Here is a 250,964-nt window from a genome sequence, read left to right as displayed (position 1 = left end):
GCCGCGCAGACGACATTGTCGGCTGGGCGAACAGACGACGTCGCCTGCGTCGACGCCTTCGAACCAAGTATCATATAGCACACATACCTAATGTCGCCTACACAAACGACGCATACCTAAGGTCGTCTGCACACACGTCGCATATACCTAATGTCGTCTGCACAGACGACACCCACATTTATTTATTTTTTTGAAAGCCGCACACTAACCGGCATATAAGTGCATCTTGCACACAGTGAATCTTTGCTTTCCGCGTGCTAACCGGAACATAAAGAACGCCTCATGCTCTTTCCAGATGGCGTGTACAACAACTATGGGAGCCCTGGCCGACTGGCAGCCACCAGATAAGGAAGCAATTTTCTTCGGCAATATTATTCGCATCATGGACGAGTATTATCCCAGCGACTGGCGGAATTGGATAGTAAATGTCACAACATATGAAGACCTTTTTGGAGAAAAAATTTCTTCAGACCTAGAATGCAGACTAAGATTTGCAATACCAACTGTTGCATTGGCACTAGCTTATAGCACAAATCCAACCCTGAGTGAGCGGCGCTATCGGAGCATTAAAAGAATCCTCATATCTTGGCCTTTGGGCCGTGCACTCATCTACGCTCCTTTGAGCATTACTGCAAAAATACACCCCGCCGAGGCCTACAGCAGATTCGACAACACCGTGTATGAATTAAAGAAGCATCTGATTTCAAGACAGGAAGCTACAAAAAATTTGAACCCTTCATCTGCTGAAAATGATGAAACTGAAGATAGAGCCTCTTCTTCAAACAGCACTTTAAAACGATCTCATAGCCCAGACCCGCCTGTTAATGCCAAGGAACCAAAAATGAGTGATTACATTGCACAACAAAATAAAATGTTCGAAAAATTATGTGACATGATCCAATGCACAAACCAAAATATCATGTTAATGAACAGTAAGCAAGACCCGTCGAATAATAGCTCACAGGGCATGGATAGTGAAAGTTAGTCCGAACAGGACGCTCAGGACGAACAGGAGTGGGTTGCGCCAGCCGTTGCGGATGAACCGCAAAGTGACGAAGAATTTGAAGACTTCACTCCTGGAACCAAGGAATCAGAAGCAAAAATCACAAAAGCTAATGATGTTCTTGCCAAGCAAGGAATACACTGTCAAAGATTCAATTCTGACGGATGGCAAAACATTCGCTATGCCGAGGTACAGAAGTTATTCCAAGCCTCACCCGCTTTCACATCTCTGAAAGTTAACAGCAACCTGGCTACAGTAACACCAAATTGGCATATGGTGACGCTGCTCGAGAAAATGGACTCCTGTCTAGGTGCAATAACTCATGGTTTACTGCAAGAAAGACAGTTATTCCAAGAAGCTTACCTGAAAGCACCCTCGGAAGTTAAGTCATACATCAGCAGCAACTTAATAAAGGCGGATACACCATATCGTAATACTTCTGATGCCCTATTACAATACACATGTGGCAAACGAGCTGAAACAATACAACAAAGAAGAAGCATTTATAAACCAACAAACAAAACTCTAAATGAATTGCTTCACGGTATCCCCCCTTCGGATACCCACCTATTCAGCGAACCAAACTTATCAGATTTTGTAAAAGAACAAGGAGGAATAGTGAAGCTTTTTCCCGGCAAGTTTCGAAAACAAGCTACCGCCGTGTCCACGGGTCAATTTAACCGCTCAGCCACCGCTTTCAAAACCACCAAGAAGCCAGCGGCAGCACCCGAAACGAGGGACAGACAAAATAATTACTACAGGAATTCTTCCAACCGAAAACAAGACAGGTCGCGATACACAAACAAACGCGCACCTGCAAAACAAAATTATACCAGGAACAAAAAGTAAATTTCGAGCTGGGCAAGTGAGTAGCAAACTTCACATTTGGGAAACATTAGGTGCACCAAAGAATATCCTATCCACGTTATCAGGGCATCGCATACCGTTTGTTAGCCGTCCTCCACTGTATCGTTTTGATAAAAATACTTGCTCACGTTATGAAACTAAATCTTCACCCGAAATGGATGATGAAATCCAAAAAATGCTTGAATGTGGTGCTATTACGGAAAGTAAAAATGAAACAGGCCTTTTGTCCCTAATGTTTATACGTCCAAAACCAGATGGCTCTAACCGACCAATTTTTGATTTGCGAACTTTAAATACATACTTAAAGCCACCCAAATTTAAACTTCTTAATCATCATAAAATTCCATGTTGTCTGAATGAATCAGATTTTATGACCAAAATTGATTTATCGCAGGCCTATTTTCACATCCCCATTTCTAAGACACACAGACGATTCCTAGCGTTCGCATACAATAAAACTGTGTACGAAATGACTTGTTTACCTTTTGGGTTAGCCACAGCCCCATGCACTTTTGCTAATGTATCTAATTGGCTTGGGAACTATTTCAGGCAGGAAGGCATCCGCATTGTTGTGTATTTAGACGATTTTCTACTGATGCACACAAATCCAGAGACCTTAAGACAGCACACATGGTATGTCATGACAATCCTTTCAAATCTAGGATGGAGTATCAATGTCAAAAAATCTGTAATAACTCCAACCAAAACTATAGAATATCTAGGGATCCTGTGGGATACAGAGAAAAACACCAAAAGCCTTCCCGAGCCAAAAATTCACAAAACAAGGAAACTGATAACATCCATACTAGAGAAAAACAAATGGAGCTGGAACTCAGCAAAGACAATTTTGGGCCATCTAAACTTCGCCACTTTTGTTGTCCCTCTCGGAAGACTACACTGTCGTATAACACAAATAGAAGCAAATCACCTTCCAGAAGACCACAGAAACAAAATGTTCACATTACCGATCGGTGTCACACAGGAACTGAATTGGTGGATGAACAACCTGTCTCAGAATTCGTCAATTCATCACAAAGACCCCACTGTCTTCATAACAACCGATGCTTCAGACCAAGGTTGGGGAGCCATAGTCAACAGCAAGAAAATGAACGGTATTTGGACTCCACTACAACAGTCATGGCACAGCAACCAGAAAGAACTATGGACATTGAAAGAAGTTATGCGACAGGTTGCTTACAGCTTCAAACAAAAAACAATCTTAGTTCAAACAGACAACAAATCTGTCGCAGCGTATATCACCAAAGAAGGAGGGACCAAATCTCAACCTCTTCTGCGCTTAACACAAGACATTTTCGAGATAGCTCAACGATTCCAGATCCATATCATAGCTCGGTACCTTCCAGGAAGGTACAACCTAACAGCCGACAGTCTTTCTCGATTTTGCCAAACACCAGAATGGACGCTGTCAGAACACGTGACTCAGGCCATATTCAAAAAATGGGGGACGCCATCAATAGACCTTTTTGCAAGTTACCGGTCAGCGGTTGTGGAATGCTATGTAAGCGAGGATGCATGCGACCCAGCCAGTGCGTATGTAAACGCTTTCAGCCGACCCTGGAATTACAATTTGGGTTGGATTTTCCCCCCACCTTCGCTTATACCACGCATTCTCCGACATCTACAGAAGAGCTCCGGAGTCTATCTGCTAGTAATACCAAAGTGGGAGAAAACCTTCTGGAAAGCGGAGTTGAAGCAGAGAGCAATGTGCCCACCATTCAGAATTTGGAATCTGCGCAGACATCTAGTGGATCTGAAAACTGGCCTACCTCCACCAATGGTAGAAAAAATTCATTTGCAGGTCTGGAAGGTTCAGGCTGGACCAATTTATTAGAATCTTGGGATAAAGAAGATATATTATTGCTAGAGTCAGCATGGCGTTATTCTACACTTAAAACCTATAAATCCGCCTGGGTTAGATGGTGTTCATGGGCGAAAGGAAAGTGTCTTGTAAATGACCCAACCCCTGAAGATGTTGCTAAATTTATCATTTACCTGCATAAAAATGTAAAATTGTCCCCATCGACCATAGCTGTTCACAAGTCAGTGGTTTTAGTGTTCGCCAACCCTCTTAAATCTACTTCATTAGCCGATCACCCTTTAATAAAACAAACCTTAAAAGCTATTACCTTAACCAAACCACCGACTCGAAAGCCTTCAGTCTGGAACGTTGGTGATCTGATTGAATATCTTCAACACTATCATATTAATGTTGCTAGTATATTTCAAGTATCTCGTCACGTAGCCGCTCTGCTTCTATTATGTACAGGGAGAAGAATACATGACCTCACATTACTCGATATAAGTACTGATAATTACGAAAGTACCGATGAGTACGTGATTTTGTGGCCAAAATTTGGATCTAAGACAGATTCTAGAACTTACCGGCAGGCAGGCTGGCAGTTAAAGAATAGTGGACAGGAGAAACTCAACCCTGTTATCTGGATTAAAAGACTTGTTTCTTTATCAGAAAGTCGTAGAAAAGCTCGTAACGACTTTAATAGTCTTTTTATAACAACGAGGGGCAAAGTTAAGGCAGCATCAAAAACAGTGATTGCTGGCTGGATCAAAACTCTGTTTAGACAAGCTGGTATTAGAAGTTCTCCAGGTAGCTTCAGAGCTGCGGTGAACTCAGATATGTGGATTAATGGGAATGTGAACATTGACCAAATATTAATCAAGGCCAACTGGCAAAGTAAAGATACTTTTCTTAAACACTATTTCAAAGAAATCAAAAAATGTGATAGAAGATCTGATAAGTCAAATAATAGTTTAACAGAGCTGTTTACCCCATTATAAGATTAATTTGATTAAATTAATTATATAAAATTATTATATCAGAAGACTGAATTGATAAGTTACCTATTCACTTATTTACTAATGGCCGTATAGTTAGATTATTTTTATACGTTTTGATGTGATTAGTCTAATTATATAAATAAATCATCTAAGAAGACTGAATTAATATTTTGTGTTCTTATCGCTACACACCTAGTAGCAAATATGTTTGTTATCTTATTTTCATTTTGGTTTAACAATATCTGTTAATAAAACTAAATTGAAATTAAATTTTTATTTTTAATTTATTTTTATTTTTTTAAAAAACTACCGTGCTTCTCAATACATCACAGTACGTCTCGCCCTATAGCGCCGGCAGACAATAAACACGTCTCACAAGTGGGTCGAGCGTAGCTCGGACACCCAAATAGCACCGTTTTCCCCCCAAAGGGAAGAAAACGAATATTTGGGTTCCAGCGTAGCTCGACCCACTCATTTTAAAAGCCTTGCCGGCTATTGTGAGTAAGTACTGACAAGCGAATTCGCCCGGCGCAATATGGCGCCCGCGCGCGCGCCAGGGGGAGTGGCGCGGGGCGCGCGGGAGGGGGGAATAGAGGTAGGAAATGGTGTTGTCACATGTCAAAATCCAAGGTGTAATCTCACAAGTGGGTCGAGCTACGCTGGAACCCAAATATTCGTTTTCTTCCCTTTGGGGGGAAAACGGTGCTATTTAAAAGCTGTAAAATGTAGAATATCGATCCAGGCCGCTGGGGCTCAGGCCAGCACATGCTGACTAGGGTATGTAATTCTGGACTGACCTCAGAAATGCAGCAGCCGACCCTGGAGCCTCGTGGACCTGCTCAGTCAGCCCCGTACGACGACACGGCCTGCAACACCTGGCGCGGCATCTAGTCCTTGGAACGAGGAGTGGTGCTTGAAGGGAAGATAATTTTACTAAATATCACAGCCTCATCAGCTACTGGAAAAGATTAGATAAAGGCTGTGACACTGGCGGATAACTAAGTATGCAGTTTTTCAAACGCAGGTCACCATATTCATATTCTAGATTGACAAGTAACACACAGTCTAATTTTGTATTCTAACTAACTCAGCGGTTAACGAGTTCCTGTGAAGTCCTACTAGGAAGGAAAGTTATTTTATAAGCCTTTGCACCGATTTTGTTGGCTACTATCATTCTGTATCATCATGTGTGAATATTATGAGCTCTGGCAGCATTCCTTGGTAGATGACATCAATTAATAAAGATTGATTAACACAAAAATAACAATTATAAGTTGATAAATGAAACCCGGCTAACATGTCTTAACTGGGTAAGTAAATGATCAGTCATGCCACCAGGATAAGTAAAATGTTTAGTACTTCAAATGAAAAACATTAACAAGGTCACCTTTAGGTATGTTCGTCAACACTAAGGGCAGGTCCCGGCCAAAACCTTAACTTAGGCTTCGCCTTGTTGCAACTTCAAAGGTACGTAGGTAGGTACCTACTTACATTTTTGTAGGTTCGATTTTAAAACCATTAAGTTAACCAAGACAAAACCAAATAAAATAGCTCGATTAAATAAAGTTGGTACGTAAAGATGTTAGTTGTACCTGATCAGACCTGATGCAACGACAGCCAACATAGATTCTCTAATCTGTGGAAGCAACAATCATGGTGGCGGGAACATGGACAGTTGGACGAGCCACCTCGAGCCTGACTTATCAATCAGACTTTTAATTGACAGTTCGCCAACAGCAGATAGCTTGCGGCTATCTATAGGTAAACTTAGGTAGTTAGCTATACCCAAGACAAAGTCCTTGGACATCGATATGACAGTGGAACGGCGGCGAATAACCGACATTCTTTAAAACAAAAAGGCTTGTTGTTGTTGTTGTCCAGCTAAGGAAGGTTACCTACTTCAGCGACCTGGTATTGCATTCTGAAAGAACTGCGAAGAGTTAATATTATGACTAATAATTATTACTTATTTAGAAAGTTTTCAGCAAACTCTAATAAATCAAGCAGCTACCCGTGACCGCTGCCCGGTTATAACTCTGTACTAGCTTAGTAGGTCCACATATAAGTCCACACACAGTCCTAGCCATCAGCTAGGGGCCAGAGAGCTCCTAAATCAGATGCGAGTACGAGCATGACACAAGCAATTTTTTACTTGGTAACCAGTTACGTAGCTAACTGAAGGATCCATAAAACAGTTGAAGATTATTCAAAATGGAATTGTGAAAACGGCACGTCTGCATCTTAACCAGTCAGTCTAAGTAGTTTCAGCAGATACAGTGTTGAAAAATAGTTATGAAACGTTTGCGCCAGAATCGAATTAAAATACATTTTCATTAGAGACGCCGTTGAGGCATGAATAGGTACTTTCACCCTTTGAATTGTGCTCCAAATGATGACCTTCGAAATTCATAGAAATTTAATGACGACTGCCATTGTTTATTATCTAGCCCAGTAGGTACATTGGGTAGGGCTACGGCTACACGTGATGTGATACACATTACACAGTAGGTATATGCATGTCCCCAGAATAGTGGAAGTTATAATTTTACCAAAAGGTAGTCGTTTCGTGCAAGAGCACCGTTACTCGATTTATTCGATACACAACTAGTAGACAGCTGCTGCGTAGGAGGTTCACGCATTTTTCAACAAAGAGCTCGGACACACTCACAATCCACTGTGGCATAAGGAAGACAGCTAATATGGTGCCTCTCAGAAACCGCGATGACACTCTGATCATGATCACCCGACAGTAGGATCATAATAAATTCGGTAACTTGTGAAGCGGTATGGTTTAGCAACAGCGACTTTCACGAAATCAGGAATTAGCTCAGTGCTTTCAGGTTGAACACTCGCCGGTGGGATTCACTTTGCTCACAGCCGAGAAAAGAAGACTCAAAGCTGGAATCTGCCGATGTGTCATGACACTTAAAGATAGTGTCTGGGGGGTCACTTTATATGACGAAAAACGAACTTTCAGTGCACTGCGGCGCGAGCCGCTCTATCTGTTTGTAGGTATGTATTAAACGTGCCGATTGCACGACAGCTCTCGTTCGTTCGTTTCTCATCAGTATAGAGTAACGCTCATGTACTTACCGTGCGTCACCATTCCCATGAGCAGTCCAATGATCTTTAGGCAGTTTAGAACAAAAGCTGTATTAGACAGTTTCTTCAGCAGAGACATCGAAATAAAAAATTGATTGCACAACTATCCCCAGGAGCAGTCTACAGGTCACTTTGGGCAGTTCAGAAGAAAGCTGCTTTAACAGAATACCTTACCTCAGCGGAGGCATCAAATTGAAGTGCTATAACACTTCTAGAAGCGGTGCACGGTTACCCAATTTGTCGTCATCCATGCCGATGTGGCTACGGCGACTGCAGGTGGTTACTAAGGCTTCGTTGGTGTGCCCTTGTATGGCTAACATGACCAACCTTGGCAGTAAACGTTCGTCTGCATATGCCAAAATCACTGATGAATAGCGCACGTTACTCGATACCTTCTAAATAAGTCACTCACAATGATGGCTGATGATGATGATGATGATGATGATGATGATGACCGTGCTAGCAATAGTGCAGGCGGTTCCGCTGAGCATAAAATCTTCCCAGACAGGGGGCGTTTGGATCTGGCAACCAGAACAGGAGTGCCAGGTGTGCGCAGCGATGCAGGTGGGACAACACAGCCGCCAGGGCAGGAGTGCATGGCTGGGTCTATGCAGCGATGCAGTTAGCACAAAGCGGTGGCCAGGGCCAGGACCGGGTGTACAGCCGCTAGGGCAGGAGTGCATGGCTGGGTCTATGTAGCGATGCAGGTAGCACAAACCGGTGGCCAGGGCCAGGACCGGGTGTACGCTGCGATGCAGGTGGCACGAGACGGCGGCCAGCGCAGGAGCACAGGGCCGGGTGTATGCTGCGATGCAGGTGGCACAAACCGGTGGCCAGCGCAGGAGCACAGGGCCGGGTGCAGGTTACACGAAACTTCAATTTCACCGAATCGGCCTGCCTACCCTCAGCGGGTAGGTACCGGCAGATCACATTACTCGCCGCACATGCCAAAATGTCCCAACATACTGAAACTCGGAGCCACGTGCTTCCTGTAAAAAATCCTATGACGGTCCTGGAAAGCTCCTGTTTGTAAAGCCTTACATAAGCTATAATCAAGTGCATTATTGTAATAGCAAAGTTTTTATCAACCGTTTTCTAAAAATATTAGAAATTGAGGGTAGAAAAATATATTTTTATTATTTTTTCCTGTATAAAATTAACATATGCTTTACTTAAGGCGGTCATTAATGTAAGTATCTAGCTCAAGCGCCACTAGTAGGACCGGAATATGTGATCAATCATCACCACGAGTATTGAATCGGACCCTACTGCGTGGGATAAAAACCCCAAGCGCCGGAGCATTATGACCAGTGGCTGAGCTTTTAAAAGCAGTAATTAATAGCATTTTACTCACGGCTTATCAGCTCAAACCTTCGTTGCGAAATCCTCAGCAATGGCTGCGTGCGCAGCAGCCGGCAGGTCCCGCTCCCCGACGCCACGTGTCGCGGCGGCCGCGCCCCGCGCTGCCTGGTCCGCATCACGCTACAGCTCCCGGCAGCGAGGACTCCGCAAATTCAATATTATATTTTTCCCCGTCGGAGCGCAGCCGACGAGAACCGTGGCTACATTGAGCCATTTTGCCGAAGTGTTCACTTCAAAAATCAAAAACCAACTGAGGCGCGCGGGCGACTCACTCTATTTATATAGGCACCCGCACCTTGCAAATTAAAGGTGGAGAGAAAAATGGACTTTATTTAACTGTCACTGTGACCCTTATGATGCCGAACACGGAGAAAGTCGAAACGCCATATCTCACAATGTTTAACTAGGTTTCAGATAGGCTCAGACTACATAATATTAAGTTGGTACAAAAATTAAAAAATGCAGGGTAAGCAATTTTGTTCCTCAGATACCTGACATGATATAAATTTAAATTTTGAAAGCACTAAAATTAAAGTTTGAGTACAACAATGAAAAAATGCAGGCTAAGCACTTTTGTTCCTTAGATACCTGACATGATATAAATTTAAATTTTAACAGCACTAAAATTAAAGTTTATGTGTCCCCAGTATTTCCCAGATTTACAAAACAAAAAAAAATGAAAATTGTTTTAGAAAACACGATTTATTCATAATCATAACTCTTTCGATTCATATGACAACAAAAGCAATTATAAAATACAATAATAGCTACTGCTAATTTATTTTAATCACGTACAAGTTGGCTAGGTACTTTCTATGCTTACAACTTTGACATACTAATGTCGATTTTTTATTTTATTTAGTCTCTTTTTTATATGTACGAATAAGGGTTAATATACCTAGCAAGTGGCAGCGACTGTACTTAAATTAAAAATTATCATTGTATTTTTACAACAATAACAGATGCTACTAATAAAAATAGCATAGGCTATTGGCAGTAGGTATAAACTAAAGAACTCACTTAGAATTAATTCACATTCACATTTTAATCCATACGTTAATAATACTATTTTGTGTATTATTTATTATTAGGTATATTATTTAAACGTAAAGTCATATACAAAAATCTCATGATTATTAATAAATAACTAGAAGTACTTATACGTTTTATACGATTTTTCATAAATTGCTCAGTAGGTATACGGCGCTGAAATTACCATATTAAGCCTGGTCCTGATGATATATGTCTGGACCCGGCTTTATAATATGACCTATAGGTAAGGCTAGCTATAGGGAAACGAGGTCCTAAAAGTTATTTTGGTCTTTGCTGCTTCGCAAGACTTAAATTGGCTAAATATTTTGTATACGTAATGGCAAAGCACTGCCGTTTTAAAAACTCATACTAGGTATATTAATTATGCACCTAAACTTTGGAATGTAGGTAATCACATTTTGTGTTGTAATTAATTGTAATTTACACACTAGTAACTTATGTTAAAAATCTAAGTATACTTAAAACAGTTAGTTGTATTCTTACATAAATTATTTCCGTTCCTATTATTGGTCATAATTATTTTATTCGTTTTCATGCCTACCATGGAAGACTCTATCTAGGACAATCTAGGTATAATAAATAACTTATTTTGTATTAAAACAAGTGATCATAACAACTCTTTGATACATTTTAGACTAGATACACATTCAAATATTTATTTAACTATGATGACAGCGTGCATGAAAAAAAAAGAAAACTTAGTTTTTATTAGTTTACGGTCATCACCATATTTGACAAAAATATTTTAAAAGCTAACATTATGCTATCAATGGTAAAGCACTCTAGACAACATTCTGGCGATTCCAAAGATAATTTCGATCCCTAACGGCGAGACATATTTAACTAGATGGAGATATTTCGCCACTACCGAAATCCTTTTTTTACAGCAATTTTCAGAGAAAGACCCAGAAGCAAAGAGAGAGAGTCCATCTCCAATCGTCAGAATCGCCTTTTGACCCTAAATTTTCGCTCCCTCAATACACATTCTATCCTATATAAAATAAAATATTGTATTTAACTCACGAAAATCTCGTGTGGTCAAATGATATCGAGTGAGCGAAAATTTCCCCTTCGGACTGACTTCCCTAGCCCTTCCACTGTCACTTATCCCAACCATCCCTTGGCCTGAATTCCTCTGGACATCCTGATTTGTGGGCTACCGGAACCTCATGTCGTCGGGTTTCCTGAGGAAGTAGGCGACGCGGTGCAGCGGCACCTTGTAGTCGTGCATCCAGCGGTTGCCCTTGCGCAGCGAGCCGTCGATGCCGTCCTGCCAGAGTCCTGCTGGCAGGTATACTACGGGAGGGAATAATAGGTCGTTAACATATAAGTTTCGTCAAAAAATATAATTACTTACAAGCTGAATACAATATACCTATAACTAGACCTACTTCCATGTAGACAGAGGACTCTTCAAGCTACACGGCTTCAGTTTAGCAGGCACCAGCCAGAGCTGAAGTTACAAATGGCCTAGCTCCATTGCCGTTTAGAAAGAGGATTTAAACCATGGGGCTAGTGGCGTCAAAGATCCTCTCATCAAGCTATAAGGCTTCAGACTAGCTGGATTGCTATATAAACGGTCGTGTAACCCAATTTTTGTTAATATTACCTTTCACCTATTATATTATATATTTTTTTATTTATATATGTATATTTATTTTATATGCCTTTGCCCAGCAGTGGGACACGATACAGGCTACATAAAAATATATATATATATGTATAAACTTCAAATTACCTTCTCTAGTAGTCTCCCCCGGCTTCAACACCGGCGCCACCACTATCTCATCACCCAGCGCGAACTCATCTTGCACCAGCGCCGCGTCGCCGCCCGCCACCAGCCAGAGAGGGCGGATCAGAGGAAGACCTTCTTCGAGGGCCTCGCGTTTGTATTTGAGGAGGAGAGGGGTCACCTGGAGAGGGGAAATATTATGAAGATTTTGAATAAGTCATGAGAATAAAATTGCAACATCCAGGCCTAAAAGTAAAAGCAACAGTGATCATGATAATTAAAATATGAAGGGAAAATGTGCCTAAAGTACTGACTTATCGATTTTTAGACCTCAATTTAAACTTGCGCAACTAATGTTTGTCAACATGATGAGAGGATTAACCAGTCAGATATGAATTAGTAGCGGTTTTATACGCCGTTATATCAAAAAGACAAAAAAAGATATCTCACCAATTTCTGTCGCAACAGCGTCAAGTTCTTCGCCATCTCCAACACCCTCTCGTCGTTGTACTTGCTCGGCAGGTGCGTGAACTTCATCACCGGCAGGAACGTCGCCATCTGCAGCCATCTCATGTATAATTCCTTCTCCGGGAGCGCCACCCCGTTCTCCTGAGTAGAATTAGTCGCGTTCAGCGGAGACGCGTCCAGGGATCCCTTAGATGAAGGCAGGAATTGCTCGCTACCTGGCCAGTAGATGTCTCCACCCACCGCCCCTGGCATGATAAAAGGATACCCACTTATCCCGTAGGTCAACATTGTTGGTATGACTCTTCGTAAAGCTTCCCATGAAGACTCAAAGGGAGGTAGGGAAACGAAAATCGGTGGTCTAGGTAATGAGATTGCTGAGGAGACTCCAATGATGTTTAGAATTTTCTCGAAAGTTTTCGTGAAGTGAGTTTTGTACTGGTCTGGATTTATCAAGCGTTTCTCACATTGGTAGTAGTGCGGCATGTCGTAAGCTGTGCCTAAGTCTAAAAAGAATGAATCTATGTGGTATTCCTCAATAACTGCGTTTAGTTTCTCTAACAACCAAGGAACGCTTCTGTTGTTTGTTATATCCAGCACCCCGGCACTCGCTAAGGTTTTGAATCTGGTTAGAGCAGGAATTCTTCTATCGCTATTTCTTTCTGTTATCAGAAGTCGTTTTTGAACGCAGTCGGCAAAGTTTCCACTCTCAGTACTAATAAAAGGTTGGACAGTAAACACGACTTTGAACCCTCGTCTGTGCAGTTTATCCACAGTTATGTTGAGGGTTTCAAAGCGGCTCCTGTCCACACTCAAATCACCGATTTCGTTTTGCCAAAACTCGTTAATAAGCACGTGGCCTTGTTTCAAGAATCCCAAGTCTATGACGTCTTCTGTGTATTTAGATATAGTTTCCGCTTGCAGCTCGTGTTTGAACCGCGGCGCTATCTGCCAGACCGGCTCCGAAATCAGAGACTCAAGCGTCTGCATATCAGCTGGTTTCAATCCATCCCACAACGGTGCCCTTTGGTGATTGTGTATGGATGAATGAAGTGATTTCATGTCTTTAGACGTACAAATCTGGTATTTTAGCTCAGGAAACTCTGTAATCTTGTTAGCGTAAGCGAAGTCGTCAAACTTAGCTTTCAGACAGATTTCCTTTTTGCCTTTATTCACTGCAATATGCAATGGGGTTTCATCATCGACAATTACGGCTGCACCTTTGGAGTTGATGAAATATCTTGTTAGGACATTTCCCCACTGTGACTTCTGCATGTCTCCGGTTACGAAGGGAGTGAAGTCGATGGAGCCAGTGTCTAAGGGCCACGTGAGGTTGGTTGATTGCCCTCCTCCGTACCAGTGCACCTTCGAATCGGCCCAGTCGAAACAATCCGTTGGATACACATCTGCAAACATATTTAAATAATTATTATAAGCATTTATTGCACAAATATCATAATAATTAGAGTACCAAAGGTGGACTTAATGCTAAGAGCATTTGTACCAGTTAACCTTCAAGAGATCTCGTAATATTTGGTGATACAAAAATTTATTTTAAAAAAAATGGAACGAAACTGGAACTAGTTATATGTAAGAGTACCTACATATTATCATATCATCATCATAAACAAAATTAATGATGATTGATAAACAAAATACTGGTAATACTTCGTATAAAGAATCCCAACAACATCTCACCAGGTCTCAGCGCCTGCCAATGCACGGAGTAGCACGTGGTGTTATCTACACCAGGATCATGCGGCAGAGACTTCAGGTAGAACCGCATGGTCTGCAGCCACTCCTGGCAGATGGAGCCATCCGTCTTGCGGTGCTCGGGCAGGCAGGGGAACGCCTTGTGCTTGCCTTCGAGGTTTGTCGCTGGAATAGACATAAGTGGTCATATTAGTTGTTGTCCGATACCTACCAAAATTTGTAAAAAAACTTGTAGATAATATATATTATGTAAATTCATTTTACCGGCAACACTTCAACTAGACGGTGCTGACTAGGTACGTATTGACAGACACACACAGACAACATAACTGCCGTCTATCAGCCCTAGAGCAAAACAAATAGGGGTATAAAAAAAACTTACCCAAGGTAGCTTTCAAGATCTCCGTGTCGTCTCTACTAAAGATCCTGACGAGTCGTTTAGGCTCGTTGAACTGCACGTTGTCGAAGTATGCCTTCGTCAGCGCCTGCTGGTGGTACAACACGTAGGCGAACCCCACGAAGAAGCAGACGGCGAGGAACATCAGCCCCACGAAGGCACGCAGCTTGTAGTCTGAGGGCTTCTTGCGGATCTTTTGGGGGATGCTCTGGAATAAGGGTTAGGATGAAGATTAGACAGGTATTTTTTCTAGAGCGATGTCTTGTTGCTGCGTTGTTTTCTATATATTTTTCAGGGTCAGTTTGACGCTGAGGTGAAAAGAATATCTAGTGATTGAGAGCTACCACTGCTCTTTTTAATCGTTCATGGTCTCACCTGCAGCTTCTCCCGCAGCAGGCTGGCGAGCGAGTTGACGGAGGTGACGGACTTGTCAAGTAGTGGTCGGCAAAAAGGCTAAGCAGAAAGGTGGTAGTCAGGGGGTCATTCTAAGCAACTTTTGTTCAAGGACTTTCGGATATTCGCTTTACCCTTTCCGTAACTTCCTGTGTTGTCCTTATACCCCTTTTCCAGCACCCTGTATAACGTCATATACCTGTAGTTTCTCCCGCAGCAGGCTGGCCAGCGAGTTGACGGAGGTGACGGAGTTGGAGGGCGAGTACTCGTCGTCGTCCATGCTGAACTCGCTGCGCATGCGCCGCGGCGCGCCCGACTTGCGGCGCGGGGAGCGGAGCGGGGTTCTGTGGGATACGTAGAATAATGTACCTAATAAGTTAGCCGCATTGTTCTTTTTTATAAGAAATTGGTTTTGAAAAATTGTGTACTAAGCTGGAAGGGGGTGACTCTGGATGTTATTCAGAACAACTTTTATTGTGAGACTTTTAAAAATTCATGAAAAATAAAACTAGTTCCCAAGTGAAAACTAAAATAACAAAGTTGTTAACAAAGTTTGTAAGCAGAAACAAGTATTTTTTCAAAAAGTTGTAGACTCAGAATGACTACCAAAGTCACCCCCTTGCGAATTAGTAGGTATACCACCTCTGCAACAGCCGGTATATATAGAGATCATTATAAGTCTTCCTGTCGCACGCATATATAGTAAGACATGCAGGCAATGTTTAGCGAAACCTTCTCTATACAATCATGTTACCTACATGATGACTGTTGATGTTTATGAAGATCCTACGTCATAGGCAATTACAAGGTTAACGCATTGTTTACGATTGACTTTATATTTTTCTCTACATTATCAAAAAATAATGTCCTTGCTCCCAATAATATCACTAACAACAAACTAACTTTATATCACGTGCCTAATGACTTGTTCCATCATCACATAAACAAATAAGTGATCGTATATTTATTACTTATAACTTTACTTTGAGACATTATGTACAAGTCAAGTTAGGTATACATTTTTTTATCTATATTATTTGTAAACCTGCATTAGGTCTATTTATAATTTTAAATTCCTAATAAATTCTCATATGGAAAGGTACCACCTACGACCTAACCCCCTTTTTACTCCTATCTCCAAAATTTATAATTATTCAAAATGCATATATCGCAACAACTCAAGACAGTGGACCCATACACCCTTTCCCGTGGGAATGGGGAAGAATTCCTCACTTGAACTGTATCATAAGAAACTGACCAACAATGTCTACCGTGAGTCAGACAACCTTTAATAAGGAAGCAGTAAAGTGGGACATCGTCAGCATTTCACGCGAATTCGTCATTTGTGATCGCAGTGTCAGTGGGGTCACTCTATATAATAAATATGTGGGGACATCTCACACACGGCCATCCGACCCCAAGCTAGGCAGAAGCTGTGTTATGGGTGTCAGACAGCTTTCTACACAAATACATGGATAGATACATTATACAAAATATAAATATCCGAGTACAAATCTGTCTTTAAACAAATATCTGCCCCAGCCGGGAATCGAACCCGAGACCTTCGGCATTGCAGTCAGGGTCACTAACCACTTCACAATATGAAGAAAAACTAAGTTTTGTAGCGCTGCTGCGCGAGCTACGACTCTATCTCTTTTTATTAAACGTGAACATTTTTTCGTTTATAGTCAGTATAGAGTAACCTTCCAGGGACGACTCAAATACGTACAGTTGCAATTATAGTTAAGTAGCTGCTAATTTATAAGAGCATTGTTGAACCTGGTCGACAAAGAAGGATGTTATAAGTTTTAACGTGTTTGTGCTGTCCCCTAGTCAGATAACGGTGTCTTTATAGCAACTGCTGGTATAAAATAGGTGTTTTGTTACTGTATGTACCTACCCAAGTACCTATGTAAAAACAAACATTTTATAGAAGAAATCGTTACATTTAATTAACTCAATAAGGTTAAGTATCTATTGATAACTTGTCGTAATCTATTTATGATGACCTGATGAAATATGATCGCTATATTAAATCACTCGACTATGGCATTTGAACTTTGGCATATGAACAAGTACAGTCATAAAATTTTACAAATAACTCTTAACACCTGGGCCTTGAATACAAGTTTTTTCACCTATCGAGAAGTGAATCGAAAACGCAGATATATTTGTATAGCGCGGAGCTAGTACAGCTACTTACCGCTAGGTGGCGTGTCCCCAGCGCGTTACAAATTTGCGTTTCGATTTCACTTCTCGATTGGTAAAAAAACATAACAAATTCTCCCACAACACAAATTCTCAACATCATCACAAGCCTCTCCCAACCAGCTGGAAAGCGTCCCACACTACGCGGTTCGAGAACTTTTCTACCCAAACGTTTATCGGTTCTTCGACTGATATGACAAACTTATAATAATAATTAGGCTAGTTAGGCGGAGGTGCATATGTTTTTTTTTTATTATTATTATTATTTGTGCTTTCATGTGTTTTGGGGTGAATGTAGAGCGGCATGCAAGGCCCGAGTAAAAATAAATATACGTCGAAAACAAAATTTCCCGACTAGTATCTAACCAGGACCACCAGAGCACAACAATCTACATCTACAACCACTGCGCTTTTCGGTCCGGTGGAATAAATATAAGAAATCCTTTTTTTGTTTAGTTTTGATTGCTTTCCATCCTAGTTACTCTATTTTATGTGCTTTAAAGGAACATAATTTAAAGAAATTATGATGCAAAGATTAAGAACGATTCATAAAACATACCTTTCATCACACATAAGATTAACATTTGGATACATGAACGGCATATTCAGCACAGTGTTTGAACAAACGCATCCATATAATAAGTTAAGTAAACGGACGGAGTAAATAAACGCGAGATTCTGTGAGATAAAAGCTAGTCTGTTTGTTTGTCACATTATAGAGACACCTCGGTGCTAAATCGTTATCTAAATATTTTGCTATACAGGGTGGAATTTTAAATCCAGTGTGATCTGACAGGTTACTAAAGTCACCGACATAACTCACCGAATTAGTAATGTTGTGTAAGTAGCAGTGGGCCGGTCACCTCTGTCGAAGAACCGATAACCGATGGGATAAACGATAATTATATTTATATTTAGTATATCTATCTATCTATGTATTTGTGTAGATATATCAGCTGTGCGACACCCATAACACAGGTTCTGCCTAGCTTGGGGTCGGATGGCCGTGTGTGAGATGTCCCCGCATATTTATTATTTTTATATTTTTTTATTATTTTTTTTAAACGAGTTTTGGAGTGGAGACTGCGACTAGGCAAACATAGTGTTTAACCTAGTTTAGGTGGCAAGGTTTACCATATTTATAGTGTTCACTCGATGTATATTTTTACATGTTTTTGGATCAATAAATTATTTTATTTTATTTTTTTTTATTTTATAGTGTGGGACGCCCTCCGGCTAGATAGGATGACGTTTTTCGGAAGGTGGATGTGAATGTTTGGATGCGGAAAGCTATAGACCGCATCCAATGGCGTGCATTAGGAGAGGCCTACGTCCAGCAGTGGACTGCTATATGATAATAATAGTGGAATTTTATTAGAAGAAAGTGGTTTTGCTCCAACAACATCCTGTATTTTAAATATCACTAATGCAGTAATAATCTTCAGGGAAAATCGTGCCAAAGACGTATTTGTTATTTACATTATTTACTTTGTAATTTAAGTAAGTAATACGCATATTCCTGTCGCAATAGCACAAAGGTTAAGAGGTTAGATTCTATTTATAATATGAAAAATAAGTAAGACGTTCTATTTTGATCAGTGTTTTAATGAATTAATTAGTTATAATTATGTGTTTAAATACGGTTTATTATACTTAAATCATAAACTCTGTGCTCAACCTTCCTCTTACACACTGGTGGTCTTTTCTTTACATGGTTTCTTTATAAAATTTCTGATATAGAAAATATATCTGGGCCTGATAAGTACATAAGATATATAATGATACATAGCATAAAAGCATAAACATAGGAATGTTGTTAATTTATAGGGAAACCGCCACAAGCCATATTAACTTTATACTTAACAATTTAAGTTAGTACGTTGCCTTTATTTTTTAACTCAACATCTATAATTTTTTGATTTAATAGTTCATTCTTTTCGCAAAATCTATGAATTTAAAAATAGATAAATATTATTATAGATACTTAAAAACGGAATAGTTAAACAGGTACAAAAAAGTTCGATAAGTATTTAATTTACTTGGTAATGTTTACGCATTGAATATGATGGAACGAATTAGGTATGTAGGTAAGTACTTAATCAAAATACTTATTCACTGCTTTCACATTCAACTTACACTGTGCTTACCTAAGCAGGTACTTATTACGAAGAAATGTTTGTATTTCACTCGTCCACTGTTTCAAAAACACTTCACACAAACTTTTTCCTGATAACAGTCACTGGCCGAAAACAAAAACTTCACTACGATTTTTTTTATCCTTTATTGTAATGAGGTATTTAAAGATCCTTTATTGTAATGAGGGTTTTTAAAAACTTATGTTCGTCGATTTAAAAAAGTAAATATTTGAATAAGGAACACGGTTTGCGCGGGAATCGCCGGCGAGAGCTAACTGGCCGGTTCGAGGGACTGACTGCTTGCGCAGAGATTCTAGAATTACATGACGTATGCGCGTGAATACTGTGCGTTTTAGATACGAGTATGGTGATAGGTACCTACTGCGATTCAAAAAAGATGACCAAAAAAGCGACATAATGTCGTCAATGTGCATTTATGTTGCATTTATTAATATATCTGCTACTGGCTGAAGAAAACCATCAGTTAGAGATTATGTAAGTAATTAATAAATTAGAAAGATTACACAGGAAAAATGAATTTATGTCAAGTGAATCTGACCTCAATCTACCCTTCGTTGATTGCAGCTCAATGGGGTGAAATCGTATGCAATTGGGACCTATAGGTTCCAAGGTTAGCTGGAGTGGAGGCCGCGACTAGGCAAACGTAGTGTGGGACGCCCTCCGGCTAGATGGGGTGACGACTTGCGAAAGGTGGCTGGTTATGATTGGATGCGGAAAGCTAAAGATCGCATCCAGTGGCGTGTTTTGGGAGAGGCCTACGTCCAGCAGTGGACTGCTATAGGCTGATGATGATGATGATGATAAGGTTCCAAGTTGAGTGGGACCAGGCATCATTGCGCACAGTTTCAGAAATATGAATAGCCCTAACTCTTAATGTCCTAAGGTACAATGCGATATGCGATCTACATCACTACACTCGGTGCAAACTATTCGCAAGCTCTTTTGTCGTATAGGTAGTGCCACTTTCTTCGCGATGTTTCTTGAAAATTTACATTCAATACAGTTTGTCAGCGAATTATATTATCACTATCAACCATTGGTTTGGTCACAAGCATGTATTTACTTAATTATAAATTAGTTCATTCTACTTTAACATGTAAGTAAGTAATGTAAAGCTAAGAAAACTCCAGTCTGTCGATTGGCTTTATCTATTTTAACAATACAAGGTAGGTACAATAAAATACGATTCTCAATACTTGCTATCCTTAATTTAACCACCGCGGCTTGATATATTTATTACCTAATCTAACATCATAACTGACCACAGTTAAACCACATATGTATACCTATATAGGGTGTTGCAAAAAGGGTATACTAAGCCGAAACCAGCATGTGCAGCATGTTATATCTAAGCCCAAATGAACCGAATCTGAAATCAGAATTTAAAAAATCGCGAAAAAAAAACATTCACTCTGATTCTGATTTATGATTATTCTGATCTATGGAAAATGATTTATCTTCACTAATTTTGAAATTCTGATTTCAGATTCTGGCTTAGATATAACATGCTAAACATCCTGGTTTCGGCTTAGTATACCCTTTTTGCAACACCCTGTATATGCATTTGCAAATCACACATATCACTGGTTCACCTAACAGTTACGAGACCCGACGTTTCTGATCAATACTACGCTAACCACGACTCTATGTCGTTGTATTAAACCTACAGATTGCATGACAATTTGTCACGTTTGTGCGATAATGGTCAATAACCCACGAGTCATTGGCAACCCACTGGAACCTACCACAAGAAGGAAATGCACTTGTGGCCTATACCCTATTATCTTCCTATACTTAGGCCTAGTTTCACCATAGTCTATTATTTAACATCTATTACGATGTAAGTGTCATCTAAAATAAAGTTTCCATATTGAATTCTTGACAGATATTATGTCAAAAGTCAGTATCTAATCCTTTCTTATAACATAACAGGGTGTTAATTATTTAACAGAGTATATGGTGAAACTAGGGTTTACAATTATTTTTTATTTTTATATTATTATTATTATTATTATTATTATTAGTCTAGTCTAGACTCTAGCCATATTATGCGAAACTGTTGATATAAGTACATATACACAAATAAAATTATACAGCTATTTAATAAGTACTTATTTATCTCCCTACTATTTTCCTGCATCTGGTAGTTAATCTGCAGGTATTTAATTTACCTAACTCGGTATGATTAAATATACCTATCCAGGCAATTTTGCAACGTTTTCTGAGGCAACCGCATACAACATAATCATTATCCTTAACGTTTCTTTTTCGCTTCGCCTTTAATTGAACATGTACCTAGTTTAACATTTATTTTTCCAAGCTTAACTTTTACAGCAGAGTCACCTAAATTTTTAGGAAAATGTTGTCTCTAAATAAATGAAGTTGTTAATTACCTTAAGATGACAATGTAGTTTTCATGGCATTTTTAATCATCGTCACAATCATCAGTCCATCATTCTAAACTGCTGGACACTGGACAATTGGACATGGCAAGCAGTGCCACAACACTCTGTCCGATTTTAGTAAAATATGGCTAAGAACACTTGGGGTAACATTAGCTCTGATCAGAAAACATCTAATCGAGAGCTACGATACACAGACAGTTACATAAACACACAGACACGTTAAACTTATAATATCCTTCTTTTTGCGTTGGGATTTAATAATGGCGATTAACCGATGACCGTAGTATGGTGGGTTTTTAACGAGTTGTTGAGTAGAGAACACAAAGGTAGAGCAAACTTAGCGTCGGACGCCCCCTAGACAGACGATCTTAGACAGGTGGTAGTTTCAGGATTAGCTGGACTTAGCTATATTTTGCTTATCTATGATAGTTTAAAATAAAGTCCCTAAACACTCATAAATACCAAGACACCAGGAGAGTATAGGAGTGTTGCAACAATCCCAGTAGGGTGAACGCGCCTCGCAAGTGTGTCAATTGCTTGTTCACATCCTGGCTTAGGGCTCATCGGTCGTACGAGTGTGATGCCGTGTTGCCAAGCAATTATGGTCATTCATGCTTGAGGTGAATCAAGGGTCTTAAATGACCATGACAAGGCTTGTGTGATTGCTCTCCTAGTCTTAATAATCATGATTCTATTCTATTATCTTTTGTGGGAGTGTAAATGCCTGCACCTGGCTTTCTCCCATGGGAGTCAAGTGAAATCCATCGACCTAGATGGGGGTATGCGATGCCATATTTGATCAAAATATAAGCTTCATTATGTTTTTACTTTTTACCCATTTTGTCCATCATCCTCATTTTGTCATCTTCTAGTTTTGTTAGATAGAAGCGTGCAAAGGGAGAGCAAATGATTTTCAACATTATTCTACTAATAATTATTACAAATACAAAAGTTTTTAAGTGTGGATGGATGGATCAAGGAACACAAGTAACTCTCTAACGAGAAAGCATGGATGTTTGCTCTCTTTCACTGGTAAACTACTACACCAATTCTCATGAAATTTGCCATGTAATAAGCGGACTCCGATTAACGCCTAACGCTTTTATCCCGTAACTCCCACGGGACCTGCGCCTACCAGACGAAGCTCGGGAGCAACAGCTAGCACTAACAAGCCCGTCTTGTGCAACGTGTCAGTTAATAAGGAAGTTGCGAGTGCGCGGGAACCCGTTGCGAAAACGAGATTTATCAACGAGAGTTAAGAGCTACTTTTACGTTATAATGGCTAATTGACTGTTTATGCAGAAGGTACTTACTTAAAAACTTATAAGTAGGTACTGTTTTAAAGTATTTTTTTAATCTGAGATACTAAATGGACAAATTCTGATTGGTTCATCAACAGTCGATTGCCCCGCGATTAAGTGACGTAACGTTATATTGGCGGGACAAACGACTTTTGATGAACCATTCAGAATCTGTCATTTTAGGTAGTCTCTTACATAGGTCATTAACACCCCTGTTATATTGTAAGTGTCATCAATTATACGCCATGTCCATCCTAAATTTTTGACAGATGTGTAAAAAGTCAACAACTAATCGCTTGTTATGATGTAACAGTGGTGTTAATGAACAGAGTATGGTGAAACGAGGCCAGTATCTGAGATTAAAATTCGACTTTAATGGTTTAAGTTGACTACGGATCAATGATTTAAGTTGACTACGGATCAAAAAACGTGTGCCTCACTTATCACGACTGTCAAGTTCTGGTCATCACTTAGGTACTTGGCTCTGTCATCACTTACGGCCTACGCAGACCGGGACCGCATGGCAAGGATTTTTTTGCAGTCCCGGTTTGCGTATGCCATTACTTGGCCCTGTCATCACTCACTTGGCACTCTCATCGCTAAACTACCCCTGTCATCACTCACTTGGCCCGGTCATCATCAGACAGCACGCGCTCCTCGTCGGCGGTCGCGTCGCCGTCGCTGAACCCCGACCCCGTGCTCTGGTGGTGCTCGGGGATCTGGAATTAGATGTCTTTGCTTAAATTTATGCTCTTGTACAATAAGTTAGGTATAGGTTTATATAAATTTATAATATATCGTCGCAGTCGTAGAACAGTGACGGATCTGATTTTTTTCGATTTTCGGATTATTGCAGATTCGTCTTTAAAATTTCATTATTTACAAATACAACTAACATTTTTTTTTAAATCTTTTATAATAAGTGAAATACAGAGTCGAACACTGACGGTTTTGATTTTTTCGCGTAGTACATGGACGCTTGTGACGTCCCGTCGATGTTCTGCGGTGACCCTCACCCCCCGCGACCCGCTCCCATGCGACGGTTTGTTTGTTCTGTCAGTATTCTATGTAGGAGCACATGGAACACGTAATGAGTACTTAAAATGATTTTTGCTATAATTATTATTTTAAAAGTTCTGTTTTCCAAGTAAATATTTTTTTATACTTCTCCCATAGAACAAAGACGGTCTCTTAAATCCGTCGTTATTCTTGTGACTTTGTTTTAATAAAATAAAAGCCCTAGTTTTCGCTAAAATCTTTGAGAAGTTAGTTATAATTAGGTACGGTGTTTTAAAAAAGCAATATTGTTTGTTTGTTAAATTTAGTGACGGTATTTCAAATGCGACTATGTTCTATGTCCTAACTATTGGTGTTTTGTATAAACCGTCATTGTTCTATGGATAAGTGGTAGACGTGTGTATATAACCGTCGTTATTCTTTGGGATTATTTTAGGATACGTCGTTGTTCTTTCATAATATTACGCATTTTCAATGGAAAATAAATAAATTTATGATTTTTCAATATATTTTTGCTAAGTTATTATGTTTTTAAAACTATGTTCTAAAAAACAATGTAAAATTATGTACTTAAGTACTTTTTTTGTTCATCACCTCTACCGCCAGAGGCAGGTGACGATGGGAGCACGGTACCATGCGGGTAGGTTTGGAATTATGTTTTTCCAGCCATTCGCATGAGTTACCAAACATACAAACCAAGTCAGTCGCAGAATCGACATCAATCATTAAATTTCTGTATTAACAGCTACCGTTACATCAACTACTCAGGAAAAGTCCTAGCATCAACCGAATGCTGGTGATTGTCAATCAGCTGACGATGGATGGATACATGGCTACGGATAAGATGACAGCAATTTCCTTCATTGACTGCCCACAATCAGTAAATTCTCTGTTTCTAGGCGTGAATGGCATCGCCGGGGAGTCAACGTGATCGGACAGCAGTGAATTTACTGTTTGCGGGCAGTAAATAATTAAGGAAATTGGTATCATCTTATCCGTAGCTATGTAAGGATCATCTCGAACTGCTTGGCGATGATCATTTTCCTCAGTTGTTTACAATCACCAGCATTATTATTATTATTATTTATACTTTTATTGCACAATATACAGAAGTAAATATGTACAATTAGGTGGACTTAATGCTAGAAGCATTCGATTGATATTGGGGCTTTCTCTGTTAAAAATAGGTGAGCCCACTTTATTCATGTATCAATTTCAGGGAAAAATCCCCGTAAATTCTGTAATTCTCACATTATACTTACTTCTCCATAAAAAGGGTGAGAAATCCGACCTCGGAAACAATAGACCTGTTAGCTTGACATCACTCATGTATAAATAATTCACAATCGCATCCGTTCTCTGCTGAACTAACTGGCATCAACCACCAGAACAAGCCAGTTGCACACCACAAAATTCATCCAACCTACATAGTCGAACTCGTTGGTACTATCTACATAAACAGCTCAGCCAACGTGAAATTGGAAAAACCTGGTACTAGTCCAACGTTTCCGATTGAAAAAGGTGTCATGCAACACCCACGCTGTACTCGCTGTACAATTTTCCTCAAAGAGGTCTTCAAGAAGTTGACACAGTCTTGGGAGGACAAGGACATCAATGTCGGAAGTAAAAAATAGTCAAACCTCGGTTTTGCGGACGATATTGCCCTATTCTCCCACTCAACGCCCGAGCTCCAACAAATGTTGCGAGAGCTATCCACGGCAAGCCTTGAAGTTGGACTAAAGATGAACCGTTCTAAGACAACAGACATGACCAACAGCACGAAACGTAGGGTTGAGGTAGATAGGCAGGAAATACAATATGTCAATGAGTAATTTATTTGGGCGAGATAGCATCCTTCGTCGTGGGTGTTAAGACCGCCAAACTGAAGTGAGACTGGGCGGCGCACGTCTGTCGTATGCAGCCGGATAGGTAGGGAAAAAATGCCACCAAATGGGTAGCCGATAACGGCCGCCGGCACAGGGGCAGACCCAGAAGAAGATGACCTAGACGTGTTAAGTAGGAACTGGAATGAGGAGGCCATGGACTGGGATACCCAGGAAGAGACCTTTGCCTAGCAGTGGGTCACAATTGAGTTGGGAAACTCCGTCACATATTCTCCTCGGCCATCCCTGAGAGATGGATCAGAGATCAGAGAAGGAGACTTTTATCATCAGAGCCTGAAGACAAAAGTCTTCTTCAACCAGTGCATCTTGCTAGTGATGACATATGAGGCAGATAGGTGGGTACTGACGGTAGTACTGGTTCACCGATTTAAAGTCGCTCAGCGTGCTATGCTTGGGGTTTCTCTGATGGATCGTATCAGAAATGAGGGTATCCGTCAGAGGACTAAGGTTACCGACATAGCTGTCAAAATGTGCAAGCTGAAGTGGCAGTGGGCTGGCTATATCTGCCGAAGAACCGATAACCGTTGAGGTCGACGAATTCTCGAGTCACAAACAAGGCCAACCGTAGGCTGGTAGCCAGTAGTGGCTGGATGGAGGAAGGCTGAGGACCGAGTATTGTGGCGCTCCTTGGGAGAGGCCTATGTTTAGCATTGGATGATTATTGACTGATGCTGGGACACAATGGGGTCTTAAAAAAACATTTTATAAAATAATTGTATTTTGTAAAAAAATATTGGACCTAAACAAAAAATAATATAGCGCAATCAGCACCCTCCTAAATAGGTTCTTTAAAGATCCGTCTTTGAATTTTTCTATATATTCCCTAAAACAACGACGAAAAGTATAATACGCCATTAGATACGCAATAAAAGTCCGTAAAAAAACGACGTATCATATAATGCGACATAGTAGGATACATAGAACAATGACCTATCTGATTTTTCAGGAAACCTAGACTTATTACAGACCAATTATACAGGCTATATTGCAAAAGTCCATTCGTATAATAATGTGACCAAATTTCAAATGAATTGCTTCAGCCGTTTTCATTTTATCGAACAAAACGTTGTTTAAAAACTTTAACTGGCTCTCCTGTAAAGTTGCTGTTTTGCAGATGCGTCGTTGTTCTACGACTGCGACGATATGTACCTATAATTATGGTAGATTTTGTGTAGGTATTTTTTTGTGAGATTCATTGATTAATTGTGATTTTTGTTATTTTTTTGGCACTTCCCTACTTTCTGCTCCTGAACCTCCTGCAGGTTGACTGGTAGAGAATGCTCTTAGCATTAATTCCACCTGATTGTACATCTACTTTTGTAAATTGTGCAATAAAAATTATAAATAAATAAGACTATAAAGTCCTGAAAACAAAGAGGATCCTATGTAATTGTTAAAGACCGTATTTATTATGAATCGGTATTTTATTTTTAAAATGTATGTTGAAGTAAGTAGGTAAATGACTGATAATGATAAAAATATCTTAGCAACATCGCACTCTTTATTAATTTAATCGGACTTAATAGTTCGACTGTATCTATGTGGGCAGAGTGTTGTGGCGCTCCTTGGGAGAAGCATTTATGTGGAACTCTGGGCGGGTTGATTGATGATGATTTTGTAGTCCAGTCCATCCAGCCTTCATAATTTTCTGGATATAGTAGTAGAAGTATAGGAGTACCTAGTAGTAGAGCCCTCTATCTCTAAAAAATTTCATTAGTTTTCCTAGACATTTTGTTTGCACTATATTTCTCTACTACCTATAAATTACCGCATTTATAAACTGCATATCATTACCTACATAGAATGCAAACTATTTCTGTATGTATATTTGTGAGATCTAAAGAACATACACGGTGCTGCCATCTAGTAGTCATGTAGTGAACTAGATACATTGTGTAGTTCAATGTGCTCTGGAAAGATGTCGCCTCTCGTAAACTTTTATTCTCCTATTGTTTTTTAGAAAAACTTACAGCACATCGTGAAAAATTCACTCTCTATAGATGCTACAAATAAAAAACCGCAATTTTACTATCAAAGTTATTCAGAATGAGTCCCTAAGTTAATGCTTATGGCCTATACGGCATAGGCTCTACTCAAAAATTTACACCACTTTTGGACTCAGGCGCGGATCCACCCATATGGGCAAGGTGGGCATGCCCATCACCTAAATTACTTGCGATATCATACGAAGGCATTTTAATATTATAATTTAGTTGTTTTATGACTTAAAATAAATAATTCTCCAATCAATTTAACTTACCACATCGCAAAAGCGCATACTGTATCTACGATTTTCATATACTTATTTTGTTAGGATCTCTGATAGTAATCTATTCTGAAATTTGCTACACTGAAAACCTTTTACCTATGGTACCCGAAAATGTGTAAAATTTTGGCACTTGTTTCAGTTATTTTTAAACGTACCATTTACGATGCTTTTTCAAGGTACTTATGTCTAGTTACTGAATGGAGTGAAAAATTTGCAACCGACACGACCACTGTAAAAACCCGTCATGATGGCGTGCTAAGTGTGACGTCACACAGCCACACTCTTGTTTTACGGCTTAGTATACTTAATGACTCTCGCCAGTTGCTCCTACGCTCAGTTCTATGGGTATAGATTATTCTGAGATTGACATATACTTATGTTTTACGTCAATTCCGCCCTAAGAAAATTCGTGATGTTTCTAATGTTTGAACTTCCCGCAGTTATTTTCAACTTTTCAACAATTAATAACTTGCTCAAAAATAATTTTTAATCAAAAATATTGATGGAGGCATAATTTTGAAATGATAAAGTTTATTAAAAATAATATTTGAACTTTATTTGAATCAAATGCATATTCCCTATTTTTGTATGTATAACTGCCTCTGTGGTCTAGTGGTAGAAGCTTCGCTTCATGACCCAGAGGTCCTGGGTTCGATTCCCGGGTGGGACCATCAATTTGTGTTTCTAAATTGTGGTTCTAAGTTTGGTTAGGACATAGAAGGGCTGATCACCTGTTGTCCGAAACAGTGAAACGATCCATGCTGTCGGATGGGCATGTAAAGCAGTCGGTCCTGCGCCTAGCTCTCTCCAGTCGTGTCGGTCAATCCGTCCCATTGGGTTATGAGAGTGATGGAACAGAGAGTGCTCCTGTGTACTGCGCACACACTTGGGCACTATAATCTACTCCTGCGTAGATGGCTGATCTCAATGGGGACTACCGTTTTTTTGCTCACCAGTTGGCGCCACTGTCGACTGAGGTAAAGAGGTACCATAGCTGTCAAATTTATCAAAGGCGACTTTATCAAATTGGCGCCAAATAAAGTTTTTAAATCTTGAATCTTATAAGCTTATTAATTATAAAATAACTATCATCATATCGAGTTACTATGCCGCAATGTTGTTCAGATCCGTTATATTGGGAAAGAAAAGGAGGACATATGTTACCAAGTGATAAAACTGTTCTAAAACAGTGGCTTGTGAAATAATTATTATCCGATAATCTCGTGTTTGTGAAAATCATTATAACCAATTTCAGAAAGAACATAATGTAAATAAGGATTAGGCATTTAATAAATACACTAAAAATAAAAGAATTACACACTGATTTAACTTTTATTTATCCTCTCCGTTTAAACACACTGCTATACAAAAAATATAACACATTAGTAATCCACACAATGAATGCTGGTTGAGTTGTTAGTTGAAACTTAATAATGGTAGTATAGTATACTACGTATTCTATTATTTGTGGGGGTGTCAGTACCTGCACCTGGCTCACTCGAATGGAGCCTTTGTCCATGTCCGCCTTAAGGTCTAAACTCCACTCCTAAGCTTGGACCATTTCCTACCACACTGGTCCTCTGCAGGTTGGTGGGTTCGAAAATCTAGATATGCAGGTTTTATCACGATGTTTTCATTCACCGTAAGAGCGATGGTATGTACGGTGGCCTGCGCCTAAAAGTATACAGGCGGCGATTTTAAAATAGCGATCTCAAGCTCACATGCTGCTCAAGCACATCCACATAAACACCACTGCTACACACATCACACACAACACATCCCCGGATTTATAACAGATGTAGCTGGTCCCTTCATCATCAGGGATCGCTATTTTAAAAACTCCGCCTGTATACTTTTAGGCGCAGGCCACCGTACACTGTACATAAATTCCAAAGTAGTTACTCATTGGTGACAATATCTAGATCTGGAGTTTCATTTTTAGTGTTTACACTGCTATACAAAGTTTCTTGAGGCCACTCAACAGTATACACTGAATCATTTTGTTGTATGATGCTGTCCTCTACGTTAACAACCAAGTTACTGTTACGGTCATAGTCTTGGTGTCTGTAAAAAGCAAAAACATAGCTGTTACCTAAGCCAACAAGCATACATTTCGTAAAAAATAAGTTTGTAAACAGTAAACAAACTAACCTCTGAATTAGCTGCTCTTTGAGACCGCTTATTTATGCGCCTCTTTTCCTTAATTCAGCTTTCAAAGCGTGCACATTCATCGATAAATAATCCATATTTGCGATAATTTCGCGAAAAGAGATCACTATTCAACAGGGAAATGAACGAAAATATAATTTATCACGAAGCCCGCCAAACAAATTATATGAAAAGTAAAATGTCACTTAACCTCAGTCGACACCAGCGCCCCTAGCGGCAAATTCACACGCGTTACTCCCCATTGAGATTGGCCGCCGTAGCCGAAATTCGGCTAGGAGGACATTATGTATAAGTAACTTGTTATTATGTTGCCTGAGAGTAGTTAGTTTATTCTGAAATTTGCAACCCTGAACACCTTGTGCTACTCCCATGGTACCCGAAATGCTCCAATATTCTGCCTCTTGTTTTAGTTTTCTAGGTTTATGAACCAGGAAGCATTGTCAGGAATGATTGTTATCGAGCGTTGTGCTTGTGATGCAACTAAATAGGGATAATTTAAGCCAAAAATTTGCTATATTTACGGAGATACAGGTGGTTCGAGATTAGCGTTATCGTTATGATTAGCGTAACGAAGGTAGTTTAGACAGGTTGTTTGGCACATGAATCGACAATTTTTTTAAGTGATAGAGAATTCATGAGAAGTATTTTGTTCTTGGAGACCTATACCCAAAAGTTATTGAGTTTGTCAGTCATTTCATATGACGAACAGTCCATATAATAAGATTTTCAATAAATTCTTCCCACATCCCTTCAAGTATGACCAAAGACCATTAGGTGTAGCCTGCAAATTTCATTATAACTACATTATGTGATCTGATACATAATATTATCCACTTTTAAATGAAACAAATATCAAATTTGACTGGCCTTATCTCCGCAACTAAGTAGATAGACCTAACTAGCTAATTTTTGATTCAACTTTTAGGAAGTTTAGTTGCATTATATATTTTTTACGCAGACACCTGTTAACGATCTTAACTAATAATTACTGAAACAAGAGCCAATTTTTTTTTTCATTTTTCGGGTACCATTGAAGTACAAAAGATTTCAGGGACGCAAACAGAATAAAATATCCTCATGGAACCATGGAACATTTTTTCGTAGACACATGCGCTTTTGCGATGTCATAGTTTTAACATTATTTAGGTAGTTATCGCCCTAAAAAAATAAGATGAAAATCCGTTCAGCCGTTTGAGAGCTACGATACCGCAGACGGGTTCCGCTCATCTGGCATAATCTTTATTGACCAAAACTCATTTCGCATAACTCGTATGGTCTAAACTTTTTTGGCCGAACCATCACTTTGCCAAGACTTATGTGGCATAAGGCTCGTTTCGTCTTAAACTCTTTAGGCACAATCTATAAACACCTAAGTTTCGTTTGCTCAAATTTATGTTCGTCTATACCTATGTATAGTCTTGTTTCTCCTAATGTTATCTTAATAAATAATATATTAAGTATGTAGTAAATGTACAAATTGTGGTATTTTTCTCCTACATCCCGAAAATCACGATATTGTATGATCAAAAAATCGAAAGTTAAAGACCAATATAATTATTACAAACCCCATGAGATCGAAACCAAAAAATAGGTGCGACGACGAGCAAAGCGAGGAGGAGCGTGTTAGGTGCACATGTTCATCAAAACCAAAGCGGAGCGCAGCGAAGCGGAGCGGAGCGTTTTCCAAACAGCGGAAACAATACAAGGCACCAGTTTGCGCTATGTAGGGAGACGCTCCGTCAAAGTTAAAGCCAAACGAATATTATTACTTTGTATAAACCTATGCCATAGCATTATTTGGCCATACCATTATTAGGCTAAACAATGTTATGCGAAATAACTTTTTACTAAACGAGATTTATGCCATACGATTTTCGGCGTAACGAGACTTTGACCAAACGTTACTATGCAATACGAGATTAGGCAAAAAAATCTTATGCCAAAAAAGGTAGAACCACCGCAGACAGATACACACACTGTTACACTAAACGTTAAACCTATAACTCCCCTCTTTTCCGTCTGTGGGAAAAAATCGTAGATACATGCGCTTTTGGATATTTCATTTAATTTTGTAGTTTCAAAAATTCTAATTAAGTAATAAAAAATCTAGGCAGTCTGAAATTTTCCTTAATCCAACTCGCACTTGGCGTATTTTTAGGTAGTTTAGGTCTTGCCCATCACCAATTTTGAGGTCTGGATCCGCGCCTGTATTGGACTAAGCTTGTAAGTAGTTATTACGTTTCAGTGGACACGGAATACTTTCCTTATAATTATAAATTTAATTTATTTCACATTATATTCATATTATATTCAAAATGTTTTTGTAGTACCTACCTAACAAAATAGTTTCATTACGTGAAACTAACCTTGTACAGCATGATTTTAGAAGACATCACATCATCCCATCGATCACTATCACTAACTAGTTATATTTCACGTGTTCACATAATAAACTTAAACTGCCTCTGAAATTTACAAATTATTTTTTTCAGGAACTTTAACGTTGACAAAACCACAGCTACACCTGAAAATCTGAACTGACACAAACTAAAGATAAATTGAGAAAAACTCACTGAATTAATAATAATACTTCAGTTTGTTTTCAGATAATTTTACTTTATTTACTTGGTTCCTTGTAAGAAACACAATTCACTGTTACAATATTGTTTCAACGTAATCTAATTGTGTATGCGTCGTAGGCTTTCTCGGATCTTAATCAAAATAAATACATATTAGGTAGGTAGGTACTTATGTAGCGTAGCTGAGCCGTAGCGGACGTTGACCCGTCCAACGAAATACAATGTGAAGGCAAAACTCAAAAATATACAGGTTGTTGCAAAAAGGAAGGCTAAGCCGAAAGAGGAAACACGTAGAACAAAAGTTATTCAGAATAGCCCTCTGAGTCACCCCCTTTCGGCTTAGTATACCCTTTTTGCATAAACCTGTATATAGGTTCGTAGATTTTAAAATAATCAGTCCAGCCAGATTAGATTTATTATGTATGTACATTGTACACTCACGAGCAATTAGTTCCGCTTACAAAATGTGGCCAGCAAATTATTCTAATTTTTAAAACCTTTTTAGAATTTTAGTGGAACTTTTTCATAGGTCGTCAGTGTAGATAGATAGATAGATTGAATATTCATTATTTGCACACACACATGAAATAAACTTACATAACTTAAATACTAGTGTACTGAAGTATATCTGACCTTGGTGAGGGGGATGTCCTCCCAGTCCCTCTCGTATCCAGAGAATGATTTGGCACGTGTCATTAGCATTTTAACTTTGGTTTCAGTAAGTACTATATTACGTAAGTACTTATATATTTTTATTACTATTTGAAAGTAACAATGTCACCATCACTTAGCAAATAAATACACAACACATTATTTTGGTGTTAAAAAATACAGTCATGAATTGATAAAATTAACTTTGCAGTAATAAGTTACTATATACAAAAGCAACTAAGTTAGTGTACGCAAGTAAAAATAAATAACGAGAATAAACTCCCTATTTGTACACTTTTTAGCACATTCCAAAAAGTTTTCATAGTAGATTTTATTTTTAATTTCATGTCAAACATTGAATCCACGGAGACGAATATCACAATTTTCGCTTTCTATTTACGGCCAGTATTAAAAAGAATGCCATTAGTTTTTTTTTAAACTGCGATGTCAAACTTTAAATATAGAACACATTGGAAGAAAAACCGCGGTGGGATAAATGTAGGGTCTGACTGCAGTGATTAGTGTCTGGACCTCGTTAGGTCAATTAATAAATTAGTTGCAACACTAATCGTAAGGTAAATCTTGTTATGTCTGCCCACTGTCTGGGGTAGGGCTGGCTCAAAATGTTACGTCGGTAAATAAACATTTAGGTAATTATTAAGAAAGTTTGGTGTACCTACTTGTATTGCTACACTAAAGCTGTAGTCTATATTATAGGGTTTTTCACCGTGGTGAAAAGATTGAGTCTTTCGATGATACTAGTGTACCTGCATAATACACTCACGGGCAAAGAAACAGTTCCACTTACAAAATGCAGACACCAAATGGAGAAATTTATTTTAAACATTTAAAAGGAATTTTGAACAAAATATTTATGTTTTTAGTTGGTAATATTCTGATTTCGGATACGCCGATAAATGCACTTAAATATTGCAGAAGGAGTGGAAATGGAAATGGAACTTTTTCATTGCCCGTGAGTGTAATTTACATAACGGGTATTTTTATACAAACTTTACCCTAGTGTTACTTTAATATGAAAAATGTTAATAACTTTTGTTTGAAAGTAGATAAGTAAGTAAGTGAGTAAAAATCGTTTATTAACAAATTGTTTAAGTACATTTTGTGATGTGGCTGCAAATTCCACACTAGGCGATTAAGTATATTAGATATTCAATTTCAACCTTAATTTGTGCATAAAATATGTTAATAAATTTTGCTACTCTCCCGTATGACGTAATTTTGCGTGGGCAGCGTGTGACACGTGTCTCGATGCAATGTGATATCGTAAACCACCGGCGTGGCTCTAATTAAGAAGATTATTTGTGTACTTTATAATAATATATAAATATAAAATTGAGGGAAGGAAAGATACTTGATAACTAGATTTATAGATAGAGTACAAAGGAATAATAACATATTTACATAGCTATTTTAATAAGGGTAAAAGGATGGTCTTTTCGCTAATAGCAATCTCTTCCAGACAACCTTTGGATGATTGGACTGCATATAGCTACATTAAGCCGACAGTTATTAAAAAGGATCGGTACTCTGGTGACGGCATAAGACATAAGACTCATAATAAGTTATGTAAGGTAAGTATCTATAGTCTGGTCTTGTTTATTGTAAATTCACTGCTCCATTATGCCAACAGTCAATACATAAATCTATAGACAAATCACATGCCATAAAGTTACGAGCACTTACTTTGCATAATTTACGCATTACCGTGCTCATTGATAATTTTCCTCCTTGCTTTTGAGATTTAGATTAATTGTCAGGTGAGGCTGAGTTTTCTTAAGAAATATGTAATGTTACCTATAGCAACCAATGTAGCATGCTTATATGTATAATGTAGGTAGGGGAAAAGGGGTAGTAACTGGCCACTTAAGCACCTTGGCCACTTTACGTGTGTGCTCCATCTAAATGCATGATGTGATTTAGGTGATTTATATATCTAATGATTCACTAGATCCTGTTGATTGTTTTTTTGATCAATTTAATAATCAATAAGAACTATTTATTTAAATATCTTTATTTAAATGAAAACTATCACTTTTGTGTAGTAACTGGCCACAAATTTTAGTAACTGGCCCCCTTATTTTGCAGTAACTGGCCACCTAATATAATTAACTAAAATGACAAGTTTTAACCTTATAACTACTGCAAACATTATAAAAAACCTATTATAATTAATGTGTTATGACGTAGTATATGTGTTAACACTTAATAATGAGAAATACCTTATATTTCTTAAGAAATAAAGAGTTCATCGTCATCATTACGTCCCCACCTGCCGGGGCACGGGTTTCCTTCCAATGAAGGAAGGATTTTCTAAAAAAATTTAATATAAAAACAAAAATACTTCTACAATTCAATACCCCTTCAATGTAATTAGTGTAACAAAGTCACAATTCACATATTATTATGACAAAAATAAGTTTCTTATCTTTAAATCATCGCAAATCTTTATTAACAATCATATTGAATTATTTCAAGTTTATATTAAGTCAAATCCTTAAATCTTAGCTTCTTCTTGAACTAATTTTAAGATTGTATAAAATACAACTTGCTACATACAACGCACGGACACTGAAAGAGGACGAGAAGATGGTGTAACACGAGGTAGAGCTGGGCAAAAAAAATAAGGACATCTTAGGACTATCGGAGAGCGGTAGTAGCTCAGTCGGGTAAGCGCCCGCTTCTCACGCCAGAGATGCGGGTTCGAATCCCGGTGCTGACATGTACCAATTAGTTCTTTTGACTTAAGTACAATGTATACCATCACTCTTACGGTGAAGGAAAACATCGTGAGGAAACCTGCATGTCTAGATTTTGCTCATCTAGATATGTGATCCCACCAACCCGCAGTGGAATGCCAGCATGGTGGGAAATGGTCCAAGCTTAGAAAGGCAGTTTAGACCTTGGGGATATGCACAAAGGTTCCATTCGAGGGAACCAGGTGCAGGCACTGACACCCCCACACAGAATAGAATAGAATAGGGCTATCGGAAACCCTTAGAGAGGGACACGATAGCCCTGAAGTCTGGCCACATGCTCTACCGTCGGGAGGGTAACCAACTGTCCCAAGGTGGCGTAGGATTTCTTGTCAACAAGACCCTTGTCAGCAACGTAGTGGAGATCAGTAGTGTGTCGAATCTGGTAGCGTACCTTGTACTTAAACTAACCGAGAAGGATTCCTTAAAGGTCGTACAGGTATATGCACCAACCTAGACACACTCTGACACAGAAGTCGAAGCAGTATAGTTACGAAGATATCTCTAGGGCTATCAAGTGTACTGCTATGACCCAATACACCATTGTGATGGGGGACTTCAACGCCAAAGTGGGAGTACAAGAATGCAAAGAATTGAGGGTAGGACCCCATGGCTTTAGTAGCAGAAATCGGAGAGGGCAAATTCTTGTTGACATCCTCGAATGAGACAGACCAGAATGGGCTGTACTTGATGAATTCTTTCTATGAGAAACATCTCCGGAGGAAGTGAACATGGTCAAGCCCCGATGGTGTAGGACGAAAAATGAAATCGACTTAATTATGACTGACAAGCGGCACATATTCAGAGATGCCTCAGTGATCAATAGATTTAAAACTGGGAGTGATCACCGACTCCTTGGAGGCACTCTGAATTTCGACTTCAAGCTGGAGAGAAGACGACTGATGAAGCAGGCCCTTCGTCCCATGCTGCACCAAATTGAAGTTGGCATGGCAACACCAGCTTCCAAAGAGAACAACAGAGCCGATTCGAATCGCTGCTAACCACTACGGATATTGACGAGGATACAGTCCAAATAGTGAAGACTGTTTGTGGGCTGGGCCACCATTATCTTGAAGAGATTTTAGCATATATCCTGAAACATAAAATAGTTCTCAGTAACTGGCCATGTAGTAACTGGCCACTAAAATACCTATGCCAGTTACTACTAAATATTGAACGATTTTTACAAAATTTATACCACAGAAAATGCTATTTAAAACCAAGGTAATAAGCTGTATTTTAAGTTAATTTACTTGCAAGTTGCAAATTGGGGTAACTGGCATAGGAGGGCCAGTTACTAAAAATACTATAAAACTGGAACCAGTAACTGGCCAAGTCGAAAAATGCAATAAAAAATCAAATTAAGGATTAAATCAGCACAAATTATGATTGCTTAGCTCAAAATCTATCGTTGTCACTATTTAAAGTCACTCACAGAAGCTGGGGACAAAAAATATCGCCTCTCGAAATAATGTCTTCGCTTAACGTTTTCTTAGCGCACAACCATTTTATCAGACGCACTGTCGCCGACTGTCAGAAAATTGCGGGTATTTTGAAGACCAATCCTTCAAGCGGAATGAGTGTGAACTAAAATGAACGACAACTTACTAATGGTTAGTGTCAAGCTGTAACAGATGGCGTGCTGTCAACGTGTTTCTTATTTTAGGCGAATAAAAAGCTGTGTGGCCAGTTATTGGGGGTGGCCAATTTCACCAATGTTTACCCTATATAAAAAGTGACATCATTTGTATGGATCTGACACTGTCATAGTAGGTAATGGGTAGATATTGGTAGGTAGGCTTAAAAATAGCAAATCTCGTACTAGAGGCCCAGGACAGCGTTATGTGGCACTTTGTACCTATATGTATTGCTCTTGTCTACCAGTTGATGGTTGCTGACGATCGATAAGCATGACAAAATGTAAAATAAGTGCAAGATCGTTAATAAAACAGTTGAAAACCTTATTGATGGAGTCCAGAAAGTTGTTGACACTGCCGGAGCTGTCACTGCTGCTTCGAAGAGCGATGCTGTCATTGCTGTTGCATAAACCACTGTTAACACTACTCTTGTTGCTATTGGAACTAAGGTCAGAATCCGACTCTATCCACAGAGGTGAACGGTACTTGAATTTGTGAGCCAAGGTATTGAATTGAGATCCCCGATCCATTTTTAAAATTGGAACTTTTTTCGACCAAAGAGTTCGTTTGGTTTGCTGGTTGCCAGTGTTATTTTAACTAATTTAAAAAGTATGGATTTATGTTTTCAAATTATGATTTAGAACTCGGGTTAAAGATATACATCGGTCTAGACTTGGGATCAAGAACTAAATTGAGTTGTATTGTGTAATGTAGGCAAATGGACCAGAGGCTGGGGGACTCCCAACGGACGGTGACTATATTTTGTTTGCAGTGATTCCTATACGAGAGCAATATTCTGGATCAGAATAAAATAAGTATAAAATTATAATGATTCGTAGCAATTAAGTATATCTAAGGGCATTTACATTTTATAGTTATTCTTAATTAAACTATAACTACTATCTAAACTCGTTTGACGTGTCAACCGCAGCTAATAAAAACACTCACTGGCAATGAAAAAGGTCCACTCACAAAATACCGACACCAAACAACCCAATTTTTTTTTCAAATTTGAACATAATATTACCTTTTTTATTGGTAATATCCTGATGCTTTGTTAAATGTACAATGTAAAATGTGCCTTTTCAGTTAAGAGTAATTTGGTGCTTTTCTCAATGGAACCTTTTCATTGCCCGTGAAACATCAGACATCATGAAAACCCTTGGCAGTCAGCCACTGACTTCTGAATCCTCTCACTATACTTCTTTTCAGCTAAGATGATCGCTGTAACAGTTCATATTTTCAAATTATGCACAAATACTATATCGAACTCTGTGATTTTGTTTATTTTATGAGTCGTAACTCATACGATAAGTCGATAAACAAAATCGATGGACTTTTAACATGCGATGTCTTTAAACACGTAAAACTCAAAACGTCACAAGAATCATCTTAGGCTTGCTGTACTTGACTTGACACCCAGATACTCAGGTACACTAAAATCGTATAAATAACCCCTTTTATTTTATCGAATCGACATACCTAATAATATAGCGTCGTCGTTTGTGCGTCCCCAAGATGGCAGGATGTCGTTGTACAATTTAGCTCTCCGGAGACCTTTCAGAGTCACCTTGTGTAGGTGTTGCCGAACCGGCGATTTATTACTTTACTACACGCATTACTAGCTGTTGTACGTTTTACGAGAGGGTATCGACTTTTGACAGATAAGGTAGATAGAGAATAATATTTTCATACATACAATAATACACTCACGGGCAATGAATTTCCATTGAGAAAATCATCAAATTACTCCTAGACGAAAAAAAACTAATTAATAACGCCTTCTGTAATATTTAAGTAAGCATTTAACGGTGCATCAGAATATTAACTACCAACTAAAAAATTTAAGATTTTGCTCAAGAGAAGTATCCTATGAAATGTTTAAAATAAACCTGGCTATTTGGAGTCTGCATTTTGTAAGTGGAACTGTTTCTTTGCACGTGAGTGTATTATGTCCAGTCCAGCGTAATGCTAATTATCAGCTAAAACCTCTTTTTAATAAAATCATATTGTCAAGTCATTCATTAAACGTTTAGTAGTTGAATAAAATTAAACTAACGATTAAATTATCCACCATGAAAATCCTTTATATTAAATAATAGAGCCGATTAAATCATTGACGGATAAAATTTTCTTAGTCATTTTAATCCCATTTATAATCCTTTTAACCACGTGCTTTATAGTTAAACAAACTGATAACTGATTGAGATAACAAACACATGACCTAGAAGTTACATAGAAACCAAACTAGTGGCTTAAGTAAGTAGGTACATATTTTTACAGAAAATGGACTAACCATTTCAGTAAATAAAGGCGGATTGTTAGGCGGATAAAGTTTTTGCCTATTTATAGGTAAATATTAACGATATTTTCATTGGTGCTACCACTGTGCACTGTAATAAAGAAACTTAAAAGTAGAGTTTTTTTTTAAATGATTACATTTCGAATCAGATATAATAACATACAGGGTTATTGGTAAGTAGACCGGATCCTTTCAGGAGGTGATAGAGGAAGGCATTTCCAGTCGATTGAACCCAATAATGCATTATCCTAAACTTAACCATTTCTAAGATATTTAATATTTAAGGTTTTTTTAATTTTTTGCCAAAATGTTATGCTTAAAACCGAAAATAAAAAAAACTAGCCACATTTCAATAATTTTTTTGGTTGTTTTGCATAAGTAACACCTTAATAAACTAATTAAAATAATCAAATGTGCACTATTCGACTTAAATTAGACATAATACCTCAAAATAGTTAAACATTTTGAAAAAATATTCAAAACGCAAAAACAAATAAATTAAATTAAAAAAGATTTTCATATGACATTTTTTGTGCACTTCAGCTTAAAAACATGGTTAACTAATAAGCTTTCAAACAACATAATTCAATACCAAATCAATTAAGGTATCACCAAGATATGGCCAAAACAACCAGCACAGACGGACAAAATTCAACAGGAAAACTATCAAATTAGCCCAATTTAAAGGTAAAAAGTCTGATTGTTTTCAGTCCTGTTAACTTTAGTATGGAAACCCCTGCTCAGTTTTCTCCGCTTTCTCTGGTTGTTTTGGCCATATCTTGGTAATACCTTAATCGATTTGGTATTGAATCATCTTGTTTGAAAGCTTATTAGTTGACCATGTTTTTAAGCTGAAGTGCACAAAAAAATGTCATATGAAAATCTTTTTTAAATTAATTTATTTATTTTTGCGTTTTGAATATTTTTTCAAAATGTTTAACTATTTTGAGGTATTATGTCTAATTTAAGTCGAATAGTGCACATTTGATTATTTTAATTACTTTATTAAGGTGTTACTTATGCAAAACAACCAAAAAAATTATTGAAATGTTGCTAGTCTTTTTTATTTTCGCTTTTAAGCATAAAATTTTGGCAAAAAATTTAAAAAACCTTAAATATTAAATATCTCAAAAATGGTTAAGTTTAGGATAATGCATTATTGGGTTCAATCGACTGGAAATGCCTTCCTCTATCACCTCCTGAAAGGATCCGGTCTACTTACCAATAACCCTGTATAAACGTAGACTGAAGTCAGATTTAGTTTTGAACGATACCGCTAAATAAATATATAAATAATAGCCTTATAACAGCACAGACCTACTCACATTACAAAATCCTTTCCGCAACGCTTCAACATCAAAGTCCTTCAAAAAGTCTGGAGCAGAGATGGACCTCTTTCTAAGACCTTTTCCACCCTCTGCACCACTTTTACACTCTGCCGGGTTTTCATCGTCAGGTCCAGTTATTTTCACAATAGGAGTTGGCGATCTAATATTATCAGGCACTCTGGGATTTACTGCAGCAAATGTGTTGTCATCTTCGTCTATGTATTTAAAGTCTTCTGACGTGTGACTTGCAGATAGGATTAGGTTTTTCAGGTCGGGAGGCATTTCTACATAGTCAGAGCAGACTGAAGGTATTTCTATCTTCAGAGCTGGCTTCTTACGAACTCTTTTTGGGGGGGTTGTGGGAGCACTCATTTTAAACTACGTCACTTGAGATTACGTCACTAGGAAAATGCACAGAGTTTTATGAATAATTTGGGAATCACTACACTTTGAATTCTTACATGATATCACAAGAGCTATTTGTTTTATGTTTGCATATATCACCAGGAAAAGTATTTTTTGGCAAGTGACGTCTTCAAGTATACTCTAATCTTGGATATAATAACTTATCTCAATCAATGTCAGATTAGGGTATTATTATTATTAAATAGCTTCTGCGCAAGAGCCGTAAGTTTGCTTTGTTGTTGTTAAAAATCTATTTATTTACCTACGTAAGAAGCGTGTCACACTTAGAAATAAACTTCTCTTTCACTATTTTCCATATATTTTACAACAATTTAATTTACCTATCTTCCTAGTTCACTGTAATGTCCCGGTAATGCACCGCCTATCTGTTTCACCAATTATGTATTAGTACTACTCGTAGAAGTATGTAAGTAGGTACATTTAAATAAGAACTTTGCTACCAAAATTATCGATCACGTGCCCAAGTGATAGGACATTGTGCTTCCTGTATTCCGCCTTATTTAATATTCCTACAAATATATAAATAGCAAATATTTGCTCTACATTGATAATAATCATATTAATAATCAACAACAGTCTAATGAGGGGTAGGAGGAGTCTGTCATTGCCGTTTCCTATATCAATGAAGCTATTTAATTACTCGTGAGTATAGTTTCTAATAAATTAGTGATTTTCTCTATATAGTGGTCAAAGTATACAAAACAGGACAACTCACCCCATCAGGCGTCTTCAGATACTGCTGCTTCATCACTTCGAGCTCCAGGTTCTGCAGTGTCGGCATCGAGATGGAGTTCCTCCGCAGCCCCAGCGATCTCTTCTCTATCTCCTCCCTCTCTTTCTCCATCTCTTGTGTCTCTTTCTCTTTAAACTCCTCTCCAGCTTTGGAGGAACTTGGCGATACCGTCGAAGGCACTTCCGTTGACTTCGTGCTTGGGCTGCTTGGACTAGTTTTGCTTGATCTAGAAGATTCGTCTAGAGTAATGTAGAGTGTTCCTTCTGGAGTGTCTACGACTATGGTGTCGGCGTTGGGTGACTTGATGACTGGTCCCATGTCCGACGCGTGAATTTGTGCTTTCTCTACGTCTAGTTTTTCGTTGTTTTTAACTCTTTTCGGTCGTTGTGGGTCTTTGTCTCCGAAATGCTCTAGATCGATCAATTCGTCTACGTAAGGGATGTTTTTGTTGGCTCGTATTTCATTTGAGTTGAGCCCTTTTGATATTTCTTCGTGCGTTGTGTTTTGGTTTTCCATTTTTATGTAGATTTCTTCGTTCGTACTTTAATATTCCATGGTCACCTGAAATGAGATATAAAGTTACGAGTTACGTTTTGTAAAAATAAATCATGCTGTAAGTTTTATGCGTTTTCATATACGATAACGTAAAAGTACATGAAAGTATTTGATCAGCTAGGTTTAAATTTACAACAGAACAAAGACAAAAATAATCGATTTATTATATATTAATAGGTATAGGTATACAAACATATTATGAATAAAAAACCACAGCTTAATCCTAATTCTCCTAAGGCTAAGTACACACTAGCTCAGCTCTTCGCAAGGTCGCGTACACAGTGGTCTGTTTACCAGCTGATTATCTTGTGCGTGATTAAACTCTGTGCACACCACTAAACCATCCTAGTACCTACCTAGTACGTACCTACTGTGTAACACAGTGACGTCACACCTAACGACCCATACACGTTTGCTTAACACAAATTAGCATCGCCTGCATTTAATATCAAGATCTGTAACTTTTAATGACATGACAATAAAGTGGTGTTTGTAATGGGATAAATTGATCGTTTGTTCGGGCACAGTAAAGTACTTTAAAAGTGTTTTATGGTGAAAATTGGTGGGTATAACCTAAAATGGATGTGCTGATAGGTTGACGCTCCATAAGGCCGGTTAATATCGCACGCACCGCACACCACACACAAAGCCTATGAGCCTCAATGTGTCCTATCTAACACTATGAAAAATTCTATCTGTACAGGACTGTTCGATCATTAGAAGACATTATTATTATTTTTTTCTGTAACTCTACAATATTATATTTACGTATTTAAACTTTTTTAAAGTAAGGTTAGGAATAATGATATGAAACCAATGCGATGATGTGATGAAATAATACCTACTTGTTGCTTTCAAACTTTTTCGTGAAAAGGAAGTAGGTAGGTATTATCTAACTTTTGAGAATCCATGTTTTATAAACATGCAAGAACTTACTGCCTAAATTTATCGCAGCATAAAATATATGAACAGAGTCACAAATGCGATCACACACGTCCCGTACACAATGTAGTCCAAATTGTAAAAAACCACAAACTGTTTTAACTTTCCACCGCACAACCTTCCCCTATCGGCACTGGAACACATTATAGTTAATTTGAACTGAAAATCGATTGTTTACAAAAAGGTCTTATTACTGAAACGACACACTAATCAACTCTAATCGTCTCAAATTGCCGGCAAACAGCGTGGTAATCAAATTCTTGTAATCATTTTTTAGAGCGCGCTAATCATCCAAAATGGCCGCGTGATTTCGTTTCACACTTCGTGGTCTACGACGTGAGGCTGTGAGGAGAACATTTACATAATATGTTGAGGAAATAATATCACTCAAGAACTTGTCGGAGCGGTGCCGATGCCGGTGGTAGCACAGACGGGTAGGCGCCCACTTCTCACGCCAGAGTTGCGGGTTCGAATCCCGGCGGTGACATAATACCAATGAGTTCTTTTAATTTAATTAAGTGTACCATTGCTCTTACGGTGAAGGAAAACATCGTGAGGAAACCTGCATATTTAGATTTAGCACATCTAGATAAGTGAACCCACCAACCCGCAGTGGACCAGCGTGGTGGGAAATGGTCCAAGGAAGGCAGTTTAGACCTTGGGGATATGCACAAAGGTTCCACTAGAGAGAGCCAGGTGCAGCTACACCCCACACAGACATCCAGTGGTGGCTGGATGAGGATGGCCGAGGACAGAGTGTTGTGGCGCTGCTTGGGGGAGGCCATGTTCTGCAGTTGACTATAACTGGCTGATGATGACCAGTCGGACCCGCCTACAACTAAGCTGTACTGCAAGATGCCTAGAAGAATTAAGGCATGGAAGATTCCGCGCACACGGCTATTGAACCGTAAGAAAAACTATCGGTTCAAGTAGTTTGTTTTGTTGGTAACTAGTAGTTTGTTTCTATAAAGTAACTTATTTTACCTACGCTTAAGAGTGTTGTTTTTTGTGAGAATTAAATGTTTTCCTCATTTATCTATGAGTACTTTATTTACTACTACGTTTTTTGCATGGGGTCGCTGATCTCTGGGTTCTTATTACGCAATAATGTACATGCTTATTTAAATATTATGTTTGCATAAAGGTCAAGGGCGTACCCAGGATTTCAGCTAGGGGGGGGCAGCTCTTGAGATGATGGTCGGTCGGGTATATTGAAACAAAAATAATGAAAATTGTCTTTTATTAAGGTCAACTAGGCCAATTGCGTCTACGGGCCAAATTAATCTTTTCGATCCTATTTGAAAACGGCTTTATCAATATTGAAAAATGCCATCTAGTTACGGTGGCTTAAACTAAATACTTTACATGAACTGCAGACAGATGGTGTTGTAGTCAACATAATACTATCCAAGTATTCAGTCATTTTGTGATTTGCACATTTTTTTGAAAGTTTGGTACTGTGACAGGTGATTGAAAATGTGAATCTAAAGTTTTCTTTATCAATTGATTTTATTCAGTAGGTATTCTAAACAATATTCATTGGGCTACTTATATAGACACAAATTTTCAATGAAATAGCTTTATTTGATGAATTAATGATGTTAATTTTTTTATGTTTGATAAAAGTCTTGGGGTAAATGCGTTAGGCGTAATTGCGATTGTTGCAACGCATTGCCTCAAAACAGAAATCGTCAACCTTTTAATACATACATAATTATGCTCACGACTGTAGTCACCCGCTTTTCGCTGTAAATTTGTATCGCCGTTTTTTATTGAGTACAATGCAATAAGTTGTCGGGTAAGTGTAAGTGTACAACCCGACTGTCAGATTTTTTCAAGCTGCCCGAAGGCCTCTGACTAGGCTTAACAACTGCTGCCGAAGCAGCAACCGGGACCCACGGCTTAACGTGCCATCCAAAGCACGGAAGCGTCCAGAAAAGAACCATTTGAAATCGGTCATCCATCCTAGGCTGACCATGCCATGTGTTGACCTCAGTGATCAGTTACGATCACTGAAACCAGCTCGATAAGGATTTTTACTATTTATGAACACTAAACTTATTGAAGAGTATGGGTTTTGCCATGCACATATTTTAATTGATATCTAAGTTTAATACTCGTATTTGATCCAATCTTACTATTTTTCTAAAGAATATAAATGAGAGGATGTACCTATGGATGTTACCTACCTATTTTACCTGGTACCTTTATTTTATTCACTACTGTCACTCACCACTATTAAATCTACATTCTTACTCACTTTACAGGAGTACTTAGGTAGTTCTTTTTTCATAAAAATGTTATTAGGATTTATCATGGAGTAAATGCGTCCATTAAAATTAGACGCATTTTCCTGATTTCTACTAAATTATCTGTGAATTCGTCAATAGTTTCTTTTGGCTTAATTAACTGCCATACTATTGCACAAAAAAATTAACTGGATAAAGTCTCTTATTTTTTACCCAACTGCCGAAGGAGGAGGGTAATGTTTTTCGATTGTATGTATGTATGTCTGTTTCTTTGTTCCCTCCTGTAGCCTAAACGGCTTGATAGATTTTGATGTATGAGGTATCGTTAGAAGCGTTTTGATTGCGCGATAGTTATAGGCTATGTGACGTTATATTAAAATGTATAAAGCGCCCTCTAGAGGACATAAAGTGATGATCGAAAAAATTATAATTTTCCAACTATGCCGTGTGGGGTATCAAATGAAAGGGCTTGATTAGCACATTACAAAAATATGCATATTAAACTAAAACGTGACTACAAACATACAATTTCATAAAACAAAAACAACTAAAAGTATCGCACCGACCCGAAAGTATCGCAGGCGGGGACCAACTTGACCGCCACACAAGGTACACACTATCTAAGTCACATTCAGCTAAATGGTGAACCCTCTGCTGGTCCCCGCCTGCGATACTTTCCATTAACATTGAGGCTTGTTTTCATCTTATTAGCATGCAGTCGGGTTTTTTGTTTGTTTATAATTATTTCACGGAAAGCTTACCTATTGAATAGTTACATACTAAAAACACATTTGCCTCAAACCTGGAAAATGCGTTCAAAATCACGATTTTTTTAAGACAAATAAGAAACTTTTATAAAATTTCAGCAAAGAAATCAATGCTTTAAATTAGTTAAGAAATAGTTGTTTAATAGTCGTTAGTTTCTTAAAGTCACTTTTATATTAAATTTTTCATACCTTTGCTCCCATTATTCCGAAAACTTTTAGTGATCTAAAAATTCAACGTAACCCCAGTTGACCTTAATTAGTTTGATTAAGATACAAAACAAAATAGGTAGGTAGGTAAGAGTAGATAACACGTTTTTAATTCCGACTTGGCAGGAAAATTTACGTTTACTTTATCTTCTAGGGGGGGGCAGCTGCCCCCCCCTGCCCCTACCTGGGTACGCCCTTGATAAAGGTAGTACGTAAAGAATACATAAACAGCTTCGCAACAGATTAACAAATTTGATATTATAATCAATCTCCTGAAAAGTTTATGCAGGTAAGTTACAAAGATTTATAAAACATCTAATTGTATACATCTATGGGTACAGCCACCATTTCAATAGAATTATTAGTTTCCAACTGACAAAGTAATCCTTAACCCAACCGTTGTGTCACTGTTGAAACTAACCCTTACGTCGCGGGAATAAACCACATTCTATGCAAAGTTACACGTGCGTTAAACTATACACTATACAGCAACATCTCACAAGATCTAAAGATAAAGCAGAACGATCCCTAATGGACGCATAATGGCCACACTTAGAATAAATCACTGAACAAAATACTTAGTTTGCCACTAAACGACGCGAAATATTCCTGAAGTATCTTGAAATCGCTGAAACGATCATTTTGTTACATTGTCCTGTAAAGAAAGACTAACCGACAAACAACCTTTTATGGGTAGTGGCCGTATCACGAACTTTTGTTCCAATTTAAAGGTAAAAAGTCTTATAACTGGACTTTGTAGAGCTCCAAACCGTTTACTAATCATTGTTCTCCGATAGAGCAGTTCCTCAAAAGCACAGATCGGCGACAATGTTGCTTCACCGAAATAATGCTTGTCCGATAACACGTTAGCCGAAAATACTTTTCAATTATGATTGGTAACACAAAATAATTCTTCACAACCCGGTTCCCCAAACTACTGTTCGACGACGCGACGGTTAATTCGCCGAAAATATGATTTGCCAGTAGCACGTGACATTAGCACAACAGTAGTCTGTTCGACAATGATTGTTTTAACTTCACCGTGTTCAAACACTGTGCCAAATGTTTTTGCTAAAAAGTTTCACCGAATAGTGTTATAGGAGATGCAATTTGTCGGTTAACCAATTTCACATGCTGTGCAGTCGAAAAAGCATTCTATCGTTGAACCTATCGTCATCGAAAAGTACTTTCGGCTAACCGTGTTATCGGACAAGCATTATTTTGGTGAAGCAACCTTGTCGTCGATCTGTTCTTTTGAGGAACCGCGATATAGGAGAACAATAATTATTAGTAAACGATTCGGAGCCATACAAAGTCTAGTTATAAGACTTTTTACCTTTAAATTGAAAGAAATCTTGTTAGTTTCCCTACTGAGATTTGTCCGCCTATGTAGTTGTTTTGGCTATATCTTGGTCATACCTTAATCGATTTTAGATTGAATTATATGTCATTTTAAAGCTTATAAATTGACTATATTTTAACTGTAGTGCCTGAAAATTTTTCAGATAAAATTCTTTTTTAATTAAGCATTTTTGTTTTCACCTTTTGCAACATTTTCTTAATGTATCAATTATTTTGAAGCACTGTGTCTAAATTAAGTTGAATATTGCGAATTTAATGATTATAATTAGGTAACTAGGGTGCCACTGATGCAAAACAATGTAAAAAGTATTAATAAAATGGTTAGTTTTTTAAATATTTGGCTTTTAAACATAAATTTTGGCAAAATTATAAAAACAACTTAAAACATTATGCACTTAATGCATTATGGGGTTAAATCGACTGGAAATGCTTTCGTCTATAACCCATTTGAAGGAATACATCGACTTTCCAATCACTGTATATCTTACAAATATTATAAACGTAGAAATGTGTAAGCTAAACATGGATGGATGGTTGTTACTCTTTTACGTAAAACTACTGAACTTATTTTGATTTGTTTATTTTATGTACTTACTTAGCTGACCCCCTGAATTAACACAAAGTTAGTTAGTTTTATCCCAGAATACAAATGGAAAAGCCTTTTAAGGCGAAGCTTACAGTCTAGTGTTGTTATGTTTCTATAAATATCCCTTTCTGTTGATCGGCACCTACATATATGTCACACAAGCCAGTAATTCTAATTAGAATACCGCATTGATATTGTAATAATGACCTCGGGGAACAAAGCCCCTTATTCATACATCGCACACGCTATAGTAACTGAACTATTTATTCCCTGTTGGACTAAGTATATTGGAGTTTTGCGATTGAACTAGTAAAGCTAATTAAATAATTTAATCTCCCAAAAATTGTAACCAATCGAAATACATTAAAGGATAGCTATAGAGATACTTAAGTTATTTTGAAACTCCTATAATTGAATTATAGGATAGTACAAGGTAATTGTATATTATTAAAGTAAAGACAAATTAATTAGGGCGGCTCCAGGTGTCTTTCTAAACAACTTTAGTTTTGGGACTTGTGAAAATTTGCGGTGAAAAAAAATTGGTTCTCCATAGTAGCTTTGTTGGAACGTTTTTACAATGGGAGTACAAAATTATTTTTTCCCGAATTTCTAATCTATTTTACGGGGGGTGATTATTTTATAATAATGTGATTTGTTGACTGTAGGTACCAGTCACCATAGATTTAAAGGATGCAAATTTGACCAAGTCTTAAGAGAATTGTTTACTTAGGCGAGTATACGTAAAGAGGTTATCTCTTACGTGTTATCATTATCATCAAATTTCTCCTTGGCCGTATAGTTTATACTATAATGAGTATCGCAATATATTTAGCAATTATAAGTTTACTCAGTATTTTTTTGTAAGTAATTAGAACAGGAAACAAAAGAAATATATATATTTACAGTAGCAATATTTACATGAAATACATGAATTTTATGTTTTTGTCTGGGGCACAGGGGACCTTTGGTATTTATAATAAGATTCGGGTAAGTACGTGACAAGTAAGTAGTAGTTAAGTACTTACAATAGCGAATTATTTTCGAATGAGATAAATAAAATATTCTATACTTAACTCATATTCAATATAAAAAGTCACACATCTCAGGAATTAGAACACCACAACATAATATTTGTACCTGTACCTTTCCCGTTTATTATTTAAGTAATTCCTCCACCCAAAAGTTGACTGGAAGAGATCGCTTTTAACGACAAAGCCATCTATTGAGTAATATCCCCTGTATAAAATTGTTACTAGTGTTCTGTTAAAATTGTTAAATCAATAAAGTAGGTAGCCTTCTACTCTATAAACTACTACATTAATACCAATACCTATTACAGGTATATGATAACGGGTGTAGGTAATCATTAAAAATGACCAATATTATTGCTTTCAGTTGAAAATATTGAGACAGGCATGTAGGACATGGCCAGTTTTCAAGTATATCTTTACGCAGATTGTGCTAATCAGAGTACAAATTGACAGCTCAGATGACCGACTGAGATTAGTGTCATCCGCCGGCTAAACGTCCGTTTAACATCCGTTTAACTGATAAGTAAGAGTATATACGTTCCGAGAGGGGTTCAAAGGGGATGATAATGATCTGTTACCCTAAAAAAATACATTGTTATTGCGATTAGGTAAACGGCAAAAAGTGTAGGACGCCCTCCAGCTAGATGAGGTGACGACTTGTGAAAGGTGGCTGGTAATTTGGATGCGGAAAACTATAGATCGCGTCCAGTGGCGTGCTTTGGAGAGGCCTACGTACAGCTGTAAACTGCTATAGGCTGATGATAATGATGATAATAAATTTATGTACTTGCAAAGAATATCTATCTAAGTAAACATGTAAATGTATAAGATCTAACAGTGTGTATCGTCTGTTAGGACTGTCTGGGATAGTAATCAGAATTTGACCTCCATCCCGCGTGACCCAAGGCGCATCTTAGGACTTAAGTCCGCATAAGTCCTGAATTACAATAATTTAATTAGGTAACTGTTAGCAATGCAGAACGAAGTAGATTAATAATATTCTCAATATGCACTACCTACACGTATATTCCAATTAGATATCTAAGTAAGTTGTATTAGGTATGCTATGATATTTTTTGTATAATTTATATGCTAGCTATATTAAGTTCGAATTATTTAAAAAGGTAGGAAGACAGCTGATTATGAGATGAAAATCTTTACGATGCTACAGATGGACAATAAAATACGAATTCGAGCAATACAACTTAGGTAACTTACCCAAACAAAATACTGAATAAAACCTTTTTGCTTCCACGGACCACAACACAACACTGGCAGTTACAAATTACAAAAATTGCAAGAAGGAAATATTTCATAAAGTTAACTTTTTAAATTGCAAACTTTTTACGCGCGCATGTGATTCCACAGATTGCCAGCGTCGCGCGCGCGCCGCACTGCCCTATCGTGTGTAATCTGTTTACCTACTTGAACGCAGCCAAACTATCCTTGCCGGTCATTATTATGAGTTCATCTTTACATGTTTACTTACTTAGATTAGATTTAGGTAATCGCTCTTGCGATTATCGGCGGAATTGTTAACCTTTTCGGTTATTTTATTCAGGTCGAGGCGATACCTACAGGGTATGGCCAATGTATCCGATACTTACAGAAATTTAAAAACGCATGTGAAGGTGAACAGTACTGCTACTCTTGATACGCAAGACGGTTATTCATATTGCGTTAATATTGTGCTCGAGTCAGAACCAATTTCAATTTAGATTTGGTACTCTTGACGTCTATTTGGTTACAATTCGGTTTCACTTAAAATTTGGTTATGATTGTTTGAAACTGTTTTATCGACTTTGTGAAAGAATGAATGAAAAGGAAAAAATAACAAAAACTGTCGTGAATAGTGTCAAGTTGACACTATCGAAGCGTCTGTAGTCGAGCGGGCTTCAGTGATCGTAACTGATCACTGAGGTTAAGCAACAACTGGCACGGTCAGCCATTGGATGGGTGACCAATTTCAAGTGGTTCTTTTCTGGACGCTTCCGTGCTTCGGACGGCACGTTAAGCTGTGGGACCCGGTTGCTGCTTCGGCAGCAGTCCTTAATCCTAGTCAGAGGCCTGTACTGTATTTTATTTATGTAGCCTTGATGTATGTAACAAGTGTATCATTTGTTGGTCTTCAAATAAATAAATAAACTCTTTCAGCACAAGCTTGCTTGTGTTGGGGTCCACCAACCCGCACTAGGCCAGCGTGGTGGACTAGGCCTAAACCCTTCCTTCATGACGGGCTCTATGTCTCCACATAGTTCATCAAAAAGTTCTTTTGTGAGGCGGTAATTATCGACGAACTCCGCCTGTCCCATTTCCACTGCTTCGTCCAAATATCTCACCATTCGCCGCTGATTTTTGCACCTCCGGATATCTCTTCGCTGCGCATTGCGCTAAATCGCTATTCTTAGTGCTAAATAAGCCATAACACAGCATCTTTAGTCCCAAATACCAGTACCACACAAAACCACACAAAATCGCCACTCACAAGTACAAATACAAGTAATAAAGTTACTTTTTTCTTCTTGCCTTAGCGATTGCGTATATCCAGTTTGTTCAATATTGACAACTGTCAAAATGGCGGTCAAGAGTACCAACTTGCGTTCGTAACCGAATTTAGACCAGTTCACCCGAAAACCACCAAATACGGTAGGCAAGGTGGCGCTACCATCGTGTTCCAGAGTGCCAAATGACTCGAAGGCAAGCGTGACACAATGGATTGCGCGTCGAGAGTACCACTACAGGAAAGACGTAACCTAACTACGGCTCCTAGAGATAGTGGTAAGTACTTAGGCATCCTAGGTACTTATAAAATCAAAAAGGCGAAATATTACTTAGTTAAGTATAGAACACGTAACCAACATTAGTACTACGGTACTATGTCTGTTCAGCTAATCATTATCTAATCAAAGACGCTCGACATACCGGGTTATCCATGCTTACCTGCTTAATAATTATAGACACTACCCATACAACTACACTTCTTAGTTATTCATTAGCTAGGTACTTCGTACCTGATATTACAGAAGAAGCCACCGTACCTACCATATTCCCTATATCATCATCGGCCTATAGCGGTCCAGTACTGCTACTCTTGACACGCAAGACGGTTATTCATATTGCGGTAATATTGCCTTCGAGTCATTTGGCACTCTGGAACACGATGGTAGCGCCACCTTGCCTACCGTATTTGGTGGTTTTCGGGTGAACTAGTCTAAATTCGGTTACGAACGCTAGTTGGTACTCTTGACCGCCATTTTGACAGTTGTCAATATTGAACAAACTGGATATACGCAATCGCTAAGGCAAGAAGAAAAAAGTAACTTTATTACTTGTATTTGTACTTGTGAGTGGCGATTTTGTGTGGTTTTGTGTGGTACTGGTATTTGAGACTAAAGATGCTGTGTTATGGCTTATTTAGCACTACGAATAGCGATTTAGCGCAATGCGCAGCGAAGAGATATCCGGAGGCGCAAAAATCAGCGGCGAATGGTGAGATATTTGGACGAAGCAGTGGAAATGGGACAGGCGGAGTTCGTCGATAATTACCGCCTCACAAAAGAACTTTTTGATGAACTATGTGGAGACATAGAGCCCTTCATGAAGGAAGGGTTTAGGCCTAGTCCACCACGCTGGTCTAGTGCGGGTTGGTGGACCCCAACACAAGCAAGCTTGTGCTGAAAGAGTTTATTTATTTATTTGAAGACCAACAAATGATACACGATACACTTGTTACATACATCAAGGCTACATAAATAAAATACAGTACAGGCCTCTGACTAGGATTAAGGACTGCTGCCAAAGCAGCAACCGGGCCCCACAGCTTAACGTGCCGTCCGAAGCACGGAAGCGTCCAGAAAAGAACCACTTGAAATTGGTCACCCATCCAATGGCTGACTGTGCCAGTTGTTGCTTAACCTCAGTGATCAGTTACGATCACTTAAGCCCGCTCGACTACAGACGCTTCGATAGTGTCAACTTGACACTATTCACGACAGTTTTTGTTATTTTTTCCTTTTCATTCATTCTTTCACAAAGTCGATAAAACAGTTTCAAACAATCATAACCAAATTTTAAGTGAAACCGAATTGTAACCAAATAGACGTCAAGAGTACCAAATCTAAATTGAAATTGGTTCTGACTCGAGCACAATATTATTGGAGTTTTACCTACCATTAAAACTCTTATTATGTTTCCAGCGACATCTGAAATCCATGTTATGAGATAGCATCTCCCTTATCGTCACGCCAACTTGCAGTTTTCAAATATTCGCGCCTAAATTCCACGCTTCTCATTGGTCAAGCACTCGGGCGGCGTCCTTTCTAGCCGTCAAGTTGGTGAATTTTCCGCCATTATATTCCCGAATAATCATAATAATGCAGCGCCAGGTAGCGCTTGCTGGATTTCAGATGTCGCTGGAAACATAATAAGAGTTTTAATGGTAGGTAAAACTCCAATATTATGTGTTCCGTAGCGACATCTGAAATCCATGTTATGAGAAATGTCTGTTATCACCTGGCGGCTAGAGATGACGCAATAATGTGAAGTAGGTAGGTACTTTGATCATCACCAGATATAAAGCTGTGATGAGAATCTAGGTACTAACTATGGAAATACCAATGAAATGGAGGAAACCATATTATATAATAATACTAATTTATTGGAAATAAATTGGCCATGAACCTATAGGACCTAATCACAACAAACTTAGAATAATTATGTACCTATTTAGGCATGTAATATCACATAATAATTCTGTTAACAGAAATCAATTTTCTAAAAATATAATTATTATCACACAAAATATTCTTATCTCAATCACAATGTAACAAGAACAAGAATATAATACTAACAATAGAGTATTACACAGATTCAAAATATAATGACAAGGAATGTTTGCCCTCATTAGGTTTAACAACTGGTAGCAATTCTCTTTGATAAAACTTACGAAAAGTTATCACAGATTGCCAATTGGCTCTAGAAATAATGTCATTTACAGGTTACAGGTTCTATCCAGTTTAAGGAAGAAACAGCTGACCGTGTACTTCCTGGTGAAGCACTTATACCGGAATCCTTAAGGCAACGTCTAATCCATCCACCAATAATAGTAGCCGAAGCTGGTTTAACTTCTCCTCTACATGTTAAAAACAATTCAGTGAGCTGTTTCCCCTCTCTCTTAATACTAGACAATTCTAATAAACGTCTTAACCAGAAAATTACATCAATATTATGATCTGCCCCCGATAACAGCTTCCAACCTGACTGTTGAAATGAGTTGGTATCTGTTTTTGAACCAAATACAGGAATTAGGACTATACTATTACCATTGTCAATTAAATGTTCATTGTCACAACGCAGCAAAGTTAAATCATGTACCCTGAGCCTCGAGTATAATAGGAGTAAAACAGCTATTCTCTTAGTTACTTCAAACCAGTTATCTACCTGTGGAGAAGAATGTTGTAGATATCTATGAGCACCCGTGCATCCCAGATGGGTGCTTTCATGGGCACAGGTTTTGCTACTGAAATAGCTTTTAAATCGTGTTTTTCCACCGGATTCTGTGGTGTTTTTTCCTGAGAACTGATTTCACACATACTATAAATAACAGATTTATGAACAAGAACCGATTTGAGGTATGCCCCAAAGGCTGAAGATCCTTTCTACTGCTGGGCTGAGTAAATGCCACTCTGGAGTTGGTCGACCACGTGACAAGCAGTTTGCGTTGTAAGGGCCTGGAAGGTACTGTGGTATCAGCATAATGTCGAGCTCGTCAATGAGGTCCATTAGTGTCTTGGCTAGACAATGTAGGGTCAACGACCTGGTCCCTCCTTCTTTCTTGATGTAGGCCATAACTGTCCAGTTGTCGTTCTAGTCTGCAGTAATACTGTTGTATGTCTGAGTGTCTTGTATTTCATTCTTATGGCACCTATAACAGCGAACATTTCCTTTCAATTGCAATGCCATGACATCTGAAAACTCTCCAACTGGCCGATGACTTTGGAATCGTTTATTTGGGTTCCCTGTGCCTGGTCTGAGGCATCTGTGGCCAGGTAATATATCACTTGATGTGGTTCGTGGATCAAGGACGGGATGTGCAGATTCTGTAGCCACCACTTTAGTTCTGTTGAAACCTCTTCTGGAATCAATAACTCTGTCTGGGGGCATAGTTTGAGTTTTTGACAGTGTCTTTGCATAAAACGGCAATGCAGCCTTCCCCGGTGGGTGATGAAGGCTGCAAAGTTGAGTTTCCCTAAGAGGCGTTGTGCCTGCTTCAGGATCCAACTGCCACATGCCAACAGACGAGTAATTGACTGTTGAATACTGTCTGTCTTTGATGGTGGGAGGGACTTGCAGTTTGCGTGTATGTCCCAACCCACACCCAAGAAATCCAGACTTTTTGATGGAGTAATTATGGACTTTTGAAAGTTGATGATCCATCCTAAGCTTTGTAGAAGATCTATTGTTGCTCTTGTGTGTTCTAAGAGGATCTCTCTCTTTGCAGTTGCACTGACTGACAAGGCATTAATCGGCGAGATACACAATTATGTGAAATCCTCGAGTCCTGAGTGTTTTCGCTATCCAATTGGTGATTGTTGCAACCATTTGGTTTATCTGAGCAGTCATTCTTTGCGACATCTGTATATGGAAACTTATTATGTTTTCTGCTGAGGTATAATCAGTGGTGGTTTCGTAAAAACTGGGATTCGAGCTGATTTTATTAGTTTTAGTACTACAGGTGGCACCATGAGTGATTCCCAAACGTTAAGGTAGTATTGAAGGCAGCCACCTACAAACGGCTATAAGTCATTTATCATAAGATTTTTTGAATTTATTGTAATTGGACTTGTTTTTGTTATCGAACTTTTTGTCTCCCCCTCCTGCTTGAAAACCACGAAAGGGCCTTGGCTTATAAGACGGATGAGCAGAGTGTGAGTGTGCCGGGGGCACGGGATGTACCGACTGTAACGGCCTAGCACTGCGCGCGGGTTGTCTTGTCGGCGATGTAAAGACCGATAACCCTGACCTTGAAGTCGAAGGTTGTGGTTCAGTGTTATATTTCACGGCAGCACGCTTTAACTTGTCAATACCGCCTATTTTATTGATGTACTCTGCCAGCATTACTGGATTAAATAAATATTCAGATGACGGTGGAATATTGTCTACGCCCTGACAGATATATTTATCGCCAATAAGTTTCAAAAGTGCCCCCCTACGTGCCGCAATACATTCGTTCCGCTTTCCGCAAATAATCTGTAATATATCCTGAGACACTAGTATATACTTAGAATCCTTATCAAAAATTTCTTTCATTTTCGTATACAAGGTAGAAGCTGTTATCGGTTCATTGACCTTTGACGCCCAGTCAATAACATTTTGCAGTGAAGAATTAACTATTTCATTTTGAGTTAAGAATGCATTCGATAATGCTGCAATACTACGCTCCATACGAGGCCAGTTAATAAAGGAACTCGACTCGTCGGCCAGGCTAGCCAATTCTTCGTTAACTTTTAAGTCTACGAACGCGGGACACGCTAAATATTTCTTTTGGGTGTCAGCATATCGCACAGACTTCCAGTCACTTTTGTTAAAGTGTTGATGTTCCACAAGTTTAGCCACTCTATGAGATGGCGCCGCCGGAACTAACGGTTCTTTTATGGAAATTGATAAATTACACACCTCGTCATTTGATTGTGGTGGAAGTAAAAATTCTTGTGGCTTTAGTTGGTTGGTTTTGCACTCACTAAGTCAGATAATTGACTTACCAGCTGCTGCGACAGAACTTCAAACCTTGTATCGAGCCCAGAAGAACTCGATGAGCAGACACGGGGGCGGGTTGCGCCCCGGCGGCGGCGGTGGCGCGGGCGCGAACGCAAGCGCGCGCGACGGCGGGACGCGCGGCGCGTGCCGCGGCGATCCCTGCGGCTGCGGCGCGCGCACTCTGATGAGCTGCTGGCCCTGCTCCTGCTGCTGCCACTCCGAGAACCATGGCTTCGGGAACTCGACGTATCTCGACGTCTCTTACGAGAGCGAGAGGGCGGCGGCAGCAGACGCGTGGGCGTGGCGGGGGCGGCGGCCGCGCCGGCCGGGCGCGGCGCCGGGCCTCCCGCCTCCTGCACTTGCGTGTTGTGTTCCTCTGGCGCGCCTGCTACGGGGGACCGCAGCATGTACACCACACACTCATTTTCTTCGGAAAGGCACGCGCCATTTTGACTTGCGGAAAACACTTCCGCGGTCGAATTGCACTCATCTGACACTGCATCCATCTTAATTTTGGTATTTTCACACAACACGCGAGACGCGAACAAAATCTTGTTGGAAATTTGCTAATATTTCAGTTAAAACAAGATTTTGAAAAAACTGCAATGCGTACGACTTTAAGTTGGACGCAATAATGGCGGAAAATTCACCAACTTGACGGCTAGAAAGGACGCCGCCCGAGTGCTTGACCAATGAGAAGCGTGGAATTTAGGCGCGAATATTTGAAAACTGCAAGTTGGCGTGACGATAAGGGAGATGCTATCTCATAACATGGATTTCAGATGTCGCTACGGAACACATAATAACGCAATATGAATAACCGTCTTGCGTATCAAGAGTAGCAGTACAGGCCGTAGGCCTCTCCCAAAGCACGCTACTGGATGCATTCTATAGCTTTTCGCATCCAATATAGAGCCTATAGCAGTTTAGTGCTGGACGTAGGCCTCTCCCAAAGCACGCCACTGGTATATAGGTAAGTACATAATTTACCTACTTAAGTAGGTATGTACTACTTACTGATTGTATTCGCGATGACCTATGTAATATCTACTTATGCTTGTAATGATAAGCAATTCAAATACACTCGTTCGCTCGCTATTCAGTTTATTCAATACGCTAACTAGGTTTGTTTGACAAGTCAGTTCCATAGAAGTAATGAAACAAGGTAAGTTCTAACTTTCCACCCGGTAATGTAACGAAGGTAGGTATCTCTCTCTACTATTATAATATAGGTAACATCATTACATTTACTTGATTACATTACAAACGCTGTCACTATTTTTTTCAGTAGCTATATAGGCATAAATTCATAGATTTTAAAGTTATTGTACTGGGTCAAGAATATCTGACTAATACAATACACCACAGAAATACCTAATTAATAGCATCACTCTATATGACGAAAAACTATGTTTTGTGGCGCTGCTGCACGAGCCACGACCACGACTCTATCTCGTTTTTTTTAAAGGAGCCGATTGCATGACTGTTCTCAGTCGTTTATTTTTTCTTCAGTATAGAGCAACCCTCCAGGGCTACAAAAGTACCTAAGTATCACATAACTTGCGTAGGCTGGATCGCCTGCTAGATAGCGTTAACTGAATGTTACAGAGACAAAACTAATTTAATTTTAGCTGTCTGCGACGGACGGAAGTATCAATATTACGAGTCTACGGCCAAGTGACGCGGCTCACGTTACTGTAGTGTAGACGGAGGCATTAGGTACTTATGGTTTCATTTACATCATAATAATACTTACTTACTTACTCCGCTGGCTCAGCGACCCGAAGTGGATCTTGGGCTCAGACACAAGACGTCGCCACTGGTCTCTATCCTGCGCGGTCGCTCTCCAGTCGCCTGCCTGTAGCTGGTCTACGACCGCTTGGTACTCCAAGGTAGGCCCTCTTGGCAGCGCGATCCTCCCACATCCTTTGCAGATGACCAAGCCAACGGAGTCGCTGGGATTTAATTTCACCAGTGATATAGTACGTGTTTTTTTTTTTATGTAGCTAAACACGCTATACAGGTTGAGGTGTACAAAAGAAGCCTACTCGAATGCCTTATACCAACTCTACGTAGTTAGTTAGTTAGTACCTAGTACTCGTACGTAAGTTTTAGGGTATCTCCACTAACACCTAATTTTTTAATAAAAACAAATTATCTTTTAATATGAATACAATGTTTATTATTAAATCCAAGCAAAACTTATACATTACTGATTTCACACGTAACTTTCATTTTAACACCAGATGGATCTATACTAAATGTGGAATGTACAATATTATTACGGTGTCATGTGACTCATGGATCTCATGATCTATATTACATATTTATCAAGAAGAGATATGACAATACTATCAAATCTATGTATCGAATACGATAAATTCATGACGAATATTTATAATTATTATAGTTACAGTGATTTAACAATTTACAGTTAGTAATTTTAACTCTTGATTTATTTATTTTAAAGTAAAAAGACAACATAGTAACATAGGTATTGCATATAGTATTATAATGATTAATAACCGTAATTACTTTTGCAATAAAAGCGTGCATTTCATTTCACTAGGTAGGTAGATCCTATACAATAACCTGTGCCTATGCCATGGCACTCAATATATAAAACTTAACCACAGATTCCATGTATACTTAGACATAAATAATTGTTAAGTGAACTTAACATCAACTACATTACCTATAAAATAATAAATATATTCTATAAGAATTAGCTTCAATTCATACAAACTTCGCAATTTTTCGTTTCTTTTTATATTGCACGTAATTTTGAGAGAATAATTAATTGTTAACTATGTTTTAATTAGATTTTTTGTATTTATAATAATTCAGATAATGTGAATTTACTTATCTACTTTAATCTACAACTTTTTAATAACAAAAATCGTGATATTTCTTGTAAATCTATGTTTGACATAATTAAGTGTACTTACCAATAAAGCTATCAATACACTTGTCACTAGTAAGTCATGAAAGTTAACTACCGTTAGTTTTAACGTACAATAGCTTCAATTATAAATAAATATTCCATTATAAACTTAACATTTTACATAAAAGCGATAGCTACACATAAATATATATAGCTCAAATTTTATTTCCAATAATTGATTTCCATGCCTTATGGCACTAAAGACTTTCATACATTTTAATACTGCTTAAAAAATATCTAAACGAACACATTTAAAAACACTGTCATGGGCATGATATTGTATGAAAATATATAATAATAAATACTGCAATCAATATCACAAAACATATAAAACTTATCACTTACACAACACATAGGCTAACATTCATACCAAACAATGCATTGCCACAACTGCAATAATAACTCTTACTCTGTTTGACGGACTTATTTACAATGGCGGAGAATAACAAAAATCTCGTTTTGTACTAACCAAACAATTGGAACAGTCACAGATTTCACAGCTACATCATAGGAACGCTGAATGATACAGCCATCGCTATAAAAACGGCTACACTTCTGTACTTTGTCAAAGTAAAAGTTCAGCCGAAGTATACGTTTACATGAATCATAATAAGTAACAGTATCTGTGACACGACCGACTTAATTATTTATTTATTCAGGTAATTCATTTATTTCATTGCAAACAATTTAAGTCTAAGACAGATATGTAGAGTTTATTGACAATCTCAACGCGCAAACATCAAACAACACAGCTTCAAACTTCATCAAATCATTTCTTTAAAAACTTTCACTTAAATCTATTAACAAATTTAATAGATACCTAGTTAAACAGGATAACACTATCTCGAATCGGATTATATAAACCTAGATGATAATAATTATTATAAGTATCGCATTTTTTTATAAAGTACATAATTTATATTACGGGTAGAAAAGGGCAAGATAATTATAGTTAAATGTTTACATATGTAAAACTTTCAATTTAATTTTAATGAACAGTCGAGTCTGGGTGAATATTAGCTAAACTTTGGCAGCATCATCGCTAGAACCAATCAGAGAAAGTATTTATCAAAATGGCTTCTGATCCAACCAATCACAATAGGTACGATCATTCCATCTAACGGGCATTATATTTCCCTTTCTTCTTTCAAAAATATGATGATAAAAGTAGAGACATTTGAGAGCGATATAAAAAAACTGTTGCCAGCAAAATAATTACCTTTGATTGATTTATATACGACCAGTTGGATAGCATTAATGGTCTTAATGTATGAAGACCACTTCATGATTTCATTGCCCTGTCTTCCACAGCATGCCTACCCTTATGACTGTGATTTCGTGAGTAGGAAAACCAGCGTCAAAATATCAAGAGATCATTTTCTTCGTACACACCAAACACATAATATCTATACAAAAGGAAACCGCTTAGGAAAATAAACGTATTATAAAATGTACTAATGTTAGTACATACCTATACCTTATATTGAGAGCAAACCTGAGATTTTTACACTGAGCGTAGGCAGTTTATGTAGTAGCAGACACATTAAATTATGGAATTTACTGTATGATATTCTAATTTTTTTTTTTATTTGAGTGTGAATTACATTTCATGTTAATGACATTGTTATGTCATTTGTAACCAAGCCAAATAATTATTTAGAGTCACATACTTTTCCAACATTAACGAAATAAACTTAAATGTTAGATGAATTAAGATATATCAGTTCTCAGGAGTTATATGTAATATAGTTTGTCTATTAACAATATAGTTACGATATAGGGGGAATATTTTTTTCAATAGTGAAATTAATCTAGATTATTTTAGTATAGGATAAAGATGTAGTAGTAGATAATATAATTACCGTAGAACTACTAACCTTTATTACTGACGTTTTATTGTTGAACTTACTTCAACTTCAATCTTTTTGCATTTATTTTAAATACTACTAATTGTATGTAGTATTTTTGCAAAGGTAAATTTATAAATTTTAATTACATTCACTCATTTTGGACTAGTACTTTTAGTCGGCATTTTTACTAAACCAAGTAGGTAAAGAAAAGCTTTAACAATATACATTGTATTATAGAATGTTAATAATTATTCTAGAATGCATTATTTATTAAATTTATTCCATTTACAATTCCCATCGTTTTCTTTCTAAATCTTAAGCCATTTTTTTAGTAAAATTAATAATTTACCCCACAAATACAATTTACCTAATTTGACTAAGTATTAGTGTTTAATTAATATAATTATAAAACATCAGTAGACACCTGTATTTATAAAACATTTGGCGAAGACATGGTATCTGTCAGATCTAAAAGGTATTTATCAACAAAATGCCAAATTTCTTAGCCAATCAGACAATCGATTTATCACAACAACGAATAAACCAACCAATGACAGAGCTTTCAGCCCATATAACGTGGCATAGTGGCGCCATCAAAGATAAGCTTTAGCATTCTGTTTATTTCTATAATATTTTTAAACGCACTGCGCTCTTGATTCCACTTTTTTGGATGCGAACATTTGATTCAACTTGCTATCTATCTAGCTATAGTTATAATTTTCACTTGAGAAGTAGCTCAGCAAAATGTTTATAAATACAAGTGTAAAGGTTCGGAAAGTGTTCAGTTAATACGAGTTAAGTCGCTTACGTTCTAGATCGTTCTAGTATCTTCTAGAAGGTGTTTATTCGCCGGTGTCGGCCCAGTTCGCCTCCTCCGCTATTCGATCCATACAGTTGGCGAGGAATTGGTACTGCGGACAAAAGGAATAATGTTAGATAAGTTTATTGTAAGCCAGCTGTTCTCGCGAGCTTCACTTCGCCTTAAATAAATTCCGGTGGCCTATGTGTTAATCAAGGGTGTCAGCTAACTCCATATGAAATTTAATTAAATTGTTGTTTTGACGTGAAGAAGTTACATACACACACCATACCATAGGTGTGTTGAGTAGGGGCTACTCTGTTGCCGTACAGAAACGTAGTAAATTAGGAATTCACTCTAATTATGTCTCCATCTATTCTAGAATTGTCTATTACCATAAGTGTGTTGAGTAGGGGGCTACTTTAATCCCATACATAAACGTATTTAATCTGTATTCAGTATCTATTCATCCCTCATAGCCCCACCGCCCCCAGCAGGCGGCATTACCAGGGGCGTGTGCAGCGCGAGCTGGGCGGGCGCGGCCTGGTGCGTGTGCCTCGTCTGTCAGCGCTAAACATCTGTTAAACACTGTCTAAGTTTCTGTGGTAAGTATATAGTATCTATTTAGCGCTCATTAATCCACGGCGCTTCTTTGATGCCGTATGCAAACGTATTTAATTCGTATTTTGTATCTATTTAGCGCTCATTCATTTGTAGGTACCATAATAGACACAATCTATTATGGTATGCGTGTAGGTGTCTTTTATGGTAAGCGTGTTGAGTAGGAGGCTACTTTGGTGCCGTATAGAAGCGTATTTTGTATCTATTTAGCGCTCTTTCAGTAGTGTCTATTATGGTAGGCGTGTTGAGTAGGGAGCCAGGTACTTTGATCCCGTATATTTTGTATCTATTTAGCGCTCATTCACCTACAAATGCCATTAGTGTCTATTACTAATTATAGGCGTGTGGAGTAGGGAGCTACTTCAATCCCGTATACAAACGTATTCAGTACCAGGGGCGTGTGCAGCGCGAGCTGGGCGGGCGCGGCCTAGTGCGAGTGGCGCAGCGTCACCGCCGCCGCCTCGTCGTCGGCTAATAGACACTATTGGAATTCGTAGGTATTTGTAGCTACCATAATAGACACAATCTATTATGGTATGCGTGTTAGTGTCTATTATGGTAAGTGTGTTAAGTAGGGGGCTACTTTGGTGCCATATACAAGTGTCTTAATTGGTATTTTGCAGTCCGAATCCTCTCTAATCTGTCTATCACTATATGCGTTTTAAGTTGTGCTACTTTGTAGCCGTATATAAGTGTATTTAATTGTTATTTTGCGCTCCGAATCTACTCAAATTAGCCTCCATCTATTCTAGAATGGTCTATTACTATAAGTATGTTGAGTAGGGAGCTACTTTGGTGCCGTATAAAAGCGTATTTCATTCGTATTTTGTATCTATTTAGCGCTCTTTCAGTAGTGTCTATTATGGTAAGGAGCTACTTTAATCCCGTACATAAACGTATTCAGTACCAGGGGCGTGTGCAGCGCGAGCTGGGCGGGCGCGGCCTGGTGCGAGTGGCGCAGCGTCACCGCCGCCGCCTCGTCGTCGGCGCCCCAGTCGCCCACGCACGCCCACGGCAGCCACGTGCGAGCCGAGACCGGGTGTAGGTGTAGGATAGGGGGCTACTTTGGTGCCTTATGTAAGTGTCTTAATTGGTATTTTGCGCTGTTGGTGCCGTGTATAAAAGCGTCTTAATTGGTATTTTGCGCTCTTGGTACCGTATATAAGTGTATTAATTGGTATTTTGCGCTCTTCGTGCCGTATATAAAAGTGTCTTAATTGGTATTTTGCGCTCTTGGTGGCGTATACAAGTGTCTTAATTGGTATTTTGCGCTCTGAATTCTGTCTAATCTGACCGTCTATATATAAGCGCGTTGAGTAGTGCTACTTTGGTGCCGTATATAAGTGTCTTAATTGGTATTTTGCGCTCCGAATCTACTCAAATTAGCCTCCATCTATTCAAGAATGGTCTATTACTATAAGTGTGTCGAGTAGGGAGCTACTTTAATCCCGTATATAAAGTATTCAGTACCAGGGGCGTGTGCAGCGCGAGCTGGGCGGGCGCGGCCTGGTGCGAGTGGCGCAGCGTCACCGCCGCCGCCTCGTCGTCGGCGCGCCAGTCGCCCACGCACGCCCACGGCAGCCACGTGCGAGCCGAGACGGGATGTTGTAGGGATAGGGGGCTACTTTGGTGCCTTATACAAGTGTTTTAATTTGTGTTTTGCGCTCTTGGTGCCGTATATAAGTGTCTTAATTGGTATTTTGCGCTCTTGGTGCCGTATATAAGTGTCTTAATTGGTATTTTGCGCTCTGAATTCTGTCTAATCTGACTGTCTATATATAAGCGCGTTGAGTAGTGCTACTTTGGTGCCGTATATAAGCGTCTTAATTGGTATTTTGCGCTCCGAATCCTTTCTAATCTGACTGTCTATATATAAGCGCGTTGAGTAGCGCTACTTTGGTGCCGTATACATATAAGTGTCTTAATTGTTATTTTGCGCTCCGAATCTACTCAAATTAGCCTCCATCTATTCTAGAACTGTCTATTACCATAGGCGTGTTGAGTAGGGAGCTACTTTAATCCCCTATATAAACGCAGTTAATTCGCATTTTGCATCTATTTAGCGCTCTTTCAGAAGTGTCCATTATGGTAGGCGTGTGGAGTAGGGAGCTACTTTAATCCCGTACATAAACGTATTCAGTACCAGGGGCGTGTGCAGCGCGAGCTGGGCGGGCGCGGCCTGGTGCGAGTGGCGCAGCGTCACCGCCGCCGCCTCGTTGTCGGCGCGCCAGTCGCCCACGCACGCCCACGGCAGCCACGCGCGAGCCGAGACGGGATGTTGTAGGCATAGGGGGCTACTTTAGTGCCGTATATATAAGTGTCTTAATTGGTATTTTGCGCTCTTGGTGCCGTATACAAGTGTCTTAATTGGTATTTTGCGCTCTTGGTGCCGTATACAAGTGTCTTAATTGGTATTTCGCCCTTGGTGCCGTATATAAGTGTCTTAATTGGTATTTTGCGCTCTGAATTCTGTCTATTACTATAGGCGTGTTGAGTAGAGGGCTACTTTGGTCCGTATATAAACGTTGTTAATTTGCATTTAGAATCTATTTAGCGCTCATTCACCGTATATAAGTGTCTTTAATTGTTATTTTGCGCTCCGAATCTACTCAAAGTAGCCTCTATCTATTCTAGAATGGTCTATTACTATAAGTGTGTTGAGTAGGGGGCTACTTTAATCCCGTATATAAAGTATTCAGTACCAGGGGCGTGTGCAGCGCGAGCTGGGCGGGCGCGGCCTGGTGCGAGTGGCGCAGCGTCACCGCCGCCGCCTCGTCGTCGGCGCGCCAGTCGCCCACGCACGCCCACGGCAGCCACGTGGGCGGGGATTGGATGTTGTCTGTGCACGGGGTGAGTTTTATGCCGTGCCAGCCTGCAAGAGAAGGAAATGTGGAATGGAATGTTACTTCATTGGTTTCTACAAATAGTAAAACATACAAAAAATACTAATAAAATAGGAACAATAAACTATAAATAAACTTAGACGATCTTGTCGCTAAGAGCGATGTCTTACAGGCTATATTGAATAGATGATACAAGTGATAAAACACTGGTGTGGAAATAGAACATGAGCCAATTCTGTTGCAATGACTGTGGCGGTTAATCTCCGGCACTTTTTTTGCCAATTACCTAGTAAGATTCTGAGATTCATTTTCTCAACGTAATCGCGTTTACGCTTATTATTATTATGTTATCAATCTACATAGGGGAAATAATGTACGAGGTCTTAAAAGTAACAAATCGCAAGCCGAAAGGGGTGACTTAAGGGGTCATTCAGATCAAGATTTTTTTTCTGAATTTCAAAAGTCATAAAACAAAATTTGTTTAGAATGACTAACTGAGTTACCCACTTTCGGCTATCAATAACACTATGGCAACACTCTGTATACCTACTTTTAATGAACTTATCTACCGTATACTTTATGGTAAATAAAGACAATTAATCAACATTATTATTACAAAAAACCACTCACCAACAGTAACAGCAACATTCGGCGCGCAAGCCATATCAGTGCGAGCGGGAGGGAACGCTACATCTCCATACCCGGGCAACGTGCGTGCCAGAGCGAGATAGTCGCTGGCTCGAGTCACGTCTTGTAGCGCCTTGAGCTGGTACAGGCGGGGGCCGGCCACGCACACGCCTCGGTTCACGTCTTCTACTGCCTGGGGGGTTAAAGTGAAAGTGAGGCTAATGTTGCTTGTTGAAGTAAAAAATGGATTCGATACGGCGATTTCTTTCTCCTTCAGAGGGCTTTTTTGCGTAGCCGGGCCGTGTCTTGGAACTTATTGAGGAAGTAAGAGGGCCGGACGTAATAGCCGTATATATTCGAGTGATTTCACTCAGTGACGTAACTGTCTGTGCCATGACACACATCTGCCAGAATATATATGAAGGACTGTCAGCCTGCAGTTTGACTACTGGGAATGCAGCCTAAGGGCTCAGCCACAGCTTTCAGCGGTGCGGGATGAGGTGCGGCGTGAGGGGCGGCGGGCGGTGCGGATTGCGGTGGTATGCCACAGCACATATTTGTTTTGGTCGCGCGTTGGCTAGTCCGTCCACTTGATGCCGCCGCGCGCGCCGCTGTGAGCTGTGGCCGCCTCGATACTCTCTAGTACATTTGTTTCGCTCGCACACCGCGCCGCCCGCCGCCGCCGCCACCGCGCCAGTCAACCCGCGCCGCTAGCCGCGCCGCATTTCGCGCCGCGGCTAGCTGTGGCATACTTCGTACGTTGTCTAGCGTTTGTTTTCGGCGCTCACCGCTAGCCGCGCCGCTCGCCGCGCCGCACGCTGCGCCGCAATTGGCTGTGGCCACGGGGTAAGGCGATCTGCCTACTGCTAGAATCGTTGCAGTGGTGTCGCATCGCAGGGAATTATTGAGCGGAGCCTTTTATCATGCCGTAGACAGATGCCATTTTAGTCTTCTTTCACCCACTTGCGCACGCCACAGACAGCTGCACGAGGCGGTCGAGTAGTTCTGTAGTACCGAGAGGGTGTCCCACGCTACACACTCTATGCGGAGCATATAAGAAAGACGGTCGGTTTGACGGTCGAATGGCGTAGTGGTTAGTGGCCCTGACTGCTATGCCGAAGGTCCCGGGTTCGATTCCCGGCTGGGGCAGATATTTGTTTAAAGACAGATATTTGTACTCGGGTCTTGGGTGTTGATATTTATATTTATTATCTATCTATCTATGTATTTGTGTAGATATATCAGCTGTCCGATACCCATAACACAGGTTCTGCCTAGCTTGGGGTCGGATGGCCGTGTGTGAGATGTCCCCACATATTTATTTATTTATTTATTTATTTATTTTTATTTAAGAAAGAGGGTGTCCCACGCTACACACTCTACCAGTGCGAGGGTGTCCCACGCTACGCTACACACCTGCCAGAATATGAAGGCCCTGCAATGCAATGCTACAGCATTAGCGGGGCATATTTAGAAGAGGGTAAGAGGTCGTCCCACGCTACACGGCGGAGCATATGAGGGTGTCCCGCGCTACACACAATGACACACACCTGCCAGAATATGAAGGATTGTCAGCCTGCAGTTTGAATATTGAAACCGCAGCCGCAGTGGCGTCGCATCGGCTTGGGATGGCTCTATGAGTGCGAGGGCGTCCCACGCTACACACCTGCCAGAATATGAAGGCCCTGGCTGTGGCGTCGGCCTGCACTCGCCTATCGAGTAGTTCTGTAGTACCGAGAGGGTGTCCCACGCTACACACCTGCCAGAATATGAAGGCCCTGGCCGTGGCGTCGGCCTGCACGCGCCTCGCCTCGGCCGCGGGATTGAACACCCACTTGCGCAGTTCTGTAGTACCGAGAGGGTGTCCCACGCTACACTATGAGTACGAGGGTGTCCCGCGCTACACACAATGACACACACCTGCCAGAATATGAAGGACTGTCAGCCTGCAGTTTGGCTACTGGGAATGCACGCTTAGGCGCTCTGCCCACTGCGAGGTTGCGTCGCAACGGCTTGCTGGTTCCAATTTCTCAAGGAAATTTGCCGCCATCTTAGTTGACAGCTAGGTAGGCACGTTTTTTCGTCGGTATGTCAAGTCCTCTTGTTTCTTTCGTCATTGACACACACCTGCCAGAATATGAAGGCCCTGGCCGTGGCGTCGGCCTGCACGCGCCTCGCCTCGGCCGCCGGGTTGAACACCCACTTGCGAACACACAGGCAGCTGCAAGAGGCGGTCGAGTAGTTCTGGATGTAGAGGGAATGGGGGCACTCGTTCGGTTGGAGTTTGCGTTCTGGAATTGAAGGGGAAATAGGGTTAGTTCTGGGAATTAAAATCATATAGTTGTACATGTAAATTTGTGGCTAAAATTGAGCCTTTATTTTAAAAGATTTTTCATGCCAGTTTATCCTTCCGTCTGTTTTGCATCAGAATGTCACAAGTTCGGTTACAAATTCGAAATTTATGGTCTAAATCGTTTGTTACTTCTGGCTACTTAGGACTTATTGTTGGAGCGTGGGTCTAAGATAGCTAAAATAGAGCGGTGGTAGCTCAGTCGGGTAAGCGCTCGCTTCTCACGCAAAAGATGCGGGTTCGAATCCCGGCGCTGACATGTACCAATGAGTTCTTTTCTGAATTTAAGTACAATGTATACCATCGCTCTTACGGTGAAGGAAAACATCGTGAGGAAACCTGCATATCTAGATTTAGCACATCTAGATATGTGAATCCACCAACCCGCAGTGGACCAGCGTGGTGGGAAATGGTCCAAGCTTAGGAAGGCAGTTTAGACCTTGGGGATATGCACAAAGGTTCCACTCGAGAGAGCTAGGTGCAGGTACTTACACCCCCACAGAGAATAGAATAGAATAGAATAGATTGCTAAAATTAAATGAGTATTTAACAGACTTCGAAAAAAGGAGGAGCTCCTCAATTCGTTTGTATGTATAAGCTCTTTCTCCCATTTGATGTTCAAACGTAGTAATTTTAACACCCTGTATAGAGACACTCACCAAAGTTGTACTCGACGATCTCGAACAGGTAGAAATACTTGCGCACGCTCTTGCTGAGCGCGATCTTCTCGCACACGGCGCGGTACACGTCGCCCGCGTTCGTCGACTTATGAGACATTAGACTTACTACATTTATACTTTGTAAAATATAGCGTGAACCAAATGAATCTTCATTGACAGATTCTTATACCATGCCAGCGGCCGCTACGGGTCGTTATCTATGTCGATTCGTTTATTCCTCGTTCCAATAATCACAGCGCCGTATTTATGTCGAATCGCGATATAGCGACGTTTATCTACGTCGATAACGAACCCGTGTAGCAAAAGCAGGTAAATAAAGGGAAAATCCTTGAAAATTTCGCCGAATATTGTAGCTTTCTTATGGCTCATGCTAAATTTGACAAAGTAACGTTATACTAAAGCACCTCACAATACATACACCTCACCTTCTCCCACTACGCGACTCTCAAGCGACGCATATTTATGACGAGTATGACGAGTCAACGTCGCGTCAAAGACCCGTTTTTATAGGCGACCATGGGTTGCGTCGCAGTCGCGTCGCTTGAGAGTAGCGTAGGTACTGGGAGAAGGTGCTTAGAGATACAGAGAGAAACTCACCAAAATTGTACTCGACGATCTCGAACAGGTAGAAGTACTTGCGCACGCTCTTGCTGAGCCCGATCTTCTCGCACACGGCTTTATATACATCGTCAGCATTTGTGGACTTGAGTACGCATACTGTGACCACTTCCTTGTCGGGGAGGAGCACCTGGAATGACAACAAACCATTGAAATAAAGTCGTTAAGCCTAGTCCTAGAGGCCTTCAGGCAGCTTAGAAACATCTGAGAGTCGGGTTGCCCACTTAACCGACAACTCTGTTGGGGTCCACCAACCCGCACTAGGTCAGCGTGGTGGACTAGGCTTGGAAAGAGACCCGTGCCCCAGCAGTGGGGACGTGATGGGTCATGATGATACTAAAGTTTATCAAGTGAAGTGGATGTATGACGGTCAGAATTATTATCTTCTGAAGTGGCGGTTGGATGAAAGATTGAAAGCAGAGAATTGTGACACTTCTGGTGTTTATGTAGCAGTGGACTGTTAACAATTTGGCTCATTGTGATGAATATGCAAATTAAATAATATTACTATGTAATATCTGTTTATAGGGAGAAAACATGTAGGTACCTAACCCAAAAATAAATGATAGATGTTTATGCCTTTTTAGCTTATTATACATAGCAACACATATTTACCTTGAGGTCAACAGGCGAGGGGTTGGACGAGTCATCAGAGTCGGTGAGGAACTCTTGAACTGCGTCCGACTCCGCTATCACTCGCACCGCACACACCTAGAATACAGAGGAATAATACAGGTAAATAAACGGCAAATATAGTGAATAACTGATGATTTCTGGTCCCTTGCAAGGGGTACGTGCATTGCTACACCCACTCTTCAATGGGGTTTTTCAAATGGGCAAATGTTAGAAATGGTGGGCTTATGAAACAATGAGATCATCAAACGTTAGTTGAGCGCCAAAACATAAAACTGACCCATGTTGGGTGCCAAAACACCAAATAAACCCGTGTTGGGCGCCAATATTCCCAAAGACCAGCATTATTGGATAGGAAATTGAAAGACACTTTGCCTCGAAATGTTTTCATTGACGGAAATAATTAATTTCTTAAGTATATGTTTATTTTTACTATTTTTTTTACCTTTTCCAAGTACTGCTCGAGCCCGCGCCGCCTCGCGTCCAGCTGCTGCTCGCTCAAGTTGAACGGCCACTTGCCCGGCAACTTGGGGAAGTTGAAGCCTGAAACATGTTACCACTGCTTTTAGAATAGTATACTTTTAGGTTTTTCTTACACGAGGTTAACTGTATTACCAATCACAAAAAAACTTAAAACATTGTTTAACAAGTGTTTAAAACAAAATTTGACAGATTTATTAGGTATTTGACAGCGCTAAACATCAGATTAATACTGTCTCAGTTTTTTTGGTAAGGCCCTAAGATTTTAAAAGGTATTTCTGTGAAAGATTCGGTACTACCACTATATCATCCTTTGCATATTTATTGTATTCGCTATAATAATATTGCCATCTTTTGAACAAGATCATCTGTACAAGAATTTAATAGTGAGAGCCGCCATTTTAGATTGTTTTTATTAGCTAGGCCTAAAAAGTTTAGACAATTTTTATAACTCCATGTGATTAAGCCACATTAACAGAAGATTGAGTCGTAACAAACTCGTCATATAACTTTTTACTTTTGTCGTTAAAATCATACGACCTAAAGGCAATAAGAAAGGTTTATATACGGCTTGAGTACATTTGATATTACTACACTCAGCCATCCCACGCTCGTGTAGAAATAACATGAAAAATACGAAGTACCATAGAGCCCTAGAGACGCGATAAGCCATCAGACGTCACTGCGTGGGAGGAACTCTATTGAATAATATACTTTGCAATCAGCCGTTGAATGGAAACTTATTTACCTACTTACTTGTTTGTTTCATTTTATATACCAAGAAAAAACCAGATTATTGAGGAATGAAATGTTAAGTTCACGACCTTTTGTTATTGTGTTTGAATTGCTAATCCAATTTACTAAATACAAAAACACACATTCACTTCTAAAAATACTAGATAAGTTAGGCACCAAAACTGCAAACTGGCCCATGTCGGGCGCCAAAAACCCAATCAACCCCACGTTTGGGCGCCAACAACACACCGCACCCACGTTGGGCGCCAAAACCCACACTCACCTAAAAACTCTTTCCTCAGTTGCTGATGTAGCGCGGCGAACTCCCTGTACCGGCGACTGCACAGGTGTCGGCCGGCCATGTGTACATTGAACGCCACGTACGACCGCCCGGTGTTGCGTTCCATCACCAGCCGGTAGTCTGGTATGGAGACGGGGAGGGATCGCTTGTCCGTGTAGTCGTATCGTTGGTAGACGGTGGCGCGTGAGTTGGCCGCGCCGCCGATCACGCCGACGGGCGCTGAGCCGTCGTCGCATGGCTCTAGGCGTTCCGCTTCCTGCGTAGGTAAATAAAGTTACTTATAGGATATTCACGGTTTTGCAGATATTTTATGTCAGATTGTCAGATACAATAGAAAATCTGTTGTACCTCGAGCGCGATATCGCCACATTTACTTCTTTGGCTTTTGGATTTGATAGACAGATAGATAATTGATCTATTTGTTCCACTAAAAAATAGACGAAACGACGAGACAAAAGGGAGAACCAACTCAAGGCATATTTTGCCCTAAGTGCAGATACTATGTAAAATCATACCCCCAAATTCATTGACCGTATTTTAAGTTTAGAGGAGGTTTACAAATTACATTGAAACACAGGAGTTTAGACCTTAAAACCTATTTTGGCAAAAAGCTATATGAATTCGGTGGATAACATTTAAGGCGTACTGACCTTCTGTGTGACAGAGATGACTGTGAGAGTGAGACAGTCGCCGCCCGACTTGATGAGGTCCACCACCTGCTTGTGGGTTGATCCTTCGACGTTCACGCCGTTTCTGTAACAAAAGCAGTACTTTCGTTAGTTATTTTCGCGATAGGTGATAGGTATCGCTTAAAGGAGTCTGAAGTTACATGGAAACAATAGTCCTCAAAGTTTCTGTCTTTCCAGTATCCAGATAAACCCGACAGTTTACTTATACTTGTGTTATTGGATACTGAAGATTAGAATACTTCTACTTTCAGGAAATTAATTTCTATTTGCGCCGACCTATTTCCTGCTTTATTTATATTGTAGTTTCCATTTCCCCCTGACATTTTCCTCTAGAAACAAGTGATATATTCATGATACAGCAGTGAACCCGTAACCTATCTATGCGATTAGAATATCATCTCTAGCTGCTTTTATCAGCCCAGTATATTGATTTGTGGAAGCCCTGACATCAATCTATAAACTGCGTATTAAAAGCCAATTACACAGATGTTTTATCGCCTCTATCACAAAATGATATCATCATCTTAATTTACTGCACAATTCTAATATAAACACATCAATAAATAATATTGCAAACGCTGCAGAAGTTAAACGGATATCAGAGGACAAAACCTCTTACTCATTTCAACATTACTTTGTTTCTAATAAGAAATAATCGATTTAAGGTAATGCATATTACACGAGTACAATATAGGTAAGCTTCGGCCTTTCGGAATCGTACATCATCACGACCCATTACGTCCCCACTGCTGGGGCACGGGTCTCCTTCCAATGAAGGAAGGGTTTAGGCCTAGTCCACCACGCTGGCCAAGTGCGGGTTGGTGGACCCCAGAGAGTTGTCGGGTAAGTGGGCAACCCGACTGTCAGATGTTTTCAAGCCGCCCGAAGGCCTCTGACTAGGCTTAACGACTGCTACCGAAACAGCAACCGGGACCCACGGCTTAACGTGCCGTCCGAAGCACGGAAGCGTCCAGAAAAGCACCACTTGAAATTGGTCACCCCTCCAATGGCTGACCGTGTCAGTTGTTGCTTAACCTCAGCGATCAGTTACGATCACTGAGGCCCGCTCGACTACGGACGAATTGTACGTATCGGACCAAACGGATTTTCTTAAATGTATGGAGAACCGGCATTGGCAATGGCGATGAAGTTGACGCACTTGTGTGAATTTCTATACAAAGAATACTGAATGCGATGCGTCCGTTGCGTACGATTCCGAAAGGTGGAAGCTTAAAAATATTTTATAATATGCATTTACCTGACTCGTCAAAGTACCTATCGATTGTGAGCCTGCGTAAACGGGGAGGTCACTTTCTAATTAAAATGTCCATAGTAATAGTAAATATAATAAAGAGAACATGTGTATAGAGTCGACTACATTGTACAATGTCGATGACACACTTCCCAACACTCGATAAGCTGTACTGACTATACAACTTGCACGAGAATAAGTTATATGACTCAAATCTACTTATTTTGTATCTGTGCTGCAAAAATGAACAAAAACGGCCTAGCCGTCCAAAAATTTAATATGAGGTTTAATTGGCCATAGTTATTAGGGCATTTTATTTTAGTAAGGTTAGTTATTTTATATTTTCATTCTTTAATATTGGCAATAAAGATAATAAATAATTGATTAAAAGCCTATTTTGTTCCTCTTGTTCTAAGCTTGATGTGTAACGATCACAATCAAAAAGGTAGGCACAAATTTGTGACCAAAACTGTAGTTAGATAAATTTGCTAAAATTCCAAATCTAGAAATGCAATTTCCTTACTACTGTTCTCTAGAAACAATACCTAAGCTAAATAGAGAGCATAGAAAATATCAAATAAAGCACCCTCCAGCCAAGACGAGGGTGGAAGGTCAAGGCTTACGCGTGGCTACTTAGATTCACAATAAACGAACAAGATGGTGAGTTAGATACAAACACAAAGCAGACACCTATAGAGCTAGTATTATATGATTTAGGTATTTTATAATTATATAACTTTGTACGCCCAAGGGCAGGCCATAGTAGCAATAAAATTAAGAGGACTTTGTTAATAACTGCCTAAACCTATGTGTCACAATAAATAGGTATATTTTGATTTTGATTTTAGTACGAGGTGCATTTAAGACGTGACAAGAGTTTTGCATCGCGCTGCCTCAAGAGCGACCGCGAAGGAGAACTTTTGTCACGTCTTTATAGCGCCCCGTGCTACATGGCCTGGCCGCATTTGCTTTACTGTCCGATCGTTTTAAGTTCAACCTGATGACAACTATTGTACCAATGAATAAGGTCACAAATTATCGGGCCAAACTAATTCAAAATAAGAGCTCAGTGGTAGATCAATAATTTATAGGTAGGTTTAATATCTATAACAACACACAACGAAACCTAGCCCCTCTAATACGTAATAAGACAAATTATTTACTAGTAGAAGTGGGTTAACACTTCATCTAGTTTCTTATATTGTTAATTTAAGTGTGGCTACGACGACTGTATCTCTATTCACGTGCTTACAAGGCAATTCTATTTAAATTTATGTCCGGAACGTATTACAGTTCAAAATGATAAATAAAATATTAGCTAATAGGAAAGTGATGAAAGGTTATGTACTGTTTCATCATCAGTAAGTTCAAGTAGCATGAGAAGGTGATTAAGTACATAATTATGGGAGTTCCTACTCTAGATTAGACGACTTACATGAGTTTTTGAATTACATATTTGTATAAAGTATTTGACAGAATAGATGATTTGGTTTTTTTACATCGTTAAACATCTGTTTATTAGTTTAATTCTATGTAAGAGATCCAATATTTTAAATAAATTATGTTCCACAAAAAACGTTATAGGTACTTATAATTAGGTTTTCATAGAGAAATATGTTGCTGTTTTCCGCAAACATCGACAAAAGAGGAGGTTATTTTTGGAGCAAACATTTATAAATACGATTCAGGATAAACATTAATCAAGCTTGGATGAAATCTGGACGTTTTGTTTGCTGTAGCGAAGGCCAGCAACACCTTATGTACCTATGTATAGTGATGATAGAAAAAAATCGTGTCGGGTCTTTCATTTACCTACTAGGAGTGAACTCTCTTGAAAATTTCTCGTGCTAGCATTGCAATAAAACTTGTTAACTGATTTTAGACTGATTATTTTATTCATTTTATTGTGACGGTATAATTTAGTAGTGTGTCTGATTATTGTGAGACGAAAGCTTGCTGGAAAACAAGTAGTAGTCGGATGGTACTACTAGTAATAGCGGTATTTAGGTAACACTGTTGATAACGTTATTAGACATCATCATTGGCCACAGCATCTATATAGATGATTGTTGCAGCGCTCGTGGGTTATGGGTTACGACGGCCGCACCGTCGTTGATGGCTGTATAGTCCAATAGCAGCACGACATTTTTTGCCACAATGGTTGCAGACGTAACGCGATTCCAACGGAGGAGACATAGACATAGACATAGACACATCGTTTATTCACTCACAAAATACACATCACAAATACAAAACAACAATGTAGGTACAGTGGCATAAAGAATAACAATAATTGTGGTGTGTATTATGTCAGTAAAATGGCTCTGACTCAGCATGTGCTGTACAAAAAAGTATACAGCGCTGGTAATTCTGCCAGAACCAGCGAGTTGAGGTGGTACGCGGCTAAAATATAATATGATATAAACGTGCTGCTATATTAGCTTAATCACATAACGTTTTCGTAGACCTAATTAGGCCTTTAACACCCAAATTCCTTACTAATTAGTAGACACATGATTAAACATAATCGTATAGGTACTTTATAAGATTAAAACACTATAGGATCCAAGAAAGGAGCCTCTCCGAGTGACCACTATTCACACTTGATAATCCTTTTATCAAGGGGGGGTCAAACCCTAGTGCAACCTTGTGTTTTTCACCGATACGATAGAAAAAGACTATTAATTTTTGGCTATGGTTTGGTCCTTGAAAGCTATGAATTAGAACGACCTGAGCTCGCTTTTCTCTCTTTGCGCTAGATGTTCGTTTCGTTTCGTGGCTACTCCACACTCTTCCTCTCGCTATTTCGCTATAAACTTAAGGTAATAAAGTTCAAAACAACGGCATCCATAACGATAATCACCCATTCCTGCAGGCTATCTCAGCGTCCAGGTCGTATATCTCGAACCCGGTGCGGGAACAGAAATAAAAACTATAATAAAAGTTCCCCGATCGCGCCCTCTGCACTGACATGACGAGAGCAACTTCGCAAACACCTCCTTCACCATTGACACACACACACTTTGTTTTACACCACTTTTAACACACACTTTTTTAAATATTTTATGCTAGATTATTTTTGGCAACCCTGGCGTTTTACATTACTTATCAGGGTTACCGTAGGATAGAAGAGCAAAAATGCGAATGATTTATTTTAAGAATAACGATCGTTACTGAGACACGAGCGACTAACGGCAATATCAGAAAGCAAGTAATTTAATAGTTAATTTACACAACTAACTGATAGTAACTCAGTATAGTCTACGCGACCTCTAAGTCTGTACCTTGTTACTGATATAACTTTAGAATAAAAGCTAAGTTTGAGCGAATGCTGTTACATATTTTATGTTCTTACTGTATGCAGAGTATTGCGTCGTAAATATGGGCTTTGTCCAGTTAAGGCGTCTGAAATAACTCAATAAGTATAGCTAGGTATACATTATCGAAATCCTTATACATTTCTTTTTACGTCGACACAATATGACGGGTTGTAGGTGCATCATGATGCACTAGTCATCTTGATAACCTACATGTCCAGGTTGCATCCAGTGTTTCCACTATCCATAAAATCCTAACCTACATTTCAAGGCATTCCTACCAGCATCTTGGTCGTGAGATGAGATTACCCGTCAGAGGTGTTACCGATCCAAAACCGCGACAAATAAACTTTCTACAAAATTAACAACAAACCTACAGTTTCCATCTATAGAGTATAAGAATTAAACGTAAACTCCCACTACACCTAATCATTCTAAACGATCCTAAATCCGTCAATTGACAATACCGTCCCCTTTAATTGGGTATTAATTGCTCAGTCACTAACAACAGTGCCCGCTGTCTGTCCAGATAGTGTGTAAATAGGTTAGTAGAATAAATAGTTATGAAGTCACGGACTGTTTGTGTTGAATTAATGTTGGAAGGACGTCCGACAGATAGCCTATTGTATCAGACTTTGGGATCCTTGAAAATACACTGTGTACCTTGTACTATTGTTTATTTTATATTGTTTTGTATACCCCTTCTCGATCTAATATTTGTAGAAGGAGCGAGACGTTTGAGGGGGATTCAAGCATAGTAAAGATATTTATAAAACACTAGAAATTTGCACTAAGTTCTCTTCGCGTTAGGATTTTTTCAGTGGGAATTTCGTGATAAAATATAGCTAAGTTTTTAATCCAGGGTCCCAACATACTACAACCGTTTTCCCGTAACAGAATACAAAACATCCATCTGTCCATCCATACTTACAAATAGTGTTGCCCAAATGCAAGAACAAGACGAGACTTAGCCAGTCTTGGTCTTGGTCTTGCGCCAATACACCTGGTCTTGGTCTTGGTCTTGGTCTTGCGCCAATACACCTGGTCTTGGTCTTGGTCTTGGTCTTGCGCTCCCAGTCTTGGTCTTGGTCTTGGTCTTGCAGCAAGAGTCTTGCAAGTCTTGCAATTACCTATTAGTCTATTACTATTTATTAAAGTTTACTTTTTGATTTTAATAGATATTTTTTTATTCGCTATGTTTATGGTATTAGTCGTAATGCGCATAGGTCCAGTTTTTCATTTTCTTTGATACAGTTTTTTGCATCTCATAGAATTCCTAAGCGTACTTACCTATACACCGAACTGTTACACCTAACTACTCAGTGAAATAGCGCTCTGCAAGACGCAAGAGTCTTGCAGGCTATGTCTTGTTCTTGCTCAAGTCTTGCACGGTCAGTCTTGGTCTTGGTCTTGCTAAAAATACGCGGTCTTGTTCTTGGTCTTGGTCTTGCAAAAACGCAAGAACAAGACCAAGACTGCAAGACCAAGACTGAATTTGGGCAACACTACTTACAAACTTTCACGCTTATAAGTTGGAGTATAGTAGTAAGTTTTCAAGCCCATCACCAAGCTCGAATGTTTCCCGCAAGTGTTTATTAGCATAAAATACTAACACACTTTATAAAAAACTAACATTCCTATAGATGCACGATTAAAAGAAAACCTGCGCATGTAAATACGTTGCATTCACCATCGCAACAATGGATGTAGAGCGCCAGTCGGATAAGTACTATCAGAGAAATCCATAGTACCTATAATAAGTGGGGTCACTCTCTAAATCGAGGAACGAACGATAATAGAGTTGGTTAGCGCAGTGCTCAGAATCCTATTCAGAGAGTGACCCTCCTGGCCCGATTACAAAACAATATTGTAACATTCGTAACTCGTGGGGCGAGAGTTAGTATTTATAGTTAACAGGCGAGGCGGGCAGAAAGGGCAAATTTGCTTGATGAAAAACGAAGTTTTGGAGAACTGTGGGGTTACCACCACCGAACATTAGCAATTACCAATCCTTAAGCAGCGTCGCGAGCTTATCAAGCAATAGTAGCCTCCTCTAGGCTTATGCGGTTCTAAGCTGTATAAGGTAGGCCATCGGCCGATTCCCCGATAGTACGTACGGCGGCAAGAGTTGTGCAACCACTTGTCTAGACTTGAGACAATCAATCAACCTCATGCTGGTACTCTCATTAGACAGAAGATGTTTGCATTGCAGTCAAGACTGATACAGAGCAAATAAAACTGAATTAAGTTGGGTAGATTACTTTAAATTGTTGGTAAAATGAACTAGCCACGGGAACACAGCCTCTAATCTTGAGTAGTAAAGTTACGTAAACCATCAAGGTGCGAAATGGCCCAAAGTTAAATCCGAGGAGTTTGGACTAGAGGATAATAGCATTAATGTTTACTTTATCTTCCCCTGTACCTATCTATATTGTATCATCATGGATGATTATTGTCATCCACTGCTGGACATAGGCCTCCCCATGGAGCGTCACAACACTCGGTCCTCGGCTAAGGATGTCAGTTCAGCGGGCAGGAGGGCGTCCAACGCTGTGTTTGCCTGTTCGTGGTCTATATTGTATAAAATATATTTATGTATAAAAAGGATTAATCATGTTTAGAGACTGTACATCTTAGAATTTTTAAACATTTATTAATGATAAAGAGGGGACATTCTGGAAGCTGTGCTTTTCAGTATCAATTATTTATGATTTATCAATATTAACAATGTTTAGCATCTTTAGTGTAAAATCATTCTCATGTTTATAATATGTGAACATTTGTGAAATTAAACGCAAAAATATGAACACAGAGATATCTCCATAGATCCTTAGTCAAGGTAGCAGTGAAACCCCACAACCAGCAAGTCAGTAGGTCTTCTTGAGAAATCATTCTTTTACAAGGTACCTAGATCTAATACATTTCTTTCTGAATTATCTCACACCATTGTTAGTCATTGTAGGCGCATAGTCGTCACAGATCCATTGAATAATATTGATACTTCATGTTTTTTGGGTTAAAATAGTTAAATAAAGAGTGTTTCAGACTCTCAAAAAACAACACAAGACATGATGAATATGAAAGTGTGTAGGGCACCTATTCAGCAGGAAATTCTTGTCTACAGTTTTAATAGTAGACAGCCTTGTTGAGACTCAGACAAAACTACTTGTGGAGAGTATGGAATCGGCTTAGATCTGTACAGTGTTTGCATTGTGTTTAGTATGCTAGCTGTAGTAAGAATTTGTGAAAAAGATGTACAGATTAGCATTTATAAATGCAAAAAAAATAAAAGTCTGTTACATCAATCAACTTTGGTTGCTGTAACTGTTATAGGGTAGGCAGACATTTAATCTATGTAATATTACTCAAGGTAACTTTATCATAAAATAAAAATAGTACAATTCAAAAAGTAAGCAATTATCATTTATCACATAATAATATTTAAAGATATTTTGCCTTGAATGAAGCAAAATTGGAATGGTATAAGATATAAATAAATTTAACATACAGCCTTATAATATTTTAACAATCATTTGGGATATAATTGGTGCCCAAATAGTTAACCTTGTGCAATCAGCTCTAGGTTAAGCTTATGTTTATGTAAATTTACAAATTGAGACTGTTTTAAAGTATTTGCTGAACTAAGTATTAATAGCAATTCAGTTGGAAATTCTTTGTGTAACTGTTTCATAATCATGCAACTGGCTTTATTTGTTGCCCAATTTTGGGAGCATTTATAGGTATTTCATTTGTAATCAACTAGAACAAGAAGATAGCATTCAATACTAAATGAATAAAATGAATGAGTTGTATTTATTATTATTTAAAACACTAATGGGAGTTGTAAGGAATTACCAAAACTAACATGATATCAAAAAATTCTGGTACAGAATATTACATCTTATAAGATGTAATATTCCATGCTATAGCTTGTTTCATAGGTATACAATGTAACACAGTCTGGACTAAGATTTGTTACAATATCACTATCAAATTAACACATATATCATGTTCAATACAACAAATACACAGCTGTTTTAAACTTAAATTCATGCAACACTAGTCATACATTCAGCAGTTATGTAAATACTGGCTGCTACCACTTCCGGCTAAGTGAGGAGACTGTAATAAGAATATTTACTTAACGCACTGAAACTGGGCGGAGAAACCCATCTATCGACACCACAAACAAGCGTTGCTAGGCTGACTAATACTAACAAGAAGTACTAAACAGTTTGATGTAACTTAGAGAAATGTAACATGAACATGAGGGAAAACCTGAGTGGCCAGGATACTCACACTTCGAGGATGCGGTCCCCTTTCCTGATGCCGGCCAGCTCGGCCGCCCCCTGCTCCAGCACGGCGCTCACATGCTGCAGAGGAGCATACAGCTCACCATTGATCGATCTAAGCTGCCCGCCTTCCGACACTTGACCACGCACATTGAAACCGAAACCAGTGTCCGTCTTGTAAATTGTAACACGCCGCGGCCCATTAATGGCCTGCATTGTTTTGTTATTCTTATTGGGCTGCAGAATACTGTTATTATCGGTTTCTGTCTCAGCCATTTTGGGGCTATTTCATTTGAGTTTTGACAGATGCTCCCCTTTGTTGAAGACCTTGTTGCGTAGGTATAATTTTTAATTCAATACTCTGTGCTACTGATACCATTTATTTATTTATTTATTTATTTATTTATGCTTTTATTGCACAATTTACAAAAGTAGATGTACAATGAGGTGGACTTAATGCTAAGAGCATTCTCTACGAGTCAACCTGCAGGAGGTTCAGGAGCAGAAAGTAGGGAAGTGCAAAAAAAATAACAAAAATCACAATCAATCAATGAATCTCACAAAAAAACCTACACAAAATCTACCATAATTATACCTACATAATTATACCATTGCCTCAGAAGAATAACTGAAATGGCTTATTTGTATTGGTCAGAGATTTGTACCAATGTTCCTTGCACCTTGCTTGCACCTGCTTGCACCATAGCTTTGAAACTGCAGCAGGATATTAATCCACAGATTATAGAGCCTATGTACATGTACTAATATTAATCAGGCACTCAGGCACATAAGTAAACAGTAGGTACAAAAGTATATTATTTTTATAATTACAGTTACAAAATAGGTAGTAAGAAGTACTTTTCTATAACATGCTGTAATATTATCATTATCACATAAACCAAGCTGGTTTTTACTTTCATCAAAGTCCTCCGATACGAAACTTCGGCGTAGCAGCAACGCAGCAAATGAAAATCACAAACAAAATAACAACGTATGCTCAGAATAATAAGTCTTTTTTTTGTTCTGTGAATGTTAGTTTCAAGTGCTGCCATCTGTCGGACATCATCTATATTTCACTGAGTTTGTCGATAAAACAGTGCAAAAACAAATGAATTATTTTGTTATTGTTTCCGGCAGATGGAGTTAAAGTCAAAACGTGGTGGAAAAAATCCAATTTCTTTCACATCAAAATCAGCTGTGAACATCAGTATGGCCGCTCTAGTTCCTTGAAAATAAATAGTTTTTTGTAAATTCATACAAAAAAATTGGAAAGTGCAGTTTTCGTACTTACACCATTTAGTTATATCATTGCAAGTGTCGGTGTGTTGTTGACTAAAAGTGTTGCGTCATGACAGACTCTCTCTGACAAATAAAAATACAATAAAAATTGCGACTGGCGAATTACGGCAACTGGCGCTCTGTAGCATTTCCATTTGGCCCGTGTGTAGTTTTGTGTCGTGCAGCGGCCGATGGTAGTGCTCGTGATAAAGCAGCTGTGAACAATGAGTAGTGTAAGGTTGAGCCTGGTTTCCGTGGGCCGGATAGCCGTGGGGAGAAATTCTCAGTTGACATCAGGTGAGCAACTTAAAACATTCCCTTGCATTACGATTGTTTTCGTGTGTACGCTTGTGTTGTTTTGGCATTTCACCAAGTGTGATGGCGCAGTATGGAGGCGCGTGTACATGTCTACGTAAATCAGTGTTATCAACTATGCACTGTTTGATAACAGAGTTGAACCGTACGTGTTATCAACGTGACTATGGGGCATTGGCGGGTGACATTGCGATCGCAGCTGATCGTGACTTGATGCAATGGGGTTCTAATTAGAGTTGAAATCACGATGGTCTCGTGTCTCTAGAGATCACAAGGTCATGAGCAGACTACGGCGTCCGTAGGACAAGGTTCAATGTATTGTGTGATACTTAATTGTCAGATCAATGTCTCTGGAAAACAATAGCATTGTTTAGCTGAATGTTAACAGCAATTAGAGATCTTTTAAAGTACTCTAACAGATTTAAAGGATAGCTATGAGTAATGAGAATGATGTGAGAATCACTTCACATAGGTGCTGAATAAAAAAATATGTGGGGGCATACTATTATATCTACGTAATTTGGCTGCGGTAACTTTAAGAATGGGTGGATTTTTATACTAACACTATGATATTGGCGGAATTTACTGTGCTAGTCACGCACAGTACAAGTGCCATACAAAACAAGAATAGAAATAAATAAAAAAAATGGTGCTCACAATTTCTAATGAATGAAGTTTTCCCGGCCCTAAGCATTACTTTCCTATTACTGTCCCCATCCCCTGTATTGAAAAGCAGCTATGACTCTACATAATGGTTAGAAAATGATTGTTAGGGAATAAATGGGCTGTTTTCTTGTTTACCTTTTATATCAAAACCTCCAACAACTCCTCAAAACCTTGCAATATGCAGCGGTTCCAAAACAGTGTTTTAAAAACCATATCCCACACACCATGGTGCACTAAAATAGACATGGTCCATGAATACTTACAAATGCCCATGGTTAATTTGAATAGTTTAATGGAAAACCTCTCTTGAACCTACAGAGATAGGATAGCTCACCACCCTAACAAACTGGCTACTGATCTCACCAGTTGAATTCCAATAAGAAGGCAAGAGCACATTTGGGACAGTTTAGGACCAGCTGAATGGGAATGCAACCCATCAATGGGAGGCAGTGCCTAAAACACCACAAACACGCCAAACAAGTTCGAACAACTGCTTATGGTTGCTCAAGACCAATGGCATGTTAAAGAGACTACAACAAAACCTTTTATATCAAGTTTCCATATGCCCTATGATATGTTTATTGATAATACTGGACTGCTAATGTGCCCTCTTGTACTTAATAGGCAACTGGCACATGATACACATACAAAAAAATCAAATAAAAAAGTTTTTTTTAAATTAAAGATGTTTTTTTAGTTAAACCTAACAGTGAGTATACACTACAACATTTACTTGTACAATGAGCCGCTATCTGATATGTTCTAGCTAGTGTATCATCCTTTTAAAACTTTTTAGCATGCTTTTGCCTGTATTGCACCATTTGTAAGAATGTTATATTACACAGATATTCTCTACAAAATTTTGTAGAGAGTATTTTGTCACCTTAAGTTGGTCTAAGAGTGACTTCCAATACTTATATTATCCAAGAAGATTTTTCGTCTAATTTGGATTTTTTATGTATACAATATACATGTTGCATGTGCAATGATTGTATTTTTAAATTGATGAAACCTGTAGTTATCTAGACAATAATTATATGAAGCATATTCCGCACATGGACCACAAGCTATTTAAGAAATTGTATAATATTCCTCATATTAAATGGTCATGTTTGTTGTTGTAGTGTGAACCGAATTTATTCCACATCCCGATTTTCACGAATCTTTTAAGTAAAGAATTTTCAAATTTTATCTAATATGCGAATGTTACTAAATGACCTCTTCTAATATCCACTCTGACCACGTTAAAACGTGCTGAACACCCTGTAGGTGTAAAGCAACCAACAGACAATAGATACAAAATGTTCACGACAATCACCCTGCTCTGTATTCACTAAGGTGATACCACGATAAGTAGGCAACAATTCTAGGCGGCCCACTTTGCGATAGTTAAAATTATTACACAACAGACACTTTGTCTTTTTGTATGCAAAAGTATTCCTTATGAAAGTGAAAGTAATGTTGTGAATGTTAAATATTAAAAATAGATCTTTGCCTACTTATTATTTAACAGTTTGTTAGCCTAGTGTGGTTGAAGGCTATGTATTACATACACATATGGGAAGCCTTTTCACGCTATAAATACATAGATAACTAACTACTGTAAATACCACGTAAACCACACTTTTCACAGAATTATGCATACTTAAGTGCGCTCCAGACTCTTGAAAAAACTACACGACGTAGGGAACACGAGAGTGTAGCTGGACCTATTCGTAGTAGTTTTAATAGTGAATAGGTTTGTCGAGACCCAAGACAAAAGCTCTCGTAAAGAGAATGGGATGGGCTTTAATGTCCCTGTCGCAAATATACAATTAACAACATGCAACAAAACATAAAGATTCCCGTCCCAAAATATGTACAGAAATCATGGAATCTTGTCCTACTATACCGAGTTTCATATCAAAATGGCCAATTTACTGTATCACCAGTCGAATCTATTTCGGCTTGCACCGAGTCTAAGGACAGGCTAGTTGTAGAAAGCTGCCCTGTAAACTGGATTATTCGTGTCGTTTAGTTAGTCCGGGCAATCTAGCTCGGATTTGTAGCGTTGGTGCGATTATGTGTGTAATGTGTATGCATCGACTTTCTAAGGTAAAACGGCTAGGTACGTAATGTCTAGGTGTATTTACATAATGTAAAATGTCAATAATTTGAATAGTTTAACGAAAAATCCGCAGTTAATAGGAATTGAAATAGTCAGGGGGCCTTAACTGCATTAAATGTGAGCAACGTTAGTTATTTAGCGCTACCAAAACTATAAACGACACGACACTGTGGCAGTAAAAAAACGATTCCACAAAAAACTTGCCCGTACTTCATAATAACAATTATGCCTGCAAACCGCAATGAGTAGGTTTCCTTATACAGTGTTGTGCTGACCTGAGGTAGACTCCTTAATCCTCAGCCATAGACCTTGACCAAGTTAACCAATGCGCTCTCCCCTTGGCATTCATGAGTCGTCCAACCATTATGTAAAAGTAAAGCCTTTATTTCTGATTCCGAAGCGGTGGAGGTCAAAATTCATTAATAAATTGATCGTTAACAACACGTGCGTAGCTGTGGCATAGAGTGTTAATCCATTGGTGTTAATCCGAAGAATTCGCAAATGTACGAATGGCGAATTTTTAATGAGACTATTTATACGTTTTAGAACTATTGATTTACAATTTTGGACCTCACACGGTTGGAAATAGATTAGCACAGTTTACTTGTTAAAAAAGCAAAATGGTTCACAAAAAATGTTTAGTACCGTTTTGACTGTTCTTTTGCCTTTCAATGTTTACAGTTTCATTTCATAGTTTTGTAAGTAGCGCTTCGTTTTCGAAACAAAACATTCATTCAGGTGCTTGTCGGTCATCGTGCTCCGGTTGCAGTGTGTTCAAACAAACTTTCGAATGTCCAACATCTTCAGCTAACAACTGTATGTAACTCCTGGTTACATAGCCTCCAAGTCGTGTCGTCCTGTCCACCCGAAACCGGTCATGTCATCTTGAGAGTGAAAGAACATAGAGATTGTCTACTGCTCGTACACTCGGGCTTCATAATCTACTCCTGCAAAGATGACTGATCTCAACGAGATTGACCGCTAAAGTCCAGTGGGCAGCAGGGTATATCTCGCTACGTATCGTGGTCATCTATGGAAGACTCTTTTGACGAATGTAACACAGCCAAAGCCGCCCAAAGCTCTTGTTACGGGATGTCATGATGTCGTGGCATGACATGGCTCTATATTACAAAAGTTATATGTAAACTGTACTTTAATGGAATCAGGGCGGCTAAACTAGCTTATAGCTCAAAACCTCTTGAAGCCTGCCCGAGTTCCCAGTTCTCACTACAAACACACACGCTCGCACAACAAGTTGGCCATAAAATATTGCTTTGAAATCAGGCAGCTCTATACCCTATACTATAATAAGTAAATAGTTTTTTTTCTAAACGAGGATTAGTCTACATAAAGGTTGTCAAAGTAGGTCGTGAGCTCAGCTGAACAAAGATGGCTAGCAATAACCTCGAGGTAAAGAATTAGTAAATAATCTTCCTTGTCCGTACTGTGTAAGTCTGATTCAGGGATTTATCGAGAAAACCAAATTGGGTTGAAATTAAGCGCCATGTGTAGAAGATGAATCAACATCTGTTGCCTTCCTTCTTCTATTGTAGGTAATTTTATGTTCATCCACATGACATTTCTACATAAGTTTATTATACTTTCCGTCCGCTCATGTTTCTGAGCATAGAACAACGCGGACTCGGGTATGTGTTTCTGAGTGAACGCCCGCCTGCTTACTTATGTAATCTGGACTATGCTGATGTTGAGTGCTCTATGTTTTAAAACTGTAGATAAATATTAGGCGACTTACTTAAACATGTATCTATCATGCAACCACCATGTAATTTACGAACTTATAAGCCTGCGGTGGTCCTTAAACCAGCCTGAACAAAGCATCCGTAAAGTAAACTTTCCTCGGAGGAATTATGCAATTAACGCTTCAAGTACCAGAAGTGAACCCGCTATAGCTCAGCAACACAGATCATTATGACTTCGCAGTGTCTGGCTGTCGATAAAATTGAAATCAATTATAAACTGTACTTCTTGTATGTCGTAAAGATACGTGTATTTTTATAATATAAAGCAGGATATAAAAATATCCATTCTTCTTTTTGAGTTTTTTAAGTTGAGTTAGGGACGTAACGGGACGTTTAACCTAGACCGTGGTTTAAGTGTGTGTATAATAAAAGATCTCCTACGAAATAATCCTTAAAAATTTATGTATTGCAGCGAATAAATTGCCATTAACTTTGCCACCGATGCGTTTAGGACTGGCATCGCAAAAGCTATAGAATATTTAATGATCGTTTCAGATACATTCACTTTCGCCCAGCACTACCTAGACGGTACTGAGAGCGATAATTCTGCTTCCTACAGATAAAGCCAGTGATTTCTTACTTCCTTTATGTGTTTTAGTTAAAGATATTATGATTATGACTCGAATAACTCTTTAAATAGGTTTATCGATTCGGAATACTTACAGAAAAGAAGAAAGTTAACTAACTCACTGTAAACAATCGTTCACTAGACCAATACCACTGCCGGTCTCTCCCGTGGAGAGCCACAAAACTGTCCCTGTCGTTCAACCGTAGTTAGTTCCATAAGCCTTAACCGCTTTTATCCAGATAGGATTAAATTGGACTCAAGTCGTGATACTTTAGCTCTTTTGTCCTCATCTGAAGGGCTACCGATTCCCCCCATGCACACTAGCTTCCTTGAAAAGACTGACCTGAAGACTGACGTCAGAATCCGCGCTTAGGCAGCTAACAGATTAAACCCCTTATTCTAATCCCTTCCTTCCCCCCAGGCGTGCAATCATGCCGGCTGGCGCGCCGCGCTTGCCCGCGTCCGCTCAGCACCAGCGCCGCGCTGTGCAAGAGCCCCACCGAGCAGCCGCCCGCGCCGCCCTCCGCGCCGCCGCCCAAGGACACCGCGTCAGCAGGTAAGCATCTTCAGACTATAAGGATCCATTGCCGTGTCAGTGAAAAACACGAGCTGAACTAAGGTTGTGATTGTGGTGAGATAATAAGCCAGGCACCTTCAGCCCGTAAGGTAGTAGTGGCTTGCGGCTGATGAAAATGGAATTGGCATTAGCCTTCAGCCATGATCAGGCACCTGGAATTGGGTTTAGTGTATAAATTTACCCATAAAATGGTGTGAGGTTATTGCTAGACTTAAGCAGTAAGTATATCGGAGCGTCTGCTCTGTAAGCTTTGCTGAAGATAGTGTGCAGTACAGCGTCCACTCAGCACCAGCGCCGCGCTGTGCAAGAGCCCCACCGAGCAGCCGCCCGCGCCGCCCTCCGCGCCGCCGCCCAAGGACACCGCGTCAGCAGGTATGATAGCTGTGGCTAGTCAAAACTTTTCTACTTTGCTACTTTTCGGGTCATACCATAAGGTGCACTTTCGATGGACATCAGTAGTCCCCGAAGGAGCGAGCCAACCACAACTGTTTTCTTAAACGTAAAGCCTTCCTTCTCTCGAGGTATGACTCTTAGCCCTGAATTGGCCGCAAATAATCCATTGATTTAAAGGGAATATTCTAACCGTGTCGGTGATAACCACGAGCTGAACTAAGGTTTGTGATTGTGGTGATTAAAAAATATTATTTTATATATTGGTACAGAATAGTGTGGCAGGCTTCAATTTATCCATTGAATTTGCTAATAAAACCAATGAAAAGGCGTCAACTTAAGGCTACTTGTCCAATATAGGCATGGAGTATATAGGCTGAACTCCAGCGCAGGTTGAAGATAAGTCTTTTGCACACCGGAGCTCTGGTAGCTCAGTTACACAAGCGCACACCTCAAATCAAATCGAAATCTTTATTCGTGTACACAGGTAAATGGAGATCTTATACAATTGATATTAGGTAGGTACATCCCATGGCAAATAATGTGGGTTCCTATGACGAGAGTCGTGAGAAATGGTCCAAGCTTATGAAGGCAGTGTAGACCTTCCAGCCGTAAGAGCATAGTATACGTGCTGTAGTGAATGCGACTTTCAGCTAAAGCTTAATTCACATCTTGATGTCAGTTTTAGTAAACAAGGTGTAAGTACTTGTAAATGCAGGCTTCGTCCAATGTACCGGCTATTAGCCATAAATAATTTAATTGTACCCACGCGGCTGGTTTTTCCTTGAAAGGAAATTACTGTGGTAAAACCAGCGGGTAAGTGGACGCCTTAGAAAAGGAAAGTTCTTTATACGACCAACTGGAAGTCAACAGGGGGGTCACTCTATATAACGAATAACTAAGATTCGGAGTGCTGCTGCGCGAGCCACGACTCTATATCGTTGTATTAAACGTGCCGATTGCATGACAGCTCTCGTTCGTTCGTTTTTCGTCAGTATAGAGTAACCCTCCAGTAACCAGTATGAAAGGTCCTTCACTTGAAAGTGTAATCTTTGCACAATGATTATTCTTATTATTATACATTAGTTTCTTCGTAATTATGCAGTTAACATTGTTATATAGAGTATAGTTATGCGATTCTTTATATTTCGTTAAACCAATAACATTGGTAAAAATATTGATTACGGTCAAGTACTTATGATAAATCATAAAAGTTGGGAAATTTACATGCCGCATCTGCATAAATTTCGCATTGAAATTCATCGAAAAAGTTTAAAAATGCATTTAGTATCTTCATAACCATAAATTATTTTATGAAAGGTTAACGAATTATACTTGAGAAATGTACATTATTACTTACTTACGAAGTTGGTACATTCGCAGTTGCTATGTATTATACTCTCTTATCAATCTGATACGTAAATGTAACATTGTTTCAGATTATTGTGTAAAATTGTTGAACCAAATGTTATCTTTGTGTTTATTTACATTATTGAGTAGGTTTCTGATAAAAAAGTGTTTGCACCGATAACATAGACATTCTATAAATAAATGTTTAATATTTGTTACAAGGGAGGCCTATGTCCAGCAGTGGAATATAATTAGCTAATAGTGATGATGATGATTCTATATTTCTACACCTGTCTCTCTCGAATAGTGCGTTTTGCATATCCCCACGATTTAAACCACTTGTGGTCCTAATCTTAGATCATTTACCAACCATTTACCGTATCTAAAGGTGTAGGTTACGCTAAAAAGCTACCACCGCGAAGATAATGGTGATTTAATTAGTGTCTCTATCTACGTTGTGCGTATGCTTAAACGTGCATAAAGGATTAAGGAATAGAGTGTTTTATATATTCATACATACGCTCACGACTGTAATCACCGAAGGCGTAGTCAGAGGTGACTCGCACCCCCTTTTCGCTGTATTTATTTACATTCTATCCCGAAATTCCCACAGGAAAACCTTTTAGGGCTCAGCAGCTTTAGGCTGTTTTTAACAGCATGCGGATTTCATCACGCACGCGGGATTGAACGCGTCTCGCACGCATATTCCACGCGTTACAGTGAATACTTGTATGAACGCGGGGCAGGCACTCCCGCGTGCGTGATCAAATCCGCATGCTGTTAAAAACAGCCTTAGCTCGCAGAAAAATCTAGTTTCATTCAGAATTACAATATTCTTTACCACCCGGCAGGCACCACCGGCGGCTCCAAGAAGGGCGGCTCCGGGGTGCTCCAGTGCCCCAAGTGTGGAGACCCGTGCACCCACGTGGAGACCTTCGTGAGCTCCACCCGCTTCGTCAAGTGTGACAAGTGCCACCACTTCTTCGTCGTGCTCAGCGAGGTGGACACCAACAAGACGGTTAAGGAGAACGCGGATAGCAAGTCCGGGTTTTACAGGTCAGTTTAGTTGATTAACTAATACAGAACTAATTTATTTTGTGACGGGTACAAAACTTGCAACGGCCGGAGCGACGGCGGGGCGGGCGGTGCGAGGGCGATGTAATCAAATGCATAAGTAAGTTGTATTTTGAATCTGATCCTAACCGTTTTCTGAGCCCTAACTACACACCACTATGTCCGTGGTTGTCACCCGTTTTCGGCCTACATATTTCGCACACCACATTTGCAACGCCCTGTGTAAATAAGATAAAGATAAATTGCCCACAGCAGGATTTACATAGGTAAAACTGTAAAAAAATACAACTAACGACTACAGTTTTAAGTGTGGTTTTACATCTGACTAGATCAAACTGATCTCAACCGCACACACGGCACACATATTCAGCAACTGACCAATAATTGCTGAATCAATAAAAATATCTGCCGATCACGTAACAGACTATGGCACAGAATAAATTGTCGACTCCGTGTCAATTAAATAGGATCATTGGTCCATAGAATGTGTGTTAAACTTGACACCGTATAGTGAAGTCGAATTAACTTGCAAACAAAATGTATTCGGAACAGCCAAATATCAACTGACTAAGTCCCACCTCACGGGTCATTGACCCCGTATTGTTTTTTTTATTACATATTTACTTTCTTTCTACTGTGTATTTTGATAAGCGCTTTTCGGTGATATCAATATTTACGCTGATACAGCACATTTCAATTCGATTTTACATATCATTTGATAGATTTATACTTTATCCGATTAATGTGATAAGAGTGAACTTAATTTTTCGTACAAAATTTAATTATATTGTCTGGGCATAACACATAGTATTGACTTGAGAGGAAGATCTAGGAGTTCTAGAAGGAACCTACATTCTACAGGCAATTAAAACAAATTGTACATAACCCGTTTTTTTACATGAACTATAATATTACATGAGACATATTATCATAAATAAATACGCTCGCTTTTATAATACCAATCAGTTACCGATGTTTAACGGAGCGGCTAAATAAGTAACCTATCCAAGTTGATGACGGGTTAAGTAGGCCTTCCCAGGAGGCAAACTGTTCGCTCGTTACTACTTTAACTATAAACACTTGGTATAATTAATTTATTTACTAGCTGTAGCCACCCGCGAGCATCGCTTCACCTTAAAAAATCTCGTGGGAATATCGCGATAAAAATTAGTGTATGTGTTTATCCAGGGTGTAAGCTAACTCCATGCCAAATGTCATTAAAATCGGTTCGGCTGTTTTGACGTGAAGAAGTAACAAGCACACACTCACACACACATACTCACAAACTTTCGCCTTTATAATATTAGTAGGATTTAAACAGGAACACCAGCAGTTTAAACAACTAACATTAATGAAACAGTTATTCAGTCAGCGGGGAACAGTTTGCATACTGGAAAGGCAGCCTAAAAGTGTTAAAAAGTAGAATTTTAACTTACAATGAAGACGATCTGGCAGCTGTTACGTTTGTTGCGTTTAAGAGGTTTACTTTTGGTTGACTGCGCAGAAACTGGTTACTATTATGTCTTAATTTAATGGTAAAGACGAGCAATTTGAGCTACAACATTTTTGGATGGCCGCATGTTAAATTGTGCCAATCTGCATAATTAAAAGTCATACCTTATGAGACGTGCTTCTTATGAATTTTTGATTATGTCACATACGTTTATGAAATCAAAATTTGATGATAAAATAAGTATGTAAGAACATTTTCGGATAACAAAATTGCGGTTATTTCAAGTACCTATTTAGGTGTATATCGCTTGTTATTACTTACCCAAAGAAAGGATTATTTTCATGAGCACTCTTACGCAACAATTTAATTGAAGTAAAAGTACTTTTTAACGTAACTTCTTTAGAAAGGTTTTGCAGGAGTATCAAAGTTATGATTGCCGGTAACAATTCCGGTTATTCAAATTTTATAGCCATAAGACTGTGACGCAATTTGATTTTATTTATGTGATGATGATTCACAACAATTTGTATAGTTGCAATTGTGGTTTCCTTACGGTGTACATTATGCAGATATACTTTCTGCATATTCAGGACGACTTATGCCGATGCTAGCTAGAGAGCCAAGTTTACCGAAAGATGTCCTTTCTGTTTAAAAACTATACAAAATGCATTCACAGAATAAATAATATAAAGGCGATATGGATTCTGTGACTACTGAACGAATTTCTATGAAATTTTATAGTATTACAGCATTCAGCATATACCTACCCTACCTACATCAAAATAACACATAGGCTACATATTTATCCCCAGATTCCCTCGTAACGCTAAGTGAACCTCGCGCAAATCAAATTGTACACACATCATAATCTATACTTTATGTCGCTTTTCTGCAAAATTCTTATTTACCACCCTCTTCTCCAGAAAACCGCCGCCCCCACCCAAAAAGATCTTCGAATACCTGAACAAGCATGTCGTCGGGCAAGAATACGCCAAGAAGGTGCTGTCCGTGGCCGTCTACAACCACTACAAGCGCATCTACAACAACGTGAGCAGCGGCGGGACGCCCTCCGACTCGCACCATCCGCTGCATCACACGCATAGAGGTAGGAGAATGGTATAGGTATACCTTTTACAGGTACTCTAATGGCACTGCGCAACAAAATATGTCTCGCCCAAAGCCAATGTAAAAACTCGCCTATTTATAGACAAAATAGGTATACATTTAGAAAATACATTGTAAGTGTGACACAAATGAACTAAAAGTAAATGTAATGCAAACTTTTAAATCTTTTAGGGATGCGTGACATAGACAGATCTCTTCCACCGCATCAATCAATCAAATGTTTTGTATCGAGAGGAATAACACTCAAACTATCAACCCAACCTGATTTGATTGCGAAAACCTACAAAACCCTCGCAAGCAAAAACGCAAGGTCAATAGCTTTCAAAGTAAAACTCAGTCAGTACAGCCACTTTTAACAACTGTCGCTAAGCAGCATTCGAGAGCGTATCAAATTGTGTTCAGAACGCACGGGCGGTCACCTCCTGACCTCTGGCTGGTTCTGTCGGACACTGCACTCGTTTCTTTTGTTTAAAGTAGGTGAGAGTTTCGGGGAAATGGTATATTTTTGGTTTGTTGACGTTTTGAAGAGTTTTCTCCTGAATTTGCATTGTGTGCTCTTCATTCATCATTACTTTTGTATGAAACATGACTAAGTTTTTGTAGCCATTTTACATCTATTTGGTTCAGACGTTGTGAAATTCAGTAGGGTATTGACACGATAGGATGGCGACCTTGGGAGGTAGGTACTTGGAGAACTATCATAGCGCACGTTTGTACTACATATCTATCTCGGGGCATTAGACGTACTTAGGGTATTTTAACAGCATGCGGATTTCATCACAAACGCGGGATGGCTCATCATTTTCCCGCGTCTCGCGTGCATATTCCACGCGTTACAACGAATACTTATATAAACGCGTCTAAGCAATCCCGCGTGCGTGATCAAATCCGTGTGCTGTTAAAATCACTCTTATTGCGTGACAAGTCTCTTTCGTTCGACCCCCTTGTTCCATCCTACATATCAGTAATCTGACCTCATTCCTTCCACAGATGTCCTCCACCTGAGCCAGAGCGGCGGCGGCGCGGACGCGCTCGACAGACAGCAGACGAACAACGCGCTGCGGCTGGACAAGAGCAACGTGTTGCTGCTCGGACCCACCGGCTGCGGTCAGTATTCACCCCAATATATTATTATGTACATACATAGCCATAAAGCTGCGTAAAAACCGGCCCAACGAACGCGCAACGATGGACATTTATCATACATAATACAGGGCGTAACCCGTTCGTTGGCGTTCGTTTGGCCGGTCTGTACGCAGCTTAAGTCAACGTTATCCCGGTAAGACGTGATAACAATCGCCATTTGAAACAATCGTCATCGGACATCATACCCCCATCGTCATTTTAAGGAAATTTTGTTCTTGATAAACGGCGGAAAACTGACTATACTAAAAAGTAAGGTAAGGTACCAATATTTCAGGAACAAAAGTTGCTTAAAATGACGATGGGAGTTCGTTGACTTATGGGACACCTGTATATACATGTATGTATAAGTTATCCCCTAAGGAGTAGTAGGAGGTGACTCGAAAGCGAGACACTCGCAGGCTTATAAATTAAACTTTATTGATACCATCTCAATGACAAGCAAGCCATATTTTAAAAACATAGTAGTATGTAATACGTATTAATGTTTTGAGATCATAATTTATTGAAGGACAAGACAAGGAAACTTTGTTGTATTTAGATAGTAAAGAAAATATTTACATTTGATCAATTGATGCCATACGCGTATATTGATGAGTTCAATATACAAGTGCATTATGTAATTATGACTCACAGGTGAGTAGAGGTCGAAAAATAATATTCAAATTAGTGTTTTTGATTATTAGCTATGCATATTTGGACGTGTATTGCCCGCCGTCTGTTTCAAAACGATAATATCATTGAAGCGACCGACAAGGTCTAAACTTCATTATCATATTTTATCAAAATCTGCTAAGCCGTTCAAAAGTTATGCGACTTTTAGTGTTGAATAGGTTATTTATAAAAATATTGCACGATTTTTCAATTATGAACGTCGAGTTTTTAGTTTATTTTACCTAAACAATCTATTGTTTGGTATCTGTATGGAAACATGGATAATTGATTTCACACTCTTGAGATCGTCGAACTACGAATGGACAAATTGCCGTGACAATATTTTGTTCCTAATTATATATTATGATGTAAAGTCAATGTACTTTTGTCTTTTAAATATGAAAATTCAACATTCACGGTTACCGATACACATGCAGAACTAAACTGGAATAAATTGTTCATATCTGGATTTAATTAAAAGCAATTTTGACCAGCATTCACAACCAAAACACTGGAAATTATTTATGGTATTTAATTTTGCAAGAATTGACTAGACTGACTAAATAATATGCATTAATAAACAATAGATCTGTCTACTATTGTCATTAGCTAGAAATATTGTTAGAAATAGAACATAAAAATTTGTAAACTACCTATACATCTGCTTCGCTTGCTTACTTCGATAACCAGTGTGTTTAGTTTTAGTGTTTGCCCTATTCTGGGCAATTGAGCGTTTCCAATGCGATATAGTATATCGTCAAAGAGTATATAGATAATTTACTATCGCTATGTTGGTCTGAATAGTCAGTTCACGTGAGATTTCTACACGAGTTACTAAAAATAGATGCCTTCATAAAATACTACATGTCATAATATCGTGGGCGGGTATATTGTATGAACATACATAATTATATTAGGTAGGTATGTTTCTAATTATTTATGGCATGACTGCACTGTTTCCTAGCCAAATATACCCACGTGGTCCGCAGTTTTAAGTCCAATAGTGTGGAAAGGAAATACGAATAATTGCGAAATAAAAAAATTCCATCGCGAAAATATTTTACAGAATGACCTATCAAAAGTTGCTATAATTTATCTACCCGTAATCGACGACTGCTGGATATAGGCGTCACACAAAGAGATCCACAACACTCTATCCTCGGCCTTTCCTCATGCATCCTCTATCGGCTACTATTTAGTAATCTATGCTACCGGCTACTTCTCTATGGACCGGTCTTCCCTCCTATACTCCGGTTAAATGAGGAAATTGAGGAATCTCAGATTACATATTGGAAAATTTTCTTACTGCAGAAAAGCAAAGAATAACTTTATCTAAAGCAACAAAGAACAAAAAGTATAAGTACATAGAGCCCACTACTCGTTCATTTACCAACCCAAGAGACCTTCGTAACTGTTACTCCAAAAAACCTTTTTTATAAATACTGCAGCAGTCGTTAAGCCTCGTCAGAGGCCTTCGGGCAGCTTGAAATCATCTGACACTCGGGTTGCCCACTTAACCGACAACTCTCTCAGCACAAGCTTGCTCCACCAACCCGCACTAGGCCAGCGTGGTGGCCTTTCTTCATTGGAAGGAGTTCCGTGCCCCAGCGGTGGGGACGTGATGAGTCGTGATGATACATTAATTAAGCCATATTGCAATGTGACTATTGATTTGATTTTCAAAGTTCTTTATTATCAATAAGTATATGGTAACAAAACAGTACAACTAAAATGTTATACTATTTTATGGCATTGTGGTTTACACACTTAATTAGGCTGCAGACACCTTTGTAAGTTTACAAATTATTTGCCTTGATGCTATTTACATCAATAAGTATTTTAGTAACAGAGTAGGCATGAACTAGCTCGACAACAGTATTTTAAATGCGTACGATCTCATTAGTAATGTGACTATTGTAATTCCCAGGCAAGACCCTACTGGCGCAGACCATCGCGCAATGCCTGGACGTGCCGTTCGCCATCTGCGACTGCACCACGCTGACGCAGGCCGGCTACGTGGGCGAGGACATCGAGAGCGTCATCGCCAAGCTGCTGCAGGACGCCAACTTCAAGTGAGACACGCCACACGAGCGCAACACTCGTTCAACACACGCAGGCCGGCTACGTGGGAAAGGAAGAAGAAGGAAACATTTTATTTGACACACATAACAACAACAAAAAATACAGAAAACAACAACACACATTGACACATTTCACACTCGTCAAACGAAATAGGTGAATTAATTTTTCGGTGGCCAAGTCGCCGCTTATCAGTATTCGCGCGGGTTCTTGCCGACTTCATCGCTCCAGCGGTTTTTGGGAAGGCCAACTGGTCTACGACCGCTTGGAAAGCGATCCTCTTCTATCGTTTATAAATGAATAAGTATAGGAAACTTAGATTATACAAATGGTTCGAGCTAACAGGAATGACGGAAAGAGTCTTCCTGAGTTACGTATCCGGCGGCGGTCCATGGGCAGTCTGGCAATTCTTTTTTCAGTGATACATAATATCTACTATTCGTAGCATAATATGTACCGACACGACAAGAAAAGAAGGAACGATAATACATGTGTTGGAATGTTGTATATGTATAGTAAGCTGACTTTCTTACAGTGACTCACCAACATTTTAGTCTATAAAGTAGAAAAAAAGCCCCTAAAGTTTGTTCAAAATAAGAGCTAAATCACTCCCTTCCGGCTTGCTATGCTGTTCTTACCTCATATAGGCTTATAGTGGCATCAATGTCAGTTACATCATCATCATCAGCCAATAATCATCCAATACTGGTCATAGGCCTCTCCAAAGGAGAGCCACAACACTCGGTCCTCGGCCTTCTTCATACAGCCACTACCGGCTACCCGCCTAAGGTCGTTGGTCCAGTGGGCAGGAGGGCGTCCCACGATGCTTTTGCCTGTTCCTGCTACAATATGAAGATATTATCTAACATGCCACTTTGTATATTCCAGTGTGGAGCGCGCGCAGACGGGCATCGTGTTTCTGGACGAGGTGGACAAGATCGGCGCCGTGCCCGGCATACACCAGCTGAGAGATGTGGGCGGTATGTACAGTATTATAGTATTATACTGCACCCGTGGAAGTAGAAAAAAAGACGGAAGGAATCTCGCTAACTAAAAAGTGAGGCACCCAAAGTCAGTTTCATTGTTACAACGAGCCCTCCACACACACACATTTATATTCAAAGTAAGTCAGTCCGCCGCCGGGCGCCAATCACGTCGCACGTACGCTCCCACACACTTTCATGTCTCTCTGCATTGCTGTGCCTCATTTTTTAGTCAGCGAGATTTTATTCCGTATTTTTTCTACTTCCATGAATGCACCCATATTCATGTCAACTCGGCGTTACCGAAACGACAGTGAATCCATAGTACATCTAAGATCAAACGTCAGAGAAATCAGGTCACTAGCAGCAGTGTATAACGAATTCTATATCGTTTTAGTAACGCAGAGTTTGCATGAATAAAGTACCTGTAAGTTTCAAACAAAATCTTAAATAATTTTCATAGAAATGTTAAGTTTGTTGTATCGAAAGCACTGGTAGCTCCATCGATAAAGCGCCCTCTTTTATGTACAGGGTGTTGCAAAAAGGGTATACTAAGCCGAAACCTATATGTGCAGCATGTTATATCTAAGCTAGAAAATAAAATCAGAATGGCAAAATTTAAAAAAATCATTTTCTATAGAAACTTTGTTGGTCACGAGACTTTTTGGTTTTTGCTATTTTATCTATGCTAAATGTAAGTATGTCTATTGATTTTATATTTTTACGTGACGGTTTCTACCACACTTCTTTACTTACCATAATTTCCCCTGTCACCCGCAGGCGAGGGCGTCCAACAAGGCATGCTCAAGATGCTCGAGGGCGCCGTGGTGTCAGTCCCCGAACGCAACTCGCGCAAGCTACGAGGAGACGCCGTGCAAGTTGACACGACTAACATACTGTTTGTGGCGAGCGGCGCGTATAATGGACTCGACAGGTGAGGGAAAAGATAAGATTATTACAAAATGAGAGAAAGAAAAATAATTTATTACTAACACACATAGAAATACACATTACTTTTACAAAAAAAGGTTAAAAACAGGCTTGACAGGTGGGTATAAAGGATAGATTATAGCAAAATTATGTGTGGAAAAGTAGCTTTTTCCTGAACTCCGGGCATAGGTTGACACTTTCATTAATTCGGTACTCTATTGGACACTAGAGACGCAGCTCTAATATACTACTCTACTCTAGTTGAAGTCTAATTTACATTGTATTTATTAAGAGAAATAGATTCGGTGTGCAATATGAATAAGATATATTGGCGATTACGGCTTAAGAATGTACCCACATTAAACGCCGCAATTAATAAATCGTGCGTTTAGAATCCAGGGAAGGGTAAAAATGCGGTCATATCTCCTAAAAGTCTGTGCATATGAGGGTAATATGTCCGTCCATAAAATATATCTCATAAATTATATCGAAAACACACACGAATGTCTAAAAATAACATTAATTTATAAGAGCTATATCGCGACCGCTACTAAAAGTCCGCGGGACAAAAATCCATAGTCCACACCTGCTTTAAAGCAATTCCTTCCAGCCTTCCTACGATTGAAACGTTCAAATAGGCTTACCTAACGTGTTTTCTCCCTTCCAGACTAGTCCAGCGGCGCAACAACGAGAAGTACCTCGGGTTCGGCTCGTGGGACGCGCGCGCCGGCCGCCGCGCCGCCTCACAGGCCGCGGCCAGCGACGCCTCGCCGCTAGACTCCGCTGCCGCTGAGAATGAGGACAGGGACCATTGGCTGAGGAAGGTCCAGGCCAGGGACTTGATCGACTTTGGAATGATACCCGTGAGTATTGTGGTAAATGGGGAAAAATAAATGCCATAGGTTATAGTAATCAGCCAGGTCAGGGCTGCCGCTGAGAATGAGGATAGGGATCATTGGCTGAGGAAGGTCCAGGCTAGGGACTTGATCGACTTTGGAATGATACCCGTGAGTAACGTGAAAAATGGGGAGACATTAATACCATAGGTTATAGTAATCAGCCGGTTCAGGATGCTGCTAGTGACGCCTCGCCACTAGACTCCGCTGCCGCTGAGAATGAGGACAGGGATCATTGGTTGAGGAAGGTGCAGGCTAGGGACTTGATCGACTTTGGAATGATACCCGTGAGTACTGTAGTATTTTTGTAATTAGCCAGTTTAAGAAGAAATATACTAAAATCGACAAAATACAAGAATATACTACAACACAGATGGTATCAGTGTCTATAATGAGCTGTCAAAATCATCAAAACACACATAGACAGTATACCGTCTATGTAAAACGCCTCACAGGCCGCGGCTAGTGACGCCTCGCCGCTAGACTCGGCTGCGGCGGAGAATGAGGATAGAGATCATTGGCTGAGGAAGGTGCAGGCTAGGGACTTGATCGACTTTGGGATGATTCCCGTGAGTAGCGAAAAAAGGGGAATCCTTAATACCATAGCTTATAGTAATCAGCCGGTTCAGGATGCTGCTAGTGACGCCTCGCCACTAGACTCCGCTGCCGCTGAGAATGAGGATAGGGATCATTGGTTGAGGAAGGTCCAGCAGGCGTAATAGTATGGCGGTGACAAGATATAAATGACAGCTAGTTGCAACAAATTGTGTGATACCAGTTGTCCTCACAAACGCTAACATGGCCAACACGAAATAATCACTACAAGATGTGAGTTACAATTTTGACAGCGAGATTGGAAGATTTGTCTTATTTCCTAACATGGGTGTACCAATTTATCCACACATGTCTCAGTTTGACATTTGTTTAGGTAGCATTATATCACTCAAGTTCGAAGGTGGTGATAACATGTGACACAAATAATTATTTGTTTAGTTTTTGTTAATTTCATCCTTGCTCTACAAGAAGAGATGCAGGAAAGGAAAATTACTATAATACTTATAGGGAGGATGATCCGGGACTCTAATAACCCGTTGAAAATGCTTTAAAAACAACATTTGTCAAAACACACATCCTCTTTTTTATTTGACTAAAATTATACATTAAGTATATTACTTATATGTAGCGGTGTTAGCTCAGACGGGTAAGCGCCCGCCCCTCACGGAAGAAATGTGGATTCAAATCCTGTCGCTCACATGTGCTAAGAAGTTAGATAGATAGACATTAGTTTGTTTGGAAGCAACTCAGTGCATATGTTTGCCCTTAGGAACAAACCACTGATTTTCAGTTGTCTCCCATATACTTTAAGTTTGCCTATTCACGTCAAAGTATGTAGGTAATGAAGTGGCTAATTGAATAGTTTGAATGCTAAATGTGGAGTTCAAGAAATGTAAATCATAATATAAACTGTACATTTAATAAGTCCGGCACACCGGGCAGTCAGCAACTGATGCTAATCCTTTCTCCACAGCGACAAACCCTAGTCAGGCTTTATTATTTATCAACAACACACTTACTATAAAAAAATAAGTGGATATGCTAGCATGTACAACTAAATTAAATGGTTATAAAAATATAATATTTTCTTTAGGTAAGTAAAACATTTATTGAACTTTTAATTAATAAATTATAAAAAGTATACTATTTCACACACCATAAAAGCATATTAGGTATTCTTAGTTATCAACTATCACAATAATCAGTCTGAACTTGGCTTATATCAGTCATCAAATAGGTCTCATAGTATGTATGCCAAGTTTTTTAACTTATTCAGTTCGGTGCCGCTCCGGTTCATTGTATCACCACAAGGTTGCTGATGTCAAATGACCATCTTCAGGTGGTTTCTGCCAACAAGAGCTCTCCAACCGTGTCTAGGCCATCATTTTCTGACCGGTTTTGACCATCTTCCGTCTTGCCTACGAGCCAATAGGCGTGTCGACAGTATTACATTATCAAAGATTTAATGACTTTAGAGGAAAATACACATTCAAAGGATTAAAAAAACTGATTTAGTTTTATTAAAAAAATTGAGATTAATAAGATTTTCAATAAAATAAAAGAGTAAAATACTGCAATCGGCCATTTTGACCGAAACGCCAATCACAGCGCATGACGTCATACTTATGTACGCTTCACTGTGTTTTGATTACCTTACATACTGATTGCGCGTTACGATTGATATATATATTTGTTTTTGTGATTTATCGACTTTATAACACGAATCTATCTTTAACAATGGAACCAGGTATTGATGTTGGGCGAGTTCCTTGCAACAAATAAAGAATTTTGCTCTTCCGAATTTAGAAACGTGAAAACCTCTTTGTTAGTTTATTTTATTAGTATTTATCTTTAACTCTCTCTCTCTCTCTCAGCCTTCTGTAGTCCACTGTTGGACATAGGCCTCTCCTAACGATCGCCACCCCAAACGGTCACCCGCCATCTGCATCCAGCGGCTTCCCGCTACCTTCCGCAGATCATCAGACCAACGGGTTGGGGGGCGACCGACACGCCGTTTGCCGACACGGGGTCTCCACTCCAGAACCTTTGTACTCCAGCGGTCGTCGGCTCTGCGGGCTACGTGACTAGCTACGTTATCTTTAACACTAGATATAAATATGACTAAGTAGCAATCAAACTCGTTTTAAACTCGTAGAAGTTTATTTCGCTGAAGAAGTTTGTTTCGTAGAAGTTTGTTTCGCCGTGCAAGCTTTAACCATTTATCTCTTATTATTTTCTTGTATGGGACATGTACAAACACCTTTTTGGGTGTCGTTATTGATGTATTTTTGCACTGAGGCACTGCACACCACTTATAAACTTTAGAATTCATTTTTAACACAAAAAATACGCAGTGTTTGTTTACTTTGCTGTTGTAAACAAATTTGACGTACGTAAGTGTGACGTCACACACGACGCCATGACACGGCGAGCTGTTTTCGCGCCGTATTTAAAAATGATTATAAAAATGCCTTTAAATTTCCAAAATCTTAAGTTTATTACCGAAATAAAGGTTTTGTTGTAAACAATAGATGGTTATCTGCATTACGGAAGAGGATTTCAAAATCTTTCGCCTTGCCTATTTCAATGTTCTGTAACAAACAAAAATGTTTCATTAGATTTTAGTTATACTTATGAACTAAGATTATGACTCCTATTGTCATCTTCATCATCATAGCCCATCACGTCCTCACTGCTGGGGTACGGGTTTCCTTCCAATGAATGGCCTAGTTGACCAAGTACTGCCAAGTGAAAAAAGTTTTTTGAGTTGTTTTGTGTGCATGTGCCCAATTATAATAACATGTGACTGGTACTGGCACTTACCTACTGTTTTTTCCTTCCATTGATTATATAAATATTATTCAGTCTGGCCGTGGGACAAGCATCGTAGATGATATTCTGTTGCGTCCGTCAGGATCCTGCCCGAGCTTTTGTCTCAAGGTCTTCTAGCTCCTGGGGCCGGGTAAACGGTGGGTGGGTCATCAGTCAGGTGGCATGCTGTTTTGTTCTTCGTCTCATGGAGCCGGTGCATAGAAATCGTCTGCCGAAGAACTCCCAAGGAATCTGATCGTGCTTGGTCGGGAGCAAGCTCGGTCGTATATTATTTCATGTGACGATGTCCAAGAAACTCAAGAAAGTAGTTAATGAGCCAATATGAGTCCATGGGGTAGCGCAATGCAAAAATGCAATGGTAATATTACCAAAATATTTCACTCGAACGCACCAAACAGGTCGAGATAGGATTCGTAATGAAGAAATCCGCAGGAGAACTAAAGTTACCGACATAGCCAAAAGGATTAGCACGCTGAAGTGGCAATGGGCTGGCCACGTAGCCCGCAGAGCCGACGACCGCTGGAGTAGAAAGGCTCTGGAGTGGAGACCCCGTGTCGGCAAACGGCGTGTCGGTCGCCCCCCAACCCGTTGGTCTGATGATCTGCGGAAGGTAGCGGGAAGCCGCTGGATGCAGATGGCGGGTGACCGTTTGGGGTGGCGATCGTTAGGAGAGGCCTATGTCCAACAGTGGACTACAGAAGGCTGAGAGAGAGAGAGAGAGAGAGCACCAAACAGCGAAAATCATCATCATTTAAATTGTCAAAAAACCATAGACAATACAAACAAGAGCCACAAATGAGGGATTTTCAAAAAAAAGAACGAATGAAATACATATTTCCACAGAGCAGAAAAGTTTCAGTGTCACTGTGGCTTATATCCAATCACACAACTAAAACGAGTCCCATGTACACCCTATGCTAACATTTAAGACTGATATCAAAAAGTGACTCAATTTAAACAGTCACTTCACATGTTGTCTTATTATGGCCATACTAGCCGTGCAGGCGAGAGACTTGATCGACTTTGGAATGATACCCGTGAGTAGCGTTTTGTTTATGTAATAGTTGTCAGTTCAGGAAAAATGGGAGCTCTGAATACCGTGTGTAATAGTTGTCAAGGAAAAAGGGGAACCCAAAATACCGTAGGTTATAGTAAGCGCAAGATGCTGCTAGCGACGCCTCGCCGCTAGACTCGGCTGCGGCTGAGAATGAAGATAGGGATCATTAGTTGAGGAAGGTCCAAGCGAGAGACTTGATTGCTTTTGGAATGATACCCGTGAGTACCGTAGCATTTTTGTGGAAAATGGGAAACATAAATGCCGTAGGTAATAGTAATTAGCCAGATTAAGGAGAAATATACTGAAATTGGCAAAAAACAAGTGTCTATAAGGACCTGTCAAAATCATTAAAATCCACATAGATGGTGCCAGTCTATAAAATACTGTCAAAATCACGCAAAAAAGTATACCGTCTATGTAAAAAGCGGCTCGTGCCGCCGCCAGCGACGCCTCGCGGCTGGACTCCGCCGCGGCCGAGAATGAGGATAGAGATCAATGGTCGGAGCAGGCCAGGGACTTGATCGACTTTGGAATGATACCCGTGATCATTGAGGTAAATGGGGAAACCTGAATACCGTATGTAATAGTTGTCAGGTAAAATGGGGAGCCCTGAATACCGTAGGACAGGTATATAGTAAGCGCAAGATGCTGCTAGAGACGCCTCGCCGCTAGACTCCGCCGCCGCAGAGAATGAAGACAGGGACCACTGGCTGAGGAAGGTGCAGGCTAGGGACTTGATCGACTTTGGAATGATACCCGTGAGTATGGCGAAAAATGGGGAATTCTATATACCGTCGTAAGTGATAGTAATCACCCAGTTCAAGAAGAAATATATTATACTGAAATCGTCAAATTACAAGGATCTACTACAACACAGATGGTATCAGTGTCTATAATGAGCTACCAAAATCATCAAAACACACACATGGATGTTGTAAAATACTGTCGAAAAACACTCAAAACAGTATATCGTCTATGTATTTAAGCTGATAGAATTTAATGTTTCTTTTCCAGGAATTCGTGGGCAGATTCCCGGTGCTAGTGCCCTTCCACAGCCTCAACCAAGACCTGCTTGTGCGGATACTGACTGAACCTAAAAATGCTATGGTGAGTTGGAAATTATACTACATTCTGATGATTCTGAGTTGATTATAAGTTAAAATTCTATTTATTTTATGAAATCTCGATAATAGTATTAATCAATACCCTATACAGCGCTGAAAGTTCATCGGTTTTCTGGTAGAGATTAATCTAAAAGTAGATTGCCTTTTTAAGGCTCTCGTCCACTTGTCAGTATTGTACTGTGCGAGTATCTGAAAAATGGACCCTGATTCTGTTTTTGATTGAGTTAATTTCATCGCCATGTTATATTTCACAAATAAATAACTTCTATTTGTATCAATTTCCTGTTTATTGTAATTTTTCCTGCAATTAATTACTTAAATCCAAACCCTTCCTTCATTGGAAGGAGACCCGTGCCCCAGCAGTGGGGACATGATGAGGGGTCGTGATGATGACTTCAATAACCCCCACTACCATCTCTTCCAGGTATCACAATACAAGCTCCTGTTCGCCATGGACAAGTGCTCGCTGTCGTTCAGTGAGTCGGCTCTGAGGGCCGTGGCCGCCCTGGCCATGGAGAGGAAGACTGGCGCCAGAGGACTGAGGGCTATCATGGTCAGTACTATATAGGGTGTTGCGAAAGTGGTATATTAATCTGAAAAACTCAGCAACATTTGTTCTGAATAAATGATATTCATATAATTTTGTAAGTCGTAGAATACAGAGTCCTGAACCATATACATGTATAGAATCACACTTGATCGATACCATCTTTCATGGAAAACACTATTCACCGCAGGTCAGTTGACCGAAACATTTTTTCGCCGATATGAAAGTTTACCGAGAACCTTTGGCTTTCTATACCACTGCAACGTACTGAAATTAGAGCCATAGGTACTTTTGGTTTTACTAGACATATTACGGACAATGATGATTGGTTTGGTCCACCGTTGTAAAGTCGCTAAGCATGCTCAAGAGTGATTCGTAATAAAACTACCGATGTGGCTCAGCTAAAATCTGTAAGCAGGAGTGGCAGTGGGCCACAGAAAAATATAGCGTGTGCGATGCCAGTTGGACCAAATGCCTTAGATAGTGTGATTGGATGAAGAAAGCCGAGGACAGTTCTGTGGCGCTCTTAATGGGAAGCCTTTGTCTAATAATCACTGTTTTATGCCCTAGAAAATAAACTTCCATTTTTCGTACCTCCATGTCTCACCTCACCTTCCCCCCCACAGGAGAACCTCCTCCTCGAGGTGATGTTCGAGATCCCCGGCTCCGACATCACGTCCGTGCACATCCACGAGGGCTGCGTGTCGCGCGACGAGCCGCCCACCGTCGCCCGCGCCGAGCGGACCGCCGCCCGCGCCGCCAACTGAGGTAAGTACATATACAGAGAGACAGACAGAGAGACAGATAGATAGATAAACAGACAGACACAGAGACACGAGCCGCCGACTGTCGCCCGCGCCGAGCGGACCGCCGCCCGCGCCGCCAACTGAGGTAGAGAGACAGACAGAGAGAGAGACAGACAGAGACACAGACAGACACAGAGACAGACAGACAGACAGACATCACGTCCGTGCACATCCACGAGGGCTGCGTGTCGCGCGACGAGCCGCCCACCGTCGCCCGCGCCGAGCGGACCGCCGCCCGCGCCGCCAACTGAGGTATAGACATAGAGAGAGAGAGATAGACACAGAGAGAGACAGACAGACACACACACACACACACAGACACACAGACAGACAGCCACACACACACACACACACACACACATACAAACAAACAGACAGACAGACACACAGACACATACAGACAGACAGACAGAGACACGAGCCGCCCACCGTCGCCCGCGCCGAGCGGACTGTCGCGCGCGCCGCCAACTGAGAGAGAGATAGACAGACACACAGGCAGACAGACAGACACACTAACACATACCCACTACATGTAGGTATAAGTGTGAAATATGTTATTGTGAAATTGAAACATTCATTATACATCACACCATTCCAGTTATCACTAAGTTAGTTAGTATAAACAGTAACTGATATTTTTGTTTCGTTGTTTACAGTGGACACCTGACGACACATTTCATGGACGAATTCACTGGATAAGTAAGTTAATACTCTTTCAGTTTGAATCATTATGAGACTGAGCTCCAGTGGATAATAATTCTTATGTTAAAATGTTTTTCTTTTACAGTTTCTCACGACGCCTGCTCAAACCGACCGTCGCTCCGTGAAGTCGAAATAATCCTTTGCGTGACCAATGGCAAAAGCTACATTCGACCAATGAGGCTCCAGTAGATTAAACAATCAACCAATCGAATCGCTTGCTGTGCTGGGTGGCCGAATCGTCACTCACTGAACATGGATAGACATTTAAAAGCATAATGATAAGGGATAGTTACAAACAGCATTTTCTAGTGATCTCTTTTGCTCGCAACTTCAAGTTGAAATACTAATTTTGTTCTCCGATCTCTGAAATAGGATTACGAAAGCTAAACCACTTTTGAGCGCGTCCTGAGAATTGTCTATTAGGCAATACAATGAAGTTGAGATTCCAAAATGGTGGAAAACAGACCTGCTTTCTATAATAAGCCGATAGTGCGAGCGAGAGGCTAATATACTGGTCGCCATTTTGAAGTTCCAGCTCTGTTTATTTAACTCCATCTCATTGTCATTACTACTCATTGTAAATGAAGTAACTAAACTAGCATTTCTTAGTTTTAGTCTGTAATCTCGATGCTCGGTAATCACTTTTAGACCATATGGACTAAAATTTTGCTCTTCAATTAAATTGTAACATACAGGCATATACGTTTCGGGTGTGTAAATGACTCACTAGATACAATCAGCTGGGAAATTCTTTATAGATCTAACCTTACAAATCATCGACTTTTAGCTGACTGTGCCTATGTGAGAGCCAAATTGAGCAATGAAAATTGTTGTCAGCGATTTACTGTTTGGTAGTTCCTTATTGAATAGACTAACTAATGTGAGAAATTAACAAAAAATATAAAAAATAACAAATGTGTTGTCCCCTCCAGCAGAATAAACAACACACAAGCTCTTGTGATGTAAATTATTGTAAATAATAATGAACGAATAGATGGAGAATATGTGTAAGGTATAATAAAACTAGATAATTTTTGTTTTACTGTTTCTAGCTATGTTGTAAGTACGGAAATTACGCGAAAATTTAATAAAAATATTTGTTACGAAAACTTTTGGTCGGACCTTAAAAAGTGATGTTTTGACAATTGTTATTTTATTATTAATATTATTTTTCATTTATAAAATGAGAGTTGCTGTGTGATTATAGTGAGATGCGTAAACGATGTTTGAGCGACACCGAGGGCAGTGGCTGACGCTTTGTGTTTGTAAACTAGCAGTTGTATAATCACACTGCAACTAGTAGGTACATAGTTTAAGCCTATTTTCAGTTAAAATACAATGAAAACCAAGCATTTGTTTTTTATTTTACTATAAAATCTTAGAAACCTTCAGAGCTTCTTCAAATGCCTTGGTATGACGACTGCGGATAAAAAAAACAGTATCAAAATGGCGACAGCTTCACAAGCATGCACAAGTGGCAGCATAGAGAAAATAAACTACGATATAAGTGGGAGTCAGTGGGAGTATAATACAACTTGAGTACAAGAGCGAGATACTTTTTATTTCTATGGTCTGGAGCACATAGCAAATGTCTGGAGGCTGTTACATGAGAAAACTTTTTACACACCTCAGAATATACACGTCCTATTTGATTTAATTACTGTGTCAAAACAAACACCATAGAGAAAAAATAAACAATTCTGAAAAGAGTGGCATCTCGAGGAGTTTTTTGTCATACTCTATACGTCATACTGAACAGCGTCACGCCATCTCTTTATATTTCTCAGCCTCATTGTACATACATACAGGGTGCCCTGTTGGGACACCCTGTATATATATAGATATTGTTATCACAAGTTAATAGCCGGATCTCCACCAAACGATCCAATGCGATCCGATCGCCCGATCCAAGAAGTTTAGTATGTAAGAATTCTTGGATCGCGCGATCGGATCGCGTTGGATCGTCTGGTGGGGATCCGGCTATTAACTTCAATCTATAAAGATATAAGACATATTTGCCTTAACGTAGTTACACACAACAGTTATTACATTTATTAGCTAAATGTAAGTTCAATCTATTTATGTACCTACCTACATGCAACAATAAATAAAAAACAAATTATTATATAATTCTTTATTACCTCGCATATAACAATGTTTCAGTTCAGTTTTGTTCATGTCACTTGTAAAATAATATGCGAGTGGGTGTGTGTATTCCTTTTTTATTCCTTTCACCATGAAAACCACTTCATGTTTTGCTAGTTTATGTTTCCCAAGAGAAGCAAATCTTGTCACTTGTGGTGATAAAGTCATTTCGTCCAATAGTGCATCATTTATCCTCGCGAGGCAAATCTTTGACGACATTTATCAGTTTGGTACACATGTATTTTAATCTTCAGCGGATATGAAGATGTCGATCGCTCTTTGCCAGTGCCGTGGAACCACATGGAACCTGGATCCATATGGAATCTGTCAGGTCACAAGAATTTCATAAAAACACTTTTTGCGGATAAAGATGCTTTTTCTTAACACACCATGTTTATTTTTATTTGTAGGTATATAAAATTTATAAATAACGATAAGTATACCGAGAGTATAGGCTTTTATTACAAAAATGTTTTTTGCGAGACATTGTAAGACAACTGAACTGACACTGACACGCAATTTCTTCATAATAGCCATAGATCATGACAATGTTGACATTCAAATACTACTTATCTATGTGTCTTGTTATTGTTCTATGGTCTTGTTCATAACGCCATCTTACATCTTTTTTGGTAATAAGAGTAATATAAAGAGATGCCGCTACCTTCTACTAAAAGTTCAGCCATTAAGGCAGTGACCCCCCCCTAAACACCAAAGTGTTTCCTATATCGATAGCTATACGTTTTTTCCCATTTATAACACTTACAACCGAATAACAGTGCTATCCTAACGGACACAAAAACCTTTCTACCCCGTACCCTTTCTCAAAATGTCCACATACATCCGGACAAAGGTCCTAACCCCACCGTGGTACATACCTCTACACAATGTGGCCACATCAGTCCGCGCGCGCTCTCTGCCGCAGCCGGACTACGGGCCCGCGGAGATCCGGCGGTCAGAACTGTCCAATGGCATCAAGATGGCTGTTGCACAGCCCTGGGGCGCCCCCATGGCTGCCTGCACTATTATGTATCGGGTTGGTAAAGTTCTTACTATGGTACATAACTAAGTAAGTATAGTTATGTATGTATATGTAATTAGTTATAGCTACGATCCTCTGCTGCAATACTCTTCACCTTGGCCTTCCTCATCTAAACGCTCTTATGAAGTCATAACGGTTTTAAAGTACGACAGCCTTAACTAAATCCTACAATCTTCATTCTTATTAAATGAGCTAGCTACTTAGTAGGCTAGTATGATTGTACAACTGCATCTGTGGTCTAGTGGTTAAAGCTTCGCTTCATGGCCCAGAGGTCCCGGGTTCGATTCCCGGGTGGGACCATCAATTAGTGTTTCTAAGTTTGGTTAGGACATAGAAGGCTGATCACCTGTTGTCCGAAACAATGAAACGATCCATGCTGTCGGATGGGCATGTAAAGCAGTCGGTCCTGCGCCTAGCTCTCTCCAGTCGTGTCGGTCAATCCGTCCCATTGGGCTATGAGAGTGATGGAACAGAGACTGCTCCTGTGTACTGCGCACACACTTGGGCACTATAATCTACTCCTGCGTAGATGGCTGATCTCAAATGAGATTGGCCGCCGTAGTCGAAATTCGGCTAGGAGGACACATTATGATTGTATGTAGCTAGGGAATACAAGCCCGGGATCCCGCTCCCCGGGATCCCGGGATCCCGGTCATTTTCCAGTCCCGAAATTTTCGGGATTAAAATTTGCCAATCCCAGGATTTTCGGGATTGACAAAAAAAAAGGTAAATTAGTATGTAAGGGTATTCTCGTAGCTTTGTTGTCATTAGTTAAATGGCAAATGATTGTTTTCTACCCGTGTGACGTCACAGATGTGATAATTTATAAACAAATATGGCTGACACCGTTTTCGCCTGTTTATGAAAAGAAGAACTTTTAAGTAAAAGTTTTGCAATTGGCAAGATCCAAAAAAATAATGGATTATTTTGTTTGGTCTAATAGACCACTAATCATATTAGACCTACTTTAAAAAAGAGTCAAGTAGCCTATTGTTTATCTTTTTTAAGAAGTATATTTTTTTTCAACTAAGTATGGTCTGACAATGTTAAATTATAAATACTGTGTCTCCGATAAACCTAAAAACTTTGATTCGTTAGACGTGTTTTTGTTTTTGGCCTTAATCCCGGGACTATCCCGGGATCCCGGGATTGTCTTCATCCAGTCCCGAAATCCCGGGATCCCAAATAAAGGCCGGGATTGTATTCCCTATATGTAGCCTACCTGCAACGTCCACCAATCTACATACCCCAGAGACAGAGATAAATACCCCAACGTTCACACCAGGCGGCAGGCTCGCGCTTCGAGGCCGACTCCTCTCTCGGCGCCTCCCACTTCCTGCGCGCCTGCTCCGACTGCTCCGGCCGCGGCAGCTCCGGGTACCTGAAGACTCGCGACCTGATGCAACACGGCGCGGCGCTCGCCTGTAGCACGGACCGCCAGACTGTGAGCTACACGCTCACGTGTGTGCCGTCTGATTTTCAGCACTTGAAGTATTATCTGCTGGATGCTGCTTGCAGGTATGTTGTTGGTTTAGGAAGTAACGGGAAGCGTATCATACTTTACCTAACTACTTCTAAATTACCCACCTCATTTTTCACGAACAATCGTTTACAGCTTATAGTCCAACGACCATAACACCATTCTTTCCCGGTTCTACTCGTACGTGTCTTAAAGTCGTCAGCGGGCTGTAGGGTTTTAACTTACCTGTTCGAAACCTTCATGCATTTTACTAACCCACCTACTAAATACAGATGCAGCTACCCGCAACACGAAATAGACGACAGGAAGGATCAAATCCGTGGCGACTTAACAAGAATATCTCCAGATGTTCGCGTGATGGACTTAGTCCAGAAAGCAGCGTTCAAGGGAGGCCTTTCCAACTCTACCTTATGTGTGCGTGAACGCATCGACGCCATGTCTCAGTGTGTCCTGACCACGTATGTTGCTGAGCGTTTCAGGACCTGTGACTTGGCCATCGGCAGCTTTGGATTGGGCTTCGATGAGGTCATGAAGTTGGCTGAGAGTGTGGATATTAGGAAGGTGCGGATCGTATTCTTAGATATATTGGTAGTGTGGTTCTGTTTAGGTCCCATAACAGCTTGTAAATAAAGAAGGTACTTACCTCAGTAATATCAACGGAAAGTAGGCACCTAACGCAATGACATGATCTTCAAAAGTTTTTGACATGATGTAATGGTAATATTATGAATAACTTACTTAATGACTTGTATGACTTATAGTAGACCTTCCATATCCCTATTTGTAGCCCTCCCAACAAAGCAAATGTCGATGCTATTAAACTATCTACCTTCAGGCTGTTTTTAACAGCATGCGGATTTGATCACGCACACGTTTATAACTAAGTACAAGTAGTTATTCATTGTAACACGTGGAATATGGCGTGCGATCCCGCGTGCGTGATGAATTCCGCATGCCGTTGAAAACAGCCTCACTCCTTCCCGGCAGAGCAAGTCAGCAGCCACCCCGCGGTCCGCGTGGCGCGCCGGGCAGGAGAGCCACGACATGGGCCGAGACGCCGACACTTACATCGCGCTCGCCGTCCCCGGCGCTGGCACTCAGGACTTTGGGTAATTGTAGAGACAAAATAACGTACTTGCAGTGCAAATTTCGAGGGCTATACAGTATAGCCCACTTTAACTTTACTTATAGTGCAATAAATACTTTAGAAAGGAAGCTTTAATACTGAGACCAAAAATCAATGCAGGTAAATGGTAGTTATTAGGGTTCTATTCTATTCTCTGTGGGGGTGTCAGTACCTGCACCTGACTCTCTCGAATGGAACCTTTGTGCATATCCCCAAGGTATAAACTACCTTCCTAAGCTTGGACCATTTCCCACCACGCTGGTCCACTGCGGGTTGGTGGGTTCACATATCTAGATGTGCTAAATCTAGATATGCAGGTTTCCTCACGATGTTTTCTTTCACCGTAAGAGCGATGGTATACATTGTACTTAAATTCAGAAAAGAACTCATTGGTACATGTCAGCGCCGGGATTCGAACCCGCATCTCTGGCGTGAGAAGCGGGCGCTTATCCGACTGAGCTACCACCGCTCTAAAAGGTTAATAGGGTTATATCCATCGACTAAATACTCTGCACCCAACCAACCAGGACCAACACACACCTCCGCAGATCCCTACTCAAGCTAGCCATCCTGTCGTCAGCCCTTGGCTCCGGGGCGATGACCTCCAGCCACGAGCTGGACATCACTACGGAACTGCCTGTAGACTACCTGGTGGACGGAGACGTGTTCACGAGCTACTCTACCTTTAATCTGTCGTACAGTGATGCGGGGATCTTCGGTAAGTTAAATTATTTCGCCAAATAGGTATAACATAACGTAGCCTATCGTGCAATCTTGTACCTACATAGCCACGTAAGCTAAACAAGGAGCATATTCTATCAAGATTATTATTTATAACTACCTACAACATATTACGTAACTTGAACACAACATTTCAAAACCCGCGCTCTTTGATTCATGCAGATGCTGCTCGGTCGCTACTCATCTATTACACATGCGAATCCTCGTAGCATCCTTCTTCCCTAGTAATTGTTTACTTACCTGCTTGATCTACATCCAATTTACAGGAGTGTTGGCCAAGACCCGTGCCTGCTCCGCGGCGTCGGTGGCACACAAGGCGGCGTCCTTCCTGAGGGACATTGGACAAATCGACCTCGCCTCCATCGACGCCGGGAAACGGAGATTACGTATGTACCTGCTACTCGTAGATATGAATGATAAGTTGCACAAGAGCCAGGGGTCACGACGGGTACGCCAAAGCTAGTTAAAATGAACTCTGGTCTTTGTCAGTCAGTCAGGTGCACAGTTAATTCGTACGTGTAGTAGTCATCACGATTGGTATGTAATGTCCATTGCCAGACGATTGGCATCTCCGAAGAGCATAAGCCCGCGGAATTTTGATCCTACTACCAGTTACCTGTTATAACGTCATTGGTCTCCTCTTTATTTTAGTACTAGTACGGCTAGGTATATAGGTACTCGGCATTCTACATATGTATGTATAACCATCCTAGGTATTTGTTCGGTAAGTATAAGTACCTACCTATTCATAGAACAACGCGGACTCGTGTGTACACTTGTCCAAAATTAATAATGCACATGCAGATCTTCACGCCCGAATCATTAAATCGTAAGAGCCTTAAAAAAACTTTTGCATTTTGCACCTTGTTCGAAAGAAATAGGAGTCCATATCATGTGTCACATAATCGAAAACAACCGATCTGTCAAAGATTTCTATGCGCATTATCAATTTTGGAGCACTGTAGTGTACTAGTTAGTAGATACTTACCTATAAAACAAACTAACCAACTTATTATCTAAGTCATTCTAAAACTGGTTCTGTTTTCCAGAACTAAACCTTTCGCTGCACTACAGCGACCCGGCGTCCATGTCTGAAGACTTGGCTTTCCAGTGCGGCGCGGGCGCGGCGGTGGACGGGGCCAAGGATGCTATAGCTAAGATCCACGCTATCGACCCCATTGACGTCAAGCAGTTGGCTGCTGAACTTCCGGCGACGAGTAAGTCGATGAATTTGTTTCCCAGAACTAAACCTATCGCTATACCTGGCAATACTGTATACTTAGGCAGATAGGTGTTGGTAGATATTTTGACTGTGATGTTAAGGAAGCAGTTCAGACTAAATCAACATGGAAGCAGTGTTATGTTATGTACCTAACTATATAATTTGTTTATTTATCTATAAGTAGTTAACTATGTGTTATATTAATAGGTTTCGGGTAGACATAAGTTAGCGCGGGCTGCGTCGCGCGCCCCAGTCCTCAGTCGAATAAATGCTTGTTCATATACCGGTTGTCTCAATTATAACAGTGGCGAACGAGTAAATCAGAAAACGCGTGCAAATAAAAAAAAGAAATGACTAAATTCTCGGTCGGGTCGTTAACGCTATTCAATCACGAGCAGCAGGATTGGACATTATATAAAGATCGTCTAGAACAATGGTTCTTGGCCAACGATATCGAGACAGGAGACGATAAAGCCGGTAGCAAGCGTCGCGCCATTTTGTTAAGCAGTTTAGCCGAACCAACGTACAAATTAATTCGGGACCTAGCTTTACCTAAATCTGTCGGTACCCTTAGCGTCAATTCACACGTACCACAACCACACCACGTCGCAGCGACAAAATGTGGTCAAGCTGTGGTTACGTGTGAATTGTGTGACAGCGGCTTTTTGCAGTTGCGTTGTGGCAGCGACAAAATGTCGATGTGGTTGCGTTGTCGCTGTCATTGCGATGTGGTAACCACGTCGTCGTGTGCAGTTAATACGGAAAACAGGTTGCCGCGGTGCCGCCGCCGCGTGGCGGCGTTGCCGTTGCGATGTGGTTGCGTTGTGGTTGCGATGTGGTTGCGATGTGGTTGCGATGTGGTTGCGATGTGGTCGTATTACACAGGTGGTCGATAACAACGGCAAAATGTGGCACGTGTGAATTGGATTATTCATTGTCAATACAAAATATACGCCCGACCACATCGCGTGGTTGTGGTGTGGTTGTGGCTGTGGTGTGGTTGTGGTACGTCTGAATTGACCCTTAGTTACAATAATGTGGTGGAGTTACTCGATGGACATTTTGAAACTAAAAAGTGCGGGTTTGCCGAAAGATGTAAGTTCTACGGTGCCACGCAGGCTCGCGGCGAAAGTCTAGCAGACTGGGCGGCGCGGGTGCGAGGCTTGGCGTTACACTGCGATTTTGGCGCATCGACTCTGGAGGAGGCTCTTCGAGACCGTTTCGTGCTGGGCATGCAGTCCGGCCCCGAGCGGGACCTACTCTTCACCAATTATTTCTCTTCACAAAGATTTTGTGCCTATTGATTTAAATTGTTTTCAATAATAATTGTCAGGTTTCTTATGCAACTGCTTGCGCCTTATCTTATCAATGGCATTCAAATATTGGCGGAGGTATGTTATATTAATAGGTTTCGGGTAGACATAAGTTAGCGCGGGCTGCGTCCCGCGCCCCAGTCCTCAGTCGAATAAATGCTTGTTCATATACCGGTTGTCTCAATTATAACACTATGTAACTTACATCAATGTGGTGGAAAGGTAGGTGCAGTGAACTCGCAGGACTGGATAGTTTTGGGGCGCTTCTTTCTTGTTTTCCTAGAGCGAGTCTGCACTTTACTGGCGAATGAGGGTAGTTGTAAAATAAGAACGGAAGGTAAACTTTTTAGCTGTTTAAAATGTTCTCCCTTGTTTCAGTAAAAACAACGTTAGCAATGGCGGTAGTTGGGGATGTGCCTGTGACCCCGTTTAGAGAAGAAATAATAGAAAAATTGTGATTTATTTCTGTAACAAATAAAATAAAATAATTTTAATAGGTACTGATTTGTTTTCATTAATAAAAAAACATTATTTGGAGCGCTGGATTATGCTGGATTATTATTCGAATGACAGTTGATCTGTTAAAGCCGTATTTTGACACTTTGACAGTGACATCTAAACAACACGAACACGTAATGTCGGCTGTAATTTTGTAAACACACCGAATTTTAGCGCATTTTCCGTCCCAAAACCCTCAAAATGGACGCAAAAGAAGTGTGCGTGGAGATAGAGAACGACGAGTTCTACAGCAAGTACTTAGTAGACAGCGTCAAGCCGCTGATAGCCGAGAATCTGTCGGTCTCGGATCAGGTGAGCAAGCTCGCGCTGGGCATCGACAAGCTCAGCAAGAGCCTGGAGCGGCAGGTGCTGGCCAAGCACAACGACCTGCTCACGCAGGCCAGCCACATCGCCGACCTCGAGGCCTCGCTCGCCTCCGTGCAGGGGCAGGTGCAGAGCCTGCTCCGCGGCGCGCACAACCTCAAGGAACGAGTCGATAAGCCGTACTACGCGCTTGAAAGCCAAACGCAAATGCTCGAAAGAGTACAGACTACGTGCAATCTGCTGCGGCACACGGCAAAGATATTGTCCTTGTGGAATAAACTGTGTGATGTCAAAGAGAATCCTGCGAAAGAGGCTATAATTTTGTTTGAATTGAATGAGCTGATTAGTGATTACGATTTCGAAGGAATTACACTGTTGGATGATATCATTCAACAAGTAACACAGAGGAGAAATGATTTACTCAGTAACTCAACATCTTTGCTACAAACAAGTTTGCTGAATGGAGACAAAACGAAACTGCTACAATGCTTCAAAGTCTTTCACAATTTGCAATGCACCAATGAGCAAATACAGAATACAGTTGACAGCATATTGAATGATTTGAGGAAAGCAATAAAGAATGCTCTGAACGTGCAGCAGGTGTCCATAGAAGTGAAGAAGTCGAGTTCAGGCCGCTCGGCTCCGGGGAAGGCCAATATCATGAACTCACAGGAGTTCAAGATTAAGCTGTGGGACAACATAGAGAAGCTGTTCAGGTCCGACATCTCCACGGCCTGCACCAAGGTCATCATGCTGCAGAATGTGGTCAATGAGCTGCATGCTATAGGAAACTTCCGGAAAATAGCCAACAACTTCTGGAATGATCTCATGCAGACCTTCAGCTCCGAGCTGGAGAAGAGTCCCTCTGCAGTGAGCCAGAGCATTGAGATTGACTACCCGAGGCTACTCAAATGCTTCAATGACCTGCTTCTGAAAATGAAATGTAAAGACTTTGAGATGAAACGCACTTGCCTTAAAAAATGGGAGAACTCTTTCTTGTCTAAATCTTTGGGGAAACTTCTGGAGCCGGTCCGTAGCATGTGGCATCTGAGCCAGGTCCCCAGCACTGACCAAATTGACAATGCAGTGAGAGTTATAGCGGAGGCTCTTAGTATATCACTCGGAGACAAACAGCTGAGCATATCCCTAGCCAACAGTGTGGCCAAGTGCATCAAACAGATGAATGTGGAGACAGAACAGAGGATATCCATGGACAGTGACGTGGCACAGATCATCGAGCCACCGACAAGCACACAACAGAAGAACGCAGAGCTCTGCAACCGACTGTACTACTTCTCGTCACAGATTAAAAGAGTCCTCGTCAACATGAACTCTATGCTGCCGGCAGAGAGCGTGCAGATAGTTCAAAACAGTCTTAAAAACATCAGCAGCCTGCCAGTCTTGCAGCTGTTTTCGGAATCCATTAAAAACTCCCTCTTCATAATCTTGATGACAATGCATGAGGAGCCAGACTTGAGCCGGTCGGACGACCCCACGGGGAAGCAGCTGTCCTGCTCTCCCTACATGAAGGAGCTACAGCAGTTCGTGTCTCGCTGCAAGGACATCTACCTGGGCATGTTCCACGAGGCGGCCGCTGTCAACGAGTGTTGCAGCAACATCGCCAAATCCTGCATCGAGCGGTTCATCCAACACGTGTGCAACATCCGACCTCTAACCAAATTCGGGCGGGTAAAACTACAAATCGACTGCAAACATTTGGAGGCAGCTTTATCTCCCATCGTCAACGACATGTCAGAGATCGGCGAGCAGTACCGTCAACTACGCGCTTTACATTTGCTGCTGGAGAAGTCGCCGCAAGATATAGCTAAGAGTCAGTCTGAGGGCGCTTCGTTGCCCTACTCTTTAGTGATGATGTTTTTATTCGCGTTTGCCGGCCAGCAGCTCTTGGCCCCTCACGCGTGTGCGGGCTGGAGCGTGGGGAAGCTCATGCAGTGGCTGGGCGGGCACCGCGGGGAGCGCGACCGGCTCGAGTTCGTGGCCGGCGCGCTCCAGAGGTACCAGAACCACGTGCGACAGAACAATATTACTAGTTATGATGAAGTTTATCCCGTGTTGGTGCAGCTGCTTGAGGATGGGAGGAAGAACATGAATAAATAGGGGATGAGTTGGAGGAAATGTTGGTACTCATAGTATTGCATCCATCGGCAATCCAGCGTTGAGTAAAGAATCCTTGCAAACTGAGCGTGAAACCTAGCTACTTTGATTTTATTGCAATTATTTTATTGTATAAATAATTATTTTAACTATACTATTAATGCCTATTGTAAATAAAAGTATTATATTTAACGTTTAACAACTTTTTATTATTCTATCAACTCATTACTAATGATAAAATTACAAAATACCTTCACAAAGTACAAAGTACTTCCTTGGCGTATTCTTGAGCTAAGTTAATAATCCGGCTTTCTCAGTTTCGTCCATCTGCCAAATAATAATTATTATTATTACCTATTGTTGTTATTTATAAGTAGACGTGTGTCTGTTGTTGGCATATTGCGATAGTCCCATCTAGATGAATAAAATAATGGTAAGTCCGTTTTTGTGTAGTAGGTAAAATTAAAGAGATGAAGAGCTTTTTAATTGAAATAGATTTATTTACATTTCAACCATATTTTAATTAAAATTCAACATTTATCAAAAAAACTTATTAAATAAAGCAGATATAAAATTGCCATGTCTTTTTCTTAATTTTATATTACTGTGAAAGCTAAACTGGATAAGGGCTCTCTAATATAAATGCTTTATTTATAAAATCTGAATACATACATAAACATTATACTTACGTACATACATACAACAAACATTCAACAAGATTCACAACTCTACACTACATAAAACTACCTCTATTATTTCTACAATATACATATACTTCCTGTAAGGCAGTGTATCGTTTTATGCTACATGTTCTCACATATGATACATAACTATTATATTTATCCTAGGCTAAAATAAACGACACACTTTATACTGTGATGCCGTAAACATACATAAGTACATACTTATAAATAAATAAAAATATTCCAGTGATTAGGATCGGTCAGCAGAGGGGAATAATTTAGCTTCACATAACAAAAATCTTCTTCCTCTATTTTTACGAACTATTACGTTAATTTTAGAAGTAAATTCTATAAGCTACCAGTTTCTCAAAAGACCGATCCGACTGAGCAGAATAGTCGTGTGTAAAATCTGCAGCTATGCTTTGGCATAATGTGACGGTATGTAAAATATGTAATTCAAAATTTACAAAGATACTGAATTTCAAAGCAGTTAAGCTTTGGGTAAGTCGGAGAAATGAAAATGCCTTATCTCATCCATAATGCCTCGTATAAGTTTCATAATTTACGCAAAAGAAAATGGCAATAAATTCAATTTTATGCAAATTATCCAAACTTACACTCAGCATACAGTGTTATAAGCTGGGAAATAAAAAATCAGGCCCATATTATCTAGCGTATTGCTTTCAAATCCCACTTATTTAAAATCAGACATTTCCAAAACCCCTTTAAGTATCTGCGCGGCTTGGGGCACATAAACACGATACGACGTCGCGTCGTGAAAACGTCTCCTTCCCATGGTGATCAATGGGAGAGAGTGAAAGAGTCGCACGACGCGACGTCGTATCCAGTTTAAGTTTTGATGCTTTTATAACGTTTCTCATCCAGCAGCCGTCCCCTCAACGCGAACAGAGCAAAATACAAATAATAACATCTCAAATGCTACACCTGCTCCCCGTCCTCGAACACGACTCGGTACACGTCGTCGTAAGTCTTGACGAAGTGGACAGTCAGGTCCTGTCGGATGAACTCGGGGAGCTCGTCGAAGTCACGCCGGTTTTCCTCGGGCAGGATGATTGTGGTGATGCCGACGCGTTTGGCCTGCGGGTGGGAGGAGGTTGGTTATAATTTCGTATAATTATGTTGCAGGAAGGAACATTAAGGTATTTTGGTCATTAAATCAATGTCTGTCTCTTTCTGTCAGTATACTGTCAAAGCAAGGCAGTAATAGATTTTAATGCCGATATTAGTTCGTTTGTGAAACCCATTCGTAGTCTATTTTTTTTTTACAAACGAGTACTTATTTCATTACAGGCTGAAATAGGGCATTGTTAGGGGAATTATGTGAGTAGGTAACCATATGTCTTTATTACGCTTTATAAATACTGAATTCGCAAACCAATTGTTTCACGGTAAAGTTGTATATTTATGTACTGAATTGAATGGTAAAATAGTTTTCTCTGTATAAATATAATAATGATGACTACTCACGGCGATGACCTTCTCCTTGATCCCTCCCACAGGCAGCACGGTGCCGATCAGCGATATCTACAAACACACAAGTAAATGTTGTTTAATACACGTCTAGTTATACACGCATACATACACACACATATGCTATAAATCTCGGCTCAAGATTGAGTCTTCCGAGGGTTCGAATTCTGCCATGTACCAATTAATTCGACCATTGTGACGAAACATTCTGAGGAAACCTGCACATCTTTATTATAGATGCAGAGTATAGGTGGATCTGGCTGCGCTCTATCTATCTATCTTGTGTAATGTTATTGCCAGTTTCAATAACTCTATCTATCTATCGATAGCTGACAGTTACTTTCATACAATTTTGACATAATGCAACTTTTTATGTGTCAAAATCGTATGATAGTACGTCGGTCGCACGGTCAGCTATAGATACTATAGAGCACAGTTAGTTATGCCGTCTAGTTCGTACCTCTCCCGTCATGGCGAGGGGGCGCGCGCCGCGGCCGGTCGCTAGTGACAATAAAGCCGTGGTGATGGCGGCGCCGGCCGACGGACCGTCCTTGGGAGTCGCTCCTTCAGGGACGTGGAGGTGGATGTGGCTGCGGGGAGAGAAGAGGGGGATTTTTATTTGAGAATAATGATAATAATGTATACCATTTTCCAGAACTAATGATATGGGGGACGTTTTCATGACGTTTTGAGTTTGGCAGTTTTAGAGATGTCCGAGAGTAAAATCCTATCGACTTGTACCTATCGATATTTGTACGGGTCAATTTGTATGTGTCAGATTAAACACCGACATTGATGATCAGTTCATCTTGCAAACAATCTATCCGAGCCAAATAGTCACAGTCCCGTAATATAATTCTTTTTGTTCTATCAACCAAACTCAAATGAATTACAAACTCACGACATTCCGAGTTTAAAACTGCCTTTCTCGGCATTTTGACAAAAATAACAAACAAAATGACAACAAACAGACCGAAATTTTCCAACAACAATAGTATCCTATTAACCATAACTTAATAAACCATAAATTAAATTTTACTCAAATTATACTAAGGATATCGATGAACTACATGAAGGTAGATTATTAATGAAATATATTAAAATTGTTATTATTCTGAGAGGCAGCATGAGAGAGATTACTGATTACTGATTACACTCTGATTAAAAACATCATAGTTTGTTTTAAAGCTGTTGATGAGAAAGTAAGTAAGAAATACTATATACCTACTTACTATAATACAATGTAAAAAAAAACTAATATTTTATCGATTTCAGAACGTCGACTTTGATGTGTCCCGTCTCTAGTACGTTCCATTTTACCAAAGTGTGTACTCAAGAAATATATATTATCTGTGGTCGTTGCCAATAAAATTACAGATTTTGCAATAGTATTCATGCGTTAAATGGAAAATTTTAAAGTGTCACCCATATCATTGGTTCTGGAAAATGGTATAAGTTAGTGTAAATGTTTTTTGACAATTTGATATTGCTGAGATCATAAAGTTATATTGTTGATGATGAAAAAGAATTGTGAGTAGCAAAAAAGTTGTAAAATAGTGTATAAATAGAAGGAGTAAATTCAACTTGTAACATGTTTCAATATCACTCAAGTATACAATAATATGTAAAACGAATTTCAGCTTCATTCTTAGCCGACCTTCTGATTTCCGCCGCATTTGCCTTGAACTTAATGTACAGAACAACTTTATACTTGTCCACAAATAATCACCAAACATACTTTAACAGCAAAACAACACTCACCTCGTATTCAAAAACGTGTTATCCTTATCTATCTTCCTCATATAATTCCTCGCCACCGTCAGGGCGATACGGGCCGACTCCTTCATGACGTCGCCCAGGTTGCCGGTGATCTCGAGCGAGCCGAGGGGAGCCTTGTCGTCGACGGTGGCGTTCCGTATCGCCGTCTCGATGTAGAGCGTGCTACCGCCTGGTGGGGTGGGGAGGTTTGGTTAGTGATTGAAGATTTGGATGGGAGTAATAGGTTTAAGGCGATATACATGCAGAACTAGCGCCGCCAGTTGTAAAAAAACATAACTTCGGTTTGAAAGCGTTTTTACAAAAATTGCCAAGGCTACCCCCCTCTTCATGCTAATTATTTTTTTTAAAACCTACCTCCTAATCCCAAAAACGCTTTTAAATGGAAGTTGTGATCAACTGGCGGCGCTAGTTTTTCGTATATAACGCCTTTAGGGACAGAATAAAAGCTGCTCATATGCGCTTTAAATAACAATGCGGCCCGACGCTTATATGTATTTAATATTGCTAAAGTTTTCGTACATACAAACTGATGATGAAACTGGGGCTAACTGCCACATAAATAAGCATGCCAACTCACCCATAGCAGTCCAAGCGAGTCCCATAACGACCCCGGGCGGGGTCACATCATACATGCGGTCATTAATGAACGTGGGCTTCCCGACCAGCGAGCTCAGGTTCGAACTGGTCACCTCCAGCGTGGGCGCTTCTTCCTTCACGATCTTGTAGGCCACCTTGCGCGCTATCTGTCGGTATGAATTTGTATTTGGATGAGTGTGAAGTGTGCAGTTTTGGAATGGGAGGTTTATATTTTTTGTTAATTATTCATTGTGGATGGCGCTAGTAAAAGTGCTATGGAAGAGTTATGATTGTCCTGAAAATAATAACACACGCCAAATGGACACGCCTGACCTGAGTCTCCACAACAACAATTTTACAAGGGCAAAAACAGCCTTATCAGCGCTGGTTCGACAAAGTATGTAAAAGTAAGCGTAAGGTTTCCAGCCTTTCTTCTGTATAGCGTCTCCTACAGAATCTCATGCATTAAACCATCTGGAATCACTCCATCCCGCTGTCTAACCCTTAAGCTAACGAACACATATAATCTCCCTTGCTGACTGTACAGTCTACATACCACGACACCTGGCCCCACCAAAACGGTGAGGCACATAACCCCAACGACCAGTGGCGGCTGCACCACAAGTGCGCCCGTGCAACGCACTACCATTTAAAAACCTTCTAAATATGTACCTACCTTCTTCCTATACCAAACTTGGAACGTGTAAAAAAAACTTCACAAAAAATACCAATATAACAACCGTAATACCTACCCTAAACAGAAATTACATAAATCTGATTATCGTTACGAGTTAAATTAAATCGAGCTGGCCTATTTTGATTTCTACTGCGAAAGAATTAGATCTTATTTTTGCTTGAACAAAAACGGCCTCGTGCGCTCGGATTGTCGCACGGAGCGAGCTCCTACATGTAGTATGAAACAGGATGGAAATCGCCCGGCGCGTGAGACGGAAGATGCTCAGTACAAACTGTATGCAGTTCTAGGATAAATTCGTGCGCCGCACGCGACCGGAAATTGCCGAAATAATACGAATGACGCCACGGGACTCGGGATCGGGAGGCGCGGGCGGTGGCCTTGACCGGTGGCGTGAGTGACCTACGAACGATGCACTTGTCAACTTGTCATGTCATTGTCAGTTGTCAGTTTCACCTTTCGCGCGCGAATACGTTATTAATTTGCTAATTACTTATTAACTAAGAAAGTAGTAAAGATTTCGTGAGTGTGTATGTGTGTGTGAATGAAAATGAGTGCAAAATACAATATTGACTTCATAAAAATTTAAATTTTATTTTACTTAGTTATTTAAGTTATTTTAGTTTGATTTTTACTTACTATTCATTTTTTACCGTATGATTTGTATCTTAAATGCTAACCAAATATACTACTTTCACCCTAATCTTACTCAAAATGTTGACAACAAGCCACCTGTTCTCAAATGTTACAGTCTGCCTACTGGTTACTCACGGCACAGGCTTAGCCTAGTGTGAGAACCCTAGCTACCATAGTTCTTTAAATCTGGTCCAAATAATTTATAACTGTTTTATATTCATAATATTTATTAAGATAACCTGTGTAAATTTTTTGGTTAAATAAACATTTTTTCATTTTTTTCATTTTCATTTTCAAAAAGCAATAGGACATTGCAAAATAGACTGGACATCTGTTGGGCCGCCTCGGCCTTTAGTGCAAAACAAAAAATGAAACTTATAAGTACCTACCTGAATTTTCAAAAGTGAAATCCTAACTAATATTATAAATGCGAAAGTAACTGTGTCTATCTGTCTGTCTGTCTGTCTGTCTGTCTGTTACTCTTTCACGCCAAAACTACTGAACGGATTTGAATGAAATTTGGTATACATACGGTCTAGACCCTGGGGTAGAACATAGGCTACTTTTTATCCCGGAATTCCCACGGGAAAACTTTTTAAGGCGAAGCGAAGCGCGCGGGAACAGCTAGTGTTCAATAAAAAGAAATGGTTATGTGGATGTGAGAGACTAAATGCTTTATTTTTCTTTCCGTGTGTTGTTTTCGTTTCGGCGGAGAAGCTATTTCGCGTCAATAAATAAGGTAAAGTATACTTATAATTTTTTTACTTCTAATTGTAATAGTTAATCTATTTTTCTCCAAAAAATTACTAAACCCATAAAGTGCACCACCGGGTATCTGAGGCACCAGCCGCCACTGCCAACGACCCACCCACGTCCGCGAGTGGCGAATAGACATCATGGTCACCGGGCTCCGCCCGTAAACCATTTACCAATTCCCTTACGGGAAGTAGGGAGAACACCGGAGTCTACATACCTTCTCGACATGTTTCTGCAGGTTCCTGACGCCGCTCTCCCTACAATAACTCTTGATCAATGTCTGCAGCGCGTCGGCGCTCAGCACTAGTTGTTCCTCACTCAGCCCGCAGTTCTTGCGAGCTGTCGGGACCAGGTACTGTTGGGCGATGGCCAGTTTCTCTTCTGCTACGTAGCCTGGGAATAGGGTAGAGGGTTAGGTAAAGTGATGTGTCTGTGGTCATTGTCTATGACAAGTGACAGTTCACCAGTCACGATTACTAATAAAAACGGCCGCTATCAAACAAACACGTATTTGTATTACCCTAACCCGCAAAGACTTCATAAAGATAGATAAGTTAACATGTATTTGATATACGGATAACAATGTGATATACAGTAAACAGGAGAATATAAAACAAAAAACACGCACTCACGCCTTGTACTAATGTACTCCCTTACGGGGTAGGCAGAGGTGTAATGCTGCACCCATTTTTTGCCAGAGTGTTATGTTAGTCCCAATGTAATAGGGGGCGGGCCTATTGCCATTTTACGGGCACATCCAAGACCCGAGAACAAATATCTGTATTTAATCAAATATCTGCCCCAGCCGGGAATCGAACCCGGGACCATCGGCAGGAGAATATAGAACGCAGAATAAAAGAAAATGAGCGTCAAAAAGCTCACAATTAGCTGTGGAAATAAACACAACTAGAGCGGACAGACATTATGCGTCGAGTGACTTCTCTACTATTCTTTTTAAATTATAGCATGAGCCATATAACGTTTGAATGACAGAACCTGGTGAACCATATGGTGAACAAACTTGGTTAGGAAACAAAAAAAAAAGTCAAATGATAAAAATAAAAATAACGAATGTATGGATTTGACAGCTGCTGTCATAAGTCATAGCATAGATCATGCTATATTTTGCAAAGTATACAAACTCAAACTCAAACTCAAAATTTTTTATTCATCGTACAAATATAAAATTTTCTGATGAACGTCAATTTTTACAAATTACTCTCCGTTCGGATAAGGGGGGGCTCTTTCTGTCTAAGGAGAAGAACGGAGGCAAGAAACTCCTGAGCCATCTTTTCAAAAAAAAGACTTAAAACTAGTTGGTATACAATACATATAAGCTTAATAATTATTATTATAATAATATGAGCAGAGCTAACTACATATACAATACACGTGCAGACACTCACCGGACATGTGTATGAGCTCCATGCGGTCGCGCAGCGGGTCCGGGATCTGGTCGACCACGTTGGCCGTGCAGATGAACAAAACGCGCGACAGGTCCACCGACACGTCGAGGTAGTGGTCGAGGAAGTTGGCGTTCTGTTCCGGGTCTAGTAGTTCTAGAAGGGCCGAGGACGGGTCGCCGTGGACGCCTCTGCAAGTAATGGGATGAGGTTTAGGTCACATTTGACAGAACTAGATAAGTACATATGCCACAAAAGATATACAGAGTCGTGGTGGGGTATCGGATAAGGTCTCGGGTATTATTCGTGATGCTGTCGTGGGTTTGTCAAAATATCAAAACTAGTTGCTCAATGACTAGTCGACCATCATGCATAGCGACCAATGTAGATTTTAAGTCCCAAAACGTCATAATTTTAAAATGTCAAATTTCCCAAAACTACCTAACACTCAGAAAGACAAAATTCTCCTAAAGTCAAAATTCTTATAACGTCAAAATTCTTATATCGTCAAAATTCTCAAATCGTCAAATTGATCAAAACGCCAAAATCACTTACTTGTGTGTTCTAAAATGCGCGATAGCAAAACGACAAAATCTCAAAACATAAAATTATCATAATGTCTAAATTCTCAAAACGTCAAAAGTCCCAAAACGACCAAACATTTCAAAACGACAAAATTCTCAGACAGTCTTCATACTCAAAACGTGAAAATTCCAAAAACGTCAGAATTTCCGAAACGTTCAAACTTTCAAAACGTCAAAATTATCAAAACGCCATAATCCCAAAACGTCAAAATAACTCATTTGCCAATCTAATCCACCTCGTCGATCAACAATAGCGGGTTCTCCGTCTGCATCTTCTTGAGGCACTGCAGCGGCTTGCCGGGCATGGCGCCCACGTACGTGCGCCGGCGCCCCTTGATCCCCGCCGCGGGGCCACTAGTGCACCCGTGTGAGGCGACTTGTATGCAGAATAGTGTTGCACAATAACTAGTCGTAGTCGACCATCTTGCATATACGAGTATAACAACTAAACTATCATAAGGCCACAATTCTCAAAATGTCAAAATTCTCAAAATGTCAAAATTCTCGAAATGTCAAAATTCTCAAAATGTCAAAATTCTCAAAATGTCGAAATTGTCAAAATAACAAAATTCTCAAAATGACAAAATTCTCAAAATGACAAAATTCTCAAAATGACAAAATTCTCAAAATGACAAAATTATCAAAACGCCAAATTTCTCAAAACGCCAAATTTTTTAAAATGCCAAATTTTTTAAAACGCCATATTTCCCAAAACGCCCAAAATCCCAAAACGTCATATAAAACATATATTACTCACTTTCCAATTTTATCCACTTCATCAATCAACACCAATGGATTCTCCGTCTGCGTCTTCTTGAGGCACTGCAGCGGCTTGCCGGGCATGGCGCCCACGTACGTGCGCCGGTGCCCCTTGATCTCCGCCACGTCCGTCATGCCGCCGACGGAGAAGCGGAAGTACTCGCGGTTTAGGGCGCGCGCGATTGAGCGAGCTGCGGAGGGGGGGGAGGGGAGATTAGATTGGTTACAAATTAAGGGCCACTTGCAGAAACATATTAAATCTAGATTTAGTGTAAAATCTCGATTTAGTGTCAAATTTTATATGGACTGACGTTTCTTAAATCGACATTTGACACTAAATCTAGATTTAATATGTTTCTGCAAGTGGCACTAAACAGTCGCGACGGTGGTCATATGAACACTATTATTATTCAAAAAAAAAAATCCCGACTTCTGACGTTATATTAAAAAAGATTTTTTGAAATATATCTAATAGTTTTTTTTCTGTGTTTTTTTTTTTATTTAAACTTTTCACTGGCCCACCCTGTACAAAGCCATTTCTAACCCATTACAGTGTTCCATTAAAGTTGGATTTCTAATAGTTTTTTTTCTGTGTTTTTTTTTTATTTAAACTTTTCACTGGCCCACCCTGTATGTACAAAGCCATTTCTAACCCATTACAGTGTTCCATTAAAGTTGGATTTCTAATATTGCTTCCACCAAACCACTACCCTTTTTCTTGTGGGCCGTAATAGGTTATAGAGTCGTAACTCTGTAGCTAAATGCGACTCACCAATACTGGTTTTGCCGACTCCGGGCGGGCCGTGGAAGCACAGGATCTTGCCCTGCGTGGTTCCCTTCAGCTGCGACACTGCTATGAACTCTGTGGATAGATACAGAAAGCTATGTTAGTAAACTGGTGTCTTACTTATTATTTCTGATTAAGTAATGTAAGTGCAATTGCAAGTGCAATTTGATTTGATTACATTCTAGGTGGCAAGATGGATCTACTCATTCGAAAACGGCGATACAGCTCGCGACTTATCGCGAGAGTTGAATACTCTTTAATTTACAGTAAAAATCACTACTTTTAGTTTGTGCTTATTGCCAAGTCACTGTAATTATACAATAAATAAAACAATTTTTTTTTTAATTAAACAAAATAATTTCAATAAGACTTCTATGAGATCTCATAACTTTTTACGATGGAAAGACTGCATCGAGAGACTTGGCATTTTTTACATTTAATGTTTTTGGTGGGATATTTCTTTCCTTCCACCACAAATTGTTGTTACTCGGTGGACATGGGTACTAATATTTTTATTTTATTATTTTTTTGTCTGCTACTTTTTGTTTGACTAACAATGTTACCTTAACTAAATGAAGATTATTAATAGAAAAAATTGTCTTGTCGCAAAAATTTATAAATACTGTGTTACTACTAACCTCATTCTTCATTCTCAACTTATAATTTTTTTTTTATTGTATAGCATAAGACGAAAGAGACTAATCCCTACGACACAGGGAATCCTAGTGTAGGGGTTAGGGATATTATAACACTGTTTCAATTATTTGGCTATCAATAAAGATATTTGTAGTGTATTTGTATTGTATTCCACTTTCCGTACATACCCAGTATCCTCTTCTTGATATCCTCCATGCCATAATGATCCTCGTCCAGTATGACCTGAGCGTCTTGTAGCTTGAGGTTCTCGGTCGACGTCACGCCCCACGGCAGCATGGTCAGCCAGTCGAGGTAGCAACGGGTCACGCTAGGGGGGAAATGAAGAGGTTAGCTTTTTACTTTGAACTTGGGTTATTAGGGTGCATGAGATTTGGCGTGCCGTTTTTTAAGTTTTTGTGGATCTTGATGAAATGGCGGCCATCTATAGCTTAATTCTGAACGAATAATAAGAGACAATCCGAAGAGAGTCCTTGTAATAGACGAGTAGCGACTGAGCGGCATAGCTGACCAATGTCGTCGCGCTATTTGATGCGCACTAAAACCTGCTATTCTTCTCTATACTGATCGTAGCCAACTACGTATGTTGCAGTTATGAACGAGTGATAAGAGAGCGGCATAACTCCATCCAACTGCATCTTGTGCTGTTCCTCGTCGATGACAGTCTGTACGGCGGCGGGCACCGTCTTGCCTGTGAGCCTCGCGCGGAACTTCTCCTCTATGGCTTGTTTGTCTATGCCTAGACTTGTCTATAGCAACATGGCGGCTATGGTGCAGTTAAGAAGCAATGATGACAAAGGATTCAGAGCGATACCTGCAGTAATAGACGAATAGCGGCTGAGCGGCATAGCGCGCACGAATGGCGTTACATTTTGGCAATTACCATCCGGCTCGAAGGACCATTAAATAGATTACACCCTACAATGACCTACATAGCTCTCTCCGTAGGTTGTATCTCCACAGGGACCTAAAACATGACACTATATAGCCTAAAATGGCTTATAGATCCAGTTAAACAATACAGTGGCTATGGGAGGTATTATACTCACTTGAACTCGGAGCTGTGGCTCTCCAGGAAGTGCATCTTGTGCAGCTCCTCGTCTATAACAGTCTGCACGGCGGCGGGGACTGTCTTGCCTGCGAGCCTCGCCCGGAACTTCTCCTCTATGGCCTGTTTGTCGTCTTTTTCTATGCCTAGCTCTTTCTTTATCACCTGGAGGACAGCAAGGATGAATAACGTCAAAAAAGAAAAAAGAAAAAGTGTTGTCATGTTGTGTATGTATCAGCTTTACTTGTATGTGCGTCTGGCGCACTCTGGGCAGTCAGCCACTGACAAATAATCTGATTAGCTAATGCTTTCCACATGGTGACAAACGGCATCTGATTACTAGGTTTTGACACCGACACGCTAATAAAAACCAGTTGACGGTTTTTGGCCAATCTTGGCATCCATTAGATACATTATGATTTGCATTATTATAAGACTACAAGCAGCTTGGAATATTCGTGTAGATATTACCTTTGCACATAAATGCAGTTGCCGACCTATTCGATTATAGTTTTATTGTGTATAGAAATATCAACCTCAACTATGTAGTGGTTCTGTATATGCTCAATTGCTCACCTTAAGTTGTTCGTGCAGGATGTACTTCCTGTGTTGTTGTTTAACTTTCTCCTCCACTTCTTTACCAATCTTCTGTTGTAGCTTTGATAGTTCCAACTCTTTCTTCAGCAGGGAAAGAGATAGCATCAGTCTTTTAGGTATCTGTGGAATAGGGACAGCGAGCGTTACAAATAGTATAGAAATAGGACACTGAAAGTGTCTTCACACTATTTGTAACTCATAAGGGAATGTTGTTTTGTAGGTAAGAGATCTAGAAACAACAAGACCTTTTCATGTTTTTTCGTAATGCCAAACGACTGCGTTGTTAATTGTTGTAAATGTAATTGCATTAACGTGTTTAATCTTAACAATTCGGTAAGTAGGTATGCTTTTCTAAAGCAAAAATGAGGGTTATATTTTTTCATAAGTATTGTTTAAGTACTTAGTGTGTGTGTGTGTGTGTGTGTGTGTGTGTGTGTGTGTGTGTGTGTGTGTGTGTGTGTGTGTGTGTGTGTGTGTGTGTGTGTGTGTGTGTGTGTGTGTGTGTGCGTGTGTGTGTGTACACTCACGTCCATCTCCTCGAGCACGGCCTGCAGTTCCCTCGGCTCGGAGCCGGTGAGCGCGGCGCCGAGGTCGCTCAGGTACACCGGGTTGTCCACCACTCGCTGTCCCTGGGCTAGCATCTGGTGTAGGGATTCCCTGTAGAGGTAGAGATAGTAGTGTAAGCTGCGCCAAGTTGGCGCGGTTGTGGTGGGCGGTGGGGTATGGGGAGGGGAGGGGCGTGAGGTGATTGTAAATGTGGTTGGGCCAGTAGAAGCGCCTTACTCGCTTAAAAGGAGGTGAATGATGAAGCTACCCATATTTATTGACACAAAGGCTTTTTTGAACAGGCCATGGTTATGTGTAGGGAGGCTGTAATGGTTCTGTGCCAGCATCGGCATTTCAAAAGGGTGAATAGTTAGTTTAAAGTACAATATTATGATAACATGATGTATTCACAGGCCTTATATTCAGCTCTTTTTAAAATCTGTAGCTATTTGGTCAATGTGTTGATGAGTATTAAATGTAGGGTAAAACTCATTTTCATTAATCACTGATTGAATAAATTCGAACACATAAAGGGAGCCAGAAATATTCTTATTAGACATTACAAACAGACTTTGAAAAAACATCCAGTCAACATCACTCACCTGTACAAAGGATTCAAGTTAATAATATCCCTGATAGTCTTAATAGTTTCTTGTGTCAATGCTTTAACTTCCTCGGTCTGTTTGAATTGATCATGGTGTAAGTTTTCCACTTTGACCATCATAACTTGGTCTGATGGTAGCTTCTTTTCTGTTGTGTCCTTAGCCTTTTCTGTGGTGGTCTCTGGAGTCTCAACCTCTTCTTTGGCCTCTACGGGTTTCTCTTTGCGTTTGTTGTTGCGGTGCTTCCTCCTGCGTCGCTCGGCGTCTGACTCTTCAGGGGTAACGTCAAGCTCAACATTAAAAGTGGGGAATGTCAACTTCATTTCTGAAATGTCAAATAGGGTTGATCATTTCAGAAACTCAGTTGGTGTAAGTACAGGGTTTAAAGGGTCATGATAATACAATTTTTTAATATTTCCTAAATCAATAATCTTCTGCAGTAGGGTTTGCATGCTTGTAATAAAACAAATAACTTTATTATGATATATAACAATAGCAATAGATATATGAAGGAAGAACACTGATAAGAGACTCCTTGTTTAAATTTTCATTGTTATACTTCTTTCATCACCCATGCATAATTCTTACCAGCAGGTCCAGTCTCGATCTCCTCCTCAATGAACTGTCCGGTGATCTTGATCCGGCGGTGTGCCATCACCACGAGGCGCATCTTGAACTCCATGTCCTGCATCTCGTGGATCTGCGCAAACACGCCCACGTCATGGAGCTCGTCCAGTGACGACACTGTGTCCGACTTGGTGTCATCTTCTGTCTTGCGCAGGAATATGCCCACATAAGGTTGGTTGAGCTTCACTTTGCGTCTTATTAAGTCTATTAAAGCTGGGTTGCTGATCTGGAAAGAGAAATAATATAAAATAATTTTAGTTACTAACAATTAAAGTTCACTAACGAAATAAAAAATATAAAACTAAACATGGACTTTGTACATAGGAGGAGCTAAATCCACTAACCTCAATCAATTTGATAAACCTAGGGAACACGGGATTTCTGTTGATGGCTATGACCGGAACTTGCGGCCACACTTCCGGCACCGCCACCGTCGCCGGAAGCTGGCTGGAGAACAATGGCGTCTCATCCGCAGCCTCAGGATCTTCTTCCGGGGGGTCACTCTTGTTAGCGGTGGAGTACGCTCTGGCCCCGGTCATCTGTCGCGCCGACGATAGGTACCCAGCACCATACCCACAGATCCTCTCATTCCTCGACCCGTAAACATTGTACCCGTAACTCAAAACTTTCCTCTTCACCGGTTTGTTTTGTGATGCAACTTTCGCTACATTTCGGGCAATACGTGCACTCGGAGATTTCAAGTTTGGATGAAGGAGAACGGTTTTCCTTAGCAATAAACTGGCACTGTGCATATTTTAACACTTATTCTGGTTTTTAGACCGATAACTATTAAAATAATACGTTTTAAAAGTACGAAAATAGGTTAGAATTTCCAATTCAATTCAATTTTGGTTGAATGGCTCTTTGCCGTGTGTGACTAACACGGCTAACTGGGCCAGAGTCACGTGACCAATGCTCACAGTATTGGAAAGCAGTCGTTACGGTTATTTTAGACTATTTACACAGTTAAAACCTGAAACAACCAGACAAACACAATATATACAAACAATAAGTGGACATCACAAGTAATGGTTAGATTTGTTAGTATATATGTACAAACACATTTACAGTTTAATATTGTTAGTCTTAAGGAATTTGTACAGTATATTAACAAGGGGAGTATGTACAAGGGTAAGAAGATAGTTAGTATTTACAGGTTTGGGAATGGTGGGGGGGAGGATGTCATATAGGGAGGTTTGAAGGTTGGGACATTCGAAAAAGAGATGATCAACAGATCCTTCACTGGCACCGCAGTCGCAGACAGAGCTATCACGGACCCGAATCCTAGCCAAGTGCACCGGGGTGCACGCGTGGCCCAGACGCAGTCTACAAAGAGTGGAAGTTGCTGGTTTATCTAAGTGTTTTGCTTTAAAAAACCATGGCTTTTTTGGGATATGAGGTTGGATATGGGAGTAAAATTTACCTTTAAAATTCCTAGAAGTGTCCCAGGACACTTTCCAGGATCTATCTAGCCTCGGTCCTGCGAGCGAGGCAAGGTCATGGGCAAAATTTTGGTAATGAGTGTCCAGGCCCAAGCTAACGGCATCCTTAGCAAAGGAATCTGCACACTCATTACCAATAATACCACTGTGCCCAGGTATCCAAGCGATAGCTACTTCTATACCCTGAGTCATGCAACGGAATAGGGTTTCTCTAATTTTTAAAATGATAGGGAATTTGGATTTGGATTTAAAGGGAAAGGAAATAATTGCTTGTAATGAACTGGCCGAATCAGAAAGGATAATAGTTTTGTTAAGTTTGTGTGACTCAGCGTACAGAAGCGCCTCGAGAATAGCTGTTGCCTCGCCCGTGAAGACCGAGGACTCAGGGGGACGCTTAAAACTGAGTGCAACTTTGTACTTGGGCAGCCATACGGCCAAACCCACGTTGCTGTTTTCGGAGAGTTTGGATGCGTCAGTGAATATGGGGAGCCAGCCTGGCCACTCTGAATTGAGTTTCGCACTAAGAGCTTTTTCAGCGGCAGGAGAGTCTTTACTGATACCTAAATCCATTACTACATTGGGCTGAAAAACTAAGGCGTCGTAAGGAACATCAAACAGAGGGTAAATACTAAATTTGGATGTAGGGTGGGGGAGGTTAGAAGAAAAGATATAAGTTTTTAGTAGATAGGAAAGTCCATGGGTTTCTTGAGCATTACACAGACGCTTAAGGATATCAAGTTTGGGCAACAAAGGATGGGAGTTAGATTGCCAGATTCGAAAGAAAAACCGATCACATAAGTATTGTCTCCGAAGTGAGAGAGGAGGGTCAACACACTCAACCTGGAGGGCATTGGTAGGGGAGGATTTCATCGCACCTGAAACTATGCGAAGGCACTTGTACTGCACTTTGTCAATTTTCTCCAGAGCTGCTTTATTGCAAGGGTCTATAATGAAGGCAGCATAATCGAAATGGCTCCGGACAATCGCATTATATAGCAGTTTTTGTGAGTAAGGGTGGGAACCCCACCAAACACCCGACAGTGATCTGAGGACGTTGACACCCCTCTCACACTTCCGAGCCACATAGCTCATGTGATGGGTACCTGATAACTTGGAATCCAATATCACGCCTAAGAATTTTACTTCACTTGATACAGCAATTGAATCTTCTCCAATAACGATGTCCACGTCAGGGACGTTGCGCTTCTTGGTAAATACGACTGCTGTACATTTTTGAGTGGAGAGGGATAAGCCATGTCGAGTCAGCCAGTCCGAGAGGTATCTTAGGGCCAGGTTCAGCTGGACATTTGTCTCTCCTAATGAAGAAGAAGCGTGGTAGAGTGCAAGGTCATCAGCATATTGTAAAATGTCGCAAAAGCAGTCAACGGACCGTTCAAGATCGTATGTATAGAGGCTGTACAGGAGAGGGCTCAAGACTGATCCCTGGGGGAGGCCTTTCCAAACAAATTTTGGGTGGTCTAGGGAAGATGATGGGGATTTTATAAATATGGATCTCTCCATTAGTAGGCTGCAAACAAGACGGGTAAGCTTCACTGGAATACTCAGCTGGCGCATTTTCTGCCTGAGCACAGGAAGAAGTACGTTGTCGTAAGCAGATGCCACATCAAGAAAGACACCCACCAGGTATTCTTTCCTCTTAAAGGCAATTTGGATGTCTGTAGTGAGTATCGCAAGGCTGTCCAAAGTACTCATGCCTTTCCGAAACCCAAACTGGGTTTTGGCTAAGATACCTTTGTTTTCGACTAGCCATTCGAGCCTGCACTTTATTATGTGTTCGAGAATTTTAGCCAAGGAAGAGGATAGGGCGATCGGTCGACGGGAGTTTGGATCACGAGGGTCCTTTCCGGATTTCAAAATAGGTACGACTATTTGTTTACTCCATGAGCTCGGAGTAACTCCGTACTCAAGGAAGTAATTTATCAGCTCCAAGTAGACCTGCTTGACCTTGAGGCTTGATTTTGAAAGAAACGAATATGGAATGCCATCAATGCCTGGAGTTGAATCGGATAGACCTGATAGAGCAGATTGAAGTTCGTCCATAGAGAACGGTGAATCCAATCTGTCTGAAGATTGTATAATAGACGGGGGAGGAGGAAGAGAATCATAGTGTGGGACATATGGAGGGGCCAGCTTGTCGCTGAACCCTTCGAGCCATACAGAGGGATCATTGGATGTGATGTTTTCGACGTTCAGAGATCCACGGAAACGTCGAATGTATCTCCACACTAAGGAAGGGGGAGATCTGGGGGAGAGACGTTCACAAAACCTGAACCAGCCCTGTTTCTTCTTTTTTTTAAGAAGCCTTTTAGTGCGAGTCGCAATGTGTTTATAATTAATAAAATTGTCCATGCTCATGTTTGAGAGATAAACACCCTCAGCATTATTGCGCTCGTCTATGGCCGTGGTACAGTCGGAATCCCACCAAGGCGGTGAGACTCTTTGGCATTTGCGAGTTTTCTTGTTTTTCGCTGAGGATGTCAATGCTCTCTCAAACATGTCGTAGTTGGCGAGAAAATTGTCACTAGTACAGGGCTGGATCAGGCTAAGTTTATCTTCTACTGATGAGATGAAGTTGGACCAGTCTTTCTCGCCAACCATGTACCTTGGAAAGGCACATCTGTCGGTAAGAATGCTGGACCTGTTGGGAATAGTGATTGAAATGGGAAAATGATCACTTCCAAAGGTATTTGGAAGGACCCTCCAGAATATTGATGATGAAAGAAGAGGAGAGCAGAAGGATAGATCCACTGCACTTTTAGGGTTTTGATGAGGATGGACTCGACGGGTTGGAGACCCGTCATTTAAAATGCAAACATCTAAGGTATCAAGCACGTCTAAGAGGGCGACAGAGAATGAGTCAGTACGATAAGAGCCCCAAGAGGAATGGTGGGCGTTAAAGTCCCCCATGATCAGGAGGGGATGAGGGAGGGAAGAAATTAAATTGTAGAAAGAAGGAAGAAGAGAAGGGTGAGGATCAGGGAAGTAGACGGACACGAATGTAACGCCTATAGCCCTAAGAGCCACGACGTTAAACTCCTGCCCGTGGGGGGGGATAGGGATAGAAGAAAAGGTAAGGGAACGCTTTACTAGCAAAGCGCACCCAGCATACCCGTCATCCCTGTCATCCCGCAGACATGAGTAACCAGAAACCCGAAAACGGGAACCCGGCACAAGCCATGTCTCCGAGATGGCAAGGACAGCGGGCTTGATGTCATCAATTAATGTGAGCAGTTCGCTTTTCTTGCTGTTAATGCTCTGAGTATTCCACTGAAGAACCCGGATCGGGTTCGCAGCCATTGGGGATGGGTTCAGAGCCATTGTGGCATAGAGATGAGATAACTTGTAATTTTTGGGCAACGTTGGGCGGTAGGGTGTCACTGAATTTAGCCAGCAGACTAACAACCAGAGACAAGAGGTGGTCAAGCAAATTGTCGTTCGGAGTGATTACACTCAGGGCACTTCCATTAGGAAGTGAAGAAGATGGAGAAGAGATGATAGCCTGATGGGCAAGTTTGTCGTATCCAGGGCGAAGGGGAGACCTAGGCCTGCGTTGTGTGACTACAGTTTTTTTGTAGGAACGGTTGGGAGACTGGCCATTTGGTTTGGATGAAGCAACTTCAGCAAAAGACTTTTTGCTTGAGGGTAAGCGAGCATCTGCCTCAGCAAAGGAGATGCTGTCCTGCGACATTAATACTTTAATTGATTTTTGCCTTGACTGTTCAGGGCAATTCTTGTCTGTTGAGGGATGATTACCAGAACAGTAAAGGCAAGTTGGTTGGGGAGTATTGCACGATTCACCCAAGTGTGGTTGAGCACACTTGAAGCACCTTGGTTTTGAACGGCATTGAGCCTGGGTGTGTCCAAATCTACAGCAGGCGTAGCATTGAATTGTGGGGTATGTATACCTCACAACTTCTACCACAGCCCGGAAAGAGTATATTTTCTCGGGGAGATATTGTCCCCTGAATGTAATCACTACATTTTGCGTTGGGACATGAGTTGTAACGCCATCATTGACCACCTTTCTGCTAAATCTGCGGGCTTTCAGCACCATACCGCAGCCCTGTGGGAGGTCAAGGGAGTTGACAAAATCGTCCAGTGAGAGATCCACCGGGACTCTTTTGGCAACACCCATACGGGTGATGTTATATGTGGGGATAACAGCCTTGAACTTATTTTGCGCAAGTGCGGGATGATGGACAAATTCATTGGCTGCCTTTGCGGTCTTAAACTCGACTGAGACTCTGTTTCTACCAGTCATTTTTACACCATCTCGGGTAATATCCATTATTTTATTTTGATATAAAAATTGGCCGAACTTGATAGCCCTAAGTGGGGCACCAGAGGCAGGATTTCCAGAAGGGACTTCCTGGCTGACGTTAACAATGAACGGGCCTGCGTCTAAATCATCGTACACCTTGACGGCGTCGAGGCTTGGGTGGGTGTAGATAGTCTGGATGCTAGCGGATGCCAGATCAGGACTAACAATAACGCGCTTACCTTGCGGTTGCGACTGTTGATCATCCCTGGGACGCTTTCGCGTCTCCTGGGATGGTTCGGTGAACAATATGGGGGATAGCGGGGGTTGTTCGGGCGTCTGCATACTCTGCATTTCGCCATCAGGGGGATCTGGCGGCAGCCGGATCGGGGGATCCGAATGATGCTCCATTTTTATTAAAATGGAACAAACACTTTTAATGGATGGACGAACACAACACTAAACACTTACCAACACCACAATTACTACAAATAACAAGAATTAACTGCTAAATTGACCCAAAAAAGGGGTCCAAAGACGCGAAAATTGAGGAACACGTGAGCACCAACCAACGCGAACCCCGGAAAAGCTTAGAATTTCCAGAGACTTCACGAAGTTGGCTTGTCACTTATCTGTCAACTGACTGTCAGTCTGTCACCTCCACCTGTCACTGTCACCATTATTTGCCATTTATTATGACGCGTTCATAAAATTTATATATTTAACTATTTCATTCCATTTGTTTCCATATATTTTATCATTTAAATCCCTGCAATTTACGCTGAAAAGGGTTATTCATAAAATTCGTATCTACAGGATCCACCCAAAATGCCTAAAGCGAAGATATTTGTATAAAATAGATTGACAGCTTATATTTTATAATTTGATCGCTTCAATAAAAAAAGTAAACATATGTTTTGTCTTGTTGTCTTCTGTAAATGTAAAGTTAACTCTGGTTTCCCTTCAATGTAAAGTTATTAAATCTATTTATGTTCCTGTTCCAATAGCTCTGCCACTTATATGATTATTTGGCAATATAGGACACTGAGATTATTAGCTACACAGGTATGTTGAATAAAAGAAACAAATTCACAACATAACCTCACATTCATAACCTCAACCACATATATTTTCTGTTAATCAGAGAATAACTATGACAATGGAGATATCCACAACAGTACAAGAAGCACCAACTAAGTCCATCAAAGAAGGTCAAGCGGAGATATGTATGAAGACAGAGAAGGTATTCTACAACCCAGTCCAAGAGTTCAACCGGGATCTCAGTATCGCTGTGTTGACCAAGTTCATCGAAGAGTACAAGGCAGAACTTACAGCTAAATTAGAAAAGAAAGCCAGAAATAAAAACTTGTCTGGAGAAAGCTCTACTGAAAAACCACCAGAGGTAACAAATTAAATATTTAATTTTATTTATTGTGTAGTATAGTATAAATTTATAGATGAGTTCTGTATTGAGTAATTTATGTGTGGGAGTTCTACTCTACAAAACTACTCAACATTTATAAAAGTTTTTCTTTTAAACTGCCAATTTATTCCTGTTATAATTTTACTTATATCTTATACATACTTAGAATCATATACATATAATTTAAATCTCACTAATATATCTTCACAGCCAGAAATAACAATTCTGGAGGCTTTATCAGCCTCAGGTCTAAGAAGCATCAGATATGCCAAGGAAGTGCCCAATGTGACCAAGATCATTGCTAATGACCTCTCGGAGCAGGCCGTGGAGAGCATCAAGACTAATGTGGCCCACAACCAGGTGGAACACTTGGTGGAGACCAGCCATGATGATGCTTGGTATGACATGTTTGAATATGTCCTTAGAAAGACTGGAACAAAGTGTAGAAAATATGTAATATAGGCGCCAAAAGTAATTCTTGTGGTACTCCTCTAGTCACTATTTGTAAACTCCACTTTTGTGAATGGCTTTAGGTATAGTGATGCCCACAGATAGGTTTTTGATGAATAGTTGTTGTAGCAGACAGAGGCAGTCATTCAATTGCAAAGGTCTAGGCTGTAAATGAAGTCATTGCTGCAGCCACTTAGGATTTGTGGCTCAATCATATCAACACAACATCCATTAAAACTCATAGTTACGAGTATCACTTATTTCACCCATCTCTTTTCAGCATGCTAATGTACAAACACAAGCACCAGTCAAAGCGGTTCTCGGCTATCGACCTGGACCCCTACGGCTGTCCGTCCATATTTCTGGACTCAGCAGTGCAGAGCATCCAAGATGGCGGCTTGTTGCTGGTCACGGCTACCGACATGGCGGTGCTGGCGGGAAACTCGCCTGAGACGTGCTACGCTAAATATGGAGCTATTAGTCTGAAGACTAAGTGCTGTCATGAAATGGTAAGATGTATGCAATTTTTGAGGCTTATCTTGCTAGTTAATTCTGCCATCTGTGGGTGACTATTGACTAACCCTAGCCTGGCTCTTGTGTAATGTCACTGAAAAATTTCGGATGTTTTGTTGAAGAGTTTCACTTTAATTTGCCTAAGCCCAGCCTGCGTGTTACAAAGTAGGTGGTGCAGTGCGTGTAGTGAAGGTTTGTAAAAAAGAAGTGTAGAAGTAAATAGTTAAAAAATAATATCCTTGTATCTAGGTACCTATTAATCTATTATTATAGTCAAACAGCTTAAATTTTCATTCACAACATTTAACAAACGTCTCTATATTACAGGCACTAAGGATCCTTCTCCAGTGCATCGAGTCTCACGCCAACCGGTACAGTCGGTACATCGTGCCTCTGCTCAGTATCTCCGCCGACTTCTACATCCGAGTGTTCGTCCGAGTGTACTCGGGAGCGATACACTGTAAAAAAACTACTAGGTGAGGGTGAATTTTAGGTATCTACAACTACATAATATACTTTAATGTAAATAATCAATTTATTATAATTGCTGAATTTTACGAGGGCATGTCAAGTTTTTGTTTTTATGTTTTAAGTGTTTATTACTATCACATATTTGCTTCATAATAGTTATTGGGGTCATCAATGTAGAAAAAAATATCTTATTTTCTACTTCGATGATTGGGGTTTTAATATTGGTCAGATTCTATCACTCCGTATTAGCATAGTAGCCATAATTTTGCCCGCAAAGGTACATAATAATATTTTAGACACCATGGGCCAATCCTGCTTGCGTGATCCTTACATATTAAAAACACCTAAACCAACCAAACTCTACCCCCAACAGTAAACTATCCATGGTCTACCACTGCGTGGGCTGCGACCACACGACCCTCGCCCCACTCGGCGGGTTCAAGCCGAACCCCACGGACAAGAACCCGGGGCAAGTAAAGGCGTTCCTACCCACTGCCCCGCCTGTAGGAGAGCTCTGTGAGCATTGCGCGCAGAGACATCATGTGAGTTAATAATGGCAGCTATTCTGAAGGAAGAAATTCTAATTTTAACGCTGTCACATCATAGAACAACGCGGACTCGGGTGTACCCTCGGGAAGCGTCATAGCGATCTTTCTTGATACAAAAAAGTCTGCCAATTTTTGCGGGGGGAAATTTTACCGTTTACCATGATTATGTCTCATGGGACATATCATTACATGAGTTTTAATTCAGAGCAATAAGGGTTACGTGAAGTGACATTTAATAATGAACACAGTGTCTTCATTTTTCTTGCCAATGGATGTAACAATTATCGATAAGTGTTATCGATGAATTCGAGAACATAGGTTAGAAATACTAATTTCAAATTAATTAGGTATAGTTAAATTTAATAAGGAATGATTAATAAACTAAGTCACCCGCTTTTCGCTGTACATTTATACTTACGTGATAGGTCGCGAGCCGTATCGCCGTTTTTGAATGAGTACAATGCACTGAAGTTGTCGAGTAAGTGGGCAACCCGACGGTCAGATGCTTTCAAGCCGCCCCTTCGGGCGGCCTCTGACTAGGCTTAACGACTGCTGCCGAAGCAGCAACCGGGACCCAACGGCTTAACGTCCCGTCCGAAGCACGGAAGTGTCCAGAAAAGAACCATTTGAAATCGGTAACTCATGCTGTACCTACCAATGGCTGACCGTGTCAGTTGTTGCTTAACCTCAGTGATCAGTTACGATTACTGAAGCCAATTCGACTACGGACGCTTCCCAACTATGACCTTTTTTGTCGATTAATACATATCTATATACCGGTACATCACTATTGCATTTTTTTCACATTGGTTGCTAGGAAACAGCTAATAATAATAAACCATGACCAAATCTGTGATCAAATCCGGAATCCGGATATTCTATGAATTGAAGCTGTCATTTTAGTATGTAAACAAATCATTTTCTATGAAACGAACGCTTTGCCAACTAGATTGAGTCTAGTGAAAATTGAGACTGCAACTAGTTTTTATAAATCGGTGGGCCTTTTTGGCCTACCACCCCGCCAGAGGGGAACGTCTGCCTATTTCGTCTCCAGACCATTCATACTCAATGTGTCACATTAATGCTAGCAAAAAGTGACATTTACGGGAACAGGAACACTCATAGTTGGTTGAATTTTAATTAAAGAAATTAAGGTTTTGTCAGCCTTAATTTCTGCCTTCAGAATCGACTTCATTGTAATTTTATGAATTTCATATTACTTTTATCAGATTCTTGGTGCTGTAAAACAAAAATAGGATTTTTTTTGGCAAAAATGACACATAAACGTTTGATCAGCATGCAATGACGAAATGTGGAATATTTCATTTTGACAATCCTTCAGGTTTCCCATGGAAATTATTTTGCGAAAAGCTACCTAATCTATCTATATGTTAATTTCTCACGACTGTATTGTATAAATAAAATAGTAAACTTAATTCAATAACGATTTGTTTCCCCACAGTTAGGCGGGCCAATATGGTCGGCGCCAATCCACGACATCGACTTCGTGACGTCCGTCCTCCACCACGTCCAAGACAATACTGAGCGTTTCGGAACGTGGAAGAGAATCGACGGAGTGTTGTCTATGGTTCGGGAGGAACTTCCGGTTCCGCTGTACTATACTGTGGACAAACTGTTTGGGAGGGTGCATTTGGAGACTATGCCTACGTTAATGTTCAGGTATGACAAATCACAATAATAATAAATTTTCGGTCGTCTAGTAAGGATGCGGTCAAATCTAGTTGGTCAGAAAGCTGGCTATGGATGGAGGGTCCCGGGTCGAATCCTGTCAGGAGATTTTTCCGTGTCGGTTCTTGGATGTGTGTGTTATTTGTGTGGAAGTGTGAGAAATAGCGGATCTACAGGCAACGGACAAAGACAGTTCATCGATAAACTTCATTTTCAACAGATCAGAGAGGTCCTATACTTTCATAAAAACACTATCCATAATGCCACAATACACTTTACACATTGTTTAACGAGTATTTAAAACAACATTAGACAGTTTTATCAGGCGTTTGAGAGCGCTGAACAATTTTTAAACATTGCCTATTTTTTGTGGTAATTCCATGAAAGTAATAAGTACTGTTACTTCCATGGGTAATTCTCTATATTTTTTCTTGATTGTCTATCCACCACAGATCAGCAATACTGAACGCGGGCTACCAAGTCTCGTATTCGCACGCCGCCAAGAACTCTCTCAAGACCGACGCGCCCGCGGTGCTGCTGTGGGACATCGTGAGGACCTGGGCACAGACGCACCCGGGGAAGCCTAGCAAGTACGTATGTTGTACAGGGTGTTGCAAAAAGGGTGATGATGATGATGTCTTCCAAGCCGATACGGCTACGGCGACTGCTAATGGAGATTTAGGCTTTGTTGTGCCCAGATGTGGCTTATGTAGCCAATCTTGGCGGTAAATGTTCGACCGCGGCGGCAAAAAGGGTATACTACAAACAAAGGTACCATTCGAGAGAGCCTGGAAATTAAATTAGGATGTCAACATTCGCAATGTCAATATATCGCTTAAGCGATAAGACGGCCACCTTTGTACATAATGTGTGTAAGCATATAAGCACACACATAAGTTAAGTAAGTTTTGTTCATGTAAGTATGTTTTTAGTTAGGTTAGGCATTGAGTATGAATGGTCTGGAGACGAAATAGGCAGACGTTCCCCTCTGGCGGGGTGGTAGGCCAGAAAGGCCCACCGATTTATAAACGTTGCAGTCTCAATTTTCACTAGACTCAATCTAGTTGGCAAAGCGTTCGTTTCATAGAAAATGATTTGTTTACATACTAAAATGACAGCTTCAGTTCATAGAATATCCGGATTCCGGATTTGATCACAGATTTGGTCATGGTTTATTGTTATTAGCTGTTTCCTAGCAACCAATGTCAAAAAATGCAATAGTGATGTACCGGTATGTAGATATGTATTAATCGACAAAAAAAGTCATAGTTGGGAAGCTTCCGTAGACGAATTGGCTTCAGTAATCGTAACTGATCACTGAGGTTAAGCAACAACTGACACGGTCAGCCATTGGTAGGTACAGCATGAGTTACCGATTTCAAATGGTTCTTTTCTGGACGCTTCCGTGCTTCGGACGGGACTATAAGCCGTGGGTCCCGGGTGCTGGCAGTCGTTAAGCCTAGTCAGAGGCCGCCCGAAGGGGCGGCTTGAAAGCATCTGACCGTCGGGTTGCCCACTTACTCGACAACTTTAGTGCATTGTACTCATTCAAAAACGGCGATACAGCTCGCGACCTATCACGTGAGTATAAATGTACAGCGAAAAGCGGGTGACTTCGTTTATTAATCATTCCTGATTAAATTTAACTATACCTAATTAATTTGAAATTAGTATTTCTAACCCATGTTCTCGAATTCATCGATAACACTTATCGATAATTGTTACATCCATTGGCAAGAAAAATGAAGACACTGTGTTCATTATTAAATGTCACTTCACGTAACCCTTATTGCTGGGAATTAAAACTCATAATGATATGTCCCATGAGACATAATCATGGTAAACGGTAAAATTTCCCCCCGCAAAAAATGGCAGACTTTTTTGTATCAAGAAAGATCGCTATGACGCTTCCCGAGGGTACACCCGAGTCCGCGTTGTTCTATGAGGTTAGGTTAGAAATAAAGAATATTCTATATATCTGTAAGTAGGTATTGCTTCTTCTGAGTTTTTGTGTAGAATACTATAACGCTACAACAGCAATACTAAACGCTACCAAGTCTCCTACTCTCACGCCGCCAAGAACTCTCTCAAGACCGACGCGCCCGCGGCGCTGCTGTGGGACGTCGTGCGGACCTGGGCACAGACGCACCCGGCGAAGCCTAGCAAGTACGTGTATTGTATACAGAATGACCCAAAAGTCAACGAAATGCCTTGAAGGGCTGATAGGCCAACTCAGGAGTGGCCAGAATATCGTATTATGACCTTAATAAAAATTCGATAGTTTTCGAGACACTTTAATAAATTTGGTGACACTTCGGATCAGTGCCGCCCGCAAAAAATATTGTTTGTATCGAATCCATATTTTATGTTTCATGGTTTTTTTATGTTTCATCACCAGTCCAAAAAAATATAGTTATTATATTTGTGGGGAACGTGGAGGCAATGGAGTTGCTACATACATATCACCGGGTCATATACAAAATAGACCCTCAACTATAACTTAACAACTTATAACCCTCATCATTCCCGTCCACAGAATAGAAGCGGACCCTGTTGCCCGCCACATCCTGAGCATCGAACCCGGGACCTCCGTGGACGTGACCACCCGACCCGACGCCAACCCGCGCAGCCGCCGCGACGGCCGCCTGCGCTTCCAGGCCAACCCCGCGCCGCACTGGGGACCCGGCGCTAGGGCCACCTATAAGTATGTTGGTTTATTCATAAGTGTGTTAGTTTAGTCAGAAGTGTGTTATTTTATTCAGAAGTATGGAATTTTAATCAGAAGTATGTTACTCTTTTCAAAAGTAATTTTAATGTATTGAACACCTGTAAAACTTACTTATGGATGCAATAAAAGATTGAGTATTGAAAAAAGTATGCTACTTTAGTCAGACAGAAGTATGCTATTGGTACTTAGTTGGAAGTATGGGAATATAATGAAAACGGCTGTTATGAAATTAAGTATTGAGAAACCTAAGATTATGACGAGATAACTACCATGAGTCCGTCCGCCATTTTCATTTTGTTTCTTTATGTGCGAAAGTTATACAACATAAACTTAGCTTTGTTACAACTTGTAACTCGGTTTCACTAATAAATTTAATAATGTTCCAGTGTGAATGGAGAAGAGAAGGCGTCGAAAAGCGCCCGCAATCAGAATAAATATTCCAAGGAGAAGGGCGACAAGCGACAACACTCACAGAGCGAGGATGAAGCACGGAAGAAAACTACTACGGACCCTGAAGCTGTTGATGTTTTGTAAATAAAGTTGTTTATTATAAAATATGTTGAGTTTCATTCATGTATTTGCCTTTCATAATTTTCATAAATTAGTTCCTTAGAGTACCTTCTCGGTATTACAGGCCAAATTTTAAATATGAGCGACCTCACTTCACGAACTACAGCGCTGCAGTATCGTTGGTATCAAATACAAATGTGAGGAATGCGGTGAAACGATCTCGGTCTGCGTTTACCTTCGAATCATACCATGGTAATGGTATAATAATTAGACCATGATTCATATCTCCTCACATGCTCCTCACGAAATAAGTCGGTGGGTGTCCATAAGTCATCCACTTTTCTTTTGTGTATTGTAGATATTCTGAGGAAAAACAAAAACTTCTGAACGTTTACGGAAATGTCAAATTCGTTTCCTAGTAATAAAATCCAGACAAATTAAGAAGGATAAGTTACGTATGCGGATTTTTTCAGAACTATAAACTAGAGTAAAGTTCTGTACACTAGCGCCAAAGTGACAGTTAAGAACATATGATGAGGCCTTTTAAATTAGCAGCATTGTATTTGTGTGTGACGCAAGTTAATGTGATGATTCGAAATTAAATAGAAATTTATTTTATTTACTTGATAGGGGCTTATCGAATACGTGTATATTATTGTGAGTGACCCGCACGTGCTGCGACATATCGTCGTAAATTTGTTGTTTAATTTCTTTGACTTTTGAACTTCGTAAGAAATTCCCGATAAATTGCAGTGTTTTAAATAAAAATGTTTCCTTTTACGATAAGGACATGTATTCAGACGTTGGTGATTGTTGCATTGTTTTCTCTTTCGCTGGCATTTGATAGGAAGGTAAGTTATACTTTACATAATTATAAATGACCTTCCACTGATAAAAGTAACAGCTGTTGATATCACCTTTGTTCATCTATTTACTTTATCAGCCTCTCGTTACGGATAAATTATTTGTTCCCTGGAAAATATTGCATAAAATATACAAAATTTGTGAAGTCCATACTTATTTAAATACTACACTTACATTCTGGTTTAATTTTTCTTGATAAACGGAAATAGTCATTAAATACCTACCTGAAAGTTGAAGATATTAAAACCAACACAAATTTTCAGATATCTTCAGCACTGAACCCTGGCTGTGAGTCAGACGCATGTTCATCAGACAGCACCACCCTGGTCTACGTCCAGGCCATCGGCTCCCACGACACAGTGCATCAAATATGGGACTTCACGAGAGGAATCCCCACGGTGATCTTTGCCATCACTGGCACGGCAGCCAACCTCAGCATCGGCTGGCATGGGAGCCAACCAGATAGATTTAATTGGACAGAAAAGCCAAAGTACAGCTTTGCTGTTATATTTGATAAGGTAAGGACATTATTTATTCTTTCAAGTTGCTAAGTAGGTAAGTATATTAGATTGGACTCATATTTTGTTCCAATAAGTGTAATTTTTTGCTGATCTCAGCTGTGTAGCTTGTGTGTTTCTAATGAAAAAATTTGAACAATAACTAACATAAATACAGAACAATAATAACAAATAAAGCTATACATTGATGGCTATAATTTTATATTAAATTAATCTAAGTAAGTAATCTAAGCTATAGTTACATGAGTCACAGATTGAAGTACAAAGCAGCCCACATATTTGTGCTACAAATGCAGGAAATATGACTCTGTCTGTAGTAATTGGAACACAATGAGACCACACTCAGCATATGTTTGTTGATTAATCAATTCATCATTATATCAAATAACAAACCCTGACTCAGTCATGTGGGTCAATTCATGTAGGTATGAGGATTATCTGTTCAGTTACAGGATCATTACTATAAAGGTTTGGTTATTTTAAAACACTTTAACCACTAATTAAATACTTACAATATTTTAATATTTGAATTATCAATTATATAGGCCTGCATGTAATAGCTACTGTACTTACTTCAACAAAAAATCATTACTCCAATACTTTTGCAATTTACTAACAAACCAATCAAAACAATAAAATTGACCTCTACCTTTTATATTTTCAGCTGTATGAATACAATGACCTAAAAGACATTGGCTACATCACGCCGGACACCCCGCAACACTCATACAGTCTGGAGGCGCTGGAGTGGTCGCGGACTCACATCCTGTTCTCTGATGAGGAGGTGGAACTCGAGCTGAAGGGGCGCTGGGGGCGGCATAGTGAGCCCAGGAGGGACGGGTATATTGGTGTTAAGGTAATAGATAGTGATAGATTTTTGTAGAGATTGCTTTTGAGTGGGGTTCTCTGCAAGTTTGGTAGAAATTCAAGGATAAGGTATAGCATAGCTGAATAGATAAATAGAATAATAAAATATAAGAATGGACAATGCCGAAAAAAGTTACTACTGTATTTTAGTGGTTGCATAGAACATTATGGATTCATGAATTAAAATGAAAATATGCTGAAATACTTATTTCAGAAAACCAAAATAATAGTCAAATTGACTAACTTAATTTATGTAAGTACCTACATACATTCAAAAAGCAATTAATCTTTATTATCTCATGCATAGCACAAGCATGACTACTTTGCTTTGTTACATAAATTATTTATCTGTGAGGTTGTCAGTACTCAGTACAACTGTGCTACTTAATTATTACAACTATTATGACTAGAACCAAATGTGACCTAAATTTCTATAGGTACTTATTCTAGTATAGGTTTCGTCAGGATGCGACTGAATACATATAAAATATGGTGTAATAATGGAAGAACAGACCGTAAATATACAATAGGATTTCATGGTGACATTTTACGCAACCCATCTTGTAGTGCCAGTTTATTTACTTATTGTATGTGTAGGACACACAGAAAGCATATTTAGCAATAATTATAATATTTAAAATACGCACACTTGTTACAACTTAGAGCCTTTGATAGGCTGTATGAACTGGTGTCGGCTGGGAGGATCTAGAAGCTGCCGCGTGGGAACAGTGGAAATCCCTTCTTAGCTCTATGTCCCTGATGAGGGATAATACGATAAAATACTCTGTATAGCACACAAACAGAAACAGTTTCACAAACATAGAAAAGAAAATAAATAGTAATATAATCGGCGGCCTTATTACTAAATGTAATATCTTCCAGACAAACACAGATTGGATATACAAAGTATGAAAATGGGTAATGAGTGATTTTGACTTTGAAACAAGAGATATTAGATATTGTAAACTACATACACACACACTTACACACAAAATGTTATAAATAAACCACTCTATTCTGGTTTCAGCTGGACGTGCTCCCCTACACAGACTATGCCTTGGACCTGCCTCACCTGATCCACTCCGCCAACTCCACGCTGCTGGACCTGGCGCTGGTGGGGCTGGGAACCCGGCCCGGGTACAACTCCTCCAGGTAATGGACCCTTATCAAGACCCATCACGTCCCCACTGGTGGGGCACGGGTCTCCCTCCAATGAAGGAAGGGTTTTAGGTTTAGGCCTAGTCCACATCGCTGGCCTAGTGAGGGTCGGTGGACATATGGACCCTGTTTCATAAAAATCGGACCGGACGGTGTATTGGTTAGTGGCTCTGATTGCTGTGCCGAAGGTCCCGGGTTCAAACATTGGACGGCGATCAAAACACTAATCAAATACTTATTATACCCACTACTACCCACCTCGAGTTTTATCAGACTTTTTTACAAACAATTCAAAACCAATGAAATATTTTATTTTTCTACCAGTTGAAGAGCGAATAATACTTTTATCAAGAGTACAAAATATTTTCTTCTTGCAGGTTTGCGTGGTCCACAACGGTGATCACCACAGACGCGGGCTCGCCCTCGCTCGACCTCAACACGCGACGGAGCTTGGACGATGAACACACGCCCGGAGTGTTTGAGGTACGTGTTGCAATAGAATAGCAGATGTGATGAAGCGTGCCAAATAACATGTTAAATAACATATAACTATAGAGCTTCCACTTTGTTATTGTATTTTAGACGTTTCCTTATGTCTGGTAAGTAAAGTTGGTTTTCCTTTGTTGTTGTCAAATATGTATGTGATTTCGATCGTTCGTTTCTTCAAAAAACAATAATATAATGGACAGAGTATAAGTGCTAAAATAAAGGTACGGTAGTCTAAAAATTCTGTATAAAATAACTATTTAAGTTTCCATTTCCGTTTATTATGCTCTTGTTTGCCGCATTTTTTGGCAAAGATCCATTTTAAATTAAAGTAACAGACCGTAACTTACTTGAAATCAGGAACAACTACAGTTAATGTCTTGTTTGATGGAATGACTAATGATCATGAAACAAACAATGAATAAAAATGTAAGGGATCCGTACGCTATCCTACCAATAACGAAAAGACATTTACTATGCCGTTAGGAACCTCTTTTCATGACTGTTATTTGTTATGATGTGCGAACAACTATATTATGCGAATGTGTCAAATGTATAATCAAATATACGCTCTAAATAGAAGCTAAGTGCCGGACATATATCACAACTCACTGGGAAGTTTTAAAAATAAAATAAGTATTTAAATTTATTGATCATACTAATTAACTCATTGATATGTATAATGTTATTATAACTTAGAATATAATAATAGTTAATGTATTGTATTTAGTGGCTGTGCTTTTTGCACTAACATGCTGTGAACACATTGTTTTGGTGTTACGACTAGACTAGAATTTATGTAATTTACCTTATGTTATATTGTTAATGTCTGTAATACTGTTGTGTGTGCCAAATAAAATAAAATAAAATAATAAATAAATATGATGGGGAGCAGACTCAATTCGTTGTTGTTTCTGGTCGTTATTGGTCGGTGTGTACATTCCACCTCATCCTTTCCCTGTTTAACCCTTCAATACTTGCAGATAGTGGAGATCCGCACCGCCGAGTCCGTCTCCCGCGGCGACGGCGGCTTCCTGCAGTACCGGCCCGTGGCCTACACCGGCCCGGGCCGCGGCGTCGCCAGCTCCACGCCCGCGCGCCACGCCGCCCCCAACACGTCAGTATCTGTAGTAGACCCCCCGTGCAGTACTAGTGGCCTACACCGGGGGGCGCGGGGTCGCCAGCTCCACGCCCGCGCGCCACGCCGCCCCCAACACGTCAGTATCTGTAGTAGACCCCCCGTGCAGTACTAGTGGCCTACACCGGGGGGCGCGGGGTCGCCAGCTCCACGCCCGCGCGCCACGCCGCCCCCAACACGTCAGTATCTGTAGTAGACCCCCCGTGCAGTACTAGTGGCCTACACCGGGGGGCGCGGGGTCGCCAGCTCCACGCCCGCGCGCCACGCCGCCCCCAACACGTCAGTATCTGTAGTAAACCCTCTGTGACAGGCCTTTATACTGCACTCATTATTACTTGGCACAAAAGGTAAACAATCTTTGTGTGTCTTTTTAATCAAAATATTTTAAACAAATAAACTAAAATGGTTTTATTACGAAACCAATCATTTTTACTTGTTAGTATTTCATTGGTTTATAAATATGTTTTATTTTAAAACCTAGTAATTTTTTTATAAATTCAAATAGAAATACACACTTAAGATTATTTACCTTTTATGCCAAGTAAGAATAAATGCAGTATAGTGTGAATCGCTTGCTTACGCTGCGGTGTAGGCTATTATCTCAGTAGGTATCAGAAATTTTGTAATGAGTGAGGACTAACCATACGACGAATAGCCTTATTTTCAACGTTGCAATCGGCCCTCAGTAATCTGTAGTTAAACTAACTCCCCCCCCATCCCTCCACAGAACCACCATACCCCCGCGCAGCACAGCAGCTATCTACTACGGTGACAAGACTGCGCGTGCGCAAGCCTTGCTCGTGTCGTTCGGAGAGTCGGCCGACGGGTTCTACGCGAAGAGCAATTATACTGCTTGGTGAGTTCTGATATTACTATACCTACCAGTGGCGGCTGGTGCCTCAGATACCCGGTGGTGCACTTTATGGGTTTAGTAAATTTTGGAAGAAAAATAGATTAGGTACCTATTACAATTGAAAGTAAAAAAATTATAAGTATATTTTACCTTATTTATGTTTTAAATCCATTCTGCGTTCCTTTTTTGACGCGAAATTGCCTCTCCGCCGAAACGAAAACAACACACGGAAAGCAAAATAAAGCATTTAGTCTCTCACATCCACATAACCATTTCTTTTTATTGTACATTTCACTTTTGAAAATTCAGGTATAAGTTTAATTTTTTGTTTTGCACTCCTGTTTTAAGATGAGAAAAGGCCGAGGCGGCCCAGCAGATTTAATGTCCAGTCTATTTTTAAATGTCCTATTGCTTTTTATGAAGTCCATATTGTATTGTATTTTGCACTCATTTTCACTCACACACACACATATACACTCACGAAATATTTACTACTTTCTTAGTTAATAAGTAATTAGAGTAACAAATTAATTACGTATTCGCGCGCGAAAGGTGAAACTGCGACAATGACATGACAATGACAAGTGCATCGTTCGTAGGTCACGCCACCGGTCAAGGCCGCCGCCTGCGCCTCCCGTGGCGTCATTCGTATGATTTCGGCAATTTCCGGTCGCGTGCGGCGCACGAATTTATCCTAGAACTGCATACAGTTTGTACTGAGCATCTTCCGTCTCACGCGCCGGGCGATTTCCATCCTGTTTCATACTACATGTAGGAGCTCGCTCCGTGCGACAACCCGAGCGCACGAGGCCGTTTTTGTTCAAGCAAAAATAAGATCTAATTCTTTCGCAGTAGAAATCAAAATAGGCCAGCTCGATTTAATTTAACTCGTAACGTTCGAATGATTTATGTAATTTCTGTTTAGGGTAGGTATTACGGTTGTTATATTGGCATTTTTGTGAAGTTTTCTTTAGACGTACCTAGTACCTACCTAGTCTAGTATGGTATAGGAAGAAGGAAGGTACATATTTAGAAGGTTTTTAAATGGTAGTGCGTTGCACGGGCGCACTTAAGGTGCAGCCGCCACTGATACCTACTAAGGTTCTTACATTATAGAAAAAAAATTACAAAATAAGGCATTTTTTTATTTGCCAAGTCTGAAGTCTAATTAGAATAAAATTCCGAAGAGAGAAAATATTAGTCTAGTACAAATTGCACAGTTTCCTTTTTTAAAAAGTTTCTTCTGTTCTTATTTTAAGTTGTATTTTTCATCAATGAATAGTGCAAAGTGTATTTATTATATTGTATATAAATTAAATTACTTAAGGACAATCCAAAATTCATCTAAATTAACCCTTTCTCCTCACAGGTCGCTAACAGTGGGCTACGGCGTCCCGCCAGTAGAAGGCTTCTCCCTATTCGTGATCATCATCATCAGCATCGGCCTCGGAGTCCCAGTCCTACTCGCTCTCTCAGGAATAGTCTACGTCATCAGTCGCCGCCGCAGGAACGGAGCAAGGAGGTTCGACAACGAGGACTGATGACGCGCCGGGTACAGGCTGGTCACACTGTTGTAGAATTAAAAATAAAAGTGACGCGGCGCGCTGTCAGCTGTCAGTGATGTGGAATTTAAAAAGTTAGGAATTGGCGGGCTGTCAGCTGTCACACTGTTGTTGAATTTAAATAAATACGTTACTGATAACCGCATCATAATCGATTTAGCAAAACGCCAGATAATACGAACGAACATCAATACTGGTCAAACTTTGAACATCCTTTTTGATGCCCAAAATACTGTCAATATTGTAAAATTTAAAAAAATATATTATGGCGAATATGGCTATAGCAGCGCCGGTGGTGGAAATGGGAACTAGTGATGCTTGTCGCTTGCGAATTTCCTAAATGTTACGTCCACATTTTAGAGTAATAGTGTGAATGTTAGTGTAGAGGCTATGGTAGAGTTGTTTGTATGGGACGGACCAAAAACCTGAGTTGGTTAAAAAGTTAATATGCTAAGCGTAGTCATATAATGTAGCCATTGTGTTAAGAACTTATATGATTTCTAATACAGCTAGGTCAAATTGTCAAAGCTTTGTTTTTAAATTAATGACAAATTAAGTGATCATCAGAAAAGATCCATATAGGTATTGTAGATTTTTAGCTGGATCTCAATCTAATTGGTTTTGTAGAGTTTAGACAGTAATGGCTTGTATAAAAGATATATTTTGATTAGATTTCGAACGAGTCCATATGACTAAAAATTGATATTAAATTAAGACCTATTTGTTAATACATGTAGCAGAGTAGTTCTTTCATTTTCCATACTTGGTAAAGCTTGCAATATGGTACAGTATTTTAATCAAATTAATACCGAAAGATATTAATATTTTAAACTATAGAAGCTTGAAATATGAAGGCAGCATCAATCAGCAGCTAACATAGCTTGCTCGAATGTGTCTAAATATATTCTTCTGTAATGTAAATGTATCAAATAACAAGCTTTTGTACATAAGAGTGTTAATCTCAAAATTATAAGTGCGTTATTGTGAAAGTGCCTACAGATTAAAACAAATATACTATGTAATATGATGAATATCAAATCCTATATTAGATGTAATATTACGAGTACTTTAATAGTGTAATTGTTAGTAGTAGAGATATTTTTTATTCTTAATACTTAGGCCGAGTTTTTTGATCCGTGGTCAACTTTAACCATTAGTCAAGTCACTTGTCAAACATGACAGCGGCATACGAATTTTCTTGGTTTTTAACTAATGGTAGCCATTTTTGACCAATGGTTGAGTTAACTAGGGATCAAAAAACTGGCCCTTACAGAGTATTCCGATTTCAAAGCCCCAAGTGTAGGTTTTTCTTAACCGATCGAGCAGTGAGAAATTAATATGGCGCGGAGCTAGTGCAGGCAGCGCGTGTAAAAATTCTCGTTAACTCGCCATTTCTCGAACGGTATAAAAACTCACACTTACCATGCAGGTTGTCTACTGCGTATTCAGAACATAAGTTCTTTCGGATTAAAAAGTCCTTGGTCAAAACACCCTGTAGAGTTATGAATGTCCTAACCTACATAGCCTGTAGATAGTGTGAACGCTAGATTGGTTAGCAAATTTATCCCCATTCCTTAGAAAGTCTTTTACCTACATAGAGCCGTAGAAATTTGTTAAATAGAATTATCCTATTCACCAATCTAGATTTAATAGCGTAATTATTTTGTTGGTATATTAAGTAATTTTGATAAAATCGTACAGAAATATACCTACTTTACATAACTTAACCTGAATCAATTTCATGAGAAAATAAACCAATTTGTTATTTTTTTAGAGGAAACTTACATACTATTCTTTTGATGAATTTATTTTTAAGATATTTTATAGGTTTAATTTATTCATATTATACTATTGATGTGATATTAATTTGACTTTCGAAATAAAGATTTATACAGCTGAATTATAGTGTTTTAAAAATATATCTCATTTTTTTTAAATGATACCTATGTCCTAGCTTAGGTATATCAAGCTGCCATCTACCTGAGCTTAATGCTCAACCTCCAAAGGGTCCATACAAATATTATTTCAGCTGTTTAGGATCGCAAGCACGACTTATTAGAAATCAAACAACCGAAATAAAGTCTCATTGTAAATCTAAATAGTCATTTTATTAGTCAACTAATAAATTTAAATCAACGTCCGACAGTAAACGAAATTACCAAATGTAACAATCATCTTTGCCGAAGTCGGAAGAAATTTAACCGATCATTTTAAACGTGGAATTTCAAGTCAAGCATTCCAATATGGCGCGCCTGTCAAACTTGAAGTTGGCCCAAGATGGCGCCACGAACGACCAAAACGGATCTTCCGGTTCCGTTTCCGGGCTCGCCTTCTCCTTGTTGACGGGAGAGAAGTTGTTGGAGTGCACGTTCTGAGGAGTGAACAGCTGTCTCTTGGAATGTTTCCTCTCCTTGCGAGTGCCGTTATTATTCGGAGTCTTCGACACACTGTTCTTGGTACTAAACTTAGGGTTAGGCGGATTAGGGGGGACAACATTGGGAACCACGGGGTTATTCTGTTGATATTCTGTGATTTCATTCTGCAGTCCTTGCGAGATTTGCTTCGGCTTGGCTTTGGACGTTGTGGCTGTCGCTTCTATATCTCCCATGGACTTGTGTCTGGTTCTCCGCGTGCTATTCGTGAATGTCTTGCTGCTCCTCTCCGACACCCAGCGTCGCATGCGCTTCACGAAGGGCAGAACCATGAAGAAGGCGTTTGGACTGACTCCCATTTTAACCTTCGGGGTCATATCCTTCTTGTTCGCCGGGAGGTCGGCTAGAGGGAACCACTCGCAGGCCTTGATCTCGTTCCTAGTCTGTGGCTGGAAGTGGGTGTCCCGCGGGATGTGTCCGATGATGTAGAGCCGCACCACCTGCTCGTGGATCATGGCCTCGATGTACTCGTTCTTGTTGATCATGCCGCTGATGTCGAAGCCCGTCTCTTCTAGCACCTGGCGGAAGTGGATTGTGGTTTATTGTATGTAATGTACTGAATTTGTTGGATGTGGATTACAGTTTTGTTGTTAGTGATGTACTGAATTTATAGAGGTGATGATAACCTTTAGACTTGTTTGATATTTTTTATTGTTATTGAATGTTAGCATGTAATATTACTAATTAATTACGTACATAAAATATGCATTTATGGCTATCAAGCAATACAGATACACAGCTATAAGATAACAGACTATTACTGGTCAGTGGGCTTGGAAACCTTCAGGATTCAGGACTGTAGAGATTGAGCGCAAGACCTTGGCTTTCCCAAGACTATTCTTGAAAGCCCTCTAGTCCAATTTATTTTTTTGCGAAACTAGGCTGATTTACAAAGTGAGTATGTACCTAACAACTAAACTAAAATACATATCTACCACACCTCTAAGTGTCTTTGCACTACAAATATTAATTCAAGTAGTAATCACATAAACTTCTAAAAAGAACAACAACAAAAGCGACCAACCTCCCTGGCAGCGCACTTCCACGGCTCCTCATCCTCATTCACCTTCCCCTTAGGGAACCCCCAGGAGGCCCTGGTCCAGTAGGACTGCACGAGCAGCACGTGCGTGAGGTCCGTGTCCAGCAGGATGGCCCCGTAGGTGGGCACCGTCAGCTTGTACTCGCGCCAGTTGTCGAGGATCGCGTCCAGGCCTTTCACGTGCTCGCGCAGGTTTGGGACATGCTGGAATAAGGAAAGAAGCCTGCACTTCATCAACATCATCAGGTGCTGAGCTCTCTTATACAGTTAAACTCTTTAACAGTTATAAGCGATGTAGGGTTCCAAGAATGGGCACCATTTATTTCATTTAGGTTGGATCACAAGGGGATTAATTTTCATACCTATTGATAGGTTATTTGATAGACAGTTCACAGGTTAGTAAATGTTACATGGCAGAAATACATTATTACTAAAAGGCTATCAACCCTATGAAATGCAATGCTTGCTTGAATGAGTCAAGTCCACTATACAATTTTCTATAACTAGAATATCACTATGAACACCCAACATAACACCATGTTGGTAAAACACACTTGTTGCATCAATTCATATGTTGATAATGTGCTTCCACCATTTTGGTGATAATAGTGTAAGTTTGTATTACTGGACTAATGGGTGAGTCTGAAGTTCTTCTGTGGTTTCGAAAAAAGATTTATGCACCTCTTGAAGTATATGACTAGATGTATCTTGGGAATGGATATTATCCTAAAAGCATACACCATAAAAGGTACCTATTTCTTATAGGAATCTCCTAGGGCTATACCAAGTCCTTACCTGAAAGATGTGTGCAGCGAACTCCCTGATGCCACAAGGGTGCAGCCGGTGCGCCTCGTCCGTGCAGTAGTAGTCCAGGTAGAACCAGTGCGCCAGCTCTATTTGGAAACAGATGCGGACCAGGTTGCCGCGGTCTTCTGGCGGTAGGTTGATAATAAAACGACTGCAACAAAAAAATAACAGATATTATTGGTTAAATAGCGAGGAAAACTTGAAGAGTATGAGAGTACACTGTTGCACCAAAGATGAGACGGTACTTTCTGCAAGAATCCAATAAATAACAACTGTATTAGTAAATAACAAAGTTATGTTTGTAAATACCTGCACAAATCATCGAGAATATCAATAGGTATCGAGTGTTTTATTGTGGTTCCTGGATTTCCTCCAGCTTGATCCATGGTTGAAGATAACCAGCAGCCACTCAAATCAAGAAATTAATAAAATAAATAACTCGAAAAGCGATTCTGAAAAATTCTTTCATTTGGTCAACAAAAATGAACAAAAATATCGTCGCGCCGCGTGACACAGAGTAGGTAATTGAGTGGTGATTGAGTGAATGCAGAATATGCAGATGCACGAATGGGAATATTGGGAATGAATGAAATCAAATCAAATCATGAATGAAAGACTGAAAATTTTATTGATCGATTATGTAGTCTGTGATCGATTATTAAGACGCCGACACACTAGCGGACGCGGCTTACGGACACGGCTGTCAGCCGTGACTGATAGTGGGCACGGTCTTTTGGGACAGTTTGTGCCGGATCGCTCTCAAACGTCTTTTTCGTTCAGCTTTTAGACGTCCGACCGACGCACACTATCAGTCGCGGCTGACAGCCGCGTCCGTAAGCCTTGTCCGCTAATGTGTCGGCGTCTTTAAAACAGTACTATGTCGAGTTGTCAATGTCATTCATTGTCCTGTCAACGTGTAGAGTCTAGAGTAAAAAAAATATTGACTGGTGAAAACCAAGTTTTCTCTATTTATTTGTTTTAAAATTAAGAGAAAAGCCAAAAAATGGATATAACTCCTCTGTTCAAAGCTTGTATAAAAGCGGTGAAAACTCGTAACAAAGCGTTCGGGATACAGAGTCCTGCGAGTGAAGATAAACAGCGAATTCTTCGACCGAAACCGAAGACTGGATTCTTGGCAAGCGCAAAAGAGATTACTTCTCAAATAACCAGATTGCGGGACTTCCTGCTGCAGCACAAGGAGGGCTACTTGAGCTTCTTCGACAGTGGACTGGGAAATGAAATGACCGAAGCCGAAAGAGACCAGATAGACACCGGCGCCCAGAGAATCATAAACACTTGCTCTCACCTCCTGAAAGAGTTTAGAAATGACAACCGCAAGGTGGCCGTCTCTCACCAGACGCGTGAGTACATGGACGGGGTCATCGACCTCATAGACAGCTACTTAAAGGCAGTTTGTAAAATACACAGTGAACTGAAGGCAGTGCGAGTGAAAAGAGCTTTGGAAGTGCGCAAACTTTCAAAACTAGAGCTCCCAAAGACTAAATCCAACATTCCAAATCCTTTCATTACTAAGGAGACTCTAGAGAGTCCACTGTTAGAAGAAAATGGTGAAGGTGAATATGCTGGCAATAATAGTCTCCAAGACCAGCCAGATACTGTGAAGAATAAACTAGACTTTACTGAGAATGATGTGGCGGTGATGTCTGACGCTGAGCTGAGTGCCGAAGAGCTGCAGATGTTTGAGTCTGAGAACAGCCAGCTGCTCAATGACCTCAACAGCATGACGGAGGAGGTCAAACAAATAGAGAGCAAAGTACTCCACATTGCTGAGTTACAGGAAATATTTACTGAAAAGGTATACATAGATCTATACAACATTATAATATTATTATTGATGCTTTATTCATGGACCGACAATCATAAACGTGATTAGTCTTACATGTCTCCAATTTTATTGTTTTAAAAATCTGGATTCAATGGAAACACTGGGATTCATCCTTAAATTGTAATATTATGATAACAAATGTCACATGATTGTTCAATTTGTTTCAGATCTTACAACAAGAGCAAGACATAGACCGGATAGCAAACACCGTGGTGGGCGCCACGGAGAATGTGAAGGATGCTAATGACCAGATCAAGCAAGCCATACAGAGGAATGCGGGCATGAGGGTCTACATCCTATTCTTCCTGCTAGTTATGTCATTCACCTTGCTTTTCCTTGACTGGTACAATGAATAAATTATAAATGTAATATGTGCAAAATATTTTTATTGAATACAGACAAAAACTGAAGAGATCTAGGATTAAATGCTAATATCTATCCCATTCTCATCAAATTTAAATCTTATCTAAGATATAAAAAATGTATAAATTAACTACTCGCTCATCTCATTTGAGAAGTACCTAGTTACTTATGTTCCTTGCTGTGGCTACTCGTTCGTAAAATGCGAAATGATGTTTCGCTACCGTACCGCAGTAGTTGCAATCGCGCGGTGGACCAACATGGTAAATATTAACACTGTCCTTACCACTGGTCTCGTGTAAGTTCAATTTTATGCACACGAGCTGCACCACAGAGTAGGTACCTACGATTAACCGGAAAACAGCCAACACTATACTACTACTATCACTAGTACATATCATTCAGAACATATTTCATTTGTTGTTTGTTTTCATTCATCCATTTCATTCGTGAGTTTGATTTTGGCGGTAAAGGTTCATTATAATAGTTAGTTTATTTATTATTATATTGTAATATTGTTGTAAACTAAAAGTACCTACATAAGACATAGATAAAGAAAGTAGGTGTAATATTGGTTAATATCTCGTCAATAGTAAGTAATTTTACACTACTGTAAAATGTCTACAAGAAAAACCCTCAAGGATTTTGGACTGGGATTTAATTCAGGTTAGTCCCTAGTATTACATTTATCCGCGTTAAAATATACAAGTCTCATGTTATATTAATAAAATATCTAACTATGTTATCATATTATGTACCTAATAATAAGTTGTAAGTAGTTAGGTACCTACCTACATAATATTGTGCAAACGACTACTATCAATAATATTGCACCATAATAACATTGAATAAGTTTTTACCTCTTATGTTTTATAATACCATGTTATACTTACAGAGGGGCAGCTCAAGTATTTGGACAGAGATGGCAATCCAACTATCCATTATAACGCAAATTCCTACTCCGAGGAGATTTCATCCGCCTTGTTCGCCCACATGTCTGAACTGCTACAGAGCGAAATCAAGCTTATCAAGTTGGGCGTACCGGAGGGTGCTTGGGACAAAACAGGAACGTGTGTGTTCGCTTCAAAAGATTATGAGAGCAAAAAAACTTTGCTACTTTTTGTGTGCTCATGGGCAGGCTTCTGGAACTGGTGGTAGGAAATTTGGTAAAAATTATAAATACGTATACTTAAGTAAATCTAAAATTTAAATTATTTTACCAAACAAAGTTCTTGGATTTATCGAACACAGTTTTGTTTACAGGCACTCAAAAACTCACTTTTACGAGGGCACCCAACTATCATACATAAAGAAAGCTTTAGATAAAGACTATGGAGTCATAATTACAAATTGTGGTGTCAATTACCTGTCATACTGTCGCAAGAAGATCCCTAACAGCGGAACACCAGAAGAGCATGTGGTTTATGTGTGGAACCAGTACGTGGCACGAGCCAGGGCATCGTCTGTCGTCATCATATCATATTTCCATGAAGCTCAATATGTGGGGGCCCTGTACCATGGAGTGAGGAAGAGCTTTGAGAAGAGGGTGAGAGCGGTTGCGTTGCTCGCTCCTACAGACTACAAGAGGATGTGGTTAGTGCCGCCGCCACACAGTGTACATACTAGTTTTATGAGACGAGTAAGTTGTGTTTTTGATGAATTTTATACTTAGTGAAATGATTAATAATCAATAATGCACTATTTGATAAGATAACTGATATCACAGTTTGATAAGAGGTACGTATTTTTGTAACACTGAGCAATAAGTATGAATCATAATATTAGGAAAACACCATATCCAATAATTCTATCTATGTTCAGAGATATCTCTACTCCTACATTAATGCAACTGTTTCCATAAGTGCTATCATGTGTGTATGCAGGTCGGACGACAGTGGGTTCTTTCTTCATCGCGCAAACTGGATTTGCCGTTAGAAACACCCAGAGGGGAAATTAGGAGAGTAAGCTCAGGTAAGATTGCCCTGAAGTCCTAATACCTACATCCTTTTAGTTTTTAATTTAAAGTAGGATTTATACAAGACTAACTCTCACCCATGGAAGTAAAAAGTACTTACGTTGTACTTATTACTTCCATGCTCTAACCTCTATAATAGCCGCCATTTTCATATTGTTTCTTTATTTACCGGTGTTAAGTACAATTATAATTTTACCATTGATTTACAGGTTGTAGATCGGCAATGGAAGCGCCTAAAGCTTGTGAAGACTCCGTTTTCAAGTTTATTGATAAAAAACTCAAGAAGTACTACTCCAAATATCCATGCATTGAGATGGAGCCCCCGCCGCCTCTCCTCTCGCCTCATACCAAGAGAAAAAGCAAGAGTAGAACCAAGGCCAAGTATGACCTCGTCAAAGAATACACCTACGATTCTGGGTGATGTTTTGTAGTGGATAAACGTGAAATGTGTAAAAGTGCTTTTTACGAATTTAAATCTGGGATAGACAAATATTTATGTACTTAAATATCTATCCTGTGACAACATAATTAATTTAAACATTCATCTTTCAATACCTATTTTATTACTTTCTCCCATTTTACTTTCTTGGTATACTTAGTTAAAAACTACTTACCACTACTTACTTTACCAACTATAAATATTTATAAATCCAAAGACGACATAATATTCAAGATTTTTTATTTTATTATTATGTGTTCTCGAGCCGCAGTCTGAAAGAAAAAAATGGCACAAATATTTAATTTGAAACTTCAAAACGTATGTTCCAACCAACCATTACAACATAAGATCTATTATACAGATTTACGGCGGTTTATTAATTTAAGATTACTGATTGTTTCCGTCAGAGCCGGTTTTGTGGGATTCGCTATTTAAGAAAACGTAAAAAGTTGGTTGCTTTCGCTTCAGGCGTCACTTTGTACCCAACAAAACTAAAACTTGATAAACTATCAAGCCTGTAATAGACACTCTGATGTGTGCTGCGGGCGAAGGAACCACAACGGTCATCATGCTCAATCAATGAGTTTGTGATATAAAATAAATAAAGAAAGTTGAATAAAAATATTACCATCTATCGTTTTCCGTGCCGTGTTTTCATCAACCACTTCGCCGTCAGATCGAGGCATGTCATCTCGAATACTGAAATAAAAATCAATATTCATACTAATCATAACAATTTCTATATCAATAATAATTAATGGCAGGGATACTCTATACTTACAAGGATCATTGCATCTATCCAGCATGGTACCAAATTTAAATGAATTCTGGCAATCTTTCCAAAATTAGCCAGTTGTGTTTGTCAATATCATTTGACTGTCTCATAGTTTACATCTCCAGAGACTTTAGATCAGTCCATTGGGTACACCTGAAAATATATAAATGTGCATTAGGTACCGCAAAAACCAGTCAATAATAGAATAAAACTTTTCAATATTTCAAAAGAAAGATGTCACCAAACCGCCGACGTAGAAATTCTGTTGAGACAAATAAAAAAAGTGTTAACAATCTCTTCTGGGAGTGACGGATCATCCATTATGCGACTGACAAAGAATATTATCATAACACAGCCGACCGCCGCATACGGCGTACTGACGAGGGGCACCCACAAAGCAGAATTCGCCACAAATCGCAGCCACTCGTTTGATACATCAAATAGAACCAAAAGCCCCATGCAACAGTGATCAAAATGCAGTGTTCGCGGACGCAACTTACCCGGTAACTTTCAATGAGATCTTCGCAAATATTGACAGACCAATGGACGCCATGTTGAAACCGAAGCGAGTGCGGACCTGCCGCGGCCGTCGACAATCAACGCCGCAACACAATCACAACTTTGACTGATGAGATGGCCCTCCCTTGTAGTCTTCGTTTTGGATTCTTACCCAGATATATTAAAAACCTGTTTTATTGAAGCGATAGAGGAGAAAGGTCGGACCTGTTAGAACCAACTGATATCGCATCAATTAATACACTCGCGATTGGTTATAAGTGTAGAGATACAAATGTTATGGGTACGACTGTTTCATAAACTTTTTAGCAAAATGAATCAGGCAATGCCGTGTAGGTTGAAAGATAAGGATTAAACGATACATACTATAAAAACCTTGCGTTTAGATGAAAAGTTTGAGAAGGAAAAATCTAACCCAACCAATCAAGCGATTGGAAATGTAGAAAATCCTTTTCTTTCTTATAAAAAATAACAATTTTAATTTGAATCTACAATTTTATCTACTAACTCCCCAACATAAACATCAAGCGTCTCACACAGGATGGCTGACATTGAATTAACTGCAGACACCATCTACATAAAATATATAGACCTAGAAGTACTGGTCTTAGACCGAATAATATTGAAAAGAGTTAGTCAAGCTATCGAAAGAATACAAGAGGAAGGCATGAAATAAGGTCTCTTTTTTTCAACTTATTTACATTTCATGAAGCTTGACAAACACTTACAAAATATAAGATAACTACAGCCTTGAAATGATGATTTTCAATCCTTTAATTTGTACAAGAAAAGAAAAGCACACCAACATTGAGAGCTGACAAGATGGCCGCCGTACTAGGAACATTATAAGTGTCGCAAAAAGCCAAACAAGAATCGAAAAAAACAAGAATAAGAGCTTAAATTGTTACTTTTATTAAAATTAGTATATTCTAGTCAATCGACGTACACTATCATTTCCTAAATAAACACTATTCAATCATTCATGTCAACCGATGATTAGCCTTAAAACTTACAGATCAAGAGCAAAATTTCATTGCAATCACGAACAAGACAATTGGAAAAGCAGCATTATTTCTATTCATGAAGTAGTTTCATAAAATCCCACAAAACGACCGACTTCAACATTCCTGAAAACATAAAGAAAAATATTGTTCAACAACTCTCTCTGAATGATACACAATTTATAGGTGAAAGGCAGTGCAAATGGCAACGTCTTTCGCAATGAAAAGGGTCGATATTTGAAGACAAGACTTCATGAAATATCGCCAAGATGCCCGAGTAGGTATTGTACGACACACTGTGACATAAGTTGCATTTGCTCGCATTGTCGCGCGATTTCAGCGACCGAAACTACATATCTAACAATTTTGCCACAGCCTCATAAGTTAATTTGGAATGATTTTTTATAGATTTAACACTCACAAGACTCCTACTGAAATATAGATGTAATATTTCTTGTGATTCGAGAACCTGGTGGTAGAATGTGTCACAAAACTACCAGACGATGCTATTCGGTAGAATATTCCAATGGTTTCGACATGGTGCTCATAACTTTTCACGTGAAAGACTTGACCGATATCTCTTTCCATCCAACACCGAGAGAGAGAGACTGAGAGAGAGAGGTTTGATCTACAGGGAGAGACTTGTGGTAGAATGTGAGATTTACCTTCTCGGGCGCGGGGTATCAGAAGTAGCGCACGTCGATGGTCCGTCCATCGATGCGGGTGCGGTCGAACATTTCTGAACAACGGGCTAAGGAAACTATTTATTGTCAATTAGTCAACACCATTGTAGCGCGTGGTTTTGGTAGCGAATGTGATGCTACAACCCCAGGTTGTCTATTCGTATTTGCCTAAACTGCCATGTGTGGTCGCCAAATTATTGCCGAATTTGTCATTTTTGGTATTTGGCAAATATAGCAACCATCGAATCACAATTACGAATAGCCAAATGAGGTGCCAGCGTGACCTATATTTTTACACGTGACATGTACGGTGGCCTGCGCCTAAAAGTATACAGGCGGAGTTTTTAAAATAGCGATCCCTGATGATGAAGGGACCAACTACATCTGTTATAAATCCGGGGTCGTGTTGTGTGTGATGTGTGTAGCTGTGGTGTTTATGTGGATGTGCTTGAGCAGCATGTGAGCTTGAGATCGCTATTTTAAAAACTCCCCCTGTATACTTTTACGCGCAGGCCACCGTACCTATCTAGTAATTTAGTATTCAGTGTGTAAAGGATACTGATGGCGCGGTCGGCGTCCCACTCCTTCTGGAAGCGCACGATGGCGGCGTCGGGGCCGGTCATCTCCGCGAACTTCACCTCGCCACATTCGGAGAACTTCTCCCGTATCAGCTGCCACGTCACCGTCGGCGGCAACTGGGGAAGTGTACAAATAATATAATAAATGATTATTTATTTGCACAAAAACACAGTTTTAAGCAAAATTGCAAGCTTATTTTAGATACATAACAATGAGCACAATTTTTATATGTAATGTCCGGCTCGAAGGACCAAGAAAGGGTGGGTAGCCTATGTTGTCTGAATCTCTGGTAGTAGAAGGCAACTAAGCGTAGGAGATATAATATAATAATAATAATAATATGTGGGGACATCTCACACACGGCCATCCGACCCCAAGCTAGGCAGAGCCTGTGTTATGGGTATCGGACCGCTGATATTCTGAGATTTCAGTGGTGAGCATTAGGTATGTAATGGATTCATCATCACATCCCCACCTAACCGAACACAAACAAGCTTGTGCTGAGAGAGTTGTCGGGTAAGTGGGCAACCCGACTGTCAGATGTTTTCAAGCTGCCCGAAGGCCTCTGACTAGGTTAAGGATTAAATAATCTCTTTAATCAAAATATCCTTCCACCCTAAAAGGTTGTCTTGAATAAATCACTTTAAGCGATAAGACCACCATTTTTGTACATATTTGTTAGTATCAAGTTATGTAAGTTCCTTTTATGTGTGTGTACAATTAAAGAATATTTTATCTATCTATCTATCTAACACTGAGTTGCAGAAAGGATCTTTAAGTTAATGTCGGCATTAAATGTATTGTTGCCTTGCTTTGACAGTATACGGACAGAAAGAGACAGACATAGATTTAATGTCGACATTAGCTTAAAGTCCCTTTCTGCAACTCGGCATAAATAAATAACTCAGTTCACGTTCACACTTACGTTGCTAATGCACACCATGTCGGAGGTCTTGTCCCGCGCGGGCTGTCCGTCGCGCCCGTAGCCCTGCCCCGCCGCCGGCATCTGCGACATCTGCCGGTTGCCTGCGGGCGAATTGGACTGTTATGTATCGTTCATGTACCTGCTTGTAGTTTTTCGTGTGGCCTCACCCTTATTTTATAATTGTAACTGTCAATTATGTAACCAATAAAATAATTTAGTTTTTTTTCCAATATTTACAGTAGGAAGAAGACGACGAAGATGATGAGGCATAACTCGCAGCGGTATGGCAGTAGATGTGAAAGCGTGTTGAGTTGTTGACCCGCTGTATTCATACATTCAATGATAATTACTATAATTTCATCTACTCACCGGACATCGGGCCACTGCCCATGCCGTTATTCGCAGCCAGCACATTATTCGTCAACGCACTATTTCCCAACAACGTGTTGGCCGTCAGGTCCCCGGCGAGGCCGAGGTTGGAGCCAAGGTTGGAGCCAACGTTGGCCTGCGACAGTACCGAGGCGAGGTCTCCGGCGGTCAGGCCTTGTTGGAGCAGCTGGTTCTGAAGCGCCCCGAGGCCGGTCAGGCCTAGAGCCTGGAAGGAATTACAGATTTACATATTATACATTAGCTTTTCTGTGTGAGGTACACTTGGGATATAAAGGTTTTCTTGTGGGCATTCCGAAACATTCCGGAAAAGCCTTCGAAACTCAGGAATGATATCGCTTTGAATATCAGTCAATAAATAAACAAACTAAAATGATATCGTTCCTTTTTTATAATTTAAGTGTTGATGTCATCTGCACCAGATTCAATGCACAACGATAATGCGCAGTTCAATTTGCCATTACGTCACCAATACCAATCCAACGTAAGGTCACGTTCCCCTGAGTATTGTTTCAATCAGCCGATCAACAATGACAAAAAAGTTACCTATGCTATGTGGGTAGGGCACATTACAAAATAATTACATCATGCTTAGTTAAACCCAAAGTGCAGTAAAAAAATTGCAGTCAACCCATAACCAAGCAACCAAAAAAAACCAAACATTCTCACATTTCTCACCTGCAGACCCAAACTGTTGCCGAGGGCAGAGTTGGTGTTCAAGGAGTTGGCTGCGAGCCCCGTGCCCAGCCCGTTCAACGAGACCCCGGCATTGGGCACCGCTCCCAGCACACTGGTCCCAAACGTTGTCCCAGTGTTGGATAGACTCAGGTTCTGCGTTGGCTGTGTCTGCGGTAGATTCCTGGCCACGTCTCTTAAAGGCTCCCCGTTGGGTCCGAGGCCTAGACCGATGCTCTTCAGGCCCTCTGGTAGACGGAATTCTGACTTCTCTGACACGCCTTTGTCCATGCGGACGGTCATCTTGCGCTCGTACAGCATTTGTTTGTCGAACATTGATATCGCCTGCAATGGAAATATAGTTTACTTGTAGAAGGCGCTGAAAATGTAAAGATAGTGATTTATTTTCTGACCTTGCCTGAACCTGAACCTTGCTTGGACGAATGTGACCTTTGTGCATGTCTAGAAATAAACTCCCTAGGACTATTTTCCACTAGAATGAACTACTGCAATTTATTGAGTTTTCTCATTTCCTATCGTCACTTCGTCACCATAAGTAACACCGAACATTCAAGTAACAAATGATAAATCTGTGGTTTGTGAGGTGTTCTTTCTTCTATGTTTTGTCTATCTTTCTATCAAATTCTATCTATTATACACGGAATACCTATGGGGTGACTAGCTATTATGCCACCCAAGCTCACGCCAGAAAGCCAGTAGACGACCTACCACCACTTTTATGTTTTGTGTTCGATACTAAAACGTGTATCAGCACTGGGTGGCCTTGAATGTTTAAGGCTGTCACTAAAGCTGGAAGAAAATCAGAATCTGTCAAATCTAGTGAGGGGGGGTTGAGGTATGCGGGGCGTTCTACGGACAATGACATGAAATTTTAACATAGTACTCGAAAACAGAAAAGTGAAGACATGCCACTTTGTTAAAAATATACTAAGTAAGTAATATTGTTTTGTGATACGAAAATATTTATTTTTATTTGAAAGTATTTTTAATATTTAATAATTAATTATATATAAAGTCGTACCCGTGCCGATATTTATACAGGTTGTTGCAAAAAGGGTTTAATACTATGCCGAAACCTACGTGTGCAGCATGTTATTGATGTTATTTCTAAGCCAGGAAATGAAATCAGAATGTAAAAAAATCGCGAAAATATTATCAGAGTTTAATAGTTCAGGGTGTTGTATTAAACTCTGCCCCCGTGTAATAAAAAAAGTATAGTTAGCCGAAAGGGCGTTACTCAGGCGTCACTCTGAAAAACTTTTATCCTACGTAATTTTTTATATTCATGAAAAAAACGCTTCTTCATATAATTTTTTTTTTGTCACGTGACCTTTTAGTTAGACGACCTGTTTTTTTTGGTGTTTCAAAAGCAGAACAGTAGTTTGCAGAACTCTGCATATACAGGGTGTCACAAAAGGTTACGTAGCTGGCAAAGGGATATGGGGAGGTCACCAGAAAAATAATAACATGTAAGTACCCCCGCAAGGGAGTACATTAGTACAAGGCGAGAGTGTGTATTTTTTTTTTAAGTACTTATGTGTATTTGGGATATGATAGAAATAATATTTTTGTTTCTTAAAAACCAAAAAATTTACACCTTGCTGCGCTCTTTTGCTCACTGTAAGTACACCTACAAATATTGCTGTATTAAAAAAAACGGTTTTGTTATAACGATTATAAAAAAAAAGTTATTTTCATGTCAAGGAGTCATTTACCTAATTACGATTTCACTCAACAGCAGGTGAACTGAAAAAATAAGTTCTAGTTCTATCATCACTTTAGATCGCAAACATTGTAACTCCACTTTTCTCGGCGAAAAGTACTCTTTGGTGTCAATAGAAACGTTTTTTGAATTCACATGTTTTCCTCTTTATTCGAAAAAAAAAAAACTGTATTCCGCATTTTACCATTTGTTTTCCTCTAAACCCCAAACCGTGATTTTTAAACAAGAAAACTTAGTAATTATACCCTTTATTCTCATATACAACGTGCGATGTAGGCGAACGTGAACGAAAACTATGCAATAAGCCTTTGTTTTTATTACTACTTTAGTAAATTACAATAACATACTCAACAATGTTAATTTTTTTTTGCAATGTTATGTTGTTAAATTAAGATCTAATATTTTATTAACATGAAGTTACTTTCAACTTTTTTTTGCATCTATGCGTCGAATCACAGCATGACGGCTGCTGCAGCTTCCTGCTGTCCTGTCCTCCAACCAATCCCACCAGTACTGCAGGTTGCGTCGAATACGAGCCATTCTCTTCGACTTGACAAGACAGGTGCTCCCGGAAGGATCATAGATCGCACGGAACCCGTACCGTATAGAGGCAACGGACTCCTTTGCAACAGCCCCCCAGATTCGGAAGTAGCCCATGCACTGCATGGCGAGCACAGCTGCAGCAATTTTTTCGTACTGAATCATTGGGATGTCATCCCCGAAGGAGGCTCTCAGCCTACCTCACGACCTGTGTGACATTAGAAAAATGCACTGTGCTAACGCCGTTTGCGAGCTTGATTTGCAGGACCGCGTTGTATGCCAAGTTCCACAGCAGAGGGGTCCAAGACCTACCGCTGTGGAACTCCGCAACTGAACTTCTTCAGTGAAAACAAACCCTCTCTTTTCGCGTCCTTAATGTACTTGTTAGACACGTATGACCTCTGTCAATTTTCTGCAGATAAGAAGACAAGTGATGGTATACAAGAGCCGCCCTAAAGGTACGCCCTCTAGGGGATAGAGTTGAACGCGGTTACTGTTTTTAAGCAAACAGCCAGCGCAACAACTCGCCCGTGGTTCTTATCCTGCTCCGACAGTGAACGAACGCAAAGTATTGTACCCACTATTCGAATCCGCATTTCGGATGCCAAACTGACTGTCCGAAAGGTCGAAACCGTACCACCACAGAGGTATGACTCGTTCGAAGAGCTTATCAGGCTCTTACAGCAATCAGATGTGTCGGTACACTGAAAGATAATCTACAGGCCTGCTTTATTTATTTAGGAGCACTAATGGCCTCCTTTCAGTCATTGAGTCACTGGCACTCAGGCTGCGGTTGAACAGGAAGATAGACTGTCTAAACAAATCATTTTTAGGCTAGTTAAAAAAAACTTTAGGTGGGTAGTATGCCAACTAGAACTACAAATAAAACAGTATTTTTGTCTCCTCTAAAATTTGGTCACGAGGAGTTACGATGATTACGATCTAAGGTGACGCTGACGATATTTTATACAAGGTATTGAAAAAAGGGTATAAAGCTTAGCCAAAAGTGGATTTAGGTGCCATTCTGATCCACTTTTCTTCTACAATTTTGAAAATTCACGTAACAAAACCTTTTACATAGAAACTTATTCGATCACGTGACTTTTTACTATAGAGACCGAATTTATTTTTCGAGAATTTCCAAAACTTGGAGAACAAAAGTTGTTCAGAATAACCCCTGAGTCAAACCCTTTCGGCACAGTATACCCTTTTTGCAACATCCTGTATAGGTAATATCAGGTTTATAAAAGACCTGGGCCTGTAGAGTGAGACTCGGCATGGGGAGTCATAATTTATAGATCTTTTAGGTTGCAGTGGCGAATGGGCACTGGTAGCCCTGCCCTTTTCTATAACTATAACTATAGGTAATTTTATGGCAATTTAAAAATGGTATAACATTTATCTATTTGAAAAAATCATTAAAAATATACATTACCTATCACCCTAATTTAAAAAAAAAAAATCAGCCCTTACTTTAAACTTATAACACCCCTCTATTTCCTTCAGGGGTTAAAAAACCTGTGTATTTAAATTTAATATTTTCTTATGAGTTTTTTTTTTAAAACTAGGCTCTTACATAGTTGTACATAATATTATGCGGTATTTTATTCCACTTGTAACGCATAAAATTCATAGCTACAGTAAACATTTCATTTTTTTCATGGCGAGATACAGTCGCACTTAACCGCTTTTTTGCAAAGCTTGTTAAATAGATTTAAAAAATTATGTAAATTTTAGATCTTCAATTTTTAAAAATACTTACTTATTTTTAACAACCTGTAGTGTACAGACTACCACATCTTAAAATATATATATTTTTAAGTAACTACGGTTTTTGGTTTCAAATAAAACAAATTATGAACTTACTTTTCAACACCCTGTATATTGTGTAGCTTACCTACCATACACAACCGTTAAAATAAAATAAATTACCCCTCAGAATATAAACAGGCTCGCGCTTTGGCATACTGCATTGACCGTATAGTTCTTATTCGGAGAATCTAATAAGTGTCATTATGTGCAATGTTTACCTTTATCTATGCATCTGTAACTCTATAGTAAAAAATGTAAACAAATCGAAAAGGCGAAATGTTTTCTAAGAATTTTCGGCTTTTCTGCATCTAAAATGATTAGAAAATTAACTTTCCATAGCAAATGCATATGTATTATAATACTTGTAGTCATAATTTGTTGATTTAATCAGTTTTTGTGAAATATTTGATAAAAAATAAAATGGCGTGGGTATCGCTCCTAACAGGCCGCCACCAGGGCGACGACTGAAGAAATCTGAAATCTGTCACGGTGTCATCATTTTTAAACCGGAATTTATTAGTTTTTTGCAAAAAAAGTTGACTTCTGGTCCATTAAATCCAACTCTTTAAGGTAACTTTGTTAAGAATTTAATTACCTACACATACATATAAGATTCCATGAAAATGGGCCCTCTGATTTCGAGGGTTTTTTCATAATAAGTCAAAAAATGGCAAAAGACATGGTGTGTTTGCAATTTTTTTTAACATACTTATTATAATCCTGCACCAATTTATAAGCAACTAACATGTTCAGTATACCCTCTGCTACAAAATATATTTTTATCAATGTGATAGAAGCCACCGTTTTTCCAATCTAATCAAGTATATCAAGCCGACTTTAGCATTTTAGCTTTAGGGATCCCCTTAATTTAAGTTTCTATGTTGTTTTTTTATTGTTTTGTTTTTGTACCTGTCTTACTAACTTTTTATGGACATACAGTCTGCAATAAATGATTTAATATTATTATAAACTCTTGTGACCTACCTGTACAGCCTCCACGGGATGATCATACTCTATGACGGCGAACCCGCGACTATTGCCGTCCTTGTCCACGGCGAGGTCGATGTTGCGCACCTTGCCCGCCATCTTGAAGATCTCCTTGATCTTCACGCGGTCCGCCTTGTAGTCCAACTGGAATTAACAAATAATACTGGTTAGAAACATGCTGGTTTAAAGATAACGAAACCTTTATTTGATACATGATAACAACGCAGTAGTATACTAGCAGCTAGTATAGATAAAGTTCACCACTCAATCGACTCATAAACATACTTTATAATAAAATGAATCAAATAACTTATACAGGGTTATTGGTAAGTAGACCGGATCCTTTCAGGAGGTGATAGAGGAAGGCATTTCCAGTCGATTGAACCCAATAATGTATTATCCTAAACTTAACCATTTCTAAGATATTTAATATTTAAGGTTTTTTAAATTTTTTGCCAAAATTGTATGCTTAAAACCTAAAATAAAAAAAACTAGCCACATTTTAATAATTTTTTTGGTTGTTTTGCATAAGTAACACCTTAATTAACTAATTAAAATAATCCAATGTGCATTATTCGACTTAAATTAGACATAATAACTCAAAATAGTTAAACATTTTGAAAAAATATTTAAAACGCAAAAACAAATAAATTAAATTAAAAAAGATTTTCATATAACATTTTTTTGTGCACTTCAGCTTAAAAACATGGTCAACTAATAAGCTTTCAAACAAGATAATTCAATACCAAATCGATTAAGGTATCACTTAGATATGACCAAAACAACCAGAGAAAGCGGAGAAAACTCAGTAGGGGTTTCTATACTAAAGTTAACAGGACTGAAAACAATTACACTTTTTTTTTTTTTTTTTTTTTTTCATATTTTGTTTGCCAACATGCAATCGGTTTAATATAACCATAAGCAGTTCATTTCGTGGTTTATGATTGGCTTTGCAGGCATACCCTCCCATTGTCAGGTTGCCTTCTAATGTATTATTGGTCTATGTTATCCCAGATGTTTTTTCTTTTTAGTCTTCTGGTGGGTACATTACTGGTAAGGTCAGTGGCCAGTTTGTTTGGGTGATTTACAATCCTGTCTCGGTAGGTTCTTGTAAGTTTTGCAACCTCCTCTCTCACGGTAGGCATTTTCAAATATTCATGCACCTCATCCATTCTGGTGAACCAGGGTGCATTTACAATGGCTTTGAGTACTCCGTTTTGAAATCTTTGTAGGATTTCAATATTTGTTTGGCTTGCTGTTCCCCACAGTTGAATACCGTAGGTCCACACGGGTTTCAGGACGGTTTTGTAAATCAACAATTTATTTTCAAGTGATACTCTGGATTTTCTACCCATAAGCCACTCCAGTGATCGGTATCTCTGATTTAGCTCGTCTCTTTTCTTCTGTATATGGCATTTCCAAGTTTGTTTCCTGTCTAAGTGGAAGCCCAGGTACTTTACAGTAGATTGATGGGGGAGCACTTCATTTCCAAGTTTCACTGGAGGGCAGTCTTTTTTCCTTAAGGTAAATGTGACATGATTCGACTTAGTTGCGCTAGCCTTTATTCGCCAATCTCTCATCCATTTATTTACTTTATCTAAATGGCTCTGTAACATTTCAGATGCCAGATTGTGATTTTCATCGGAAGCAAGAACAGCGGTATCGTCTGCGAAGGTAGCGGTCATCACATTGTCTGATTCAGGCACATCAGCAGTATAGAGTAGGTACAGCGACGGTCCCAGTACTGAGCCCTGAGGAACTCCTGCATTGATCTCGTAGAACTCTGAGACTGAGTCATTAATCTTGACATAAAATATGCGATGTTCTAAATATGACTTTAGTAGTAGGTACAAGTTGTGGGGCAGTGACTTTTTCAACTTGTAGAGCAGGCCATTATGCCATACCTTGTCAAAGGCTTGTTGCACGTCCAAAAACACTCCTGAGCAGTACTTCTTACATTCCAGAGCTTCCCTAATGTGTTCGCAGACCCTGTGTACTTGTTCAACAGTGGCATGGTTTTTTCTAAACCCAAACTGGTGGTCAGGGATAGTACTGGCGTCTTTTAGGCTTTGATTTAATCGAGCACTGATTATTTTTTCTAGTACTTTCGATAGCACTGGTAGCAAGCTGATTGGCCGGTACGAGGAAGTCAGATGCGGAGGCTTCCCAGGTTTAGGTACCATTTTTATCTGGGAAACTTTCCATACACGAGGAAAGTATGACATTTTCAATATAGCATTGAACAGTGTGGTTATGAATACTATTGCCTTTTTAGGAAGTTGTTTTAGTATCTCTGCTGTTATTAGATCAAATCCTGGTGCCTTTTTTAGTTCCAGTAGTTTTATTGTATTCCGGACCTCTGTCGGTGTGCAGTGTTGTAAGGGTAGACTGAGTTGTAGGTCAGATTCAAGAAACTTTCTAACTTCTTCATCTAATGTCTCTGTTCCCATGCTGCTGTTCGGTTGGAACACATCACTTAGAAATAAGCCATAGGCTTCAGCTCTTTCGGGGTCCGTTTTAGCCCACTCGCCACGATCCGTTTTTAGGGGATGTTGAGCCAGTTGTGGTTTGTTTCGTGATTTGACAGTTTGCCACAGGGAGTTTTCAACTTTTGCTGGAGTTTTGGCTGTCAAGTTTTCTAAGCGCTGTTGCAGTGTGTCATTTTCAATTTCCACAAGAAACCTTTTGAGGCTTGCAGCTGCCTTGTTGTATTCCCGTTTATCTGCTGGATGCCGGCTATTCTGCCAAATGCGTCGAAGTCTACGTTTTTCTAAAACTTTCTCCTTTACAATAAACGGAAGATTGGAGTGTGATTTATTGTTAGTTGATTTCTTCTGGGATGGAGTACTTGCCCATGCTGCTCTTTGAATGGATGTTATGATATGTTCGGTGGCAGTATCTATATCATCTTCACTTTTCAGACAAAGTTTGAGATTTAAGTTTTCATTAAGATGTCTCCTGAAGTTTTCCCAATCTGTGTGATTGTTGCACAGGTACGGATTGACGGGACGTTCAATAATGGTATAGCTCAGAGTCGCTATGACTGGTGTATGATCCGAGGATGAGTCATGGCAGCTTTCTACTGACAGAAAGTGAGTCTGCACGCCTTTGTAGATGAAGAAGTCCAACAGATCTGGGAGTTTTTGTGGGTCAGTGGGCCAGTATGTTGGTTCACAAGTTGTCAGGGCATTAAGCTTGTGGTAGTCCATGCTCTTTTTTAAGTTGCGTCCTCGTGTTGTGGTGAGGCGTGATCCCCATTGTAGATTCTTTGCATTCCAGTCCCCTCCGACAATAAATCTATGACCAAGTGACTCGAAGAATCTATTGAAATCCTCCTCTGTAGTCTCCGGGTTCCTCTTTTGTTTTGGCGAGCAGTAGATGGATGTTATTGTGATTGGACTCTGTTTATCATGTATCATTATTGAAGTTGCCTGGATTTTTGTTGATCTACACTCTGGGAGTAATTGGTGCTGAAGAGTATTTTTTATAATAATTGCAGTGCCTGCATGAGAGGTGTTATCAGGGTGGTACGTAGCATAGGTACTATACCCCTCCAAATTAAAAGATGTTTTTTCTGTTAAGTGAGCTTCAGATATAAGAAGTATATCAAGTTTTTGGATATTAAGTAATATTTTAACTTCTTGTTTTTTACCAATCAGTCCGTTCAATTACACTTTTTACCGTTAAATTGGGCTAATTTTGTTAGTTTTCCTGTTGAATTTTGTCCGTCTGTGCTGGTTGTTTTGGTCATATCTTGGTGATACCTTAATCGATTTGGTATTGAATTATCTTGTTTGAAAGCTTATTAGTCGACCATGTTTTTAAGCTGAAGTGCACAAAAAAATGTTATATGAAAATCTTTTTTAATTTAATTTATTTGTTTTTGCGTTTTGAATATTTTTTCAAAATGTTTAACTATTTTGAGTTATTATGTCTAATTTAAGTCGAATAATGCACATTTGATTATTTTAATTAGTTAATTAAGGTGTTACTTATTCAAAACAACCAAAAAAATTATTAAAATGTGGCTAGTTTTTTTTATTTTAGGTTTTAAGCATACAATTTTGGCAAAAAATTTAAAAAACCTTAAATATTAAATATCTTAGAAATGGTTAAGTTTAGGATAATACATTATTGGGTTCAATCGACTGGAAATGCCTTCCTCTATCACCTCCTGAAAGGATCCGGTCTACTTACCAATAACCCTGTATAATAAATCGGATCACTTATATTTTTTTAATGTTTTTTTTTATAATATTAAAATGACACCTCTTATTGGAAAACCTTGTAGGCTTTATTGTACATACACATAAAGCGGCCGGGAATCGAGCCCGAGACCTTCGGCACAGCAGTCAGGGTCACTAACCACTACACCATTAAGTCCTCAATACAGTTGGATGTAGTTCTCTCATGCCCCTGCTGTAAGACACTAGATGCAGTGGTGTTGACTCATGCCCCTGCTGTTAGACACTAGACACAGTGGGGTTGTCTCATGCCTCTGCTGTTAGACACTAGACACAGTGGGGTTGACTCATGCCCCTGCTGTTAGACACTAGATACAGTGGGGTTGACTCATGCATCTACTGTTAGACACTAGATACAGTGGGGTTGACTCATGCCCCTGCTGTTAGACACTAGATACAGCTGGGTTGACTCATGCCCCTACTTTTAGACACTAGATACAGCGGGGTTGACTCATGCCCCTGTTGTTAGACACTAGACACAGTGGGGTTGACTCACGCCCCTGCTGTTAGACACTAGACACAGTGGGGTTGACTCACGTTGGCGACGAACACCTTCTTGCAGAGCGGCGGCATGACGTTGATGCTCTCGAGGAACTGCAGGCTCAGCCCGTACGTGTTGTAGTTCTCCGGCTCGCGCGGCTTGCTCACCGTCATGCCCCTGCGGATGGACAATCAAGCATGAAAGGATGTGAATGAAAGTAATAGATTAATATTGTATGGAATTCTGTCTGCTATCCCTCACAACGTACTTCTAAGGGGATCTAAGTTACTTGAGTGGACATGTAACTAAGGGGACAAATATGACTTTGGTCCCACAGTCAAATCATATTACATTTGGTTTTGTGGGATGTATGTAATAACATAAGTTGTTTTCTTTGAAAAAAAAAAAAAAAAAACACGCACTCACGCCTTGTACTAATGTACTCCCTTGCGGGGTAGGCAGAGTTTTCTTTGAATAAAGATTTATTCTATTCTATTGGTTAACTTATGTAAATGAATAAGTGGGGATGTCTCATACACGACCATCTGACCCCAAGCTAGACAGAGCCTACAATATGGGTCTCGTAGAGCTGAGATGACATATCTACATATTATATAAACAGGTGAATGGTACTGTTATTATACTGTTCACAGCCCTGCGAGGCATCAGAAGACAAATTGCATAAATAAGTCACATCATTTGCTTTAGAAAATCCAGTGCTGTCTATGGCTATTGATACTCACCAGTCTTTATCATCTCCTCGGTTGTTTCTGCCGCCCCCACCGCCGCCGCCGCCGCCACCGCCGCCTCCTCGTTGTGACGAGTTTATTCTTCCTCTTTCATTGCCTAAAAATATTAAGATACATTCATGAATTACAGTACCTATATGTAAAAAATTTTTGTACATGAATGTTACAGACTCGAAAATATAAATAAATAAATAATAGATTACCTGACTGTTCTTTTAGTACAAGTTTCCTTCCATTCAGCTCGTATCTGTGCATGACTGAGAGGGCTTTCTTCATGGCTTCCGCGCTGGAGAACTCGACCACCCCGCACCCCCGCGGCTTGCCGTTCTCATCATTGAACAACTCCACATATGCTACATCTCCCACCTGGGAATTAGTTTAAATCAGGAGTTAGACATTGGTTAAACACTCTGTTCCACTTTTGGGCACACAAATGAGCAACTACTCGGGGTCAATCATCAAGCGTTTTTATAGGGTTGAAACAAAAACATATGATTTTTAAGCCTATTAAGAGAACAAGAGGGATAATGAACATACAATCTGATTTAGACAGAATATTGATGGCAGATGAGAAAGTGGACAAAAAAAATAAAAATTAAGAGAACATAGAAATATATTTCAATTAAGAGAGTTCAGAATTCTTTTGTATTTTCTAACAACACAGGCAAACGCAAACTTATGTACCTCAGTTGTTAGATGTTACATGTTAATTGTTCAGCCTGCAATACTTGGCCGGAGCTAGGCCAGCCTAGATAAGTGGCCAAACGTATGAACATGTGACATTTGTGTAGAAAACACACCACTATGAAGTGACAAAAGTGATCGCCAGCAAATGCAAGTGGTGACAAGCTACGACAAATGAGCTATACACTCATACTTGACCAACCTAGGCAAGCGACGCCGAGCATGGTAATACAAGGCAAATATTCCATCTACATGTTTGCATTGGCCTTCATTCGACAACTCTCGGCCAACGTGGGTTGCAGGCTTTAGAAAACTATCAGGCTTTAATAAAACCTTCACTCCCTTATCAGAAACATACCTTTTCTTTGAACAGGTCCTTGAGCTCGGTCCACCGGTACTCGTAGGGTATGTTGGAGACGAACAGCCGCTTGCTGTCGCCCTGGTCGCGGTCGCCGGAGCGGTCTCGAGTCGCGTCAGAGAACCTCGACGGCCGGTCGCCGCGCTTCGAGCGGTCGCGGTCCTTCTCACGATTGTTGTCCATGATAGCTTAGATCTGCAAATAGATGATGGCACTTGAAGGTGTTCCAAGCTAACAGGATAAGCGGATTGTTTGTTACAAGCGTGAATGCGTGTAAGCGGCAAATGTCACGCTAAGATAAGGATTTTTTAGTATAAATTATATGGATTGGTTACCTGGTTATCTACTGGATAATTATTGTAACTTGATTTTGCATCAAGCTTGATCAATCACTGTTTAAAACACGAAACAAAACAATAAAATCCGCCGGGCAATCCGGCAAATGTTCAGCATTGGCAAAACAAAATGGCGATGGCGGACATGGCGGTTTGATTTTTTTTCGAAAACGTAGAATGTATAATCTGTGGACATAGCCTGAACTACAATGACGAAGTTGATACGTGGAATATGGATATTTCATCAGTAATGAAGTAATGAATGACGAATTTAATGATGAACTCGATCGTCATTAGTCATTACCTCATAAGTCTTTATAAAATAACGTAAATTATGTTCAGCGAACCTTAAAAGAAACTTGAAAAAAGTTACGTGATTTGAGTAAGCGTATAATGAAACGTTGTTGGCTGGTAGTGACATCTGGCGACGAAAATAGTTAACTTTTGACAATGACAGGGGCACGCACACATTCGTGTTTTTGATTGTGTTCACTGTATTTTTATTGCTTCTATATTTTTCGCCTACGACAGCCATGTAGGAGACAACCTGCGCCAATTTTTAGCGTTTTGAGTGGTTTTAAAAAATTCCAAAATATGGAGCAGACAAAATCTAATTCGCCCAAGTTATTCGTGTGCACTGCTATAGAAAACAAGGATGAAATAGAAGAGGTACTGTTACAAATTTCGCACTTTTCCAACAAAGAATCGTTTCGTCAGCCATGTAAATCCATAGTTTCATTTCTGCCCGGCAGCGGCGCTAGTGCATTTCGACCGCGAATTTCAAACTTGCACAGTGCACTTTGCGTAAACAGTGAGTTTTTCACCAACTTTGTTTTCCCGTTCCAGAGATACGAGCGTGCATACGCTTACTTCCAATCCGTAGTTGCGGACTGCAGCGAGAAGGAGTCCCACGACGCACTGAACAATGCGGCGTGCAAGAACCACGAGGAGGTGTCGCTGGGCATGCTGACGGCGATCCTCACGGAGCCGGCGGCGGCCGCGAAGTGCTACCGCGACCTCACGCTCGTGACGCGGGACGGGTTCGCGTGCGTGCTCAACAACCTGTCCACGCTCATCCTCGAGCGGTACCTGCGGTTCCACGACACTACGCGCGGGCAGCTGCTCTGGCTACTCAAGGAGATGATCCGCAACGCCGTCGCCGGCGTCGACAGCGTGTGCTGGAACCTCATGCGATACGCCTCCGGCGGTGACGTCACACCCAAAAATATTTTCTTAATTGAATCTCTCTTAGACATTTACATTGAACACAGGACGTGGCTAGACAAGTTCCCTCCCCTTATCTGTATGGTAGTGTACACGTATCTTAGGCTGATAGAGGATCATAATATGCCGCATCTGATGCTACTGAGACAGAAGGAAGTCAATTTTGTAATTACACTTATAGTAGAAAGGTTCGCGGATGTCCGGACGTTGGGGCGGGATTTGGTGAGATTGCTGCAGAATGTGGCTAGGATCACAGAGTTTAATCAGTTGTGGAGGGACCTGCTCGAAAACCCAAAATCACTGAGTCCAACGTTCACATCCATACTGCAACTATTACAAACTAGAACTTCCCGAAGGTACCTGCAGGCCAGGCTGACACCGGAGATGGAAAGAAAGTTAGTATTCTTGACGTCACAAGTGAGATTTGGCCACCATAAGAGATACCAGGAGTGGTTTCAGAGGCAATACCTGGCTACACCAGAGTCACAATCTCTGCGGAGTGATATGATAAGGTTCATAGTCGGAGTCATACACCCAACAAATGAGCTTCTCTGTTCAGACATCATTCCCCGGTGGGCTGTGATAGGCTGGTTGCTCACAACATGCACATCTAACGTTGCAGCATCAAATGCTAAACTAGCCTTATTCTACGACTGGTTATTCTACGACCCAGAAAAGGATAACATCATGAACATAGAGCCTGCCATACTAGTGATGCACCACTCCATGCGGTCGCACCCGGCCGTCACCGCCACGCTACTAGACTTCCTGTGCCGAATCATTCCGAACTTCCATCCACAGTACTCCGACAAAGTCAAACAGGGTATCTACAACTCTTTACAGCAGATCATAGAGAAGAGAGTGCTACCGAACTTGCAGCCGCTATTTGACTCGCCGAAACTGGACCGGGAGTTGCGAACGACAGTGCGGGAGACGTTCAAAGAGTTCTGTAGCAACGGGAACGGGGAGGGAGGGGTGTCTCGGGAAGAGGGGGAAGACTTCAGCCGCGGCGGGGACGAGCCGGCGTTCTCTGATGACGAAGAGGAGGCGCTGGCGGCCCCGGCCGAGGACACGGACGACGACGACCTGCCGCTGTCGGAGGTGCGCGCGAGAGAGAGGCCCGAGCTTGCCGCGGCCCTCCCGCTCACACTCAGACCTCTAGCGGAAAACCTACTAGATGATAGGTCTTATGAGTCTGCGGTGACTCTGCTATCCTCCGCCACAAGCTCGCCTATGCCCACGCCGCTAGCGCTGGCCGATCTGTTCGCGGCGGCTTTACAGGATGCAACGCCGTTGAAGATACCTCCTAACCCCACCCCGGCGGATCTCGATACCGCAATAAAATCCCCCCTCTTCGCCATGTTCTCCTGCGTCATGCCCGGAGAAGACACGGATAGAAAGAAGTTAGTCATGAAGACGTTTAAGGAAATGCATTCGCAGAACCTGTACAGTGGAGTCGGATACTCGCTCCTATTTTACTTAAGGGTTCTGTTTGAAAGAGATCGCCGGGCGGAGCGCGACGCCGTCAAACGACGGAACGTGAAGTTCAAAGCGAACATTTACAAAGAATACTGCAGTTTCCTCGACATTAAACTCGCTGACAGCATCGCGGATGACTTCGAGAGATGTCAAGAATGCGACGCTAATCTCCTCGTGTATTTGATCCCGGATGTCTACCGGGAATTTAAGGACCTAGCCCAGAACCACATCCGCCTACTACACTGTATAGTTTCAACTCTAGACGCGGCGCAACTACAACAGCTCGTCTGTCTCACGCTGCAAGGCAACCTCATGATGTTCAAATCCGACGACATCAACACCATGCTATCCACTAGTTTAAGCTGGGAGACTTTCGAACAATATTGTCTATGGCAACTACTAACGGCCCACGACATAGCGATCGAAGACGTGCTATCCATCATCCCTGACTTATCTTACAAGGAGCACTCTGAAGCGTTAACCTCAGTGCTGTTGATGTTGAAGCAAGGCCGTCCGACGGCCGACGTGATGCGTCAGTTATTCTGTAGGAAGTTGTGTGAGGACGATACGTTTGTGGTGTCCACGTTGATGTACTGGTGCCAGGACTATGAAGACAAGGTTGGCGACCTGGTGGCGGCGCTGCTCAGCACCAGGTACCCCGGGACGAGCCCCAACAAGAGAAAACGGCCCGGCAAGCACAGTTTGCCGCCCAACGCGCCGCCCGCCGCTGAACTAGTGAGATATTAATTATTATTTATAATTGTTGCGAAGCGAATTTTAATTTACAATGCCTTCTAAAATCAAATCAACATCTACGTCATCCCATCCTTTAGATTTAAAGGATGGGGTGTGACGTAGATGTTGATGGCGCAGCAGTCAAGCACGTTGGCTAGAGGCGATTCCCGGCCGGAACAGATTGTAGAAGCATTGCGTTAATATTACAGCTCTATTGTTTATTAGGTATAGCGTAACGTGGGGCTGATTGGCATTCCTCAATATTGATGATACATAATATAGGTATTGAATATAGATCGGTGCCCAGTTGCCCACCTAATAGGCATACTTAGGGACAGTTTGTATATGCTGGAATTAGAACCTCAGATCTCTTGAATAGTAGGTATTCTAGGTAGATATAATGTTCTGTTAGTAATTTTACCTATCTGCCCTTTCCCAAACCACATCGCATTATGATGTGGTTGAGGACCTTACTATCAGTTATGTTACCCACCACAAAATTGCTATATGCATCGCTATTTTAATTGAAAAATAGTTCTCTATAAAAATTCGTTTTTTTTCATACCTAGCATAAGGCACCAGAGTTTTGATGTGATTAATCTACTTCAATCCTTTTATGGAAAAAAAATCATAGAGCAAAAACTCTTAGCTTATAGTCCCACTTTTGCAATTATCTGTAACAACACGATTTTAAAAAGGAGGTGACTCAGGGGGTTATAATAAAAAGTAACGTAAGTGAGTTATAAAATCGAAAATATATTTTTTAAAAGATTTATAAAAGATGTATTTTTGAAAGAGGTATGTCTATACCTACTAGGTACAATAAAAGTTGTTTAGAATCCCTTCCCGAGTCATTCCCTATCCCCCAACTATACCACTTTTGCAACACCTGTACATATATTCACCTACATCCATACATAGTATTTAACCAAACTCCTCCCTCATTCCAGGTGATAGGGCACCTGGAACAGCTGCGGCTGTGCTGCGTGGCGGCGGACGACATGTCCATCTTCAACATGGTGTGCATGCAGAAGGCGCTGCAGCAGGCCAGCGGGAACTCCAGCGATACCCTCCGAGTGAGTATTGTGACATTACAGACTTAACTATAATCCATTTGACCTTACTTGGCACAAAAGGTAAACAATATTTGTGTGTCTTTTTAATGAAAATACTATTAAACAAGTAAACTACAGCTAAAATATATGGTTTAATTACGAAATTAATCATTTTTCTTAGTAAGTATTTCATTGGTGGTTATGTTTTATTTTAAAACCTACTTTTTAAAAATAAATTCTAATAAAAAGACATGTAAAGACTGTTTACCTTTTGTACCCAGTTAGAATGAATGCAGTTATAAAAATGAGTGAAATTGCGATTTAGAGAGACGTCGAACGGTTGGACGTTGCGTTTTATAGATGCGGGCCGCAAAGTCAACATCCAGCTGTAATTAGTGCCCTTATTCCGGGCTCGACTCCCAGTCATCTGGAGCACATGTGTGCCGGTGCACGACATGTCTATTTAAAACATGGAAACTGTAGGTCCAACTTCCCCAAAAGTAGTATTTACAACAGTTATATGCCGAAGGTTCCGGAATGAATCCCCAGCCGGGCCTGATATTTGTACTCGGGTCTTGAGTGTATGTAATATGTATCTCTATGTATTGTAAGCATCTCCAGGCTCTTCTGCCTAGTTTGTGGTCGGATGACCGTGTGTACGCTATCCTCACATATGATAATAACCACATCCTCTAACGTCCTCTGCCCCCCTCCACAGTGGCAATACAAAGACCTTTTCTTCCTAGCGTGTTAGGACGAGCGGCCCATCTCGCATTTGCTATATTTTGTAAAATATAGCATGATCTTTGATTGACGTTTGATAGACTTATGCCAGAGCAAATAAAGTTAGCTTTTCCTTTGAAACCGAACAAATTACAAATAATATGTATAATGTAACTGTCATAGGCCTCATACTACATATAAAAGTATGCCAAACTTCTTAATTATATGATCCTCTAACATCCCCCTGTCCCCCTCCACAGCGGTAGTAGGTACAGCGAGCTCTTCCTCCAGGTGTGTTAGGACGAGCGGCCCATCTTGCTCTTGATATAATTTTTGTAAAATATAGCATGAGCCCTATGACGTTTGATTGACAGATCCTTATGCCAGGGCAAATAAAGTTCCCTTGAGTACAAACAATATGTATTATGCAACTGTCGTAGCATTAAGCGCTATATTTACAAGTACAGCACCATTCTAGCGACATCATTACATTATCACTCTGTCCTCTCCATAGCGGCAATACAGCGACCTGTTCCTCCTCGCGTGGAAGGACGAGCTGCCGATCTCGCTCTTGTTACCACCCTTCTATACTTACCTAAACTACAGCTATCATGATTCCTATCACTGTTCAACGCACGAATGCTATTGCAAAATCTGATGTCTCTAAAACCGTCAAACTCATAGCGACACAGGAATCATTGTAGTTGATAGCTATACCTAGATAGGACATCATAACATCATGTAATCTCCTCCACAGCGGCATTACACAGTGATTCCCATGTTACAGGCTCTGCCTATTTTGCGGTTCAATGACCGTGTGTAAGATGTCCTCTAGGGTCCTCTAAAGTCCTCTGTCCCCCTCCGGGTCCAATAACCGTGTGTGAAATGTACCCACATATTATTCTAAGGTCCTCAACTTTCCTCCACAGCGACAATACAGCGACCTGTTCCTCCTGGCGTGGGAGGACGAGCTGCCGATCTCCCGCCGCGCGCGCAAGCTGGCGGCCGGCGCGCCGCTCGGGCTCGGGCAGACGCTGCACTCGTCCAATGATGATAGTGAGGTGAGGTTGAGATAAACATTTATTTAAACATAAACCTTATGTTGATTTTTGAAGTAAGTAATAGAGGATTCCGCTTCAAAATAAAAATATTATGTCGTATACGTGCGACCGGTCTCTTTAAGGCCCCGACTTGACTCCTAAACTAGGAGCACTTGTATGTCGGGAGTAGTCGGGACCTTTCTGAGTAATTGTATGAAAGTTTTAACGCTGAAATAAACAATCAATTCTTCTTCTTGGTGACTTACACGTCTAGGGTTTTCCCCCACTAAAATCGCCCTTCACCAATAAAACCCCAAATTGTTTATACTAGGGTTTTGATTATTGAATTTGTTGATTAAATGTTCTTGTTTCTATTTCCCAGGAGGAGGAAATAGTAAAGCCGAAACAGGCGAAACGCAGAAAGAAAGCGATATCGGACAGTGATTAACGAAAACGCCATTACGGACTCAAGTAACACCAAAGTGCGACATACAATACAATAATTCACGTTGAACTGTGTTTGTTACCGCCTCGCCCGATTCTGGTAGCGATTGCGAGAGTATCACAATGCTAAAACGATTACGCGGTAACGCAAGTTAGGGTAATGTAGTGGAGGAAACGGATGACTGGGTGGGTCTATGTGCTTGAATTTGATAAGTATTGGTGTCTGAAGAAAGTATTAGTAATGGTCTCTTAGCCGAATTTTGACCAGAGATTATAATCCAATATTCTCCTAAATCTATGGGAAGGATGACGACCATGAGTTGAATAAGGTCAACTGTTATAAATTAAATACAGTAAACAATTAAAGTACTTACTTTAAGTATTTAAATAAAATAAACACGCATAAATAGCTCTAAATTAAATATAGATTAACTTTATCTTACTGTCAAAAATAGATTAAAGGGTCCGATTAGCCAATGATTGTGTGGTGAGGACCATATCGGCTGTGCAGTAGATATGAAAAACTGATATTTTAAACTCAAGGAGTAAGTAGATATTGTCAGTAAGACATATTACATGACAGCTGTTTAGCCCTAAAAAGTTATCGTTAGAATGGGAATAAAAGGGCTTCAAAAGTAGACCGTATTCGTAATTGGGTAGAGATTAGCATAAGTTTACTGTCTCGCAAAATGTTACCAGAATCGGGATTTGTTTAATATTAAGAGTTTATGTTGAGATGCCGCCTGCGCCGCCCAGTAGTTGACGTCTAGAGCGTCACGACGCATTCCATTTTCAAACCCACAAATGAATTAAAAAGTTACAAACCTCTTTTGACTTGTAACTTTTTATGAAATAAGGATGGATGAATCATAGACTCATCTTAAGAATCATTTTAGATTTTTTAAATATGGAACTATGAAATCGTGTTTTGTTTTATTAGGTTTATAAATTCGATTGTCAATTGTTGGCATTCGCGGCGTCAACTATAGGTTTGAGACTCGATGTTATCGCTTCGGAACATTATAATAGTTAGGTGCTTTTGATCTGTACATTAATGTGATTATGAGAACCCACGAGTGTGGGTTATATTGAAACCCTGAATGTAATAATGTTCGAAAGGGCGAGAGTTAAGGTGAGTATTCACCAAAAACGTTAAATTAATGTAAATTATTTATTTTTGTGCAATCAACAAACAACAGAAGATTCGTTTGTGAAAAATGCCAAAAAAGCTCAAAGTGTAAAAATATTTAATCGGTGGTTAAAAGCCACTCAGCTTGTTAAAAGACCAGATATTAACACGTTCGCGGGCACCCACGTCAATGCCGGCCACAGGCCAGAGTCCGTGAAAGTGTTAAGCAGTTAACTTGGTGAATACTCGCCTGGATCACTAATCCATTATTGACTGTACTATTTTTGCTTTTGTATAGGTAAGTGAGTATTGTACATTTGCACCGTTAGTTGTAAAGATCCCCCGATGTTGTATAGTTGAACCCAGTACAGTTAATTTGTTTAAAGTGTAAGGCATGAGACCAAGAATTTTATTCAAAGAATATATTGTATTGATGCAATTTTCGAAATACATTTTACACTAGGATCAATAAAGTATTCTCCCTTTAAGTACATTATGTGTTTTACTTTAGTAGAATATAGTTATGCAAAGCCCCTAACACCAGTATAATTTATCTTATCATTTCATCATTTTAAAACACAGGAAATAAAACCGAAAAATTTAGAATGAAATGATTTATTCAGTATTTCAATCACTCTATTAAAAAACATTATCTGCCACACTATCAAGATTAACAAAATTTAAAAGATCTATAATGTAAGTAAATAAATGTAAATGCAATTAAAAGTACTGGCCGAAGGACATTTCTAGAGGAATGATACAATATTTACAATAACATAAAACATAGGGTGTTTGCAAGACAAACTTTAAATCGAGATTAAATCAGCTATTTCTGTCAAGATTTTACAGTGCATTTGAGATTAACAATAAAAAATTAAAAAGTTTTATGTAGCAAACATAAAAATATGATATATTACATACATTGCATGTAGTAAAAGTACGTTAAAAGGTATTTAACACATATCTTCTCACTCAATATAATACCGTTACGTTTCCCAAACCAATTTATAATCTACTTAATATTAATATTACATTTAGGCAAATGCCGCATCAATTTATAAATGGCAAATTTACAAGGATTCTTCAACTCTGTCTGGCAATTGAAGCACAGACTTTCTGATAGTAAAATAAGATAAGTATATAATTTTTAATAGGTAACAATATTCCATGTTACATAGGTATTTTATGTACAAGGTACAGTATACAATTAAAGTAAGTATAAAACATGTGTAGATAAGTCAGAATTGACTTAAATTTGCATTAAAAAATCATGCAATAAATGCAATAAGTCCATGCCACTGATATTATGCATTTAATCATTTAGTTCCCTTTTTTACCGCAAGCCTTTGGTGGCGTGGAGTCTCTAGCAGTAAAATAGAAAATCTTTCCCGGACTGAAAATATTTGCCCCAAATTTTATGTTTATCAGTAGAGTTGCCCAGTGCCCTGGTAATATAATTCCACCCTGTATGTTGTTATATATTAGGCCGTATACATAAAGAAACTTATAAGCTAACTTTTACATACTTTCCCAAACCAGCGCTGATAATCACGGGATTTTTTTAAATATCCATATTTTCCATGGTAAAGTATATGCTCAAGACAGGTTGCGATGGAGAGTCGCTGTGGACGCCCTCTGCCCCATCTAGAGGACATAGGACACTAAGTCAAAGTATGCGCTTATAGCGCTTTCAGCTTTAATTCTCTTTGTATACGGTCTTAGGTCGCACAGAAGACGGAGAGCTATAGCTTCCCCTGCTTGTACCGGTGGCGTGCCTGCGCCCGACTGTACTTGCTCTTCTTCTCTGGAATCACTGTCTCTTCCGCCGGCGCCGCTCCACCCATGCCTGTAAGGGAAGAAAAGATATAGATGATTCATAGGTCTGGATAAAAGTATAATGAAATAGGATAGGTATAAGACTACTTTTTATTAGAGGTCTCATAAGATATTTATAAGCCTAGAGGGCACCACTATCACTTAAAATCTATCCTTTATCACAAATATGTAATAGCTTTGCACATTATGATTTTAGTCATAATTATTATAAGAGCCCTCTACGAATGGCGTATCAGACCTATCATACTATCATAAGACACCATTGGTAAATAAAATTACAATACATTTCATAGCTATTTTGAAAAATATGTATTACTTGGAGGCTGGGCCAGCCAACAAGATATTTACTGTTGTTTGTGAACGTTTAAAAAACTCCAACAGTGGTGTGAAAGGTCTGATTGTGTGAAAGGCCTGATTGGTCTACATGTCTAGTACATACCAAGGTCCTCGGGCGGAGTGAGCGACTTGCCGGCGCTCCACGAGTCCATGAGCGTGGCGCCCTTGCCGCCCGCCCAGCCCAGCGCGGACAGCGCCAGCGAGAAGGAGACCATGGCTAGCGGGTGCTGGAAGGTAGGTAGAAAATGGTTATACAGGCAAGAATGGTTATACAGGGTGGTTGAAAAGTGCTATATAGTACCGAATCCGAAATTCGGCGCGACTCGTGGAGTCATTCTGAACAACTTATGTTGTTGGAAATTTTCGTTGTGATACGCTGGTGTGATTTGACTCATGGTAGTTACTTAATGTAGGTAAATTCTCAAGGCCAGGTATAAACTGTTCAAACCTTCAGCTGTGACAAATATTCAATATTAAGGTCATATCAGTGAGAATGAAATGAAAGCAAACACCTAACTGGGATACATATTATTTTGTGCTGGGGTTTTGATCCTATACAGTCAAAATTGCATGACAAGCATTTACTTGCTTGAAGAGGTGTTGTCTACAAAAATAAAGACATGAATAATACTTACTGTTAAAGTAGGGTTTTCAGTTAATGTATAGTCCAATATAACTACAACTATTCCTATAATCAAGCCAATGCAGGTGGATATCCATATTATATTCTGACTATCTGCAAAATGAAATAACAAATGCATTAGAAATCATGTAAATAACATAATCTACAACAAGATAAGTCTTTTTGCAAATACACTCAAACTGTATCTGTAGATAAAAGTAGTTATGTAAATCTCATATAGATTTTAGTAAGTACAGTCGCCTGCACATAAAGTATACAGGCAGAGTTTTTAAAATAGCGATCCCTGATGATGAAGGGACCAGCTTCATCTGTTATAAATCCGGGGACGTGTTGAGTGTGATATGTGTAGCAGTGGTGTTTATGTGGATGTGCTTGAGCAGCATGTGAGCTTGAGATTGCTATTTTAAAAACTCCACCTGTATACTTTTAGGCGCAGGCCACCGTACATTTGGATATTTGCTAAGGGTTATGTTTTCTTTATATATTTTGTTCTTCTACAAATGAATGGGCAAGGCACAATATATTTTTATTGTCTGATTTCACAGGATTCAACCAGTCAATGTAAGTGTCCTTGTCTCTATTAGTAAAATTTGAATTGAATAGCCAGTAAGAATATTCAATGTATGTAAATAATATATTTGGGACTAACACAAGGTATTTTGATATAGATAGTATTATTCAGTGGTAAACATTGTAGGATATATTCTTTCCTATTCTGGGGAAGGTTGAAGCTCCCATACATGGCTCTCTTGAGTGAATCCTTTGTACATATCCTCCTAATAAAGAATATTCTATCTATCTATCTATTTAATATAAGTGTAGAAATACCACTTGTTCTTGTTTAGCTATTGAACTGTTTTGTCCCTCTCTGTCAAATAACAAATTGTTTTAAGGTAAATGTTAGTGGTAGACTAGTATTTAAACTCATATTATTTTTTAGATGACAAATGTTGTTACCTCTATACTTCTTCTTCTGCGTATCAGTCATGTTGCGGATCTGCTCCAGCAGCTTGGGGTTGTGGGGGTCGAGCTGCAGCGCTCTGGTGTACGAGATGATGGCCTCGTCCAGCAGCCCGCTCGCCGCCTCCACCTCAGCTCGACGGAAGTAACCCTGGAATTATGTTGGTCACTTTTGATTTTTTGATGCTGGTGTCCAATAGTTTCAAATAAAGTTAACAAAATAAATGCCTTTTTCTTTCTTTCATTCTTCCAGAGGCAAATAAGACTATTTTAAGGTAAAAACTGTTGCTAATTTCAGATAGAACTTCATTAATGACTATGTTATCATTATCATTTAAACAACCAATACCAAAGTAGTTTCAAGGTTAGGTCAGTTTCTTAGGATCACTAGTTCATGATCATAAGGTAATTAAGCTGTACCTTAGCCCACTGCGGTTGCAGCCGCACGGTCTCGTTGGCATCCTGAAGGGACAGGTAGTGCTGGTCCAGCTTCAGGAACGCAAACGACCGATTACTGTACAACACGTAGTTATTCGGATCCAGCTTGATGGCCTGCGTGTAGTGCAGCACTGCCTCGATGTACTGCTCGTTCTTAACAGCCTCATTCCCTTTAGCCTTCAGTTCTTCAGCGGTTGGCGGTGGACCTTTAGTTTCTTGAGTGTTCTCCATTTTATTGAGGATTGTTTAGGATGCGATGGCAGTGTTTGTTTGTTACTGATAGTCGTATAAACTATGTGAGCATTATTGTGAGCCTATTGTTAATATAGCTTGGACACTTTTGATTTTATTGAAAAGGTAGGAAACTTGCAAACTACAAATCAAATCATCATGCCAAAATTGATAACAAAAGTCGTAAAACGTCAAAAAGCAACACAGACTAACACAATTTACACAATTTGAGTACACACACTGAGAAAGTGAACGTGCCACTAAACCGTACAGTGGACAGGACAAGAAAAATTCTAATAATAATGAAGTTAATTATAGCAAATGAGTCTTAATTTTAGTTTCCTTTTTACTTGCAACGTTCCGAAACTTTTTGAACTTTTCCGATAGTTTTAAAGATATAAACTTCCATAAAATCTTTACTATGAGAAGAACTAATTCCATGGCCGAAATTAATGAGCTACCGATACATAAGTTTACTACACTGCCACCCCTCACTGAAAAAACGAAAGAAAATGTGATAATATTTCAACTAGGTACAACAACCTACCACTAATGTTGTATGCTATAAGTAACTAATTGGTAATGAAAAGCCATTATTGCTAACTCGAAACTTACGTATAATGTCGTAAAAGTCGAAGATAGTCTCCCGCATCACTCGCACCTTCGGGAAGGCCACTATGCCGACTCTGAGCTCGGTCTTCCCGCTCGGCTCCAGGTCCTGCTGGTCTATGAGGTACACGTCGGTGTCGCAGGCCGTGAGGCAGCCACACGCGGCCGACGGGTGGAAGCCACTGGTCTGGTGGGGAAAATATCATATGCTACTTCTTCAGTTACAGCTCTGATAATGTCAATATAAACGCTAAAAACATGCAAGCTATCCAAGCAGCCAAATTGCTATTGAAGCACGGAAGCGTCCAGAAAAGAACCACTTGAAATCGGTCACCCATCCAATGGCTGACCGTGCCAGTTGTTGCTTAACATCAGTGATCAGTTACGATCACTGAGGCCAACACGATTACGGACGCTTCAAGGGCCTCCGAGGAAGACAAAGGACAAGCAGGGCCTTTTGCGTGTCCCTTGAGAGGCCAGAAGGGCTAGAACTGGGCGCATTTAAGGTGTTCAAAAGTTCTCCGTCGCTCGCTCTTAAGGCTGCGCGATGTGAGCAAAACTTTTGTCACGTCTTCATTGCGCCTCGTGCGGCTAGCACGACGTAATCGAGTTGGCTTCTGCTTGTGGTAGTGGACAGTGATTGGATGATGACTCTGGTGGTGTATACCTGTTGTTGTCTCCTGAGTGTGACGGGACTGCTGGACAGCGTGGCGATCTCCAGCCGGTAGTGGTTCACGCAGCGTAGCTCCGTCAGGGTGCAGATCGTTTCGTTCTCTGACGAATATGACGTCACCATTAAGACTCCCTTACACTTAACTGTTTGTTGTACAAGGCCATTCGTGATATGTGGGGGTAGTTTATGTGGTTCTACCTTTTTTGGCATAAGATTTTTTTGCCTAATCTCGTATTGCATAACTAGTAACGTTTGGTCAAAGTCTCGTTACGCCGAAAATCGTATGGCATAAATCTCGTTTAGTAAAAAGTTATTTCGCATAACATTGTTTAGCCTAATAATGATATGGCCAAATCTTGAAAAGCCTAATAATGCTATGGCATAGGTTTATACAAAGTAATAATATTCGTTTGGCTTTAACTTTGACGGAGCGTCTCCCTACATAGCGCAAACTGGTGCCTTGTATTGTTTCCGCTGTTTGGAAAACGCTCCGCTCCGCTTCGCTGCGCTCCGCTTTGGTTTTGATGAACATGTGCACCTAACACGCTCCTCCTCGCTTTGCTCGTCGTCGCACCTATTTTTAGGTTTCGATCTCATGGGGTTTGTAATAATTATATTGGTCGTTAACTTTCGATTTTTTGATCATACAATATCGTGATTTTCGGGATGTAGGAGAAAAATACCACAATTTGTACATTTACTACATACTTAATATATTATTTATTAAGATAAGATTAGGAGAAACAAGATTATACATAGGTATAGCAAACGAAACTTAGGTGTTTAAAGATTGTGCCTAAAGAGTTTTAGACGAAACGAGCCTTATGCCACATAAGTCTTGGCAAAGTGATGGTTCGGCCAAAAAAGTTTATACCATACGAGTTATGCGAAATGAGTTTTGGTCAATAAAGATTATGCCAGATGAGCGGAACCCAGTTTATGTACATACTCGTACGTTAAGAACAAGATGAATGTTGTATTAGTAATTTCATATTAGTACTTAGCGCGACAATCTTCTTCCCCTTACATGCCAGTAGCAAAAAGCAGAGCTGGTCTAGAGTTTCTCATAGTGGTAACAGGATTGGACACTAGACAGTCATCACGATACGACGTCAGCAATCGTACCACTAGGCTTACCGGCAAGTGGTACGATTGCTGGCGGTAGGTACTCAGGTAATTAGACTAAGTAATTAGTTACTTATTGCCTCGCTATGAGCTGGCGCGAAGTCGAATGCGTGGCACAGGACCGGTCAGTGTGGAAATCTACTCTTCGAGCCCTATATCCCTTGATTAAGGATCCCTGGAGCAAATTATGGTGAGTGACTTTCTTTCTTTCTTCTCTTTCTATATCTACTTACTGAGCGGCTTGTAGAAGTGGGGCACGCAGCCGCACAGGCGCGCGATGGTCCTCACGCGACACTCCAGCATGCACAGGCTGTACGAGTAGGTCTGGTAGCGCGGGCTTATCGGCTCCTCCAGCAACCTGGGCATGTTGTTAACATTATACACTGGCGGGAAATCAAAAAGATCCAATTACAAAATGCCGAAACTAAAGATGGATAGACGCTATTGAAGCGCCACGCGATCCGATGACGCGACGTGTGTTGAATCGAATCAAATTTAAATTCATTACTTACTACTTAAATCCTATGACTAGAGTTGGTTTCCCCTTGAAAACTAACAAATGAAAAATAAGATGCAATATAGCATCAGCCCTATAACAGCTGTCATAGGGCTGATGCTATATTCTAGAAAGTATACATAGGTACTTACATACATTTAAATCATTCATTTTGGAGAGTTCACCCACAAACAAACATACAGACACACGGTATACCGTTAGCCTAATCAGTGTCTGAGGTCGGGTAGTTAGTAGTTGCACTATGAATTAAACTGTCAAGGTTCGCTCGCTAACATATTCCGAGGGGCATGATTTGAATATGCATTCCGTGCCCGTCCCACAGTTGTATCTACAGTTCAGATGTCACACTTAATGAAAGTTAAATATGAACATCTGTGACCCTCAGTTATAATTCTAAAGGAAAGTCTAAGGTTGTATTTCCAAACCACCGTTCAAGACGTGGTGTGAAGCCTATACTTCTCAGGCAATAGGCTTCCTCAAAACGGACTGTAGCCGTTTCAAAACATATAGAGTAAGTAGCAAACCTGAGAATCCTTGTCACGGCGGTGGCGTAGGGCTACGGGGTGATGGGAAATGGTCCAGGCTTAGGAAGGCAGTTTAGATCTTGGGGGTATGCACAAAGGTTCCACTCGAAAGAGCCACGTGCAGTTACCTACACCGCCAGAGAGAATAGAACACGAACCAAATTTGACGTATAGATTCGAACGAAATTCCATCGCTAACGTTAGAATTTCATACGTCACCTTACATTTAACAGTGACAATTGACGATACGCAAAGTTAACAAAGGTTCGAGAATCTGGTAATCGGGGTACTGCTGTTTACCCTTCCAACCAGAATGCTTTCAAAGCTGCTTCTTTTTGATATATAAAAGTTTAGTTAGCATTGACGACACATGCAAGTAGCAGTATCATAACCTGCAGCCCCTAGCGGCGGGGGCGGCGGCCCTCAGCGCGGGGGCGAGGCGCACGCTGTGGAGCCGCACCCCGAGCGCCAGGGAGCCCCCCGCGTGCGGCACCGCCCGCGCCGAGCCCAGCACCACGCATCCACCATCTAGATGTGCTTCCTCACGATGTTTTCCTTCACCGTAAGAGTACGTGGTATAAATTGTACTTAAATACTTCAATTCTAAAGAATTCATTGGTACGGTCAGGTGCAGAGAAACCTGACCCCCCTCTCATAGTAACAATGCTTCTGAGGGGGGTTAGGTTTCTCTGCTCCTTACTTACAATTAAGGCTAGATTTTAACCCACGGCCTTTTGATCTGAGTTTAGTGCGTGTGTCGTAAACATTAAGTATGAAACTTTCGAGTCCGCGTTGTTCTATGGTCGTGAATGTTAGCATTAGCGACGAGTAGTGTGGCAACCTGCAGCAGGCGACCTGGCGATCTAACAGAGTATGGTGAAACTGGGGCTTAGCATAGATGACACACACAAGAAGCAGTGTGGCAACCACAACCGTGTTGTTCTATGGTCGTGAATGTTAGCATTAGCAGTATAATGACCTGCAGCCCCTAGCGGCGGGCGCGGCGGCCCTCAGCGCGGGGGCGAGGCGCACGCTGTGGAGGCGCACCCCGAGCGCCAGGGAGCCCCCCGCGTGCGGCACCGCCCGCGCCGAGCCCAGCACCACGTCGTCCGGACTGTGCACGTAGATCTGACAACATAGAATATATGTTTTATCTTTTCTTACAACGGTTGTCTGGAAGATATCGCTTTTAGCGATAAGACCGCCATTTGTGCACTGTAATTTAAGTTATATTTAAGTTTTTTTATGGTTTGCCAAAAAGATTAGGTATTGTATTGTAACAATTTTATTGGTTATCACAATAACAAACGCGTTGAACACCTCCATGCGCGGGGATTGGTGCAAGGAACAGGCAGCAAATGAGAATAGCATAGAATAGAATGGAATAGAATAGAAAATATATTTATTGGTCACCATAATAACAAAACATGCAAAGTATACTTATAAACTAGGAGCAATTATTAATAGGCGGGATTATTAATTGCGGGAGATATAGGACAGATAATAAGGGAGTAAACAAAGGGTCAGATAAAAGGAGCCATGGTGTAACCTAGTTAGTTCTCACATTTGCAATATTTACCCCCCCACAGACAATAGAATAGAAGGGCTCACGATTTTCATTGACATCAGCGGTTGGTGTCGCATCATCAACAGCCTGTGTCCACCCACTGCTCGGCTAGGACACTGGTCGTGCGTCAGTAGTATAAATATACATAAATTAGGTGCTAAATCAACTAGTCCCTTATGTAGGACATGTAAGGAAGTAGTTGAGACAGTTGAACATATTCTTTTAGCTTGTCCACCTACTACAGAAACAAGATTATCTATTCTTGGACCAACAGAGCGCCTACCTCAGCTATTGCAACACCCAGGCCTGCTACTCCAGTTTACTCGGGAGCTAGGCTGGCTTAGCTGATATCAAGGGGATATGTACAAAGGTTCCACTCGAGAGAGCCACGTACAGGAACTTGACCCCCTATCAGAATAGAATAGGTGCTAAATCATCACATTGTAGACAGGTATTACGTTGTAGTCCTCCGCGTAGTTGTAGATAGTGGTGTAGAAGTCGGCGTCATGGATGGTGAGGTCGACGCTGCCCGTCGCGTCCTCGAGGTCGGCCGCCGCCGCCGGGTCCCGCCACCTCCTAGAAACATATGTTGAGATATACAGGTGTTGCAAAAGTTGTATATTAAGCCAAAAGAGAAAGATCTGATATTATTATTTTTTTATTTTTTTTATAGTCGTAAATTACTGTCTGAGTCAACCCTTATCAACTTAGTAGATGAATAGATATCAAATGTTACGGCACGTAAAAAACTAGTTGGGCTAATGCTACGAAATCTCGTAGCAATGCGTAGCATCACTGTGTTGTAGCATAGTATTATTGTAGCATACGTAGCAAACTTACGCAGTGGTGCATTATTGTGTTACTGTTACTTCATATTCAGCATTATAGTAGTGCACTGCTGGACGTAGGTCTTTATCAAAGCACGCCACTGGGTGCGATCTATGTATAGCTTTCCGGTAATATAGTGTTATAGTTCCGGGCGTGCTACGTCCAGCAGTGGACTACTATAGGCTGGATGATCACTATAACTTAAATAACTCTCACTCAGGGTCATCAGCCCTGGCCTGGTTGGAGTACAGCACGTGGCAGGCACCAAGCTCCGTCATGGCGACCACCGCCCGCGCCCGCCGCCCGCGCGCGTCCACTACCGACGTGTTGCCCAGCGGGGGCAGGAGGCGAGATGCTATTGTGGCGTAGTCTTCCGGTTTTAGAGCCTGGAAGGGGTAGGAGTTTATTAGAAGGAAGTATTTATTTATTTATTTATTTTGATATTGTCGGATCACTAACAACTATTTATTACTTGGTAGCCACTATTATAGAAACAGCGAGTCATTTAAAAGTGACCTCTGTTAGACGTACGACGTAGTAGTCATGTGGTGGTGGTGTGTGGTAGTGGTTAGGGTCGGCGGTGAGATTGTTCATCATCTCGACCCATCACGTCCCACTGCTGGGGCACGGGTCTCCTTCCAATGAAGGAAGAGTTTAGGCCTAGTCCACCATGCTGGCCAAGTGCAGGTTGGTGAACCCCAACACAAGCCAGCTTGTGCTGAGAAAGTTGTCGGATAAGTGGATGACCCAACTTTCAGATGTTTTCAAGCTGCCCGAAGGCCTCTGACTAGGCTTAACGACTGCTGCGGAAGCAGCAACCGGGACCCACGTGAGTGAGGTTGTACTGTAGATAAACCATTTCAGAATGGTACAAGGTGTGGCGCTAGGAAAGAAGCCTATGCTTAAACCTGTAGTAGTATTTTTTTTTTATTATTTTTTTATTATTAATTTATTATTTATTACTTACAGCGATTAGTCTTTTGTTGTAGAGATTGATTTTGTCCAAGTTTTCCAAAGTAGTCTCGGCGATGGTCATCAGGATAGCTCGCAGCTCTACGTCGGTTATTAATGCGTATTCCCTGAAAAATATTTAAAAGTTAGCAGTAACATAAGTGTGATAAATAATATTATATATATTTCAGAAAAAAATATCAAATAATATTATATCTGGTATTGTGTCTTAATCTCTCTCGTAGTAATATAAAAGCGAAACTAGAAAAATCAGAGGTTTGGAGTTTTTATTACAAACGGGCACAAAATCCGGCATAATTGGCTACGGGGAGATTATCCTACTAGAAGTGCTACGGGTAATATTATAAACGGGAACGTGGATGTTTATTTGTTACTCTTTCACGGGAAAACGACTGGTATTTTTTAAATGAAAATTGCCATGTAGGTAGTAAACTGATATACTCATGGAAAACCTTTTAAGGATAACCGAAGCTCTCGGGAAAAGCAAGTATGTACTATTAAGGTCACAGCACTCATAAACGTGACTTAAACGGATCGTCACCGTATCGTCCGAGCAAGACTCGAGGCAACACGATTTCGTTACGATTCTCTTTAGTGTGCGTTGCAGTAGGGAGTTTCATACAAATAATACTGAACACCTCGAGTTGATACGGCTTGATAGAGTTTCCGAGTTGATATGTGTGCTTTAAAATACACTTTTTAATATATTTTCAGGTACATTTACATCACATATACCTACACGGCGTACAGGTCCGTCGTTTAATTTAATAGTTGTGGTAAGAGTTTTCGCTCGTACGCGCGTGTTCATTCACAATCAGCAGAAGCCATTACATAATATTATTATTATTATCATTATCCGCATGAATTTCAGTAAATTTATTAAATTGAAACGTATTAAGGACACTTTATCATTTCGCTCTTATTTTACAGAATTATCCCAGATTGTAAACTTAAATAAAATGATGCAATGTTTAACAATCCTATGGTGTCTTGATAATGACAGATCAATCTATTAAAAAACCTAGCTCTCCCTATAAACACTACATGCCTGGTTACTTTAAAATTTTATACTATGGAAGACCTCGCGTTTCTTCTTTTTACTACAAATGTTTTCACGTTATTTCTGCTGTAAGATGTGTACGGTCAGCAACAGAGCTACCTGACTGCTGTACGAGGTGTACGGTCAGCAACTGAGCTACCTGACTGCTGTATGAGGTGTACGGTCAGCAACAGAGCTACCTGACCATGGCGTCGTAGGCGTCCTGGTCCAGCTTGTTCCGGGGACACAGCGTGAGCGCCGGGAACGACATGCGCCAGTTGAAGTAGTCCAGCTCCACGCTCATCACTGTGGGGGACTGCTGTGGAAGTGGAGGTATGGTTAGCAACAGCCAGAACAACATAGAGCTTGTTTGTATGTATCGAAAAAAAAAATCGGTAGGTACTCTCAAGATTAACTTTTAGTGATATTCTGCTTCTTCTTTCTCTTTGTATATGGATTTTTAGATCTAACAGTATTTGAGGCATAGTTGCACAATCAAAATTGTACAAAATATAATATAATTAATCACGACCCATCACGTCCCCAATTTAGGCCCCCATTTGGGCCTTAGTCCATCACGCTGGCCTATTGCGGGTTGGTCGAAAAAACAGATATGTGTACACTTTTTACCTTGTTCAAACGAAATATCATGTTTCTGAATGAAAACATGATATTTCGTTTGAACAAGGTAAAAAGTGTACACATATCTGTTGGCAAGTTACAAAAGTGTAACCGTGTTTATAGTGACGAATTTACAGTCAGCAAAAGAGATATGCATACCCTCAAGTGTATTTTTTGGAATACCATAAAAAACACTTGGAACGGGTGTTTAGAACAAAACTTAACAAGTAGTAATCACAGACATGTTTAAGTTTATTATTTATTATTATTAAACATTAGTAATAGTAGTAACTAACTTTGAACCTCGTGTAGAGTGGAGTGAGTAGCACCACCATCATCACGCCGCCCGCCACGATGCTCGCGCTCCAGAATATTCTGAAAAATACACACAGTACATGATGGAAAAAAAACTTCATCTACAAAACATTATTAATTAGTGATGAAAAGAGTAGCCAGTCAGATTTGCGGTGACTGCCAATCCTTTCACCATGGTGTAAAAATTGGCTTCTTTCATGCAAACTGTAAAAGTATTAAATTTAATTAAATGAAAAGTTAATTTATATTTATTACAAGTACTAAAGCACTTTCCATCTGTAGAGGGAGTATAAAAAAGAACTTTGAACAAATTAGTGCCGAGTTAATAATGACGATGCTCGCTAAGAAAATAAGAGAATGAGTCGTTAATTGCTTTAGAATCTCGCCAGATACGAGCCGAGGCGCTAGAGGGGCTTGAAACAAATGAAAAGATGGTCATTGGAATTCCATACCACTACCGAAAAAAAATTGTTATAAGTTTGACGTGTGTATCATCATCATCATTAGCCCGTAATCGTAAATGCTAGCCATAAGCCTCTCCCAAGGAGTACAATAGTTCTTCCTTTCTCATCCAGCCTCTACCGGCCACATGTCCGATGTCGTCTTTACAGTGGGCCGGAGGGCGTCACATGCACTCCACTCGACAACACTCATTGACCACCGGTCATCGGTTCTATATCCAACTGTGAGTGATAAGGGCTGATGATGATGATGAAACTTACCTATCGAAAGTGGAAGAATCTTTCTTCACTATGATCGGTAGCGCGTGAGTCGTGGAATACGTCAGTTCCTTCCGAACATACGACAATAATTGCGATCTAATTGATTTCTTAGATTTTTCCTTATTCATCTTTCTTGAAGGTTTATTGAAACTTCCAACTATTTGCTCACGACCGCTCATGCTGTTTGTTAATTTTGGTACAAAATAATGGTACTTCAAAACTCGTGTGGTATTGAATAAAAGGTAAGTAATAATTGAATAATTTATAGGAACAGTGATAGCAATAGAGTAGTTTTTTTTACTTTACTGCATAGTTCCTATTTTTTATTAACTTACTTGAAATACGTAACTACCGAGTATTATAAATCAAGTGGTTGTTTTATTCGTATTTAGGTTTCTACAGAGAGAGTCATTTCACATTAAAAGTTTCGTCATTATTTTGATTATTCGTCATGCTATCTGTGTAATAATATAAGGTTTAATTCATTAAGTTAGTAACGAAGATAAAATTATATTAAGCCTAACCAGAACACTGCCGAAAAGTGGGGCAGCAATGCACTACTGCAACCCCACTAGCACAATTTATACAAGGCTTTTTTATATTTTTTGATAATTCTTGAGTATTCAAAATTCAAGTTCTTAGTTAAAAATACAGGTTCCTCCACTACCGAATTACTCTGTTCATATTGATTATGCAGATCAACAATACGCCAAAGTTCAGTAATGATTACAATTTATGTTTACTTTCATGTCCTTATCAATAAATAACATTGTTATTATATCTATCCATCTTAGTTACATCCATAATAACATGTAGGTAATAATTGAATAAGTTATGCTGATTGCTTAGCCTTTTATTCTGACATCGAATTAACTACATGGATATCTCTGTCCCTAATACTTCATAATAATTGGCTTACGTTATACACCTACATATTCATGCATACATATCTGTAATAATTATGAGATCTAGCTGTATACCTAGATGTACCTATATCCACTATGAAGCCCATAGTTTACTACATAACACCACAAGATCAAGAAATGTCACGATACATAGAAATGCAGTCTACGGGAAATTTAGTTGAAACTCTATCTAATTAAGTGCTAATTACACAAGTAGAATACACAGCAACTCACTGAATGCGTCGTGTTTCACTGAATGCTTTGCACAGATCTCTTCCAGGTATATTATAGAAAAAGCTCTCTAAAAGCTGTCTCAAAGCAATTCTAAAACAATTACGTACTTAGTTATTCAACTATCACGTGCTCGTAGAACTTTCAAAGGCTTCGTAAGCTCTAGTCGGAGATCGTGACCTCTTTAACCAGTTGATTGACTAAAACTGACTTATCAAACATAAATTATATGAAATGACCTTTGTGTACAAAAATATAAAATTCAACTCTGTAACATTCTATTCTATTCTATTCTCTGTGGGGGTGTAAGTACCTGCACCTGGCTCTCTCGAGTGGAACCTTTGTGCATATCCCCAAGGTCTAAACTGCCTTCCTAAGCTTGGACCATTTCCCACCACGCTGGTCCACTGCGGGTTGGTGGGTTCACATATCTAGATGTGCTAGATCTAGATATGCAGGTTTCCTCACGATGTTTTCCTTCACCGTAAGTTAAAAGAACTCATTGGTACATGTCAGCGCCGGGATTCGAACCCGCATCTCTTGATTGAGAAGCGGGCGCTCACCCGACTGAGCTACCACCGCTCATAACTCTGTAACAACATCATGCATAAAATGTGGCCTTCAATTTAAAAAAAAAACTTTTCAAACTTCCCACTTAGCGGCCTACTGTGTTGTAATTTACAAAGCCTTCGAAACAGACCTGTAATTGTCGAAAAGGTTAATTGAATATGAAAGGAAGAAGTTAAAGTCGTTAGGTTCGTATGAAATCATGAAAATTTGAGGCAAATCATTATTTAGATTGTAGCTTTCTAATTAAATGAACTGAAAATTTAAATATATTTGTTGTAAACTTTAAAGTACGAGTGTATGATTTACCTATTTTAAATTTCAAAACACGACACGTTATTCCAACTTTAATGTAGTTATCCTATCATATTCAAGAGGGTTACCTCGACTCAAAATAAACAAAAAGCTTGTTACAAGCTTACATGGCACGTTATACCTATCTATATTATATTTTGTGAAGAAGTAATATTGTATTTTATAACAGAGATACCCCAGACCCAATGATCTTCCATTACTTGATGTTTCGAATGATTCCTATTGGTTGGAGTATAATAGAATAAGATGTAAAGGTGAGTGCACAATACGCCTCCGCCCACGTCTCCATTTCTCTTGCTGTGTTAAATTCAGTTATTATAAGAAGGCATATTAAAATCACAGTATATTTTTTTCTTCTTTATTAGGTAAGTGCTCTTATTTTATAATAAGTATGTATGCATGGTAATTAGGTAGTACTGGGTAGTATGTAGTTGTAGATATGAGAAGATCGAATTGCTTCAAATTTTATTATTATCACCGACTTCGCCTGCCCCTGCCCCTGCCCCTGCTCCTGCTCCTGCTCCTGCTCCTGCTCCTGCCCCTGCTCCTGCCCCTGCTCCTGCTCCTGCTCCTGCTCCTGCTCCTGCTCCTGCCCCTGCCCCTGCTCCTGCTCCTGCCCCTGCCCCTGCCCCTGCCCCTGCTCCTGCCCCTGCGCCTGCGCCTTCGCCTGCGCCTTCGCCTGCGCCTTCGCCTGCGCCTTCGCCTGCGCCTTCGCCTGCGCCTTCGCCTGCGCCTTCGCCTGCGCCTTCGCCTGCGCCTTCGCCTGCGCCTTCGCCTGCACCTTCGCCTGCGCCTTTGCCTGCGTTAATTCCAGTTCCAGCTCCCGCTACTGCTATTTTTTCTGCAATAAAGTAAGTTCCTAGTTAGTATCTACATTAGAATTGTCCCAAGTACCTACCTACCCAACATTCCTTAAAGGTCCTACTCACACATCTGCCGCAGGGGCAATCTAGGGTGCACTGCGGTTGTGGCGATGTCGCGAGTATGCCTACAGACTTGCCTGCTGTATTGAGAATGGCACCCATATTCGGGGAAATCAGTGGTTATATCATCATATTGAACTCCAGATAGTTGTAAGGATTGTGTAGGAGTAGGAACAGATGCATAAGCTTGATGTTGTCTGGATGGAGTTAGAGCAGCACGGCTAGGATGCGGTTAAAATAATGTTTATAATTTTTATCCCACATGTGACGTCAGTCTTTATATAATTCTATAATCACGTCCAAAGTTCGCGTTCCTTGACGGCCGCCAATTGATTGTATAGTGCGACAAACTTATCTGTTCCGGTGACAGTTAACTAAATTGGTCCATATCTCATTATTTACTAATAAATTATATATTGATATAGATTAGATGGGTTTATTAAAACTGCAAGGGTAAATTACCATTACGGGAACACTTCACATCTTAAAGAAAGAAGAAATATTAGACATTTACGTGAGCTCTCACCGGAACAGATAAGTTTGTGGCACTGTACGCTGTTTGTACGAGCACTCCGTTTGACAGCTATTGGCTACAAACTGACTGATGGCAGGGACGACTTAGGGACTCTGCCCATATCTAGTTCCATTCATTTATGAACTCTCATCCGACAAACAATTAGTTATTGGAGACTTTAAATAAAATGCAGGTGAGACCACAGCTAAATCACACTGCTACTCACCACCACCGGCGCTCTCGCCCTCGCCTGCGTCTGCGACTGCGCCTCCGCTTCCGCCTCCGCCTCCGCTTCCGCCTGCACCTCCACTTCCGCCTGCGCCTCCAGCTCCGCCTGCGCCTCCACTTCCGCCTCCGCCTCCGCTTCCGCCTGCACCCCCGCTTCCGCCTCCACCTCCACTTCCGCCTCCGCCTCCGCTTCCGCCTGCGCCTCCACTTCCGCCTCCGCCTCCGCTTCCGCCTCCGCCTCCAGCTCCGCCTGCGCCTCCGGCTCCGCCTGCGCCTCTGTGTTCGCCTACGCCTCCGTCTTCGCCTGAGTGTCCGTCACCACCTGCGCCTTTACTTAGGCCTACTTCTTTTTTTTCGCCTGCGCCTAAGTCTGATCCAGCTGCTGCTCCTGCAATAAAACAAGTAACTACTTACTTCCTACATAAGAGTCTTCCCAAGTACCTATCTACCAACATTCTACAACCAATACTGGTTACTTCGGCTTCTAGTCTAATCTGTCGGACGTTTAAAGACACTTGATTATATTTCAGTGCCCAGGGCCATTACACTTCATGAGGAAAGAAACCAAAATGAGAAGCTTGCAACCGCTCAACAAAATGGCACCGTCACGCTGGCCCTAAAATCTCAGATATCTGTCATAATTTGTTTGAAATGGGGCCAGCGAGCGGATGACAATTTCTGGCATGCAAAATGTTCTGACAGACGCATCCTTCCTTTTGAAATAATTGATTTAAAATTTGATTTAAGTAAAAACCTAAGTACTTACCCTTAAATTTTTAAAATATGTTAAGCATTTGGTAAAACTGACCCAAAAATGAGTTTGATTTACAAAGCTTTGTCTTATTATTATTGGATCTGTTAACATAGGTGTCACGTAGTTTTAGTAAGGTTTTAATTCTTACTCAACCCACAAGTATTTTTGTTGTCCTATATATAAGTACTTACCGCGTCCTCCACATGGTTGACCTGTAAGGAATATTTAAATAAGTGGTATTCATAATAGGGGTAAAATGCGTTGGACTGCACAAGTAAAACGCAACAAAATTTTGTAACTCCCATTTTCTTCCAAACTATACAAGTTGCTGTATAGTATAACCTAAACCAACGTTAAAAACCCACATTCAACACTAAGGTGGAATTTCACCAAACTCATTTAGTCGCCTGTCAATGGTCTATCAGTTAATACAGAAGGAACCTAAGTATTTAAAGTTTGATTTAAATACAAAATTTTGGTTTTGTAAAGGTGACCCTAAAAGTTGCTTAACGTTAGCTATGACCCAAAAAACAGATCGGACTTCGGTAGAGCCGTTAAGGAGATACGCTACCACAGACAGATACACACACACGTTAAACTTATAACACCCCACTTTTCTTGGGTGGTAGTAAGCTGTAATAGTGACGTTTATCTAACGTTGATAACGAACCCGTGCAGCGGCAGCTGTACGTCTAGTACAAGTTTTGCCGTTTTTGATAACTATAAAAGTTATGTTTTTTTTCTGTCATTTGCATACATTATCTTCTGTCAAAAGTTGCAAGATAGTTTCCGCTAGAGGCGCCACTTTGTATGCGTGAAAACTTAAACTTTTATTGTATTCGACAATCTAACAAACCTGTGCTAGACCCTCTGTACTAAACTTTCTTCCTATCTTACGTAATTTATTATTATAACCTTTATTAGCTAAATCATAATAATAATTATGTACTTACACTTCACTTCAATCAAAAGACAGCAAATCTGAAATGAGTACCAGTCTTAGTCAGATTGGCAAATAATATACCCTATGATGATGCAAAAAGGGTACTTAAGTATACTAAGCATACCAAGTCATAAACAAAAATAGTTAATGTGCTTTATCAAAATTCCTTTTATAAAAATCTTACTAAGTACACTCACGAGCAATGAAAAAGTTCCAACTCCAAAAGTTCCACTCACAAAATGTAAACCCAATTTTTTCAAACATTAAATATAAAATATGAACAAAATATAACCGATTTATGTTGGTAATATTATTTAAGTTGGTATATGCGTCATTAACCAAGCCTTTCCGTTTATGAATAATTTGATGTTTTTCTCAGTGGAACCTTTTCATTGCCCGTGAGTCTAATTTATATTTATTGGTCATCATTTTCAAATGTCAACCTTATAACTTGACGGATCATTCAGACGCAGGTTCAAAACTCACCATCACTGCGGGGAATAAACGGAATAACTTCATTTTGTTTTTTTTTATTTCGTAATCGATATGTTTATAAACAGTGAAATTTCAAGTAAAATTAATATTTGTGTGAAAAATTTCCTTTTATACCCAATCTAATCTACTTAATCACTTCTGCGTACATAATTATGTTCATATTTTATGAAACAATTAGTAAATTTCCGTAGATAGTAAGTATCTATTTATAGCTAAAGGATGATTACCTCTTCGGAAATTTCCATAGATAGTAGGTAGGTATTTATTTATAGCTAAAGGATGATTATCTCTTCGGAACCAATTTGAGGTACTGGAGGAACTTGAAGCCTGGAGCCACATCCGCACGGCTCGGCGTTGACACAAGCTGGCGAGGAAGAGCTTGGGTACTCAAAATTGAGGAGAGAAGAGTGGATGTCTGCAGAACTGTGGCAAGCCATCGAAAGCAGACAGCTCAAAAAAGCCGAGATGTTGTCCCGTTCAGGAGCATGTTCTGCAGAGCTGCAGGAACGTTACCGAACACTCCGCTCGACCATACGGAAGCTGGCAAGACGCGACCGTAGAAGAGCAGTCGATGAACTAGCCGATCGTGCGAACTCTGTTGCAAATCGGAAGGACATGCGAGAACTGTACGAAATCACCAAACGCATCAGCGGACTAGGCACCCGTAAGTCAAAAATGCCAGATTCTTATAGATGCACCTTTGAAGAGCAATAGGGAATATGCATACGATTCAAATAATGGTCAAATATTATTTTTAATAAACTTAGTTAATTCAAAAATATGCCTCCATCAATATTTTTGATTATAATTTATTTTTGACCGAGTAAATAATTGACAACATTTCAAATAAAATGCTCACCGATTTTCGAGTAGATATCACAAATTTAGATGACCCGTATTTTTTTAATTCTTAATATTTCTATGTTTTAATATATTTTTTTAATTTCAAAGTTCAAAATATTTATAGTATGAGTGACGTCACGTCGAGGCTTTGGATAAAAATATTTTCGTTGCCTGCCTAACCTAAAAAAAAAAGTTGGATGACATTAACTTGACATGAACAAAGGACCAATCAACTTCAACTTCAACTTTATTTTGTGGCAAGGACCAATCACAAACTTCCGTCATTGACAAGGACACATAAAAGTGACAGACATTTGAGTGACGTTTGTCACTGTCATTGTCAAAGTGACATAACATGTTTATTTTTTTGTTCATGTTTTAGAAGTAAAAGCGCGTTTAATTATTATGCCACATCGTGATGTCACGAATGATAATTTTGATTTTTATGTTTTTCTCTGAAATAAATCAATAGAAAAATCGGAAACATTTTTTTTTGTGAATATTAGAGCCATATCTCTAAATGGTTTTCGAATTTCAACTGTATAAAATTTTGAAATGTTGTCAATTGTTGAAAAGTACAAAAAAAACTTTCGTAAATTCAAAACTTTTAAACATGACGCATTTTCATAGAGCGAATGTGACGTAAACTGTGTTGATATGTCAATCTCAGAATAATCTATGCCCATAGACTGGCGAAACTCATTACTCTGAGCTGAATAACGAGGGTATGACGTCACACAAGGTTTTGTGTGTTTTATGTGGTCGTGTCGGTTATAAATTTTTTACTTTCTTTAAAATACCTTAGATTACTTTTTTTGGCGTTGAATTTGTTTTATACTATAATAAAGCATATTCCCTAAAAAATATTCCCATATTCCCTATTGGGCCAATACGGGAGCACTTCAAAGCAGTGTTGTACCGCACCCAGGCAGAACCTACACCTACTGGAGATGTCAGTGGAGGCGACCAACTGCTGGATATTGAGACGACTCCGCCTAGCTTTGCTGAAATAGTCACTGCAGTTAGGCAGCTGAAGAACGGTAAAGCTCCTGGCGTAGATAATATCCATGTACACATGTTAAAAGCTGACGCCCCGACTTGTCCGGTCCTCCTTTGATTAAAACGCATCAATAAATTACATTTGATGATTTTATGCTCAGTAACTGATGATTTTTATAATAACTTAATTAGTTCTTATCAAATTCTATTTAAAAAAAGTTTTAATACTCCGCACTTAGCCATCCAACTGTGTTGTAATTTACAACGCCTTCGAAACAAACCTGTAATTGTCGAAAAGGTTAATTGAATATGAAAGGAAGAAGTTAAAGTCGTTAGGTTTACATAAATTACATATTATATACGATAATTTAAGGGAAATCAGCATGAAGGTTTAAGCTTTCTTATTAAAATATAACTGAAAAATTAAAATAAGTACATTATAATGTTGTATGCTAAAGCACTTTAAAAAGTACGAGAATGATTTATTTACAATTTCAAAACACGACTTGTAATTTCAACTTTAATGAAGTTACCCTTTCATATTCAATTAACCCTCTTGACTTAAAATAATCAAAAAGCTTGTTACAAGCAACGTTAAACCAATCTATATTATACTGTTGTTTAAAAAATATAGTATTTTATAACAGAAATATCCAAGCCCTTAATCTTCCATAACTTGAAACTATGTTTCGAATGATTCCTATTGGAGTATAACAATAAAATGTAAAGGTGAGTGCATACTACGCCTCCGCCCACGTCTCCATTTCTCTTAATTAAAGCAAAACACCGGCCAACTGTGTGCACTCTGGCGAACAACGAAATTAATTTCAGTTCAGCCTACGTCCCGAAACGGCGGAACTTTTGTATTAGTTGAAGTAATTTCCGAATTAAAATGTGAAGTTCGAAATACCGATCCGGACTGTTATTTTTATGCTACACAGCCTTTTAACTGAGCATTTTTAACATGTTCTTAGTTCGTGGAACTGAGTTTTTAAATGGTTCAAGTAATTATCGTTTTTTTTAGCAAAGGTTGTGGGAAGGCAGCGCTATAATATATAAGCATAAGCATAAGCACACCCAAATAAAGTTACCACGCCAAATTACGACGAAGTATACGCCTGTAATAGAACCTTCTTAGCAAATAACTTCTGCGCAATAACAACAGACTACAGTCAACGGTTCACAAGTTTTCATTTGGACAAAAAACATTCCAATAAAACATATTGAAGAGGCCAATTTAAAGTTGGAGCAGTGAGCCGGCCCGGCGAGCCCGCGAGAGCTGTTGTAACAAAACACAACTTTATCTATACCAGTTGTAGTCAAGAATGCCCAAATCGCCCATTTGCCAACGCTAAGCCCCTATTTATTACCGTAACTAGTTTGGGGCTATCGCTTTCAGAGAGCGGGGATCGTTTCGCGTGTCTTACCTACCATTTGTTTGTACCCTCTTACTAATTCAACAAGAGGCGAGATTTGAAGATAACACGCCGGCCGGCGGGCGATGGCGATACGGCGGCCGGGGGCGGTGGCGATACCCCATCTGGCGGCGCCTCGGGGGTCGTCTCTATCAATGTTGTTTTGGTTTTGCGGTAGAAAGAATTGTGGCGGTCGGCCTTACACGTATTTGTGTTGTAACCTCAAAGGGGTTGCTTCGGTACAGATTAACTCGTTTGGCTTATCTGATTGAGAGGCGGAAACATTTCGTTTTCTGCCCGTTACTTATACACCTTTTGTGAGTGTTTTCGTTTTAGAAATTGGTTGAACAGATAAAAGAACACGTTTGGTTTTATAGGAGCCTCAATGTTATTTAATGAACATACGCTTTGAGTTGATATTTAAGTTGCGCTGATGCTAAGAGGTTTGCTACAAATGTGCAATTCCCTAAGTTGGTACTTAACTACAAACGGGGAACTTCGCTTGTCGCGATTGTGACGTCACAATGGATAAAGACTAACTTGTGAACTAGTTACAGGGTGCAGTGGAAGAGTGTGGGATCATTACTCGTCGTCGAGTTGGTCGTCGCTTCAATCTCCGGTACCCCCCCCCCTCCCTTCCCCTTCCACCCTCCCCCGCTGCATCGAAAACCTATTTAAACTTAAATAAGAATTCTGAGTTCACGTCTGTCGCGATGGAATCTGCAGTTTATTTTGTGATGATTATGTTTTTGCAGCGCAAATTGAATTTCTACCCAGTTTGTCATGGCTAGAGTGCGTCCAGCTGAGTATAAGTACATCTAAGTAAGTCGTAGTAGTAAGTAGAGTACCCGTACTAATGGAGTCCAACTGTAAGTGGTGTGGTATCGAGCAGACGTAAAGATTACGGGAATTCACTTTGAGGCAGGGTTGGATTCAGACCCTCATAAACTCGACCTATTTTGAGTAATTATGAGAAGAGTCTGTGTAACGAAACCCTTAAATAAATCCAACAAAAAATCTATTAAATGAATGCAGTGTATTCATTTAATAGATTTTTTGTGTTACCCTTTGTTGGATTTATTTTACGTATAGAATTAAGAATATATCTCCCTACCCTATTCCTCTGACTGAAGTTTTGATTCTTAGCATTCTCTACTTCTTCACTTACTGATATTTGAAGGTAAACTTACCCCATTCGACTTCAACGTAATCAAATTACATCGCTCAGAGGTGACGAATTAATTTACTGTAAAGCGCGCTCTACACTCGCGGCGTGAATTTACACAGCGGTTCGCCCACAACTGTGTCCCTCCACACTCACGAAGCTTCGCAGTGTTGTTCGCAACTTCAATGAAAATATAGATAAACAAGCTAGTGTAGATGCGTTCGCGTTCGCGCGTCGCGTACCGCGAAAGCGAAGGCGCGAACAACATCTTAACACGCGTTTCGCGCCTTCGCGGGCGTTCGCGGCGCGAGTGTGGAGCGCGCTTAAGCGTTCTGAGTTGTGAGTTATGCCGTTGTATGCCATAGTATGCCACCGTATGCCACAGTATGCATATCCAATTTCCGACCGGAAACCCGTGACAATTCCTTTCAATATTCATGCCAAAATATTATATTTACGGGCGCTACATTTTATTACTGGCAGATGTGGACTTATTCATTTTCAATTTACTCGGCCGGCAGCAAAAGCTGATGAGTTTCATCGTTTCACTAACTAGTTGGAATAATAGCCTGTCTACAGGGTGTTCGAAATTTATAGAGTAAGTCGAAAGTAGGTGAATTAGTCCGTCACCTAGAAATTAAAAACGCAAATTTTCAAAAGTTTTTTTTTTTTATAATTACCCCCTGAGGTCATCTCCTTTCGATTTATTATATTATATCATTTCAAATAAAAATTAACACTCTGTATATGGTGATTGGTTTATTTTTATTAGACTGTTGTTGGAGTGAAAACGCTGCAAAAATATTTTTTTTTAGCCATTTACAAATTAATCATTTTGATTAAAAGGCTCTTTGACAATATTTGTAGTGGGACCTATTGCTAGTATTGCTTTTTCTCTTTTGATAGCTTTATACCTACAAAAAAATATTCATTTTAAAATTAGTATGTTATTTAAAAGTCTATGATTTTGGTTTTATAGAGAGACTTAACCGAATAATGTGCACAGACATAATTAACATTACACGGGTTTTACACATCTGTAATATTACAAAATAACTCAGTAGGTACAGTCAGATTCTTATCTAACTTGACACTATTGTACCTACCTTGTATAAATATCTAACCGTCAGTCATCGTCAATATACCTACTTAAAAAGGTGGTAAGTGGGTTTCACAACGTACAAATACAAAACAGAATCCGGACTTCACCACTACACCGTTGTTCTTGCATTATCAATATAACCATCAATTCTTTCACGAAAAACCCAACAGCATGCAAAGCACCGTTAATCAAAGCACCCTTTCTGCCCAGAGCAGGGTCCTGTCATGAGGACCCCGAGGCCATTAGAGGACGCGCAATAAATACCGGCAGAGGACACAGGAGGACAACAGTGACCCTCTTCAGGCCCTCATTGATTCCCTCGCCGCTATTCATTTACATAATTTCATAGACGAACGTGTAGTCTGTGCTGTTGTGTAAGTCTAGAATATGGTGTGGAATAGATTAATTTTGATATTGATAAACGGTCAGTTTTTGATCTCGGGAAGGCTTATTAGGGAAAACCTGTAATCCTGGAAACTCGGATTACTATGCCACTTTTGCAACATAATATAAGGAACGAGATGTAACATACCTAATGGCAGTGGTGAAAATGTATGAGTCCTAACTATATTTTTTTTGCATTGTATAGTATTTGATATATATATCTATTTTATTTCGTTCATAAATTCTATGTACTAATTATATTATTATAATTACAGGCAGGATTTTATGATACACAACAATTATGTATATTTAAGTAGCAAAGCGTTTATAGCTCGATTGTTTGTTAATGAAAGGGACAATGAAGAGAGAGTCAATATTTGCACATCGGCCAATTAGCCAGAGGTTTATTATTTTATAGTCACTGCGACATTATTAATTTAAATATTGGTGCGTTTAATGATAAAAAAACAGTCACGACGATTTAGCCAATCGCAACGCTGCATTACTTACCCAAGTTCTATACTTAACTTTAGGTGTAAAACTTACTTATGTTTTTGAATAAATAGATAATAATAATGATGTATAATTATGGTAATGATAATGTGAAAACCTTGCTATACCATAATTATAAAACGTAGACTAAACATAGTTCTGGTTTAGAACCAGAACGTTATTGTCCAGTGATTTCAAAGAAATCAGTACAACGGTTCATCTAAAACTTGGTTTAAAACAGAACTATAGGTAGGGCTTTAATAAAAAACTGCAATGCGACGTAGTCTAGCAGTTACGTGGCCCTTACACAACAAATGCATTTTGTTAGAGTTCATAAAAGTGCTGAAAAGCATAAATAACGTTAAACAACAACTTTGTTTCGATCGTTTCAGGATAATAAAATGGCTCTTACAGAGTAACAGCTTAGCACAAACAGCTATTTGTATACCAACCGGGTATCAGAGCTGAATGTCATAAAACGGTAATTACATTATTTATTGAGTATATCTGAGTACGTAATTGTATGTGAGGCTGGATATAAAGTTATACCGATCGATGATCGTTGACGCTTGGAAAATAAGTCTAAGTTCTTCCTTTCATATTTAATAATGCATAGTATGATTTATGATTATTATTCATAGATACCTATATAGAGGGTGTTGCAAAAAGGGTATACTAAGCCGAAACCTACATGTGCAGCATGGTATATCTAAGCCTGAAACTGAAATCAAAATTTGAAAATTCGCGTTTTTTTTTTTTCATTTTTCATAGAAACTTTGTTGGTCACGTGACTTTTTACTATAGGAAAAAAAATTTTTTTTCACGAATATCCATATTCTGATTTCAGATTCGGGCTTAGATATACCATACTGCACATGTAGGTTTCGGCTTAGTATACCAATTTTGAAACACCCTGTAGATTATCGATGTTATCATACATACTTATAAGACAATCTTCTTAGATGTCGGTAGAAGTTCTAGGGTTTATCGTCGGGGTGAGGTGGCAGTATACCGCCTTTTAATCCACCTTTATTTGGTCATGTTCTGCAGCCGAAAATGGTACGTGTGTGTTTCCGTAATACTTATTCTGAGAGCAGCTGTTAAACGTATTGTGAGTAGTTTATGTTTTCGCCGACGACGTCGTTAACGTTAAAGAGCCGCTAGTTGAGAACGTAAATTATTGAGCGCTGCGTGTGCTGAGCGCGACGAGTGCAATATCTGCGGAGATAAATTTGCAGCGGTCTTGTATTCAGTGCGATCCGTCATGTTTGAGCTTAAGTAGCATATATATAACAAGCATTGTTTGTAAGAAATTCCGGGATGGACAAAACATCCAAATACAATTATTTGCTTCGTGGTTTATTAATTTTGGTTCATATAATAATACAGCTATGCCCCATAGAATCAAAAAAAAAGTTATGAATTTCAGCACCTTTTTTCGTGTGTCAAGTAAAAGTATTTCAATTTACATATTTTATAAAGCATGTCAGTAACCGACTGGCAGACATTCGCTTCTGATTCAGTAGATAAATATTACGAAACATTTTTTTCACGAGCTTTACGCATATTTCTACACATTTTTCGCATTTTTTTTTAACCTGTCTGTCGGACGAGTGATAGATTCAATTATTCCCTCTGCAGTCTTGTTTTTTCGACCAAACCTTAAAAACTATGATTTTGGTATGTAAGTATATCTTTTATTTAAATACTTTTCAATATTTGCTATCCTTACCGCACCTTGTTTAGTTCTACAAACGTCTATAAGCACAGACCTGTATTTGAGTAGACAACGCAAGTGCATGTAAAAAGTTAGTACTTCGCGTGTAAAAAGGGAGTGAAATTATCTTCCTTTAGCGCAGTGTCATTAGGGACGTTCCTAAACTAAATCGTTCAAGTGACGTGACTGACGTGACAGTAGGTATAAAAATAATGGCACGCTTTTGTTTCTATACAAGGAATGAGACAAGCGTTGTCTATTCAAATACAGGTCTGTGTCTATTAGTATGTTATGATATATTTTGATAAGTAGGTACTCTAAAATGTTATAAATTAATTTAAATTTGAAAGTGTTGTTCATTAAACTGAACAAACAGTCTTCTCTCGACTCTCGGCGCATGGCCGTTGTCAACATGGATAACTTTAAAATGCCATTTAAACTTGAATGAAACGAACATGCGAGCCGGGGCCTATTCACTGCTTCAGAACATTAGAAACGAGATTATGAAATAGATATAGGTATTTTGTATAGCCTCAATGGCGGGAAGAACGATTTCCGCAATCAATTAATCAACACGTTATTATTAAATATAAATTTCTAATTTATTTATTTATTTATCGTATGGCTTCACTGGTTACATAAAATAATATTAAAGTAATAATTAATAAATAAATAGAAATATTTTATTGTTTGTTTGTATGGTACATAGGCAATAAACTGCTAAACCACTGGGCCCAATAAAAAAAAAGCACATGGTTTCATCGACTACGTGACGTGTGTATAATCGAATCGACGTAATGATATCGAATCGAAGACGTAAAATTTTTCTTAGCCGGACCTCCAAATTCTCAACTACACGCCTTTAAACTCGGCTGTCACAGACTCATTTTGCAATGAACGTGGCACATCTCACAAGAAGCGTCAGAATTGGCTCCCTGGTGCAGACTTTGATCGCCTACTTTGTGGCAAACATCGTGGGGTGCCGACTGTGACTACATATACGACTATGAACATTGTACAGTCAGCAAAAGAACTACATTGCGCTCCCCAGCGCACACACTTTATGATTTACCCCTTTTACAGACAGTGGCTGAAATATTGCCACAATATTTAGAAACTTTATATCACAGAGGAATCAACTCAGTTAAATATTTTAACTTTTCTGCCTTATAAAAGGCTACCAAAGGGAGATACGAGTACTTGACATGAAATATACTTTATACAGGGTGATTGGTAAGTCGATGTATTCCTTTAAATGGGTTATAGACCAAGGCATTTCCAGTCGATTGAACCCCATAATGCATTATCCGAAAGTCAACCATTACTGAGTTATTTAAGTTTTAATTTTTTTTTGGTTTTTGCCAAAACCTATAACCGTTTTTTTAATACTTTTATGATTGATTTGCTATGACACCTTAGCCAACTAATGCCTTCGACTATAACCCATTTAAAGGAATACATCGACTTACCAATCACCCGGTATAGAGAGATTGTTTAAAATATTATTTGATTCATCAATTTTCCACCGATGACGCTCAGGTTCAAACTGTTTGCGCTCGGGTGGTTCACATATTATTATCTCTTTGGCTGACTGTACAATTTCATACGACTGTAGGACTGGTGGAGGTTGCTTCAACTCCTTGTCTGACAAAGGGCAGGAAATGGAAGCCGAGACACCACTTGTTGTTGGAAGTTTGGTTAAGTTGTCCGTTTAGTTTGATGGTTTAATTGCAAAAATAATTAATTATTTTATATCCTTTTTACCCCCTCTAAATTGTTAGCTTTTTTGTGAAAAAAAAAACTATTAGTATTGTCTAATATAGATACTCCTAGATAACAAACCAAAACGTTGAAAGTGCATGTTTTGGCCATCAAAAACTCGTTTCTAAACGTACATAAATACTCCGCTCGTGCTGGTTCGCTCAAACATTCGCTGGACAACTTTTAATAAAGAGCGCCTCTGAACGCCCGATTCATATACAGGATGTTGCAAGAGTGGTATAGTGAGCAGAAAGGGGCTGACTGTGGTTGTCATTCTGAACATCATCATCAGCCTATAGCAGTCCACTGCTGGACGTAGGCCTCTCCCAAAGCACGCCACTGTATGCGATCCGCCGCTACAATGACATTCTGAACAACTATACCCTTTTTAACATACTTCTGTATACAGGGTGGGCCTTACAGCAAACTGTAGTCTCAATCATTTGAATATGAGACCAATTTATCAATATTTTGAATTTAAATACAATCTGAAAACCTGCGATATAGCCCCAGATATGAGTCCCATATCACAATCATTTATTTATTTATTAATTCATCATCACACTACATACCATTACAGTTTAAAAGAAAAACCTTAGCGATACATAAATGAGTAACTGGATTTCACACTATTCAAAAGATGAAATATGCTTTTCGACTCTTCTATAAAAAGTAGGAAGCGTCTGCATGTCACCTGTGTACGTATAATACGGGTTTTGCATTTTACGAAAATGAAAAAAGTTCACGTTTTCTTTTGTCATCTGCATACATTATCTGTCAAAAGTTTCAAGAGGTGCCACTTTGTACGCGAGAAAGAGGAAATTTTAATAGTTTTCGACAAACTATCGAACCTGTACTAGACGTACTGCAAGTTAACTCTGACTACTTGAGATTACAGTCGTGTGTGTATGTACCTCCATGTATATCCTAACTAATATTATAAATAATATTTATTTATTATTATTTATTAAATGCGAAAGTAACTAAGTGTCTGTCTGTCTGTTACTCTTTCACGCTAAAACTACTGCACAGATTGGAATGAAATTCGGTATACACATGGTCTAGACCATTGGTACTCAACCTTTTTTATATAAGGGCCACAAACACGTTTAAGTCAGTGTGTCGCGGGCCGCAAGCAATTTTTTTTACTATTATAAAAAACAAATACACACACGCACTCACGCCTTGTACTAATGTACTCCCTTGCGGGGTAGGCAGAGGTGCATTGCTGCACCCACTTTTCGCCAGAGTGTATGTTAGTCCCAATGTAATAGGGGGCGGGCCTATTGCCATTTTACGGGCACATCCAAGACCCGAGAACAAATATCTGCCCCAGCCGGGAATCGAACCCGGGACCATCGGCTCAGTAGTCAGGGTCACTAACCACTACGCCATTCGGTCGTCTACTATAAAGCGATGTAAACTATCGAATAATAATATAAAAAAAACAATGTAAATTAATTACTACTCTGTGTAAAAGGTATGGGGATTAAATCAATAAAACAAAAAATAATTATACTCATCCAAATTTATTTTATCATTTCAAAGTATGCTCCTTCAGAAACGGTACACATATGCCAACGAATTATCCAATGATCACATTTTTTTTTAACGCTGTTTCCAGAGTTGTGAGTAATCGCGGCGAATTTTCCTTTTTGTCTTCTATCGATTGTTAGTTAAAGTCATGTTGACTGTTTTCTTTGACTATCGAGGTGTTGTGCACTCGGAATTCTTGCCAGAAAGTCAAACGGTAGGAAAATAATATTATTTGCGGGTTATATAGAATTTAATAAGTAGGTACTTACAGGAAATCCGACGAAGTAGGCCAGATTTGTGATATCACACTTTTCGCACAAGGATCATCATTGTGAATGAATTTTTGAGCAAACACTCAAAAAATACCATCGAGCATCCACCATATTAACCAGATATGGCTGCAGCTCACGGCTCTAGCTTCTTTTTTTCATAAACTCAAATTACCACTTCGAGGCACTGTTTTCAATCGATAGAAGACAATAAAAAAAATCGCCGCGAGTACTAAACAAAACTCTGAAAACAGCGTTTAAAAAAATGTTGTGTTGATTGGATAATTCGTTGGCGAATACGATTCGTTTCTGAAGGAGCAAACTTTGAAAGTGATAAAATAAATTTGGATGAATAACAATCCCTTTTTTGTTTTATGGATATAATCCCGATACTTTTTACACATAATGTATATTCTCTGTTATCTCTCATGACACGCGGGCCACTGATAAAGGCCCGGCGGGCCACATGCGGCCCGCGGGCCGCAGTTTGAGTATAGCTGGTCTAGACCCTGAGAAAGAACATAGGCTACTTTTTATCCCGGAATTCCCACGGGAAAACTTTTTAAGGCGAAGCTAAGCTCTCCGGAACAGCTGTATACTGTATGTAGAGTTCCCCCCAGCCCCGGCACAGTTGCACAACAGAACGGAGTCAGCGCAGACTCGCAGTGTTTACAGTCTACTGCGAGCGTGGCGGCCTTTCTACTATACTAACTATGTAGTATACACATACATGTCCAATGAAATAAAAATCATAAATGGCAATATTTCTAATGATAGATCTATGTATTTATCAGCCGTAAATTGTTCACAGAAGTCTCTGCTAAGAAGCGTCGTCGTAATACCTATTCCTCTATTTATTTATTTATTTTTGTAAAAACGAGTTTTCGGTCAGTAGACGTACTTAATCTTAAACAGGCAAAAACTAAATTTTACGGCTTTATATTAACTCTGTACTCAGATTTGATGGTGCCTTATTTATTAATAATTAGTGAAAAGTGGGGGGGTGATGTTGTGATCGACAACAATCTTAGCCATGTTTAAGAGAGATAACTACTTCTGCGCCATTCTCAACTAAAATTCAGAACCATGGTAGGTTATCTTGATTGCGTTAGTAGAACTTAGTTCGTTGGACTTATGGACTAAGCCCGCAATCCCGAGGCTAGTCCGATGTCCAGCTAAATAAGCCGTTAGTTAAATTTAGTGGCTTAAACAGCACGATACACGTTTATTGAACAAAGAGCGATGAAGACAAATTAATTTGGAAATTGACGAATACTAGCTTTTGTCCGAGTGACTAAATGAGCTTTCAAATATTATAGCGAAATAAAAATAAATATCAATGATCACTTCATCATCAGCATCATGATCATCATCATCGTCCACTGCTAGACGTAGTAGTTCCTGTGGACATCTCCGAAGAGGCACCACGACGTCCTCAGTAAGCCACTACCTAATACCAGTCTAAGGTCCTCACTCCGGTGGGGTAAAGGGCGTCCTATGCATTAAATCCAGTGGGCAGAAGGGCGTCTATGCTTGACGCCCATAGTTCTCATAGCTCTTGTCCCATAGTTCATCGGTTCTTTGGCAGATATAACCGGGAGACAGCCACTGCAGCTTGCACGTCCCTTTATCACTACTTTCAGCGCGTCTTAAAATACTACCATCAGTCCGTCTATTGTCTCATATATATCATACTGTCTCGTATTTAAGTAGGTATATGGTAAAGATGAAAAAATACACTAAACAAACTTTCTTACTTAAGACCGATATTCTTTATACTCATATTAATAATAGTAATGGATATCTATGGAGTTTAAAAATATATTAAAATCCAGCAGTGAAATACCAACTTTATGTTAACTCTCAATATTTTTACAGTAGCCAAACATTGTTTCCATTAAGGGGAGATTAATTTGCAGACTGAAAAATTGAAATAAAGTCAGTGAAGCCACAATTGTAATTAAAACTTTGTTTGAACTCCGGGTTTGAGAAGTGGAGGTGTGTTGGTTAAGGGTGTGGACACACTGGCGTTTTACAGTTGGAACATTTTTTTATAATTTAAAGCGTGATGTGAAACTTTATTGACCTGAAAGTGTGTAAAATCTCAAAACAAATTAAGAGAAATCGCACGTAATTTTTTTCACGAATATCTTTCGTAAACAAAAGTTCAGAATGTATTAATTTCCTGTACCTCCTGTAGGTTGGCTGGTAGAAAATGCTCTTAGCATTAAGCCCACCTTTTGGACATTTATTTTATATTTGTGCAATAAAGAATTAAATAAATAAATAAATAAATGATGAGCTCAGATACCCCTCTTTTGACTTTCAATATCACTCAAGAAATCCTGTATAATAGTATCTTACCGTGGAAAGTCTAAGGAATGACCCAGACTGGTCTCGAAAGGCGCATGTGTATACAGCCTCTGTCAGGTTTGCTCTTTTTCTCCGCCGCCAACGTACCGCCTCTGTAAATAAGCGCATAAATATTTGCTCAACGCGCGCTGGATTACTGAAAGAATGACCGTGACCACCTATTTATACAGGGTGCTAAAAAGGTATACGGAGTGGCTCAGGGGGTCATACTGAACCAATTTTGTTCTACAAGTTTCGAAAGCTCCTGTTCTTGCTAGGTTATCTAGATTACGTTGGTAATTTTTGTTTGATAACGGCTCTGTCCAGGCTGGAATAGTTTTGGTTGGCAATAGGAATAACTTCTTTTAAAAATAGTTTTGCTTATAAACAGCTTTGTGTCATGCCTAGAACTGTCGTACGGCGTAGCATTGTCGTAGCAGCGTCGTAGCATCATCGTAGCATCGGCGTATAAAAACTGTTTATATTAAAATCTTTATTGAAAATATAAAACTCCACCTTATATTTGTTCAGACACTGATGACTGTTCTGTAACTAAAGAGTCTTGAACAAGATAAAACCCTCATTTCCAGAATTAACACATACATACCTGCACGTTTGTGACGCAAAAACAAACACATTCATTTAATCCCGGCGGTAGATAAACTTGTTTACTTGCTGAAATGGCCGATTTCCTCCGAAACCCAGTCGAGAGGTATTCGGATTAAAACACGTCGGGACATTACGAGTGAGCAGTGATTTAGTGGTCTGTGAGGTCCGGGACTAAGCGTTTTGGACCCACGGGACCAGCGTGGCCCCACGGGGACCAGCGTGGCCCCACGGGGACCAGCGTGGCCCCATGGGGACCAGCGTGGCCCTACGGGACCAGCGTGGCCCACGGGCCGAGTGTGGGCCCCGGAGGCTGCTAGCACTGCAGCCTAGAGGACAGAGCCAGACTATGGCAGACAGCAATGCGGTAGCGACGGGAACGGTTTTTTTTTAGGTAAGTATCAAAATTTTCTTACACTTTTACTACAAAAGGGAATGAAATTGAATCAAACAGTTTGTGGACATAATAATATTTATGAAAAAAGATGTATCCAGTAAAACAAAGAATATTTTACACTCGTAACTGTTTTCGACTGTAACCTTTTATCTGGTATACGGTGTATTTTGGTTAAACGTCATTATACACGTAAATTGACGAGTGTTTTAATAAAAAATTGTAAGAAATTTGTTTACGGTTAAACATAATTTTATTACCGTTAGTAGATTTTAGAAGAACCGTTTAACCACGTTCTTCTGTAGCAATATTGAAACTGTAATAGGGTGTAGACAATACACACCCTTTTATGCTAATGTTATCTAAGCCACCTTTATAATCCGACCTGAGGTGTTACTTCTGTTCAGTTTAGCTTACAGGAACTTACACTGACCAACACGTTGGCGTGTCGAATGGAACAATTAGCAGACTATTAATCAATATTAAAATAATATTAAAATTATAGTGATAGAGTAATTATTCTAGTCAATTAAGGAGATACTTTTCGATAATATAAAAAAATATATTTCCTCTAACAACTTTCTAGGTGAAGTATCTCTCAATCACCCCATAGATAACAGATTTTTTAGTTTGGTCACCAATTACAACATTAAAAAATCACATAAAACTATCCATTCCAACATATCGTACTGTGTATAGCCGTCGCCCGATTCAGCAGGGTCCGGCCGTTGAATATAAATGAGCCACGGCCGAGGTGTTATGGTCAAGCAGCTTTGTATGTACGTGATTTGAAACACATTATAGGCTGAGTAGAATGCCGTGTCCCGAGGGATTAAAATTAGTTTGGTCGACGTGCCGCCGGGTCAGGAATAGTTCACAATTACTGCCCGTCGTTGTACGTATGTGTTCGGCAGCGGATATCCACTGAATTAGTGACCAGTCGAAGTGGTTGAAGTGCCGTAAGCTATGTTTGGAATGAGATTTTAAGTTGCAAAAATAGGTTATTAGATTTTAGTACATATTAAAGTTCTTGTTAGTTCTATCGCGAATGTTATTATGACGCTATCGGTGCACAAATACGGATTACATTTATAATCTCGGTCGATACACGTCACGTCGGGTTGGGGCGGAAATTTTAATATCCTTGAAGTCTGATCCAAGATTGATGATGCGAGTTGATACGGCGCCGTCACGAGCCACCTCGTGCGGGAAATACAATGTTTACAATACATTACCAAATTATTAGGCTTTCAGGAAGGAAATGCTTTCATTTAAATGTTTTGTTTTGATTATTGTAGGTACATACTTATGAATAATAAAAAAGATTGGCTGTTGCCAACTGGCTTCGTTTTACCTTAAAAAGTTTTCCGGTGGAAATTCCGGCATTTAAAGTAACCCATATCTTAAGGCAGCGTTCGGGAAATTACGACACATCTTCACTGAAAACATACCTCAGTGTCTGAAAACAAAAGTTTTCAATCAGTGCGTGTTGCCAGTGATGACTTACGGAGCCGAGACGTGGTGCTTCACCAAAGGGCTTATCCACAAGCTCAGTGTTGCTCAGCGTGCTATGGAAAGGGCTATGTTAGGCGTTTCCCTGCGAGATAGGATTCGTAATGAAGAAATCCGCAGGAGAACTAAAGTTACCGACATAGCCAAAAGGATTAGCACGCTGAAGTGGCAATGGGCTGGCCACGTAGCCCGCAGAGCCGACGACCGCTGGAGTAGAAAGGTTCTGGAGTGGAGACCCCGTGTCGGCAAACGGCGTGTCGGTCGCCCCCCAACCCGTTGGTCTGATGATCTGCGGAAGGTAGCGGGAAGCCGCTGGATGCAGATGGCGGGTGACCGTTTGGGGTGGCGATCGTTAGGAGAGGCCTATGTCCAACAGTGGACTACAGAAGGCTGAGAGAGAGAGAGAGAGAGAGAGATATCTTAATTCAGGATTTCGGCATCAAGGTACAAAATATCATAAAAAATTGCTATTGCCGTTTTCCCGTGGAAGTGTAACAAACATCCATCCATACGTACAAACTTTCGCGTTTTTTTATATTAGTAGGATGTTACTGAACAAAATTTTAATCCACCACTTTTATAAAATACGCGAAAAACGTATACGTGAAATTCGAATAATAATCCCTTTCAAACTAAACAGATTGGACTTAATTTAGTCCTAATTGTCCCAAAGCCTCCATGACACAGCGTCATCAGCGGACATCCCCGTTCAACGCGCGTGTGCACTCACAATGCACTCACAATCAACCATATTTGAAATAACTCAACTGTTTAACGCCACAATTATCCACCACCACTGTACTACAAAGCAATTCGAAAGCATAGGTATACGAGGTACATGATGAAAAAAATTAAGCGTGTATTCACAAATTCAAATATGTTTGTGATTTCATAGTAAGGAAAAACCTTAGTTATAAAATTCCTTGGCGTTAAAGCTCAGGAAAACCACTTGCGTAAAAAAATTGCTTGCAATTATTGTAGTCGAATTCAAGCGAAGAAGCTACCATTATTTTTATCTAAAAAATTAAGAATTACTGAATTCCCAATGAAACTACCGTACGGTACACAGTTAATAAATATCATATTCACATAATAACTTTGTAAACTTTTCCTATTAGTTTCTAATTAACACTTCTTAATTGAGTGTTTATACCTCCGACTACTTTGTATCGAAAGCTCTGTTTTTGTTCCAATGACGGGCCAATTACTACTTTAAGGGCCCGTACAGGGTGACGTGCCGCGCCAATTTTGGGTTTTCAATGCTCTTCACACAGCACACGCAGTGACACGCACACATGTAAGTTTGCACAGTGGGTCGATAAACTTTTACTCGCCAACTTTATTGACAATTATGTTCAAGTACATTTTGGGTGATTTTAGGGTAAGTAAGTATAATTCTTACTTACACTGGTAGGCACCAGGAAAGAGTAGAAATTAATAGGGGTGCCACTTTACTCTATACTCGGAACCCGATTAGCTTTCTCAAACAAATGTGGTATTTACTTGTAGAAAGGTAACTAAAAGTATTAAAGTGTAGATAATAAGTTTCGGGCATCCTCCAGCCAACTGAACCCCGACGACAAAGCAAAGTAAATACATAGTGTCGCAAAAGGGCTATACTAAGCCAAAAGGGGATGACTCAAGGGGTCATTCTGAACAACTTTTGTTCTACGAGATTTGCAAATTCGCGAAAAAAAATATTCGTTTTCCATGGTAAAAAGTCACATGTCCAACAAAGTTTCTATGAAAAAGGTTTTTTTTTGTTAATTTCCAAAACTCGTAGAGCAAAAGTTCAGAATGACCCCCTGTCTTACTCCTTTTTACCCTACTGCCGAAGGAGGAGGGTAATGTTTTTTGATTGTATGTATGTATATATGTATGTTTGTCTGTTTCTTTGTTCCCTCCTGTAGCCTAAACGGCTTGATAGATTTTGATGTATGAGGTATTGTTAGAAGCGTATTGATGGCGCGATGGCTATAGGCTATGTGACGTTCCATTAAAATGTACATAGCGCCCTCTTGAGGACATAACGTGATGATCGAAAAAATAATAATTCAACTTTGCCGTGTAAGGTATCAAATGAAAGGACTTGATTTTCACATTACAAAAATATGCATATTGAAGGTATTTAAATTACAACACCAAAATTATTGAAATAAAAAATGATCATGAACTACCTACCGACGTAAAATTTCATAAAATAAAAACAACTAAAAAGTTACAAATAAAAAAATACAATTATAAAAAACTAAAAACCTGACTGTACGCTAAAAACATGAAAACGAGTCCCAATGTTAATGGAAAGTATCGCAGGCGGGGACCAACTTGACCGCCACTCAAGGCCGTTTTCTAAGTAACATTCAGCTAAATGGTGAACCCTCTGCTGGTATAATTTGTTTATATACCGCTTTTTCAATACCTGTAAGTACGGTGGCCTGCGCCTAAAAGTATACAGGCGGAGATTTTAAAATAGCGATCTCATGCTCACATGCTGCTCAAGCACATCCACATAAACACCACTGCTACACACATCACTCACAACACGTCCCCGGATTTATAATAGATGTAGCAGGTCCCTTCATCATCAGGGATCGCTATTTTAAAAACTCCGCCTGTATACTTTTAGGCGCAGGCCACCGTACATTTTTTGGCAGCATAATATTTTTACTTAATTTTAGGGTTTCGAACGTCAAAAGAAAAAAAGCAACCGTTATAGGATCTCTTTGTTGTCCGTCTGTCTGACTGACTGTCTGTCACCGCCCTTTTTCTCAGAAACGGGTAAAGATATCAAGCTTATATTTCGCATAGATGGGGAGTACCCCAAAAAAAATATTATGGTACTCCCTGTCCCACACAAGTAAATTGGGGCTTATATTTTTTCCAGTTATTTTGATGTGTATCCTTTTTTTTTCTTTGTTGTTTTGTATAAGTATGTGTTTCTTTTCTTTAAATCTGTATTTTTTTTGTTGTTGCTGTCTATGTGTCGAAAAAAATTATCTTTATCTTCAAATCACGCCATCTATCGTTTGTTTTTTTTGTGGCTACTGTCTATAGAAGAAATTCCGTCATTGACAATTTTACGTTACGAATTTATTTTTATTTATTTTATTTTTATTTTTACATTTTCGTGGAGAATCAACAGCATTTTGTTAATTAATAATTATTACTTATGAACACATAACAACTTGATGCCATTAACAGAATGAACTTAGTAAACCCAGTAAACCTAACACATCCAGAGGAAAAACAAAATCTCTTTCTCTCTCTCTGAAAAACATACTTAATAGCCCAAACTCGATGCTTTTAGCTATTAACATCTTTGAAATAAAATTGAGCCACCACCGTGTTACTGCCCTCATCAGATCCTCACGAGACCATACCTCAACCAGCACCAAGAGACTGTATTTTTGATCCCTAACCTAATGTTCGTGCGTATTGTCATCACTTAGATCCATTCGCTATATTCCTGCTCCTCATCAGACCTTTACGAGACTGTAATATCACGAGAATATTGCACACTATCTAATTTAATTTAATGTATTGAATATACTGGAAGAATTATGCTTCCTCAATTTCAAATCAAATTATGTTGGTGTCATAAAAGTTGAAAAAGTGCAATGACAACCAATGTGCAGTGATTTTGTATCTGTACACGATAAGATCGCGAGCTGTCAGTGCTGCCTAAACCGACGTGACCCTTCTTTGGAGGCCAGCGGCCAACTGAGTCAAACGTCACTTGTGTTTATGATTTTATAACACAGAAAGCCGCCATAGATATTTGTATGAAGATTTGAGGGAAAAAAATTGCTCAAGTTTGGGATTAATTTACACAAAATAAGTGTGTGTTTATTAAAAAACAAGGTATTTAGCGCCTAGTCCAAGCCTTTAACTTTATAATATGATAAAAATCATATGAAAATTCTTTATAATTACGACACAGTTGTTACAATACGGGAGTGTGATTGACTGGTTTTTCTTGATATTCTGAAATTAATTTACAGTTATCCATAATCATTTACTTAAATTCGAATGATTCAGCACCTAGCTAGACTCTTCAACTACCTGTGTGATTTTTTTCAAGGCTGTAGAGCATCATTTACTACATAATTCTATGACAATGCCAACCCTCGATTCCCTATTGCAGACCCTTAATAGTTTCGACTTTGAAACTAATTAATTGAAATAATTTTATGACAGCCCATATATAAATTTAAACCTAAAACGCTTTCATTTCATACACAATATTGTGTTATAGTCGTAAAACGGATATTAAAACAAAGGAAAACTACTGCTTCTAATTTATATAAAACAAAAACCGCTTTGTTGATTTAATTTATAACATTATGAATTCGCGTAGTTTGCTCAGAGACTATTGCAAGTATGCATACTACACAGGCATTGGCGACTACTGGTTTGAGCCACTATACCCTGAAACGGCTTGGTACAGAGTTTGTTTTTACCTATCTTTTACCATTTATTTGTCTCTGATTTTGTTTGAGAACCTGGCGGCGTGGTTTGGCGAGTTTCCTGACGTGGAGAAGAACTCTTCAGTGATGTTCGCAGTCATCCACTCCATAGTGCTGACGAAGATGTTCCTGGTGGTGTTCCGCAAGGAAGCCGTGAAGCAGATTAACATCGAAATGGCTAATGTCGGTGAGTTGTGGATGATCGTTATGAAATTTATGATATGTTGTGGGTTGTGGGTTGGGTACTGTAAAAATAATAACATCATGTTAGTACTATTAACAGCATGGAAGGAGCCTCCTCCAAAAATCCCTTAATCTTCAATCAGGGTGTTAATAAAGGAGCATATATGAAGGGTCCGCAGACTAAAGCACATAAGTCATTTATTCCTCAATTTTTTTTTAAATCGCCAGGGGCATTATTTTGGCTTGACTCATAGCTGGACTAAACCACACATGTCAAATCACTATTATAAGTTGCTAAGTCTCAAATTGTTCCTTATGAACATTTTGATAGCTACCAATTTGTAATCAGGCTAAACAACATAAGTGAACTTATGTGAAAAGGAACAAACACTCCACAGTCGCGTTGTGCCGATAAGGAACGACTTATGTTATAAGGTACGTAATAATTTTAACACCGTTTCTCAAGTGTCTTACTACCCACTTAATAAAAAATATATCGTCAAAGAATTTTGTTGAACACCAGTTAACTACGGGTGGTCTACAAGTGGTTACACGATATTTTTTATAACAATCCTGTGGGATATAAGTGATATTTTGCTTCAGTCTTAACTTTGATTCTATTTAAAACAGTACGTTCATATTGTGTGAAGTGAATTATTCTTAAAAATGAATTTCGGAAGAGGAAAAAAGCTAGTGGAACTGGCGCAGCTGAGAAATGTACAGGATGAAAGTCCCACACAAAGTAAGTGTTTAAGCACAGTATTTATAAATTAACTATAAACTGATGCATATTTTTATAGATACTCATTAATTGAAATTGCTTATGCTAATTTGTCTTTTACTTTATTCAAGGTGAAAATCAAGAAGAAAACGAAGGCACCATAAGCGTGTTGACGACTTCTCCAGCAATGAGATCAACCGATGATCCATACATGGAGCCAGTACCATCCACGTCAAACGCATTCAGAGGAGTTGAGATCAGGTACGAAGATTCAGATGATTCTATAGCTGACCCCGACTTTGTATTCAACGAACCGGTATCGTCAAAAACGGGAACACATCGAACTGAAAATGTGACAAATGATAGTTCTTCTACGACTTCAGACTTAGAAATTGCAAATGAACCACCAAATGCAACAAATGATAGTTCTTCTACGACTTCAGACTTAGAAATTACAAATGAACCACCAAATGCAACAAATGATAGTTCTTCTACGACTTCAGACTTAGAAATTACAAATGAACCACCGGCGGTTGCTGGTTTAAGCTTGCGTGTGTTGAAACAACAGAAGAAAAAAATGCGTAATACAGGCCAAAGTTATAAAACATTAAAAGGCAAAGAGATTCCTGAAAGAAGGTTGAAAGATCTGACACCATGTAGAATGAAATGTAAGGACCGATTCTCTTTAGAAGTTCGACAAATCATTTTTAAGGAATACTGGCAATTAGGTTGTTATACTAAAAGATCTTCGTACATGGCTTCTTTATTAGATATAGAAGATAAAGCATCTGTAAGGATACGTACAGAAGATCCCGATAAGCAAAAATTTAGAACCAAAACATATAAGTATAATCTCATTGTCAATGGAAAACGTGAACCAGTTTGTAGAGGTTGCTTACTTAAAACTTTGGATGAAAGTGATAACTTCATAAAAACAGTAGCTTTAAAAAAAAGATCCTCTACCGCTGGTACTGAAACAGACGATAAACGTGGAAAAAAAACACCTTAAAATAAAACTTCAGATGACACAAGATTACAAATAAAAAATCACATACTTTCCTTCCCATCTTATGAAAGCCATTACACGCGAAAGAGTACTTCAAAGAAATATTTACCATCACACTTGACAATACAACGAATGTATGATCAATACAAACTGTCTCGACCCAGTGAACAAACACATCCCTCTATAAAAATCTACACACAAGAATTCAAGAAATTAAAATTATCATTTAAAAAACCCCGCGCCGATACTTGTTTCACCTGTGATAAATTTCAAATGAAAATAAAACTGTGTTCAGATGAAGTAGCAAAACAAGAACTGATGTCGGAGCACCAAGAGCATGTGCAATTAGGGGATGGTGCGTACAAAGAAAAGGCATTAGATACAAATATGTCTACAACAGATGACACCTATCAGACTTATACTTTCGATTTGCAACAATGTTTGCCCACTCCTATGCTAAAATCATCCGTTGCTTTTTATAAACGCCAACTGTGGACCTTCAACTTAACTATACACGACAACAAAACGGGAAAGTCTTACTGCTATGTATGGTACGAAACTATAGCAGCACGTGGAGCGAACCAAATAGCCTCATGTTTATACAAACACATCTGTACTATGGTTCCTCCATGTACCAAGCATATAACATTTTATTCTGACACATGTGGTGGTCAAAATAGAAATTCCCATGTCACTGCTATGTTTACATGGGTCATGCAGAACACACCAGTCCAGACAATAGATCATAAGTTTATGATTCCAGGACATAGTCACTTAGAGGTAGATACGGATCATGGTATCATAGAAAAGAAAAAGAAAAAGACCGATATAGAAATTTATCACCCCCATGACTGGATACAGTTAATAAAGTCCAGTGGAAAAAAGTTTAATGTCATACATATGAATCGCAATGACTTTTTAGACTTTTCTTCATTATTAAAAGGACCATTAGTCCTTAGATACAAAGATACATCGGGAGACCAGTTCAAATGGCTGGAGAAAAGATGGCTAAGGTATGAAAAAGACTTTGGTATTATTTTTTTCAAGAATACCTTAGACCGAAATTGTGATTTCCAGACTTTGAATCTGAAGAGAAGAGCTTCAGTAGTGCCCGATTCTATACCAGTGATAACTAACCAACCTTTACCTATATCTAAAGAAAAAAAAGATGATCTGATATCACTTTTACCGCTTATACCTGACACATTTCATAGTTTTTACAATAATTTGCCTACTTCTGAAACAGCTCGAAACACACTCCCAGATGTTTTCAGTAGTGAAGAAGAATCCAATAATTAGATAATTATTAATCATACACACACACCTCTCTTCTGTGAGTGTATGATTAATATTATTATCTGAAATAAAAGCAACACTTCACTAGGCCTAATCACTTAAGTCATGTCTAAGGTGTAGTTAGTAAATAATACGTATCACATAAGTCACTCAAAGTCCGCTTTTGTCTTATTTTTATAGATTTTTTATGTTCATCTAATGTATTTCTTGTTTAATAATGTAAGTGTAATAAATAAATTATTAATTTCCAAATACATTGATTTTTATTATGTTTTTTGTTGTTCCTGTAAAAACTAAAGTGAAAATGAATTATGACTTGTGTACTTTAGTCTGCCGACCCTCCATATAAGCCGTAAAGTAAATCTGTGAAAATTCGTAGAATTGACACTCTATAGGTACAATTCACTCATTCAGCGTGAAATTTTTAAGAATTTCTATTATTCAAAGAACAAAACTATTTATAAAAATAAAATTTCCGTAAAATTTGATCAGATTTACCCCCTCGTCAGTCAGTCTCGTCACACTCTTTCGCCTTACAATCTTCTGTTAAAAGTCTGTACAGTTGACGCTCCGCAGGTTCAGACCTCGAGGAGGCGGCCCTGATGCGGCGGCAGTACAGCAAGGTGCGCTCCGGCATCCTGTGCTACATGCTGTCAGTGTACGCCTCGCTCGGCACCTACGCCGCCGAGAGCGCGAGGAGGAGCATCGTGGAAGGTATGGGTTATGTCGGCATAGTTCGAGTCAGTCTTAGTCACCATGACCATTAGCCAGACCGTAACCAGACGACCCACCAGAGCCCACCCGCCGTTAACGCTCCATGCGGTGTGCAATCGCGTAGATTGTGTGGGGTGAATTTGGCTATTACTATTTGATCTTCATCTTGTTCAAGCACCGTCTCTCAGTGGAGGTCTGATTTCCGTCTATTAACTATTTAAACTGAGGACAGATGAACTATTGAGTTATATAATTAGTGCATTATCCAAGTAGACTGCAGACAAAGATTTTACTTTATGTGTATGATAATTATTTGAGTAATCTTAAATCCTCTTCTTTCTACACCACCAGGCACTCCATTCTACACAGTCGTGACCTACTACCCAAAGTACGAAGACACATCGACCACAGCTGACGTGTTCCGCGTCTTGTTCTACATCATCTGGGTGGTGATGATGATGCCGATGATCTTCGCGGACTGCTTCCCGATCACCCACGTCATCATCCTGTCCTTCAAGTTCATCACCCTCCGCCGACACTTCGAGAGGGTCAGGGAGGTATTCGATGAAGACTTGCTGATGAAGAGAAGTGATGCCGTGGAGAGAATGGGAGATGGGTTTTTGCAAGGAATTCTTATGCATCAGAAATTAATAAGGTATCGTCTAGTTTGTTAATCTTTCGATTCTCGGAGAAACACAATAAATTGGTCCTTAAATCCTGTCATTTCTGACAGTATGTAGGTATGTGTGTTTATGTTTTTCTATTATTTCCTACACAATGCTTTGTTATTTTCAGACTAACCGACGACATTCATCGTATATTTGGAATAATTATGTCTCTGCAAGTGTGTGAAAGCTCGGCCGTAGCGGTTCTACTATTGCTTAGACTTGCTGTAAGAGATTTTATTTTTGCAATATAGTGATCCTAAATGTGCACTATAATAATGAATACTGCCTACACCCTATTGCTCGAATAACGAATATATCATTTGATATAAATTGAATTTTATGTAGTTTTACCTCATTTGATTTGATTTGACCTAATTTGTTTTGCTTTACCCTCATTTGCCACCTGTTCTTTGCAGCAATCCCCTCGCATGGAGGTGTTCAACGCGTTCATGACGTACACGTTCGTGGCCTCGCTGTTCTTCCTGCTCGGCCTCAACCTGTGGAACGCGGGCGAGATGACGCACCAGGCGAGTGTACAGGGTGTACAACAATAGTTATAGAGCGAGTTAGGAAACGGTGACCTACGCCTAGTTTCACCGTAGTCTTTTAGATCATTAACACCTCTGTTACATTGTAATTTCATCAATTATACGTCATCTCCATATTAAATTCTTGACAGATGTGTCAAAATTCAACAACTAATCTCTTGTTATTATCTAACAGAGTGTGGCTTAGGAGGTCATTGCAAACCACTCTGAAAATTTTGTTTCTCCATTTAAACTTTTTATAACCCCCTCATTCACGCCCTTTCGGCTTAATATACCACTTTTTCAACACCTTGTAAAACCTGCGAAACAAATGGCTTTATACTTTTTGTAATACCTAAACCTAGATGCAGTTTCGAATTTCTGCATTTTTCTGCATAGCACTACCCTTTTGACCTAACCTTTAACTTCACGCTCTTTTCTCCTTTCACTCCTGCCAGAAACAAGAAAACGACACATAACTTCCGTATTCCCCATGTAACCCACATCATCCCCAGGCATCCCTCCTCTCCACGGCGATGTTCCAGAGCGGCTGGCACCTCGCGCCCGGCCCCGCCGCCCGCGCCGCGCGCCGCCTCGCCCTCGTCGCGTGTGCGCAGGCGCAGAAGCCCCTCGTACTCAAGGCCTTCGGGATACAGGACCTGTCTTATGGGACTTTTGTGTCGGTGAGGTTTGTTTTTGTAATTAGGATGTATGTGTACAATTTACCATTACGCTTACAGTGAAGGAAAAGATTGAAAGGAAACCTGCAATTGTATATAATATTTTTAGCACATCGAGATATTATGTGAACGCACCTACCCGCAATGGACCAGTGTGGTGGGAAATGGTTCAAGCTTAAGAAGGCAGTACTTTGGGATAATGCCTATATCCTTGATAACCTTGGGGATATGCACAAAGGATTTTCCATTCGAGAGGGCCAGGTGCAGGTACTTACACCTCCACAGATAATATAATAGAGCACAGGATCACATGACTTTAAATTTAAAGTCCAGTCATTAGGGCGTCTTAAACATTTAATAACCATAACGTAGTTTTAGTAGGTTTGCGAATGGTGGCAATGGGTTTCTGTCTTTCTGTTTCAGGTTGCTAAGGCTACGTACTCAGTGGTGGCAGTATTCTACGATGGGGGAGCATAAAATCATACAAAAGTGCAATAAATTAACACAAAACTGTAAACTTCTTGTTTGTTTGCCTGTTTTTGTTTTGGTACATGATCTAGAACTGCTAACCACTAGGCTATCGTAGTGTTTAGTTCCTTTATCACATTAATTTAAGGTTGTATTTGTTATTATTATTTTTTTATTTTTTTGCATTAGAATACATTTAAATTAAATAATTTAATTAAAACTAATACTGAGAATGTTATTTTTATAACGAAGATTTATTTCCCTGCATTTCCCCATTGGCAAAAGAAGAAAATAAAAATAAAATGAACGATAAAATATGAAACACTTAACTTCAAAGCATTTCGCTTTTATTGGTAACGAAAGCTAAATGATGTCATCATCATAATATGAGCTATTAACGTTTATTGAAAAATGAACCGTAATGTCGGGTAGCAGGAGCGATTTCATTGCTTTAATGATGGGAGTCGAGAGGGCTTTTCCTGTGCTGGCTTGATTTGTATGTCTTGTTAGGAAGACGGAGGTGCACTCGTGAACTATCGCTGCTCCGGTCGATGCGGCATTGAGCCAGATTCAATAAATAAGTACTTATGTGCAGTAAAATGAATGCGTTTTTAGTTATTTCACTCTTAGTAACGGCTCTATATTTTCCACTTTTATCACTTATCACGTATTTTGATTGCACTTATTTCGGATTATTCGGATACCCCTGTTACATTGTACGTGTCATCTATAAAATAATAATTAAAAAAATTAAAAAACCGACTTCAAAAAACCACTAAAATGTAAGAAATAATTTAAGGTTTACACAAATTCTACTCGTATGAGACAGTACAAATATACCTAAGCAGGAACTGTTCTTTTTTGATGTTGTTGCGGTGACAAAGTAATCTGAAGAAATATGGCACCAACTTCAAAAAAGAACAGTTCCTGCTTAGGTATATTTGTACTGTCTCATACGAGTAGAATTTGTGTAAACCTTAAATTATTTCTTACATTTTAGTGGTTTTTTGAAGTCGGTTTTTTAATTTTTTTAATTATTATTTTATTTAATAGTTTTTAGTTTATTTGTAATAATTTTCAATCAAAAGTAAGGTGCAAATGATACCAAAAAGTCCTACTAATCAATACGAATCATTCAAGCCTAAACACGAAGTAGTTGCTATATACCGTTGAGGAGTTCCCCTGACTGCCTTCCGTTTCCATCATCAGATCAGCTCAAGGTCACTGTTGAAGACAGACATTATTACGAGCGTCGGGCTCTATGCCCGGCGCTTCAGCTGAAGAAGAAATACTTATGTCAATCACATACAAAATAACAACACGAAGAAATTCATACCACATTTTATTAATTACTAATTCTAATATCTCATATCTTGTAAAATACTATTCAATATACTTACTATTATTACGCAAATCTCTACACATCGTCTTAATCATCACCGTCACGCTCATCGACCCTCTTCGACTTCGAGCCTTCGCCATCATTTTCGAGCCGGATCTGGCTATACAACCAGATCGGCGAGACCAAGTCGAGGGACGCGATTGAGAACAACCCGTCAACATTCATTCACAAGGAAGGAGAAGGTCATCGGAGTTCGGTCATCACTCATCATTGGAGAGTCAAGCTAACGCATGAAGATCCTCATCAAGGTCGCCGTGTAGATGCACAAGAGCACCATAGTGTCAAGACTCAACTATCATACAAACCAGGAAGGGCGCTTCGGCTGAGTGAGTCCGTTCCGATCTATCTAATTCCCAATTAGTTTCGATTCTCGTTAATTTTCCTTAGTTATTAATTTCTACCGATTTATTCACGTACTTATCGTCTTCTCATATGTCATTTGTTTGATTACCACAAGATTTTAACGTTCTAAAACATTTCCTAATCATGGATGCAAAAACATTAAAAAAGAATAGAGGTTCTGTAAAGGCCAAATTGACAATATTTAAGGGCCATCTCGAACAACTGACACCTTGCACCAAATTAAACACCTTGCAGTTTCGTGAACTATCCGCACGCCTCAACCGCATTAATGAATTGTATAAAGAATTTGACTCTATTCAAAATAATTTGGAAACTTTATCGGACACTCCAGAAGACGAGTTTAAAGAACGACAGGAGTTCGAGGCTGGATATTTCAGCACGGTCGCTGCCGCGCAGGAGCTGCTGGACCGGAGTGTGGAGCGCCCGGCCCCTGCGGGCCACGACCTGGCCGTGGCAGGATCCAGCACTGCCAATGATTCAGGTGCATTTCTTCCAACACTTAAGTTACCTACGATACATCTACCTACATTTGCTGGTGGCTATCAAGATTGGCTAGAATTCCACGACACGTACATGAGTCTCATTCATCTAAATGATTCAATTCCAAAAATTCAAAAATATCATTACTTACGATCATCACTAAGGGATAATGCAGCCTTGTTGATCCAATCATTAGACCTATCAGGTGACAATTACGATGTAGCCTGGGATTTACTATGTGAGCGCTACAACAACACCAAGTTATTAGTAAACAATCATTTGAAGGCTCTCTTCAATCTTGAACCCATGTTCAAGGAATCGTCCACGGGCCTTCGTAATATCATTGATTCGGTAAATAAAAACATTAGAGCTCTAAAAACACTACATCTGCCCACGGAGCATTGGGATGCGATAATAATTTACGTTATCTGCACAAAATTAGACCACGCAACACTGAAGGATTGGGAGATGCAGCGCGGACCCAACAACGCAATTCCAACATTTTCGGAATTTAATTCATTTATAAAAAACCGCGCTGCATGGCTGGAATCCATCGAAGAAAATCACCAAAAACTGCGTAGATATAGCGATACTCCACCCGTTCGCGCCAAAACCTTTGTGGCAAATTATTCGAACTCCGCTCATGCGAGTGGCTCTAATCCTTCACAAAATTCCTATTTCTGCCCAATTTGTAAACAATCACATAGCATATATGAATGCACAAAATTCAGATCCATGACCATAGAAGGGAGGATGGATAAGGTAAAACAATTAAACCTTTGCCAGAATTGTCTGCGTAAAGGTCACGATGAAACACATTGTTGGAGAGGTTCGTGCAAAATTTGCAACCAGAGACACAACAGCATGATACATCTAAACCATGGAGAGCCAAATCTAGATTCGAATACAAAAATTGACCAATGTGTCGTCTTACCGAATGTAGAAAATCTGACGAACAACACAGAGCCGAAGCAAACAACTAATCAATCGTCGAACACAATATCCTTATCAGTGACGCATCCAAGCCAAGCCCAGGTATTGTTAAGCACAGTAATTGTCAGTGTAGCGGATAAAAATGGTAAACACCACAAAGTGCGTGCACTGTTAGATCAAGGCAGCACAGCAAGTTTCTTGACAAATGATTTACTCACACAACTTCAAACACCTTGTTATCATACCTCTGTTTCAGTCCAAGGATTAAATAATCAAACTTCTAAAATATCAAAAAGGTGTGATGTATCAATAGCATCACTCTCTGCCAGTGGTTACACGACAGACGTTAATTGTTTTGTTGTGCCACAAATCACGCAAGTAATACCCATGAATAAAATAAACTGCGGTAATCTAAAAATACCCCCACACATCTACCTTGCCGATCCTACCTTTGCCATCCCATCGGAGGTGCAAATGCTGTTGGGAGCTGACATCTTCTGGGACATACTCTGTAACAATCGTGTCAGCCTAGGCAAGGCGAAACCAACCCTTGTAGAAACAAAATTAGGGTGGTTAGTTGTGGGCTCTATACCGACATCATACAACACACTAGGTCAACATGATACAGTCCACTGCAACTTGATAAACAAAATCGAACTAGAAGAAAAAATCAACAAATATTTTGAATTGGAGTCCTTACCCGCTCAACAATCCCAATCAAGGAATGAAGCTGAATGTGAGAAGCTCTTCTTGAAAACTACAGTCCGTAACCCAGATGGTAGGTTGGTTGTGACAATACCCCTTAAGGAGAACCCTCAATGTCTCGGCGATTCAAAGCAACAAGCACTGATTAGATTCAATTCATTAGAACGTAAGTTCAGCAAAAATGAAGCATTTAAAACAAAATACATAAACTTTATGAAGGAATACATAGAGCTAGGTCATATGTCGGAAAACAAAACACCCCAAGATGACAATGAATCCTACTTTTTGCCGCATCATGGTGTCTTGCGAGAAGACAGTTTAACAACTAAACTAAGAACAGTATTCGATGCTTCTGCAGTAACAAGCACTGGTAAGTCATTCAATGACATCCAACTCATAGGTCCTCCTGTACAAGATGACTTATTGAGTATTTTAATCCGATTCCGACAGCACAAATATGTGGTCACTGCCGACGTAGAAAAAATGTACAGACAAATCTTAGTGAATGAATCACAAAGAAGTTTACAACAGATATTCTGGCGATCAGATCCAAGTCTAGAACTCAAGCAATACAAACTAAACACCATAACGTACGGCACAGCATCCGCCCCTTACCTTGCAACTAGATGCTTGAAACAATTAGGTCTTGAAAGCACTAATGAGGATGTAAGAGAGGTGATTATACACGACTTCTACGTAGATGATTTAAATACTGGCTCAGATAATGAAAAAACGCTAATCGACAATTGTAAGGGTGTTTTAGAGCAGCTACGCGGTGCCCAAATGAATTTACGAAAATGGCGATGTAACAAGCCAGAATTGTTAAAAAATATTGTGGGTGAAACAAGTCAAGACGAATTACAAATTTTGGATAAGGACGAATATGCAAAAATTTTAGGATTACAGTGGGCCTGGAGAAGGGACACATTGCTATTCTCTTCCACAATGAAAACGAACATTCGTTCAGCTAAGTCAAGCAAACGCATAGTGCTATCAATGCTTGCACAAATCTTTGACCCCCTAGGATTGATAAACCCGGGTACACTTAAGGCAAAACTCATATTACAAACACTTTGGGCTAACAACATACCTTGGGACGCCGAATTGCCAACCGAAGTCGAATCACAATGGAATAATTTTACGAATTACATATCCGACTTAATCTCAATTGAAATCCCGCGCAGGGTCTTATGTGACTCCTACGTCAGGTTAGAGATGCATGCATTCAGTGATGCATCTATCAAGGCATATTCAGCCTGTGTTTACCTTCGATCTGTTACAATGGATGGAGACGTCACTGTTAATCTACTATTGGCAAAGAGTAGGGTCGCCCCTCTCAAACAGCGGCTAACCATACCGAGGCTCGAACTCTGTGGTGCTCTACTAGCTACAAGGTTAGCAAAGAAGGCGAAGGAATCACTTCGCTTGGAAATCGATGTTCAGCATTTTTGGTGTGATTCAACGATCGTTTTGAGCTGGATTAAGACATGCAAACAAACTTTAAAACAATTCGTGTGTAATAGAATCACTGAAATCACCAACATCTCAGAGCCTAACGATTGGCATCATGTTCCAACAGAACTTAATCCAGCAGACATAGGCTCTCGTGGGCTCAACGCTACACAACTAAAGGGCTCTACCTTATGGTGGCGAGGTCCGCATTTCTTAAATCAAGTGGATATCCAGTGGCCCATGCAACCGCAAGGCATGAAACTTGAAGAACTACCTGAAATCAAGGTCCAATGTAATGTCACGACCGAGCAAACCGACGAAATTACAAATAAGTATTCGGATTTTCCTAAATTACAACGCATTGTTGGCTACCTTAAAAGATTCATCCATAATTGCCGACTTCCAGGGAACAAATCAATCGGAGCTTTGCAATTGTCTGAGCTTGATTTGGCAACAAAAACACTGTGCGCAATGTCACAAAAAACATGCTTCCTCAAGGAATTTCGTGTCTTAAAAAATAAAGGGTCTCTGCCATCTAAGAATAAACTGTTGCATCTGAATCCATTTCTCGATGATTCTGGCCTAATTCGAGTAGGAGGCAGGTTGTGCAATGCGAATTATGATTACGACACTAAACATCCAATTCTGCTAGACGGGTCTCATCCCATCACTAAATTAATCTTTAAAAATTATCATCGACTTTTATTACATGCAGGACCTCAGCTGTTATTGTCAACCTTGCGTCATAAATATTGGATCATCAACGGCCGAAATCTTGCAAGAAAAACAGTTCATGAGTGTATTACTTGCTGTAGGTTCTCAGAAAAAACATTTCAGCCCATTATGGGGAATCTTCCTAAGGCAAGACTCGAGGCAGATCATCCATTCTGCCACACGGCGGTAGATTACGCTGGACCGATAATGATAGCAAACAGGAAAGGTAGAGGGTGTAAGCTCATTAAGGCTTACATCTGTGTATTTGTATGTCTCACAGTCAAGGCAGTGCATCTGGAACTTGTCACAGATTTGTCTGCTAAATGTTTCATTTCAGCATTAAACAGGTTTGTGGCCCGGCGAGGTAAGCCTTCCAACATATATTCCGACAACGGCACGAACTTTGTAGGAGCTAATCACGAATTAAGAGCCTTTTTGAAACAATGTAGAAAGGATGTAATATCCTATTCAGCAGAAACTGAGATAAAGTTTCACTTCAGTCCAGCATACAGTCCTCATTTCAACGGCATGGCGGAGGGTTCGGTAAAGTCCATAAAATATCATTTGAAACGAGTGCTTGGCCTAGCACACTTAGACTTCGAGGAAATGTATACTGTGTTGGTCCAAATAGAAGGAATCCTAAACTCAAGGCCTATCACCCCCTTATCTTCGGATCCCTCTGATCTCATCCCTCTCACTCCTTCCCACTTCTTAATCGGACGGACATGCACGATGCTACCGGCTGCCCCGGTGGAAGACAAGCCAATTTCATCACTAACAAGATTCAAGAGGATCGAACAACTCAAGGCACATTTTTGGAACCGTTTCTACAAGGAATACATATCCGAGCTCCAGCAGAGGAACAAATGGCGCACAATTGGAGAGCAGCCACAAACAGGGGAACTTGTGCTAGTGAAGGACGATCGATTACCCCCAAATCGATGGCTGCTAGGCAGAGTCACGGCAGTATACCCCGGCACGGACGGGGTCAATAGAGTGGCAGATGTGATCACGAGGGCCGGGACGCTCAGAAGAGCGTACAACCGGTTGTGCCCTCTTCCACTCTTGGAACAGACCGTTCCAAGGGGGGGACCATGTTGAAGACAGACATTATTACGAGCGTCGGGCTCTATGCCCGGCGCTTCAGCTGAAGAAGAAATACTTATGTCAATCACATACAAAATAACAACACGAAGAAATTCATACCACATTTTATTAATTACTAATTCTAATATCTCATATCTTGTAAAATACTATTCAATATACTTACTATTATTACGCAAATCTCTACACATCGTCTTAATCATCACCGTCACGCTCATCGACCCTCTTCGACTTCGAGCCTTCGCCATCAGTCACCATCATATTTTTTTGTTATAAGAACTATATTTACGTTCTTAATTTCATTAGAATCTGTTAATATATGCCCAAAATGGAAATTCATACCCTGTTTTTACCCCTTTACCCACCCTTGGGGGTGAGATAAAATTCTGAAAAAAAAATGGGACCACCTAGGAGCTCAACCCAATACAACAAAAAAAGAATTTTCAAAATCGGTTCATAAACGGCGGAGTAATCGGTGAAAATACATAAAAAAAAATATAAAAAAAAAAGATCCCGACGAATTGAGAACCTCTTCCTTTTTTTGAAGTCGGTTAAAAATACAATTTCCATCTTGAATTCTCGACAGATGTGTCAATAGTCAACTACGAATCCCTTGTTATAATAAAACAGGCGTGTTAATGATGTAACAGAGTATAGTGAAACTAGGCCTTAGTTTACAAAATACTGTCAAATGTTATATTCGCGTAATAGTTGCTTTAACCAACAAATATTTTTTTTTTATCTCGTATAAGAATATCCCAATTCGTGAAACGATGGGGAACAGCCCAGTTTCCCGTGGCACCGGAATTTATTCGCCAATGATAGGGAGCTAACGAGGTGTAGGTGCTCGCATTAAACCCGCCATAAAGCGTGTTAATGTGACGTCACTGCGATACGTGTAGAGGTGCCTATACAAGGTGGGTGTATGGTGGCATGTAAAGTAACGAATGTGAGGCGGCCTAATAGACGATTGGTAAAAAATGTTTCACCGCAATTGTTACGGAGAATGTTCCAAATGTAAACAGAAAAAAAACTTCCTGGAAAATTCATTAGGTCTACGGTAGGTTTACTTCTATACCTGTTTGCTTTTTTTGTTAATTTTTATATTTTTCCTGGTATAGAATCGTAAAGATTCAATGCCGCGTTTTATTGCAATAACATAAATTTTATGCAATCGCTTATCGATTTGTAGCCGTAAAAACCGAGTTTTATAAATTGTAACATAAACAAAAACTACACGTGTTTAATATTTGCAAAAACGATGTAAAAGACAAACTTATAACCCTAATCTCTGGAGCTGATGATGTCGGGAGCATGGAGGACACTGGGGGCTTGCATATACCTCTGTTTATTATTTTTTGTAGTCTATAGCGGAGCGAGGTACTCCCAGCAAATGAATACTGAAGCACCCTGTGAGTAAGACAATATACTATAACATATACAGGGTGTCCCAAAAGTCAACGTCATCCCTTAAAGGGTTGATAGGTCAGCTCATGAGAGGCCAGAATATCACAATATGACCTTAGTAAAAACTCGATAATTTTCGAGATATTGACACTTTTATAAATTTGCTGTAAATTGACACCTTGGATCAGTTTTTTGCGTGCCGCCGGTACAAAAATCCATATTGTTAGAATTTGTTTGGTGTTGCATCATCCTGTATAGCCCTGCTATTGATCGCAGTCAAAAAAAATATAGAGTAATGCTGTATGTTTAAAAAAAACACGGTTTTCAAAGTCATAAAAGGTAATCGTATTTTTTTATAAACAACTTTGACTCTACATACTGTAAAAAAAATATACCAAGCAAACCTGGCACCTTATTTGAAAAGATTGCTCATTTAATGCAGTTTCCAAAATGGTATGAAACGTTGCTAATGTTTCAATTAAAAAAAAAGTTATTGCTATTTTAGTACAAAACGACCTCGATGTAAAATTGTTGCAGTCCTATGGCACCCCAGAGGTGCAGAGGGTCTCCACTAACGTCCGCCACTTCCGCCTATCTTCGGCTGTACTTTTGGCCTCACTCCAGCTTAGTCCAGCGGCTCGCAGCTCGTTTTCGATGCTTCGGCGCCATGTTTGGACAGGGCGTGCTTGCCATTTGGTGGCCTCCAGTCAAAGGCTATAGTTGCGGCATTCGTAGCTCCTCTTCGTACAGTGTGCCCAATCCATCTCCACTTTCGTTTCGCAATTTCCTTGCCGATGGGAGATTGTCGGTACAGCTTCCACAGATCTTCGTTACGTTTTGTCTTCGGCCAGAAAACGCGTAGGATCGACCTGAGGGACTTATTGACGAACACTTGCAGTTTGCAGATGTAAAATTGTTTGAAGGAAATTTATCTGACTGAATTTATTAAGGGTAAGTCATGTTGGAATGAGTAAAAGTAAAATAGGTGGTGGGGTCAGCCGTGGCAACATAGATGACGCAAAAATAGCTAAGAAAATACTTACCAAACTCTTATAAAACATATTTTGCGTTTTTTACACCTTATTTAAAAAAACAAACATTTATTGACTTAAATTTTTATTTCTCAAAATTATAACACCACATTATTATATTAAGTACATAATCAGCAAAAAATAATACTCATTAATGGTCATAATCATAATTTTGAGAGTTTTGTTTAACAAAAACTTTAAAATAAATAACAAGTAATTAGAGGTAATGTTCATGACAAACTGATCCGTCCCTTTTTTGGATACTGTGGGTGTACAATGTACACGTGTAAGCGTTTTACTTGTACAATATCACACATTAGCACTACTCAGGAATGTACAATGAATATTGCGCTACATTTATGGGGAATGTGGAGGTGCTATAGTCCACTTTTTTCGAGAAAGATATTCAAAATGCGTTTTTTTTATTAACTGTGACAACGATGTCTCTTTTCCCACTCCCGGCCACACCACCTATTTTACTTTTACTCATTCCAACGTGACATACCCTTAATAAATTCAGTCAGATAAATTTCCTTCAAACAATTTTACATCGAGGTCGTTTTGTACTAAAATAGCAATAATTTTTTTTAAATTGAAACATTAGCAACGTTTCATACCATTTTGGAAACTGCATTAAATGAGCAATCTTTTCAAATAAGGTGCCAGGTTTGCTAGGTATATTTTTTTTACAGTATGTAGAGTCAAAGTTGTTTATAAAAAAATACGATTACCTTTTATGACTTTGAAAACCGTGTTTTTTTCAAACATACAGCATTACTCGATATTTTTTTTGACTGCGATCAATAGCAGGTCTATGCTGGGTGATGCAACACCAAACAAATTCTAACAATATGGATTTTTGTACCGGCGGCACGCAAAAAACTGATCCAAGGTGTCGATTTTCAGCAAATTTATAAAAGTGTCAATATCTCGAAAATTATCGAGTTTTTACTAAGGTCATATTGTGATATTCTGGCCTCTCATGAGCTGACCTATCAGCCCTTTAAGGGATGACGTTGACTTTTGGGACACCCTGTATACTATACTATATATATATATATATATATATATATATATATATATATATATATATATATATATATATAGTATATATATATATATATATATATATAGTATATATATATATATATATATAGTATATATATAGTATATATATATATATATATATAATTTTCAGTTTACATACTTATTATTTTCTATAAAATACTAATAACTAAATGATAATGGCTCGGAAATATTTTACCTTTAATAGGACATTAAATTACATAAAAATAAATATCCTGCATTTTTCTGAACACGGCCTATAAATCCCCTGTCGTTTGATGGCTGGATGAGGACGCCTGAATATACATTTTGGTGGTTAAACTTAATAAAGGCCTATGTTTATCAGCGGAAGGTGAAAGGATATTGGTGTATGATGATGTTTACCTCTAAAATAACCTATCATTCATTGCGCCTCTTCGAATGACGTTATCAGTTGTTCCTAATATGCCTACGTCCGACAATTAATAATATCTTGGGCAGTCTGACTTGCTAATACTTACACTACAAACCCTAGCCGACCTAATGTTTATCACCACCGTGGCGAAGAAACCCGCCGGTGAAGAAGCCCGCTTATAACAAGATTTATACCTATGTATTCACTTGAGTACAATGTACACCATCGCTCTCCTACGGTGAAGGAAAACATCGTGTGGAAACTTGCACATCTACATTCTAGATATTTTGATTCATAAATATTTTGATTTTGATGTTTACCCTAAGTGCATTGTACTCAATCAAAAAACGGCGATACGGCTCGCAACCTACCACGTTAGTGCAAATGTACAGCGCAAAAGCAGGTGATTCTGACTACCCCTTCTTAGATTACAGTCGTGAGCATATATATGTATAATTATGTATGTTTTCACTTTTCCTCTCCCTTACAGTCTACGGCAGCCTAAACAACTCAGCCAACCTGGGCCCCCACCAGCCAATCAGGAGCTTCTCCCTCGCCTTCTCCCGCTATCCGTGGGTGGGGCGCGTGGTGCCGCACGCCGCCAACACCGTCATGACGAGGTGCACCGTCGCCTGCGTCCGGGACCACGTGTTTGTGAC

At 39.8% G+C, this 250,964-nt stretch overlaps 19 protein-coding genes and 1 long non-coding RNA gene across 29 annotated transcripts in view; 11 read left to right on the top strand and 9 right to left on the bottom strand.

The window, feature by feature from the left end:
- Positions 1–9,834: 9,834 nt before the first annotated feature.
- On the bottom strand, positions 9,835–51,858 carry LOC105385392 (myogenesis-regulating glycosidase). Of its 6 annotated transcripts, none has more exons than XM_011555761.3 (9): positions 51,681–51,858; positions 42,746–43,324; positions 23,599–23,693; positions 15,104–15,248; positions 14,497–14,719; positions 14,100–14,279; positions 12,387–13,807; positions 11,943–12,117; positions 9,835–11,500 (listed from the first exon to the last, which is right to left on the bottom strand). In XM_011555761.3, exons 2-9 carry the CDS (start codon positions 43,277–43,279, stop codon positions 11,361–11,363), a joined length of 2,913 nt encoding a protein of 970 aa, XP_011554063.3. In that variant the 5' UTR covers positions 43,280–43,324; positions 51,681–51,858; the 3' UTR covers positions 9,835–11,360. The 6 variants fall into 6 exon arrangements, with proteins under 6 accessions (XP_011554063.3, XP_011554065.3, XP_048484431.1 ...); XM_011555763.3 differs by lacking the exon at positions 51,681–51,858 and adding an exon at positions 44,255–44,505; XM_048628474.1 differs by lacking the exon at positions 51,681–51,858 and adding an exon at positions 43,512–43,528.
- A 10,928-nt stretch (positions 51,859–62,786) lies between these two features.
- Positions 62,787–83,566, bottom strand: LOC105385390 (sorting nexin-27). The gene is made up of 10 exons (XM_048628586.1): positions 83,256–83,566; positions 74,349–74,451; positions 73,681–73,954; positions 72,628–72,725; positions 72,165–72,260; positions 71,529–71,679; positions 70,029–70,192; positions 67,905–68,094; positions 67,134–67,303; positions 62,787–63,922 (listed from the first exon to the last, which is right to left on the bottom strand). The coding sequence occupies exons 1-10, from the start codon at positions 83,522–83,524 to the stop codon at positions 63,854–63,856; spliced, it is 1,584 nt and encodes a 527-aa protein (XP_048484543.1). The 5' UTR covers positions 83,525–83,566; the 3' UTR covers positions 62,787–63,853.
- An 815-nt stretch (positions 83,567–84,381) lies between these two features.
- Positions 84,382–111,569, top strand: LOC105385389 (ATP-dependent Clp protease ATP-binding subunit clpX-like, mitochondrial). Of its 2 annotated transcripts, XM_048628742.1 has the most exons (15): positions 84,382–84,823; positions 90,364–90,498; positions 93,111–93,315; positions 95,710–95,891; positions 96,902–97,018; positions 99,636–99,780; positions 100,676–100,767; positions 101,551–101,704; positions 102,368–102,563; positions 108,055–108,147; positions 108,589–108,717; positions 109,338–109,382; positions 109,673–109,769; positions 110,174–110,216; positions 110,305–111,569. In XM_048628742.1, the coding sequence occupies exons 1-13, from the start codon at positions 84,751–84,753 to the stop codon at positions 109,766–109,768; spliced, it is 1,662 nt and encodes a 553-aa protein (XP_048484699.1). In that variant the 5' UTR covers positions 84,382–84,750; the 3' UTR covers position 109,769; positions 110,174–110,216; positions 110,305–111,569. The 2 variants fall into 2 exon arrangements, with proteins under 2 accessions (XP_048484699.1, XP_048484698.1); XM_048628741.1 differs by lacking the exon at positions 109,673–109,769 and having other exon boundaries at positions 109,338–109,479.
- A 1,518-nt stretch (positions 111,570–113,087) lies between these two features.
- LOC105385400 (cytochrome b-c1 complex subunit 2, mitochondrial) lies at positions 113,088–116,756 on the top strand. The gene is made up of 5 exons (XM_048628651.1): positions 113,088–113,404; positions 114,699–114,924; positions 115,159–115,447; positions 115,874–115,995; positions 116,561–116,756. The coding sequence occupies exons 1-5, from the start codon at positions 113,194–113,196 to the stop codon at positions 116,754–116,756; spliced, it is 1,044 nt and encodes a 347-aa protein (XP_048484608.1). The 5' UTR covers positions 113,088–113,193.
- Positions 116,757–116,946: 190 nt separating this feature from the next.
- Positions 116,947–119,746, top strand: LOC125490191. The gene is made up of 4 exons (XM_048628650.1): positions 116,947–116,977; positions 117,020–117,139; positions 117,803–117,970; positions 119,667–119,746. The coding sequence occupies exons 1-4, from the start codon at positions 116,947–116,949 to the stop codon at positions 119,744–119,746; spliced, it is 399 nt and encodes a 132-aa protein (XP_048484607.1).
- A 169-nt stretch (positions 119,747–119,915) lies between these two features.
- Positions 119,916–122,417, top strand: LOC119693193 (conserved oligomeric Golgi complex subunit 5). The gene has a single exon (XM_048628739.1). The coding sequence runs from the start codon at positions 119,988–119,990 to the stop codon at positions 122,226–122,228; it is 2,241 nt and encodes a 746-aa protein (XP_048484696.1). The 5' UTR covers positions 119,916–119,987; the 3' UTR covers positions 122,229–122,417.
- Positions 122,418–122,904: 487 nt separating this feature from the next.
- LOC105395669 (lon protease homolog, mitochondrial) lies at positions 122,905–142,840 on the bottom strand. 2 transcript variants are annotated; one of them, XM_048628737.1, is made up of 17 exons: positions 142,766–142,840; positions 136,792–137,277; positions 136,409–136,673; positions 135,821–136,145; positions 135,200–135,329; positions 134,652–134,792; positions 134,077–134,240; positions 133,198–133,337; positions 132,359–132,448; positions 131,585–131,777; positions 130,247–130,434; positions 129,058–129,233; positions 126,756–126,921; positions 126,161–126,347; positions 124,860–124,989; positions 124,397–124,453; positions 122,905–124,006 (listed from the first exon to the last, which is right to left on the bottom strand). In XM_048628737.1, exons 2-17 carry the CDS (start codon positions 137,197–137,199, stop codon positions 123,848–123,850), a joined length of 2,919 nt encoding a protein of 972 aa, XP_048484694.1. In that variant the 5' UTR covers positions 137,200–137,277; positions 142,766–142,840; the 3' UTR covers positions 122,905–123,847. The 2 variants fall into 2 exon arrangements, with proteins under 2 accessions (XP_048484694.1, XP_048484695.1); XM_048628738.1 differs by having other exon boundaries at positions 135,821–136,091.
- Positions 142,841–143,135: 295 nt separating this feature from the next.
- LOC105381762 (probable tRNA (guanine(26)-N(2))-dimethyltransferase) lies at positions 143,136–150,545 on the top strand. The gene is made up of 10 exons (XM_048628740.1): positions 143,136–143,233; positions 143,313–143,570; positions 143,802–143,989; positions 144,322–144,550; positions 144,882–145,030; positions 145,399–145,567; positions 147,036–147,253; positions 147,715–147,852; positions 149,799–149,966; positions 150,377–150,545. The coding sequence occupies exons 1-10, from the start codon at positions 143,189–143,191 to the stop codon at positions 150,522–150,524; spliced, it is 1,710 nt and encodes a 569-aa protein (XP_048484697.1). The 5' UTR covers positions 143,136–143,188; the 3' UTR covers positions 150,525–150,545.
- A 516-nt stretch (positions 150,546–151,061) lies between these two features.
- Positions 151,062–158,047, top strand: LOC105392991 (glycosylated lysosomal membrane protein A). The gene is made up of 8 exons (XM_048628664.1): positions 151,062–151,351; positions 151,628–151,882; positions 152,547–152,738; positions 153,777–153,901; positions 154,285–154,390; positions 155,377–155,510; positions 156,259–156,387; positions 157,754–158,047. The coding sequence occupies exons 1-8, from the start codon at positions 151,268–151,270 to the stop codon at positions 157,923–157,925; spliced, it is 1,197 nt and encodes a 398-aa protein (XP_048484621.1). The 5' UTR covers positions 151,062–151,267; the 3' UTR covers positions 157,926–158,047.
- Positions 158,048–160,022: 1,975 nt separating this feature from the next.
- Positions 160,023–162,722, bottom strand: LOC105381717 (m7GpppN-mRNA hydrolase). Its single transcript, XM_011551507.3, has 4 exons — positions 162,534–162,722; positions 162,213–162,375; positions 161,403–161,621; positions 160,023–160,896 (listed from the first exon to the last, which is right to left on the bottom strand). The coding sequence occupies exons 1-4, from the start codon at positions 162,608–162,610 to the stop codon at positions 160,171–160,173; spliced, it is 1,185 nt and encodes a 394-aa protein (XP_011549809.3). The 5' UTR covers positions 162,611–162,722; the 3' UTR covers positions 160,023–160,170.
- A 409-nt stretch (positions 162,723–163,131) lies between these two features.
- LOC105381716 (syntaxin-18) lies at positions 163,132–164,445 on the top strand. Its single transcript, XM_011551506.3, has 2 exons — positions 163,132–164,040; positions 164,238–164,445. The coding sequence occupies exons 1-2, from the start codon at positions 163,228–163,230 to the stop codon at positions 164,424–164,426; spliced, it is 1,002 nt and encodes a 333-aa protein (XP_011549808.3). The 5' UTR covers positions 163,132–163,227; the 3' UTR covers positions 164,427–164,445.
- Positions 164,446–164,927: 482 nt separating this feature from the next.
- LOC125490146 (cotranscriptional regulator FAM172A homolog) lies at positions 164,928–166,960 on the top strand. The gene is made up of 5 exons (XM_048628441.1): positions 164,928–165,096; positions 165,326–165,584; positions 165,694–166,069; positions 166,314–166,401; positions 166,615–166,960. Exons 1-5 carry the CDS (start codon positions 165,048–165,050, stop codon positions 166,824–166,826), a joined length of 984 nt encoding a protein of 327 aa, XP_048484398.1. The 5' UTR covers positions 164,928–165,047; the 3' UTR covers positions 166,827–166,960.
- Positions 166,105–184,478, bottom strand: LOC105381713 (heterogeneous nuclear ribonucleoprotein M). 3 transcript variants are annotated; one of them, XR_007267500.1, is made up of 14 exons: positions 184,320–184,478; positions 183,985–184,179; positions 183,146–183,308; positions 182,937–183,039; positions 182,250–182,370; positions 177,466–177,612; positions 172,380–172,730; positions 171,693–171,918; positions 171,324–171,424; positions 170,379–170,514; positions 169,802–169,875; positions 167,626–167,772; positions 167,473–167,543; positions 166,105–167,116 (listed from the first exon to the last, which is right to left on the bottom strand). XR_007267500.1 is itself a non-coding variant. In XM_038115700.2 (12 exons), exons 2-11 carry the CDS (start codon positions 184,165–184,167, stop codon positions 169,820–169,822), a joined length of 1,587 nt encoding a protein of 528 aa, XP_037971628.2. In that variant the 5' UTR covers positions 184,168–184,179; positions 184,320–184,478; the 3' UTR covers positions 169,025–169,262; positions 169,802–169,819. The 3 variants fall into 3 exon arrangements, 2 of the variants coding, with proteins under 2 accessions (XP_037971628.2, XP_037971629.2); XM_038115700.2 differs by lacking the exons at positions 166,105–167,116; positions 167,473–167,543; positions 167,626–167,772 and adding an exon at positions 169,025–169,262; XM_038115701.2 differs by lacking the exons at positions 166,105–167,116; positions 167,473–167,543; positions 167,626–167,772 and adding an exon at positions 169,025–169,262 and having other exon boundaries at positions 172,389–172,730.
- Positions 184,479–184,759: 281 nt separating this feature from the next.
- On the top strand, positions 184,760–192,641 carry LOC105381711 (integrator complex subunit 3 homolog). Its single transcript, XM_048628440.1, has 5 exons — positions 184,760–184,988; positions 185,166–187,757; positions 188,708–188,833; positions 190,465–190,596; positions 190,958–192,641. Exons 1-5 carry the CDS (start codon positions 184,914–184,916, stop codon positions 191,021–191,023), a joined length of 2,991 nt encoding a protein of 996 aa, XP_048484397.1. The 5' UTR covers positions 184,760–184,913; the 3' UTR covers positions 191,024–192,641.
- Positions 192,642–193,098: 457 nt separating this feature from the next.
- LOC105381710 (hsp70-Hsp90 organizing protein 1) lies at positions 193,099–196,784 on the bottom strand. The gene is made up of 5 exons (XM_048628767.1): positions 196,344–196,784; positions 195,921–196,074; positions 194,956–195,056; positions 194,424–194,547; positions 193,099–193,994 (listed from the first exon to the last, which is right to left on the bottom strand). The coding sequence occupies exons 1-5, from the start codon at positions 196,590–196,592 to the stop codon at positions 193,891–193,893; spliced, it is 732 nt and encodes a 243-aa protein (XP_048484724.1). The 5' UTR covers positions 196,593–196,784; the 3' UTR covers positions 193,099–193,890.
- A 120-nt stretch (positions 196,785–196,904) lies between these two features.
- Positions 196,905–205,975, bottom strand: LOC105381759. Its single transcript, XM_048628649.1, has 10 exons — positions 205,364–205,975; positions 204,647–204,765; positions 203,403–203,514; positions 202,652–202,821; positions 202,066–202,183; positions 201,020–201,168; positions 199,233–199,357; positions 197,869–198,017; positions 197,208–197,388; positions 196,905–197,086 (listed from the first exon to the last, which is right to left on the bottom strand). Exons 1-10 carry the CDS (start codon positions 205,481–205,483, stop codon positions 196,905–196,907), a joined length of 1,425 nt encoding a protein of 474 aa, XP_048484606.1. The 5' UTR covers positions 205,484–205,975.
- A 1,920-nt stretch (positions 205,976–207,895) lies between these two features.
- On the bottom strand, positions 207,896–209,147 carry LOC125490190 (general transcriptional corepressor CYC8-like). The gene is made up of 3 exons (XM_048628648.1): positions 209,052–209,147; positions 208,601–208,948; positions 207,896–207,940 (listed from the first exon to the last, which is right to left on the bottom strand). Exons 1-3 carry the CDS (start codon positions 209,145–209,147, stop codon positions 207,896–207,898), a joined length of 489 nt encoding a protein of 162 aa, XP_048484605.1.
- Positions 209,148–209,983: 836 nt separating this feature from the next.
- Positions 209,984–212,086, bottom strand: LOC125490220. The gene is made up of 4 exons (XR_007267547.1): positions 211,971–212,086; positions 211,495–211,522; positions 210,733–210,753; positions 209,984–210,175 (listed from the first exon to the last, which is right to left on the bottom strand). It is a non-coding gene; the product is annotated as an uncharacterized LOC125490220 (long non-coding RNA).
- A 20,594-nt stretch (positions 212,087–232,680) lies between these two features.
- Positions 232,681–239,427, top strand: LOC105381756. The gene is made up of 7 exons (XM_048628757.1): positions 232,681–233,179; positions 236,775–236,912; positions 237,264–237,567; positions 237,708–237,804; positions 237,997–238,107; positions 238,623–238,790; positions 239,211–239,427. Exons 1-7 carry the CDS (start codon positions 232,870–232,872, stop codon positions 239,262–239,264), a joined length of 1,182 nt encoding a protein of 393 aa, XP_048484714.1. The 5' UTR covers positions 232,681–232,869; the 3' UTR covers positions 239,265–239,427.
- Positions 239,428–240,976: 1,549 nt separating this feature from the next.
- Positions 240,977–250,964, top strand: part of LOC125490189 — a 10,013-nt gene continuing 25 nt past the window's right edge. The window contains exons 1-2 of the mRNA XM_048628647.1: positions 240,977–242,152; positions 250,796–250,964. The exon at positions 250,796–250,964 is cut by the window's right edge and continues 25 nt beyond it. Of these exons, the coding sequence (XP_048484604.1) occupies positions 241,144–242,152; positions 250,796–250,964 (1,178 nt within the window). The 5' untranslated portion in view covers positions 240,977–241,143. The remainder of the gene's footprint in view (positions 242,153–250,795) is intronic.

Source organism: Plutella xylostella, chromosome 21 (assembly GCF_932276165.1).
Source record: "Plutella xylostella chromosome 21, ilPluXylo3.1, whole genome shotgun sequence".
In the NCBI taxonomy this organism is placed as follows: Eukaryota; Metazoa; Arthropoda; class Insecta; order Lepidoptera; family Plutellidae; genus Plutella; species Plutella xylostella.
This window is presented reverse-complemented; position numbering and strand designations above follow the sequence as displayed.

Excerpts from the sequence above, each read along its gene's own strand:
- LOC105385392 (XM_011555761.3), bottom strand. The coding sequence starts at position 43,279 with ATGGAAAACCAAAACACAACGCACGAAGAAATATCAAAAGGGCTCAAC. Across the intron at positions 14,720-15,103 it reads TGCTGCGGGAGAAACTACAG|AGCATCCCCCAAAAGATCCG; the intron begins GTATATGACGTT and ends CCCTTATTCCAG. Across the intron at positions 11,501-11,942 it reads GGGGGAGACTACTAGAGAAG|TATACCTGCCAGCAGGACTC; the intron begins GTAATTTGAAGT and ends TCCCTCCCGTAG.
- LOC105385390 (XM_048628586.1), bottom strand. The coding sequence starts at position 83,524 with ATGGCTGAGACAGAAACCGATAATAACAGTATTCTGCAGCCCAATAAG. Across the intron at positions 72,726-73,680 it reads ACTGAGGAAAGAGTTTTTAG|GCTTCAACTTCCCCAAGTTG; the intron begins GTGAGTGTGGGT and ends AACATGTTTCAG. Across the intron at positions 72,261-72,627 it reads TCGAGCAGTACTTGGAAAAG|GTGTGTGCGGTGCGAGTGAT; the intron begins GTAAAAAAAATA and ends TCTGTATTCTAG.
- LOC105385389 (XM_048628742.1), top strand. The coding sequence starts at position 84,751 with ATGAGTAGTGTAAGGTTGAGCCTGGTTTCCGTGGGCCGGATAGCCGTG. Across the intron at positions 101,705-102,367 it reads GCGTATAATGGACTCGACAG|ACTAGTCCAGCGGCGCAACA; the intron begins GTGAGGGAAAAG and ends TCTCCCTTCCAG. Across the intron at positions 108,148-108,588 it reads CTGAACCTAAAAATGCTATG|GTATCACAATACAAGCTCCT; the intron begins GTGAGTTGGAAA and ends CATCTCTTCCAG.
- LOC105385400 (XM_048628651.1), top strand. The coding sequence starts at position 113,194 with ATGTCCACATACATCCGGACAAAGGTCCTAACCCCACCGTGGTACATA. Across the intron at positions 114,925-115,158 it reads CTGCTGGATGCTGCTTGCAG|ATGCAGCTACCCGCAACACG; the intron begins GTATGTTGTTGG and ends TACTAAATACAG. Across the intron at positions 115,448-115,873 it reads AGAGTGTGGATATTAGGAAG|AGCAAGTCAGCAGCCACCCC; the intron begins GTGCGGATCGTA and ends CCTTCCCGGCAG.
- LOC125490191 (XM_048628650.1), top strand. The coding sequence starts at position 116,947 with ATGCGAATCCTCGTAGCATCCTTCTTCCCTA. Across the intron at positions 117,140-117,802 it reads CGCCGGGAAACGGAGATTAC|AACTAAACCTTTCGCTGCAC; the intron begins GTATGTACCTGC and ends TCTGTTTTCCAG. Across the intron at positions 117,971-119,666 it reads TGCTGAACTTCCGGCGACGA|TAAAAACAACGTTAGCAATG; the intron begins GTAAGTCGATGA and ends CCCTTGTTTCAG.
- LOC119693193 (XM_048628739.1), top strand. The coding sequence starts at position 119,988 with ATGGACGCAAAAGAAGTGTGCGTGGAGATAGAGAACGACGAGTTCTAC.
- LOC105395669 (XM_048628737.1), bottom strand. The coding sequence starts at position 137,199 with ATGCACAGTGCCAGTTTATTGCTAAGGAAAACCGTTCTCCTTCATCCA. Across the intron at positions 126,922-129,057 it reads TGCAGAAACATGTCGAGAAG|ATAGCGCGCAAGGTGGCCTA; the intron begins GTATGTAGACTC and ends TCATACCGACAG. Across the intron at positions 126,348-126,755 it reads ACTCGCTTGGACTGCTATGG|GCGGTAGCACGCTCTACATC; the intron begins GTGAGTTGGCAT and ends CCACCCCACCAG.
- LOC105381762 (XM_048628740.1), top strand. The coding sequence starts at position 143,189 with ATGATTATTTGGCAATATAGGACACTGAGATTATTAGCTACACAG. Across the intron at positions 143,990-144,321 it reads ACCAGCCATGATGATGCTTG|CATGCTAATGTACAAACACA; the intron begins GTATGACATGTT and ends ATCTCTTTTCAG. Across the intron at positions 145,031-145,398 it reads CACTGTAAAAAAACTACTAG|TAAACTATCCATGGTCTACC; the intron begins GTGAGGGTGAAT and ends TACCCCCAACAG.
- LOC105392991 (XM_048628664.1), top strand. The coding sequence starts at position 151,268 with ATGTTTCCTTTTACGATAAGGACATGTATTCAGACGTTGGTGATTGTT. Across the intron at positions 151,883-152,546 it reads TTGCTGTTATATTTGATAAG|CTGTATGAATACAATGACCT; the intron begins GTAAGGACATTA and ends TTATATTTTCAG. Across the intron at positions 153,902-154,284 it reads CCCGGGTACAACTCCTCCAG|GTTTGCGTGGTCCACAACGG; the intron begins GTAATGGACCCT and ends TTCTTCTTGCAG.
- LOC105381717 (XM_011551507.3), bottom strand. The coding sequence starts at position 162,610 with ATGGATCAAGCTGGAGGAAATCCAGGAACCACAATAAAACACTCGATA. Across the intron at positions 162,376-162,533 it reads ATTCTCGATGATTTGTGCAG|TCGTTTTATTATCAACCTAC; the intron begins GTATTTACAAAC and ends TTTTTGTTGCAG. Across the intron at positions 160,897-161,402 it reads GGAAGTGCGCTGCCAGGGAG|GTGCTAGAAGAGACGGGCTT; the intron begins GTTGGTCGCTTT and ends CACTTCCGCCAG.
- LOC105381716 (XM_011551506.3), top strand. The coding sequence starts at position 163,228 with ATGGATATAACTCCTCTGTTCAAAGCTTGTATAAAAGCGGTGAAAACT. Across the intron at positions 164,041-164,237 it reads AGGAAATATTTACTGAAAAG|ATCTTACAACAAGAGCAAGA; the intron begins GTATACATAGAT and ends AATTTGTTTCAG.
- LOC125490146 (XM_048628441.1), top strand. The coding sequence starts at position 165,048 with ATGTCTACAAGAAAAACCCTCAAGGATTTTGGACTGGGATTTAATTCA. Across the intron at positions 165,097-165,325 it reads TGGACTGGGATTTAATTCAG|AGGGGCAGCTCAAGTATTTG; the intron begins GTTAGTCCCTAG and ends TTATACTTACAG. Across the intron at positions 166,402-166,614 it reads AATTAGGAGAGTAAGCTCAG|GTTGTAGATCGGCAATGGAA; the intron begins GTAAGATTGCCC and ends ATTGATTTACAG.
- LOC105381713 (XM_038115700.2), bottom strand. The coding sequence starts at position 184,167 with ATGGACAACAATCGTGAGAAGGACCGCGACCGCTCGAAGCGCGGCGAC. Across the intron at positions 183,309-183,984 it reads AGGACCTGTTCAAAGAAAAG|GTGGGAGATGTAGCATATGT; the intron begins GTATGTTTCTGA and ends ACTAATTCCCAG. Across the intron at positions 183,040-183,145 it reads TGTACTAAAAGAACAGTCAG|GCAATGAAAGAGGAAGAATA; the intron begins GTAATCTATTAT and ends TAATATTTTTAG.
- LOC105381711 (XM_048628440.1), top strand. The coding sequence starts at position 184,914 with ATGGAGCAGACAAAATCTAATTCGCCCAAGTTATTCGTGTGCACTGCT. Across the intron at positions 184,989-185,165 it reads ACAAGGATGAAATAGAAGAG|AGATACGAGCGTGCATACGC; the intron begins GTACTGTTACAA and ends TTCCCGTTCCAG. Across the intron at positions 188,834-190,464 it reads ACTCCAGCGATACCCTCCGA|CGACAATACAGCGACCTGTT; the intron begins GTGAGTATTGTG and ends TTTCCTCCACAG.
- LOC105381710 (XM_048628767.1), bottom strand. The coding sequence starts at position 196,592 with ATGGAGAACACTCAAGAAACTAAAGGTCCACCGCCAACCGCTGAAGAA. Across the intron at positions 195,057-195,920 it reads GCAGAAGAAGAAGTATAGAG|ATAGTCAGAATATAATATGG; the intron begins GTAACAACATTT and ends TTCATTTTGCAG. Across the intron at positions 194,548-194,955 it reads CTGAAAACCCTACTTTAACA|CACCCGCTAGCCATGGTCTC; the intron begins GTAAGTATTATT and ends CCTACCTTCCAG.
- LOC105381759 (XM_048628649.1), bottom strand. The coding sequence starts at position 205,483 with ATGAAGTTTTTTTTCCATCATGTACTGTGTGTATTTTTCAGAATATTC. Across the intron at positions 199,358-201,019 it reads CCCGCCGCTAGGGGCTGCAG|GTTGCTGGAGGAGCCGATAA; the intron begins GTCATTATACTG and ends CAACATGCCCAG. Across the intron at positions 197,087-197,207 it reads CGACTTTTACGACATTATAC|TGAGGGGTGGCAGTGTAGTA; the intron begins GTAAGTTTCGAG and ends TCGTTTTTTCAG.
- LOC125490190 (XM_048628648.1), bottom strand. The coding sequence starts at position 209,147 with ATGGGTGCCATTCTCAATACAGCAGGCAAGTCTGTAGGCATACTCGCG. Across the intron at positions 208,949-209,051 it reads ATTGCCCCTGCGGCAGATGT|CGGGAGCTGGAACTGGAATT; the intron begins GTGAGTAGGACC and ends AAATAGCAGTAG. Across the intron at positions 207,941-208,600 it reads GGCAGGGGCAGGCGAAGTCG|GTCTGTTTCGAAGGCTTTGT; the intron begins GTGATAATAATA and ends CGACAATTACAG.
- LOC105381756 (XM_048628757.1), top strand. The coding sequence starts at position 232,870 with ATGAATTCGCGTAGTTTGCTCAGAGACTATTGCAAGTATGCATACTAC. Across the intron at positions 236,913-237,263 it reads GAGGAGGAGCATCGTGGAAG|GCACTCCATTCTACACAGTC; the intron begins GTATGGGTTATG and ends CTACACCACCAG. Across the intron at positions 237,805-237,996 it reads TACTATTGCTTAGACTTGCT|CAATCCCCTCGCATGGAGGT; the intron begins GTAAGAGATTTT and ends TGTTCTTTGCAG.